We start from the raw sequence: 274,480 nt of genomic DNA on the forward strand, positions 1-274,480 counted from the left end.
AAAGACTGAGAAAATTAATAAACATTAAATAACAGAAAATGTATTAAAACCAAAAGCTGATCTTTGAGCAGATTATTATTAGTGACCAGCTGAAGCAAATCTCATGAAGAATAGAGATAAGGGGAAAATAAATAAAATGCAGAATGAAAATCTGGAAATTATACATATCTTAGTGATTTATAAATCATAAAACATTTTGATCAATTATATATAAATACCTTATAGTCTAGATGAGATTAAATTGCTTGAAACTAAAAATACCAAAATTGGTGCAAGAAAGAATAGAAAACTTGAATAAATCAACAAGCATTAAAGAAGCTGAGGTGAAGATAACCCGCTGCCACAGCGAAAAAAGAAAAAGCAAGCCCAGAGTTTTATATTTAGCTACATCAAACTTTTAAGTAATCATGAAATGCTGTATCAACATTAACCATTCCAAAAAACAATAAAAACAGTAAGATATCCAATCAGATCCTTTTTCTTCTAAAACTATATATGATAATGTACAAAAAAAAGATAGGCTCATGCCACTTATGAAAACAGCTGGAGTCAACAGAAGCAATTGGGGGGTAAAACTGTACCCTGGAAATTTTAAAGGCCCCACAAAAGCTGCTGTTTAATGATTGTGTTACTAATTTAAGGAGAACATCAAATTGATGAAAATAACAATAGCCATCCATATTTGTAAGCAAATCACACACCTATACTACTTTGATTTGATGGGCACTGAAATGATATTATATAAGCAATATCAGCCCATCACGTGTGAAATTTCCAGATCAGTGCAGTAACAAGGCACTTTGTAGGTAGAAGGATAATGTACAGCAAGCATACCTAGAAGAAAAGATGGGTTTTATACACTCATTCCACTTAACCCCCATATAATTCACTGCTCAGTGGTGCAGAATCCAGGGAAATGCAATAGGCAACTGCAACTAATAGCTGTGGGCTTTGTTGCCGCAAGCCAGGAGGCTCAGAGGGGTGTGAGGCTGTCCGGGATCCCTCAGGGACGGCCTTCCCGACTGCACTGCCTGGTCCCTCTCACACCCCAGGAGCAGGCCACCACCAAAGCCCTCCACCAAAATGGCTGCTGGCCTCCAGGAAGGGCTTACATGACAGGACTCCTCCTTGCTCATTTTCATTCTTCTTCCTACTTCCTTTCTTATTTTTTCTTTAATTTTGTGATAATATCTTTTATGGCCAGCACCGCGGCTCAACAGGCTAATCCTCCGCCTAGCAGCGCCGGCACACCAGGTTCTAGTCCCGGTTGGGGCGTCGGATTCTGTCCCGGTTATCCCTCTTCCAGGCCAGCTCTCTGCTGTGGCCCGGGAGTGCAGTGGAGGATGCCCCAAGTGCTTGGGCCCTGCACCCGCATGGGGACCAGGATAAGCACCTGGCTCCTGCCATCGGATCAGCGCGGTGCGCCAGCCGCAGCAGCCATTGGAGGGTGAACCAACGGCAAAGGAAGACCTTTTTCTCTGTCTCTCTCTCTCACTGTCCACTCTGCCTGTCAAAAATAAATAAATAAATAAATAAAAATAAAAATAAAAAATAAAAAGATAATATCTTTTTTTTTCTTTGAGAACAAGTTTTATGATTAACTAAAGATGCACCTAAGGAAAAAAACAATGGAGTTGGGCACTTAGGCTCATCTAAAACTCATAAGACATAAGAATATCCTCCACTTAATACACTAAAACAAAGTGTAACTTTGAGAACAAATTTTACTATTAATTCTCATAATGCAACTCTTTGAGGACAGAGGTCCTAATAGGGAGGTAGTGCACAGTGACTCCTGTTGTTTATTTCACAATGAACACCCTTATGTATGATGTCAGTGATCACTCGAGGCTCCTGACATGAACTGCATAGGCTATGGAAGCCTTTTGAACCCACAAATTCCTTCAATATTTACACTAGGCCATAAACAAAGTGGAAGTTCTCTCCTCCCTTCAGAGGAAAGCACATTCTTCTTTGATGACCACTTCCTTCCACTGGGGCCTCACCCACAAAGGTCCTTCATTTGGGTGATATGTTATCACAGTTCAGGGAGAACATGTGGTATTTGTCCCTTTGGGACTCGCTTATTTCACTAAGTATGATGATTTTCACTTTCTTTTTTTTTTTTTTTTTTTATCTTTTCCACCTTTTTATTGTATTGAAATACATTAAAGATAAAATTTACCATCTTAACCAGTTTATAGATTCAGAGGCATTAGTAAATGTTGTATAATCATAAACCACCTTAAATCTCATCCTGCATTCATTAAATAGTGGACCATTTCTCAGCCCTTAACAAACACAACTCTACTTTCTATCTCTGTGATGTTCAGTACACTAAATATCTCATATTAATGGAATCACATAGTATTTACCATTTTACATTTTGTACATCCAGCCATCTGTCCTAGAAAATAGGGTTGCTTCCCTGTTTTAGTATCTTGAACAACACTGCTGTGAATGTGAATGAAACTATCTATTCCAGATCCTATCATCTGGGACCGGCACCATGGCACACTAGCTTAATCCTCTGCCTGTGGCACCGGCATCTCATATAGGCACCAGGTTCTAGTCCCGGTTGCTCCTCTTCCAGGCCAGCTCTCTGCTGTGGCCCGGAAAGGCAGTGGAGGATGGCCCAAGTGCTTGGGCCCCTGCACCTACATGGGAGACCAGGAAGAGGCACCTGGCTCCTGGCTTCGGATTGGCGTAGCTCCAGCAGTTGCGGCCATTTCGGGGGTGAACCATCAGATGGAAGACCTTTCTCTCCGTTTCTCTCTCTCTCTCACTGTCTGTAACTCCACCAGTCAAATGAAAAAAAAAAAAAAAAGATCCTATCAATCCTATCTCAGTAGCCCAAATACTTGGACCCCTGCTACCACTGTGGCAGATATGGATGGAATTCTGGGCTCTTTACTTTGGCCTAGCCCAACCCTGGCCATTGCATACATTTGGGAAGTGAAATGGCAGCTGGGCAATCTCTCTCTCCTCTTGTCTCTGCCTCTTTCTTAGTCAGTCTGCCTTTCAAATAAAGTTTATTTTTTATAAGATCTTCAGTTCTTTTGTGTGAAAAGCCCTAGATATGCAGTAATTCTAATTTTTTGAGGTACCACCTCTCTGTTTTTCACAATGACTATATCAACGTTTACAGTTTTTCCCCATTTCACCAATTGTTTTAAATTATCCCCAAAGCTACCATTTTGTAGCTTTGATTTGTACTCCCCTAATGAGTGGTGTTGAGTATATTTTCATCAGTGTTGGACATTTATTTATCTTCTTTGGAGAAATGTTTCTCTAAATATTTTGCTCATTTGTAAATCAGGTTGTTTGGTTTCTTCATGAGTTTTATGTGTTCTCTGTATATTCTAGATATTACTTCATTATCACATATATAATTTACAAACATCTTACTTCATTTCCATATTGCCTTTTTGCTCTGTGGGTAATATGTTTTAATGCCAAATTTTTAAATTTTCATGAATTCCAGTTTGTCTACTTTTGTTTTTGTTGCCTGTGACTTTAGTGTCACACTCAATAAATTATTGTCAGACCCCATGTTGTGAAATTTTCCCATTGTTTTCTTCTGCAAAGTTTATGGTGTTAGGTTTTATATTTGGGCCTTTGATTCACTATAAGTTAATCTGTATATATGGTATTTGTTAAGTTTCCATTGACAGGAAATTTGGTTAAAATATGCCTCTGTGTAGGTCACTTTATCTTATTTTGTTTTCACTAAGTTTGTTGGATACTTTTATTCATGTCTTTCCTCATTTTTTTTTCAAATATTTTCTCATTTTGGAACTCCTACATTGGGTATGTTGGTCTTCCTGATGGTGTCCTACACATTCCGTAGGCTCTGTTCACTTTATTATAGTCATTTTCCCTCTATTCTTTTTTTTAACTATTATTTAATGAATATAAATTTCCAAAGTACAGCTTATGGATTACAATGGCTTCCCCCCCATAACGTCCCTCCCACCTGCAACCCTCCCCTTTCCCACTCCCTCTCCCCTTCCATTCACATCAAGATTCATTTTCGATTCTCTTTATATACAGAAGATCAGTTTAGCATACATTAAGTAAAGATTTCAACAGTTTGCTCCCACACAGAAACATAAAGTGAAAAATACTGTTTTGAGTACTAGTCATAGCATTAAATCCCAATATACAGCACACCAAGGACAAAGATCCCACATGAGGAGTAAGTGCACAGTGACTCCTGTTGTTGACTTAACAAATTGACACTCTTGTTTATGGCCTCAGTAATCACCCTAGGCTCTTGTCATGAGCTGCCAAGGCTATGGAAGCCCCCTGAGTTCACCGACTCTGATCATATTTAGACAAGGCCATGGTCAAAGTGGAAGTTCTCTCCTCCCTTCAGAGAAAGGTACCTCCTTCTTTGATGACCCATTCTTTCCACTGGGATCTCACGCACAGAGATCTTTCATTTAGGTTTTGTTTTTTTTTTTTTTTTCCCCAGAGTGTCTTGGCTTTCCATGCCTGAAATACTCTCATGGGCTTTTCAGCTGGATCCGCATGCCTTAAGGGCTGATTATGAGGCCAGAGTGCTGTTTAGGACATCTGCCATTCTATGGGTCTGCTGTGTATCTCACTTCCCATGTTGGATCGTTCTCTCCCTTTTTGATTCTATCAGCTAGTATTTGCAGACACCAGTCTTGTTTATGTGATCCCTTTGGTTCTTAGTCCTATCATTATGATCAATTGTGAACAGAAATTGATCACTGGGACTAGTGAGATGGCATTGGTACTTGCCACCTTGATGGGATTGAATTGGAATTCCCTGGTATGTTTCTAACTCTACCGTTTGAGGTAAGTCAGCTTGAGCATGTCCCGGATTGCACATCTCTTCCCTCTCTTATTCCCACTCTTATATTTAACAGTGATCACTTTTCAGTTAAGTTTCAGCACTTAAGAAGAATTGTGTATTGATTACAGTATTCAACCAAAAGTATTAAGTAGAACAAACAAAAAAATACTAAGAGGGATAACATATTAAGTTGCTCATCAACAGTCAGGGTGAGGGCTGATCAAGTCACCGTTTCTCCTAGTGTTCATTTCACTTTAACAGGTTTCCTTTTTGGTGCTCAGTTAGTTGTCACCTATCAGGGAGAACAAGTGGAATTTGTCCCTTTGGGATTGGCTCATTTCACTCAGCATAATGATTTTCAGTTTCATCCAGCTTGTTGTGAATGACTAGATTTTGTTTTTTTTATTTTTTTTAACTTTTATTTAATGAATATGAATTTCCAAAGTACGATTTATGGATTACAATGGCTTCCCCCTCATACCGTCCCTCCGACCCACAACCCTCCGCCCTCCCACTCCCTCTCCCCTTCCATTCACATCAAGATCCATTTTCAATTATCTTAACATACAGAAGATCAGCCTAGCACACATTAAGTAAGGATTTCAACAGTTTGCTCCCACACAGAAACATAAAGTGAAAAATAATAGGTGATTTTTTTAAATGATGATGAAATCAGATCAGACCTATTATCATGTTTAATCCCAGTGAGAGTCAAGTTGGGAATTGATAATTTCATTTTTTTTTACAGAAGATCAGTTTAGTATGCATTAAGTAAAGATTTCAACAGTCTGCACCCCCATAGAAACACAAAGTGAAATATATTGTTTGAGTACTCGTTATAGCATTAAATCCCAATGTACAGCACATTAAGGACAGAGATCCTACATGAGGAGTAAGTGCACAGTGACTCCTGTTGTTGACTTTACCAATTGACACTCCTGTCTATGGCATCAGTAATCTCCCTATGCTCCAGTCATGAGTTTCCAAGGCTATGGAAGCCTTCTGAGTTCTCCGACTCTTATCTTGTTTAGACAAGGTCATAGTCAAAGTGGAGGTTCTCTCCTCCCTTCAGAGGAAGGTACCTCCTTCTTTGAAGACCTGTTCTTTCCACTGGGATCTCACTCACAGAGATCTTTTTGCCAGAGTGTCTTGGCTTTCCATGCCTGAAATACTCTCATGGGCTTTTCAGCCAGATCCGAATGCCTTTAGGGCTGATTCTGAGGCCAGAGTGCTATTTAGGACATCTGCAATTCTATGAGTTTTTTTTTTTTTTTTTTACCATTGTGTAATATTCCATAGTGTACATATCCCATAATTTCTTTATCCAGTATCCAGTTAACAGGCATTTGAGTTGATTCTATATCATAACTATTGTTAATTGAGCTGCAATAAACATGGGGTAAAGATAATTCTTTGAAATGCTGATTTTATTTCCCTTTGGTAAATTCCCAGGAGTGGGATGGCTGGGTCACATAGTATGGGTCATATGGTCATATGGTCTGAATTCAGGTTTCTGAGGTATCTCCATACTCTCTGCCATAGTGGCTTTACCAGTATACATTTCCACCAACAGCAGATTAGGGTACCTTTTTCCCCATATCCCCACCAGTGTTTGTTGTTGATTTCTGTATGAAAGCCATTCTAGTGGAGGTAAGGTGAAACCTCATTGTGGTTTTGATTTGCATTTCCCTGACGGTTAATGATCCTAAGCATTTTTTCATGTGTCTGTTGGCCATCTGGATTTCTTCTTTTGAAAAATGTCTGTTTAAGTCCTTTGCACATTTCTTAACTGGATTATTTGTTTTGTTATTGTGGAGTTTCTTGATCCCTTTGTATAGTCTGGTTGTTAATCCTTTGTCAGTTGTATAGTTTGCAAATATTTTCTCCCATTCTGTCAGTTGCCTCTTCACTTTGCTGAGTTTCTTTTGCAGTTCAGAAGCTTCTCAATTTGATATAATCCCATTTGTCAATCTGGGCTTTGATTGCCTGTGCCTCTGGGGTCTTTTCCAAAAACTCTATTGCTATGTCAATGTCTTGCAGGGTTTCCCCAATATTCTCTAATAATTTGATGATATTCATCATAGATTTAAGTCTTTAATCCATTTTGAGGAGATTTTTGTGTAATGTATAATGTAGGGGTTGTCCTTCATAATTATGCATATAGCGATCCAGTTTTCCCAGCACTATTTGTTGAAGAGACTGTCCTTGCTCCAGGGGTGGATTTTAGCTCATTTTTCAAAGAAGAGTTGGCTATAGATGCTTGGGTTGATTTCTGGTGTTTCTATTCGGTTCTATTGGTCTGTCCATCTCTTTTTGTATGAATACCAGGATGTTTTGATTATAATTGCCCTGTAGTATGTCTTGAAATCTGGCATTGTGATGCCTCCAGCTTTATTTTTGTTGTATAATATTGCTTTAAAAATTTGGGGTTTCCTGTGTTTCTGTATGAATTTCAGCATCATTTTTCGATATCTGGGAAGAATGTACTTGGTATTTTGATAGGTATCACATTGAATCTATAGGTTGCTTTTGGTAGTTTAGACATTTTAATAACATTGATTCTTCTAATCCTTGAACATGGAAGATTTTTTCCATTTTTTGGTATCCTCTTTGATTTCTTTAGATAGAGATCTTTGACATCCTTGGTTAAATTTATTCCAAAATATTTGATTTTTTGGTAGCTATTGTGAAAGTGATTCATCTTAGATGTTCTTTCTCGAATGAGCCATCAAAGAAGGACATACCTTTCTCTGAAGGTAGGAGAGAACTTCCACTTTGACTATGGCCTTGCCTAAATAAGATAAGAGTTGGCTAACTCAAGAGGCTTCCATAGCCTTGGCAGCTCATGACAAGAGCCTCAGATGATTATTGATGTCATAAATAAGAGTGTCAATTGTTAAATCAACAATAGGAGTCACTGTGCACTTACTCCCATGTCCTTAATGTGTTGTACTATGCAAATTAACAGTAAAACTACTACTCAAACAGTACTTTACACTTTGTGTTTCTATGTGGATGCAAACTATTGAAATCTTTACTTAGTATATACTAAGTTTATCATCTGTATATAAAGAGAATTTAAAATGAATCTTGATGTGAATGGGATGGGAGAGGGAGTGGGAGATGGGATGGTTGCGGGTGGGAGGAAGGTTATGGGGGAAAAGCCGCTATAATCCAAAATTGGTACTTTGGAAATTTACATTTATTAAATAAAAGTTTAAAAAAAAGTTCTTTCTCAGCCATGGCACTGTCTGGGTATACAAAGGCTGTTGATTTTTGTGTATTGATTTTATATATTGTTACTTTTCCAAACTCTTCTATGAGTTCCAAAAGTCTCTTAGTGGAATTTTTTGGATCCCCTATATATAGGATCATATCACCTGCAAATAGGAATAGTTTAACTTCCTCCTTCCTAATTTGTATCCGTTTGATTTATTTTTCTTGCCTAATGTCTATGGCTAAAACTTCCAGGATTATATGGAATAGCAATGGTGAGAGTGGGCATCTTTGTCTGGTTCCACATCTCAGTGGGAATGCTTCCAACTTTTCCCCACTCAATGGGATGCTGACTGTGAGTTTCTCATAAATTTCCTTGATTGTGTTGAGCAATGTTCTTCCTATACCCAATTTGCTTAGTTTTCATCATCAAAGGTGTTATATTTTGTCAAATGCTTTTTCTGCCTCTATTGATATAATCATATGGTTTTTGTTCTTCAGTTTGTTGATGTGATGTATCACAGTGATTGATTTGTGAATGTTGAACCATCCCTGCATACCAGGGATAAATCCCACTTGGTCCAGGTGCATGATCTTTCTGATATGTTGTTGGATTTGATTAAGCAGAATTTTGTTGAGGATTTTTGTGTCTATGTTCATCAGAGAAATTGGTCTATAGTTCTCTTTCTCTGTTGTATCTTTCTTAGTTTTCCAAATTAAGGTGACACTATCTTCATAAAATGAATTTTGGAGGATTCCCTGCTTTTCAATTTTTTTGAATAACTTGAGAATTGGAGTTAGTTCTTCTTTAAATCTCTGGTAGAATTCAGCAGTGAAGCCATCTGGTCCTGGGCTTTACTTTTTGGGAAACATCTTCTTTACTGATTCAATTTCCATCTTGGTGATGGATCTGTTTAGGTTTTCTATGTCTTCATGGTTCAATTTAGGTATGTTGTATGTGTCCAAAAATCTATCCATTTCTTTAGTTTTTCCAGTTTGCTGGCATACATCTCTTTGTAGTAATTTCTGATGATTCTTTTTATTTCTGTGATGTCTGTTGTTACATTTCTTTTTAATCTCTGATTTTATTGATTTAGGTCTTCTACCTCTTTTTTTGGTTAGTTACACCAATGGTGTATCAATTTTGTTTATTTTCTCAAAAAAATCTATTTCACTGATTTTCGTACTTTTTTTGTTTTGAGTTTGATTTGTTGTTGATATTCTAGGTCCTTGAGATTTATTCATTTATTTGTTACCTTTCCAGTTTCTTCAAGTAGGCAATGATTGCTATGAACTTCCCTCTTAACACTGCTTTGGCTGTATCCCATAGGTTTTAGTATGATATATCATCATCTTCATTTGTTTCCAGAAATTTTTTTTATTTCTCTTTTGATTTCTTCTATGACCCATTGTTCATTCAGGAGAATGTTGTTCAGACTCCATATGTCTATGTATGTTCTAGGGATTTTTGAGTTGTTGATTTCTAGCTTTACACCATCGTGGTCAGAGAAGGTGCACGGAATGATTTTGATACTTTTGAATTTGCCAAGACTTGCTTTGTGGCCTAGCTTATGATCTATCCTAGAAAATGTTCCATGCATTACTGAGAAGAATGTGTATTCTGCCATCATGGGTGAAAGGTTCTATAGATATCTGTTAGCTCCATTTGGTCTATTAGCATCTATTAACTCTGTTGTTTCTTGTTGATTTTCTGTCTGGTTGATCTGTGCATTGCTGAGAGCGGGGTATTGAAGTCCCCCATTACTATTGTATTAGAGTCTACATCTCCCCCCAGGTCTACTAACATTTTTTAAGTAGCCAGATGCCGTCTAATTGGGTGCTTTTGTATATATCGTTGTCACATTTTCCTGTTGGATTGATCCCTTAATCATTACATAGTGTCCTTCTTGTGGGGAGCAGCTCGGACTAGACTGAGTTACTGGAATTAAGACTTATTCTATGCATCTGCTCTCCCACAATATGGCGCTGGGAGAGAAGTAAACAGCTTCCGCACAGCTGCCTCCAGTTCAACTAATAAACTGTAGGACTTGCTACTGATTGGAGGAGAGCAGCGTACTCAGCGTGTGGGCAGCCGAGTTAGGATTGGCGGAGGAGGACTATAAAGGAGGAGAGAGACGGCATGCACCAGGAACATCTAAGGGGAACATCTATCTGAAGGAACGCCTGTGCAGCCCCCAAGAGAGCCGGCCGGCGGTGTGCCGCTCCCCTGCGGAAGTGGGGAATGTGGCCAGGGGGAACTGCCCTTCCACGGAGGTGGAAGGGACAGTAGCCAACCCGGGAAGAACCAGCAGCAAACCCGGGGAGGGCCGAGCAGACGAAAGAACAGCGCAGGGTCCTGTGTCGTTCCTCCACGAAGAGGGGGAGCGACACTTCTTCGTCTCTTTTCACTGTTGTTATGTTAAAGTCTATTTTCTCTGATATTAGGATTGCAATTCCAGCTCTTTTATGGTTTCTGTTAGCATGGACTAACTTTTTACAGCCTTTCACTTTCAGACACTTGTACCTTTGTTGGTGAGATGTGTTTCTGGTAAGCAGCATACAGATGGGTCTTGTTTTTCAATCCATTCAGCCAATCTGTACCTTTTAACTGGAGAGAATTGAGGGCATTTATATTCAAGGTGACTATTGATAAGTAACAACTTGGCCCTGCCATTTTTCTATAATTATTCTTATTGTTTACATTGGATTTCTCTTGTATTTCTACTGGTGGTTTTTCTGCCTTCTCGTTCTTTCATAATGGTGGCTATCTTTCTGTGTTTTTGTGTGTAGCACATCCTTAAGCATCTCCTGTAGGCCTGGATGAGTGCAAACAAATTCTTTCAATTTCTGCTTGTTATGGAAAGTCTATTGCACCTTCATTCATAAATGCAAACTTTCAGGATACAGTATTCTGGGTTGGCAGGTTTTTTTTTTTTTCTTTTAATACTTGGACTATATCTCACGATTCCTTCTAGCCCATAGGGTTTCTGATGAGAAGTCATCTGTGATCTAACTGGTAATCCTCTAAAAGTGGTGTGGCATTTTTCTTGTGCCCATTTTATAATCTTCACTTTATGTTTATTGTGGGGAGTTTGACTACAATGTGTCGTGGGGAAGATCTTTTCTGGTCATGTCTGTTAGGAGTTCTATGTGCTTCCTCTATTTGAACATCTCTTTCTTTCTCCAAATTGGGGAAGTTTTCTGTAATTATTTCACTAAATAGGCTTTCTATTCCCTTCTCTCTTTCCACTCCTTCAGGCACTCCTAAGACCCATATGTTTGGTCATTTGTTAGTATCTCATAGGTCTCCAAAACTGTTTTTATGTTTCCTATGTCCTCTTGCGTTTTTTGTTTAGTTTTGTTTCGTTTTGTCTGACTGTAAGATTTCCAACAATTTGTCTTCTAGTTCGGATATTCTTTCTTCTGCCTCATCAGGTCTGCTGTTAAGATTTTCCACCACATTTTTTATTTGATCCATTGAATTCTTCTTTTCTAAGGTTTCATTTTGATTTCTCTTTATATTCTCTATTTCCTGGGAAAATTTTTTTGTTCATGTCTTGTATAGATTTCTTTAGTTTGTGGATCTATTTCTTATTTTTTTTAATAATCCTATGATTAATTTTATGAATTCCCTTTCTGGAATTTCTTTGGTATCTTCATCTTCACCTTCTAATAGTGAAATGCTGTTGTGTTCCTTTGGGGATTCATGGTGACTTCCTTACTTTTACTATTTGAATTTCGATTGTTATTTTTCCAGCATTTTTGGAATTGATTTTTAATTTTTTCTTCTGTTGCCTTTTTTTGGGGTGTGAAGGGGGAGTTATGATTCTGTGGCTTCCTGAAATGTCTGCACTTTCAGTGAATACAAGGAGGTGCATGGTGGGTGTGGTCTGGTGGGTTCTGGTCAATGGTCGAGAGCAGAGCGAGTTTCCAGGGTAATGATACCAGCTATGCGCTGCATTCATTCTAGTCTGAGTGATTCTAGTTTTTTTTTTTTCCTAGTTCTTAAGAAGAAAAGAAGGCACTTTTTCTAAGAAGTCATTCCAGAACAAAAGAAGCATTCTAACTGCCTTCCTTGTAACCAGGGGAAAAAAAATGGGGCATGTACTTAGACTAAATCCCAGACCACAGCCTGTGTCACATGGCATGGTTTACATTACTCCATAAGTAATGACTGATCGCTGGCACAAAACAATAACTCTTGGAAAAGAGCCTTGTTCCTTTGTCCTTTTCCAGGAGTCATTACTTTAAAAATTTAATGAGGCTAATTCCTCAGTAAAATAGGCCAAACAAATCTATCCTGCCAGGCACACAAACATGAATGTCTCAAACCACTTATTTACCATACACACACATACACAAAAAACACCAGACCAGACGGGCTGTGCTCCTGGGCAGAGGTTCCAAGCCACAGAACACAGTGACCAGAAGGCACAAAGTTTTGAGGCTGCCAAACCACATCTCAGGATTTTCTGTGTATTCTCCTGTCATTTTCTGTCTCTCAGGTGGAAGCCAAAAGAAAAATGACCTGAATAATGTTTCCACCAGGAACATTGTCAGGAAGAATCAACTCTACCTCCATCCAGGTAGAAAAATAACATGTATAGGGAGATTGCCTTACCTTGCAGAATGAGGATGGGACAAGAATTTAAAATCCTAATAGGGGTCAGTGCTGCAGCAGGTCAAGCTCCTGAATGCAGGGCTGGCATCCTATGTAGCCAATGGTTCATGTCCTGCTTGCTCCACTTCTGATCCAGCTCCCTGTTAATGTGCATGGGAAACAAGTGGAAGATGGCCCAGAGTACTTGGGCCCCTGTACCCACGTGGAAGACCTGGAAGAAGCTCCTGACTCCTGGCTTTGGCTGACCCATCCCTGGTCGTTTTGGCCATTTGGGGAGTGAACCAGCAGATGGAAGACCTCGCTCACTGTCTCTCCCTCTCACTCCTCTCTCTCTCTCTCTCTGTAACTCTGCCTCTCAAATAAATAAATCTTTAGAAAGAGAGAGAGGAAGGAAGGAAGGGAGGGAGGGAGGGAGGGAGGAAGAGAGAGAAAGAGAGAAAGAAGGAAGGAAGGAAGGAAGGAAGGAAGGAAGGAAGGAAGGAAGGAAGGAAGGAAAATAAAGGGGCTGGCCCTGTGGTGCAGTAGGTAATCCTCCGCCTGTGGCGCCAGCATCCCATATGGGTGCCAGTTCTAGTTCCAGCTGCTCCTCTTCCGATCCAGCTCTCTGATGTGGCCTAGGCAAGCAGTAGAAGATGGCCCAAGTGCTTGGGCCCCTGCCCCCGCATGGGAAACTGGGAAGAAGCACCTGGCTCCCGGCTTCGGATTGGCACAGCTCCGCCGTTGTGGCCATTTGGGGAGTGAACCAACAGAAGGAAGACCTTACTCTCTGTCTTTCTATCTGTAACTCTACCTCTCAAATAATAAAATAAAGCTTAAAAAAAAAGAAAATCCTAATAAACAGTCAGTATCAATATTAAAGCCATTTAATAATGATTTCTTTCTTCTTTCTTCAAATCATGTTTCTTTCAAAAATCAATACAATCTTTAAATAAATCTTCAAATCCATAGGATTGCATGGCAGGAAGAAGTCCAAATCAAGACATTTTACAAGTAAAGAAGCTTCATACAGTTTCATTTAAAGTTCCCTATTTGGGAGCAAACATTTGGCACAGTGGTTCAGATGCCTTGCACCCCCTATTAGAGTGCCTGGGGACATGTCCCAACTCTGGCTCCTAACTCTAGCTTCCTGCAAATGTGTATCCTTGGAGGAAATGTGTAACCTTGGAAAGATAGCTCAAGTTACCAGGCTCTTGGCTTCTGCCTGACCCAGCCCTGGGTGTTATTGGCATTTGGGATATGAATCAGTAGATTTTCTATTTGTCTCAATCTCTAATTTTTTGGTGGGGGGAGGGGGTTTCCTGCTTTGGGCAGAGCCAAGACTTGAACCAGGTGCTCTGACCACTAGTCCAAGAATTTTTTCCATTCTACTATGCTGCTTTTCTGATAATGATACCTGTATATATATTTGAAGAGCAGTTTTTAAAGGAAACCTCACTGAAGTCATTCTGTTTATAACACAACCAAGAAATTTGGCTGAACAACTAGAAAACATTCACGTCTCTATAAAGTCACCAATGGTATTTATGACTTCACTTCACTAAGCACAGCAGAAAAACTGGTAGTTAGTTCACTAAGATTTCTTCCTGGGACATGTACTGTGCAAGCTGATTTTATTTCAATTATATGGAGAAAAAAATCACCCCAATACAAAAAAAAAGACAAAAATCCATTTTCTTAAATTGTGAGTAGAAAATACCACAAAGTAGGAAAGCTTTAGTTAATATCTAATGAAAGTGGCACAACTGCTCAGAGACCCTCCATCTACGTTAAAACATCATCATTTCACATTCTGCTGCCATAACCAACAACAATGCCACTGTAAATGTTTTCTCAGCTACTCCATTCATTAAGCATTTTTCTTACTTTATTTGTTTGTAGTGGACTTTTAAAGGCACAGGGAGAGTAGTCCAAATTGCCTGCATCTGTAACTGAAGCATTGGCCTTCTGCAGTCTTCTATTTCAATGGCCTCTGTTAGCACACACACCAACCCAGTTCTGAGATAACAATCAGATGAAACCAAAAGCAACAGCCTGCAGCTAGAAAAGAGAACAGCCACAACTTATTCTTTGAGCTGGGGCATGAGTTCTGATGAAAACTAATGATTAAAAAATATCTTCAAGCTTGGCTACAAATTTCCCAGTGTGCTTGGACTAGCCAATTTAAGTCATCAAATGGGATCTAAATTAAAGGAAAATTCCTGTATGGAGTGCACAGTTGTCTGTTCAACAATGAAAGGCGTTGGAAATTGTTTCCTACCTTTCTTTCCCTTAAACTCTTCCTACAAGACTGAACCATAATCAGTTCATCAATTAACATGCTTCACACTGGCCTAAAATCATGTCCTATTTTTCAAAAGAAATGTTTTAACATGTCAGTTTCTACGCACATAATAGAGACTCTCTGCTCTTACTTGCTTTTACAAAAGGTGCAGAGAATTACAGAGGTCCCTGAAGATCGGCAATACTACGACCCTGTCGTCTGAAATTTAAGAAAACTTAGAGAGCCTCATACCTGGTGCATTGTTCATTCCCCATGTTATATTGGCTTTTTTTTTTTCTGTCCTCATTACCAACCACAATACTTCATAGTCATCCAGAGGTAACATAATATGTACAATAATTATTATAGTTCAAGTTTCATTACCCTGTGAAAGATATATGCATATTTAGTTCCAAGCCTTATCCAAATGGTATAGTTTTAAAGAAACATTTGATAAAGAAATTTCAAGTCAACAAAATAATTGGATGTCTCCTTATAGCTTACTGTAACTGCATGTAATCTGCTTTTTTATTGAGTCAACAATGCTTTTTAGGTACTAGGCACTGTTCTAAGACCAAATAAGAGAGGAGATTCAGAGAGTTCCTGATCTGCTGGCGGAAAGGCTGTAAAGGCCAATCTCTAAGAGTACCAAGAGTCAATCTGCACTGCACAGGGAGTGATGGCTTCAGGAAGGCAGAAGATGGGATAATTTTAAATTGAGTGAACAAGGAAAGACCTTCAGAGAAATGGCACTTGAACCCAGATCTGTACGAGATAGAGGCAGGAAGATCTGAATGAGATAGAGGCTCAGACAAGGCATCAGGGCAGGGCTTGATCTACGAGATGGCACACGTGTCCTTTCGAAGAAGCTCTTCTCCAAACAAACAAACATGAGGCAAACTCTTTCTGCCTCCAGGCCTGCCTCAGGGCAAAATTAGACATAGGTAGAATTCATCCTGGAAGTCTGAGTTCCTTATCCCCATCAGTTTGTCCCCTGTCACCCCTTTATTGATGCCTAAGCTTGTATCCCCCAAACCACTCAGCATCTTTTTCCTCCTTCCACAATCCACCTAGCACGTAAAGCAATGCTGCAATGAATGCTTTTTACTGTTCCATTGAAAATCCCACTGCACAGAGGCATGAACCCATTCACACTGGGGCCCTGCATAAGCCTGATCTTTGTGCCACAGGAAGATGGAAAACTATGTTATAGGTCAGGCTCTCCAGGAAATTTATAGTTCGATTAGGAGGACTTAATACAAAAACATCAAGGAATCTTAAGAAGACATGCATTAGTCATATAGTAGAGACCAGCCCTGTGGTTAATTTGCATTAAAAGAAATTCCTAAAAAGAAAACATCACCATAATTATATAATAGTTGGACCATGTGTTTTTCAATTTTGCCTTCCTTCATCAAAAATGAGAATTGTGTCTAATATTTTGGTATAACTTCAAGGATTAGAGCATAACATATTCGTATTATCATTCGCTTGCAAAGATCTGTGTACTTACTCTTCATGTAGGATCTCTGTCCTTAATGTGTTGTCCAATGTGAAGTAATGCTATAACTAGTACTCAAACAGTATTTTACAATTTATGTTCTGTGTGGGTGCTAATTGATGAAATCTTTACTTAATATATACTAAATCGATCTTCTGTATATAAAGATAATTGAAAATGAATCTTGATATGAATGGAATGGGAGAGGGAGCAGGAGATGGGAGGGTTGCGGGTGGGAGGGAAGTTATGGGGAGGGAAGCCATTGTAATCCATAAACTGTACTTTGGAAATTTATATTTACTAAATAAAAGTTTTAAAAAAGACATTAAAAAAAAGAAAAGATAATGTCAAGAGATAACCTGAAGAATCAGAGGATAAATTCTGTCTCTCATTCCGTCAAAAGACTTCCATTCACTCATTCAACAATTATTGCTAAACACTCTGTCCACACTGGGCACTGTGAGAGATGCTAAGAATGGAACATAATCCAGAGCTTGCAGTCTCCTGGGATGGAAACAAAGACAGGTGATTAGGCAACTTCCCTATGGTACCATATTTTACTGGGAAACCATAGAAATGTACCATCTTGAGGGTGCAGCCAGCTTGGAGTATAAGGCCAGAGACACAAGAGTTCTCAGAGCCATTTTAGTCCAGCCTTGGGCTTTTGACAACTTTCTTAATCACTCCTTCCCAATTTGGCAATTATTTATGCTTCCCTCCACCCCTTTTTTTTCAAAAGATGTTATTTTGGGGGCTGGCTCTGTGGTATAATAGGCTAAGCCTCTCCCTGTGGTGCTGACATCCCATATGGGTGCCAGTTCATGTCCCAGCTACTCTTCTTCCAATCCAGTTCTCTCATTATGGCCTGGGAAAGCAGTGGAAGATGGCCCAAGTGCTTGGGCCCCTGTACATGGGAGACCAGAAAGAAGCTCCTGGCTCCAGGTGTCAGGCTGGCCCAGCCCTGGCTGGGCGGCCATTTGGGTAGTAAACCAGCGGATGAAAGACCTTCCTCTTTGTTTCTCCCTCTCTTTGTCTGTACCTCCCAAATAAATAAATAAATCTTTAAAAATTAAAAATTAAAAAATAATTCTGATAGCAACTCTGAGATAAATGTTAGTATCCCCATTTTACAAAGAGAACTGAGAGTCAAGGAAATACTGTGACTGCCCAAAGTACATGCAGACTCAAGCCTTCCTGTCTAAGTTAGCTCTTTCCAACATACTAAAGCACAGTTTACTGCAACATCTCTTTCTAGGTGAAATACATGCAGAACTGGCAAAGCATCATATAGTCTCACAAAGCAAATGCCAAGGGTAGATAGGAGAAAATGTATTTTGAGACCTGAGAAGAATTAGAGGAGACATCAGAGGCATAGAGGCAGGACCCCCAAGGACTAGTAGATGGCATACACACCTCATAATGCAGTCTAAAGAGGGCTTTCTGGGTGAATTTTGTAATTTTCCAAACTCATATAAAATATCATTGTGCTGATTAGCTTTATAAATTGAAGAGTTACCAAGGATATCTAAGGACAATGATGATGTGACCTCCACCAAAATACCTATTTTCTTCCAAAGAGTTTCATTATATAATGATTGACCAAAGTATGAACTCACTTTTAACTACATATTTGTATGATCAGTTAACTCAGCAGCACAGAAGGCAATAATGTTCTAACTGAAAAGGAGGGTAGAAAATATATGGAGATGGGAAGTGTGCATTTATGCATCAAATGTTCCAGAAGTCAGTAACCAACAGGTGAACCCTTGTTATCTGTGGATGGAGGAATGACACAAGATCTTGTCCTTTTTCTTCCTATTATTTCTCTTCTTGCTTGTTTATCTTTGATATATATACTCATAATATGTTTTTTGCTTTTTAAAATTTTATTAATTTTTATTTATTTTAGAGGCAAAGACAAATAAACAGATAGAGCTCCCATCCACTGGTTCATGCCCCATTAAATGCTTACAACAGCTGGAGCTGGGCCAGGCTGAAACCAGGAGCCAGAAACTTAACATGGATCTCTCATGCGGGTGTCAGGGACCTAAGTACTTAAGCCACTCTTGCTACATCATAGGTTGTGCTTTAGCAGAAACTGGAGTCAAGAGCCAGAGCCAAGAATCAAACCCAAGCACTCCAATGTGGGACACAGGCATATTAACCACTAGGCTAGATACCTGTTACTTTTATAATACAAAACATCTTTTTTTTAAACTTTTATTTAATGAATATAAATTTCCAAAGTACAACTTATGGATTACAATGGCTTCCCCCCCATAACGTCCCTCCCACCTGCAACCCTCCCCTTTGCCACTCCCTCTCCCGTTCCAAAACATCTTTTAAAAAATAGATAAATAAAGGCTTAGTTGACGTATACGTGCTGTGCTTTGTTGATGAGATTACCTCTTCTTTGTGTCTCCTAAAAGCCTACAGTCATAGAGGAGCCCATTTCTACTAGGAATGAAGTTCATTTCACATCCAGCTTCCACCTTGGCATTTAGCACAAGCTTGCTACTTGCAACATCTCTAAGATATTTGTGGTATTTCTACTAAAATAAATATATAGGAAAATGCAGTAAGTAATAAACATGGTGATAAACTGTTTATATGGAACGCATCAAGTGGAACGATCAAAAGTGTTTGGTTGGGGAGGAAGCTGAGGTAGAGGCGCTGACTCTATTCCCCACATGGAAGAGTCAAGGGCTCTGGATTACAATAGCCTAAATGCAGATCGCACACTCCAAGCAGAGCACTTAAACTTGTTTACAAGTGCCTGCTAAGGAATTGAACTTTGAAAGCGCCTTTGGTGAAACTTGGCTAGGCTCTCTCAGGTCTATGAGAGTGGCATCTGGGGCTTGTTTATACAGACTGGAATAAGAAGCTATTTACATTTCAAACACATATTTGCTTTTGAAAAAATCAGCTTCAGATGGTTTGGAGGTTTAGTTTGGAGACACAGCCAAGGGCTAAGTCCTCAATCTGAGCAGTACCATCCTCCAGTTTTGATTGTCACAATAATTTCCACAGGTATCTAATGTCTAAGGATAACTTGAGGAGCTAAACGTAATGCTAGGGACAGTCAGAAAGCCACACACAACCAAGAATTGTCCACCTGAAGTAATAATGATCTAAGTAAAATAAGCCAGCCATAAAAAGGCAAATACTGAGTATTCCACTTTATGAGGTACCTAGTGTAGTATAATTCATAGAGACAGAAAATAGAATGTTGGTTGCCAGGAATTGGGAATGGGGGTGGGGGAGTCCGGGAGTTATTGTTGAAGAGGCCCAGAGTTTCAGTTTTGCAAGAAGGAAAGAGTTCTGGAGCCGGACAGTGATGATGGTTGCACAACACTCTGAATGTACCTAACGTTGCAGACCTATATGTATCAAAAAGATTAAATGGTAAATTATTTATTATGTGAACTTTACAATTAAAAGTAACCTTTTAAAATGTCATGGTACCTCCAATTGAGATGCATTGGATCCCAAGCCAATCCTGAATTAATCAAGTTGAATATCAAAGTCAAGGAACAGGCTCCCTTCTCTTCCATCATAGTAATAAGCAGGGTAGATATACCAATTAAAATTAATACCAGGCCTAGTGCCAAGCAGTCTAAAATCCCATGAAATACAAACAATAATGAACCAGTGCAGTTCAAATCATTGTGAGATGTATAACGAAATGTCATTCTATTTGGTCAAAGAACTCAACAACATTGGGTTCCAAAGGTAACTGCATTTGCAGAAGATTTTTAAAGTTATAAAATAATATGGTGTATTTATAAAGTATCATGTTTTTATTCAGTGAAGATCCTCCATTCTGTTCCTCAAATTAAGATATACATTCTACTGCAAACAGAACTGGAGAGATTTCATATGGCCTAAGCGTTTCAAAATGCAATAATTACTATACAGGAAGATGGAAAAAAAAACATTAATTTTGAATGACGATATGCACTATCAAATTTTGTGCTGTGCTCTTAGAAATCAGTAACAGGAGCCAGCGCCGTGGCTCACTTGGTTAATCCTCCAACTGCAGTGCCAGCATCCCAAATGGGCACTGGGTTCTAGTCCCAGTTGCTCCTCTTCTAGTCCATCTCTCTGCTGTGGCCCTGGAGTGCAGTGGAGGATGGCCCAAGTGCTTGGGTCCTGCACCTGGCTCCTGGCTTCGGATTGGCACAGTGCCAGCCGTGGTGGCCATTTGGGGAGTGAACCAACAGAAGGAAGACCTTTCTCTCTGTCTCTCTCTCACTATCTATAACTCTACCTGTCAAATAAAAAAAAAAAAGAAATCAGTAATACAAATGAACTGGATATTTTCCAAATATATATATTTTCCAAAAATATATAAATAGACAGATAAATGTATGTGAAACTGTTCAGTTGAATCAGTAACCAAGAGGTGCTAATTAAATAATTAAGATATTTAGTCATATCAATAAGATTAAAAATGATGACTGGACTAGTGGCCGTCCCTTTGCCTTTTCCAAAAGGAGAGTAAGAAAAATCTTTGCTAGATTGATCATCTCACAGTTCTAGTACATACAAAGAAAAAGTAACAAGGATGTAGACTCTTTCCTTTTCCTGCAGAACCTAAGGTGCATGATCTGAAAATACGAATAAAAAGAATATTGCCCTGCCATGGAAAGAGATAAACAACTTGCAAACCACAAGACAGGAAAACAATTCCATTTCCTTTAGTACTTGAGACTATCCAGTGACCAAGAATTAAAACTTGACCTTAGCGACATGTGAGCACTTACTGAGTTTAACAGGAATAATGATGAAAAGCCAGATAGGCCAGCAGCAGAGTGTACCACAAAGAATCCACATGCGAAAGATCTCTCATCCCCAGTACCCACCAGGAGACTTAAGCTCCAAGCCCTCTCAGAGAAAAGAACTTGCTGCTTCTTAATTGCTTGCCCTTTGGACTTTAGAGGAAGTCTCACCAAGTACAATATTTTACTACTTCCTTATTTAAATTCCTTTTATTTTTAATTGCATGGACCCTTCAGTTAAAAACGTCACAAACACTTAAACAGCTAGCTTCGTGGTTTCGGACAGACTAAGGCATAGATTGCCCATATAGGGTCTCCACTGAAGCCTGTGGGGTGGGGATGGGAGCCAGCAACCCATCAGGGAGACCATGCCCAGCCAGTGGTGAACAGTAGGGAGACCCCACCTACATTGCAAATATCCTATTGGCAGGAACTTGATCTTTAAATCTTGCTCGGCATAAGGCCCAATATCTTACCCATAGCAATGTTCACTGCTTCCTTAGGCCAATGCTGGCATTAATATCAAGTGAGTTTTTTTTTTCTTTAGATAACACAAAAAAAAAGACATGTTTTCCTCCAGATGTTTCCCCTCTAGTTCAGTAAAACACTGATTAACTGAAGTATCTTAGTGATAGGTTACAAAGGACCCTGGGGATGGAAGTGGGAAAGCTTTCTGAGACAAAAAGTTCTCATCCCCATTTCTTCTGGGATCAATTGCAAGGGACCCAATTTCTGCCAAGACACCTTACATCATCTATGGATGCTAAGACTGTGTTTCATTAGGAAACTGCTAGGAATTTATGTCAATATGGGTTCTGGTCAGGATCTAGAAGCCAAGTGCTGATGGTGGGTGAGACATTTTATGCCCAGCTCTTCTGAAATGAAAGAAAACAATGTGTTAGTAGAAAACAGGTGGACATCATTACCACGAGAGCCAAATATTCACTGGATAAAAATTAATTTCTCTCATTTTGCAGGGGGCAAGATGTGTTTGTCATGAGAAAGCTCTTTAAATTAGGGCCTAGACATTTGGAGAAATTACAAAATTGTCTTCATTACTCCCTGTTGCCTAGAGTTCAAGAGACTTTTTAACAATGACACATCTAGGGCTGCAGTGCCATTTGGTTTTCAGAAATAAATGAAATCTCCTGGTGCAATACTTTCCTTTATTTAGAATGGGAGCCATTCCCCAAGAGCATTGCCTTTGCACCAGATGTGTAGAACTACCATCAGGATTGGTCAGGTCTCAAGCCTGGAGGACATTTTTCAACTACCTGCAAGGGAACACCAGACACACATTCCAACACTGTACCTCAGGATACAAGACACGATGAGACTCTTCCATGACATCAGTGACAGCCACTCCGTTGTCACCTAATAAATATTCCCCCTTACACCCCTTCCCATGCAGTGTGCCCTTCCCTTCAAAACTGACAGAAAGAAGGGAATGGGGAGCTCCCTTAGGTCTTCAATCAAGACTGCTGCAAGATGTTGCATCCCACTGAGCCTGTCACTGCCTCCTTCTAATTCTTCAAAATGTCTCAAAAATATTCCTTTTGTCCTTACCACCTCCCTTACCTGGATCACTGGATTAGACTCCAAAAGTTCCCACATCCATTCCCAAATCAACCCTCTTGTCCACATCAAATCAACTCACATGCCAGGTTTGCCTTTATGGGGGAAAAAAGTTTATGCAGTTAATTTGACACTTTTCAACTCAAAAATAAATAAACAAATAAAAACATTTCCTATAGAGTCCAAATAGCTCACCACAACATCCAGTCTAGTCCTACCCTTCCGGTCACAAATCACTGCCCAAAAGATATTAGGATGAGTCACTAAGCAGAACTCACCTCGACACAGCTATACACAGACATAGCTGGGCCTGGACAACCTGAAGAGGAGCTGGATCCAGGCATTGGTGGGCTACGGGGGCCTTCAACAAACTTGTGCCGAGTGAAAACAGAGAGAGCACAGGGAGCAGAATGAGGAGGGCTGAAGAGGGCATGGGACCTCAGACTTGTACCTCTCACAGTGAATGAGAAATGAGGTGGGTTGAGCCAAATGGTAGATGAGCCCCTTTCAGGCAGCCTCAGGAAGCAGCTGCAGAGCTTAACCTTGAAGGAATTTGTAGTGGAAGAAAGGGATTGTGCCTTAGGCATACCAATAGTAGCTAGTGGGCCACAAAGAAAGGCTGGGGTAAGGAATCAGATATAGACAGAATAGATCCTTCTCCAGTCCTTTGTGTTTCTCAGTTCTGCCAGGCAAATGTTTACCAAGTACTACTGAGCATTCTGAAGGGTCTAGATTTAATCCATCAGTGCCAGGACTAGGCTGGCTGAACAGAATTTCACTTTGCATTTCCAAGGAAAGAGCTGAAGTAAATCAACCTCATGGTTTGCCAATATGTCTATAGTCATACACTAGCAAAAACTATCAAGTAGACCTTCTCCAGGAGGGACTTTATACAGGCCTAAGCAATTCTACAGGAAGAGGTAGTGGAAATAGCCAGTAGGGCACAGTACCAAAATGGCTGCCTCTGAGAGGGCGCAAATTCTAAACTTTGCAAGAATGTAGCAATGTCTCAAATATGGCTTTCTGAGATTGGAAATAGGATGGAACCTTTTTCCCCCCCCAAAAAAAAGTTGGTGAGAAATTTCTCCTAGTTGATTTTAAGTAAATACATTGTGGTTTCTGGACAACTAGCATTGATTGGCATTGTGTTGAAACTAAAACCAAGTGTTTGTCACTGTTGTTGGTTATTTGGTTCAATGGTTGATTGATTGTTACTGTTTAGTTTTATCTACACTCCTTACGTCAGATACCATTGAGTTTCTTCCACGATCTTTGGCAACACTGCACACTGGGTTCTGGAAATGCAGTTTTTCCTGGATTATTCACTAAAGCTGCTGGGTATGGGACTACTGCTGTGAGGCAACATTGACTCTTTGGACTCTTTTAAGACAGAGATTTGACAAAGAATTGACATCAGAGTTTCTGAGGCCCTGGGCCAATTGTAACCATTCACATGACTGTTACATGGGGTCTACACAGGGACAAAGAGGCTCCAACCAAGACTGAGCAGAACAGGGCATTGAAGAGGCCTGTAAATTTTTATGCTTTCAACTTCCAAAGGCAATAGAATGTGTTTTTTTGACATTAATTTGTTTTTATGAGAATCTTTAAGTTCTCTTTAAAAATAAGAGCAGAAGTTTAAACTCAGATTTGGGACATCTCTGTGCTGTTAAGGAAAACTAAACGCCTCCTTTAGAGGCAAAGAATTTTTGCTGAGTTTTATTAATAGGTTTACATAATTGTCCCATACAATCTCATTGAAAGCAGAAGAGCTGATGTCAGATTACATGGCTGCATAGAAATCAGTATAGAAATTAGACGAGGGAATGATTTTCACCCTTAAACACAAAGTGATCTTTGGGTTTACTTTACTAAAATATGCTATAGCCACTTCTTTCCTTGCTAAGTCAAAATCTGTATTGCCCATCAGTAGTTCCAGAATGAGACCTAAAATAACGACGCCTGGTATTGAAAGGTGCCAATGTGAAGATGGGATCAGGGCTGTTCTGATGACAGCAGACCATCTTACCCAAAGGGGATAGCGGCGCACCCAGCTGATGCTGTGCTTATCTGTTAAGCCTGACCGGTTAGAGAACAAAACACAGGGAGTGCTAGGGGTGGCATCTCCTCCATTTTCATGCTGTTTCCTTCCAGACGGAGGGAGCCCTTCTGATCTTTCACTGCCACTTCCCTCCCTCCAAACACATGAGATGCAGTGACTTATATGATCATCAAATCTGGAGAACATGCCACCTTATGTCTTTCTTCTTCGTAGAAACTCTTTCAAAAATTAGACCATAAATGGCAATAACTGTGCAACCCCAGGGAAGAGTAATTAGGTCCTTGACTCACACAAAACTAGAATCTCAGGCATGAGCCTTTCTCAGAAATGAAAGTAATGACTAAGCTTTTCATCTGCCACTCTTTAGTTTGATCGGTTCAGCCCTGGAAAAGGGAGAAGGAAGAACTATTTATTGAGACCACTACTATTCCCCTAATTCCAGCTGTCTGCTAGAGACATGCCTATTGCTGCTGTTGTTGCTTCTACTGTTGCTGTTGTTATTGTTTTGGATGGAATAAGACTGTATTCACATACAGTCAGAGCAAGATCAGCTTCAGAAGTGCACATCAGTCCCTCTTGACAACTAGGTCTTGCCTCACAGCTGAGACACATAGATGCACACATCCGGCCTGAGATACAGGCAAAGAGTTGCCTTTTTTCTCCAACTGGCAACAGAGGCAGCCGTGGGGTTGACACACACAGTTAAGCAGAACAAAGTACACATCAAGGAAACAACAGGAAAAAATACTCCCAAACAAGGTGAAGAATCCAGCACAGGCTGTGAGGATTCCATATCTCCATGGAAGAAAATGCTTCAGGCCAAAAGCACAATCTTTTGAGACCATGGACTTGTCAAGCAAGCTGTCAAGCTGCCTTTCCTAACAAACAGATCTTCATACTGTTATTATGCTCTTTCTCTTTGATGCTACCCACATCTCCTTCTCCATGGCTCTATTTGTAAAAATAAATGTGATTGTGCATACTTAACTCGTACAACATGATGTTGTAAGGCATACATAAACAGTGAAATGGTTACTGTAGTGAAGCAAATTATCATAACCATCATCTCACACAGACACCCTTTTTTTGTATCAACATAAGCTGTGCTATTTTTTATTCTAAACCTTTTGTTAGCTGGGTTGAACTTCCTCAACTTGCATTTCATTCTCCAATTTCTCAGGCCTCAACTCCACAAACCCCATCATAAACAACTGTGCTTGCTATATTCCATCTAATTTCATTTCTATTAATTTATAACTATTTTATCAGTTTTTATATTTTCCCAGGTCCTGAGCAAGTAAACTCTGACATTTATTCATATTTCCATATCTGTAGCACACAACACATCGTATGCATGTTGAAAGTAACTGACAAATTATTTTTTAATAAGTGACCACTTTCTCTACATTTATCCAACATCTGCTGAAAGATTTCCTTTCTATCTTCACAAAATGATAATAATTCTAGAAATATGAATGTTTGGACCACAAAAGGAAAAACTTCTAAGGTGTGTATTGTTTTTTGCAGTATGTATAAACCACATGTGGGAAGTCAATGGAGTTATATATGCCTATGACCTGAACCTCAGAAAAAATTTGGCATTCATTATTTATTTATCTTGCGAGTCCCATCCTAGATTCAAAGAAGAAAGTAAGAGCTTCTCAGTTCTCAGGACCCACAACATCTCTGGGAATGGGCCCAGTAATTTCTAGTTGGTGAGTTTCCCAGAGGTGAGGCACACAGAGAACCATTGCTGAAGAGGCAGGCAAAGACAAGCACTGTCAGCTTATGAACAGGCAGTCAAGAAACACAAAGAAGAGCTGATCTCGCTGGCTCTTGAAGGGAAGCAGAGAAGCATCTCTAAGGAAGAGATGTCAGAGGTCAGAGCAGAGGCTGCTGATGGACAAAGAGTGAACCTAATGATAAATGAATAAAGTAGTGCCACAAGCAATGAAGATTTTTTAGCAATGGTTCTTGCTCAAAATAATTCCACAGAGCCAGTATTGTTGTGTAGCTGGTGAAGCCACCGCCTGCAATGCTGGCATCCTGTAAGGGTAGTTCATGTCCTGGTTGCTCCAATGCTGATCCAGCTCCCTGCTAATGCTCCAGGGAAGACAGCAGCAGATGGCCTTGGGCCCCTGCCACTGACGTGGTTGACCCAGAAGCTTCTGGCTTTGGCCTGGTTGCAACCATTCAGGGAGTGAACCAGCAGATGGAAGATCTCTCTCTCTCTCTCTGTCTCTGTCTCTCTCTCTGTGTGTAATTCTGTCTTTCAAATAAATAAATAAATCTTCTTAAAAATAAATAAGTAAATTCACCCAACAGGATGCTGCTGTGGAAATAGTAGGTGATTTAACAGCTGCCATACAGATAAAACATCATCTCATATAACTCTCACAGCAACCTTTCAAGAGAAACAGAGCTAATATTTTTAAATCTACTTTTTAAATAAAGAAACTGAAGTAAATCATTTGCTAATGTCATGAAAGTGGGAAATGCCAAAGCTTGGATCAGCACTAAAGTATCCTCATCCAAATACCTGTGCTTTGTATTGCATCATGACATATTATTCTCTGAAGAATTTAACCTGCTTTAAAATACATCCTACCACCTCAGCCAAAGCACTGAAATTTCACAAATCTGTGAAAGTTTGTAAGTAAGCCTTGTTTAAATTAGATCTAAGATCACGATAGTAGACTCATTTATGACACATTGCCCTTAGTTTGCAAGCATCTGTTTATTTGCAGGCAGAAGTCATAGACAAATTGGGAAACATCAACTGGAAAAAACATTAAAAATTAGTGTTATGATTTAAGAATGCAAAGATAAAAAGAAAAGGCCACCATGACTGAATATTGTGACACAACATGATGTCATAGGAATAGTATTCAAAGACCAGTAAATTTTTAAGAGGAAATTGTTTAGCTACTCATAGAATTAGCTCTGGTTTTGGAGTCATTTGTTGGAATGAAAACACAGCCTTTCTTTCTTATGACTTATTTCAATCTGACAAATGAATATTATAGAAGACATACCCTGGGCTCTCTGTCATAGACATGGGTATTTACTTCAGGTGTGATTTTAAAACTAGTTGTGTCAATAAAGTGATCTTTAAGTTATGGAGAATAGGAGAAAAAACAGGATAAGGCATATCATTTAATATGCTTTTAACTTAAGCACCAAAAGCTTTGGCTCAGTTGATTCGGTCAATAAGGAATTTTATTATCTCACATAGTAAGAAGTCAAAATACAAAATAGTTCCAGGACTGATTGATTTAGCAGTTCACTGACACCATTGAGGAGCAGGTTCGTTCCTGGTTTTGCTCAGCTGTCTTCTGTAAACTCACTTCAATGAATTCGCTTCAAGTGGAAGCCACAGTTGCTACATTTCATCATGACAATGGCCAGACATGGATAAGACAAGGGTATCTTCGCAGATGTCTATATTTTAATGGGCTAACACTTTCCCAGAAGCACTCCAGCACACTATTTTTGTCTTCTCATTGGCTATAATTGTGTCAGAAGCCCATGGCCAGGCCAATCACTGGCAAGAGGAAAGCAGCCTCTCTGACTGCCCTATGTGGGTAGTGCTTACATGAAACTGAGACGACCCACCCGCTAACATGCCCTCCTACACTCTCCGCCATACTCTGCTCAAATGGAGCAGCTAGGAACATCTGGAAGTATTTTCAGTTGTCACAGTGACTGACAGCATGTAGACAGTGGAGATAAGGGATGGTAAACGAGTCCTGCAGTGCACGATCTAGTGAAAGAAGAATTAACCTAATGTCTAAAACAGCCTCACCTCTGAGAATCTCGGGCCTCCGCCCCTGGGGCTACCTACAGGACTTGCCTTCCTGAAGTGCACAGTCCAGCGGAAGGTAGGATCTCGAATGAATCTCAGTTGTGCTGGGTCAGCAGCATGAGCACCTGCTGTTGAGAGCTCATCAGTGACAGCATTAAAAGAGTGACAATAATGGAGATGAACTCCAGGTACTCTTTCTTGCTAGGCCCTTAGAGTGGCCCATCGTAAGTCTTACACAGTTTTTACATGATTTTTACCACAATCAGTACTTCAAGCTCGTGTATGTAGGAAAGCCAGTGCTCTAGTCACATGAAAGGGTAGACATAATGACCTTCACACTTAGTACCTGCTATTAGGACAAGAATAATGGCCAGGGCTCTGTTTTACTCTTAGTTATGAAGCAGCATGCTATGCTCATCCCTAAGTGGCTATAAGAAGTATGTGTTTTCTTCATCTACCAGTGCCCACTTTTTCCCATTAAAAACGGCAAAACACTGTGATGATTGGTTGTGGAATTTGGCATACACCTGCAGTAGGGTCTGTACAGAGGAGGTAGGGTGGATGAGCCACACCTGGCTGCTAGAACTAGCAAATCTAAATCTAATTTATGGGGCAGCAAGGAAAGAAGAGTTGACAGGTCTTAAACTCTGACAGTTCTTTATTTTTGTCTCTGTATCTGTTCTGCCCCTTGAATTGAGCCCTAGGCTATGGTGATGAAAGATTCCATTCTATGAAAATAAAATCATATTGTCTTTAAATATCTGAAGGTTAGTCATGTATAATAGAGGTTAGAAATTTTTCTACATAACCAATGGATTGGACCAGAATAAGTAGTTGAAAGCTATAAGGAAACAATTTTCTAGCAATCAGATCTATCTAATGAGGAGATGATATATCCTAGGGAAAAAAATGAGGATGTAGGTTTGGCTATTTCTGTAAGAGAGAATTATCTTAAAAAGTGGTTAGGTGACTTTGTAGTGCTCCAGCTTGAAAAAATATAAAATCCAAGCCCATCCATGATGGTTTTACCATCTACTTATAAATTCACTTACCCATTCCCTATTTAAAAGGATAGATCTTAAATAACATTCCCTTTTCTCATGTAATTTCAGAAACAAAAAAAAAAATGTGTTCAAGAAAGGTAAGTGATGTTCACAAGGCACTATTGTCAGATTATTTAGACACCAAGTACTTAACATCTTCAACTACAATGAATACATCTGTAAGTTTAATTTATTTCAAACAAAAATCCTGAACAATCAGACAAATCTAAACTACGGTACAGAATATCACTCATAAGCAAACAAACAACACAGGTGAAATATTCCATAGTAAAGAGAAGAGGATGGGGGCAGGCGCTGTGGCGTAGTGGGCTATGCCTTCACCTGCAGTGCTGGCATCCCATATAGGCGCTGGTTCATATCCTGGCTGCTCCTTTTTCAATCCAGCTCTCTGCTCTGGCCTGGGAAAGTAGTAGAAGATAGACCCACTACTGGCTTCAGATCAGCTCAGCTCCAGCTGTTACGGCCATTTGGGAAGTGAACCAGCGGATGGAAGACCTTTCTCTCTGTCTCTCCCTCTCTCTGTCTGTAACTCTACCTCTGAAATAAATAAATATTTTTTAAAAAAAACTTGTCTGTAGCTCTGCCTCTCAAATAAAAAAATAAATCTTTTAGTATATGTGCTGCCAAAGCAAGCACAAATAAATAAATAAATCTTTAAAAACAAAGATGATGGCCGGCGCCATGGCTCACTGGGCTAATCCTCCGCCTTGCAGCTCCGGCACACCAGGTTCTAGTCCTGGTCGGGGAGCCGGATTCTGTCCCGGTTGCCCCTCTTCCAGGCCAGCTCTCTGCTGTGGCCAGGGAATACAGTGGAGGATGGCCCAAGTGCTTGGGCCCTGCACCCGCATGGGAGACCAGGATAAGTACCTGGCTCCTGCCATCGGATCAGCACAGTGCGCTGGCCGCGGTGCGCTGGCTGCAATGCGCCGGCCGCAGCAGCCATTGGAGGTTGAACCAACGGCAATGGAAGACCTTTCTCTCTGTCTCTCTCTTTCACTGTCCACTCTGCCTGACAAAATAAAATAAAATAAAAATAAAAATAAAATAAATTTTAAAAAAGTTTACTTTTAAAAAATAACTATAAAAATATCAGCTGGAGCAAATAATACAGGCTCTTTAGGCTATTTTTCCATACAAAATTCAGTCTTTTATAACAGTAGTCTTGTGGGACCTAATTAATACCTCAGGTGTGAGCTGTTTAGTAATTTTTCACTATGTTGGTAAGTTGTGTTTCAAGAAATGTGACTTTAAAAATTGTCTAAATGAAGACAAAGAGAAATCAATACCATAATGTTCTGGAAACAATTTCAAAGCAGATTTTTAAAGGTTTACTTAAATGTTTATTTGAAACTCAGAGTTATAGAGAGAAAGGGAGAAGGAGAGGGAGAGAGAAAGAGAATCAATCTTCCGTACACTGGTTCACTCCACAAGTGGCCACAACAGCCAGAGCTGAGCCAAGCCAAAGCCAGGAGCCAGAAGCCAGAAGCTTCATCTGGGTCTCCTATGTGGGTGGCAGAGGCTGCTTTCCCAGGAGCGTTAGCAGGGACCTGGATTGGAAGTACAGCAGCTGGGACTCAAACTGATACTCACCTGGGCCCTGAACATATCCTATATAATACTAGTCCAGACATTATAGGTAACAAAGAAAAATTTTTTAATTTTATAAATTTGATTTTAAATATTTATAACAGATTTTATTTGTTAAATATATTTTTTAAGAATTTTTTATTATTTATTTGAAAGACAGTTACAGAGAGAGGTAGAGACAGAGAGGTCTTCCATCTGATGGTTCACTCCCCAGATGGCCACAATGGCCAGAGATGCGGCGATCCGAAGCTAGGAGCCAGGAGCTTCTTCGGGGTCTCCCACGTGGGTGCAGGGGCCCAAGGACTTGGGCCATCTTCCACTGCTATCCCAGGCCATAGCAGAGAGCTGGTAGCAGCCAGGACTAGAACCGGTGCCCATATGGGATGCCGGCACTTCAGGCCAGGGCATTAACCCGCTGCGCCACAGCGCCAGCCCCTTGTTTGTTAAATATATTAAACTACCTCATAAGTATTTTACATATTTGAAATTATTTCAGTCACAAATGTAAATCGAAATGACTAAGAGAATTTAAACAAGAATGCAAATGATTAAATGTTTAGAAGCCCTGTGTATATCATCTTTGAAAGATTAATAAAATGTTACTCAAAGAACAAATGTAAAAATGATTGTAATAAAAAATCAATCAATACCTCAGAAATCTAAATACAGACCAGCCATCCCACTCCTGTGAATTTACCCAAGGGAAATGAAATCAGCACATCAAAGAGTTATCTGTACCCTCTTGTTTTGCAGCCCAATTCACAATAGCTAAAATACAGAATAAACCCAAATGCCCATAAACTTAAGACTGGATAAAGAAATTATGGGATATGTACACTATGGAATACTATACAGCAGTGGGAAAAAAAGAAATCCCGTAATTTGCAACAAAATGAATGAAACTGGAAAACATCACAATAAGTGAAAAAAGTGAGTCCCAAAAAGACAAATACCATATGTTCTCCTTCTCCCTGTTCTGTGGTAACTACTAAAGCACCTAAAAAGTAACCTATAGAAGTGAAATTAACACTTCAAGATGCAATGACTTTGAACAGTCCTTTTCTTGACTGCTAAGGGACAGATTTTTTTTCCATAAAATTTGTGAACTCTTAGTATAGAATTAATCATATGTGTATAAAGTTAATTGAAAAAAAGATCTTAGTAAAAAAAATAAGAATAGGAATAGATGAGAGAGGAGGAAGGGTCTGAGGGTGGATACAGTGGGAAGAATCACTATATTCATAAAGTTGTACTTATGAAACACATGAAGTTTGTATTCCTTAAATAAAAGGTTTCTTTGGGGAAAAAATTTTTAAGAAAAAGAAAATTTAAAGCTTGAATAAAATTGAATATTAATTGGCATGCAAATAAATCATTATTTTTTCTATTCACAAATGTTGCTTTAAAACATTAGAAATTCAGCTAACAACATTACCATTAGCACTTATCTTATTCTTCCTTATGTTACACTTACTAGTGTATGTATACCTCCTCTGCCAATTGATTTCATTAAAGAAAGAAATTATGCCTTTCTCATATTTAATCTCCCACACACCTAACAAACTATCTTGCATGTATACATAGTATGTTACATAAAAGCACACATGTATGATAATATCCAAATAAAGGGTTTTTTTCATGTTAAGCATTCAATAAATTATTCTGATTACATAATATTTAACAACACAAAGAGATTCATCTTGCTATACTTTCTTCTTTATATCATAGCCCAGATCCTCAGTATTATTGCCTACACTACAAACACATAATGAAAATGTCAGCGGATAAACTAGGAATGCATCTAATCAATTTATAAAGCTGGCAATCATCATTTCCAAGAGTTATATTAAGCCCATTTAATTGAAGGCAGGAGACTGTACAATGATATCTGCCAAGTTTAGCACCCAATCAGAATGTGGTTTTTATATTTGAAATAAGCTTAATTATTTGATGTTATGGGTCAGCAGCCCTAGACTAAGTTAAGGCTTCCTAACTCAGTGAATGAGCAACCAATGCACAAGCCCATCACACTTGGATCAAACTGCTTGGAAAAAGTAACTTTAAGAATTTAAAATGTAAATTAGATCTTGTGAACTAGATTCTATATGAGTGTGGGGAGCAATTCGGACTAGACTAAGTTACTGGAATTAAGACTTATTCTATGCATCTGCTCTCCCACAATATGGCGCTGGGAGAGGAGAAAACAGCTTCTACACAGCTGCCTCCAGTTCAGCCAATAAACTGTAGGACTTGCTCCTGATTGGAGAGCAGCGTACTCGGCGTGTGGGCAGCCGAGTTAGGATTGGCGGAGGAGGACTATAAAGGAGGAGAGAGACGGCATGCACCGGGAACATCTAAGGGGAACATCTAAGGGGAACACCTGTGCAGCCCCGGAGAGAGCCGGCCGGCGGTGTGCCGCTCCCCTGCGGAAGTGGGGAATGTGGCCAGGAGGAACTGCCCTTCCACGGAGGTGGAAGGGATAGTAGCCAACCCGGGAAGAACCAGCAGCAAACCCGGGGAGGGCCGAGCAGACAGAAAGAACAGCGCAGGGTCCTGTGTCGTTCCTCCACGAAGAGGGGGAGCAACATAATGGTGCCGTGACTCGGATATGAAGCCTAGGCAGGATTCAGTGTCGTTCCTCCACGAAGAGGGGGAGCGACATATGAGTATTACGTGAATGAAAACCAGAGAGTGCATTTCTCCTTTAGGGGGAAGAGAGCTTGGTTAAAACTCTAGGTGTTATCCGAAAAGTTGAACTAATCCTTTAGAATCCAGGCTCATCATTCAGATAAATGTGGTATGTGCTGTTTAAAAAGGGATGTCGTAATTCGGAAATATGAATAATTCACTTTCCTATATAATAGAGATGGAACTATTTGCTCTAAAACTGAAAGAATTTTTTTAATTTTGGCTTATTCTCCTATAGAGTTTCTCATAATTGAAATGTGGATAGCCATTTTATTCCTTACTTTTTCCATATAAAAAGCAGGAATACTTTACAAATTAGATGAATAATAAAATTAAAATTAATGCAGTCCAGGAAAAAATTTGGTTTTAGTTGTATGGAGTGCTAATTTAATTTCCAAAGTTCTAATTATTTACAAGAATTCATAATATTATCTATTCTGGTATCATTCACAAGCTCTGGGAACTAAAGAACTCAACCATAAGTTTAACAAAGAATCTTCCCTAGAACTTAAGAAACACATTCTGGGGCCGGCGTTGTGGCATAGCATGCCACCTGCAATGCCAGCATCCCACATGGGCACCAGCTCATGTCCTGGTTGTTCCACTTGTGATCCAACTCTGCTAATGGCCTGGGGAAAGAACTAGAAGATGGCACAAGTGCTTGGTCCCCTGTCACTCATGTGAGAGACCCATATAAAGTTCCTGACTCCTGGCTTCAGCCTGGCTCTGCCCTGATCATTGTGGCCCTCTGGGAAGTGAACCAGTGGATGGAAGATCCTCTCTCTCTCTCTCTCTTTCTCGACTTTGAAATAAATAAATCTTTTTTTAAAAAAGAAAGATACATTCTGTACAATAAAAAGAGACATAGCTGGAAAAGAATGAGATGAATTCAAGAAATATATGTAAAATTTTAGACAACTTTAAAAGAATGTGACAACATACTATTTCATTTAATGATTTAGCATTTACATTTTCTGATATAATTTTCCTCATTGCAGGGCACATATTGTTTAGGACCCTAAACTACACAGGAACTGACATGTATATTGTGGAACTTGTCATTTCAAAAATATTTAGATAACAAAACATAGAAGTTGGAACATACGCACTTCATATACATTAATAACAGCTTACACCTCTATTCTTCCCTTAGTATATGGGATCAAGAGGCATACCATTTTTCTCTAGAAGTAACATCTATAAGCAGTATGTTTTAACATAGGATAAAATGTAACCATATCTGAAGGAGAATTTTAAAGGTAAATATTCAAGGCCAGTGTTATGGCATAGTGAGTAAAGCCACCATCTATGGGATGCCAATTCAAGTTCCAGCTACCCTACTTCTAATCCAGTGCCTTGCTAAAAGCCTGAGAAGAGCAGCATAAGATGGGCCCCTGTACCCATGTGGGAGACCTGAATTAAGGTCCTGGCTTCAGTCTGGCCCAGCCCTCGCCATTGTGGCCATTGTGTGACCCAGTGGATGGAAGATTAGTCCCTCTCACTCTGTAACTCTTTCATTTAAGTAAAATAAATATTTTTTAAAAAGGTAAGTATTCTACTTCATTTATTTATTTGAGGGCCAGAGAGAAAGACAGACACAGGCATATATATATATAGCTATACTCATATAGACAGATACATAAACATATAGATACACAGAGCTGCTATCCACTGGTTCACTCTTCCAAATGCCCACAATGGCACCTTACTGGAATCAAAGCCAGGAGCCAGGAACTTAATTCTCATCATAGTCGCATTACTTTGAAAATCTAGAAATCCACCCAGTCTTCTAAGCAGATAACTAGTTGACTGGTGTTGAACAAAAGAAGCAGTTAACAGGAGAGTCCAAATAAAGGTCACAGGGAAGAACATGACAGGGGTTTGATCTCAAGATAGTTAAAGATGGAGACAACAAATGCCATCACAGTCCTAGACTCAAAAGCAAAATCTGAGAAACACACATCCAACTAAAGCAAAGCTCTCCAGAGCACCCTAAGGCTGGCTGTTGAGGGCAATGACAGCTAATTCGCATCAGTTCTGCATTCCACGTGTTGCCGTTCATGCAGACCATCCCCGAGTTCTCCCAGACATGCAGGTGTCTTTACTTAGCTCGAATTCACCATAAAGAAACCGCTTGGTATTGTGATGTTATCCATTCTCCTCACATTTCTTGCTCATGAAAATCAACTTTCTATGACTGTTATTTCAACTAGCGAAAATTCTTGCTTCTCAGATTCATTGTTGGAAATTATAAGGCTAGGCTCTTCTCTTTCAGGAAATCACCCAAAAACAACCAGGAGAATGAGAAACAGAAAGTCAAGCTCTATTTTTAATAAAATTCTGAGACTTTTATAATCTCAAAACATAATACATGGGAATAGGCTGCCAAATTCATTGAAGGTCAAACAGAGGTATGAAAAGACACCCAAAGGGGCAATCATTAGCTTAACATCTCAAGCAAAGCTGTCAAAGAACAGGTCTCCAGGGTTGATGGCAAGACCTGACAGAGTATGTAGGCTGAATCAAGGAGGATCAGAAAAGGTAGGGGTGAACCAGAAATCATTCATACATACCATACTTCTAAAATCTGTTAGGAGTGGATGTAGGCAGGGTATGGGACGTATGGACACTACTGTGGCTGCCAATCTCAGAAGGCTAGGAAGAAGTAAAAGCTAAAATAATCTACATACCCCTGCATCATAAGGAATTCTACTTGTAAAGAAGTTTCTCTACAAACCTAAGAATTCCCTAACCCCTCTTTCAGAAAAACCCCCTGGGATAAATGAATGGTACAGGAAAAATTCTGCTCATTCAAGGATAAGAGAAAAACAAGCAAAAAGGAGCCATTGTATAAGTTTCACAAATACCACCAAAAAGTGAGTGTGTGTGTGTGTGTGTGCATGTAGTATTTCTGTCTATCTACTTGTATCTGTACATAAAAGAGGGAGACCGAGAGAGAAAGGGAGGGTGAAAAAGGCAGGGACAGGGACAGGGACAGGGAAAGAAGAACCTAGGTAAACAACGGGCAAAGAATACTCACAGGAAAATTATTTATATGCAGCAGACAAAAGGAAGTTTTAAAACTGAATAAACTTGGCTCGGTGGCTCACTTGGTTAATCCTCTGTCTGCGGCACTGGCATCCCATTTGGGCACCGGGTTCTGTCCCGGTCGGGACACCAGATTCTGTCCCGGTTGCTCCTCTTCCAGGCCAGTTTTCTGCTATGGCCAGGGAGGGCAGTGGAGGATGGCCCAAGTGCTTGGGCCCTGCACCCGCATGGGAGACTAGATCAGCGCAGCACCGGCCATGGCAGCCATTTGGGGAGTGAACCAATGGAAGGAAGACCTTTCTCTCTGTCTCTCTCTCTCTCTCACTGTCTGTAACTCTACTTGTCAAATAAAAAATAAATACATAAAAAATTGAATAAACTTGGGGCATCCCATATGGGCGCTGGTTCGAGTCCCAGCTGCTCCACTTCCAATCCAGCTCTCTGCTATGGCCTGGGAAAGCAGTAGAAGATGACCTGAATCTTTGGGCCCCTGCACCCACGTGAGAGACCTGGAAGAAGCTCCTGGCTCCTGGCTTCAGATAGGTGCAGCTCGGGCCATTGCAGCCAATGGGGGAGTAAACTAGTGGATGGAAGAACTCTCTCTGTCTTTCTTTCTTTCTCTCTCTCTCTCTGCCTCTCCTTCTCTCTGTAACTCTTTCAAATAAATAAATTTTAAAAAATTAATAAACTTATTACTTATATAAAACAGGAGTCCACAACAAAAAAATGCAAGATTTTAAACAAAATCCTTATCAAAATCCCAATTATTTTTTTGCAGAAATAGAAAAATCCTCCCTCAAATACATATGGAATCTCAAGGGACTCTGAATAGCCAAAACAATCTTTAAAAAGAAGAGTACATTTGGATTCAAAACTTAGTACAAATATATGGTAATCAAAACAGTGTGGTCCTGGCATACAGACAGACATATAAAGCAATGTAATAAAGTATAAAGCCCAGAAATAAATCTTTATACAAATATTCAAATTATTTTTGACAAGTGTTCCAAGATCATTCAAAGGGAAAGGCCAATCTTTTCATAAAATGGTACTGAGAAAACTGGGTATACACACGCAAGAGTAAATTTGGATCCTTCCCTTACACCATATAAAACATTCAAAATGGATCAAAGATCTAAATGTAAGAGCTAAAACTCTTAAAATAAAAAAAGGAAGCATTTCTTGACATTCAATTTGGCAATGATTCCTTGAGTAGACACCAAAGCATAGACAACAAAAGGAGAAGTAATTAACTGTGACTGCATCAACCTTTTAAGCTTTTATGCATCGGAGGACACAATCAACAATGTGTAAAAGCAATCAGTGTCATGAGAGAAAATATTTACAAATCATATATCCAATAAGGGATTAATATTCAGAAAGTTTCAGAACTCCTAAAATTCAGCATCCAAAAACAAACAAGCTAATTGAAACAGAATTCTTCAGTTAGATCTTTCTCCAAAAAGTTGTATAAAATGCCAGTAAGCACAAGCAAAATTACTTAATATCTTTAGTTATTATGGAAATGAAATCCCAAAAAATCAAAATGTGATAGCATTCCATACTTATTCAGATGGTTATTAACAAAATAACAAAAAATTATAAGTGTCAGTGAGATGTGAAGAACTTGGAACCCTTGCATACTGGTGTGTACTGGTGGTAGGAATTTAAAATGGAAATCTGTTGTGGGGAATATGATGGTGAATCCTTTTAAAAAATAAACACAGAATTATCATGTAGTCCAGTAAGTCCACTCCTGGACTTTTAGTTCAAAAGAACTAAAAGCAAGGATTTAAACCCATGTCCATAGCAGCTTATTCAGAGGAGTCAAAAGGTAGAAGCCGAAAGATTCCAAGATGGTGGAATAGTGATAGGGCAGTCTGCTCTAAGCCAGGCAAAAATAGCTTAAAAAAAATAAATATATAAAAAAGCAGGGCAGGTGGGGCTAGTGCATTCTCAGAGAAGAGCTGGAATGAAAACCACAGTGGAGATGTGTGGAAGGAGGAGAAATGCCATGGATCTGTGTGGAAGGTGCAGGGGTGCAGCCAGGTGCACAGACACAACACAGGACCCCTGAGCCACAGAAAGCAGCAGCTTCGGAAAGCAAGGTGAGATGAGACTACAGCGGCCCATGTTGCTGGTGATATAGCTGCAGGGAGAGCCTAGAGGACTACACTGTCTTTGAGTCCAGCCCAGAGCCCTGAGGGAAACAGGGTGCCCACTCACCCAGAGAAAAAGAATAAGGGTATGTCTCTCTCTCCCCATCCCCCCAACAACGGTGCCCAGAAACCTGCTGAGACAGGCAGGTGCCATTTTGGACATAAATAGGTAGCAGCTGCTTCAGGTCTTGTGTGCGCACCCAGCAACTGGTGGAGCAATCATCTTTTTTTTTTTTTTTTTTTTTTTTTTTTGACAGATAGAGTTAGACAGTGAGGGAGACAGAGAGAAAGGTCTTCCTTCCGTTGGTTCACCCCGCAAATGGCTGCCATGGCCGGCACTGCGCCAATCCGAAGCCAGGAGCCAGGTGCTTCTCCTGGTCTCCCATGCGGGTGCAGGGCCCAAGCACTTGGGCCATCCTCCACTGCCTTCCCAAGGCCACAGCAGAGAGCTGGACTGGAAAAGGAGCAGCCAGGACATGAACCCGGTGCCCATATGGGATGCTGGCGCCACAGGCGGAGGATTAACCAAGTGAACCACAGTGCCAGCCCCAACAATCATCACCTTATCAGTGGAGGCAAACTGATGGAAGAATCAATAAACTAAACGTGGTTCACAGATTCGATGGCATACTATTCAACCTTAACAAGAAAGAAAATCCTGACACATGCTACGTCATGAATAAACCTTGAAGACATTATGTAATAAGGCAGTCACAAAGGGTCAAACACTGTAGAGAAACGTGGGGTGGGGGTTACCATGAACTACGGGGAGAGAGCTGTGGGGAGTCGTTGAATGGCTGTGCAGTTTCAGTCTAAGGAGATTAAAGAAGGCTCTGGAGATGAGTGAGTGGTGACAGTTGCACAACAATGTGAATTCACTTAATACCACTGAGCTATATACTTACAAACACTTAAAAGGGTAAAATTTTTATTATATATATGTACATATATATGTATGTATGTGTGTGTATTATCACAATAAATAATGACAGAAAATACAGCAAAGTACCCAATCCCCCAGAAAATGAGATGTGTTATAAAGTACAGGAGCCTGCTGATGCCAAGGGCAGAGTTATATGGTCCTAGGGTTACAGATGGTCTACAGAGAGCACTGGAGAGAATCAAGAAACCCTGCTTCCCATCTCGGCCACTATCTAGCATCTGCCTCATTCTTTTCTCATTGAGGTCTTAGATTTTATCTCCTCTATTCGTGAGAACAGCCAACTGCCTCCATCTCTTGGTGACATAGCTCAATTTTTTTTAAACTTTTATTTTATTTTATTTTATTTTATTTTATTTTATTTTATTTTATTTTTCACAGGCAGAGTGGACAATGAGAGAGAGAGACAGAGAGAAAGGTCTTCCTTTGCCATTGGTTCACCCTCCAGTGGCCACTGCAGCCGGCGCGCTGCGGCTGGCGCACCGTGCTGATCCAATGGCAGGAACCAGGTACTTATCCTGGTCTCCCATGGGGTGCTGGGCCCAAGCACTTGGGCCATCCTCCACTGCACTCCCTGGCCACAGCAGAGAGCTGGCCTGGAAAAGGGGCAACCGGGACAGAATCCAGCGCCCCCGACCGGGACTAGAACCCGGTGTGCCAGCGCCGTAAGGCAGAGGATTAGCCTAGTGAGCCGCGGCGCCGGCTGACATAGCTCAATTTGAGAAGGTACATATTGGCCCCCATTCATGAAGTCAACTTGGAGGGCATAAACATGTGTGTGAACCTGGATGCTCCAACTGCAATGACATGACTGGGGGGAAGGAGGCAGGGGTGAGGGATGAGAAGTAGGCAGACAAGGGAAGAGCACTGGAAACTGGCTGGGCAGCCTACACACATTCAGCTTTCACACTTGTTTAAATTCCTTTTTCTCTCCCTACCACTGCTCCTACTGCTGCCTACTTCCTCTCAGGTTCTCAGACCCTCGAAGCTCTCCTGCAGGCCTTGAGTGGAACATTCTGTACTAGGGGAGAATTCAGCCGTCCTATACCTACTTCACCAGTGGGTCCACCCCACTCTCTGCAACTCAGAACAAATCTCTTGACCCATTAGTTAATTCATAGTCCTTCTTCAGTGACCCTATTAGCATTTTCATGGGACTTTTCTGCATATAATACTTTATTTCTCTGTACCACTAACAAATATTTCACAGCAGGAACTTTTCTTCATCCCACAAATTTTACCATGGGGGAAAAGTGACACTGGCAAGAGTTTGGGTCAGTGTGATGCTGGCAAAACAATTCTTAAGAATAATTGAATAACTAAGAAAATAAGGACTGTAATATACAAAGTTTTATATATATACACAAATATACTGATATATAATTTTTACCAAAAATACCATTGTGCTATGCAAATTTCTTTACTGTAGTAAAAAAATAAGACTTCAAAGTGGTAAAATACGTACTATTAAATTAACTACAAAAATGGTTTCCATAGAAAAAGAAACTAAAACAATACAAATTGCATAGAGAAAAAGAGTTTGAGCAAATCAAAGCCAGATGATAAAAGCTGAAAACTAAAAAAAAAAAAAAAGAAGGAAGAAAGAAAGAATGGCACACAGATGGTTCAAGAGCAGAGCAGAACCAGTAAAACAAAGTTCAGAAACACAGAGGCCAGGTCCCCACTGCTCCCACTTTTTCAGGAAATCTAACTTATTGGGAAAAATGTTTTTTCTGAATTACAGCACAGCCCTTTAAGGTACTGATACAACTCTGTGGTGCAGAATGTGAGCACTGCAGTCATAATGCTGGAGTCAAATCTAAAGTCTGTCTCTGAAGAAACTACACAATGTTGGCAAATAACTCAATAACCGTGAACTCAGCTCTGAACCACGGACAATGACAGTATTTGCCCCATATGCTCGCTAGGCAGATTCAGAGACGATAAATGTGCAGCATTATTTAAAGCATATACTTGAGTACTAAATACGATTTCAATAAATATTAGCTATGTCATTTGAAAATAATGAAGTCTAATGGAAGGAATTACATCTCAGGTCACATTGTTCCTGAGGTGACAGTGCAGTAATTTTATCATCAAACTCCAGTTTGTATGCTAGGTTGCTTTTCCCAAGCAAAACATCCCTCTTCTACATATGTGATCACATGGGATTGTGGATAAATTCTGCAAGATTTCATCTTGTCAGCAGGATTTCATGGCAGTCAAGTGAATGCTGACGGTGGCAGCTGTGGTTAGGAGTACACACTCTGGAAGAGACTGGAGGGTTTGAATCTCGGGTCTCTACCTACTATCCTGTGATATACCCAACCTCATTGTCAGCATCTTCATTTGTAGCATTGTACTTACCCTATAAGGCTTCTGGAAGGATTTGTCTAGAATAAAACATGGAAGGAGCTTAGAACAATGCTGGATATATTGTAGTACAGCAATTGACATCGGCTGCTGCCACAAAGTGACATATGGTGGCCACCGAGAGCTGTCACCTTGGAGAGAACTGGACAAGTGCTAGGAAGGAATGTCTGACAATGCCATCCAGTGATTTCTCTTTCTCACAGCAACATCTAAGGCAATAACCTGTGATTATTAAGCAATTGTCACCAACATGTTACTTCCCCAAAATAAACTGCACTGAGGAGAAAATGGAATGTTCTCTTACTCAGTTTTGTTTGCAATTGGGATGGCTAATTTTTTTCATGTCTAATTAGCAAGACACAGGACTTCGCCCATCCATATGCAACACAGGACACACATACACACACATATACACACACGTGTTTCTGGAAAGCATTGCCATGCCCTCAAGCCCTGGCTGTCGGCTGCAATGTCTGTTCCTTCAACCAATGACTCACACAGCTCAGGGTCCCAGAGTTCTTGAAAAAACCCTCTTTCAACACAGGGATGAAGATCATGCAATTAATATCTGACATTATTTAACCTTGTCTTGGGTAGAAAGCAAAGAACCTGTGGCAACCTTTTTTGACTGGTCTTTGTCTCTTGGTATCCTAAAACTTCTCTCTCATCACAGAGTAAGACCTGGCCAAGAAAGAGGAAACAGCCCACATCAAAATAACTTGAACTCAGGAAACCAGAGATTCAGCTCCTGCCTTGACTTGAACTGTGACTTTGGGAACATCACTTAACCTCTCTGACCTGGGTTTTGGGTTTCCTCACCTGAAAACTGTTGGGCCAGTGAGTCAATTCTAAGTTGGTATGAACTATAATGAATCATGTTCTTGACTGCCCCCTCCTAGTGACTGTCAGATGTGAGACAACTTTGTTAAGGGGGCAGGGGTGGACTTGACGGCAGCTCTCTGTAGCATTCTGTATTACAAGAAATTCCTGCTCTGGGTACCCGAGAGGAATCCATCATCACCTTGAGAGTGGTGATGAACAAAGGCTGTCAAGGGAAAGCCATGGGCCTTGTCAACCTGACTACAAATTCCTGCTGCCCTGTCTCATCAATCAAAGCTGCCTCTTCTACCTTGGCCTCACATGGAGGCAGGGATCTCAGAACCTTACAGCCTTAACTCTGGCTTGAATTCCTTTCACTGCAGCTTAAATAGGAGAAAATGATTGACAAAGAGGTCATCTTGTTGAGTGGTGCGATTCTCTCACCTTCAGCCTCCTCCCTGTGTCCCACCCTTCATCTCTGCCTGGAGTGTCCTCAGGCAAGACAGTGAGGTCCAGGGGAAGGCAAGAGCTTCCTCTCCCACCCCTTGATTTCCAGTTTCCCCTGTAAGGACCACTTTCCCAAATTTTGGCCTCTTAGGAGAGATGCAACCCCCATCCCAGAATCTTCCCTTCACACCGGGACAACTGTATCACAAACAAGCATTCCTTTCAAGAAAGGGAGGAAGAAAGCACTCAGTCTTGTGGGGAATTTCTAGACAGGTCTCCCATGAGAGAGGATTTTCCTGGATTCCCGTAAGATATTTTTATACTGAGAGGCTAGTTCACCGTGGAAAGAAGCATGTGGGAGTCTCCGGTTGTACAATGAAGATGAGAAGCTTTCCAGGCAAGCGAATCTCCACGGATGAGTCCAGGTTGCTCTGTGTCAGTTCTGTTTATTCTTCTGGGGCTGTGAGGATAAAGGAAGCAGCACAGGGCGGAGACAGGAGAAAACCTCCGATTGCAAGGCAAAAGTAGGTGGAAAAAGATAGTAATAAATAATTGTTAGATGATTAGTCAAGTCGCTTTGATTCCATTTGGAGATTAAAATTCCACAAATTCTAGGTCAAACCTTACTTGTTGTAACTTATTCCATAACCAAAACAGGCTAGAAGAATGACAGAATTTGGCAGTAGTACCTCTTTCTAAACTGTCCAACCATTAATGATCTCTTGGGTTTTGAAATCAAGATTTACTATTATAAAAGTCAGAAAGCTACTCCCATTCTGGACATGTCTTTTTCCAAGAATAACAAATGATTATGCATAAATTACAAGCCAAAATAAGGCATCCTAAACAGTATACAGTAATATGAGTGAGCAGACTATTTAATAATATTATTATCTGTTTGCACAAAAAGAAGAAAAAGCCCACAGATCTCATTTCATTTTTAGAGCACAACAGGAATTTTAAAATTAGACAAGTTGGTGAGTTTTCTTTCCTTTGATCCTACTCTGCTCTCTAGTGGCAATTTATTGTTATTACATACAAGATGATCATCAGAATAGTCGTTCAGTTTTCACTGTTAGGGTTAACTCTACTATTTTTAATAAATCTTAAAAATCTTAAACTTGGCAGTCCTTAAAATCAACTTAATAGATACATTTTCCTATATGATAAAAGTTCATGATTGTTTTATATGATAAAAGTTCATGATCTTAAAGCTGCTTTACCCAAAATATTTTCCTTGGAAAACTCCCAGAGAGAGATATTCTGCAGTAAATAACAATCATCATGTGGTGGTCTGTAAGTTTGAAAAGTGGGGAATATAATATCCTTCTCCAGCAGTCACTGTGCACTTACTCCTCATGTAGGAGCTCTGTCCTTAATGTGCTGTGCATTGAGATTTAATGCTATAACAAGTACTCAAACAATATATTTCACTTTGTGTTTCTATGGGGGTGCAAACGATTGAAATCTTTACTTAATGCATACTAAACTGATCCTCTGTAAAAAAAAAAAAAAAGAAAAGAAAGAAATTATCAACTCCCAACTGGACTCTCACTGGGATTAAACATGACAATAGGTCTGATCTGATTTCATCATCATTTAAAAAAAATCATCTATTATTTTTCACTTTATGTTTCTGTGTGGGAACAAACTGTTGAAATCCTTACTTAATGTATACTAAGCTGATCTTCTGTATATTAAGATAATCGAAAATGAATCTTGATGTGAATGGAAGGGGAGAGGGAGTGGGAAAGGGGAGGGTTGTGGGTGGGAGGGACGGTATGGGGGGGGAGCCATTGTAATCCATAAATCGTACTTTGGAAATTTATATTCATTAAATAAAAGTTAAAAAAATAATATCCTTCTCCTAGAATTCAAAATATGCATTACCATATTAAAGATTAATCCTACAGCAATGACAATGTTGTGATTTCCTAAACTTTGCCATGAAACAGTTTTTTCCACAGTAGATCTGTTGGCATCCTTTAAAGCATATCTTGGGAAGTGACAACATGTAGGCATTGTTCCAAACTCTACTGTTTTCTTTTCATAATGACTAAGAATTTCCTTCTTTTACATCTTCTTCCTTTGGCACACCTGTTTCTCTCCATTGTATCAAATTCAGTTCTTTCACTTGAGCAGTCAGGTTGGCAAGGTGACGGGTGCTCCATTCCTAAGACCCCAGCGAGGCATCAGAATCAAATCCTTGAACAGCTACTCAGCAGTAAGAGCAAATGAATGTTGATACACACAACAACTTGGATGATCTTAAGGGCATTTTGCTCCATGGAAAAAAATCTCCAAAGGTCACATCCTGCATGATTCATGTATATAACATTCTCAAGTGACAACAGCTGAGATGAAGAGTGGATCATTACTGCCAGGGATTATGAAGCAGTTCCTTCATAGCAGTGAAGCCAAGCTATACTTTGATTATAAATAGTTCTGTACATGTGACTTTAAAAAGTCCTAGAATTATGTAAATGGAAACGTACATGAAAGGATCTCAGAAGCCAAGTAAGTCTGGTAGTCTGTGTTGTGCTGCCCAGCGTTCTGGCTTGGAGAATGCACAGTTATTGACGACGTCACCACTGGAGGCACTGGGTGATGGGCCTACAGGACTCTGTACCATTTTGTAACTTATGTGAGTGCATAATTATTTCAAAATTTAAATTTTTTTAAATAAAATCTTATGGTTCATAGCAATGAGTTTATACATGGATTCCTCTGACTTTTTCCAAATTTCTCAACAATGTTTAAGTTCCTTTAAAACAGCAGTAAAGCATTATATAAGAAAAATATATAAAATGTTATTATTCATTACGTTGGCAGATCATCCAAGGGTCATAATTATCTGTTGTTCTTTCTCACTTGGGATGAAAGGAGATAACCTGAGCTTGACCCATGGCTGTCATTGTGGTAAGGTGGGTAAAGCCACCGCCTGCAATGCCAGCATCTCATATGGCCTAGGAAAGCAGTAGAAGATGGCCTAAGTGCTTGAGCCCCTATTACTCTCATGGGAGACCTAGAAGAAGCTGGTTTAGGCATGGCCCAGCCCCAGCTGTTGCAGCCATCTGGGGAGTGAACCAGCAGATTGAAGATCTCTCTCCATGTGAAATCTATGTTTCAAATAAATAAATCTAAAAAAAAAAAAAAAAAAAAAAAAAAAAAAAAAAAAACCTGAGCTTGACCTGAAATGAACCCTTCACATACACATACACACTTTCTTCTCTTCTCCATCTGACTAAATGCCTCTCCCCCATCACCTAGTTGCTAAAGCCAGACTTTTGGACACCTCTTTTCCTCACTCCCTACATCCAACCTGTCGCTCCCCCTCTTCGTGGAGGAGCAACACAGGACCCTGCGCTGTTCTTTCGTCTGCTCGGCCCTCCCCGGGTTTGCTGCTGGTTTTTCCCGGGTTGGCTACTATCCCTTCCACCTCCGTGGAAGGGCAGTTCCCCCTAGCCGCATTCCCCACTTTCGCAGGGGAGCGGCACACCGCCGGCCGGCTCTTCTCGGGGGCTGCACAGGTGTTCCTTCAGCTAGATGTTCCCCATAGATGTTCCCGGTGCATGCCGTCTCTCTCCTCCTTTATAGTCCTCCTCCGCCATTCCTAACTCGGCTGCCCACACGCCGAGTACGCTGCTCTCCAATCAGGAGCAAGTCCTACAGTTTATTAGCTGAACTGGAGGCAGCTGTGCGGAAGCTGTTTACTTCTCTCCCAGCGCCATATTGTGGGAGAGCAGATGCATAGAATAAGTCTTAATTTCAGTAACTTAGTCCAGTCCGGATTGCTCCCCACACAACCTATCCCCAAGTCTTACTAATAACACTTCCAAAATACCCCAAGTCTGCATTTAAAGAATATGCAAAGGGAAATGAGAATTCAAAGGAGAATGAGACAGTGCATCTGACAGACTGGAGAGTGTGCAGACAGAAAGAGCAGAGGAAAAGGGGATTCGGGAAGGAAAGTGCTCAACAGTGTCAAATGCTTCTACAGTGTCAGGAAAGGGAAGGACAGTACCCATTAACTGCAGATTGGAAGGAGACCGCCGTCACTCTGCTTACAGCATCTTCTATAGATAAGCCCAGTTTTCAGTGGTGTGAAGGAAGGATGCAAGGTGAGAAACTGCACGTGATAAAGGCAGGAAATAGAGAAAAATAGAATTTTACAATGGAAAAGCTTTAGGTTTTCTTTCATTCTGATGGCAAGGAGTCATAATCATTCTTCTTTCATAATATCTCCTATTTCAAACTTATTATAATACACCAAAAATATATTTGATATTTTACAACTACTATATTAATTACTGAAATTAGTTAAAACCAAGAAGAGAAACCTTATTCTTGCAGACTTGGGCAAGCACAGCAAGAAATGTGATAGTCCTCTAAGTACACGGAGTGGCACCTGCACATACCTTTATAAATTAAGGTTAACTCTTTCTTTAGCACTTAAAATACAGAACTGAAATATCATGTGATTGGGAAATACCTGAGACTCTTCACTAATCCCCCAAACTGAAATTTAACATACCACCTCCTGGTCATGAATAGAACTATTCCAAATTTCTTTTTCATCTGCTTTTTTCTTTTCCTACTCTATTATTTCTTTACTTCCTCTATCACTATTCCTGAATCTTTCATTCATTCATGTGGGGAAGTTATTAACTGCTGATCCCTCAAATTCTAACATTCAGTTAAACATTCCTGAGCCGCTACAATGTTAATAACAATATTAAGTGAGTGGGGCTGGTGTTGTGGCATAGCAGGTAAAGCCACTACCTGTGACCTTGGTATCCCACATGGGTGTCGATTCAAGTGCCGGCTGCTCCACTTCCAATCCAACTTCCTGCTAATGTTCCTGGGAAAGCAGGTGAAGATGGCCCAAGTGCTTGGGCTCCTACACCCACCTTGAAGACCCAGAAGAAGCTCCTGGCTCCTGGCTTTGTACCAGCCCTACTCTGGCCATTGTAGCCATTTGGGGAGTGAACCAGCAGATGGAAGATCTCTTTCTCTGTCTCTCCCTCTCTCTCTTTGTAACTCTGCATTTCAAATAAATAAAATAAATCTTTTTTTAAAGATAATATTAAGTGGTATGAGAGATAAGTATGGGTGTGATATTGTATTCTTCCTTGGAATTTGTATCCAGACAAATCAACTAAAGTTCTGGGGGAATTTAGGCAATGGACCTAAAAAACAAATCATATCCCATAATTCCTTCCAAAAAATAATTTTGGGGTATCTATCACATTTAGGAGCCAAACTCTGCATATGTGGAAGATTAGAATCAGAGTAGGGTGTAATCGTGCGCTCTGGGAATGTGCTTGCTGTTACATCTGATACATGGAGGAGAGAAAAGATAAAGGAAGAAAAGATTGCAAAGCTAGGGGCGAACATAGCACCTTTAGAAGCTGCCAAGAGGAATGATATAAACTTAGCTTGAATTTCTTAAGAGCAGAAGAAAATCTGTTCCACTCTGCTACTTTAAAATCAGAGAAAAATAAAATTCTTCATATCACAAATTTTTATCAGCCATCTTATGAAATCAAACTATTGTTCTTCAATATCTGCCCACCAGTTCCTTTGTGGTAATTTTCAGGAGGCGGAGGGGGAAACATAAAAACAAGAAAATCAAAGCCTTTTGGACAGAAAGGTAGTCTGGTTTCAATCGATCAGGATGTTAGGCTCTTCAGTGCCTAAATTTATTATAACAACAATACTATTATTTATCAGCTCTATAATCCAGAGCCCAAAAGCATACTTGGCATTTATCACAGGTATAACATATTTAGCTATATAAAGAAAGTTTGTAGGATAGCAGAGAGAATTCCACAAGTATAAACAAGAGTGTCAATTTGTTAAGTCAACAACAGGAGTCACTGTGCACTTACTCCTCATGTAGGATCTTTGTCCTTCGTGTGCTGTACATTGAGATTTAATGCTATAACTAGTACTCAAACAGTATTTTTCACTTTATGTTTCTGTGTGGGAGCAAACTGTTGAAATCTTTACTTAATGTATGCTAAACTGATCTTCTGTATATAAAGAGAATCGAAAATGAATCTTAATGTGAATGGAAGGGGAGAGGGAGTGGGAAAGGGGAGGGTAGCGGGTGGGAGGGACGTTATGGGGGGAAGTCATTGTAATCCATAAGCTGTACTTTGGAAATTTATATTCATTAAATAAAAGTTAAAAAAAAAAAAAAAACGGTAAGTAAACCAAGACCGACACCAACAAAGAAAAAGAGAAACAATTAACTCACAGTGCAAAGTAGTATAGTTAAATGCTAAGTTGTGTTATGCAACCCTAAACCAGGAAAGGCCAAGTCCCAGCTCAAATGCCACCACCTGGCCATGCCCCACCCATGTGGAAATCCACAGCTGATTGCAACTCATTACCGTCAGATCCGGAGGTGGCCTGCACATCTCTGGCAGAATCCACCAGGCAGTCATATCCGAATGGCTGCAGCTGGTACTCCAGGGGAACTCCAGTTGACATCACGGCTGTAAGAGGCTATATTAACACACAATAAGAAACTTACCCTAACATGGATGGCAATTCCAGTCCTCCCACTTGTAAGTGGAGGCAGGAATGCCACGCACAGAGGTTAAGTAGTCAGCATGGGGCCCACACCACAGGAAGCAGGAAATGCAAAAGCCAACAACATCCTAGAATTCAAACTCAAAATAAAACAAGGAGTGAATTCATTCTACCAGTAGTTGCTGAGTGCCTGCTACCTGCAACGCAGAAGTACTGATTTCGCTCTTCTGATGTTGGGTGGAGTGGGAAGGTTGGGTAGGGAAGCTGTAGAGTCTGGTCAAGGCTTTAATGTCGCTGGGAGCTCAGTGTAACTGGGGAGCTCTATTAGTTTCTTGGGTCTGCTCTAATGAAATACCACACTGGAGGCTTCAAACAACAGAAATGTACTGGCGCAGTTCTGGAGGCTAGATCTGAAATCCAGGTGTCAGCAGGGCCATGTTCCCTCTGAGACCTGGAGGGGAGCCATTCATTGCCTCTTCCCAGCTCCTTGGGCATTGCTGGCAACCTTAGGTGTTCCTTGGTTTGCAGCAGCGTAGTTCCAACGTCTGCCTTCCTCACCACACTGCAATCTCCCTATGTCTCTGTCTTCAAATGACTGCCTTCTTCTAATCTTATGAAGACACCATTCACGGTGGAGTAGGGACTCCTATTTCCAAATGAGATCACATTCTGAAGTACTAGGGATTTGAACTTCCACGTTAGTGTTTTGCTTTTTTTTTTTTTTTTTTGAAAGAACAAAATTTGACCCATAACAAGAGACTAGAAAACCTAAACTTTACCAGTTTTAACAACTCAGTACAAAAAAAAATGTCATGGATAAGATATCATTTTTAAAGATCTCAGCCATGATAAGTCTCTGCTAATCAATTTCAGTGACCATATAGTCACACTCTATTCAGTTCCTCCTAAAATACAGGTAAAATCTACCCACTTGCAATGATTCTGCAACCTGAGCTTGCTCATGGCAGTCCTTCAGATATTGCAAAACAAACAGTGAAGTACACGTTGTCTCTCTCACCAGATGAACACTGTACGTCCTTTGATCTTTCAACCCGACACCACCACCACTCTGTGCCATATGGACTTCACAGGGACTCTGGTAACTGGGCATAACGCCCTGAAACATGCAGGCTACACTAGAACTTGTTTAGAAACCACAGGTCAGGGCCAGCATTGTGGTGTAGCAGATAAGGCCGCTGCCTGCAACAACGGCATCCCATATGGGCGCCATTTGTGTCCCGGCTGCTCCACTTCTCTGACCCAGCTCCCTGCTAATGGCCTGGGAAAAGCAGCAAGAGACAGCGCAAGTGCTTGAGTCCCTGCTGCCCCATGTGGAAGACCTGGATGAAGCTCCTGGTTCCTGGCTTCGGCCTGGCTCAGCCCTGGCTTTTTTGGCCACTTGGAGAATGAACAAGTGAATGGAAGAGCATGCGCACTCGCTCGCTCTCTCTTTCTCTGAAACACTTTCAAATAAACAAGTATTTAAAAGAGAAGCAGCAGCAGCAATAGCAGCAGCAGCTGGAGGTCTTTGCTTTCTTGTCACTGACTAGTGCCTTCGCTTAACCATCAATTCTACCTCGCGTGTGCTGCCACCTAATGTCTCCCTCATCAGCTGTCCAGTCTTTTAAACAACTGAAGTAACCGCAAAAGGACCAAGGACTAATCAGAGTGGAGAATCATCCAAAGTTCTTACATCACTCCTCCACCCCGGGGCTACGACTAGCAGAACTAGGGGAAGAGAGAAAACTTTGACCTACAATTCAGGTGAGATAAAGAGAAAATTTCAGGCGAAAGGCGAGACTGGGGGCTTGGCTGATTTCTGAAAGGAAGTAACTGACAGAAAAAGTGGAAGAACTAAGAATTTCAGAATGGAGAGTAGAAATAAAGTATGAAGCTGCTGGTGGCACGAGGGAAATGGTCTACAGCAAGCAAGGAGAAGCCACTCACATGTTTCTCTGCAAGCACGGGCAACGTCCTGGCAGGGATACTGCAAGTCTGGGCGGTGAGACCTCGCATCCCTGTACAGTTTGAGAGGACAAGGCACATCAGCTGGCACAATATCTTGCATCTGAATCCCTATATTCACCACCAATGACCTTGAATACATTGCTACTTGAATTGCCTTCAAGGTCCGATTTGTGAATTCATCTTAGCAGAAACAATGGCATGACAGTGGTAGGGAAGAAAAGAAAACAAGCAAGTGCCACCTTCTAGTGTGAGCACTAGAAGTCAGGGTATGAAACTCAAGGGACTCATGACAAGTAATAACTCAGCACCTAATGTAGAATAGACCAGAGATTACAAAACCTTCCCAAGACCACACTCTGGATAGATGTGTTAAGTCTCTGAGGGAGTACAATAAATCCTTCATCTCACTTGGTGTACTGAAGTCAACAGAAGGAGCAGCCAAAATATTCATTCTATCCCTGATTGTATTGTACTTTTACCAAAACACCTGACAGGAGATACTCAGAACGGAAGGTTTATTTCAGCGTACAGTTTTGAAGGGTCACAGTACAAGACATATGATGACGGAGACATGTGTGTGGAGGGTGGATCACATGGTGAACCAGGAAGCAGAGTAAAAAACTAGGCCAAATTCAGCTCAAATAACTAACCCTCAAGTAAATAAGAAATGGGGTGGATGTGTATCCTAGCAGCTAAGAGGCTGATTAAGATGACTGTGTCACAGCAGAGCACCTGGGTTTCATACCCAGCTCTGGCTCCTCATTCAGTTTCCTGCCAGAACCTGGGTAGCAGCAGCGATGGCTCAAGTTCTGGCTCCCAGCTTCAGCCTGGCCTTGTCCCAGTCATTGCGGACATTTGGAGAGTAACCTTGTGGATGGGAGTGTGTCTACCTCTCTTTCTCTCTAACAAATGAAAACTATAAAAAGTAAACAAATTGATAGATGATAGAAATAGATAGATGAAAATAATAATAACCAACCTGCTTAAGAGAACTGTCTTCCAAGAGCATGCTACAATGTCCTAAAGACCTCCTACGAGGCCCACCTCCAAGATGCTATAAGCAGAGCAAGTCTCCACCTTTTCATCACCATCAGTTCATGACTTTGGGTCTTAGATGTCTACGTAAGTTGAGAAACCAAATGCTGTTCAAACCGTAGTATTCCACTACTGGTTCCCTAAAACTCATGCTGTTCTCATATGCAATATACAATTGTTCCATCCCCAATGTCCCAATGTCTTAACTCAGTCCAACACTACTTCACAACTCCAAAGTCTCACCTGAGACTCAAGGCAAACTCCCTTGGCAGTGAACCCCTGTAAAGTCACATACTACTTCCCCACTTCCAAGTTACAATGGCTGAACAGGCACAGAGTATACATCTCCATTCCAAGATGAGGAAATGGGGATATAGAATCAGAACAAAGCAAGATGGAAAACCATCAGGGCAAGACATGAAATCCTCAAGTCTCACGGCCAGTGTGCTATGCACAATATGGTGGGGGAAGTTTTGCCCCTACATCATTGCTGTTCACAGCCTACTCTTCAGCTCCCACAGTTTGCAGTTCCTCTAGGCATGTCCCTGGTGCAGCTCTGATGCCACATTCCCATTTGGAAGTGCCCTAGTGGAGGCTCCCTGCAGTGAATTCACCTCTGTGATGGATCTCTTTCGGGGTCCTGTTCTAAACATTCTTTGAGATCTAGATGGAGGCCTTTGTGTCTCCATAGCCCTGTTGATCTCTGCCCAATGGCTACTCTCAGAAGCTGCACACTAGTACCTGTGCCTTTCCCAGGCTTGCCTGTAACAATGCTTGGAGCTTTCCTTGGCAGGCCTCTCACTCAGTTGGCACTTATACTTTTCTGAAGTATCCTCTTCAGCTCTACCATCATAGCTCTATCAGCCATTATTCCATGCAGAGGTTCCAAGCCCGGAGTATAACTCTGCTTCGCCCCTCTGATTTTCTTTTGAAATCTCAGTGGATGATGCCACCATCCCATTTACTCTTGCATGCTGCATGCCTCCACAACCAGCATCATGCCAATGATGCCAAGGTCTGCTGCCACCAGGAGTCACACCTGGGCCTGCTTGAACCCTGGATGCAGCAGCTTTGGAGAACTCTGTCAGCAAGCCAGAATCTGGAGCTTGTTCTTGGTAGGCAGGTCACTCTGGGGACCTTTCCTGGAAGAATTCTGCCCTGGAAGATCTTTGAAACAAATTTTCACTTCTAAGCCTCTGATGGAACTATAATTGGAGGAGCTGCCTCAGAGAGCTCTAAAATGCTTGCAAAGTCTTTCTCCCATGGCTTTGCTCATTAGCACAAGACTGCCTTTCACCTGAGCTAAACTTCTTAGCAACTAGTTTCTCTATCTTACTTTCCTGTCCTAAACAGACTTTTCCTCAATCTTTGCTTGGCCAGGCTGCAAATCTCCTAAAATTTTCTACTCTGTTCCCTTTTGCCCCTGATTCTTAATGTAAAACTAACAGCAGCCAGTAACACCCATGTTGCAGCCTGAACGCTTTGCTGCCTTGAAATCTCCTCCACCAAACTTGTCCACCATCTTTAAATTCAGCCTCCAACAAAGTCTCAGAACACAGACATGAAAAAGTCAGGTTCTTGGCCACCATGTCACAAGGATGGCCTGTAGTCCAATTTGCAATAGAATTCTCATTTCCTCCCAAGAGGGCATCAGCGTGGCCGTTACTGTCCACATTTCTACCAGCATTCTAGTCTTCCAACCTCTAGTCGGAATCACCCATTCTTCTGCTTGAAGCACTCTAGGCTTTCGCCAGGCTTCTCTTCACTCTTCCAACCTTTTCCAGTAAATCTATTCCAAGGGCTTCTCCACATCCTCATGTACAGTCAACAGTATTGACCCTGCCCCTCAGTACCAACGTTCTGCCTTTTGTTAGTCAACCTTTTGTTATTTTTAAGTCCCTGAGAGAAGCTACTTAGGAAAGAGGAAAGTTTACTTTGCCTTACAGTTTTGCAGGTTCACAGTCCAAGATCAGGCAGTCGCATCAGTCTGACATCCACAGAGGGTAGAATGCATGCCGAGGGAGAATCACATGGAAGCAAAGAAAAAAGTTAAGCCGAACTCATTAAATAATCAACACCCTTGTGAGAACTGTCATCCAAGGGCACACACACGAATGACCTAAAGACCTTGCACTAGGTCCACCTCCAAGAAATATAATTGGATCAAGTCTCTATCCTGTCAGCATCATCAATTCGTGACCTTGCAACTTAAATGTCTATATGACTGGGAAGCTAAATCCTGTTCAAACCATAATAGCACTAACAAAGATTAAATTGGTAGACATAGCCTAGCGAGAGAACCCAAAAGATCTGCCCACTGAAGCCCAGTCCTGGCCAGTCTTCCTCAACCATCTCAAGCAGCTCAGGGCCCAGCCATGACCTCCATCAGCACAGGGGAAGCAGGATAGCAGGATGGAATCTGATGTTGGAGAAGAGGGAGATGAGCCCAACATTGCCAGCTGACTCTAACTTGACAATGCAGATAAGCACTCTATCTCCTTCAGGGTGGAGTAAATTAAGGGAAAGAGAAAATCTACAACATTTAGGAGGCCAGCACTGTGGCGTATCAGATAAAGTCAGCACTGAAGACACCGGCCTCCCACATGGCGCCAGTTCAAGTCCCAGCTGTCGCATTTCCAATCCTGCTCCCTGCTAATGCACCTGGGAAAGCAACAGAAGATGGACCAAGTCTTAGAGCCCCTGCATCCACGTGGGAGACCCAGAGGAGGCTCCTGGCTCCTGGCTTTGGCCTAACTGTTTTGGCTATTTAGGGAGTCAATCAGCAGATGGATAATCTCTCGCTCGCTCACTCTCTCCCTCCCTCCCTCCCTCCAACTGCCTTTCTAAATATTAAAAAAGAGAGACATTTTCCACTTTGCCTACACCAGAGTGAGAAACAATCACCCCTCTAACAAGGGGCAGAGCCAAGATATGATCTGACACCAAAGTCCATACTTTTAAACTACTGTGGTATCTGTGAGGGCATTTCAGAAATTTCACCTGTCAACACCAGCATCCCATATCAGCGCATTGGTCCTGACTGCTCCACTCCAGCTTTCTGCTAATGTGCCTAGAAAAGCAGCAGAAGATGGCTCAAGAACTCCCACCCACGTGGGAGACCCAGGCAGGGTTCCAGGCTCCTGGCTTCCGCATGGCTGTTATGGTGATCTGGAGAGTGAACCAGCAGACAGAAACTCTCTCTCCCTCTCTCTCCCTCTCTCGCCTCCTTTCTCTCTTTTTCTCTCTGTAACTTTGCCTTTCAAATAAATAAATCTTTAAAAAAAGAAAGAAAAAAGAAAGTTTGTGGAAAATGAGATCGGAGTACATTTATTTTGATGCAAAGAAATATTTTAAACCATGCTTACTGTTTCATAGTACTCATTCTCCATGAACTTTTTGAACTACCCTCAGATATGTCAACGCATTTGGTTAACTATCGGCAGGGAAGGATATCAGGAGTCAATTTCACCTAGTGATTTTGTAAAGGAGAGAAGAAACACAGGGAAAGAGAGATATAGAGAAACTTCAAGCAGTACAGCTCCCCTCTGTCACAGAGACACAAGTGACAATGAGAGCTAGGGGCTCATGCTAAAAGGTTTACAGGCCCATTCATGTTAGAAAAGATGGCAAGAACAGGTGTACCAGTTAGGAACAAGTTAGCCACATATAACAGAAATGACTTTGTTTGACTTGCATTTTGTTTGCTTTTGTTGAGCAGCAAATTACCATAAACTTAGTGGCTTCAAAAACACATAGTTATTATCTTACCATCCGTGAATCAAGAGACTGGGCATTTAGCTGAGTTTTCTGTTTAGAATCTCACACAGCTATAGTCAGGGCATTGGCTGGGGCAGTAGTGTCTTCTGAGGCTGAATGGCAAAAAGATCCACGTTTCTGGGCAGATCTCAGTTCTCACAGTTGGAGGGGTTTCCATTTCTTGCAGCTGTCAGCCGGTGGCTGCCCTTAGTTCCTAAAAGCTGCTCTCAGTTCTTTGCAACATGAGCAAAGAGCTCACAACACGGCAGCTTACTTCTTCAAAGGCAGAAAGGGAGGGAGAGCCGGCACCACAGCTCACTAGGCTAATCCTCCACCTGCGGCACCGGCACACCGGGTTCTAGTCCTGGTCGGGGTGCCGGATTCTGTCCCGGTTGCCCCTCTTCCAGGCCAGCTCTCTGCTGTGGCCAGGGAGTGCAGTGGAGGATGGCCCAAGTGCTTGGGCCCTGCACCCCATGGGAGACCAGGAGAAGCACCTGGCTCCTGACTTTGGATCAGCGTGATGTGCCGGCCGCAGCGGCCATTGGAGGGTGAACCAACAGCAAAAGGAAGACCTTTCTCTCTGTCTCTCTCTCTCTCACTGTCCACTCTGCCTGTAAAAAAAAAAAGAAGGGAGGGAGAGACTCCACAAAGTGGGGCACCCCAATCCAAGGTACATGCTGTCACCTTTGTCATATTCTGTTGGCTAGAAACAAGTCACAGATCACAGCCACCTTTGAGTTTTGATCCACAGTGGCACAAAGATCATGCAGGCAGGGCTCTGGTAGAGTCTACCTACCATTACTGTTTTAACTAGGACAGGTTTATCTCTTAGTAAAATAAATCCAAAGACAGGCAGGTGAGGGGAGCTTCCCCCTGATCAGTAACCCAGCTCCTTCCAGGTTACCAGCTCACAAACCTTATTATTTGTACTTGCTCCTGATCCGCCAAAAGGTTGATAGAGTTCCAGTCAGCCATCTTCAATCTAAGCAGCAGGATGATGGAAAAACAAACCAAAAAGTCTTACCCCTTCCTTTTCAGGATACTTCTCAAAAGCATCACCAACATCTCAGCTTATACCCTACTGGCCAGACCTCCAGGACTCCACCTAGCTACAGAGGACGCTGGGAAATGTAGTTGGTGCCCTGCATAAACTCAGGGCTCTGAGATTACAGAAGAAGGAGTGGAGTCGAGAAGGTGGAGGAATGCAGCAGCCTCTTCTACCCCAATCATTGACAAAGTGGGTAGGAGAGGACAGAAAGAACAAAGCAGATCCCATGTGACAGACAGTTCTCAGGATTTTTTGGGAGAGCATATCCCTGGAGGCTCACAGGGATAACTGGAAGGCTGTTCCCAGGGCTGGAGAACCTGAATTATATTTAGAGTGCATGAAAAAAAAAAAATAGAGTGCATGGATGATGCTACTTTCAAGATCCCACTTTATATACAGGTTAGTGAGGTCTAGAAAACCCATTATATAGGCCCATGGTTCCCAGACTGAAAACATCATCCAAATCACCTGTTTGCTTAGCAAGTCAGATCAGGTACCTAATTCTAGATCTACTGAATAAAGATTTCCAAAAGTAAGGACAGGAATTTCTGTTAAACTAAAGCCCTCTAGGGGAGCCTAATGACCAATCAAATTTAGAAATAACTCACATGAGTTACATGTTTTCAAAAAAATGATTTGTTAATCTAAATATCTGTCCAGTGACTTTAATGACTACTATTGTGTAATGATGCATTATGCTAATCATATTAAATAACTGACATGATGAGGTAATTTAGAGGTACACAGCATCATGTCACCAAAAGGATTCTCAACCTTGGCAATTTTTCTAATTGGGGCCACATAATCCTGTTGAAGGGAGCTGTCCTGTGCTTGGTCAGATGCTTAGCTTCATCCTTGGCCTCTACTCCCTGGATGCCAATAGCCCCACCCATAGCTGTAACACCAAAACTATCTCCAGACATTGGCAAATGTCACCAGGGGTAAATCACCCCCAATTGAGAATCACTATGCTATCTTTATCATTTCACAGAAGCTCAGAAATTTCATGAGAAGTGCTAAATACTACTAGGTGGGAACCAAGGTAATGCACCTGAAGAGCTACACCCTGGATGTGACCATCTGTGCTTCCTTTTATTTTTTTAATGTTTACACAGTCTATACATTCTATATTTCCATTTCATTTCCAGAAGCTGAATGGCTGCTCACCTCACATTAATTAATTTCTTACTTGTATATCACTTACCTCTCTACCAACCCCACCCCAGCACCAAAAGCAAAGAATGAGGAGGAAAGTAAAAGGGGTCGGTGATCAAAAGTCTTAAACCTCATTCATGTCAAGCCCTTATAACACAGTAGTGCCTGCTTACACATGCTTTTAGGTATCCTATTTCTCATAATTAAATAGATTTAGGTAAGGCAGATATGTTATAGACATACTTTAAGCAAAAATAAAAAGAACACAGATATGAAATAGGTGAGAATTTTTATTTTTATCGGTAAATCATTATTTCCTGTTGAATACATTATAGTACACAATTAACAATAACATAACAATCCAATATGAATGAAAACTTTCAAAATCACCCTGATCAATATGTAAAGCTTTAGTTCCTAGAAAATAATGTTTATTTCAACAATACACTTCTCATATGCAAAATAGCTTTTCAAAATAGAGAATTTATGAATGAAATTTTATAAAGTTTCCCATGTACAAAGAGATTGACTTCACCATATCAACTATATCTTACTAAAACTCTGTAACTTAAAAGGTTGAAGGGCCAGAATCAAGCCACAGTCTATTGAAGCTATCAAAGATAAATCTTAAAAATCTGCAAAGGGACTCCTTCTACTGCCAAGTCAATATGCCGGGCAGAAGACTGAATGTTGACTTCATGACAATATGAGATAGGATGATTCTTTAAAATGAAGCAACACACATTTCAATGTCATTCATCCCTATCACAGAGACACATGCATGTCAATGTATTAAACATCCTTTGAAATAAGAAACTCAGAAATCACCCAGGAAATACCTATTTCCTTTCTTACAACAGACATGAAAAGGACAACATGTTTTATGAAATGATATAACATGGCACATGAAAACACAACCTATTGGCTAGAAATAGTCTCAAAACAAGTCTCCTTTCAAGAATACATACTTAATTCAAAAGTTACATGTATTGCTTAGTTTCCTGAAGAAACTAGAATAACAGTTCTCTATTCAAAGTAGTGATCAAAAAAAAAATTGCACCTCAAGTTAATCTCAAAGTAATTTAAGATATTTAATATTAGCATGGATATCATTAGAATAGATGACAGGAAAATTTTAAGTTCTTAAAAGTGCTGGAATTTGAAAACAAATAAAATTGAGAAATACACTCTTGCACCTATCAGAAGTCTCTACTGAGAATATAAAATGTTCTGAAGCTTATTCAAGAGTGAGTCCACTTAATATAGATGTCTCAAATTTACAACATGCAAGAAATGAGCTATCTACCATGACACCTTGATCCATGGTAGCCACTTGGTAGACCCAAAATAATCACTGTCCTTACATTGAGAGTATTTATAACTTTTTAAAATACAAATGAGTTTTAAAGTTCAATAAAACAAATCAGAAAAAGTGAGGTTTATTACAAAGAACTCCAGACTACATGATAACAGTTAATAAAATGTCAAAGACAATCATAGTTCCAATTCTTTTTATGTCAGGGAACAGCCATAAATGTCATGAAATAATTGAATTTATCAGAATAAAGAGAGTTGGCATTGTCAGGCAATTTATAACTATACTCAGCATAAGCAGAAATTAAGGCTAAATATAATTTCTTTTTAAAATATTTTCATACTCAAAAGAATAGGTGAAGTGAGAACCATTTCTACAATTCTGAAAATGTGTCTGTGTAAGATACAATATTATATACATAAGTGACAAACAGGCAGTAGATGCTCATTTGAATTCTTTATGAGTACAATGCACCTCAGATTATAACATACCCAAAATACTAACCCAAATAGACTATTTTTTTAGTATTATGAGAGAACACAATAGAAATACACAATAAAAGGAAGTATATCATTTGACTGGGCCTATTTTAATGAGGTTTAACTGGTTTTTTTAGAATTGTAAGTGAAGTATTAAGATGATAAAACCAAATATAAGGTTGTTCTGACCTAGAATTGCTTTGGCTATTAGTTTTTCCCAAAATTCTGTCTCTAAAACCATGGGCCAGTCAAAATTAGCACTGGCGTATGCTGGAGTCTTAAGAAGCCTCCCAAACAGTGGGGGAGAAGGCAGAATTCAGATCAGTCTGCATCAGTAGATGAAACTGACAGCATTCTAACAGAGCAGATTCAGCATGAGCAAACTTCAAAGTAAGATGAATTTTCTAATATTATTGCTCTTAGCCTATAAAGAAAATAGTTTATCCTACTTACCATGGCTACTGCATGTACTCCTTTTCTCCTCATGCTTATGATTTTTAAATCACTTCTACTCTGAACCTACGGCTTGCAGCAGAGCAAATTCTCTGTGAGAAAGAGGAAGAGGAAGAGGCCAAGACATCCCAAAGGCCCCAGGCAGTGCCAATCAATCCTTCCTCCTCCTCTTTCTCACTTCTAATAAATTTATAATAAAAACAGATGGCTCAAAAGTTGACTTTTAACTTCAAAATCTCAAGCACATCACAAAAAAGGTACTTAAATTCGCTTTTCAAGTGAAGAAATGTGGTCCTAAAAAGATACAACCCTCTTTCCATTTGAGTATTTTCTAATGTGCAACACTAGACATTCAGTGAAGCTTATTTACTGAAGAATATAAGGTCTTGATAGCCAGCATACGGTGTCCTGGGCAGGACAGAGGCAGGGACACATTCTTTGCCAGCACCAACCCCCAATTTCATTGTAAGATGATTTTAACTCTAGGGAGAGCCCAGAGTATAAAGGCCAAAATCACCCATCACAAGGAGGGTCAGCCAGGACAAGTGCGTCTTTCAGAACAGACTGCTTCAAAGGTGTAACAGACATAAACGCTCTTCCTCATTTGTAAACATATAAGAAACTTATGTTTTGATATTTAAGCACTCTCTTCATAGACCTTTCTGAGGATCTATTTTCTACATAGAGGATACAAGCCTTAAACTACCGAATGGTGGTCGTTGCTATCATGGTATCCAAAATATCCATAAGCAATACACTCTAGTAAGATTTCTAAAAATTTACTAAAATAAGAGCATCTTCTTAATTAACTTTAAGAGATATATTTGCATTCTTCACTTTTGATAGACTTACTCTGAGATAACTGAAAAGTGTATAACGCAAGCTCAGTAGAGTCCAATGCAATTCTCTTTCCATGTCTATGTGACAAACACCATGGAGTTCAGGAGTAAAATGAAATCATTTCTTATATTTAGTAAGATTGGTGTTAAGTGAAAGTTTTAAAATATACTTAAACTATGTCAGTACATTTAGAAGGGAAAGGGGAAGAAATGACAGAACGCAGGAAGAGAGGAAAAGGAGAGAGGAAAGAAAGGGATTTTTTTATTTCCAACCAGAAAAACTAAACACTACCACCCTTCGGGACACAGGTTGACCTGGGTGCTCAGAATTTAAGCATCTCCCTAAAGATTCACAGCCAGCCCCAGCTGTCACTGTACAGCTGGCAGAAGGGGGCGGAGCACCAGAGCCTCGTGAGGTTCTGCAGGATTCCCAGCCAACACCCTGAAGCAGCCATGTCAACCCAACTTCCTCCTCAGACCAGGAGGAGGTGGTGTAGGGTATCTCACTGTAACCTTGGCTTCTCCAGTGTCTCCCAGTCCAAGACCCTCTATTCCAAGTCACATAAGGCAAATTTTGCAGTGTTCTTTGGCCCTCTCCTGGGGAACAGAGCCGGGGCTGAGGAGAGCGCATACCCATGCCCCAGGGAGCAGTATCAAGTGCACGTCTCACCTTGACACATGGCCTTGCTCTTTCTTCTTTCCAGAAGGAAAAGGCAGGAGGGCAAAGGCTGGGGTGGGTTTGGGGTAGATAAAGGCCATTTCAGTTGTAAAACAATCTATAATCTACATTCTAAAAAGATAGAAGTAATGTGCAGTTAAGAGAGACCACTGGGAGTGGGTTGGGATGAGGAAGGGACAGGGAGGAGGAGGGAAGGAGAAGGGTCAGAACAAGCTCCCTCTGCTGGTTGCTGTCCCCATCCAGCTCCCAGGGAAACCCATCTTTAACATGGACACAACTGCTGATGTATCTCAATGCTTAGGAACCTGGACTCCTTTCTTTCACAAAACAAGAAGAAGGGCTAACCTAAAAATGACACTTTTATTCTGGAGAAAACAAACACTCTCCCCAAAATCCTGAGAGCTTTCGAGAGTTGTGGGGGAAATAAAGATATAGAGCTGTAGACATTCTGGTCTTCCACACACAGAAATCTACACAGCTATACATACTGGAACCTGTTAGACACCATGCCCCCAAACCCCACGGAAAGAAAGAAAAAAAAATGTTTCTCAAAATAGAGGCAATATGCAATTACGAAAACAAAACAATCACATGTGTCTTCTGGAAATGTCTGTGTTTCGTGGAGTCCTTCAAACACTCATCACAGCCAATACTGCAAAGAGCAGAGAAGCAGGACACAGAAAACGAAGAGGAGCGGAGAGTGATGAAGGCAGGCCGCTGCACCATCCTCACAAGGCCGGCAGCCCTGGACGCCTCTGCAGAGGTCACAGGAGGACAGCTTCGCTTTGGAGTTGTAGCTTCTCACCACCTGTCTCCCTGTGCAAAGACGCAGACATTCAGTTTCCGCGTCTCCCCTGTTCAGAGACGCCGACTTTGCCAAAAGGTAAGAGCTTCTCAATGCACTTTGTGGAGTTTTCCATTCAGATAATTTCTTTTTCTTTACAAGAAAACAACTGAAATGCTCAAGAGAGGCCCAGACTGCAAACCAGATCCAAGAGAGAAACAGTGCGCTCAGCCCAGTCCGTCTCCCACCAGCAAGCAGTTGGCCGGCATTGAAAGAGAACAGACTGCAGCTGCGCCCCTGCAATCACAGGCGCTTGAATCTCTTACTAGAACAGGAAAAAAACGGAAGTGGAGGATTGTTTAACCTACTGGAGAGCTTATTCTAGGACGACATTTCCCATGCATTTTAAAATATCTAAGCATCACGGGTAGTCTGTCTATGCAATGCCTTCCTTCAAACACTGAGCACACAGTATCTAAAATCTATTCAATCTGGGAAAAAATTATAGCATGAGCTAGTATTTCTAAAACTGTATAAAGTACCTACAATACTAGCGTATAGTCGCTACAAAATGTAAAGGGTTTTATCCTTACAATATTTTAAGAATGCATTCTATTTTCAAATTCCTTCATGGTTTTTCCTGGATTGTGCTTTATATCATAAATGTATTTTCAGATTTTAAAAAACAGATTGGTAGGTTTTGATTACCCTGATATTTCTCATGGCTTCATTTTAAAAGAGTTGTTTTCCACAAAAACATGCACATAGATTGAATCTTTTTATTGTTTCTTAAAGGTTTAAAATGTTCTCCAGGTACCTAAGAAATACTAGTTGGAAAATTCTACAACTAGATTTAATAACAAAACTGGACAACTGGGTATACATACTGCCATGGGGTATCCCAGCCCCTCGCCTGTAAAAATGTTACCTCAGTGTTTCTCAAAATCATTCCACAAGAATGGGCTTGTTGACTTGGAAGAGGACAGGAGCTAAACCTTAGTCCTGAACACTCTACCAAGCACTACCAACAATGTCAACAAGTTCACTTCACTGTCACTGTCCATAAGTACTCCACACAGTAAATTGTTCACACACCTCATGCACACCAGCAGTTCTGGGACACTCTGAGTACTTATAAAACTAAAAAATTTAGCCCAGAGGTCACACCCTCTCAAAAAGTCACTCCGTGATAAACACAGATTAGTCCTAATTAACCTGAAAGATCTCCAGATCCAGTCTCTACTTTCACATCTTAAATTCCTATATAATTTCAAAAAGTAAGAAGTTAGCATTAAAATCAAAGAAGTTCAAGTTATTTTCCAGACTATAATTTTCTTGCTACACTAAAAAAAAAAAAAAAAAAAAAAAAAAAAAAAAAAAACTGTCAAACTGTGTATGTTTTAACAAAACACCAGACTCTTGGTGAAGAAAACGCTACACCCAGCTGACACTATCACATTGCAGATGCTGCTTGCATCCTGTGCTGAAAGACTCCCACTGTAAAACCAGGTGGAATGGGTGCTTGGGGCAAAAGCAAAACCCTGGAAATGGAACATAACTGAACTTTTCATGTCAATTTTTCTTTGTGCAGTTTTGTAATTGTGGGTTAGAAAACCAAAAATATTATGAGTAAAAATATCTTTTTGTTACCTGTTAAAATTATGCCACCTTTGTATATTATCAACTGTCTTCATTTAAATGGAAAGTTCATCTCCTCCATCCCCACCTCCTCCATTTTCTCCTTCCAATTCCCCCCTCCCAGACGAAACCAATGCCATAGGTGGCTGCTTCAAGTGAATGAGTGAGTCAATGAGTGAATGCCTGGCTGACTTGAAAAGTACTAGGAAAAGAGCTCCAGCACCCACTTACTTGGCTCATAGTAATCCACGATGGACACCAAAGCATCTTGAGTATTTGACACTTTAAAGTTTCTCACAGCAGGAATATCCACACAAAACTGGGTTTCATTTACCTTGAAAAACACAAAAGATCCTCAAGGAGCTGGCACAGCACATGTTCACAACAAAGTAAAGACGTTTCTTATCAAAGCAGACATTTAGAGAGAACTTCCGCGTGCCAGGTTCTACAGTAAGTACTTTCCATGAATTATCTCACTGAACGTGTAAAACAATCTTTACAAGACTGATGTTGTTCGTGGGTCCATTTTCCTGGAAACTGAGCAGAGTTTTCACCCACGCAGCAAGCCCAGGGGTGTGTGCTTCAGGACCACAGTGCCCCACCCAGATCCCTCGGTGCAGGCGGTGCAGCCCAACGCCATTTGTGCTAACGGCTCACCGGAGCCCCCTACCCCTTCACACAGAACCACCTCAGCTCCAGGCCCTGAGGCAGGGTGGTATGCAGGCCACAACCAGTGAATGGCATAAGAGACCAGCCTCCACGTCTGCAAGACAGACAGCTTATGCCAATCTGGCAGATGATACTGGCAAAGAAATCAGAAATTAGTAAATTCCTTCAAACATTCTATTAGCTGCCAATAGCAGTAAATGAAAAGTCGAATTAATTCATCAGAAAGCATTGGACACTCAACAATAGGAGAGGCATAAGACAAGCTCCAAAGCCAAACATTACTAAATAAAAACTTCAAATTTGCTTTTCAAGTTCCAAATCAAGCCTTGGTTTCAAGCAGTATTTAATATATGAAAATTCCTGAACAGCAAAAGAATCTAGAGATTGCATTAGTTTGAACAGGGCTTGAATTACAATGGTTTTTGAAGTATTAAAACAAATGAGAACATTTAGAAACTATTTTTAAAGTAGATATTTAGCAATATATTTCCAATTCATACTTAACAAAACTGGAATAAGAAATAGACATATTCACCCCATGTGACATGAAATCCTAGGAACACTTAGAACTTGATTTCAGTTTAACCTCTTGGTTTCATATAGATGTTAGAAAAAAAGAACTTACTTACACGCCACCAGTTTTCAGGTATAACAGGTAGAGTCTGGAATTCTTCATTTACCTTTCCCTGCCATTTTACATACCTTGGTCTTGGATCAACAGTATTCATACAGCCGTGGGAAGAATATATGAAGGCTATACAATAGTTCTGTGTCAAGAACAAATCCCTGAAAATACTCTCTGACTAAATGTATAAGATGGGAAAATCAATCCTTGTGAGATCTGTTAAAAGCTTCATGAAGCATTTTAAAACATGTAATTAAAGCTTTCATGTTCAGCATTTAAGCAAATGCATCTGGCAATTCCCTGAGTCACTGAGTTCCGAAGTTGAGATCTGGATTGAATTTTTGAAAGTATAATATGGCAATTTTTACAAATTTCATATCTGCCATGAAGTAACAATTTAGTTATCAAGACCTTCATCAGGCTCATCATTAACAGTAATGCTCTCGAACTTCACAGTGAAGTATTTTTAGTAAAGAGCCATATTCAAGGTCATAAAAACTGACATAACAATGACTTAAGACTAACAATACCAGAGTACTTCAAAAAGTACAGAGAAAATAAGAATTAAAAGTTAATTTTACTTTTATACAAAAACTTTGGAAATCTATGCTTATGACCAGTGTTCAAAGAGTTCATGGAAATGTAGACTATGCAAAAACTATGTATAGAGTTCAAATTTTTTTTCATTTTCATGTGTTCTTTGAGCACTCATATTCATGGATTTCAAAATTGTTTGCTACATAAAATCTCATCTTTTTTTTTTTTTTTTTTTTTGATAGGCAGAGTGGACAGTGAGGGAGAGAGAGACAGAGAGAAAGGTCTTCCTTTTCTGTTGGTTCACCCCCCAAATGGCCGCTGCACTGTGCTGATGCAAAGCCAGGAGCTAGGTACTTCCTCCTGGTCTCCCATGGGGTGCAGGGCCCAAGCACTTGGGCCATCCTCCACTGTCCTCCTGGGCCACAGCAGAGAGCTGGACTGGAAGAGGAGCAACCAGGACAGAATCCGGTGCCCCGACCAAGACTAGAACTCGGGGTGCCAGTGCCGCAGGCGGAGGATTAGCCTATTGAGCTGCAGCACCGGCCAAAATCTCATCTTTTAACTTCATTTTTCCATGAGCTTTTGTTAGAGGAATTTATTAATACATTAGATTCTCAAAGTCACAGCAAATGCATGATCATTACTGTAACACAATTCCCATCCATTCTCATGTCAATGTGATATTCATACAAAGAGAACAGATTCCACATAGTTCATAGATATAAATCTACAAATACAATGGTACTTCCCTCCCTCCCTTCCTCTTTCTTTCTTTCTGAGATAACATTTTTAATTTACATTATAGTAAAAGGCTTAATGCTCCACTAAATGAAGAGTTCCATGAGTAAAACTCATGAGGACCGAGAACTTTCTGAAGTATCCTTGTGCTTAAAGTAAGGCAGACCTTTGAACACAATGAATGGTAGCTCCCTCAAAGATATTTTTGTGAGATTTACACTTCACTACTTACAGAGTCTAAATAGAGGCTGAGTTTTCCATGATCATGTTCCACTTTCTTCACTGTCTCACTCAGAGGAACTGCATCTGAAGGCACAGTAAAGCCACTGAGTAGGTTCACTTCCATAAGGGCCATGCCACTCCTATCTGGACCCAAAAACCTAAATCAAATAGGGGAAGATGGAAAAAAAAACTCATTAGGAAAAACCTAATTCTGCTAGCACATGGTCTTCAAAAATAACAAATGTTATTCCGAACACCACTTGCATTCAAATAAAATTCACTACAGAAAATTTTAAAGGTTACCCTTTTTCTACATGTATGATATTCTTCCATATTTCAACCACAGGGGAACATGAGTAACATAACAATGCGTTTATCTGACAGATGGTATGAAATGCCTGCAATGTCACAGGCTCCTAGGTTGTAAAAGGTACAAGCTACATCCTTTCCTAGATAACTCTGTGTTCTAGTGGTGACTCTAACCTGAGTTGCATTTTTCATTTTTTCAAAAGTTGACAGCATCAAGCTCCCCAGCTGGGAGCCAGGACCTGAAAAGGAGGCATCCCTTGGCCACTTAGTGGTAGACCCCAGCCAAGTCCACAGCAACTTTTCTTCATCTGGTTTTAGGAAAAGACCAGAAAGGCAAGGCCTCCCCCTTGTTCTCCCACATACTTGAAGCACTTTGTATGTTTTCTTTGGCCACCATGAAAGATTTACAAGCCCTGGAAAGTTTTTATTACACTGCATCCTTCTCTTAGCATGTTATACACAACGTGAGCTTCAAAGGATCTGGGCACCAACAACATTTTGCCTCTTTGAAAATAAATATTTCTCTAAAATAAATAGGTGACAAGCGTTTTTCATTTGGAGCAGAAAGCTCCCAGCATGGTTATGGAAAGAAGTTTGCCTCCATCATAAAAGTACCATGGCATTGTTAAATTACTTCCTGTTGTCCTTTTAGATGGCAAAAGCAGGAAGGGCCGTTAGAATGCCCGCCAAACATGACTGATTGAAAAGCCATACAGTACTACTAACTGCTGACTTAAGCTGGCTCGCAATCCAAAGCAATTAAAAACACCTGCTGGGTGATGCGTTTAGCCAAAACAGATGCTATTGAAAACTAATAACCAGAGGTGTTTGTATGTGAGCACAAATTGTAAGTGAGAAAAGCAGTCAATGTGCTTAAACACTTAAAAGTACAACACACATTGTACTTTCAGTACATCATCAACAGTGCCTGGTTGACTTGGTTCGACCAGCCAGGGGCAACAGTTTGTTAAATCACAATGACACCCAGAAAACCTTGCTTGAGGGAAGGTCTCAGATCCTGTTGATGGGAATAAAGTGCCTGCAACATCAGGTAATCTTGTTTGCAAAGTGGCACTAAAAACATCGACTTAAATGTTACTTACATTTGATATCAGATACTTCTTAGAAAACTGGCAGCAGCATTAAATTGCTTTCATAAAACCCCTACCTTCACATGAAGACATTTCCTTTCTTTGGGTTCTACCTACCAAGCAAAATCTGTTGCCCAGCTGATTGCTGGTGCTGGAGTAAGATCTGGAATCCGAGGCATTTTTACAAGAGCCCCTATGAGTGAGTGCTCCCCTTGTATCCTGGTTGCACCTTATGTCCCTGACCAGTTCCTTCATTTGACTTCTTCAAGAGATACAAATCTCCCTCTTCAAGCTCCACCAGTCTCTTCTCTATCTTTTCTAAACTAGACTTGTAAACGTGCTTAAGGGATTCTTTTACTAATTTCTAGCCTACCCTACAAACAATAAGTCGCACGAAGGCAAGGTCTACGTCTTTTTGGTTCAGCACTACAGTCCCACACCTGACACAGAGGAGATTCAACCAAGATTTACTAAGTGAATGAACAAATGCAAAAATCAGGAAGAACAGCACCTAAGTTGCAGTTATGTGAGGCTTCACTGAAATGCACATAAAACTGTTTGGTACAGCACCTGGCGAGTAAGCTTGTGACAAATTGTTTACAACAACAATAGTAATTTTATGTTGTTATTCCGAAACAGTGGCCAACTGCAAGCTTAGTAAGAACAGAGGGAGTCCCGCCTTCTCAGCTGAAGAGAAAGGGCCTGCTAGAAATGCTGACATCCCCCTAAGGCTGCTCCAAAATGCACAAGAGGAGGAGGAGTGGGATAGACACATGGGACGTTTTACCCCAAAATCGTGACAAGAAGATCCAAAGATACTACAGATGTTAGGAGGAGACTGAGTTCAGGTAATGGCAAGAAGACCAACTACTTAGAGGAACTCCCAGAGCATCTGTAGAAGAGCATCTGTAGGTCAGGACCACATCTGTGACTTCCAGCCCCCAGATGAGCTAAATTCAACCAGAATGCTGTGGGAGATTTACAACAGCAGAGAGCAGCTCCTCAATGTCAGGGTATCTTCACAGGTCTCCCGACTCAAGACCGACTCGTGCAGATGTAAGGAGCCAGACTAACAAAGCCTCTTGATTCAGTAACTTTCTCAAGGAGTTGTTCTCAGACCTGTGTGTGCTTTAGAATAAACTGAAGTGTAAAGCAGGTAGGTTTGAGGTCAATCCCCTTATCCTTCCACTTTGATGATGGCCTTGTCTAAATAAGGTCAGAGTTTGTGAACTCAAGAGGCTTCCATAGCCTTGGCAGCTCAGGACAAGAGCCTTGGGTGATTACTGACGTCATAAATAAGAGTGTCAATTGTTAAATCAACAACAGGAGTCACTGTGCACTTGTTCCCCATGTAGGATCTCTGTCCTTAATGTGCTGAACTATAAGAATTAATGGTAAAACTAGTATTCAAACAGTACTTTATATTTTGTGTGTCTGTGTGGGTGCAAACTGCTGAAATCTTAGTATATACTAAGTTGATCTTCTGTATATAAAGATAATTAAAAATGAATCTTAATGAAGAATGGGATGGAAAGGGAGTAGGAGATGGGATGGTTTGCAGGTGGGAGGGTGGTTATGGGGAGAAAAACCACTATAATCCAAAAGTTGTACTTTTGAAATTTATATTTATTAAATAAAAGTTTTCTTTAAAAAAAATCCCCTTATTCTTAAGACTTAACCATGCCCTCAGATGTGTCAGAGACAGACCAATTTAAGAAACACCCTTAATAACTATTTCCAGAAGCTTCAGTATCAGGGCCCAATTATCCAAGATGAGAACCTTCTAAACTGGAATATTTTCTGTGCCTATAAATAAAACTATTCTCTTCATCATCGAATTTGCACACTCATAAAGTTTGGGGTTCAAAGCATAACAACTAAGGTTAAATATGAACCTAGAATAAAACTATTTTAAAAGAAAAATTCCCCCACAGCAAGAAATAACCATTTTTGGAAATATTGAACACAATTGGTTAAAGTTTTCCTAATTTTTAATTAATTTGCTTATTTTGAAAGCAGAGACAGAGAATTATTCCAGCCTCTGGTTCACTACACATATGTCCTCAACTGCCAGGGCTGGGACAGGCCAAAGCCAAGAGCCAGGAACTCAATCTGGGTCTCTCATGGAGGTGTAAAAGACCCAAACATCTGAGTCATCGCCTACTGCCTCCTACCATGTGTATTAGCAAGAATCTGGAACTGGAAGCAGAGCTCAGACTCAAACCCTGACACTGATATGGGATGCAGGCATCTGAAGCAGCGGCATCTTAACCACTATGCCAAAGGCCTGCCCCCAAGTTCTCCTAATTTATATCTGAATTTTATTAATGTACGTATTTTTCATTAAAATTTATTATAAATACAAAGAAAATATAAATAATGCTGGACATATCTATGAAATTCTTAAAAATAGTGTTTCTAGTCTGTAATCTGAAATGTAATAATAACTGAATTCTTCATTAAATACAATTCTCTATGTTGATATAGTTGGACTACTATGTATAATTCAATCTTCAAATTATATTTTTTAAGGAGAAAAAGAAGAAGGAGGAGGAAACAAAGTAGATACCTACCTTGTGCACACATTTAAATTCACACGATTGATATCATCTTTATTGTCTTCTACATCAACATCTAAATCAAAGGCTTCTTCATTTTGAATAGATCTTCGTCTTCTAGCAGATCCTGACTCTTTCACATTATAAATAACATTGAACTGCAATAAATAACCAATTAGAATATTAATTAGCAATAAATTATTAGAAATTAATTGTCACTATGCATTCTAAATATTAGGACTCCTTCTCTTTGGGATAAAACCAATTTTACTTATAATCCTCAAACCAGAAAACAATTTTATTGGCTAACAAAGTATGGTGAGAAATATTATCATAAAAGTTGATATTAAAACTATTATAAATTTGAGAAAATGATTTGGTATTCCAAAACAAGTACCATATAACACTGACAATGATATTCTTGGGGTACTGTTTTTTCAAAGAATGTAAACTATTCTCCTCGAGGGTAAAAAGTGGAGCTACTGCCAGCATTGTAAAGTGCATTCACTAATTTCTAAGCCCTCCTGCCCAAATGGAGTCATTGTTCATAAGCTGGAACCTGATAAATTCCCCGTGAGATAAATGAAAATTAGAATATGTAAAACATTAGTACTGCTGAGGATTAACTCTGATAAGACAGCATTTTCCAAAAATGATAAAATAACCAATGACATTCATCTCAGATCTAGAAAAAAATGATGCTAAAATTCATACGGAAACACAAGAGACCCTGAATAGCTAAAGCAATCTTAAACAACAAAAACAAAGCCAGAGGCATCACAATACCAGATTTTAAGACATATAACCAAAACAGCCTGGTACTAGAACAAAAACAGAAGTGTAGGCCAACAGAACACTATGGAAACTCCAGAAATGTATCCACGTGTCAACAACTACCTTATCTTTGACAAAGGAGCTAAAATCAATCTCTGCAGCAAAGATAGTCTCTTCAACAAATGGTGCTGAGAAAACTGGATCTCCAGTTTTCTGCAGAAGTATGAAACAAGACCCCTATCTTACACCTTACACAAAAATCCACTCAAAATGGATCAAAGACCTAAATCTATGACCCGATACCATCAAATTACCAGAGAATGTTGGGGAAACTCTGCAAGACACTGGCATAGGCAAAGACTTCTCAGAAGCACAGACAATCAAAGCCAAAATTGACAAATGGGATTACAACTAGCTGAGAAGCTTCTACACTAGAAAAGAAACACTCAGCAAAATGAAGAGGCAACTGACAGAATGGGAAAAAATATTTGCAAACTAGGCAACTGATAATGGGTTAATATCTGTAATCTAAAAAGAACTCAAACAACAACAAAACAAACAATCCAGTTAAGAAATGAGCAAAGGACTTAAACAGGCATTTTTCAAGAGAGGAAATTCCAATGGCCAATAGACACGTGAAAAAATGCTCAGGATCACTACCCATCAGGGAAATGCAAATCAAAACCACAGAGAGGTTTCACCTCACCCCAGTTAGAATGGCTTACATACAGAAATCAAGAAACAACTAATGCTGGCAAGGATGTGCAGAAAAAGATATCCTAATCCATTGTTGGTTGGAATGTAAACTGGTGCATTCACCATGGAAATCTGTATGGAGATACCTTAGAAACCTAAATATAGACCTACCATAAGATCCAGCCATTCCACTCCTGGAATTCACCCGAACAAACATAAATCAGCATATGAAAAAGTTATCTATACCCTCATGTTCATTGCAGTTCAATTCACAATAGTTAAGTTATATAATCAACTCAGATGTCCATCAACTGAAGACTGGATAAAGAAATTATGGTATACATACACTATGAAGTACTAGGCAGCTGTAAAAAAAAAATGAAATGCTGTCTTTTGTAACAAAATGATGCAACTGGAAACCATTATACTTAGTGAAATCAGCCAGTCCCATGTGGCTGGCACTGTGGCATAGTGGGTAAAGCTGCCGCCCGCAGTGCCAGTATCCCATATGGGCACTGGTTGGAGTCCTGGCTGTTCTATTTCTGATACAGCTCTCTGCTGTGGCCTGAAAAAAGCAGGAGAAGATGGCCCAAGTCCTTGGGCCCCTGTATCCACATGGGAGACCTGGAGGAAGCTCCTGGCTCCTGGCTTCAGATTGGCGCACCTCCAGCCATTGCGGTCATTTAGGGAGTGAACCAGCGGATGGACGACTTCTCTCTCTCTCTCTCTGCTTCTCCTCTCTCTGTGTAACTCTCATTTTCAAATAAATCTTAAAAAAAAGGAAGCCAGTCCCAAAAAGACAGATATCATGTTTATATGTGTATATATATATATATGAAATACACGAAATTTATAAACTTTAAATAAAATTTTAAAAAATAAAAAACCAAAGATGATAAAATAAATGATGAGTTTTCTATTAATTTAGTCACTTTCAATATACTCCTCGCCCACTCCTGATGTGAAAGGTACAATTGGGACACAGGGGCAGTATAAGGACCAATGTCTTTCTCAAAGAGATTTCAAATCAGAGGCTTAGGAATAGACCCAAAATTTCCTGTGCCAACCCCAACCAGGACAGAATGAGATCTCCTTAAGTGTTTTATTTCATCCATCAAGACAGTAACTTAAAATAACATGTTGGCCTTCACATTCTTAGATTAGCATTAAAAGTTGTAAGTTAGGGGCTAGCAGGTAAAAACCACCACCTGCAGTGCCAGCATCCCATATGGGCACCAGTTAAAGTCCCCGCTGCTCCACTTCCAATCCAGCTCTCTGCTATGACCTGGGAAAGCAGTAGAAGATGGCCCATGTCCTTGGGCCCCGGCATCCACACGGGAGACCCCAAAGAAGCTCCTGGATCCTGGCTTCGGATCAGCGCAGCTCCACCACTGCAGCAATTTGGGGAGTGAATGAGCAGATAGAAGATTCTCTCTCTGTCTCTCTCTCTGCCTCTGCCTATCTGTAATTCTGCCTTTCAAATAAATAACTGAATCTTTAAAAAAAAAATGTTTTAAGTTAAACATATATTTTGTTATCAGGTCATAATAAAAACTCTATTAACATTACAATTTCTGATTTGTGTTTTCACAATAGAAGGCGGGGTTCCCAACAATTCACATGAATCATGTTGCAGGAATTCTTTTAAAGATTTATTTAATTTTTTTTGAAAGTCAGAGTTACACACAGAGAGGAGAGGCAGAGAGAGAGAGGTCTTCCATCCGTTGGTTCACTCCCCAAATAGCCACAACAGCCAGAGCTGCGCCAATCCAAAGCTGAGAGCCAGAAACTTCTTCCCGGTCTCCCACATGGGTACAGGGGCCCAAGAACTTGGGCCATTTTCTACTGCTGTCCCAGACCATAGCAGAGAGATGGATTGGAAATGGAGCAGCCAGGTCTCAAACCAGCGTCCATATGGGATACTGGTGCTTCAGGCCAGGGCGTTAACCCGCTGTGCCACAGCGCCAACCCCATGCTGTAAAATTTTTAATGCTCACTTCAAAAGGTTAAAAAAAAAAAAAGAGAGAGACACTTTTAAATAGATTTCAAATAGATTATCTGCTATTCCTTCATTAGTTGGCAGCATTTCTAACATTTTTTAAGAGAGTAATGTACCTAGCCAAAGTCATAGAAGTAAATAGTAAAGAATTTTAAAATGCAAGTTATTTAAGCAAAAGTTGTGCAACACCTCAAACCAAAGAATTATTATGAAAATCATGTTTAACTAAAAACATAAACATTATTACATACCTGACAAATAGCAAATCCAAAACCATTTGCAGAAATATTAACTGTAGTTGGCTGTTCCACAGGAAGCTAAATAAAGGTTAAAAAAAACTGAACAAAGTTAATTTTTTTGCAAGCAGACCCTTCTAAGCAGCATGAAAGAGCAGTGTCATTCCTCACTAGAAGTGAAAGCAATCCCTGGAGAATGCTAAGAGCTTTCCATGGTCACACATACGAAAGCTGTGGTTCAACCAAGGAAGCCAGGTGCAGGCAGAGGAGGTGCACAATCTTCGAGCCTCCTGGTCCCTGCCCTTTGGGAGGACATGCTAGTGCTAGTGACAAGTCTGGCCTGCTCAGGATGATGCATGAAAGACAAAACAAAAGTCATTTCCCCTCTGCAGTCTCCCTAATTCAGAGCTTACCCTGGCCTTCCTAGGAGTATGAGAACACACCACCACTGACTGTGCCTAGCGTTAGCCTTCTTTTTCCCTCAGCATCACCCCTCTTCCTCAGTTTTCAGTCTTGAAGTTTTCACTTTTATCCACTGTCCTCAACATTCCAAAGGGTTCACCAAGGGAATAAAGTTAGGGATAGCATATTCATTTATTTCATTTTAAAGTAGGAATTATATTAATAGTTCCATCCATTCTCCTAAGAGGATATGTGATGTAACTGTGAAGAACATGGTATTTGGAGTCATGGGTTCAAATCCTAACTCTACTGTTACTAGTAACGCAATCTTGAGCTAGTTACTAACCTCTCCCAGTCTCCGATTTATCATGTTTACAATGGGGACAAAACTACTTACTCATTAGAGTTGTTTTTTGTTGTTTGTTTGTTTGTTTGTTTGACAGGCAGTTAGTGAGAGAGAGAGAGAGAGACAGAGAGAAAGGTCTTCCTTCTGTTGGTTTACTCCCCAAATGGCTGCTATGGCCAGCGCGCTGTGGCCAGCGCACTGCACAGATCCAAAGCCAGGAGCCAGGTGCTTCCTCCTGGTCTCCCATGTGGGTGCAGGGCCAAGCAATTGGGCCATCCTCCACTGCCTTCCTGGGCCACAGCAGACAGTTGGACTGGAAGAGAAGCAACCGGGATAGAATCTGGCGCCCCAACTGGGACTAGAACCCAGGTGCCAGCAACATAGGCGGAGGATTAGCCAAGTGAGCTGCGGCGCCAGCTTAGAGTTGGTTTAAGAAGCAAATGGGGCCGGCTCCGCAGCTCACTAGGCTAATCCTTTGCCTTGCGGCGCCGGCACACCGGGTTCTAGTCCCGGTTGGGGCGCCGGATTCTGTCCCGGTTGCCCCTCTTCCAGGCCAGCTCTCTGCTGTGGCCCGGGAGTGCAGTGGAGGATGGCCCAAGTGCTTGGGCCCTGCACCCCATGGGAGACCAGGAGAAGTACCTGGCTCCTGCCATCGGATCAGCGCAGTGCGCAGGCCGCAGCGCGCCAGCCGCGGCGGCCATTGGAGGGTGAACCAGCGGCAAAGGAAGACCTTTCTCTCTGTCTCTCTCTCTCACTGTCCACTCTGCCTGTCAAAAAAAAGAAAAAAAGAAGCAAATGGAATAGGAAATATAAAGTAACCTAGCACAATATCTGTGAAGAACAGCAACTCAATGGGTGTTCGTTCCTTTTCCTATATAACAGTGGCCAATCTTTCCAAAATTCTTAGCCATCCCACCTTTGCTGAACTCAGAAATTTCAAATAAGGAGGGGTACCATTTGCCCCCCTCATCTTAACCTACCAGGATCTGGGAACAACAAGTCTGTTGAAGTCAGAATTTAAAAATGAAGCACTATTCCAGCATATTAAATAACTGCCCTCGTCCATACCTCTGCTGACTGAAGGAGTAGGCGGCTGTGCGTCTTAATGAGAAACTTGGTAGGACTCGGTGAGCTAGGCCCCATCACAGTCACTTGGATATCGGTCCTTTCTGTATTCATCAGGGCTGCAAATTCAGACAGGGCCTTCAGGGCCACAATGGTATCCTGTTGAGGGGAGAAAAGCAATCACACATGTAAGTATACATCAAGGTCTCCAAAGGGTAAACTAAGCAAGGTTAAGAAACCTGCTGCACATTTCTGCCCCCTCCTTGCCTGGCAACATGCCCTGACTCATTTCTTAATCTCTTGTCCTAGAGCAGGAGAGGCTCAGAAATCATTTGTGGAATGGAATGAGCATCTAGTCTTGTATCAGTTACCACAAGTGAAAAATGGCTACTATGCACAGGGAACTGGCTTATTCCATGCAAGTATTGGCTATGAAGCTCATTAACAGGAAAAATTAAATTAGTGTCATAAATTTTTGAGATATGTTGCTAAGCTTTTATTTTCTTAAGATTTATTTATTTATTTGAAAGTCAGAGTTACAGTAAGAGAGGGAGAGATGGAGAAAAAAAAATCTTCCATCTGCTGGTTCACACCTCAGATGGCTACAAAGACCAGTGCTGGGCCAGGCAGAAGCCAGGAGCCAGGAGCTCCTTCCAGGACTCCCAAATGGGTTGCAGGGGCCCATGCACTTGGACCATGTTCAACTGCTTTTCCCAGGCACATAAGCAGGAAGCTGGATCAGAATTGGAGCAGCTAGTACACAAACCACCACTAAAATGGTATGGTGGCATCTAAGGGAGTGGTTTTACCCACTAAGTCACAACGCCAGCCCCATTACTAAACTTTTAAACTGCCAAGTAATTTTACAAAGTCGTGAAAAAATAGCAACTACATATTCATTTGTATATATACATATGTGTATGTATATAGTTTAAAAAAAAAATATTTCTCACCTGGGTAGATGCAAAACCTCCCAGGCTATTTCTCTGCCTGCTTAGCCACCTCATAACTGGGATGCCCTCAGCCACTTGATGTTGCAGGAAGTGTGAGAGGAGTGCATAGGCTGCGACTTCGATGTCCAGGGAGCGGGGCTGCCAGGACTCAGAGAGTTTAGACACTGAGGACACCCAGAACCGCATGCCTTCTACAAGGGAAAAGTAACACGTTCTGATCAACCGCCAAAAAAATTGCATGTTATACCACTAACCAGTCCTACACTGTCAGAGTTCTACCTGACTAGCTTAAATATATTTTTACATATGTACTTGTGTATGCTGAGCAAATATATGTGCACGTGCACAGACACGCATATTAAAGCATGTTCTTGTGTGAGCCTCTTTTTAAATTATTACAACTTATAAATTTTTATCCTTTTCCTATTGCCTATATTTAAGGATGTTTTGATTCAAATATTTTTCGCAGAAGAAACTCCACATGTTTGGCTCAGGCATAACAGCTATAAATAAAAGGGAAAGCACACTCTATTCCAGAAGATAAGGTACATAACTTATATGTGCCATCCCCAAAATATGTTAAGCACACGTTGGGAAGAATCCTGTTCTGGGAATCTGTAATTCACCAGCTCTGATGTTCTGGGAAACCTCTCCTCTTTCTATTATTTGAAAATTCAAAATCCAAACCCCCAACGAAAAACCCAGGAACTCAAGCCAACTCAACAGCTTCCCTAGCAATAACCCTGCTCTGGGAGGACCATCCTCCTTGGGGTTACTCCCCCTCTCTCAAGCATTACTAGTTTGATGGTGATCACACTTAGATGGAATGTGAAATAACCACTTTCAAGCAAACAAGGATGTCAGGGACTACTTCAGCCTCTGTGCAATAATTTTCCAATCTTCAGCACTGGCCTGGGTAATAAGGATTCAATCTAAGTTAATGCTAAAATAATACAGTATTTTACATCTCAGAAGCCTCTAAATGTTTTCTACAGGTATCCCTTGCTGAATAAACAGAACTTTGAATCAGTTCACATTAACTAAAATGATTTCTGTCCATCCATCCAACTGCCACAACCCCTGCCTCTCTCTCTATTTCTGTCTCTCTCTCTCTTTCACACACACACACACACACACACACACACACAAACTGGATCCTAACTATATTACAGAGACCATTTGAGTAATAACTATACCCATACTTTTTTGTCATGTTGTAGTCCAAACAGTCCCCATTCAAAATAAAAATACATATAACCCACTTACCAACAGCATTTTTTTGAAGTGGCCTTCATTTTCATTAGCATTTTAGCTCATATATTTGAGCAGTTGCTAAGTGGCAGGCACTGTACATTATCTAATTTAACCCTCACAGCAAAGATGTTTTTCCCACTTTATAGATAGCTGGGGAAACTGAAGCTCGGTAAACTGGAGAACCTGCATTTGAACCCATGTCTCCCCAAAACAAAAAGCCTTAAGGAACACAGGACGGCCCCACCCAGAAGTGGTATCAGGGAGTCAAAGGGTAATTGACATAGCAGAACGTATCTAAAAGAAGAACCCACTTGAGCCCTGGAATTCTACACAAAGCTCCTTGAGAGGCTTGTACTGTGGTGTGTCAGGCCCACCCTGATCTCATTCTGTGTTTCAGTGTTCATCTGGTTCAGAAGGTGCAAATGTAATCAAATTCATACCTGGTTTGCAAGACTTCCTCACGTAATTTATATACTTCATAACACATAATGGTCTGCCAACCTCACCTGGGTCCCATGAATTACCTTCTTGTTCTGCTCTCTGGGTCAGCACATTCAAAGCTTCCTTCGCTCTAGGACTACCCACTGATGACAAGGCGTAGGTTATGAGAGACAGGGTATAATTGTCTGAAACTTCCCTGTCGAGCTGTGACTCCAAAAAGCTGACAGAGTCTTGCACATCAATATTAGGCTAGGAAGAGAAATACGAAATTTTTTACCATTCAAAATAACTCATTGCCTCATATGTAAGCAAAATGTACCATGAAACATTCACTCAAAATATAATTTTAATATCTATTAATCACCTAAACTTGTCATAGGCAATGGAAACAATGATCACTGATATTTAAAGGTTTGCCATGCATTTTGAAAATAAGATTGCTTTTCAGTTTTTATGAATAAATAAGGGCCATTCTTTAGAAGGAATTAGAAATAAAAAGTAGAGCTTTGGAAATGTTTCTGCCACTGAAAATCATAAGCCCAGATGAAAGCAGAAAATACAGTTTAAGAGACATTTCTCAAATTTTATTTCAGATGTCGAAGCTCTAAATTCAGGGAAAAGCGTATCACCACACCTACTACCTGGCTAGGAAAACAGTAGGAGCTTAAGCAACAGAATTTTATGCTGATTTTGTGAAATGCAATCAGCAATTACCAGTAAAGGCATCAATCACCAGGACAGTCCTGGAGTCAAATTAAGCTCATTAGCATAACTTTCCACATACACTCATTCCCATCCAGGCATCCAAGTCTGCTTAGTATACTTTTCAGGGAGTGGGTGCACTTTGCACTGCACTAGCAGACACTGTACTTGTTCCATAACTTTTTTTTTTTTTTTTTTTTTTGACAGGCAGAGTGGACAGTGAGAGAGAGAGACAGAGAGAAAGGTCTTCCTTTTGCCGTTGGTTCACCCTCCAATGGCCGCCGCTGCAGCCGGCGCACCGCGCTGATCCTGGCAGGAGCCAGGAGCCAGGTGCTTTTCCTGGTCTCCCATGGGGTGCAGGGCCCAAGCACCTGGGCCATCCTCCACTGCACTCCCTGGCCATAGCAGAGAGCTGGCCTGGAAGAGGGGCAACCGGGACAGAATCCGGCGCCCCAACCGGGACTAGAACCCGGTGTGCCGGCGCCGCAAGGTGGAGGATTAGCCTATTGAGCCACGGCGCCGGCTTGTTCCATAACATTTTAGAAATAAAAAATCCTTCACAACCTACACTTGTTACACATTCCCAAACACTAAAGAATTATCTTTCCCCTGAGAAATGAACTTTTCCCACAAAAAATATGGATTGGCTTACTTTACCAATAGCAAGCACAATACACGTATTAGAAAGCATTTTTTTTAATTTCCTTAGTTATTCTCCGGGTTAATATTTTTATGCCCAAATTCAGATTTCAAATGCAATGCATTACTGCAAAACTCTAAGTTCTCAGACATGTATTTCACCCATTGAGAACTACCTTCCTTGGGTTTCACTTGTCATTTGTTAAATTAAAGATTAAGTACCTGATATTTTTTATATCCCAGGAGAGAAGTCACAATGTAGGCTGTGAGTGTCACAGGACTGTTATTGCCACCTTGAAGCTCACTATGGATCACTCTTCCTGGCTCCCAAAATTCACCGTTGCGTGTCTGATGTCCTTTGAGCCAAGTATATGTTCTGTGTAACACATTCTGATCGATATCTATATATGGATCAGCTTCGAGAAAACATCTTAAAACAAAAGCTGACAACCTTGGTGAAAAGGAGGAAAAATTTACAGAAAATATGCTTTATAAAATCTTCCAAATAACACTGAACAAGCAAAACATTAACAATTTTCTCCCTCAGCAGAAGATTCACCAAAGGGAGGATCACTGAAGAAGGAAAACAAGCAACAAAAACAGCAGAGAGACAGCGAGAACAACCTGCCCGACAGGTGCTCCTGGTTCCCAGGTCAACTCAGAAATCATCAGTGTGAGAAAACACCCAGAAATCAGCTGGTCCAGCTCATTATTTCATCGATTGAGAATCTGACACTCTCAGAGACTTAAGTAAACTTTCAAGGTTCCTCATCTTTGGATTGTTCTGAGCATTACCAAAAGTTTCATACAACTTCGCTTGGTCCTAAAGCCACGGAAGCAGAATATGGTTCCCAAACTGTTGGACTTTAAATGGGGATATGGATACGTTTCCTCCCCTACAAGACAAGAGTTGGCGAACTACAGCCTGCAGGACAAATCTGGCTTGCCCAAATCTGGCTCTCAGGCCAAATACACCACTGCACCCCCACATGCCACCACACCACCACCTAAGAATGGTTTTCAAAAAAAGAAAAGAGAAGAAAAGGGAGGTGGCAAAAGGCTATGCAACAGAGACTCCACCTGGCCCCAAATGCCTAAAGTATCTGCTATCTGTTCCTTTACAGAAAAAGCTGGCCAAGCCCTGCTACAGAACACTATATTGAAGTGGAAAGAGCATCAAGCAATAAGACACTCCAATCTATTTAGATCTATATCCAGACTCATGTCACGAGAAATCTAAAGCACATCTGTTTTGTCTTACACCAAAGCTTTAGTGCAGTGAACATTACTAATATTCAATAATATCCAGTTCTCTTTTACTTTGGATACACAGAGGAATTCATTTCTCTGCTCCCTTCAAGCTCGGCATAGCCAAGGGACCAACTCTGTTCACGATGAAGTGAACAGAAATGTTAACACCACTCTGGCTGAAGCCTCTAATTGCCAGCGCTCCATACTGCCACCTTCTCCTCCTGCTCTGCAAAGCCGGGAGCCTCCAGTTGGAACAGTGGGCTGGTGGCAGCCCAAGCAAAGACCACAGAGCCCCCTGCTGACCTATAGTGGAAATGCATCATGAGCAAGAAGCCTCTGAAGTTCATTCCTAAGTTTCTGAGCAATGGGTGGTTGGTAGGAAAGCACACCTAGTCTAACCTAAGAATTAGGCAGTTTGCTTCTGAGTGAAACAGGAAACAAGGTTAAATGGAAGAGGAGAGACCAGACTTCCAAAATCTGCACATGAAGATTCCATTCTAGAGGAAATACTGGATTTTCTTGACTTAATTCCTTTCTTAAAGATTTATGTATTTGAAAAGTAAAGTTACAGAGAGAGTAGAAGAGAGAGAGAAAAAAAATGAATGAATCTTCCAACTGCTTGTTCACTCCCCAAATGGTCACAGCTGCCGGAACTGAGCCAGACCAAAGCCAGGAGCCTGGAGCTTCATTCAGGTCTCACACACGGGTGCAGGGGCCCAAGCACTTGGGCCACCTTTCACTGCTTTCCCAGGCATATTAGGAGGGACCTGGATTGGAAATGGAGAAGCTGGGACTCAAACCACCACCCACATAGGATACTAGCAACATAGATGGCAGTATAACCCACTACATCACAATGCCGGCCACCCATCACTGTTTTTTACATATATATATATATATATATATATATATCTTAAAGAAATCATGTTTGCCTCATTAACACAACATATACTATAATCATGTCAATTAAGGAAGGAATTATGTCAATCACCCACTGCTTCTTACTGTTCCATCATCACAAATTATTTTATTGCTGCTTTTCCCACATACACAAAAAAGAGGATTTCTGTCCATCTTTTCTAAACAAAAATACTTGATTTTTTTGTTTCAAAAACATGCAAAAATGATATTCTCTTCTTAAGCCATGATATTGGAAAAGCAGCCTCCACATCTATAATACACAGAGATACACCTATTGATTTTGCGGCAGGGTAACGCAGTGAGAGCCAGCTCCATGACATGGTTCATAGCAATAAAACTTACCAAGTGCTCCCAGAAGGATCAACATTCCCAAAAGCACTAAAAGAGCCATCTTCTCTTTGGTAGAGAAGTTCTCTCTGGTAACCTGAAGACACAAAAACAGACAGATATTTAATGTAATTAATCAATTAATTTCCCATAAATGAAAATTTCTAAACATGACTTATATTGAGAAATAATGGGTAGAGAAGGAGAAAGAAGATACCAAATAAATATCTAATGCTATTTTGTATATTAGGTACTGTAAGAAATTTAAAATATCAGGACATTTTTTAAAAAGATTTAATTTTTAAAATTTTTTTAAAGATTTGTTTATTTGAAAGTCAGAGTTACACACAGAGAGAAGGAGAGGCAGAGAGAGAGAGAGAGAGAGAGAGAGAGAGGTCTTCCATCCACTGGTTCACTCCCCAATTGGCTGCAAAGGCAGGAGCTTCGCCGATCCAAAGCCAGGACCCAGGAGCTTCTTCTGGGTCTCCCATGTGGGGACAGGGGCCCAAGGACTTGGGCCATCTGCTACTGCTTTCCCAGGCCATAACAGAGACCTGAATGGGAAGTGGAGCAGCGGGATGCAAAACAGTGCCCATATGGGATGCCGGCACTACAGGCAGTGGCTTTACCCACTACGTCACAGCGCCAGCCCAAATTCATTTATTTTTGAAAGGCAGAGTGACATAGAGAAAATCTTCCCTCCATTGGCTCACTCCCCAGATAGCCACAATGGCCAGAGCTGGGCAAGGCCAAAGCCAGGAGCCTAGAACTCCATCTGGTTCTCCCACAAAAGTGGCAGGGGCCTAACTACTTTGACCATCCTCCACTGCTTTCCCAGGCACATTAGCAGGAAGCTAGATCAGAAGTGGAGCATCTGAACATGAACTGGTGCTCCAAAACAGGATGCCAGCATCGCAAACAGAGGCTTAATTGCTAGTCCCAATACCAAGACTTTTCAAGCAAAATGCATAAAATAGAAACAATGATACAAAATGTTTACTTCAATTAAACTTAAAAAGAGTATGATAGGACCAGCGCTGTGGTATAGTAGGTCAACCCTCCACCTGAGGCGCCGGCATCCTTTATGGGCGCCAGTTCAAGTCCCGACTACTCCACTTCCAATCCAGCTCACAGTTTATGGCCTGGGAAAGCAGTGGAAGATGGCCCAAAAGTTTGGCCCCTGCACCCATATGGGAGACCCAGAGGAAACTCCTGGCTCCTGGCTTTGGATCTGCCCAGCTCCAGCCATTACAGCCATTTGGGGAGTGAATCAGCATATGGAAAACCCTCTCTCTCCCTCTCTGTCTGTAATCAGTCTCTCGAATAAATAAATAAATCTTAAAAAAAAAAAAAGCAGCATACTATAGCATGGAAGACACATCCATTTAAGAGCAAGAAAATTGAGGGGCTGGTGCCATGGTGCAGTAGGTTGATCCTCCGCTTGCAGCACCAGCATCCCATATGGGCACCAGTTCTAGTCCTGTCTTCTCTTCCAATCCAGCTTTCTGCTGTGGCCTGGAAAAGCAGTGGAAGACAGCCCAAGTCCTTGGGCCCCTGCACCCACGTGGGAGACCAGGAAGAAGCTCCTGGCTTCGGATTGGTTCAGCTCCAGCCACTGAGGCCAACTGGGGAGTGAATCAACAGAAGGAAGACCACTCTCTCTCTCTCTCTGTCTCTCCCTCTCACTGTCTGTAACTCTACCTCTCAAATAAATAAATAGAAATCTTTAAAAAAAAAAAAGAGCATGAAAATTGAAACTACAGTTTTATTTAACTCTAATTTTCACCACAATGGTTTCTGTGTTAAAATTCTTTGCTCCCTAAGAAAAATACTATCTAGCATCATAATTAAAGCTTAAGGAAAAAACAGAAGGTAAAAATACTTTCTATTCTTATACCAGCAAGAGAGAGAAATGCTAAATAACCTAAGACAATGGCTCTTATTTATGTGGCCATGGTCAACTGAAGTAAATCAACAATGGGTTTGCCTACCAATTCCAAGTTTGCACTTAAAAAAAAAAAAGGCTTGATGGTGGTGATAAAGCATCACCACAGAGGTTATGTTAGGAGGGGGTTAAGACTGATGGATCTGCTTTGATCAAAGCAGATGTTTCATATTTTCAAATAAGTGTTTACAAACAAATGATTGCAATTAAAAGGCAGTTGTTTCATATTTGCAAAGCAGTACATACAAGTTTCATACAAGTGAATAAGAAATCATAGACCAAACACTATAGGATTCACCAAACACCCCACAATCAGCTGACTTGCTAAAAATGAAGTTAAAATAGCAATAATGCATCATTTTTTAAAGGTATAAGCAGGAACATTTCCAGCTCAAGGCATTACCAATGATCCTCCTATAATCAAGAATCCTTCCTGAAAATTAAAGAATTCCACCTTAGGAGGTGAGGGTGCACAGTAAGAGCTTTGCAGCATGGCCAGGGTAGTCTGGAAACCATACTCATTAAAATGTTGAATTCAATCCCTAGTAAACTTGAGTAATAAATTTTAATTTATGAATGCTATAGTTTAGAAGCATCAATGACCATAAGTAGTTATTTATACTTGACAAATAACACATGAGCATGCATGGTTTAAAATTAGTCTACTCTTGCCATTAAGTCCCAAACTTTATCCTTGAGCCTTTCAATGAGAATCCCTAGATCTGAGTATCTGATTATAAGAAGACAAAATGTTGGGGCCAGCTCTATGGAGCAGCAGGTTAAAACCCTGGCCTGAAGCACCTGCATCCCATATGGATGCCGGTTCTAGTCCCAGCTGATCCTCTTCCAATCCAGCTCTCTGCTATGGCCTCAGATAGCAGTAGAAGATGGCCCAAGTCCTTGGGCCCGTGTGCCCACCTAGGGGACCCAGAGAAGGCTCCTGGCTCCTGGCTTTGGATCAGCACAACTCTGGCCATTGCAGCCATCTGGGGAGTGAACCAGCAAGTGGAAGACCTCTCTCTCTGTCTCTACCTCTCTCTATAACTCTTTCAAATAAATAAAAATAAAATCTTATTTAAAAAAAGACAAAATGTTTAAATAACAAAATATTTTTCTTGGTGATATTTAAGACTATGATAAAAGGAATATAAATATTTAAAGTGATGACAGAATTTGGCTTAATTTGAAGAAGGGAACATTCAATTGTGTCTTTATATTTAGAAATGAAAATATCATGGTACAGTAATTAAACAGCCAGCCCTTGCTCAACACTGGCCAGGTGTTAGGACTCTAAAGCTCTTTGATGGTATGAACTCAGGTGATTTTCACAGCCACCGTATGGCCTTGATGCCATCAGTGTCCCCTTCTACAGGATCGTGAGACCACAGCTCAGAGGATATGAACACCATGAGCAAAGTCACATAACTGGTAGGTAGTGGACCTGGGAATTACCTGGCTCCAAAGTCACTGTCTTATGGTAATTCACAGAGCCCTTTCAACGATTAAACATGATAAAATATGAAAAACCCTTTTAAAACAACTTTTGGATGGAAAGCTCTCTGTAAATACTAGGCATTACTCTCTAGCATGGGTGTAGAGCAAGGCTCTCGAAGGATCAGATTATAAATTTAGCAGAATTTAAAATTGATAAGTGTCACAATTCAAAAAGTTTCAAACTTTGCTTCAGCAAAATACAGTAAGCTGTTAAATAACAAAGTATGTCTAAGATGTACACATACATAGCAATAATAACAATATATAAATGTTGTTTGCATGTTTACATATTAATATATACACATATAAAGAACTTCTTTAAATTTAGGATGATATGGGGCCAGTGTTGTGGTACAATGGGTTAAGCTACCATCTGGGACACCAGCTCCACTTCCCAGCCAGCTCTCTGCTAATGTGCCTAGGAAAGCAGTAGAAAATGGCTCAAGTACTTGGACCTCTGCACTCATGCAGGAGACTTGGCTCCAGCCTGGCCCAGCCCTTGCCATTGCAGCCATTTGAAGAATAAACCAGCAAATGGAAGATCTGTTTGTGTCTATCTCTCTCTCTCTTTCTCTCTGTCCCTCCTTCTCTCTTCTGTAATTCTCTGCCTTTCAAATAAATAAATAAATAAATCTTTTTAGCCATTGTAATCCACAAGCTGTACTTTGGAAATTTATATTCATTAAATAAAAGTTAAAAAAAAATCTTTTTAAAAATTTAGGGGGTACCAGCATTGTGAAGAGCCGGTAAAGCCACTGCCTACAATGCCAGCATTCCCATATGGGCTCCTGGCTCCGGCCTGGCCCAGCCCCAGCCATTGTAGCCATTTGGAGAGTGAACCAGCAGATGAAAGATATTTCTATATTTCCCACTCTGTCTCTCTCTGTAACTCTGCCTTCCAAGTAAGTAAGAATAAACTTTTTTTAATTAAAGGGATAGTTTTTTTTAATTATGTAGAAAAAAACTGAAATAACACAAAAATCACAAAAACAAAGATACACATATAAAGTTGGATTACAATGTATGAAAAAATGTTAAACTTTATAATAGGAGAAATTAAAATTAAAGATGCAGTTTCCTACACATCGGATTAGCAAAGATTCAAAGATTGACCCCTCCCTCTGTAGGGCGAGCTGTAAGGAAACCAGGAAATTCAGAATGGTACAATTACAGCGGCAGAAACTGTCTTCACCCTTTGACTCAATAATGCCCCTCCAGGAATCTACCCTGAAGAAACACCTCCAACAACACAAAAATATAGAGAGAAAATGATTCGTTGTCATATTACTTGTGATTGTAAAATGTCAGAAATGGCTTAAATATCCAAAATTTGGAGATTAAACTCAGTACAACGGAGTAGTACACAGCTTGAAAGAAGAACGAAGAATGGCTCTGTGAACTGATGCAGGACAACTTCCTGGAAAGACTGTTGAGTGCAAAGGGCAAAGCCCAAGGTAGCCCACAGATACTACACTATGCTATATAAGAACTGGGGGAAATAAGAAAACATACATGGACATGCTTATTTCTGCAGAGAAAGAAAAGGTAAACTAAAAAATAATGAAGCAGGTCATTTACAAGAGATTTTCCTTTGTTATAAGGAAAAAAAAGAGGTAGACTCATTCCTTTGAATATGCTTTCCACAATCAATAAGTTTGACCATTGGAAGCATGTTAGTGTTCTACATATTCAAAAATAAACTGCATTGGAAAAAATAAGACAGAATAATTATTAAACTGCCCCAGTCCATGTTATCATATTTTAGTTTTTATATAACCTTGAAAAAATACAGCATATAATATCTTCATTTTTCAGAGGTTGTCAGAGATCACGGAGAAGAATAATTTTTTAATATTCACAGAGGAAATTAGCAGAAGAGTTCAAGACATTCTCTCTCCATTTTCAATTCAGAACAAAATTCACCAATAATCAAAGTTTAAGTGTGCACTTAATCTTACAGAGGAGAGGAGAAGAGAGAAGGGAGGGGAGGGGAGAGGAGAGGAGAAATGAGGAGAAGCCAGGCAAGGCAAGGAGAGGGGAAGAGAGGAGAGGAGCAGGGAGAATAAAAAAGCAATGTCTGGGGTCTTCCTTCACCACAGGAGGACCAATATCAAGGAGAAGACCATGTGCCTCTGACCCCACATCACACCAACATCTGCAGCTCCCAGTCTGAGAGTTCGTGAAATGGGTCAGAGATGAGATCATGGAGATGAGATCAGTGCTTATGGAAATTACCCCTCAGGTGGCTGACCTCCAACATTCCCCATTAACATCAACAACTAGCACCATTCTTCCACTAGAGGCAGCCAGCCCAGCGGAAAAGAAAAGTCATATATAATCTCCAGTTGTGGAGTGAACCTCTTGAGCCAGTTTTGATAAAACTGAGAATCCAAACCTCCATTTGTGCTCCATGGAAAAATTAAGGAGGGAATGAGAGCTCTCCCTGTGGGAGTCTCCTTTGAGGTGTGCTTCTCCATGGTATACCTGCCAGGCATCACTGTGGAACCCTCAGCTGTTCGTCCTTCAGACATCCCAGCATATCAAGCCTAGTTTCCACTCCATAAACAGAAAAGGACCCTGTTGACCCAAGTATAATGTCTGTTGTTAATACAAGAATTCAGTGTTCCAGTGCAGTCATCTAAGTTGGAAACTTTCACCATGATTGTTGAGAAAGGCAAAAAGTTACTTTCTCCAAAAGTTAATGAAGAAATGAAAGAATCATCTTTAAAAGTTTTATGAATAGCTCTTGAGTTTGGAAAATAATAGCATAATCAGAATTCTGAAAACTGAAGTACAGAAGTCCAGAGGCTGTGGGGCAACAACCCAGAACCACTTCCATTGACAAAGGGCTGCAAAAGGAAACACTGTCTCCCGGGTCGTGAGCTTTCTTTGAAATAACAATGAGTGTAGAATTGTCAGGATTTATCATAATAAAGGTGAAAGCATTGTTCACAGAAACACACTGAAAAGTAATATTCTGAGTATAATCTGACTTAATATGCCTCAAGTGTCAAAATTATATGTAAGTAATAGAAGTCAAATTAGCTCCATGTGACTATATAAAGCACTTGCTCTGGTGAAAATTATAAATAGTTTAAAAAGAAAAAGAAAACCTGATAAAAAACATTCTGTGTTCTAAGAGAAAGGCAACCACCGCCAGCTTCCTTACTTTCTAAAACATGGGATGGAAAGTGGAAACCTTACAGATTTTTAGATTTTTCATGATTGCCATAGGCGGGATGACCAGGATGCAGAATCCTGAAGCTCACTTTGTCCTTGTTTCCACTGCATAAAGAAAATGTATGTTTTCAACCAGAGAGTAGGTCCAAGTCTCACTTGAAAAATTGAACTGCAGGCACTATGATTTAAATATTTGAGGAAAACAAGTGGTTTAAACCTTATTTCCAGTCTTGATCAAAAACAGTTTTCATTTTATGGTTCAACTTTTCTTTTTGACAGCAAAACACTTCGTTCAATTTGTAGCTGTTGTTTTGACCAAAAGAACAATGGGTTAGGTTACAGGGTTCCTGGGCCAAGCATGATTTAAGTAAAACAATGCGCTGTTCGTAAACGACATTTAAATAATACAACTATGACTCACACCAAAGCCACTTAATTTCTTCAAAAATAAAAACAATTACGGTATATTTAAAGGATTTTGGCAAAAGTGGTGGCAAAAGAAAAAACAGTCTCTGAAATGACACACTGATTTCATAACCAAAGCCTTATACCAACAAACCTCAGTCCACTCCTTTGAAACGTCATTTAATTCAACGTGTGAGATGATGCACCGGGAGCTCCGTTGTACGGACTTTCATGAACCACTTCCTCAGCTCAAAGGGCAACACCTTGGAACCATGAGGTCTCATTTCCTTGCCAATCAGAAGGTGCCAAAGACAGGTAGAATCTGTATTGTGTACAACCTCTACACTATGAAAGCACTTCAGATCTTTCAGGTCCATTCTCCACATTAGGAGACACAGTCAAAAAGGAAGCCCAGAGAGTGACTTCAGATGGAGCGAAAGATGAGGGGTCAAAATCGGGTCACTCAGAACCTTGTAGGCAGAGGCTGGGAGCCCACTGGGGGATTCTAAGGAAAGGAAGTGACATGATCTTGACATTTTCAAAAGATTCCTTTTATGGCCAGCGCCTCGGCTCAATAGGCTAATCCTACGCCTGCAGCGCCAGCACACTAGTCCCGGTCGGGGCGCCAGATTCTGTCCCAGTTGCTCCTCTTCCAGTCTAGCTCTCTACTGTGGCCCAGGAAGGCAGTGGAGGATGGCCCAAGTGCTTGAGCCCTGCACCCCATGGGAGACCAGGAGAAGCACCTGGCTCCTGGCTTCGGATCAGCGCAGTGCGCCGGCCGCAGCGCCAGACGTTGGGGGGTGAACCAACAGAAAAGGAAGACCTTTCTCTCTCTCTCTCTCACTGTCCACTCTGCCTGTCAAAAAAAAAAAAAAAAAGATTCCTTTTATAATACATGTCAAATGTATGGAAGGGTAGGGACAAAGAAGCAGACAGCTACTCAGGAAGCTGACGGCATAGGCTGGGTGGAAAATGAGGCTGTTTGAATGGAAGGGGGATTGAATAGAAGTAGAAGAATTTCACATTCGCTTGTAGAAGTAGAAAAAGCAGAATTTGCTTGCTGAACTCAAACCTTAACTCCTAGGTAGAGGCAACCGACTCTATTATAGTTATATATTTACTGGATACCTACTGTCGCTCCCCCTCTTCGTGGAGGAACGACACAGGACCCTGCATTGTTCTTTCGTCTGCTCAGCCCTTCCCGGGTTAGCTGCTGGTTCTTCCCGGGTTGGCTACCGACCCTTCCACCTCCGTGGAAGGGCAGTTCCCCCTGCCACTTTCCCCACTTCCGCGGGGGAGCGGCACACCGCCGGCCGGCTCTCTCGGGGGCTGCACAGGTGTTCCTCTTAGATGTTCCTGGTGCATGTTGTCTCTCTCCTCCTTTATAGTCCTCTTCCACCAATCCCAACTCTGCTACCCACACGCCGAGTACGCTGCTCTCCTCCAATCAGGAGCAGGTCCTACAGTTTATTGGTTGAACTGGAGGCAGCTGTGTAGAAGCTGTTTCTCCCTTCTCAGCGCCATATTGTGGGAAAGCAGATGCATAGAATAAGTCTTAATTCGAGTAACTTAGTCTAGTCCGAGTTGCTCCCAGTTGCTCCCCACAACCTACTATGTGTTAAAGTGCTTAAATATCCCATTTAATCCACAAATCCAAGTAGGAACTTGATTTGCCCACCTTTAAAACAAAACAGAAAGATTGATTTATTTATTTGAAAGGTAGAGTTGGGGATCTTCCATCCACTGGCTCACTCCCCAAGTGGCTGCAATGATTGGAGCTGGGCCAGGCCAACCAGGAGCCTGGACCTCCATCTGGATCTCTCATGTAGGTGGCAGGGTTCCAAGTACTTGGGCTATCTTCCACTGCCCTCACAGGCACATTTGCAGGAAGCTGGATCAGAAGAGGAGCAATCATCCCAGATAGGTGGCAGGAATCTAAGTGCTTGGGCCATCATTTGCTGCCTTCCAGGATGCACCAGTGAGAAGTGGCCAGGAGACCGAGCCACCAGGACTCAAGGTGACACTTCGATATGGGATATAAGCATCCAAGCAGTGGCTTAACCCCCTGAGCCACAATACCTGCCCCCCATCTGTCTCTTATGAACACTAATCCAGAATAATTTTCCCTATTCAGGGTCAAGATTAGTAACTTCATGATAGCCACTCATTGTTTGTTGAATTATTTTCCAACAGTCAAATAAGAGGAAAGCTGGTAAAATGCTTAAATTGGGTATCTGACCTGAAGAGACACTGTACTGTAAATCTCCTGAGAATAATACATTCACAAAAGTATACTTAGGAGTGTTTCCACAACTGAACAATGGATCCATAAATCACTAGAAATAGTTTATTGTTACATTCATACAATATAAAAATAAAAATAATCTGTTCAAATAAAAAATAAAGGCAAAAAAGAAGAGGAGGAGGAGAAGTAGGAGAAACAGGAGAAGCAGCAGAAGAGGAGGAAGAGGAGGGGCAACTGGGGCTCAAACCTGGGCTCACATGGGATGCCAGTGTCTCAGTTGACAGCTTAACCCACTGCACCACAACACCAGCCCCTATCATTGTCTTGCAGAAGAGATAGAGGAAAGTAGCCAAGGTAAGAGTCCAAGTTCCTAAGCACTGTCTGCAAAGTGGGGCTGTACCTCTGGCCAGACTCAATGACTTTACAGCACTTAGTGCTCACTCTCAACAGTTTGCAAGACTATATAGCGTTTAGAGATCAGTGCCTTTTTTTTTTTTTTTTTTGCCCTCAGGCCTCTCAACACTTTTAATTACCAACCAAAGTAAGGAAGGCTCCCAAGCAATTAGTAAACACCCTGCAGGCAGCTTTGAAAAGCTACTTTTTTTTTTTTTTTTTGGACAGGCAGAGTTAGTAAGAGAGAGAGAGAAACAGAGAGAAAAGTCTTCCTTCCGTTAGTTCATCCTCCAATTGGCCGCTACGGCCAGCGCATTGCGCTGATCCGAAGCCAGAAGCCAGGTGCTTCCTCCTGGTCTCCCATGCGGGTGCAGGGCCCAAGGACCTGAGCCATCCTCCACTGTACTCCCGGGCCACAGCAGAGAGCTGGACTGGAAGAGAAGCAACTGGGACAGAATCCGGCGCCCCAACCGGGGTGCCAGCGCCACAGGCAGAGGATTAGCTTAGTGAGCCGCGGCGCAGGCCCGAAAAGCTACAATTTGACAGCCACCTGCCCAGGCCTGGCTTGAGGAACCAGCACTGCTTTCCGAAAAGAACAGAAGCGAGGATTTGGAGCATTCATGTTGTAGGACCTCTGCTGACCCAGAGCAGAAAATCTAGGATCCAAGCTTAAATGATGTTTAAAAGATAAGTTATCATTCCTCAAATGGCTTGACTTATTTATTCTGTGCTTTTAAAGCATTAATTTTGATTAGCCAAAGCTGCAGTTCCTAAAGCATATATAAATGTGGAATTACGTGGTATTTTCTAAAATATTTCAAATTATCTTACTAACTATAGCAAAGAATATATACTAAATTATAAAATGCTGATATAATTTCTATGTATCTTCTACTTGAAACCAAACTAAATCTGAAATATAAATCAGAATCTTGTTTTCAAAAGGTGAGAAGTTAAATTATGGTAAGATCAAACTTTTTTTTTACTCATCTTAAAAAGAAGCATTATACTCACATGTAAAGACCTCATTTTTTTTTTTTTAAGATTTATTTATTTATTTGAAAGGCAAAGGCAGAGAGAGAGAGAGAGTTCTTCCATCCACGGGTTTACTCCCCAAATAGCCTCAACAGCTAGAGCTGGGCAGCTCTGAAACCAGAAGCCAGGAGCCTCTTCCAGGTCTCCCACGTGGGTGCACGGGTCCAAGGACTTGGGGTATCTTCTACTGCTTTCCCAGACCATAGCAGAGAGCTAGATCAGAAGTGGAGCCGCCAGGACTCAAACCAGCACCCATATGGGTGGCTAGCATTACACGAAATGACTTTACCTGCTATGCCACAGTGCAAGCCCCCCCCCTCATTTTTTTTTAAGATTTTGTTTATTTATTTAAAAGGCAGAGTTACAGGGGTGGGGAAGGAGGAAGGGAGAGAGAGAGAGGTATTTTCCATCGCCTGGTTCACTCCTCAAATTGCCACAACATCTAGGACTGAGCCAGATCAAAGCTTCTAGGACCCCCCAACATGAGTACAGAGCCCAAGCACTTGGGCCATCTTCTACTACTTTCCCAGGCACCTTAGCAGGTACCTGGATCTAAAATGGAGCAGCCACAACTTGAACCAGCATCCATATGGGATGCCAGTATTGCAAAAGTGCCACAATGCTGCCCCTTCATTTGTTTGTAGCCTAGCACAGGCTACAACACTGAGAGCACCTAGTATCATGTCCTAAACTTAATTATAACAGAAATTGAGAAAAGTAGTTCTTGTGTATATACACATTAAAAATATGGCCAATCCACAAACATATATATAAACAGTGATCATTTTAATCGGGCAACTCTATATGGAAAATACCAACTGCTGGATTGTTGAGAATCTCCAGGAGGCCCTAACCACCTGCTGGATTTGAGGAACAACCAAAGTGGCTGCCTAGTCCTAATTCAAGGAAAACTATACCATAGTCTCCTTCCCACATCAGAGCAGGTCCCCTTAGCCCTGATTCCAGATCCTGGTCTCCTTTGGAATGTCCTTCCATGCCCTACAATGGCCCTGATATTAGGCCTGACTCCCATACGGCCTTTGACTATGCCACCCCACCCCACCCCAGTCTCTGGACACTGTCTCCAGCTTACCACTCACAATGTCTAACTCTGCAGATTCTAATCTACAGTGTTTCCTTCCCAACAAGACTCCAGGTTTCTCCCTGTGATTTTCCCAGAAGCCCCATTAAGACTTTTTGCATGTTGGTAAGCATCCTGGTCCAAACCCTGGTCCTCTACACCTGTTATTGCATCTAACAGCCCAAGAACATTGCCAGCTAGAACCACCCCCATAGTGTTCTGAGGAAGAACATGGATTTCAGAGCCTGACCACCTGTGATAACCACCGGTAAATTACTTAGCCTTCCTGTGCCTCCATGTCCTCATCTATAAAATGGAAACAATAACAGCAATCTTACCTTCTAGGGTTTTTGTGAGGGTTAAATGAAACATATGGAAAGCTTCTAAACAATGCTAACTGCTCTTACTAATAGTACATGGAACTTGGTTCAGAATTAAACAGGTCTCTATACAATGAGAAAATCTGGAAGACAGACTCACATTAAAAAGGGGTGTTACCAAGCTTTTAGTTCTTCTATGGAAAAATTAACAAAACAGCTAAGAGCCTGCCTCTACTTTTCACTTAACTCACTAATAATTAAAAAAAAATAATAACTTAGGAGTTGAGTCATGTTTAACTATATTTTTCTTATGTTATACTGAATAAGAATTTTCTAATCATTTTATATCCAGTCTAAATCCCCATAAATTTGATGAACAGCACATATCATACAAATCATACAGAGAGAAAAACTCAGCCACAGAGAGTGCTTGCTAGGGGTCTACTAATAAGGAAATGCAAAACTCAGACTGTAACTCTGAACTGGCTTTTGGAGTATTTTGGGAAATCAAACGTACATTATTTAAAAAAGAAAAAAAGTCTAATAATTCTTTCATTTTCTCCCAGGTGTGGATGTGGAGAGCTTGGACTTGGGGTCAGACATCAAAACCAGATCCCAGCTCTGCCACTTACATGCTATATGATCCTGAGCAAGTTAGTTAATTTTTCTGTGCCTCAGCTCCCTCATCATTAAAAACAGGATCAGGCTGATAATCACGGTCAGCATTAAGTGAGATATGACATGTAAAGTGCTCAGAACATTGCCAGCCACGTAGCAAGCACACAACTCATGTGAGCCATTGTTATGAGCCAGCAGTCAATGCTACACATCTGGTGCCTAGGAACAATTTCCACCTCCCACGGAGTCAGAAGACACTCATCACTTCATACAATCATCTCTCTCCTAATCCCCATCTGCTTGGCATTTTAACTGTACCCAGCAGTTCTCTGCCACACAATTCTGTCTCCTCCGCCAGACAGTGAATTACTTAAAAGAGGAAAGGCTCTGACGTCCCCTGGTTCCTCACCACTAGAACTGATCCTGGCACTAAAGAGATCCTCCAGCAATGTGTAATGAATAAATGAATGCTAACTGATTCAGATTTTTAAAGAGTTTTACATTTCAGATGCTTCTAGAAACTGACTCCGTAAGCCATTGTTAAAAAGCATCATAGGAGCATAAGCAAATAGTTGGCTGAAGGAAGAATGGTACCAGCTTCCCATTGTTCGCACCTCCCTGAACATTTCAACACCAGCATGTCCCTCCACCACATACCAAAGACAAAGAGACAAAATCCATCCACTTTGAAATACAATAGTCTAAAGTAAATGCTGGCTAAAACACACACACACACACACACACAAAAAAAAAAAACCTTTTCTTAAATAAAAGTATGCTTCTGAAATCTTACCTTGTCTCATGAAGGCAAGGGCTTTTTCTCTTAAATTATCTGTCAGTTGTCTCTTTTTCATTAGATAATCCAAAACATAAATATTTGGAGCAAAATTTATCATGTTCTGTTCACCACAGCCAGAAGGCATCTGAATCAGTGAGGCTAAGCCACTGATGGATGGACCAAGAATGTCTCCTGCAAGCACAAGACATTCAGTTCATTAGGTAAAGAGGAACTGTTACCTGCTGATGGCAGAGCCGTCCACGGTGTACAGAAGGCGCCTGACACTGGAGCAATATGATCAGTCCACATCTTGGAACAGAGCCTACACTTAACATCAAGCTTTTAGTAAGACTGATTTAAAAAAATAATGTAGTGATACTAAATTTGTAGATTTCATGACAAAGTAAGAGACTTTCTGCTCAGTTAAAAAAGATGTGGCATAAATTAGGCAAAAATAAATAAATTTTTTTAAAAATCTTTTAAAAAATTGACCTTTAAAAGATCATCATTCTTATATAGGAAAAAATATTTCATTTCAATATTCTTACATCCACGGACTGTATTCTTTAATGCACTACAAATACTTGAGAAATGCTATTCGTAAAATAGCAGGGATTGCAGTGTTTCTCAATCTGTTCTATTTAACAAAGTAGAATAAACAAATATAACTATTTCAACAAATCTCAAGATTAAAAAGAATTAGCATTATTCTTCAAAATTAGTAATCTAAAAGTGAACAAAATATGTGCCTCAAAGACTCTTCTGCTCACCTTCTATCAGCATGACTCAAGGAAACTAGTAAAATTTCAGAAATATGGACGCTAAATTCTAATTTTGACCCCACTGTTGTTAAGCTGTAACCTTAAGAGTTAAGACTAACCTTCTATGTAATTTCTTTTGAAAATTGGCAATACAGCGAAGTCCAAATACCTAGTGAAAATCTGATCCTAAAAAACTGAGTACAAAAAAAATAGAGGTAGACCTCTTTCATATGAATTTGCCACAGCCAAGCCAGCATTTTTTAAACTTTAGGTGTTAACACAGAGGAGGAATAAGCAGAAATTATATTATTGTCACTGTAAGTTATACTTTTAACATTCAAAGTGAACATAAACATATACTCATAAAGTTAAAAGAAACAAGCTAATATGCATATATTCATGGTGACCAAATAGGTTTTTTTAAATGACATAGAAAAATAAACTTGAAAATCCATTATTTACATCATGCACAAAAGATCTCAGAGTATTTATATGACCATATATAAGACTCATTCCTGTATAAGGAGTGGCAGTATACACTGAAAATTAAAGGATTCCTCCTTTTGGGTGTATAGCATGTATGTATGTATGAATTACTGCATCCTCCAGCATCCCAACACTGCAAAATTTATTTTCTTGCATCCCAAATTGGAGTGCCAGTTCGAGTCCTGACTGCTCTGCCCTTCTGTTCCAGCTTCCTGCTAATTTACCTGGGAACCACTGGATGATAGTCCAAGTGCTTGCATTTCTGCCACCCAAATAGGAGGCCAAGATACAGTGCAGGCTAGCATCTGAATCAGTAATCTGAGTTAAGCAGATTGCCAAAAAAAAAAATAAAAAAAAGTGTGTGGACATCATCCAATCCATTGACATTTGACATCGGAATAGGAAAAAAGGTGGAGGAAAGAGAAAGTCACCCTTCTTTTCCTGCCTCACATTTCATCTCATCCCCTTCTCTTGGAGTGGGATTAGCATCACTTGGTTCTCAGGCCTCTGAATTCAGCCTGAATTACACCACTGGCTTTCCAGGATGTCCAGCTTGTAAATGCAGATCATGAGACTTCTCAGCCTTCATAATGGATGAGTGAATTCTTCATAAACATATACCTAATCTGCAGTCGTTTCTCTGGAGACCCTCACTCATACTTCATCTGTATAAAAGATAGGTTTAATTCACAATGTAACCAGGAGAGGTGACTAAAGTCAGTGGGTAGGTTTGTGTTGTAAAGGTTACTAACATCTTTCACAGAGAACTGCTCTAAGCAGTAGATCTCCCAATCCATGGTTATCAAAATCACTCATAGAACCTTCTCAAGATACAGAAAGTGTCTTCAAAAAGTTCATGGAAATGAGTATTATGGAAAAAAACAATGCATGGATTTCAAAAAGCCTTTTGTACCAAAACAAATCTTTTAATTCTATTTTTCTAGTCCCCGCATACATCCTTAGCCATAGCCTAAGAGAATCTGACTTAGTAGGTTTAGAGCAGAGTCCAGATACTTGTCAAACAAAGCTCCATAGAAGATTCTGATATCCACCAGTGGTCATAAAGCCACAGAAGCCTGAAGCTCTGTGCTTAGAAATACAGAACACAGAGGAGCCTTGCTATTCATGGTGCGGCCTGCAAACCAGAAGTATCACTACCACTTGACAGCTTGTTAGATGTGCAGAATCCCATGCCCCACCCACACTTATTAAAATGAATCTTGTTTTTAAACAAGACCGCAAATGATTCATAGGCACATTGAATTTTGAGAAGAACTGGCCTAGCACATATAATTTACTAGCCTTTCTATTGTAATCAGCAGTTGGGACCAAATAAACTCTTTTGCAATCTCTTCCTAATAGGACTAAATAAGAAAATGTGACTCTAAATAAAAGAACAATATGGGGAAGAGAGGGCTTCAAAAAGTTGGTGGAAATGGAATGGAAAGATATGGCCATGAATATCGTGGAGATCCTCTCATATACACTACAAACAAATAAACCAGTAGGATGAGGCTATATTCTATTCTTACCTACTACATTGATCTGAACTCTTTCACTGCCACTGACTGTGTCAGGAGGAAATGAGAAACTCCAAGTTTTTGTGGTACTTCGCAGTTTTGGGTCAGTCAAGTCCATTAAGATGGATTGTGAATACGATTTTTCTATTCCTTCAGCCTGTTGAAAAAATGGAACACAATTAACATGGTCCTTATTCATCTACTTATAGAGAACTATGTGCAGATATGAAGACAAAACCTCTGGCCTGTTGTGTCTATAGTTTTTGTACAGTTAGGTAAATGCCATTTCTTGATTCTTATTCAAATCTGTTAAGTGATTACTTCCTAGTTAAATCAGACAAAACATTTCATGGAATGGCTGTGGAAACAGAAAAGTTAAAGATGAAAATGAGGGCTGGCCCTGTGGCATAGAGAGTTAGAGCCGCAGCCTGTAACCCTGGCATCCATGTGGGTGCTGGTTTAAGTACTGGCTGCTCCACTTTGGATCACACTGGGATCCCTGCTGATGCACCTGGGAAATCAGTAGAAAATGGCCCAAGTCCTTGGGCCCCTGTACCCACATGAGAGACTGGGAAGAAGTTCCTGGCTCCTGGCTTCAGATCAGCGCAGCTCCAACTGTTGCAGCCAATTGGGGAGTGAACCAGCAGATGGAAGACCCCTCCCTCCCTCCCTCCCTCCCTCTCTCTCTCTCTCTGCCTCTCCTTCTCTGTATAACTCTGACTTCAAATAAATAAATAAATCTATCAAAAAAAACTTACGGAATACAGCAAAGGCAGTGTTAACAGGAAGGTTTTAGCAACTGGTGCCTACATGAAGAAATTGGAAAGTACCAAATAAATGAGTTATCAGGCTGGCGCCATGGCTCACTAGGCTAATCCTCCACCTGTTGCACCGGCACACCGGGTTCTAGTCCTGGTCAGGGCGCCGATTCTGTCCCAGTTGCTCCTCTTCCAGTCTAGCTCTCTACTGTGGCCCGGGAAGGCAGTGGAGGATGGCCCAAGTGCTTGGGCCCTGCACCCGCATGTAGATCGACGCAGCGCCAGCCATGGTGGCCATTTGGGGAGTGAATCAATGGAGGAAAACCTTTCTCTCTGTCTCTCTCTCTCACTGTCTAACTCTGCCTGTTAAAAAAAAATAATAATAAATGAGCTATCAATGCATCTTAAGGACCTAGAAAAACAAAAAAACCAAATCCCATATTACTATGAGGAAAGAAATAATTAAAACTAAAGAAAAATAAAATTGAAATCAAAAAAATGACAAAGCATCAGTGAAATAAAGAGCTGGTTTTTTGAAAAAATTAAAAAAATTTGATGCAACTCTGGTACAAATAACCAAAACCAAAAAATGAGGAAGAAGACTGAAATCAATAAAATCATAGATGAAGAATGAAATGTAACAAAAGACACTACAGAAATAAAAAGAATCATCAGGAATTACTAAAAAGAGCAGTGTACAATAGGAATGCCAAAAAAAAATGGAAAACCTAGAAGAAATGGATAGATTCCTGGAAACATACAATCTACCAAAATGGAGTCATGAAGACACAGAAAACCTAAACAGACCAATAACCAAGACAGAGATTGAACCTTCCCTCTAAAAAAAAAAAAAAAAAAAAAAAAAAAAAAAAAAAAAAAACCCGGGACCGATGGCTTCACTGTTGTATCCTACCAGATACTTAAAAAAGAACTCATTCCAACTGTTCTCAAGCTATTCAAAACAATTGAAAGAGAGGGAATCCTCTCAAAATCCTTTTGTGAAGCCTGCATCACCTTAATACCTAAACCAGAAAAAGATAGAACCTCTATGCTCAATATCCCTGATGAACGTAGATACAAAAATCCTCAATAAAATATTAGCTAATCAAATCTAACAACACATCAGAAAGATCACCCAGACCAAGAAGGACTTATCCCTGGGATGCAGGGATGGTTCAACATTCACACACCAATAAATGTGATACATCACATTAACACACTGAAGAGCAAAAACTATCTGCCCATATGGGATCATATCCCTGGTAGTGCGAATGTAAACTGGTATAGCCTTTGTGGAAGACAATATGAAGATACCTCAGAAGTCTGAATATAGACCTACCACAAGATCCAGCCCTCCCACAACTGGGAATTTACCCAAACTAAAAGAAATCAGTTTATGAAAGAGTTATCTGTAACCCCCACATTCATTGCAGCTCAATTCACAAAAGCTAAGATACAGAATCAACCCAGATGTCCATCAACTGTTTATTGGATAGAGAAATTATGGTATACATTCACTACAGAGTACTACTCAGCTGTAAAAACAAATGCAATCCTGTGTTTTCTAACAACATGAACACAACTGGAAACCATTATGTTTAGTGAAATAAGCCAGGCCCAAAAAGACAGATACAATATATTTTCCATGATCTGAGGTAACTAATAGAGTACCTAAAATGTAACATATTGGAGTAAAACAGACATTTTGAGACTCAATGATTGTTCACAGCCCTTGTCTCTTCTGTTGAGAACAATGGTTTGTTTTTTTTCTTCACACTATTTGTTGAACTCTTTTAGTGTAGGGTTAACTTTACTGTCATTTAGTAAACTGATAGATCTTTGTAAAAATTAAGAGTGGGAATGGGAAAGGGAAGGAGGAGGAAGAAAGGCTGAAAAATAGGTGGAGGGAGGTTAGGGTGGGAAGGATCACTATGTTCCTAAGTCTGTATATACAAAATAAATGAAACTTGTATAACTTAAATAAATTTTTAAAAAAATAAATAAAGCTCTCCTAAGAGTTAAAAATAAAGATGAAAATAAGATGAAAAAAACCTTCTGAGGAAGATCCTATAATTATCCAAACAGACGGATTAAATATATTATCCAAACTTATATTTGACAGGGCTTGAATCTGCCCCAGAAAACAAGTGCTAATCCACTATGCTGAGTAGCTGTTTTGTATGGAATGCCTTCTCTGAAAAAATCATAGAAACTCTTCACCTGAACTGTATTTTTCACTTTATGTTTCTGTGTGGGAGCAAACTGTTGAAATCTTTACTTAATGTATGCTAAACTGATCTTCGGTATATAAAGAGAAACGAAAATGAATCTTGATGTGAATGGAAGGGGAGAGGGAGTGGGAAAGGGGAGGGTTGCAGGTGGGAGGGACGTTATGGGGGGGAAGCCATTGTAATCCGTAAGCTGTACTTTGGAAATTTATATTCATTAAATAAAAGTTTAAAAAAAAAGGAATTCTAAATTTCTAGAACCTTATGTCAACTTCAGCATGTCTTACCATGGTCCCATTGTGGCACAGTTTGTAGATGTAAATGACTATGACAAAGACTTTATAAGGGAACCTTTGCACACTAAGTGGAAATGTAAAGTTGTACAGCCATTGTGATGAAAACATACAGAATTTCTTCAAAAAAGTCAAAATAGAACTACCATATAATCCAGTAGTCCTACTACTGGGTATATATCCAAAGGAAATGAAATCGGTCTGTCAACAAGACATCCGCACTCTCATGTTTACTGCAGCACTATCCACAAGAGGCCAAGAAATGTAAACTATCTAAGTGTCCATCCACTGGTGCATGGATAAAGAAAATGAGGTACATATACACAATTATATGCTTTTGAGCCATAAAAAAGATGAAATCTTGACAATCTTGATAGCACAGATAGAACTGAATAAATAGTCTGAATAAATAGTAATGTTAAGTAAAATAAGTCAAGCACAGAAAGACAGTATGTGATCTCAGTCATATATAGAGTGTAAAAAACAGGTGATCTCATAGCATTTAGAGTATAATGGTGGTTATCAGAGGTTGGGGAGTGAGAGAGTGGGGAAAGGTTATTGATGGGCACTAGGTTATAGCTAGACAGGAGTGAGAAGTTCTGGGACTCTACTGTCCACTGGATAACTATATATAATGGTAGTATACTGTATATTTTTCTACTTAAAAAAAAACAGAAGGTAGGATTTTAAATGTTTTTACCATAAAGAAATGTTAAGTGTTTGAGGAGATATGTTTACTCTGATTGGGCATTACAATGTATGCATATATTTAAACATCATATGGTACCTCATTAATATGTAGTTTTTATATGTCCTTTAGAAGAAAAAAAAAACTTTCAAGTAGTGGAAGTAGTGACAATGGCAGTGGAAGTGGCAGCTACAGCCAGGATGTGAGCAGAGTGACGCCCATGTGGGAGGCAGCCACACTCCTGGGGAAACTGTTGAGCACAACTGCTATGCTGAAAGGTGGTTCTGTACCTGCTCTGCTTGTGCTTAGCAATAGCCTGGAAATCCAGCAGGACCAGTCACTTGGAGTTAATCCACAATCCCCACAAAAATGGGATAAAGGCAAAGTATTTGAAGTGATGTTGTCTACAGAGCACTTCCACCACAGAAACTGTAACCTTTATATGAAGTCTCTACCATCAACAGATTTCCAAGCAACAATCAGTGTTCCACACAATCACATATAGTCACGAGAACTTCTATTTGATCAATGATATGAAGGATCTAGAAGCGGAAGTACTACATCCAACCATATGGGCAAAGCTTTCAGTAAGCCATAGGAATTGATCATATTAAAGAGTTAGTAGATGATTCCCTAAATAATGTCAGAAAGTACAATCCAATGCTTTGGTTTTCAGAGTGCATTTGGTTATGGGGGATGGAATAATGGAGTATGCTACAGAAGCCCCATATGACACTATTCACTTAGGAGCTACAGTCACCATTGTGTCCCAAACACTAACAGACCAGATAAAGCCTGGTGGAAGCCTGTGACATTGCTGATCAGTCTTTAAGGTGGGAGCCAAATTTGGAGCAGTATGACAGGACACAAGACAGCAGCATCAAAATGACACCTCTGAAGGGAGTAATATATGTACCTCTAACAGATTTTTAAAAAGCAGTAGTCCATGTGGATGTTACCCTATCTTCTGCTCTTTCTTCTTCCACACGTGCAAAGGATAAACTGTAAGCATCAGCTTGACCAGCCTGTAATAATCCAGTGGATTTCTCATCTCAGTCCTCAAAGCTTTATGAAAACCAGCAGCATCACAGCTTGCTTTAGACTGTTACACGATTATTTTCAACATGAAAGTACATGATTTTGCAGGGTTTTCTAATTATTCAAGTAGACACCCAGCCCAGTTGCTAGAGGAAGGTTGTAAAGTAGAAATGCAGGTGTATTTCTTTCACAGTCTCACATTTTACTTTAAAGTCTTAAAAGAAGGGTTCTGCAAAATGGAAAATTTAATTTGCAAACTTATTTTGAGAAATGGTTTTCCTTTTCTTAGATACTTCATTCTATTCTGGTATTAATTTATCAGATCACTTTTGTAATTGGGTGACACTACCACTCACAACTTAAGATGCGTGGTATTTAGATATACATGAGATATTACTTAGAAAACAGAGAGGAGAGATCTGGCACCGTGGTGCGGTGGTTAAGCCACTGTTTTTGATGCAAGCATCCCATATGGGCACCAGTTTGAGTCCTGGTTGCTCCACTTCCAATCCAAGTCCCTGTTAATGTGCCTGAGAAAGCAGCAGAACATGGCCCAAGTACTTGGGCCCCACCACCCATGTGGGAAACCTAGATGGAGGTCCAGGCCTCTGGCTTTGGCCTGGCCCAGCCCTGGCTAAACCAGCAGATGGAAGATCTCCATCCCTACCTCCTTTCAATAAAACTCTGGCTTTCAAATAAAATAAGTAAATCTTAAAAAAAAAAAAAAAGGAAGGAAGAAAAAGAAATGAACTCTCTTTTTAAAGCTTTGAAGTACTGTCATAGAATAGCTTGTTACAGATACAGTAAGCTGCTTTGTTACCCTTTTAAAACCAGGCATTTGTAAATACTGAAACTTAAGATGCCAAATTATGTCCTATAAACAATCAGCTGCTCAGACTGGACACCACTGTCATAGTTCTTTCTTCTTCTCTCTACATGTGATAGGAGATTTGTAGCTTAGTGTTGGCATTACTATTTCTGGGCTGGGCAGATGCTGGGAGCCAGTAATGCAATCAAGGCCTCCCATGTGGATGGCAGGAAGCTGGAGTTGGGAACCCGAGACAGAACTTGAACCCAGGCCCTCCCATGCGGGACACTGACATCTTACCAATAGACTAAGTTCTCTTTATTGGCTTTTCTATTTCTAATTGGCTCCTGACAAGGTATACGAATCTAACATGTTGTGTAAGCTGCTTCCTAGGTACTGCACAGCTTAGGAAGTGCTGTTTTGTCAAAGTTCAGAGTTAAGAAGGTATAAATATTTTAATTTTAAAAGAGTCTTTGGGGCCCGCATTGTGGCATAGCAGGTAAAGCTGCTGCCTGCGATGCCAGCATCTCATATGGGCACCAGTTCGAGTCCCAGCTGCTCCACTTCCAAAGCAGTCCTTGTTGATGTACCTGGGAAAACAGCGAAGGATGAGCCAAGCCCTTGGGTCCTTGCACCCACATGAGAAACCCTGCAGAAGCTCCTGGCTGCTGGCTTCTGGCTGGCCCAACCCTGGCCATTGTGGCCATCTGGTAGGTGAAGCAGCTGATGGAAGATATCTCTCTCTTGCTTCTGTGTGTGTGTATGTATGTACGTGTGTGTGTGTTCCTCTCTCTGTGATGCTCTGCCTTTCAAACAAATAAAAGCAAAATCTTTATTTAAAAAAGTCTTTATAGTCATACTCATGATTAGATTTTAAAAAGAAAATTGGCAATTATTTCTAAGACATTATGTGATACATTTTTATGTATAGATGAGAAAACCATCAGGCATTACCAGTGTCTGAAGAAGACCAGGATGGCCAACAACTTTTACCAAGAGAAAAAGCCATCTTCTACTTCTTTTTCATTTATGTATTTACATAAATACATAAATCAAATACGTTATTTATTTAAGACTCCCAATATTTACCTTTACCAAAATCCTCTGGGTGATGGCATCGGAAGCACTGGGTGAAACAGCTATTACTGTGATAGGAATTTCTCCCAGCTGTGTTGGCCTGACAGGGAAAACAACAGTCGCCCCATCCTCACTGGGGACCAAAATGGTTTGCTGGTGTCCCGTGGCATTTATTTCACTTGAAGTCATTAGAATATCAAATTTGTCACTTTTCTCAATTATTACCTTAACCTGGAAGAAAAAAAAACACCAAGATTTTGTATGATAACTGCTCTTCAGGGAAGATATTTTTATCATCACTTTAAGTAGTATTAAGTCTGTGAGGTTTAAGACTAGAGAAAAATTAGATTCAGCCTGAGAGAGGATGAAGGCTATCAGAAAAGACTTCAGATCTTGTCTATACTTCTCTTCTCCACTGCACCATATCTGGAGAAAGGACACCTTCAGCCCCATTTCTAGTCTGCCCACTAACAAACGCAGTATGGGAAGCCACTGGGTGCTAAGACTGTGCACAGAAAAGCTGTTCCACATATTGGTATCACTATCAGAGCCTGATTCAATTTTGTCACCCTAGGAGACGCCGGTGCCATTAGAAATAATGAGAGCAATACGTGTGAGAATCCCTGCAAAAACTATTTCAAGGAAAGCACAAGTCAGTCCTGAAGCGTATCTTGCTTGTAAACCCTGGTGAAGCTGTCAGTCTCACCAAGAACAGCATTAGATTTACATTTTATTAACCATATTCCCGCTTCTTGTGTGCTTCTAAAATAGTTTTGTAAAAGTAATAATGATAATTCTCATTGCATAGATGAGGAAACTACCATTAAATTCTATTTACTGCTAAGCAGTGGGCCAGACATGGAAAGTGGGCCTTCTGACTTCAGATCTTTCGCTCACAATACTGTATCACATTGAGTGGATTAAAAAGTAAAATTTTAAAATAAAAATAGATATAGTGCTTAGAGAGATTATTGCATTTTCATGCAATAAGGTTAATTCCATATCCCCACTCATTTTGGGGCGGGGGCAATATCAATCCCATAGTCTGCACTACTAACAGCACAACATAAACAGTGGGCCTAATCCCTATCCTCCAGGGCACTGACTAGCTAGGCAAACACAAGACACAAGAGCCAAGAAATAAACCCTTGAAAATACAAGGCACTGCATCAACACGGAGACTACAAGCACAACAGAATGGGTGAGAGTCCTCAGGAAAGGCATTTTAGACTCAAGGCAGGTCCTGAAGGGGTTATTCATGCCAATTGCCACAGGCATGGAACGGCAATGAGCAGTGGCACACATTTCAGGGAGACCAGGGGAAAATGCACAGAGGCAAGAGAAAGGAATGCCTCAGGCACAATAGGAAATGAAAGGGCTACTGTGTTGAGGGTTAAGAAGAGAAAGTGTATAGACATTAATTAAGCAGAAGAAATCACTGACAAAGATAATTTATGTTCAATTGCCCAGCAATATACACGAATAAAAGGCTGAGAAGCCCAAATGCCCAAACATTACCCAAGCCAATCCCTGTATGACTTTTCCAATCTCTCATGACGTATAAATGATCAACAAAACCTTGAATATATTACCTCAATAGCATCTTTCAAATAACTGAATATGGTTACTTCCAAAGCAAATTCTTCACCTCTGATAAGAGAGTAGGGAAGATTCAAAAAAATGAAAAATGGCTGGAAGGCTTGTAGCTGGAAAAAACATAATGAGTACATATTTTTACTCACATCAGAAGTATTCACATCTTATCCAACTAAATGCAACCTTTACAAAACCTGTGACACTTATAGCTTCACCTAGAAATGCCCAGTTGCTATTAGCCAAGAGGAAATAGCATCTTATCCCAAGTGAATGTTGGCAAAATTATTTATGTTATTAAAACAATAATCACTACATCTTATTAAGAGCCTACTAGGAATCAAGCACATCATAAATTATTTCACATAAGCATTATAATTCTATAAGAATATTACACTCTGATTTTATACAGAAGAAAACAAAGTTCAGAAACCTCCATAACTAGTACAAGATCATTTTGCTGGCAAGTGGAAGAGTCGAGACTGGATCCCAGCCTGTCTGATGCCAAAGCAAGATGTCCTTCTATTATGCTGATATTGACTCAATCAATCTGTTTTAAAAGCCACTGGACAAGCCAAACAGCCTGTTTTATTCCAGTGTGAGAAATCTCGGTGTGGCAGGCCCAGTGATGTTCTGCTTACTCCGTTTGACAAGTACACATGTGCTTTCTCTTTGCTGATGCAACACTAAGAGTGTTAGCCAACTCCTACAGGGACAGTGAGCCCTTCCCTTCTTTCTGAAGCCAAACCTTGGTTAGTTAAAACTGATGCTTCCACTGGACGCCGTAGTTCCCTCTAAACACCTCTACAGGGTTTCTTAGATTGTCACCGATTGGAGAGTACTATTAGCACTTCACAGGCAAAGGTCTAGAATGCTCAGGGCAGTCTCAGACAATGAAGAATTGCCTCATGTTCCTAATCATTCTTGAGTATTTCTTCAGACATTCATGTAGATAAAGTAATGCTTATAATGTGCTGAGGTTCCAATCTAATTCTAATTCTTATATCACCAAAGCATTTTTCAATACACACTGTATTTTCCATGAACACATGTACATTATAAACTGAGAGAAGACTGTGCCTTGATTTGTTTTTAACTGTACCAAAAGTTGTTCACCATTTCATAGAGTTACATCACCACAAGCAGTACCACTCAGGATTTTTAGGTTGCTGAAATAACACATTTATCATACTGAATCTATGGTTGTTACACGCAGGGAGATTCTAAGTGTGGTACAAACATTTCAGTATGTCACCCTGCCTTCAAGTTCAAGTCACTTACATAATGAAGTACATATTTTATTACATACTACTTTCCATTTATTTCTCCTTAGTATTTCACTTAGGGCATCAGACTGATGTTTTGCAAAGTTGTATGTGTAGGTTATACTTTCTCTGAATTTCTTTCTTTTTTTTTTTTTTTTTTTTTTTTTTTTTGGACAGGCAGAGTGGATAGCGAGAGAGAGAGACAGAGAGAAAGGTCTTCCTTTTGCCGTTGGTTCACCCTCCAATGGCCGCCGCGGCTGGCGCGCTGCGGCCAGCGCACCACACTGATCCGATGGCAGGAGCCAGGTACTTCTCCTGGTCTCTCATGGGGTGCAGGGCCCAAGCACTTGGGCCATCCTCCACTGCACTCCCTGGCCACAGCAGAGAGCTGGCCTGGAAGAGGGGCAACCGGGACAGAATCCGGTGCCCCGACCGGGACTAGAACCCCGTGTGCCGGCGCCACAAGGCGGAGGATTAGCCTAGTGAGCCGCGGTGCCGGCCTCTGAATTTCATTTTGAGATGGTAAAGAGGAAACACAAAATATCTGTTATGAAAAGGGGACTTTAGATGGAATGGGTGAGAGCCACTACTCTAAGGCCACTCATGGTCATTGTATTCCTCTTGCCAGAGACAAGTTTAGAAAACAATGTGTGATGCAATTTGACCAAAGAGATGTGAAGGAATTTCTGCTATGGGACATCTTGAGAAGTTCTGCTCATCTTTGAAGAGGGACACATGGAATTGCCTTTGTAAGTGGTTAGATCCAGTCAATAATAAACTTTTCTATCCAAATCTTAATATGGACATAGTATATTTAATATAGCTTTTATTCTAAAATATAAAACACAAGAAAAGGAAACAAAGCCAAGGAATCCCCAAACTGTGATAAATAGCATAAGCAACAATTTTTAAAAGTCTATTAAGTAGCTGATACTTTCTTAACTTTGTGCACTATACCATTGATAAACAGCCCTTTAATATATTACCTCCACTGGAGCAGTTGTTAGTCCAAGACCTAAGTCTTCAGAGATGACAAAGGCATTTGCAACCCAAGAAGTGATGGAATCAGGTACAGTCACTTCAAATTCTTGGTCAGTCTTGGATCTGGAGCCAATATAAACATGTAAAAAAATCACAAAACCAAGAACAGACATTTTAAAATAAGTCAACATAGCCAAACTACTTTTAGAAGAATTTTATTTTTCTGTATCAATTATAGACCTAAATTTAAAATCATTTAAAAGATTTAAGCAAAAACAATAGATCCCAAGTTCTCAAAGAATAGCTCCCAACAAAATAATACTGTACATCACTGTATATTTTAATAAAATTTTTGGTCATTTATGTGTCTTATATCTTCAGAGTATCTTCAGAATAAACATTATTTTTCATTAATTTTGTACAGAGAATAAATGCAGAAGTTCAACTGTAACTACAGTGTTTTCCTCTCAATTTACAGAAACACTTGCTCTCTGTATCCCTGCCAGTTGTGTGACTGATTTGTTGGGACTTTTTTCTAATTATATTTGACTCATGTCTTCTTTCAGGTATCTTAAATGGCTGACTATAAAATACTGTGTAGATTTTATGCTTTATCTGCTTGCTTATCAGGTAGTACGCAGTTTGCCAGCTAAGCTGAATTCCTTCCACCACACACATGCCCTCTCCCTGTGACTCACAGGGGATGTTTTATGAGGAGAAGGGTTCAGCTGGCAGCACTGCCAGAGGTCCAGGAGGGATTCTCACCCCTGCCAACAAATGTAGAACCAGAAATCCTCCTCCAGTGAGAACGATGAGATTCATGTAAGTTAAAATCACCCTTAATTTAAAATGGATCTCTCTTCTTGATATTCTCCCAATAAACCATGTGGCTTTATTAAATATCATATATAAATCCCATAAACATCATCCTAATCCAAAAACCTCTTTGTCTACCCAGTCTTAATTACACTACATTTGTACTTAAATATTAGAGGGCAAAACTTATTTAAAACAAGCACAAAATATATATGGACAAAGAACTTCATAAATTTTTACCCCATATGGGTGTCTATCCAAATCCAAGTCTCTGGAAAATGCTTTCTGACATGTGGGTAATCAACGGAAGAAAAGTCGTGAATGTCTACCATGTTCCCATCATTTTCCTCCACAAACCTCTCAGCATACTCCAAAGTATCATCTAAAAATAAACATTGACAATAGGTAGGCAAGCAGTCACTGGAGAGAATGAATTATAAGCTTGGTGCACACAATCGTAGCTCCTCAGCTGAGTTTGTCTTGTTCAAGCCTCTCATTATATAGATGAGAAACCTAAGAGAAGTCAGGGAGTTGACTCAAAACCACATGGACAGTGACATCCGGGCCAGAACTAAAAACAAACAAAAAAATTCCCTGAAAAACTACTTACAAATTGTTTAAAAATTTTTAAATTTGTATTTCTTAAGTTAAATCACATTCTTAGAGCCACCTGTAATTTTTCTCCCCTCCTCTTGCTGTCTCCCTAGTACTGATTATCATTGACTATACCACTCATAACATGCTTCAATCATTTGTTTACTGGATATCAAAATTAAAAATTTACATTGTCATACAGATGTTGGATCATCTTTTTTCACAATTTCTGTAAATCTAAAATTATTTCAAAATAAAATGTGAAGAAAATTACACTGTAGTAAGTACCAAGGTACAAAAAGGAAGGCAATGAACTCCATTCATAGACAATGGAGAAAAGAAACAAATAAAAACCTGTAATAAACATAAGTAGGGGAATAACAGACACATGGAAAAGGTCTACCATACAGAAAACGGTAGATTTTACATGGAACCCGTATATTGAAAGAGTAAGACTAGAGACCCAGTGAGCAAGGTAACAGGAGATGCAGAAAAGCTGTTTATGTAGAGAATGCTGGGAGTGGCTGGTAAACCAGAGTGGCTCCAGAGATGCAGGTGGAAGCAGACAGAGGTATGGATTAGGAACCAGCAGTGCATCATGTGTCAGACTCAGATGTAAGAAATCTTAAAGGTGTGTCCAAAGGAAGACATGAACACAAGCCTTTTGGGGCATGATCTCAGGGAGGCAATGCCCAGGATCTGGTTTGAGGCACTAAGAAGGGTAAGACATCAGTTTGAATGAAAAGAGCAACAAGAACTCCTGCTTGAAGCAAGAATAAAATATCAAGTTTATGGAAGTCTGTATGGAAGAATGGTGGAATCATTGATGCTTTTCAAAAAGTTTGTGGGAACAATGTCCCAACGAAATCAGCAGCTTACAAATGAAAACTCAGTTTAAGAAGCAATGGAGAGAGCCGGCGCCGTGGCTCAATAGGCTAATCCTCCACCTTGCGGCGCCGGCACACCGGGTTCGAGTCCCGGTTGGGGCGCCGGATTCTGTCCCGGTTGCCCCTCTTCCAGGCCAGCTCTCTGCTATGGCCAGGGAGTGCAGTGGAGGATGGCCCAGGTGCTTGGGCCCTGCACCCCATGGGAGACCAGGAAAAGCACCTGGCTCCTGGCTCCTGCCAGGATCAGCGCGGTGCGCCGGCTGCAGCGGCGGCCATTGGAGGGTGAACCAACGGCAAAAAAGGAAGACCTTTCTCTCTCTGTCTCTCTCACTGTCCACTCTGCCTGTCAAAAAAAAAAAAAAAAAAAAAGCAATGGAGAATGCAGAAGATGAATCCCACAGTGGCAGACCTTCCACAGCAACTTGTAAGGAAAGAAATTAATCTTGTTCATACCCTAATAGAAAAGAATCAACAATTAACAGCAGAAACAACAGCTAAAAGCATAAACACCTCAAAGGATTCAGCTTATATAATTCTGAAAAACTGAAGTTGAGCAAGTTTACCTTACTCATAGTGGGTATCACAACAGCTGTACACAAGAGTAGAGTTTTCTTTTTTTTTTTTTTTTTTTTTTTTTTTTAGTGAATGTAGGCTATTTTTTCATTTGACAGAGTTAGACAGTGAGAGAGAGAGAGAGAGAGAGAAAGGTCTTCCTTCCGTTGGTTCACCCCCCAAATGGCCACCACGGCCGGAGCTATGCCGATCCGAAGCCAGGAGCCAGGTGCTTCTTCCTGGTCTCCCACGAGGGTACAGGCGCCCAATCACCTGGGCCATCCTCCACTGCCTTCCCGGGACACAGCAGAGAGCTGGAATGGAAGAGGAGCAGCCAGGACTAGAACCGGCGCTCATACGGGATGCCAGCGCCACAGGCAGAGGATTAACCAAGTGAGCCATGGTGCCGGCCCATGAGTAGAGTTTTCAATAGGAATTTGAAACAAGTGGGACCAAGATCTTGAAGCATTTCTTTGAATTGTAATAGGAGATGAAACATGGCTTTTCTAGTATGATCCTGAAGGTAAAGTGCAATCAAAGCAATGGCCTCCAAGGATGGAAGCGGTCCAGTTCCAGCAAAAGTGGACTGGGTGAGGGAAAGAGTCATGACAACCACTTTTTGGGAGGCACAAGGTATTTTGTATGTGGACTTTCTGGAGGGCCAAAGAACTGTAACAACTCGTTAGGAGCGTTTTTGAGAAAGTTAGCCAGAACTTTAACAGAAAAACACCAGGAAAGCTTCAGAAGAGTCACTGTGCACCATGACAATGCCCCTGCTCATTCCTGTCATCAACATAATCTGCAAGAGTTTCAACGGAAACCCGGAGGCAGCTGCCTTACAATCATGATTTGGCTCTTTCCTTTTTCTTTCTTAATCTTAAAGAGATCTCTAAAGGGCATCCATTTATTCCTTCAATTGAAATGAACAAGACAGCACTGACACAGTGAAATTTCCAGGACCCTCAGGTATTTAGGGGTGAAGTTAAATGGCTGATACCACTGCTTACAAGAGCGTCCTGAGGGGCCGGCACTGTGGCGCAGTGGGTTAACGCCCTGGCCTGAAGCGCCAGCATCCCATAAGGGCCCCGGTTCGAGTCCCAGCTGCTCCTCTTCTGATCCAGCTCTCTGCTATGGCCTGGGAAAGCAGTAGGAGATGGCCCAAGTCCTTGGGCCCCTGCACCTGTGTGGGAGACCTGGAAGAAGCTCCTGGCTCCTGGCTCCTGGCTCCTGGCTTCAGATCAGCACAGCTCCGGCTTTTGCGGCCGACTGGGGAGTGAACCATCAGATGGAAGACCTCTCTCTCTCTCTGCCTCTCCTCTCTGTGTGTAATTCTGACTTTAAAATAAAATAAATAAATCTTTAAAAAAAATAGTGTCCTGAACTTGATGGCTTTTATGTAGATAACAGTTTACACTTTTTGGTTTTTATTTTTTTAAGGGTATGCCTAGGAAAAAATCCATTCTGTGTTATATTCTTTGCATTCCATTTTCCTTTAGTTTCCAAATAAAGAACATCTCATACAGAAAAAGGAAGTGAGCCAAATGCAAAGGTATGTCCAAAATATGACAGTGAGTGTTAGGTAAAACTGGCATAAAATGAGAAGAGAAAAAATAGTTGGGTCCAGATTTTAAAATATCAAGTAAAATGCTGAAGGATTTGGACTTAATCCTTTAAACAATGATGATTCACTGAAAATGTTAAAATAAACTAAAAACATGATTTAGCTCATGTTGCATACATATAACTCTGACAACTTCATGAACAATGGCTTGGAGCTGGGGCAAAATGGAGGCTGACAAAACAATGAGTTAGGAGGTTACTGCATTGGTCAAGGAGATACTGCTGAGGGTCTGAAGCCAATCAGAGGCTAGGAGAGAAGGGTCTCAAGCAATTTGCTCCTCCTCTTGGCTGAATGTCGTCAGTGTGCACCTACGGCATGCTTACCTTTCCCTACCACAGCCCTTAGCACACTCCTCTATGTATATCTTGGTCTGGCCACTAGACCAAGCTGGAGTCCCCATTGCCCCAGACATGCAACTAACATCATACTGCCTATTCAATAATGAATGAACAAATTGTATCTGAAAGATAACAAGAAAATGGCACTCATAATGATCCAATATATATCAAGCACTTTGAGCTGCTGAAATATGTGTATGTAAGACTGCATTTGTGTCAAATCAATGGTTAAGCATGTTATTCTACTACAGTTTTAATGAACTGTGATTATTTTAAAATTTACTGTACATGGGTGAAATGGTCATATTTTCATTTGTTTATAGCTCTTGCTTATATTCCTGCTGAACTAAGGTATTTTTACTTTTTACTAGTTGATCTCTTTATTTACTGGAGCATTAAGCCCTTGGCTATAATGTTAATTAAAAATGTATTTTCTCAAAAACTAAAAAGGAAGGAAGGAAGGGAGGGAAGGAGGAAGGAGAGAGGGAAAAGAGGATGAGAAGCAAGAAGAAAATACCAGTATATTCTTAGGGTTCTCTGAACTATATTTTATTAGTTTTTTTTTTTGGTATTAATATTACATTAACATAAAAATAAAAGAAAATTTTTAAAAAACCACATTCATACCTACTACATGCAGTATGATTTTTTACATTTGCATTTTACCTCCTAACAACCCTAAGAGACAAGTAATATTACCAACTCTATATGTTAAGAGAAAATCAGAGGCTTAGAGAGTTTACTTAAGTTATAAGGTCAGAATTGAAAGCAAGGGGTATTTGATAGCCTCTGTGCTGTTCCACCTCAGAGAGAAAGAAAGGAAGTAATCAAGGATGAATCCTGGGTTTCTGATTTGGATATCTAGGAATGTAACAATTTTATTAAAAGAGATAGGAAAATGTCAATTCAAGGAATCAGCTCAATTAAATCATATCAAGAAAGGGAAGATCAAGGCTGTGAGGCAAGAGAAGCCCACAAAGCTGGTTTGTGATATACTGAATTTAAGATATCTGCATGGTCTCAGAGTACAGAAACAGAAGAGTAAGATTAATGGTTGAATTGTTCCTGAGTTGAGTTTAGTGAAGGAGATTTGACAGAGTAAGCAACTGGGAAGAAAATCCACCAAATCCATTAACCTGTAGTCCAGGCCAAGTGTTGTAGAGGAGTAAAGGCAGACTAAATGAATAGCACAGAATAACCAGAAGTCAGGGAACTGAAAAATCTTAGTTAGAACAAAGAACATGCCTAATAGATTTGGGAAGTGGGGACTATAGAAGGTAGCAGGACAGGCATGTGAGATGTTAGGAGCACAGTGCAGTTGGTAACATGGCCTTGGATCCCATTATTGCAACTGTGGCGATCACAGGATAGTGCAGGTTCAACTGAGGTTCAAACCCACCCCACCCCACCCACAGGATAACAACAGGAGTAAGAACTGAAATCCTGTGTGAGCGGGAAAGAGGAAGTACATTGATTGAATGTTAATGGAAGGAGCTTTGACTGGAATTTTTGAGCTTCAACTGATAAGGAGCTCTTCTTCCCTCAGAGTTTTTGAACAGTGGTCTGATAGTAGGCACGAAAACACTGGAATCTTCCGTACCTACTGATCCCGAGCCAGAAGAGCAGCAGAGAAATGAACATGGGTCACTTGAGAAGGTGCATACAGCGCTAGTTAGAGTCTCAGGTTTCCTCTGTTACAGTGAAAAGGTAGAAAAGAGTTCTCAGGAAAGGTAAGAGATACAGTATCACTGATGAGTGTAACAGGAGTCGGCAGGTCAGATTTGGTAAGTAAATGCAATCCAAGAGGGGTCAAAGCTGGACTGACAAATGGACAAATCTTCAGTATCCAGAGATCATGATGACTACATAAAATCTCCAAGACTATAAAATTATCTTTCATGCTTCAGGAAAGAACGGGCCCAAGGCCAGTCAGCTGGGGCTCAGTGTAGAGTAACTGAGTACACCTGACAAAAACAGGAGAATCCAGGGGTACAAACTGACAGTTCTGAATGCCTTTCAAGATGTTATTAGTGTAATTTTACCTGAAAGCAATCGTCCATTCCCATTTACATATTTCCTACAGTCAAAACATTTTATGACTTCTCCTTCAAAGTGCATTTAGTATTGTTGATGACCAACTCCATTTAGCAATTCTGGGGATCAGTATACACACAAACGAGACGGGTGCATGCACGTGCACATGGGTACACCGTTATACTTTATGACATTTTGGCTACTTTCCAGGTGAACATTAAAAAGTTAGAGGACACAAATGTTTCAAAAACATGTTCTTTTTAACTAATTCCAAAATAATACCACAGTTTGCAATATAAATTGGAAGCTCTTCAAATATGTACGAAAATAAAACTACCTTAACGAACTACAAAAAGTCAGGGGAAAGCATTCATTTAAAAAGATCTAGACAGGAGCCCATATGAACATTCCATGCCATGACCTGAGTATATATCCAAGTACATTAAACTCCAAATATTTTAAGACAAGAGAACAGAAAATGAAAATCATAACATCTACGTTCAACCACAAAGTATCCATACTAAACAAGTAATATAAACACCTGAGGTAAAAGACAAATAATTTACAAGCCAGGTTTTACTTACAAACACCATCAATATAATCCTTCGTAAGGGTTGCATCCGTCAACACCCAAAGGCCACATTCCTAGAAAGAATAATTGTAATTTTTCCTTTAAAAAGTTTAAATGCTCCTCCCTGAATTATCACAGAAATTTCCTCGACTCAGTATTGCTTATTTCTGAGAGCTTATGTATATACAAGTATATTAGACTTCTGTCTCTCTCCCTAATACAGCGCGCACACACACAATTTCAAACTAAGCAAAGTTATGTAAAGGTAGGAAATTATTTGTTTAATGACAATTCCATGATGCAGTTAATAAAACAGTAACATTTCATAATGAGTTCTTGTTCTGACAGTGTTTGCAATAGTAAATAATATAAATTTCTTTTCAAATTATGTAGCAAATTAAGCATACCTGAAAGACTGCAAAAGAATTCATGAACATGCCTAAATAATATCCTGTATTATAAAGTTCCAGTTCTTGGACCACCTAAGGAAAAGATAAAATAGAATGAATGGATACATATCCATCTTTTCTGTCTTCCATAATATTTCTTATAAGTAACATCATGAAAACATAGCCTTCATGTTTATCAAATTTGAAAATGATACAAATTGAGTAGTAATAAATATGTAAATGATTGTTCATGATTCAGCCAAAATTACATATTTAACTTAAACATATTTTTACTGTGTTCCGCAATCCAGAATTCAGAAGTGTGGACATGAGTTCTACAGAGGAGGAATTTAAATATCACTGATTAACTAGACCATCACAAAGACACATTAAAAATGATCCACTCTTTTGGTGGAGATAAATAAGTTAAATTTGATGGTGCTTAATATAAGTTCTGCAAAATGTCAGTTACTTGAGTTAATGAAAAATAACCTAAAGAAACAATTCACAAGAGGAAAAACAAAGTATTAATAAACATAAAAAGTACCCAAAATGTAAGTATGGAATTAGAATATGATCCAGTTTAAAAATAAAGTATCAGAAATTTAAAAAAAAAAAGTGACCCAGCAATTCCACTCCTAGGTATCTACACAAAGAACTGAAGACAGGACTCAAATAGACACTTAAAAGCCAACATTCATTGTAGCATTAGTCACACTAGCCAAAAGGTAGAAACAATCCACATGTCCATCCACACAATAGAACACTACTCAGCCATAAAGAGAAACGAAGCCCAGATACATGCTGCAACATGGAGGAAACTTGAAAACACTGTGCCAAGTGAATCCAGACAAAAAATGACAAATGTATCATTCTACTTGTATGAAATATCTAAAATAGGCAAACTCACAAAGACAGAAGTAGATTCGAGGTTACCAGGGGTTGGGGAAGGAGACTGAGAAAGCATTATTTTATGGTTACAGAGTATCTGTTTAGGGCAATAGAAAGGTTTTGGAAATAGATAGCAGCCAGGGTGGCACACTGTAGTGACATAATTAATGTCACTCAACAGTACACTGAAAAATGGCAAGAAGCAAAAATGTTGTGTTATATATGAGTTTTTTAATACAACAAAAAATTAAAGTTTTATACCTTTTTAGGTGACTTTGTATTCTTCTCCCTTATTTATGTTAGCATTAAGCAGAGAAATTAAAACAAAGGTAGAATGAAAAACCAGAAAAGTATCGATGTGCAAGTTGAAAAAAAAAAACACACTCTAGTGTAAAATTAAAACACCAATAACCACTGTTTCTACTATGCTAACAACTGCCAAGGCTGCATCCACAGTAAGCAAATACGAGGACAGAACAGGCACCAATAACAAAAATAATGTAATGAGAACACCGACAATTTCATAACGTCTCAACAAGCAGGCAAATCCAGTTAGCCCGACAACAGACAATGGAGCCAGGGCCAGACATAATGGAGAGAAGATTTCAGTTCCATGACTCTCACCCCACCGCAAAATGCAAATACATGAGGATCTGCTTCTGTTCTTGCCCAGGCACGAACAGATGGAAGTATTCTAGCAGCAGTGTTCTATCTCATAAAGAAATCCTCCTTTTCTCGCTGGCTCAATAAAAAACAGCACTGCCAAAGCTGCAGCAGAGGCTAATGATGGAAAGGCTGGTGTCTAAAAATTATTCCTGGAAGATCTAGTACAATTAAATTACTCTGTGGCCTTCCAGACGCTCTCAGCAGCATGCATAAATTCAACAAGAAAGAAAGAAGCCAAGATGGTCTGTTAGCATAGGCTTCTGACTCCTCTCTCCTGCGCCAGCTCTGGAGGAACACAAAAGAAGGAGGGAAGTTGGATGAGTAGCATGAGAAAAGCCCAGGAAGAGCTGGTGTGGAAGAGGCCAGGTGGCTCCGGTCCAAGGCAGAAGACAGTTACGGGCAACAGTCACAAGACTGGATGAGAGGTCCTGAATTCTGCTCCTCCTTCTCTCCAGGGGCGTAGCCTCAGGACAACCACTCCTTGCAACCTCCTTGCCAAAATCAGCAGCAGCTCAGACGGCCTCAGCCGATTCCAGGTCAGCACTTCCATCCTTCTGCTGTGAGAGAGCGAGAAGATACGTAGGCAGACCCAGGGCCCTCAAGCCTTCACTCTGGCCCCAACCTTCAGGGCTGACAGATCACAACCTCCAGTACTGCTTTTCCCAGGAGAGGTTAAGAGAAGTTGAACACAGGCAGGCAGCAGAGAGGATGAAGAGTAATTTCCCAGTCTGTGAGACTTGACCCTCCCTTCTCTGTAAACTCAGAGGACAGACAGATATTCAACCTTCCCCAGCAGACTTCCTCAGAGGAGCTGCCAACCCAACCAGCCTTCCCGACAGGTGAAAGCAGCCCCTGCAACTGGATGGCATACAGCACGTGAAGCAGAATTACTGAGAAGATCAACTCTGGGATTTGGGGAAATACTAGCAATATGAACCAAGAACCACATGAAAACCACATATATTGAAAATACAGCAGCTGGGATAAAGGTCACAATGCAAGGGGACAAAGCAGAAGAGAGATGAATGGTAAAAAAGAATGACCAGGCCGGCACCGCGGCTCACTAGGCTAATCCTCCGCCTTGCGGTGCCGGCACACCGGGTTCTAGTCCCGGTCGGGGTGCCGGATTCTGTCCCGGTTGCCCCTCTTCCTCTTCCAGGCCAGCTCTCTGCTGTGGCCAGGGAGTGCAGTGGAGGATGGCCCAAGTGCTTGGGCCCTGCACCCCATGGGAGACCAGGAGAAGCACCTGGCTCCTGCCATCGGATCAGTGCAGTGCACCGGCCGCAGCGCGCCGGTCGCGGCGGCCACTGGAGGATGAACCAACGGCAAAGGAAGACCTTTCTCTCTGTCTCTCTCTCTCACTGTCCACTCTGCCTGTCAAAAATGAAAAAAAAAAAAAAAGAATGACCAGGAAGCTGAAGAGCCCATTGACCAACTCTCCCAGAGACAAGTAGAAGAGACAAAGAGAAAACATAAAACAACCCTGGAGAGCAAAAGCTCCTGGTCTGCAGACCGGGCAGGCAGGGAGCCTCTGCTGTGACTTCTCCTGCGTGTTTCTTTGTTTCTGTTAATGAGCAGCAGAGAAGCTCTCATCTTCTAGAAACCAGTGACCCTTGAGGATGTGGCTGTCGATGTCACCCCAGGAAGACCAGGCCCCCTGCACACCTCCCAGATGAAGCTGTCAGAGGTGTGATATGGTCCTCAGCAGTCACCTGGTGGCTATGAGCATGCACAGCGTTCCCATGGTGCAGGCCTGGGAGAGCCACCTGTCAAGGACTTTGGACGCTCAGCTGTCAAGAGAGGAGAACAAAGGACAAGAACACAGGTAGCTTCTAGAATATTCCCCTCAGACTTTCCTGACCCACCCACCCCCAAATCCTGCAGACCTGACCCCACCTAAGAAATAACAACCAGTAGCAGTCATCAGAATCAATGTGTGAACATGAAACACGCCAATTACAATATGAAAAAACGCATTTTCAGAAATCATGGAAAGAAAAACGTAGGTAAGCATAGGAAGAGAATCAGAATAAAAATATAAACAGACAAATATCTAGATACAAGCAGGAATATGAGATAGGAAAAGACACCTTCTATAGACCCAATTCCTAACCCTGTCATCCCTGCTCCTAAATGTGCTCATAACCACAAGAACACCTGTGGTTCTAGCATCTGATAAGGAATGGAAGCAGTCATTTCTTTCAGTGACAGCCCCACTTCTCATAGGAGGAGTCCCTGGAAACTGTGCCTCATCCATTTGTTAACTAGACTTTCTGCTACAGACGTGACACTGACAGTAACAAAAAATGGAGGATGTGCATATGTCCATGCGATGCAAGATTAAATTGGAAGAGTTACAAATCTCACAGACCACTGTTCTCTTGTTCCTACCTGGAGCTTGCAGCTCCAGGATGCATGGAACACCTGTGACATGAAATAATGATCTAGAGATGACTTGGTGGAGTAATCTGAGATCTACAGTAAGAAGCCTGTCCATGCACATGGGGCATAGACAGCAGCTGCTACTTCATCATTGCAATTATAGAGACATTAGAATACCTTTGACCTTGTAAAGGGGACAATTTGCTACAGCATCATAATACTGAACACCCACAAATAGACTGATTTGTTTTTCCAAGGGTCACCACTTGTTCCCATGCAGTGCCACACTAGGCCAGAAGAGGGGCAGAAAATGATAGAAAGAAAGAAAGTACTGTCTCATGCAGCTTCCAACCCTGAATAAAGAGCAGCTAAAAGGAAGAAAAAATGAAATAATCTTTTCCCCACTTTGAAAAGAGGTTAAAGTCAGCAGGAAGAAACAAAATACATATGGACAGGAGAAAGAGTGAGCACTGTTTTACCCACCCACAGATCCTGCAGGCATTACCCACCCTGATGGATAAGCAGACAAAGAACAAATAAACAAGGCATTTACTGCAAAAAAAAAAAAAGAAAATATTAAATAAAAAGTTTACAGATATGGAGGATGGAAGTAGAAATGCCAATATCTGAATAACAGGAAACCCAGAAAGAAAGAAAAAATAAAAGAGAAAAAGATATATATAAAAAGATAATGGACACAAATTTCCAGAAAAAAATGAAAGACGGACATAGACTGAAAAGATAACCCATAACACAGAGATGAAATCTGAACAATAATAACTTGTTCTGGCCAGGAGGGAGGAAGGAGAAGAGAACAAGGGTAGAGTCAAAAAGAATATGAGAGCATACAAAGATGTGTATATTAATATTGAAGATACTAATATTAAGAAATCAATAACAATAAATATGAGTACAGTTCATGAATGAAGTACATCTAACATAATTTTTAAAAAAAAAAGAATGAAGCAAAACCCAGCAAAGCAAAATTTGATCAAATCCATGAAAGAAGAAGAAATGAAGAGAGTAGCTTAAATTTTAAAACATAAAAAAGTAGAGAGCAGCAAGATGGCGGAATAGGATGGGAGCACACTGATAGTCCAGGAAGAGACAGTTTAATAAAAGTGGAGATACAGAAGGTTCAAGGAAGACTTGGGGAAGAAACAGCAGAGGAAACTCTTCCGGAACTAGTGATTCACAGTGGACCTGCGTGGAGAGCATGGGAGCCCACAGTTCAGGACACCAGCAGCAGACTCAACACACCAGCGCTGGAGCGCAAGGTGAGCCGAACCTCAATAGCCCAGAATACCGGCAGGCAAGCGAAAAGAGGAGACTAGAGGGAATGAGGCTTGAAACCCCGTGGGGAAAAGTTCACCAGGCTAACTAGAAGAGAGAGGAAAAAAAAAAAAATGTGACCGATACGGACATGAGTTTCTCTCTCTCCACTCACCTCTCAAAGGCGAGCAAGACAAAGAGCAGGCGCCATTTTGGACATATGTCATAAGCAGGGTGACCTCAGGTCTGCACCAGCCCTCAGCCTAGCAGAAAAACCTGACTCTGGGGCGGGGGGGGGGGGGGGGGTGTGTGAAATAACAGGAGATTAGGACCTAGTGAATGTGTGGTGCTAATGAACTGAGACTGTGAAAACAGAGACGGTGGGGGAGAGAACGCACAGAATTCACGTGAGTACTCTCCAGAGACGCTACAATTTGGTAACCTTGGCAACCCAGTGGGAGACTGCAGGAGAATTTGAGCCCACACTGAGGGCTGAACAGATTCCCTGTGTGGTCCTTGGGAAAGAGCTTCTGATCTCTGGCTCCTGTGGGTATATCATTCGCCTGCTAACTACCTCCAATTCTGCTCAGCTGTGTGGAATTACGTCCCTTTTGAATCAAAAAAAGAAAGAAAGAGAGAGATTTAACACGCCTAATCTGGGAGTGTCACCTTTGGCACACCCTTAACCCTGAGGAACCAAACAGAGCTCTCAGGCCACACCCATCTCAAGCCTCTAAGGCTCCATCAAAAGCAGACAGTCCACTTAATCTAGAGTCACAGTATAACGAGAAAAAACACCACAGCAAAGAAACCAAAGAATATCTCCACAATGCCAAACGTAGAAACTGAGGTAACAAGAACAAGGAAGAAACTATGATGCCCCAAAATGATAAGACACCCCAATTAAAGATTATGAAGATGATGAGATAGAAGAAATGCAAGAAGTGGATCTCAAAAAAATGATAAGAACATTAAGTTCTCAAAAACAAATTCTTGAACTACGGAAATCCTTACTGGACAGGATAGAAAATCTCTCTCATTAAAATGAAATATTAAGGAGGAATCAAAATGAAATGAAGCAACTAGTAGAACATAAAACTGTGATAGTGACGAGAAATCATAATGAAATGAAGAATTCAATAGATCCAATGACAAACACATTAGAGAGCCTTAAAAACTGAATGAGTGAAGCAGAAGAGAGAATATCAGACTTAGAAGACAGAGAACAGGAAAGTATACAGTCAAACCAAAGAAAAGAAGAGGAAATTAGAAATCTAAAAAATATTGTTGGGAATCTACAGGATACTATTAAAAAACCCAACATTCGGGTTCTAGGAGTTCCTGAAGGCATGGAGAGGGAGAAAGGATTAGAAGGCCTTTTTAGTGAAATACTAGCAGAAAATTTCCCAGGTTTGGAGAAGGACAGAGACATCCTAGTACAGGAAGCTCATAGAACCACTAATAAACATGACCAAAAGAGATCGTCGCCACAACACGTTGTAATTAAACTCACCACAGTGAAACAGAAAGAAAAGATCCTAAAATGTGCAAGAGAGAAACGTCAGATTACTCTCAGAGGATCTCCAATTAGACTCACAGCAGACTTCTCATCAGAAACCCTACAAGCTAGGCGGGAATGGCAAGACATAGCCCAGGTACTAAGAGAGAAAAAACTGCCAGCCCAGAATATTATATCCTGCAAAGCTCTCATTTGTGAATGAAGGTGAAATAAAGACCTTTCATAGCAAACAGAAATTGAAAGAATTTGTCGCCACTCGTCTGGCCCTGCAAAAGATGCTTAAAGATGTGTTACACACAGAAACGCAGAAACACAATCATCAATATGAAAGAAGGTAAAGGAAGGAAACCTCGCAGCAAAAGCAATTCACAATAGCTAAGACCTGGAACCAACCCAAATGCCCATCAACAGTAGACTGGATAAAGAAATTATGGGACATGTACTCTATAGAATACTATACAGCAGTCAAAAAAATGAAATCTGGTCATTTGCAACAAGATGAAGGAATCTGGAAAACATTATGCTGAGTGAATTAAGCCAGTCCCAAAGGGACAAATATCATATGTTCTCCCTGATCGGCGGCAACTAACTGAGCACCAAAGGGGAAACTTGTTGAAGTGAAATGGACACTATGAGAAATAGTGACTTGATCAGCCCTTGTCTTGACTGTTGATGTACAATGTAATATTTTGTTCCTTTTAGTATTTTTTCTTTGTTTAGTTCTAGTACTATTGGTTGAACTCTGTAATTAACATACAATTATTCTTAGGTGTTTAAATTTTAACTGAAAAGTGATCCCTGTTAAATATAACAGTGGGAATAAGAGAGGGAGGAGATACACAATTTGGGACATGCTCAATCGGACTTGCCCCAAATGGTGGAGTTAGAAACGTGCCAGGGGATTCCAATACAATCACATGAAGGTGGCATGTACCAATGCCATCTCACTAGTCCAAGTGATCAATTTCAGTTCACAATTGAACACACTGAGAAGTCTAAGAGTCAAAGGGATCACACAAACAAGACTAGTGTCTGCTAATACTGACTGATAGAATCAAAAAGGGAGAGAACGATCCATCATGGGAAGCGGCATACACAGCAGACTCATAGAATGACAGATGTCCTAAACAGCACTCTGGTCTCAGAATCAGCCCTTAAGGCATTCGGATCTGGCTGAAGAGCCCATGAGAGTATTTTAGGCATGGAAAGCCAAGACACCCTGGGAAAAAAAAAAAAGATGACGACCTAAATGTAAGATCTCTGTGAGTGAGATCCCAGTGGAAAGAACGGGGCAATCAAAGAAGGGGGTACCTTTCTCTGAAGGGAGGAGAGAACTTCCACTTTGACTATGACCCTGTCGGAATAAGATCGAAGTCGGCGAACTCAAAAGGCTTCCATAGCCTTGGCAACTCATGACTGGAGCCTAGGGAGATTACTGACGCCATAAACAAGAGTGTTAAATTGTTAAGTCAACAATAGGAGTCACTGTGTACTTACTTCTCATGTGGGATCTGTCCTTAATGTGTTGTCCAATGTGAAGTAATGCTATAACTAGTACTGAAACAGTATTTTATACTCCGTGTTTCTGTGTGGGTGCAAACTGATGAAATCTTTACTTAATATATACTAAATCAATCTTCTGTATATAAAGATAATTGAAAATGAAACTTGATGTGAATGGAATGGGAGAGGGAGCAGAAGATGAGAGGGGTGCAAGTGGGAGGGAAATTATGGGGGGGGGGGAGCCATTGTAGTCCATAAACTGTACTTTGGAAATTTGTATTTACCAAATAAAAAAAAAAGAAAAAGAAAAAAACATTAAAACGTAGCAGGAAAAAGTTCTAATTACAGCAAAAACTACTATACTTCTACATGGGTTAAAAAGACTTGTTAAGGGGCCAGTGCTGTGGCATAGCAGGTGAAACCACCGCTTGTATTGTCAGCATCCCAAATGGAAAGCAGGTTCAAGATCTGGCTGCTCCAATTCAGATCCAGCTGTCTGCTTATGACCTGGGAAAGCAGTTAAAGGTGGCCCAAGTCCTTGTCCCCTGCACCCACATGGGAGACCCAGAGCAAGCTCCTGGCTCCTGGCTTTGGATTGGCCCAGCAGATAGAAGATCTCTCTCTTATTGCCTCTGCCTCTCTGTAACACTGCCTTTCAAATAAGTAAATAAATCTTTATATTAAAAAAGGCTTGTTAAAAGATATAAACTATCAGATTAGATTTAAAAGCAAGAGCAAAATATAACAATATGCTAGCAATAAAATACTTAAAAACAAAAGGTTAAAATAAAAAGAAAATACACCAGGAAAATATGAACCTAAAAAAGAGCTGGGTTAAGTGTCTGCTAATAATAATTGATAGAGGGCCAGCACCATGGCTCACTTGGTTAATCCCTGCGGCACCGGCATCCCATATGGGCTCTGGGTTCTAGTCCTGGTTGCTCCTCTTCCAGTCCAGCTCTCTGCTGTGGCCCAGGAGGGCAGTGGAGGATGGCCCAAGTGCTTGGGCCCCTGCAGCCGCATGGGAGACCAGGAGGAAGCACCTGGCTCCTGGCTTCAGATCAGCGTAGTTCCAGCCATAGCGGCTACTTGGGGGGTGAACCAACAGAAGGAAGACCTTTCTCTCTGTCTCTCTCTCTCTCTAACTCTGTCAAATAAATAATAATAATAATAATTAATAGAATTAAAAAGGAGAGAATGACCCAACATGGGAAGCAGGATATACAGCAGACTCGTAGAATGGCCGATGTCCTAAACAGCACTCTGGCCTCAGAATCAGCCTTTAAGGCATTCAGATCTGGCTAAAATGCCCACGAGAGTTTCTCAGACATGGAAAGCCAAGACAGTGTGGAAAAAAAAATGGCCTAAATGAAAGATCTCTACAAGTGAGAACCCAGCAGAAAGAATGGGCCATCAAAGAAGGAGGTACCTTTCTCTGAATGGAGGAGAGAACTTCTACTTTTACTATGGCCTTGTCTAAATAAGGTTGGAGTTTGTGAACTTAAGAGGCTTCCATAGCCTTGGCAGCTCAGGACAAGAGCCTCAGGTGATCGCTGACGTCATAAATAAGAGTGTCAATTGTTAAATCAACACCAGGAGTAACTGTGCACTTACTCCCCATATAGGATCTCTGTCCTTAACGTGTTTACTATGTGAATTAACGGTATAACTAGTACTCAAACAGTACTTTATACTTTATGTGTCTGTGTGGGTCAATCTGTTGAAATCTTTACTTAGTATATACTAAGTAGATCTGTATATAAAGATAATTAAAAATGAATCTTAATGAAGAATGGGATGGGAGAGAGAGTAAGAAATGGGATGGTTTGTGGGTGGGAGGGTGGTTATGGGGGGAAAACCACTATAATCTTTTGAAATTTATGTTTATTAAATAAAAGTTTTCTAAAAAAATAAAGCTGGGTTAGCAACCTTAGTATATCTGAAAAATTTACTGTTTACACATATACACACATACACATATATACATGTGTGTGCATAAATATATGTATAAATAGATTATATTGTATAATATGTAAATAGCATGCATGCCAAATAGGGGTGTGTGTATATATGTGTATGTACACATGTTTATGTACACACACAAACATACACAGAGGGATGAAAAAATAGAATATATTTATCAAGATATTTAGAAAGCCATAAGGTAAAAAATATTATTATTTTTCATAAATTCAAACGTAATATCTATAGACTTTTAGGAATAATGTGAACTTAAGAAAAGAAATGATCAATTTATTTTAAAAAAGTTTTCTTTTAAAAAAAGACTGAGAAATTAACACCTCAGAAAGAAAAGTATGTATGGTTGAGCTGATTTTGTTTTTACATGGTAAAATTAATTTGCTTGAATGAATTGTACACTTCCTTCAGTTAAATAACTAATTTCTCAGTCTTTTAATGGACATAGAGTATACAATCTAAATCATAACCGATAATGGCACACAATAATATATCAAGAATATATAAGTAAGGGGTGGAAATTTGGCCTAGCAGTTAAGACATCAGTTAAACTGCCTATATCCCGTATCAGAGTACCTGGGTTTGAGTTCTGGCTCCGCTCCTGATTCTAGCTTCCTGCTAATGCACACTCTGGGAGATAGCATCGATAGCTCAGTGGCTGGGACCTTGCCACCCCTGTAGGAGACCTGTATCGAGTCCCCAGCTCCCAGCTTCATTGTAGGCATTCAGGGAGTCAACCAGCAGACAGGAGCTCCTTGTGTGTCTGTCTGTCTCTAACTCTCTTCCCCATCACTCCATGTATGCCTACCCCTCAGACAAATAATTTTAAAAGAATGTATAAAGATAAAATGACTAATTAATATGGAATTAGTTTATGTAATGGTGGATTTCTGCATACTTGTTTGTACATTTTTTGCATATTTACATGCTTTCACTCCCTTAACATACTGCAAATTCCTAATTCAATGGGAACTATAATTATTTACAACCATATTTAACGAAAATAGAAAGCCCTTCAAAATTACCTAAAGCTCTCTTATCTGATGTTATCCAGAACTGTGTAAGTCAATTTCCCAGTACTTTCTTTAGTGTCTTAAAATAAAATATAGCATGAAAATGAAGGGACATGAAGTGGCATTTCTTTATATTGTTGCATAAATTCAGGCATACAATGTGATGTTTTGATATATGTATGTATTGTGGAAAAATTAAATCTACCTGATTACATCATTATCACCTTATATTTATTTTTTCTGGTAGGAACATTTAAAATCTACACTATCAGAAATTTTTCTATGTAGAATACATTGTTAGTAATCACATGCTACACAACAGATCTCCAGAATTTCCTCCTCCTCCTGACTTTGGATGGAATTTCTCATGGAAGACAGCAAAGACAGTCACCCACTGAAGCTCTCCAGCATAAGCCCTGGAAGAGGAAGCTCACTGATTATGACGTACACATGCAGAGACACCGGTAAAATCTTCTTTAAATATTTCAGGTGATACAATAAAGTTTCTTTCTTTCTCTCTCTTAACATGCATTTCTGGAATTTTTTAAAAAAAATAAGTTTAACTCACATTTTCCACTGACATATCATTTGAGGCATTCATCAGATTCACACTTTTATCAACAGCTGTGATGCCAATTATGGAGTCAGGCTGTGTCACAGAGACCTTAAGAGACACTTTCTCAGATGGTTTAGCACTAGCTTTACTCCAAAACAGCTTTATCTAAGAAACAGATAAAGAAGGGTTTTTGGTTTTACTTTTTAAAAGTATTATATATGCATCTTACCAGCAGCAAATCAATGACTTAAAATCTAACTAAGATTCCTCATCTGCCTTGGCTCTGGGATATTTCTCAACCCTTCTCTAGGAAAAAGAAATTACAAACTTTACTCCTGACACGTTTGTGAATGAAAGACTTCACACAGTGGTATAAACCCAAAGGAGCCCTCACTTCTCCACCTTTGCTCTTCCCTTTCTCCATCTCCCACCCCCAGCCTCTGGCCAGGGCTGAACAGCAGTATCTAGAACACTGGGAGGAAGCCAGTATCCATGAGGAGGAACGTGAAAGAGGAAAGAAACTGCAGGTGCCTACGTGTTGATCAAGACTGCATGCAAGGAGAGCTCCCAGAGCATTCTCAGAACTACCTGGGCTGGGAAGTGAGAGGGGCTCTTTCCAAGGTAGGGGGTGGGCAGTCCAAACCCCAGGCCAGCCCCAGGGACCTGTGTCTCCACGGCTGTCTGAACTTCCTCTGTCACCACACTCTTCACAGCACGGTCCCACTTCCGGAGTAACATCAATCATCTCATCACAGCCTTGTCAGGAGGCCCCTTCCTGCTGAGAATTTCCATTTCTGTAGCTCCATCTCAGCATTCCCCTGCGCCAGTGACAGCACTGCATGGCCAGGATGGCCTTACTGTTCCCCTCGGACAGGCGTCTTCCTGACCACAGCCTCTGACCTCCCTTTCCTCAGCAAACTTGTCACTGTAAATTCTTTCTCTGCCCCGTTTGGGGTGAAAATCTTCTCAGTCTCTAGAGTTTTAGAACCCAGGGATGGCTTTCTCAGGGACATGGAAGCCTGGTTCTGTAGGTAATGAACAAGACTGACAAGGGTCCCAAGTGGATTTCCCAGCCTCCGTGGAAGAGTGGGAGTCTAATGTCACCAGCTCAGTACCAACTGGCAAACACAGAGAGCCTGATCCGCCTGCTGCGAGCCTGGCCAACCCTCCCACCAGGGCCTGTGGTACTTTGACATTTACTCACCCCACAGCTGCAAAACTCGCTGCCTTTTGAGTCAGCAGGGTTGAATTCAATCTATCTCCTCTCACATACGCTTAAATGAATCTTCCTTGCCTGTTTAACTCATCCAGTGCACTTTTCCTCTCCAGCAACTGAATCTAGTTTACTTTCTCTGTCTACATCCTAAAGGGGGAACGGGAGTGGATGGGGATGCAGCACGTTCAAGACTCAGTCTTGGACCTTGTATTTCTCACTCTAGACTGTGTGCCTCAGAGACCACATGGCCTTAACACGCACTTCTAGGTGGATGATTCCTAAACCTACTCCTCTTATCCCTTCTACTTCTCATTCATGCATTCCATAGCATTACTGAACATCAACAAAGGTTTACTCGTTTTCTCTTGTTTAAACATATCCTATGCATACATTTCCATGTATGCAGCTTCTTTCCATATGTGATAATTATTAGCATGTAAATATTAGAGAAAGGTATACCCTTGCAAATGGAACTGAAGCTTCCTATCTCTTACAAGAGGGTATTTTAAAAAGGAAAATTAAAAGATATGTTTAGGCAAAAGTATTTGGCTTAGCAGTTAGGCTGTGTTCAAAACTCTGCTCTGGCTCCTAACTCCAGCTTGCCCCTAATATATACCCTGGGAGCATTGATTGCGTAAGTATTTGGGTTCCTGCTGTCCATATGGGAGTCCTGGATTGAGTTCTGGGCTTCTAGCTTCAGGGCCTCCCCACTAAAATCACTAAAAGTAAAAACTGTACTCTAAAACTAACAAAATACAGTATTATATTTTCAAAAACTCTTTTTAAAAAGGCAAAAAAATAGAAGTTCATATTAAAAGTTAGGGTTAACGATTCTCAACCAAAGAAAGCAACGGATGACTACTGCTACTTCTCAAAATTCTAACAAGTTAAGTAAAAAAAATATATATTAGGAAAAATAGACTCTACAAATCAATACTTCAAAACAATGACTATTTTAGTTAATAGGACCCAAGAAGGCAGCAGTTTTTAGTGAGAATAAAGGCTCATTCTGATACATGTGAGATGGTTCCATCAGATTTCTTTTCAGGGTAGCCATTCAAGGGGATTTCCTATAAAGGCTGGCTGTGTGAGGCTACACCAAGCACTTCAGAATTAGTGACCAGACTCTACACAGAGCCTCACACACAAGACAACCAAGCTAATGGAAAATTTGTCCTGGGTGGGGCCAGCGCAGTGGTATAGTGGGTAAAGCCCCCAACTGCAGTGCCATATGGGCACCAGTTCGAGTCCCGACTGCTATACTTCTGATCCAGCTCTCTGCTATGGCTTGGGAAAGCAGTAGTAGATGGTCCACATCCTTGGGCCCCTGCTCCCGCATGGGAGACCAGGAAGAAGCTTCCGGCTCCTTGCTTCAGATAGGCCCAGCTCCAGCCATTGTGGCCATTTGGGGAGTGGACCAGTGGATGGAAGAGTCTCTCTCTCTCTCTCTCTCTCTCTCTCTGCCTCTCTGTAGTTCTGCCTTTCAAATAAATAAATAAATATTTTTTTAAAATTGTCCTGGGTTATTTTTCAGCTGATGGAACACAGTAAAGCCCAGCTCTGCTTCTACTTGTCATTTCAGACAGCCTCAATCCCCCCATACCCTTAATTCCACCCTTACACCAGTGTTAATACCACACAGATTCTGTACTGCCCAGGAAAACCCCGAGTCAACCATTTGAAAAATCCTCAGAGGGCTTCATGGCTTACATTGAAGTCTTACAGTCCAAAGCCATATCTTACAAATAAAACCCACAGTGCCCAATAATTCCATACGCAAAAAATACACATGTGGTAACTAAATATGAAGAGGTTTAATCATAGTTCTAGAAGTGGGTAATATAAATTTCTAAACTCTTTGACTTAATGATACTATTCTAAAGGAATATTGCATTTCTCAGATTTCACAAATAGGAATACTTCTTTTAAACATCATTACCTTAGATCTTACCTCATTTTTAAAAACAAGTTGAACAGGAATTTTGAGAACATCATTTATAATTTCCCCATCATCTTTAATATAATACACAATTATACAAGCTTTTGGAGCCCAAGAACTTTCTGGTGTTAAAGAGAAGATTGTTGAATTTTGTTTGCCTACAGCCACTAACTGTCCCCTGGATACTACCTGAAAACAAAAGAAGATTAGTTTAATTTTTTTTTTTTTTTTGTTAAATCTAGTAAGATCTCAACTGAAGCTACATTTAGCAATTTAAGCACACAAAAAATTCTTGACTTAAATTAGCTTCAAGGCCTTTTTAAATTCAAGAAAACCTCCCTGACAAACATGGAATATAAACTAGGAATAGGAAATGATAAGATTAAAACATTACTGATGAGAACAACAGTAGTCTCACAGTCAAGAATCCATTTTTGATTGGAAGAAATATAGGGCAACATTGGGAGAGTTGGATTATAAAGCCGTGGGTAACAACTTTTATTTTCTTATATTGTATAATCTTCTACAATAAATGCAAGTTGTTTATCCAATAAAAATTTATCCACTTTAAATTGAAATGCAAATATAGGAAAAGAAAGAAAAAAGATTGATTGCAACATACAAAGGACAGGCTAGGATAGGCAGGGGCAGCCATCTGACCTGTATCAGACAGCCTGGGTTTGATACATACCTCTAGTTCCTGACAACAGCTTCCTACTAATACAGACCTCAGGAGGTAGTGATGATAGCCCAAGTAATTGGGTTCCCACCACCCACACAGGAGATCTGGATTGCTGAATTGAGTTCCTGGTTCCCATCTTTGGTCTTAGTACAGTTTTGGCCATCTGGGGCATTTAGGGAGTGAATCAGTAGATCAAACACTCTCTTTCTCCTTCTCTCTCTCTCTCTCAAATACATTTTCTTTAAAGACAGGGTTAAAAAGGTATGAGGCTGAATTTTAGAAATTAGTAAGTTTGGGGGGGGGGCACTGTAGCTTAGCGGATAAAACCGCCACCTGCAGTGCCGGCATCCCATATGGGCACCAGTTTGAGACCCGGCTGCTCCACTTCCTATCCAGCTCTCTGTTATGGCCTGGGAAAGCATTAGAAGATGGCCCAAGCCCTTGGCCTCTGCACCCGCAAGGGAGACCCAGAAGAAACTCCTGACTCCTGGCTTCAGATCAGTGCAGCTCCGGCCATTGCGGCCATCTGGGGAGTGAGCCAGCAGATGAAGACTGACTCTCTCTCTCTCCTTCCCTCTCTGTGTAACTCTGACTTTCAAACAAATAAATAATCTTTTTTTTTTTTTTAAAGAAATTAGTAAGTTTGGGGTGGCACTGTGGCATAGTGAGTTTAGCTGCTGCCTGCAGTGCCGGCATCCCATATGGGTACAGATTTGAGTCCTGGCTGCTCCACTTCCAATCCAGCTCTCTACTGTGGCCTGGGAAGCCAGGGGAAGATGGCCCATGTGCTTGGGCCCCTGCACTCACATGGGAGACCCAAAAGAAGATCCAAGCTCCTGGCTTCAGATCTGTGCAGCTCTGGCCATTGCAGCCATTTACAGAGTAAACCAGTGGATGGAAAACCTCTCTCTCTACCTCTACCTCCACCTCTGCCTCTCTGTAACTCTACCTTTCCAATAAATAATAAATGTCTTTAAAAAAAGAAAGAAATTAGTACGTTCAGTGTAAACATAGGGTAGACACCATTTAATAAAGCTCAATCTATAACAGATCATAAATTTTGATTATGTAAGAGATTACCATATAGCTTAACTCCTTCAAGGGCTTGTTGCTAGTAACCACCAACTCAAACGGTGACCCCACCTAGAAAAAACAAGTCTTTGTTAGTTGGAACATACCAGTGGGAAGTGTATCCAACTGTACTGTAATAACAAGTGAGCTGTAAGCATTACCTTGACATTTTCATCTCTTGTTTTGAGCTGGATGTATGTCTTACTAGGAGATGTAAACATACCATGGACTGCCATGCTACTTACACTGTCAAGAAAATAGGCCTATAACAAAAGAAAAGAAAGCTGTAAGTCTTCTTCTTTAGTGACACTTTGAGAATGCTACCTGCTCAACAATTATCAAAATTCAAATTCACTTTTTCTTTTTCCACGCAGAAAAAAAAATAGATTCACCAGAAATGGGGTCTTTGACATTTTACATCATATATCATAAAGAAACTGATAGCTTTAAAACGTAGGAAAGGATCTTCACCACCATAACCTAAGAGGAAAAAGCATAGTCTTAGCTTATTTCCGAACAAAAGTATTTTAATAGGAAACACTGGGATAAAAGAGAATGAAATGAAAGAGGGACCGTTCCTTTTTCCACAACACATAGTTCAAATACAAGCAAGAAATCATAGCACTCAGCTCCATCCACCGATGTTCAGAGTAAAACTCTGAAAGGCCACAGGTGTGGAGCACCCTGCTCTGGGCAGGGCTAAATAACCAGAAGAAAGGTAACAGGGCTGGCTGGGGAGTCTCACGTGAGCCACTCTGAGAAAGGCTGCTCAGCAAACATATGTATGTAAAAATGTATGTACAATCCACTTTCATTTCAGTTCCTGCCACAATAAGCTTCCACATGATTGAAAATCAACCCAGGCCGGCGCCGCGGCTCACTAGGCTAATCCTCCGCCTGCGGCGCTGGCACTCCAGGTTCTAGTCCCGGTCGGGGCACCAGATTCTGTCCCGGTTGCCCCTCTTCCAGGCCAGCTCTCTGCTGTGGCCTGGGAGTGCAGTGAAGAATGGCCCAAGTGCTTGGGCCCTGCACACCATGGGAGACCAGGATAAGTACCTGGCTCCTGGCTGAGAATCAGCGCAGCGCGCAGGCCACGGCAGCCATTGGAGGGTGAACCAACGGCAAAGGAAGACCTTTCTCTCTGTCTCTCTCTCTCGCTGTCCACTCTGCCTGTAAAAAAATAAAAAATAAAAAAATTTAAAAAAAAATAAATCAACCCAGACCGGGGGCTAGCAGGGCTCCATTCTACCTTCACACTGTTGTATTTTACTACTCTCTTCAAAATGAACTTAGAAGAGAGCATTCGGTCAAACCCTCAGCGGCTGTTATAAAATCACTTTTTGCACTGTCTCACTTTCTTTTTGAATGGAAACATGTCCACTTCCTATGCACACTGGGTCCAGACAGCCTGAGTGCTCATCACAGGATTACAAGTTACAGTAGCACAATGAGTAGAAGCAGCTGGCACCTTCAATTGTAGCTCAGCGGAATTGTCCAGGATTGGGAATTCAATCGTAAAGATTCCACTTGGGGGGAGAACATAACTGATGTTCTGGACGGCTGCTGTTTCCTCATTTCTGCTGCTCCACCTGGTCCAGAGGTTGGTGCTGTTTCTCTGCAGCACTGCTATGACGACATTATTGCTTCTCTCTTCAGGAGTTAGCTGATGGCCATCAGAACGGGCAACCTTCACCTGGTTGTCAAAACAACACATCTTAAAGCCAGGGAACAAGGGAAGCGATGGGTTGCAATTCAACGGAACCCCGTGTCCATATGGACTATTCCCATGAAACTGAGCGCTCAGAAATTACAGGTAGCACTCTGGTTTCCAGAACTGGTAGCCTCTCTCTGGGTGGCCTCCAACACCACTGACCGCTGCCTTCTCCGTGGTATGACTTCCTTGTCTTCCGTGGCTCCGCAACAACCTCCTCCTCCCATACTTCTCTTTCTCCATGTCCTTTTTGGTTCCTCTTCCCTCTCCCTATTTGTAGAAATGTATCCAGGCCAATTATCAGCCATCATTTCTTCCCTCTGCCTCAAAGTTCTCAGTACTTCCATGGCTTAGAGTATTTTGTTGTGATTGTATCCACACCCAGAATTTCCACCCTCATCTTTCTCTGGAGCTCAGACTCAATTTCTGTAATTCCCTGCAGGCAGTTTCTTAGTCCTCCTAGTTACCTCAATTTCAGCACTTCTAATCTTGAGCAACCAACTCTCCTTTCCTATTGTCACTAACACCATGACTCAATACCTCTGAATTTTACCCCCTCTCCTCACCTCCCAAATCCAGTAAATGCCAAGTCCTGTATTTCTTTCTTCCATCCTCTCCAGCTGCACAGTCAACCCCACAAGGCACCTTGTCACCTCATGCCTCTGATGTCCCCTCTCTCCTGCACACAGCCCTGATCGGTCCTCCTCAACCACTGCTTTTGTCATATTCCTCCCACATTCCTAAGGCTCCTAGGCTCCTTGCTGCCTCGAGCATCAAGTTCAATGCACAGGTGAGACATTTAGGATCCTCTACAGCTCCCCAAGCTCCTCCTCCTGTTTTATCACACCAATCACTGTCACCAAGATACACCTAAAACTTGTCAACCAGAGTTTTCTTTTTGTCTCAGCCCATCTTGCTCCACATCACCCATTCCATACCCAAACATTAACCCTACTGATCTTTAAGGAATGGCTCAGGGCCTCTTCCTCTATTAAGCATCCTTTTGTAATCCTCTCACCTACCCCAAGGCAACGCCTCTCACGCCAACTCCCACTGTATCACTCTACTCATTTGGCAACAACCATTCACAGCCTTGTGCTATTTTGCTTCCTTTTTCAAACTATCTAAATGGTTAATATCAATCAAGTCAGGAACTACCTAAAATTTCTCAATCAAAAAGAAGTAATCCCTTTTCCTTTAAGTCAGAGGTCAGTAAACTACAGAAAGTAGGCAGGCCAATCCAGTATTTTATCAAAACGTACACATTCTAAGTTGCTTAGAAATCGGCTGCTTTCATGCTGCAATGGCAAGTATTATATGTTAATCGACATTATGAAAAAATAATTTAAGAAAAAAATAAACAAATTTTCAGGAAAATATTTTTTTGAGACCAGTGTTATAGTACACCAGGTAATGTGAGTGACCACCTGCGACACCAGCATCCCATACTGAAGCACTGTTTCTAGCCCCAGCTAGTCCACTTCAGGTAGAGGTGCCCGCTAACAGGCCTGAAAAAGCCATAGAAGATGCGTCAAGTCTTTGGGTCCCTGAACCCCCATGAGAGACCAGGATGAAGTTCCTGGCCCTGGCCTCAGCGTAGCCCAGCCTCGCTGTTGCAGCCATTTGGGGAGTAAATCAACAGATGGAAGATTTCTCTCTCCATCTCTCTCTGCCACTCTGCCTTTCAGATAAATAAAAAAGTAATGTTTGTTACTTGTAGAAATTACTTTTTTTAGGAAAAATTAGACAAAAATCATTTGAAGTTTCTATAATTCTCATATATCTAAAGGGGAAAAGTATTCTACCCAGTTTTGCTTTAATTTCTAGAAAATCATTGAAGTAACATTTCCCATTCTGTTTCATTAAATTGAACTAACTGCAATGGATAAGTAACAAACACACCAACTTACAGTAGCTGTGAAGTTGAGAGACGGCTTCAAGACAGCAGCATAATCAAAAAATTCGATGATATAATCATGCTGTTTGAAAAACACATTGGAGCTTGCATTTCTTGAGATCCCTATTTTGGAAATTGCACCATTTAGAATGCAAGAGTAGTATTTTCACCAACAGCTTCTAGCACCAACTCTCCCCAACTAAGCTACTTGTCAAAGGGGCTTTAGATATTGGGACACATGAGCCTCATTTCCATATTGGCTTTGACACTGAGAGAAGCATGTGGTTCTACTAGACTCTCTACCCCTTCATTGCCGTCCTTCAGTGACCTGTATGCCAAATTATTAAGACCACTGAAGAATAGTCTTTTGTTCTCTAGGGAACTAATTATAGCATTTGAAATGATAACAGAAATGTCCGAAGAGTAAACTTCTATTTTCTTATTAAAAGAAAAAGCTGTCTAGGAGCAGAAGAGATAGCAGATGATGTGAAATTTTTTTAAAAAAAGAAAAGAAGAAGTAGAGAAGAGAACTAACAAGCTGACAATGCAGACTTTTCTGTGTAGTTTTCAGGCTGAAAAGAAAGAATAGAAATGGAAAAATTTCAAATAGCTATCACATGTGCTTAAAGTATAAACTTTCATAGAAAATAAGTTTCTCCTTTATTATAAAAACCTCCTACAAGTTAGACTAATTAATAGGACAATTTCCACGTGAAACAGCATCCTTAGAAAGGCAGGGATGCTCCCAAGCACAGGTGTTGTTATACCAGAATGAGGGAGCACCATCACATCAATAGCTTTACCTTTGCTTCAAAGGCTACAAACCTGTAAGTGATTCTGTCACTGTGGCTAAAATTTCTACTGGCCCAGGGGAGGATACATCCATGTGTTCAGAATGCCCATTTGAAAATTCCATTACCTTTTTCATCTCTTCATCATTAAAAGAGAAGTTTGCAGATCCATTTATCTGTTTTGTTAAAAAGTTCACATTTATTTTCCAAATTTTAATTCATATTGTATTTTAATTCATATTTTACAAATTAAAACTCAAACTAATTCAGATTTTACAAATTAAAACTTAAACTATCATATCACAATGATATGATAGCTCTGTTCAATTGTAATCACTATAAATGAGTGGGTTTTTATTTACTCAATGTTGGAAAGCTCTTGCTTTTCTTATACTCAGTTTTTTTGTTTATTCAATATAAAAGCTTATTTCTAGAAAAAATACACTTATATTTCATCCTGATAAGTTATAAAATACCTGCAAAAGTTACCTTAAAGTTTTTTGTAATATTCTTCTTCTGCCCCCAAAACGATAAAGGTAAAAATGTAAGCACTACATCTCCTTTCACTGGTTTCCCATATGTATACCTGAAAAGCAATAAACAGCTTTTTGTCTTTTTTTCATATTTTTAATCTAATATTGTCAAAAGAACACAACAAAAATATGACTTTCAGTAACATACCCTGGCAAGCCAACATAAGCGAATTCTACAAATATTAAAAACAAACTTTGGGACCAGCTTTGTGGTGCAGTGGTTTAAGTCATTGCCTGTGACACCAGCATCCCCCGTATAAGCACTGGTTCAAGTCTCAGCTGCTCCACTTCTAATCCAGCTTCCTGCTAATGTACCTGGGAAAGCAGCAGATGTTTCTAGCACTGGGGCCCCTGACACTCATGCAGAAGACCCATATAGCTCCTGGCTTCAAACTGGCAATTTGGGGAGTGAACCAGTGGATAGAAGATACCTCGCTCCCTTTCTCTCTCTCTCTCTCTCTCTCTCTCCCCCCCCCCCCAAGTCTGCCATTCAAATAAATCTTTAAAAAAAAAAATAATAATCCTACTATAAAATTTTAAAAACTAAACACAGCAAAAAATGTCCTTAATAATGGGAAGACTTTGAACTAGAGTACCTAAAACAGTTCATAATACACACTTTACCCAGCCTCTGACAGCCTGTAGAGACTCCAGAGAAAATCTGGTCATAACTGGAAGTGAAACTTTCTATCCAAAGATTTTTTTTTTAAACTATGAAAAATTTTCACTCCTAAAAATGTGCACTGGCCTATTAATTGTGTCCATCTGAAGATTTTTAAATGTTAGCTGAAAACTTTCCATGGCCCATTGCTGCATGTTCTGATATCAGCCAGGAGGGCTTTTCAGACTAGATTCTGGAACACCAAATGTACTTATAACTGTCAAAAGCTGGTTTTTTTTTTTTTTTACAGGAAAATAAAAAATAAGCATCATTGTTAAAATCCCAAAGGGGCCAGCATTGTAGCGTTAGAAGGTAAAGCCACCACCTGCAATATCAGCATCCCACACAGGTACCGGTTCCTGTCCTGGCTGCTCCACTTCCGATCTCCCAGGCCTGGGAAAAGCCGCAGAAGATGGCCCAAGCGTTTAGGCCCCTGCACCCATGTGGGAGACCTGGAAGAAGCTCCTGGCTCCTGGCTTCAAGTTGGCCCAGCACTGGCTGTTGTGGCCAACTGGAGATTGAACCATCAGATGGAAGACCTCTCGCCTCTCTCTCTGTCTCTCCCTCTCTCACTGTGACTCTGAATTTCATATAAATGAATAAATTTTTGTTAAAAAGAAATTCCTAGTAAGAACCTTATCTTGTTCAATCCAATCTCATTCTCTTTCTTGTCTTCTATGTATTCATTTTATCCTCTCTCATGATAGAACACGTTCTTCACACAAACAAGAGGCAATCTGGCAAATCATTTTGCTGCCTGGAAATCTTTTTTAAATGTATTTCATGGGCTCTTTCCATTTCTGTTTTGAAGCGCTCAATTTTTCTTTACACCCTATAAACTGGAACGGTAAACTGCTGCTTCCTGAATCCGCTAATTGAACACAGATAGAGTCTTGTCAAGAACAACTTAACACAAAAGCAAATGGTAAAGTATAGCATATTACAAGTCAAGAAGCAAAAAAGAACCCACCTTCAAACGCTCCACCCTTCCAAACGAAAATAATCAAGTTAGGGGAAATCCTGGTTAGCCACTTTGACTCCAAATTCACTCATTCAATGCACAGTCTTTGAAACCTGACACTGTTGATAGCTTGTTAGATGGAATAAAGAGGCCAGCACTGTGGCATACTGTGTAAATCCACTGCCTGAAATGTTGGCATCCCATATGGGTGCTGGTTTGAGTCCCGGCTCCTCCACTTCCAATCTAGCTCCCTGTTAATGCCTGGGAAAGCAGAGGAAGATGGCCCAATTGTTTGGGCCCCTGCACCCAAGTGGGAGACCCAGATGCAGCATTTGGCTCCTGGCTTTGGACTGGCCCACCCTGACTATTGCAGCCCTTTGAAGAGTGAGCGAGCAAATGGAAGACCTCTCTCTCTCCCCCCCACCACTGTTTCAAATAAACAAATATTTTTATATCAAATAGAAGCAAAATTAGAATTCCAGAATGTTATATGTGAAGAGTTACATCCTATGATACAGCATGTTTAGGGAATTTTGAAACTCAGACATAATTTCAAGTATCCTCAGACACAAATTTTTTTTAGGTTATTCATTTGAAAGGCAGAGCAAGAGCAAGAGAAATCTCTCTGCCGTTTCACTACCCCAAATGCCTGCATCAGCTGGACCTAGGCCAGGCTGGAACGACAGCCCAGAACTGCAGCCAGGTCCCCCAGACTGGAGTGGGGGAAGGACCCAAGAACTTGAACTACCTTCAAGACACTGAACTGGAAGCAGAGGTAGGGTGTGAGCCCAGGCATTCCAATATGGGATGCAGGATCCCAAAGGGTGGCTTAGCCTCTGCCAAATGTCTGCCCTGATACAAATGTTTTTAATTTTGAATTAAGTATAAAGCAGATTTAGCTTTCCAAGCACAAAGCTGGTTACTGCAACTGTGAAACAATGATACTGACAATTATTATCCTAAACACTATCTAGAAAAACATGGGATAAACTAATTATTCACAGAATAATAGAGGGACAACATTTTTTACAAACTAAGGTACTCTGGCATAGTCTCATTAACAATGAGTTTTTTTCTTTGAAAACAGCTGCGGCACAAAATATTTATCAAATAATACCTAAGAGTGAACCAGGGGCTGGCACTGTGGCGCAACAGGTAAAGTTACTGCCTGTGATGCCAGCTTTTATTTGGACACTGATTCAAGACCCAGCTGCTCCACTTCTGATCCAGCTCCCTGCTAATGTGCCTGGGAAAGCAATGGAAGATGGCACAAGTGCTTGGGTCCCTGCCACCCACATGGGAGACCTGGAAAAAGCTCTGGGTTCCTGGAGTCAGCCTGACACAGCCCTAGTTGTTGCAGCCTTTTGAGGGAGTGAACTAGTAGATGAAGATCTCGCTCCCTGTGTCTCTCCTCTCTCTGTAACTCTGATTTTAAAATAAATAAATAAATCTTTTAAAAAATTGAACCTAACAGTATAATTCTACCCAACACATCCTTTTGTTCCCATACCATCTCCAGAATGCAAATGTTCCATTTTAATATTTTTTTTATTTGACAGATAGAGTTAGACAGTGAGAGAGAAAGAGAGACAGAAAGGTCTTCCTTCTGTTGGTTCACTCCCCAAATGGCCACTACGGCCAGCTGGAGTTAACGCCAATCTGAAGCCAGGAGCCAGGTGTTTTTTCCTGGTCTCCCATGTGAGTGCAGGAGCCCAAGCACTTGGGCCATCCTCCACTGCCTTCCCAGATCGCAGCAAAGATCTGGACTGGAAGAGGAGCAACCAGAACTAGAACCCGGTACCCATATGGGATGCCAGCGCTGCAGGTGGAAGATTAACCAAGTGAGCCATGGCACCAGCCCCCATTTCAATATATTTTAATAAACCTTAGATTAAATAACATTTTAAAAATCTACTGTCCCTAGGAAGTACAAAGCAAACTAGATATATCCTATGTTGCAATCTTATTTTTAATTAAAGGTAGGAATATGGGGCCAGCGCTGTGGAGCAGCGGGTTAACGCCCTGGCCTGAAGCGCCGGCATCCCATGTGGGCGCCAGTTCTAGTCCCAGCTGCTCCACTTCCGATCCAGCTCTCTGCTATTGCCTGGGATAGAAGTAGAAGATGGCCCAAGTCCTTGGACCTCTGCACCCACGTGGGAGACCCGGAAGAAGTTCCTGGCTCCTGGCTTCGGATCGGTGCAGTTCCAGCTGTTGGGGCCATCTGGGAAGTAAACCAGCAGATGGAAGACCTCTCTCTCTCCGTCTCTACCTCTCTCTGTAACTCTATCTTTCATAAATAAAATAAATCTTTAAAAAAAAATAAAATAAAGGTGGGAATAATGAACAGATGTTCACATCAAAGCTAATAAACAAATGAATGTTTATTTTTAAGTCATCGAAAGTCTTCAAAATTAAAAGGAGCTTATCACCATTCTCTGAAAAATTTCTAACAATATTTGGCATATTAATTGTAACCTTAATGGAACAGATGGCTACTAACAAAAGAGTAACCTAAATAGTTTATGATCCACACAGAGGACTATGATAGCTATTATAAAATAAATATTTACAAAATTATCTCTATAACTTAATAACTATCATCCAAATATTAAAACAACAGAATTTATGTTTCAAACTACATCAAGGAATGACCTGATTTCAGTTCATATTCTCTATCCCTTAATTTGGTAATGAGACTGAATCTACTGTTATACAACTTAAGTTGGTTCATTCCAAAAAGCAAATTTTTGATTTGGTATGTAGACCTTTGTCATGCTACATAGAGCTTGGAACAGAAATCCTAGGGGTCATGTCATTAATGCATTTGGTTTCTTTTTTTCAATAAATACTTATTGGATGGCTTTTCCATAACTGGTACTATACCAGGTACCAGTGTGCAGTAATAAACAAAACGTACCCAACTTCAAAGAGGTAGACTAGCAAACAGGAGAATTGTGTGATTACTGCTACAAAAGGTATAAACACAGAGGGTTAGGGGCAAGTAGCCAAAACCGTGAAACTGCTTATGTATAGGCCTATTGATCAGAGAAAGCACTTTGCATTCTTAGAAGCTGGAAAGAATGTTTCAAAAGACATGAAACAAGAAACCTACAAGATACAGTAAAGAATATGAACTTCACCCTCGAGGCAATGGTATGAAAATTATTGTGCAAAAATGTGACAAACTTAGATTTGCACTATAGTTTTTTTAAAAGTCAACACAGTGATAGAGAAAAGACTGGAAAGGGTAAACCTGGAGTCAGGAAAAATATTTAAACTGTATCCATAGTTAAAGGAGAGGGACTATGACAAGACTTATATCAAGAAAGTGGCAGTGGGGAAAAGTGTGCTGAACTGAGACAGGATCAACAGCATTAAGTGCTGCCTGAACACAGAGCTTGAGGGAGGGAGAAGGAAGAGTACAGTGGACTTGGGTAGCTAAGAGACGGTGGTGCAGTCCACAAAGATGGGGAAGCAAGGAGGCATCACATTTTGGGGAAGATGATACCGTTGGGTCAACCAACGGTAAAGGAAGACCTTCCTCTCTGTCTCTCTCTCACTGTCCACTCTGCCTGTCAAAATAAATAAATAAAAAAGGTTACAGATACCAAATGTTGGAAGCCGAGACACTGGTGAAAGATGAGGCAGCGTGAGAAGTCTTCTCATGGGACACGGTATCCAGTGCCCATGTGGAAGGATTGGCCTCTGAAGGTAAAAGAGATGTTGCTTTCATCATGCCAGACACAGTCAGGATGACTCAATCCCAGGCACTCTGATATGGGACGTGGGTGTCCCAAGCACAGGTTTAACTTGCCACAACACAATACCTGTGCCTCACTAGGGCATTCTAATAAGAAAACTGCTGTGTCAGTATTCTGAAGTATATAATGAGCCTTTTGTCATATAGTGTCATAATGGATTATAAAGTAATATTATAAATGATATGAAATGATACTTATATTATTATAGTTCTAAAGTAATATTTTTTTTTTATTTTTTGACAGGCAGAGTGGACAGTGAGAGAGAGAGACAGAGAGAAAGGTCTTCCTTTTGCCGTTGGTTCACCCTCCAATGGCCGCCGCGGCCGGCGCGCTGCGACCGGCGCACCGCACTGATCCGATGGCAGGAGCCAGGAGCCAGGTGCTTTTCCTGGTCTCCCATGGGGTGCAGGGCCCAAGCACCTGGGCCATCCTCCACTGCACTCCCTGGCCACAGCAGAGGGCTGGCCTGGAAGAGGGGCAACCGGGACAGAATCCGGCGCCCCGACCGGGACTAGAACCCGGTGTGCCGGCGCCGCTAGGCGGAGGATTAGCCTAGTGAGCCGCAGCGCCGGCTCTAAAGTAATATTAAAGATGATACTTACTTAGCTGTAATAGAACCGTTTAAATTCTTGGAATTCAAAGAACAATATAATGGTGTCTGCAAAACAACTTCAAATTTTGGCAACACTGGAAAAGAAAAGCAAGGGTAAATCTTTAATTGATTCTATTTTACTACCATCTTCACCTAAAGAAAATAAACAGCAGAATTGTTGTGAGGGAGTCAAAGATTGTTACTATGTGAATTTAGATCCATTAGGATTCAAATACGTATTAACACAGGCAAAAAGCCCTTTGTTTCCCCAAAATTATAAATCTCCACTTTGGTCATCTTTATATGATTAAGTATGAAAGAGTATACAAATATTAATACTATGCGATAAGTCACTCCAACACAACAAAAAGCTTTTGTGGTTTTCTGGTTTACAGAGTTGTTGGGTCTAAGGTCACTGCAAGAGAAACAGATCAAAGTCTCACAACAAGGCACATCACCTTTCCTTTCAATTAACACAAGAGATGTATCATGCAGGTCGATGGGTCAACAATATAGAGCAGACCTCCAGCTCCATACAAAGTTAAAGGCCAAAGTTAGTGTGCCAAGTCCCTCCCAGACTCTAGACCAATCTGAGAGGAGAACCAAAGAAGTCACATGGGGTAACTGTAACTGCCCTTCAAGGACCTGCATCAGCACAGAAGCTAGAGGAAACCCAGAGGTGGACAAGACATGCAAATACACCTTCCTCAAACCTCCACTCTTCCCCTGCTCAACTACATATAACACCCTACTCATGGTAACAACAACTCAGCAACAGTTCCAACACAACGTGATATGAAAACAGCTTCTAAAAATGTTCATCCTGGAGTGGTGTTGTGGCACAGCAGGTTAAGCCACAACCTGCAACGAGGACATCCCATATAGGAGCACTGATTTGAGTCTTGGATGCCCTACCTCTGATCCAGCAGCAGCAGATGACCCAAGTATCTGGGCCCCTGCCACCTATGTAGGAGACATGGATGGAGTTCCAGGCTCCTAGCTTCTGTCCAGCCCTGTCCTGGCCATTGTGGCCACTTGAGGAGTGAACCAACAGATTTAAGATCTCTTTCTCTCTGCCTCTCCCTCACTCTCTGTTGTTCTGTCTTTCAAATAAAGAAAATGAATCTTTTAAAAAAAAATGTTGGTCCTGTGTGATTTATTTTTCTGGATCAGGGCTATCCAAAAGAAATAAAATGTGAACCATATGTGCAGTTTTTCATTTCTAGTAGTCACATTTGAAAAGTAAAAAGCAGGGAGGGGCTGACATTGTGGCTCAATAGGTCAAAGCTATGGCCTGCTGCGCCAGCCTCCCTTATGAGTGCTAACTCAGGACCTGGCTGTTCCACTTCCAATCCAGCTCCCTGCTAATGTGCCTGGGAATGCATGGTAGAATGGCCCAAGTGCTTGGGCCCTTGCACCCACATGGGAGATCTGAAAGAAGCTCCTGGCTCCTGGCTTTGGCCTTGCCCAGCCCTGGCTGTTGCAGCCATTTAGGGAGTGAACCAGCAAATGGAAGATCTCTGCCTCTCCCTCTCACTGTAAATCTGCCTTTCAAATAAATAAATAAAATCTTTTTTTATTTATTTATTTTTTTGACAGCCAGAGTGGACAGTGAGAGAGAGAGACAGAGAGAAAGGTCTTCCTTTTCCGCTGGTTCACCCCTCAATGGCTGCTGCGGCCGGTGCACTGCAGCCGGCACACCGCACTGATCTGAAGCCAGGAGCCAGGTGCTTCCTCCTGGTCTCCCATGCGGGTGCAGGGCCCAAGCCTTTGGGCCATCCTCCATTGCACTCCCTGGCCACAGCAGAGAGCTGGACAGGAAGAGGAGCGACCGGGACAGAATCCGGCACCCCGACCGGGACTAGAACCCCGGGGTGCCGGCGCCACATGCAGAGGATTAGCCTAGTGAGTGGCGGCACCAGCCAATAAATAAAATCTTTTAAAAATAAATAAAGAAAAGAAAAAAGGCAAATGAAATTTATTTTTGAAATTTTTATTTACTCCTGTATATCCAAAATAATACAATTTTAATATGTAATCAAAATAAACAACATTACTAATGAACCAGGCTTTTTTGCACTAAGTCTTCAAACCTTGGTGTGTATTTTACGCTTACAGCATATCTCCATATGGTAATCACACTTCAAGTGCGTGGCCCTGTACTAGATGGCACAGTTCCAGACCATGGGTCAGCAAACTATGACCAGTATGGGCTAACAATGGTCTTTACAATTTGTAATTGATTGAAACACATTAAAAAATAATATCACACATGAAAATTGTGTGGCATTCAAATATCCACACTAATTAAATGAAGTTTATTTCCTCACAGCTACATTCACTTACATACAGACTATGGCTGCTCCGTGCTACTAAGGCCAACTGGAGTAGTTATGACGGAGACACATGGGCAGCCCACAGAGCCTACAACATGCACACTCCTATCTGGCTCATTGTAGGAAAACACTTTGCTGATTCCCATTCTACATGCTCCTGAGACTTGATCTGAAAACACCATATGAGATACACAAGCTTGAGCCCCAGAGTTAAAAGCGAACTACTTTCTAAAATTTCTATCACTTGAATCAGACACAATCTCCAAAAGTGTCACAAATCAAATGACAAAGCTCATGTGTGTAACCCCAAAAGAGCTATTCAGATGATAAACTGAGACCCTATGCTCTCACTCTCATCTCTACTTCCTCTCCATCTGCCAGCAAATTAGTTGAGTCCATATGTATCTGCAATATTATAAGGGTCACATGGGCAAAAAAAGAATTTACCTGAGTTAAACCAATGTCAAACAAAAAATACAGAAAAATCACTGATGCAAAGATTTAAAAAAAAATACAAAATTTTAAGGAAAGTAGAAAAACATAGAAACTGTGCATAGGGCAAAGACCAGCACAGTGGGGCTACAAAAGATAATTTGTCCATTTTTTCTTTATAATAATATTTTAGAAGTTTTTCATATGAAAAATATGTTTAGACCTACAAGGAACACCAGAATTTTACTTTCATTGGGATTTTTACTTTAAACAATATCACATCCCTTGAAAATTTCTCTTATCTCTATAGGAAGTAATAAAAATCTCTTTCCTTTGAAATAAAATAAGAGACTCTTACCATATTCTGAAACATGAAATGATTGATAATATGTCTGGTCCTATTGGAGGAAAGAAAAAAAAAGAGAAGAGAATATATGAGTTCTTAATTATTTTGTTGCTTATTTACCTGAACAAAAGGGTCTAGAAAATTATTTTTTCCTTACATTTGTAATTATTTAATGAACAAGAGTTTATTTTAATTTGTGTAAGTGTATTTTTAGTCAACTGCAACACTAAGCCTGTGAAATTTCACTCAGTATTCCTTCCCAACTCACTAACATAAAAAGGTGAGCCAGAGCACATGGTCTGGTGGTTGAATTGCATTTAGGACACCCACATCCCATAGCAGAGTACTGGGTTTAAGTCCTGAGTCCAGCTTCCAATTCCAGCTTCATGCTAATGTGCATCCTGGAAAGCAGTGGGTGATGGCTCAAGTATTTGGGTCCCTCTCACTCATGTGGGAGGCCTGGATTAAGTGCCTAAGTACTAGTCCTGGGCACTGCAGGCATTTGAGGAATGATGGAAAATCTCTCTCTCTCTCTCTCTCATTTCTGTCTCTATCTGGTTACCTACATCTCTGCCTCTCAAATAAAATAAAATAGTAAAAACAGACTTTAAAAAAATAATAAAGGTGAACACTGTAACTCATTGAAGATCATTTTTTAAAACTACTTAATTTTATTTTTATCATTTGTAAAATGAGAATTATATTAAATTACACAATGCAGAAATTTATGAAGCAAGTACAAGACATATCAAACTAGCAGGAAATGACGTCATTTTCTAGCAGTAACCAAGATAGCAAAGTTTAATGGAAACAGCACACCCGACAGACCAGGCGGGTGTCTCCGGAAAGACTGAGAACCCAGTCTGTACTGAGACCAGGGTTTTTAAGGATATGGATTTGCCCGCACTGTGTTTCTCCTCTTTTCTGGGATACTACTGCCAGGTGGAGGGCTTCCTGAGTGTGGAATGCCAGAAATTCCTCCCTAAACATCATCAGCACAGTATTATAGGACCTAATATCTTCATTGATATAGGGCAAATTTGTTTTAGAAATCATATCAGAAAACCAGTGGAGAAAATGAAGTTAACAAAATTCAAATGTTTATAAATGATCAACTATGCAAAAACATCAGGGTTCAACATCTTCCACCTAATTCTTTCAGTCATTCTCCAGGGAAACCCTTAAATCACTACACCCCATGGTATTTTACCAGATACCATTATTTCCTTTTGCAAGATGAACAAGAAAACATGTGGCCTATTATTATATCGTTTTTCTACCTCCTCCTGTTTCTGTCCATTCTAAAGCATAAATAACACACTTAATAGAAATTTTTTCAAAATAGTAAAGTAATTCCATTAATGAAATTTATATTCTGATTCCTTAAATTTATCAAAGCGAACATACAGACAAGGTTAGAAAATATTATTCTGTCTTAAAAAATTATCCTCATTTTAATGTAAAGCTTCTGTGCACAAAGCTATTTTTTTATTTTAAAAGAAAAATATGGCTCACTTCAAAATACAAATGTAACCATTTATATCCTAAGAAAATCATTATCTAAAATGTAACTTCAATATGGTCACTTAGTGGATATCCCAAAGAAATTATGTTGTTCAGATCAAAGCCATAATCTCCACATTTGTGATGTCTATCTTAAATTGTTTTCATGTCATATACAGAAATGTTATAAATTACATGCATGATTCACATGGAAGTTCTAATTTGTAACACTTAAAAATCAAGTCAAGAACATCATCTGAGGCCAGTGTTGCGGCATAGCAGGTTAAGCCACCACCAGCCACACCAGCATCCCATATGGGTGCCAGTTTGAGGCCTGGCTGCTCCCATTCCAATCCAGTTCCCTGATAATGCACCTGGGAAAGCAGCAGAAGATGGCCCAAGTGCTTGGGTCCATGCCACTCACATGGGAGATCCAGAAGAAGTTCCAGGCTACTGGCTTTGGCCTGGCACAGCCCTAGCCATTGTGGCCATTTGGGGAGTTAACTAGCACATGGAAGATTTCTCTCTCTCTCTCTCTCTCTCTCCCTTTCAAAATAAATACATCCTTACAAAAAAAAAAAAAAAAGAACATTATCTTTAGTACCTGTTTTACTGATACACATAAGCGTTCTGGGAGCTTTTTAAGATTTATTTTATTTATTTGAAAGGTAGAGTTATAGAAAGACAGAGGCAGTGACAGGGGTGGGGAGGGTGGGCAGGAGGGTATCTTCCATCTGCTGGTTCACTCTCCAAATGGCTGCAATGACTGGGGCTGGGCCAGACTGAAGCCAGGAGCCAGGAGTTTCATCTGGGTCTCTCATGTGGGTACAGGGGCCCAAGCTCTTCCACTGCTTTCCCAGGTACATTAGCAAGGAGCTGGATTGAAAGAGGAGGAGCCAGGACTCGAATGAGCACCCATTAATCTCTCTATGCCACAACTCCAGCCCCAGAATTCCAGTTTTTAAACTAGTTTTGCTTTACTACTGAAGCCAGCACAGGTAAAGATAATTACTTATTGAACATGTCTCTCTCTAGCGAAATTCATATAGCAAACTTTGATTAGGTTCTACATACAAAACACCATATGAGGCTCTATAAAGATAAATTATGGTCCTCAGTGTCAGAGGGTCAAGCAATGGAGACAGACATGGTCAAAAGCAAAAGTACAGTCACGTGGCATAAAACAATATTTGACCAACAAAAGACCATATATAGCATGGTTGCTGTAACATATAGCCTTGGCGTGTACCAGGTTAAACAATGTAAGTTTGTATAAGTACATTCTATGAAATGTTCACATTATGACAATACTGCCTAGTGATGCATTTCTCAAAATGTCTATCATTAAAGCAGCCCATAACTGTATAAGACTGTCAGTGTCCTGAGGCTGCATGCAATATGATTTCTATGTTAATTTTTCTTACACTTACTCCTACCTCTACCCATCTTCCCAGGCCTACCTCAAATACTGCTGCTTCCTAGAATCCCAACGCAATCATTTTATTTAACACAATATATAATCATTATCTATTTTGTGTCTATCTTTTTTTTTTTTTTTTTTTTTGACAGGCAGAGTTAGACAGTGAGAGAGAAGACAGAGAAAGGTCTTCCTTTTTCCATCAGTTCATCCCCTCAAGTGGCCACTACAGCCGGCGCACTGCGGCCGGCGCAGTATGCCGATCTGAAGCCAGAAGCCAGGTGCTTCCTCCTGGTCTCCCATGCGGATGCAGGGCCCATGGACCTGGGCCATCCTCCACTGCACTCCTGGGCCACAGCAGAGAGCTGGACTGGAAGAGGAGCGATGGGGACAGAATCCGGCGCCCCAACCGGGACTAGAACCTGGGGTGCCGGCGCCACAGGCAGAGGATTAGCCAAGGGAGCTGCGGCACCGGCCTTGTGTCTATCTGTTTTAAGAAACTATAAAATCCTCGGCCGGCGCCGCGGCTCACTAGGCTAATCCTCCGCCTAGCGGCGCCGGCACACCGGGTTCTAGTCCCGGTCGGGGCGCCAGATTCTGTCCCGGTTGCCCCTCTTCCAGGCCAGCTCTCTGCTGTGGCCAGGGAGTGCAGTGGAGGATGGCCCAGGTGCTTGGGCCCTGCACCCCATGGGAGACCAGGAAAAGCACCTGGCTCCTGGCTCCTGCCATCGGATCAGCGCGGTACGCCGGCCGCAGCGCGCCAGCCGCGGCAGCCATTGGAGGGTGAACCAACGGCAAAGGAAGACCTTTCTCTCTGTCTCTCTCTCTCACTGTCCACTCTGCCTGTCAAAAAAAAATAAAAAAAAAAAAAGAAAAGAAACTATAAAATCCTTAGGCTCAGTTTCTAGTTCAGCATGTCTTCAGTGTTCATGTACAAATGAATGAATCAATTCTTGTCCCCAGGCTTGTTCTTAAGGTGCTCATGAGACTGGCCTCCATGATCAGATACTGTCTCTTGCAAGCCATGGAAATAACCTTCACTTGAGAATATCAAACTACTCCAAAGAGGCAAATGATCATTAAGTAACCTTAACTCTGCCCTTTATTGGAAAGAACATGAATCCAAGAAGCAGAAGGGGCCAGTCACCATGGAAAACTAAAGAAAAACAGGAAGGAAAGTGTTTCTTTCTCATTATCATTTAAAATTGTTTCAAGAAATCAAAGAATCATTTCGTAACTGAGAACTGACAGTGTGCTTTGTACCACATGATGCCTTCCCAGGGTGTTTATAACTGGTGAAATGCAAATCAAGAAATAAATCATTTCACCTTCCAAGAGATTTGAAAAGCAAGACTCAGTTTTGCAATGTTCAACATACTGCCCCTTAGGCAATCAGGTTAAATCAGTTTTCACAATGAATTTAGTTATTTTTGCAAAACACATAATCAAGAATGGTAGAAAATACTGAAATATTTAAAGTTAACCATTCAGAGAATTAGCAGCCATCTATGCAAGCCACAAAAATACTGATAACAGAGCATTTTCTTTAGTCTGGAATGGGAATCTGCACAGACTGTTCCCATAAAGAGACAGAGAGTAAATACCATAGGTTACAGTGCAAAAGCAGCCAGAGACAGCATGTAAGCAAAGGAGTGTGACTATGTTCCAATAAAACTTTTAAAAAATAGCTGTCGGGCTGGATTTGGTCTACAGGCCAAGATTTCTTGACAACTGATTGCTGTAAAAGAGGAATACATTTTATTTCCAAATTGTACCATGTTAGTTCTAGCTGAACTAAACTGGAGGGTTAAAATATATATATATATATAGGGCTTTTGTAGAAAGTACAAGTTTCTTTTACTAAGCAATTTCCCTTCCATTTCAAAGGAATTTAATCTGCTTCAAAATGAGTTGTTACATTAACTGCAGCTCATCAAGCATAGTTTATGTTCATTCCCTCTGCCAGCAAATGGAAAGAAAGGCTGATCTGAACGCTAAATACTTGGGCAGCTTCTCTTCTAAGCAAACACCTTTCTAGGGGAGAGAATCCATAACTCATTGACATCTCCTGAGCTCTTCTTTCCCCAATATGGTCACTGTTCCATGGGAAGAGCTCTCCTGCGAAGGCACAAATATCTCTGTTTGTATTGGATGTAAGCCTGCCTCAGTGAGATTTTCTAAACAACTACTAAAGTAGAAACAGAAAGGTAGAACCAGGAGATATTCTCAGCAATACCCCTTTTTCCTGAATCAATAATTCATTATAACGATGCATGCTATGGAAACCAGTCAAATGAACTGAGAAAATATTATTTTACCACCCTCAAGAAGTTCTTGAAAATGCATATTAAGAAGAAACTACATGTAGATTTCAAAATTTTTGCATCAAAACAAAGTTACCTTTTAATTCTATTTTCCATGAACTTTTTGAATTACCTCAAACAAACTGAAAGTATATGAATTATTAGTTACAGAATTTTCCTTCTCTAATCATGAGGACATCCAACTCTTGAGCTTCTATTTTTAACAAATTTGAAGAAGTATGGCACAATACATGACCATTAAAAGCAATTTTTAAAAGCAGGGCAGTTTCTTTCAACTTCTGCTTCTGAAATAAAAAAGAAGTGCCAAAAACAGAACTGAGGTACTAGATGAATTCTTTCTGTTTATGTTCACTTATGATCATTCCAATTTGTCATAACTTTGCTTTAGCACTGACCTCCAGTAACTGGATTTACCTTTTACCTTTTATTTAAAAGATTTTTAAAAATCCACACATAACAGGAAGTGAAATCACTGCAGACGCATTTTGCCCTTGGCACCCAAGACAATAGATGCCCACTCCGCCCAAAAGTGTAAGGCTACTATGCAAGACTTGCAAAGGAGGTTTCCAAAAGCTGATTTTTTTTTTCAACTCTCAAGCCCTCATCCATGTGGAGGGCATAAAAGGGAATTTTAGGAGAAAGCTTTTGATGTGTTAGCAGTGGCATACATCTCACCTCTGGGGCTCAGGTGGGCAATGTATGCCCCTTCATTTCAAATCTAGGGAAGGAAGCATCAACAGCATGATCCAGAGAGCTGGAAATGTGTCCCTGAGAGCTTCCGCAAGCTGCCACTGAGTAAGCTGTTGAGACACATGAAAAACCTAAAGGACGAAACATTGACACTGACCAGATGTGCTGATGGCAGAACAAAGAGTGTGCTCTGTGAATGGTGGCATGTGCCCGCTGAACACTGTGCAGCTAAGAAAGCACAGGGATTGCCCCTCACCAGATGCGCTACAAGAACCCATCAGCATGATCTGAGGGCCTGGGGAGGGGTAAGGCAACGTCAGGAGACAGAGGTTGGATATGCGCGATCTAGATGCCCAGGAAGTAGAGACGACTGAGGAGCTGCCAATCAGAAGAGACAAATTCAAAAGCCCTCCCAGCAACAGTAAAAGGTGCATTGATAAATGAGAACAAAGAAGAAACAGCATTAGTCTAAAATGCTTGCTAAGCCCAGAGAGCTCAGCTATCAGAATTACATTGAACCATAATAAATTGCCATTTTTGGAGGACAACCTTAGCAAATTCATATGACTCATCCTTCCACATCGGTCTGATTCTTCTTTACCTCTCACCTTCCTTCCCTCTACTCAATCCAACCCGGAGGACTGGACGGCAGCCTAGTGAGTAGGGACAGGTAGACAGACCAAAGAAGTCCCCAGCTAGAGGAAGGAAGCGCTTATTTTAAGGAATTGGACATATTAATTGTGGAATATAGACTGGTGTGTGTGTGTGTGTGTGTGCAAGTAAACAAAAATTCAAGACCTTTGAATACCCAAGGATAATCAGGAAAATGGTGATATTTGTCCTCTACTTCATCCAAGGAGCACGGAAGAATTGGTCCTAAAGAACAGGACCTAATGGCAAAATAATAATGTGCTTTTTTATTACACTTGTCGGACAGTAGGTTTTCAACTTCACAGTTACAAACAAACAGCTGGACAGCTGTTCTTGTTCAGAAAGCCTGAGGGCATCCAATTTTCTGACTCAGAGTCTACCTTCTCACAGCAATTATGTTTAGAGTTCTAAACAGAGCACAAAGGTCTACTTGACATGAATTAAGTTATATTGCTGCTGTCCCCACAAGATACTATGTGGGGCCAGAGTTGTGGTGCAACAGGTAAAGCTACCTTCTGCAGCACCAGCATCCCATATGAGCACTGGTGAGAGTCCTGCTCCTCCACTTCAATCCAGCTCCCTGCTAATGTGCCTGGGAAAGCAGCAGAAGATGGCCAAACTGTTTGGGCCCCTGCACCCATGTGGGAGACTTGGGCAGAGTTCCAGGCTCCTGGCTTTGGCCTAGCCCTACCACAGCTGTTGCAGCCATTTGTGGAGTGAACTGGCAGATGGAATATCTCTCTTTTCCTTTCTCTCTCACTCTGCCTTTCAAATAAATAAATGAGGAAAATCTTAAAAAAAAAAAAAGATACCATGTGAATTCTTTCCTTCTTAGGAACAAAAGTTTTAAGAACTCTATCTATCTACCTACATTCTTTTTGCCCTTGTAATCTGTATGCTGCCGTATCTTCTATACTTTGAGAGGCTCTGCTTTCTTGGACCTCAGAAGTCTTATGCAAAATTTATGATGCTGATTGTCACACAAAGTAAAATAAAGTATTTAGTATTTAGAGCTTCCCACTGCCCACAAAATGAAATCTACAACTTCAGATTGATATCACAGTTTGGTCTACAACCCCTTCCAGCTTTCCCTTTGACCTCTGCTGTCTACAAGCCTTCCACTCCAGTGCCAGCTCCCAACTTCACAGCCTCACTCCACCTCCACGCCCCCGGACCCCCACCCTACAGTGCCATCCAGCCCCACCTGGTTACAGCCTGGGCCTTTACAGCAGTGAGGAACATTAAAAGTTCTCTGATTCAAGGCCCTTCTTTTATAGCTGAGGAAACAGATCCAGAGCTGAAATGACTGGCCACAGTCCCTCGGTGACAGCTCTAGGACCAACCCAGTGTTCTTTGCATGTATTATATGAAACCATCCTTGTTGTAAGCTCCTTTAAAGTAGGGTCAGTGTCATAGCATCCTTGAATGTTTACTGACTGGCATTACTTTCCCTAGCATACAACAGAAGAGCTCCATATTTTTAGCTTTATTCATATCCTTAGTAATCTTGCAAAACTTAAACTTCTTACCTACTGAAGTTGAAGCGTGTAAGATCCTATTTTTCCCACTTTTAACTTTACCATAAAATTGGAAAAGGGCTTAAAAATAGACAAGAAATCATAATGGAAATACCCTATAAAATGTCAACAGATGAATATCGACCTACTTAGAGGGATGACAGTGAATGGGCTTTGCAAAATGACTGAAAGTATTTATTAACATTTATACTGTCCTGTCCTATGCCGTTTGGAGTCTAAACATCTGTGGGGTAGACTGTAGCTGCAACCTATTTTTCTGGGGTTTCAACCCTTGCCAAGCAGCAGGATCAGTTTTAGGGGGTTTAATAAATAGATGTCCTATTTCCATCCCAAGCTACTGAATCAGAATTACTAGGGCTGAGGCTCAAACATGACAAATGCATTCATTCATCAATTCCCTCATGTAACCTCCTCTCTTCCTACTGAGGGTGGAAAGAATTAATGTTTTTAAGAACTTGCAATATAACTACCTTTCCTGGACACCTATTTCAGGCAAGGAGACAAAGCAGCAGCAAAGAGACAGCTTCAGACTGAATGGGAGAGTAATCCTTGGGGCAAAGTAGTTTCATTTCTTGCTATTTCCTTCTCTTCCCACTCTACCCAGGAACTTGGTACTTATTTCCATGCCCTATCTTGGTTCCCACTGTTGCCACAACTGGTTGGAGTTTTATTTCCAAAACTCTCTTTATGCCATTGAAAATTAAGCATCATATTGAACTATACACACACATCACCATCACACCAGTGTGAAGTTCTTGCTTTTGAAGTTATTCTATAACAAGGGGTAAAATAAAATCATTGGATACAGCATGGAAAAGGAATACCCTCTCTGTACTGTCTTGGCAATTTCCCATAAATCTTCTTTAAAATAAAAAGTTTTTCTCAAAATTATTATTTTTATGCCTCCTATGACCAAAGTTATCCAGTATGCTAGGTGTCAGCAAGCTAATCTCTAATAGCATATTAACAGGTACCAATGGATAATGGTTACTAGATAATCCGTATTCTGTAACATGAGACTCCTGGACTCATATCCTCTATCTAGGGGCAGGGCTGTTGTAGGCAGAATCTGAGATACCTTGAGAACAATTTATTGTGTGGAGGTGGGCCATGTAGCCTCCTCAAATCATGTACTAGAGGTGGGCATCTTCCCCATCAATGCAGAGCAGGCCCTGATGATACATAAATACAAACCAAAATAGTGACCATTTTAAAGCAATAATAGCTACACATTTTAAGCCGGCGCCGCGGCTCACTAGGCTAATCCTCCGCCTAGCGGCGCCGGCACACCGGGTTCTAGTCCCGGTCGGGGCGCCGGATTCTGTCCCGGTTGCCCCTCTGCCCCTCTTCCAGGCCAGCCCTCTGCTGTGGCCAGGGAGTGCAGTGGAGGATGGCCCAGGTGCTTGGGCCCTGCACCCCATGGGAGACCAGGAAAAGCACCTGGCTCCTGGCTCCTGCCATCGGATCAGCGCGGTGCGCCGGCCGCAGCGCGCCGGCCGCGGCGGCCACTGGAGGGTGAACCAACGGCAAAGGAAGACCTTTCTCTCTGTCTCTCTCTCTCACTGTCCACTCTGCCTGTCAAAAAAAAAAAAAAAAAAAAAATAGCTACACATTTTAAATGGTTAAGTTTCACAGAGCTGGCAGTATCAGGAACCCCAGCTTATACAATCTATTGACCCTGCTCTACTATGTGAGCCTGAAGAGGTCCCTTCACTCAGATTCTTCCAACACAAAATGAGGAAATGTATCTGGGTGCCCTTTAAGATCCTCTCCAGCGCTGACACCCTATAAAACGATGATTGCCTCAGATCCCCCACTACACTGAGGTCACCACATGCTAAAGTTTGACCCAAAGTTTTTTCACTGATGCTCTGCCGATGTGCCTACAGGGACAGGTAAGAAACAGACATTGGAAAGGAAGGGCATCCTAGCACAGATTCCAGTAAGGAAAGAACTCAAAATTTTCTTACAAAAATTTGCATAGAGTCCAGAAATTAAAACACACACCACCACCAATGGACTGGTAATAGCCAAAAAATGGCTCAATAAAGTCACAGGAAAAATATGGCATACAAGTTGTGAGTGCATTTTAAATTTTATAAGGGACTAGGGGTTTTAGCTGTTTGTTTGTTTTTGTTTTGTTTTGTTTTTGTTGTTGTTTTTGTTTTTTGACAGGCAGAGTTAGACAGTGAGAGAGAGAGAGAGAAAGGTCTTCCTTCCGTTGGTTCACCTCCAAGTGGCCGCTGTGGCCAGCATGCTGCGCCGATCTGAAACCAGGAGCCAGGTGCTTCCTCCTGGTCTCCCATGCGGGTGCAGGGCCCAAACACCTGGGCCATCCTCCACTGCCTTCCCAGGCCACAGCAGAGAGCTGGACTGGAAGAGCAGCAACTGAGACAGAACCAGCGCCCCAAATGGGACTAGAACCCAGAGTACCAGCGCCACAGGCGGAGGATTAGCCAAGTGAGCCACGGCACTGGCCGATTTTAGTTCTTGACCCAAATTTATTTTTAATTTTAAAATCAAAGTCCAGGACATTAATCCAAAAATCCTGTTTTCTACTGGCTCAAGTTCATCAAATACAGTAGCTATATATATTCTCAAAGTGAAAATACATGAACATATTTGGTACTAGTTTATTTTATCACATAGAGAGTGGGACTTTTGTAACAATCAATAGCAACAGTCTAGGAGAAATTGCCCATTCACTCTTCTTTTCATTACACAAGCATGAGGGAGTTCTGTGGCAGGTCACACACTATATTTTACAGAATAAACATGACAACTAGAAAACAAGAACTCCTGTCCATCAAGGAGCTCATAGTCAAATAAGGCAGATTTAATTATTTTTAAAGATTTACTTATTTATTTATTTGAAAGGCAGAGTTACAGAGAGGCAGTTACAAGGGCCAGAAGCTTCTTCTGGGTCTCCCATGTGGGTGCAGGGGCCCAAAGACTTGGGCCATCTTCTCCTGCTTTCCCAGGCCATAGCAGAGAGCTGGATCAGAAGAGAAGAAGCCAGGACTAGAATTGGAACCAAATGGGTTGTTGGCACTGCAGGCAGTGGCTTTACCTGCTACACCGTAGAACCAGCCCCAAAATTCAATTTTTTTACTTTTTTTTATAAAATCTTTTATTTAATGAATACATTTTTCATAGGTATAACTTTAGGAATATATACCCGTCCTCCCACCCCAACTCCTGTCCCACCTCCTACTCCATCTCCCATGCCATTCTTCATTATGGTTCATTTTTAGTTTAATTTTATATACAGAGGACCAACTCTATGCTAAGTATAGATTTCAACAATTTGCACCCACACACACACACACAACATATAAAGTATAATTTGAGAACAAGTTTTGTAGTTAATTCTCATTGAGGGCAGGAGTCCTACATGGGGAGTAGGTGCACATTGACTTCTGTTTTCATATAACAATTAACACTCTTAGTTATGATGTCAGTGATCCCCCAATACTCTTGCCATGAGATGCCAAGGCTATGGAAGCCTTTTGTGACCACAGACTCCATCAGTATTTGGACATGGCCATAAGCAAAGTGGAAGTCCTCTCCTCCCTTTAGAGAAAAGTACATCCTTCTTTGATGGCCCCTTCTTTCCACTGGGGAGACTTATTTAAAAAAAAAAAAAAACTACACTGATCACGGTTTAGGAAGGTAAGACAAGTCCTGGAGATGGATGGTGAGAATGGTGACACCACAATCCCAACGTACACTTGATGCACCCAAATTTTAAAATGCTTTAACTGGTAAATTTTATGTTATGTACATCTTACTACAATTAAAAAAAAAAGGCAAGGAAAAAGCACTCCCCTGGATTGGGAAGTGCTGTGGCAAGAGACATTGAGAAGGGGCCCTAGAAGAACAGAGACCAAAGTGCTGTGCTCTGCCAGCCGATGTTCAAGAAGCCTCCATCCCAGAAGCAGCACCTCTCTGCCTTTCTCACCGCACATGGAAGTAAGAACTTGAGACCTTTTCCGGATAAAAGCCTTCTGATAAACAGAGGCTAGCGAAAGTATTTTGGAAATCCCATCCCCACTCCAGGGAGGAGGCCACTGCCTTCTGACCCGTCCCAGTTTGCTCCACACTTGGTGCTGTCATCAGAGCCAGGGGAGTTTCACCAGATGCTATCTGCAGAGTGCAGCAGGGAGGAGAGCTGTCCAAACAAAGATGGGCTCTTCTGCAAACAAAAAACATCTCCTGAGAAACCTGACAGCAGAATCAAACTGGCCCAGAAAACAGCGTGGTAGCAAGGCAGGAAAAGATAAGGAGTAATCTGAGAGGCTATAAAAAGCCCTGAGCTATTGGCAACCTTTCCCTAATCTAGTACCAACCAAAAGAGAGTAGATGTAACTGTTATGCATAAAGGAATTATTCAACGCATGTTGCTTCTGAGTTACACAATAATTTCATACCCACAAGTTAATCGATAAGCCTTCTAAAAGGGATTTCAAGCCTTGATCCTGTTGGGTTTTCCACCTTTTATTTTCCATTCTCCATTCGCAACACTGGTTTCAGATGGAGACAAAGCTGAGAAGCTGCAGTCAGTGACAGCTATAACAGAATACGAGAATATCAGGGCCAGCACTATGGCACCACGGATTAAGCTGCCACCAGCGGGCGCTGGCATCCCACAAATCCCAGCTGCTCTTCTTCTGATCCAGCTCCCTGCTAATGCGGCTGGGAAAGCAGCAGATGATGGCTCAAATACTTGAGTTGTTGCCACCCATGTGAGAGACCCAGATGGAGTTCTTGACTCCTGGCTTCAGCCTGGCCCAACCCTGGCTGTTGCAGCCATCTGGGGAGTATGCCAGCAGATGGAAGATTGATGTCTGTCTCTCCCTCTGTGTCTGTCTATCTCTCTCTTTCACCAGCTACTTCCAAATAAATAAATTTTTAAGACTGAGTTACTGGGCTGGCGCTGTGGCACACTAGGTTAATCCTCTGCCTGCAGCACCAGCATCCCATATGGGCACCAATTCTAGTCCCAGTTGCTCCTCTTCCGGTCCAGCTCTCTGCTGTGGCCTGGGAAAGCAGTGGAGGATGGCCCACATGCTTGGGCCCCTGCACCCTCATGGGAGACCAGGAGGAGGCACCTGGCTCCTGGCTTCGGATCGGCACAGTTCCGGCCATAGCAGCCATTTGGGGAGTGAACCAATGGAGGGAAGACCTTTCTATCTGTCTCTCTCTCCTCACTGTCTCATCTAAATAAATAAAAATCTTTTAAAAATTTTTTTAAAAAGACTGAGTTACTTTATAAGTTCACTGCCTCCCAAGCTGACCATGCATTCCAAGCACCAAAGAAGCTGTTGTAAAAATGAACTGTCCCAGAGCAGCACTGTGGTGTAGCTGGTAAAACCACTACATGCAGTGCCAGCATCCCATACAGGCACCAGTACAAGTCCCAACTGCCTCTCTTCCAATCCAGCTCCCTGCTAATGCACCTGAGAAAGCAGAAGAACATAGTCCAAGTCCTGGGGCCACTGTACCCATGTGGGAGACCCAGAAGAAGCTCCTGGCTCCTGGCTTGGCCTGGCTCAGCCCTGGCTATTACAACAATTTGGGGAGTGAATTAACAGTGGAAGAGTCTCTCTTTCTCTCTCTCTCTCTCCTCTCTCCTCTCTCCCCTCTCTCCCCTCTCTCCCCTCTCTCCCCTCTCTCCCCTCTCTCTCCTCTCTCTCCTCTCTCTCCTCTCTCTCCTCTCTCTCCTCTCTCTCTTCTCTCTCCTCTCTCTGTAACTCTGACTTTCAAATAAATACATAAATTATTTTTTAAAAAAACAATGTGGTTCAAAAAGCAAAGAGAATTTTTAAAATTCAAATTCCTAGGTGCAATGGCAGAGTGAGTAAATAGTGATCTGGGGCAAGGCCTAAGCTGTGCGTGTTTCAAAGCTCCCCAGGCAGCTGGTTCCAAAGTGCACTGATGTTCCAGAACCACTGGTAGCACCCAGCAGGCTGGGGCTGCAGGTGGCCCTGGTGCTGCACTCTGCCGCCCGAGACGGTCCTGGAGGGAGGACAGTGAGAGCAGGGGCACCAAGTGAGCAGCACAGTGAGAGCAGGGGCACCAAGTGAGCAGGGACCTCTGAGTGCCTCAGGCTCTTCCTTCAGGACCACAGAGGAACACGAGCACCGGCGCAGGGACCTGGACTCTGGCCATGGCTGCCCACAGCAAAACACACAGAAGGCTGCTGTGGGCAGACCCTTCCTGGCTCCAGGAGCTGGTTCCCAGACCCCAGGGTTAGCTTTCCTTTAAAAAAATCCTCTGAAATTTCCTTCTAGTAACCTGAAATAAAAATTTAAATCATTAAATGAATTTAATTATTTCCTTGTAACCACACAGGAAATATAGATGATACATTGTCATTGGTTCTATTTCATTGAAAGAAATTATGAATGGCTAGTTGACAAAAAAAACACTGTATATAGGTGAAATGGCCATTTATACATTCAATTATTATTTATAGCAGTTGTCTATATTCCCACTGAGTCCTTTTGCTTTTTACTTGTTAAACTTCTTATTTGGTGAATTATGAAGCCTTTTTACTATGAAGTAAATTTAAAATATGTTATCTCAAAAGTTTTAAAAAAAGAAAGGTAGAAGGAAGGAGAGTTAGTATTTTTTTTGTTCTACTTAATACTATTGGTTGAATTCTGTAATTAATACACACTTATTCTTAGGTGTTCAAATTTAACTGAGAAGTGATCCCTGTTAAATATAAGAGTGGGAATAAGAGAGGGAGGAGATGCACAATTTGGGACATGCTCAATCGGACTTGCCCCAAATGGTGGAGTTAGAAATGTGCCAGGGGATTCCAATACAATCCCTTCAAGATTGCATGTACCAATACCATCTCACTAGTCCAAGCGATCAATTTCTGTTCACAATTGATCGTAATGATAGGTATAAGAGTCAAAGGGATCACATAAACAAGACTAGTGTCTGCAAATACTAACTGATAGAATAAAAAAGGGAGAGAACGATCCAACATGGGAAGCAAGATACACAGCAGACTCATAGAATGGCAGATGTCCTAAACAGCATTCTGGCCTCGGAATCAGCCCTTAAGGCAGGCGGATCTGGCTGAAGAGCCCATGAGAGTATTTTAGGCATGGAAAGCCAAGACACTCTGGCAAAAAAAAACAAACAAACAAACCTATATGAAAAATGTCTGTGAGTGAGATCCCAGTGGAAAGAACAGGTCATCAAAGAAGGAGGTACCTTTCTCTGAAGGGAGGAGAGAACTTCCACTTTGACTACGACCTTGTCTTAAATAAGATCAGAGTTGGCGAACTTAAAAGGCCTCCATAGCCTTGGCAACTCATGACTAGAGCCTAGGGTGATTACTGACACCATAAACAAGAGTGTCAAATTGTTAAGTCAACAACAGGATTCACTGTGCACTTACTCCTCATGTAGGATCTCTGTCCTTAATGTGCTACACATTGTGATTTAATGCTAAAACTAGTACTCAAACAGTATTTTACACTTTGTGTTTCTGTGTGGGAGCAAACTGTTGAAAGCTTTACTTAATATACGCTAAATTGATCTTCTGTATATAAAGATAATTGAAAATGAATCTTGATGTGAATGGAAGGGGAGAGGGAGCGGGAGAGGGGAGGGTTGCGAGTGGGAGGGAAGTTATGGGGGGAAAAATCCATTGTAATCCATAAGCTGTACTTTGGAAATTTATATTCATTAAATAAAAGTTAAATAAAAAAAGTAGAAGGAAGGAGAGTTGGAGGGAGGAAGAAGGGAGGGAGAAAGGGAATATCATTACGTTCTTAGACTTGTATCTACAAATCATGTTGAATCTGTTAAAAATTAATTAAAAGTAAAATAAAAATAAAAACAGAAGAAAGTTGAAAGGACTGATTTTCAGTATTCTAACACATTCACTTAAGGATGTAAAGTTTCTCTAAGTACTAATATATATGACTCTTTTATTCCCTAGAGTATCCTAGAGTAGTTCCAAACCCTGTACAAACAGGCCCTATCTGTTCCAGTGCATCCATCCCTGAATGGCTGCAGCCATGCCAGGCCTAGTGTATCTCCATTCCTGGGCTGAAACCTCTATGTTCTCTACAGTGTCACCATCGCAAGTGACTGTGACCCATTTTTGCCCTTGCATGTTGTCATTTGTTAAATTTCTGTCATCCAGGACAGCCCTCAAAAGTTTCTATTTCCAGTGCCTGTAGCTCCATGTCTTTGTCTTCAGCACATCTTTCCCTGGGTGTCTCCCCCATGCCAGCATCTCATGTCAGTCTTCACGTTCTCTAGCCCCTCTGCATGTGGCTGCGACCTTCCCTTGTGTGCCCGCATCAGCAGTCCACAGTGACTCCATCCCCTGTGCTTGCAGCTCCTCGCTGCCTCTGGATAACTCTGTGACCTTCGCCTGAGGTGTGCCTTCCCCTCAGGTGCCCACATGTCACTTACCTGTAGTCATCGTCTGTCCTGTGTCTCTAAAACCCCTATCACTGAAACCCATGATTTTCTCTTGTAACTCTGTGACCACGGCCTGCACTCTAAGTGTCTCACTGTCTTCATCTCCTCTTCTGCTACTGTGATGATCTGATTACCTGGTGAACTACTGAAAGACAACTTGGTGCCATACAAGCTTTAGCTGTGAATGAAGCTATACAATCATGTTATATTTTATGTGAGTATAAGATTCACAATAGCCAGGGAAATACATAGAAAATACATAGAAACACATGTGCTGCATGATACGGTGACACACAGCTGGCTTCCTAGTAACGTGTCAGGATGTCTGATAAAGTGCTTCTCCTACTAGGCATTATAGCCAGGAATGAATGAGATGTCATGCTACTCTGTATCCTTGCATTGCGTTGCCATATTTGTTGATTGTTTAAGGATAATCGCCAAATATAATCACCAAATATTTGTTTATTGCTTAAGGATAATCACCAAAATATACTATGCTATCTTAAAAAAAACACCTCTACGTAAAATATTCTCACTTTTATACTGAAAGTGGTCATGACCTCAAATCAGTAGTCTATCGTGGTCAGTAACTGAAATAATAAATACATTTCCTCCACCAGCATTATTCACTGATAAAAGAAAAGGGTTATGAACAGTAAGCAACCTGCAGTCCTTTAGTGCTGTGAAGAAACCGAGGAAAGACAAAAACCAGTCTGAGTCCAGGGCTGCATCTCATAATATTTCTTTGATTAGACTGCCCCCTGGTGGCCCTTATATGACTTTTTTTTCTCTTTTTTTTTTTTAATTTTTTTTTTATCTTTTATTTAATGAATATAAATTTCCAAAGTACGACTCATGGGTTACAATGGCTTCCCCCCCCATACTGTCCCTCCCACCCACAACCCTCCCCTTTCCCACTCCCTCTCCCCTTCCATTCACATCAAGATTCATTTTCGATTATCTTAATATACAGAAGATCAGCTTAGTATACCTTAAGTAAGGATTTCAACAGTTTGCTCCCACACAGAAACATAAAGTGAAAAATAATAGATGATTTTTTTTAAATGATGATGAAATCAGATCAGACCTATTGTCATGTTTAATCCCAGTGAGAGTCAAGTTGGGAATTGATAATTTCTTTTTTTTTTTTTTTTTACAGAAGATCAGTTTAGTGTACATTAAGTAAAGATTTCAATCATTTGCACCCCCATAGAAACACAAAGTGAAATATATTGTTTGAGTACTCGTTATAGCATTAAGCCTCAGTGTACAGCACATTAAGGACAGAGATCCTACATGAGGAGTAAGTGCACAGTGACTCCTGTTGTTGACTTTACAAATTGACACTCCTGTTTATGGCATCAGTAATCTCCCTATGCACCAGTCATGAGTTTCCAAGGCTATGGAAGCCCCTTGGGTTCTCCGACTCTTATCTTGTTTAGACACGGTCATAGTCAAAGTGGAGGTTCTCTCCTCCCTTCAGAGAAAGGCACCTCCCTCTTTGAAGACCTGTTCTTTCCACTGGGATCTCACTCACAGAGATCTTTTTGCCAGAGTGTCTTGGCTTTCCATGCCTGAAATATTCTCATGGGCTTTTCAGCCAGATCCGAGTGCCTTTAGGGCTGATTCTGAGGCCAGAGTGCTATTTAGGACATCCGCCATTCTATGAGTCTGCTGAATATCTCACTTCCCATGTTGGATCACTCTCCCCTTTATTTATTCTATCGGTTAGTGTTAGCAGATACTAGACTTGTTTATGTGCTCCTTTTGACTCTTAGTCCTTTCATTATGATCAATTGTGAACTGAAATTGATCACTTGGAATAGTGAGATGGCATTGGCACATGCCACCTTGATGGGATTGAATTGGAATCCCCTGGTATGTTTCCAACTCTACCAATTGGGGCAAGTCAGCCCAAGCATGCCCCAAATTATACATCTCTTCCTTCTCTTATTCCCACTCTTATGTTTAACAGGGATCACATTTCAGTTAATTTTCAACACTTAAGAATAACTGTGTGATAATTACAGAATTAAACCAGTCATATTAAGTAGAACAGACAAAAAAAAATACTATGAGGGATAATGTATTAAGTTGTCCATTAGCAGTCAGGGCTATGCTGATCAAGTCACCATTTCTCATAGTGTCCATTTCACTTCAGGAGGTTTCCTTTTTGGTGTTCAGTCAGTTGCTTATATGACTTATTTTTAAAGGACCTTGCTTTTTCTTTGCTATGTGTCTCAACTTAACATTCTATCAATAATAAGTATTTGATCAGTATTCTCATGTTCAAATGTTAAAGATGGTTTATAAAATTGAAAACATGAAAAATGCTGCTTAAACACAAATGATAACTTTTGTACATTCATTTAATAAAGACTTTCCTCTATGTGCAAGGTACTGAGCTAGGTCCCACAAATAGAGGTGAGCAAACCAAAGGTCACCATCTTTACAACCAGAACATTCAATCAGCTACACCAATGAAAAGTGACATGGAAACCAAGAGGAGCACCGAGTGCCATGAGAATGTAAAGAGTAAAAATAAGTAGCTAGAGTAACAGCAGAAAAAATAGCATTCCAGGCAGGGACCCAACTTAAGGAAAGACTCTGAAATGAGACAATCTCGGAGCTTAAGAAACTTAAAGTAGGGGCTGGTGTCATGGCAGAGCAGGTTAAGCCACCACCTACGACACTGGCATCCCGTATGAATGCCAGTCTGAGTCCCAGCTGCTCCACTTCTGATCCAACTCCCTGCTAATGAGCCTGGGAAAGCAGTAGAAGACGACCCAAGTGCTTGAGTCCCTGACACCCACATGGGAGACTCAGAGGGAGTTCCATGCCATTTAGGGATTGAACCAGCAGATGGACGATATCTCTCTCTTCTCCCTTTCAAATAAATTTTTTAAAAAACTTAAAAAAAAAAAGTTTAAAGGTAGGTGAAGGTGTTTCCAAAAGTTCATGAAAACTGAAATGAAGATTCATCATATATTATATATTTGTGTGTCATAAAAATATATTACAAAGAAATATAAATGCTTATATGTCATACACTTAATGACCAATTTATATCGCATAGAGTTAAGTCCTATTACTTTCTTCGAAGACTGATTGATTGATTGATTTGAAAGGCAGAATTATAGAAGGAGGATGGATAGGGAGAGATCTTCCATTTGCTGGTTCACCCCCCAGCTGGCCACAACAGTCAGGGCTAGGCCAGGATGAAGCCAGATGCCAGGAACTCCATCCAGGTCTCTCATGTGGCTGCAGGGGCCCAAACATTCAGGCCATCTCTGCTGCTTTTCCCAGGTGCATTAGCAGGGAACTGGATGAGAAGTGGAACAGCCAGGACTCCAACCACCGTGCATATGGGATGCCAATGTTGCAGGCAGTAGCTTTACCCCCTACACCACAATAACGGCCCTAATTCCTATTACTTTTCTAATTGTAGTTAAATATATAGCACATAAAATGTACACCATTCTTAAGCATACTGTTCAGCAGTGCTAAACATTTTCACATTGTTGAACAAGTTCTCAAGAGTTGTTGCACATTTTGCAAAACTGAAATTTGACAACTGAAATTTAAAACTCAAATTTAGGGTCCGGCACTGTGGCACAGCAGGAAAAGCCACTGCCTGCAGTGCTGGCATCCCATATGGGTGCCGGTTCACGTCCTGGCTGCTCCTCTTCCAATCCAGCTCCCTGCTAATGTGCCTGGGAAAACAGTAGCATATGTTCCAAGTGCTTGGGCCCCTGCAATCACACGGGAAACCCGGATGAAGCTCCTGGGTCCTGGCTTTCGCCTGGCCCAGTCCTGACCATTGCAGCCATTTGGGAAGTGAACCAGCAGATGGAAGATATCTCTCATTCTCTTTCTCTCTCTCTTTTTCTCTCTCTCCCTGCCTCTGCCCCTCCTTCCCTATAACTCTGACTTTCAAATAAATAATCTTTTTTTAAAAATCCTGAAATTTAACCACTCTGTTTCCCCCTGCCACAGTCCCAGCAAGCATCACTCTACTTTCTGCTTCCACAATTCTGACTACTCCGCGTACTCTCATATCTCAAATGTGTAGAATCTCCCAGGATTTGTCCTTTCATTCACAAAAATATTCCAAGATTCATCCATGGCATAGCATGGGTCAAAATCAATATCCTTCCTTTTTTATTTTGCATTTATTGATGTGAAAGCCAGAGACAGCTAGACTAAGGAAAAGCTCCTTTCCACTGCCTCATTCCCCACATGTCCACAACAGCCCTCAGCTGGGGTGGAAGCTGGGTGTCAGAACTCAGTCCAGGTCTCCAACACAGGCCTGCATCAGGAACAAAACCACTTCAGACGTCATCGCTGGGGTCAGAAGTACCAGGAAGCTCAAATCAGGAGCTGGAACTGGTTATTGAAGCCAGGATGTGAGCATCATAACCACCAGGCCAGAGGTTTACCCCAATATCCTCCTTTTTAATGATGAAGACTCAAATTTATAGAGCAAAAGTAAGACTACATAAAGAATCAAGAATATTAAATGTTTCAATATTTCAAAAAATAAGCTAAGTTCTTCACCTGGCTTGTTCCTTTATATATTTCCATTTGTTTGCCAAGGCTTCTATTATCAATGACACATATTCATCTGTAGGAAAGTTGTCTATTAGGTTAAAACATTTTTTAAATGTTGATATTTGGCACTTCTGGCCTACAAAAATCACAATTTCATATGTATAACCTAGTAATTTATCGTATTTTAAACTGACCTAAGAGAGGCTGCTGTGAAATTAAATTAGGGTTTACTACGTCTTACAGCGTTTATATCTTCTAACCCAGACTCCAGGCATCCCTGTTATGAACTTGGGGTCATGGGGTCAGTTGGGAGCCTGGGCTTTGGCATCGGTGACCAAAGTGCAAATGCTGCTTCTTCACTTTCCAGTGCCTAGCTGCTAAACTTCTCCAAGCTTCATCGCCCTCATCCAGAAACGGAGTTTAACAGAATCTATTTTTTATAGAACTGCAGCGGCAATGCTGGTAACAAAGCAGGGCACATCTGAAGTCCTGGTACTTGTACCTTCTCTCAGGTCTTATACTCGTGTATGACTACTCCTTCTCATACAGTGGTTCTCAGAAGAACAGGAGGAGGGTGTGTGCCCCAGGGCACAGCTGGCAATGTCTGGGGAGAGTCTGGATTGTCACAACATAGGAAGAGGGGAAACTACTACTGGCATCTTGTGGGTAGAGGTCAGAGATGCTGCTAAGTACCTCCAAAGATCAGGACAGCAGCCACAACAAGGAGTTTTTATCCAAAATATCAATACTGAGAAGCCCTGTTCTAAACAGAATTATATTTAAATCTCTTATGAACGAATATATATATAATTAATTTCAGAGAAAAGCAGGAAAACATTCAATGACTTTTTGATTATCACTCAGGAGTAAGTACAGAGATGAAAAGCCTGGGCACAGAGAGAAGGAGCACCTGACAATGGCCCTGCCCTCCTAGACTTCAAAGCTATGCAAGTTGGCAGCAAATAAAGTCAGTGTAGGAGGGGCCGGAGCTGTGGTGCAGCGAGTAAAGCCGTCACCTGTGGTGTTGGCATCCCAAATCGGCACCGGTTCAAGTCCTGGCTGCTCCACTTCCAATCTGCTCTCTGCTATGGCCTGGGAAAGCAGTGGGAGATGGCCTAAGTCCTTGCACCCGCATGGGAGATGGCCTAAGTCTCCTGCACCCGCATGGGAGACCTGGAGGAGGCTCCTGGCTCCTGGCTTTGGATCAGCGAAGCTCCAGCCATTGTGGCTATCTGGGGAGTGAACTAGCAGATGGAAGACCTCTCTCTCTCTCTCGCTCTTCTCTCTCTCTTTCTGTCTCTCTCTGCCTCTGCCTCTCTGTAACTCTGCCTTCAAATAAAAAATAAATAAATCTTTAAAAAATTATTAAAGTCAGTACAGGAGTTAGGGAGAAGGAAGGATGAGGAACAGATGGTGATGTGCCTTTTTAAAGTCACTGTTTCTTAAAACAAAGACCAAGTAAGTTAATCCAACCTGGAGCCATCGTTCTGAGATATGGAGCTTGCCAATTAATACCTATGCACTCATCACTTAGTTTTAAAACACTCAATGTAAACAATAAATAAGTAAATACCTAGTTTTATACCAATATGCCAAAATGTTTTAAACTTCAAACATTATATTACAGAAAAAGATAAAAATTATTAAAACTTTAATAGGCTACAATGAAGGTTAAGCCATCGATAAACAGCAACTTAAAAATAAGCCTCTTAAATTGTCTAGACGTTCATATTCATTTTTCTCTGTTCATTGAATAAGTGGTTTTGGAGCTATTTCCCCACCTGGCGTATTAAAATCATTTTAATATTCCAAAAAAAATATGCAATCATACTCACATTCACTTGAACTTGAATGGACCAATCACCAACTATTGGATGGGAAGATAACTGGAAAGTTTTAGAAACCACTCCAAGATCATTTTGCTGCGACAACCACTGTTGGATCAAATTGGACTTGGGGTCCTGAAATGGAAACCAGACATGTCAACTCTATGTGTTACAAAAGGCTGCCCACATATATGTGACTCCTGTCTGGTTAAGAAAGATGCTGGCCGGCGCCGCGGCTCACTAGGCTAATCCTCCGCCTTGCGGCGCCGGCACACCGGGTTCTAGTCCCGGTTGGGGCACCGGATTCTGTCCCGGTTGCCCCTCTTCCAGGCCAGCTCTCTTCTATGGCCCGGAAGTGCAGTGGAGGATGGCCCAAGTGCTTGGGCCCTGCACCCCATGGGAGACCAGGATAAATACCTGGCTCCTGCCATCGGATCGGCGCGGTGCGCTGGTTGCAGCGCGCCGGCCGCGGCGGCCATTGGAGGGTGAACCACCAGCAAAGGAAGACCTTTCTCTCTGTCTCTCTCACTCTCCACTCCTGCCTGTCAAAAAAAAAAAAAAAATGCTTTGCAGCAAACTCAGGCACTTCTTCCAGAACTTGCTACAAAATATGGCACTAAGATAGTTTTGGGGAAATGTCTGGCCTGGACTACTTCAGAAGAAAAATACAAATTTGTTCCTCACATTTATTCCAAAAATATCTTGATTCTGCCCAACCTTTTAATACATGTCACCATATTTTTTTCTACATAAAATACAACAAGTGCACCTTCAGACCTATGGCAGCAATGGTGATGGTAAAAAATCCCACTACAAAGACCAGTTATTAAAGGCCCACTATGCGTCAAGCCCTCTGCCTTACCTCTACCCCTAATTCTCCTTCAGGATAGGAGTATTCTCACTTGATAGTTGAAAAAATTAAATCCTGGTGAGCACTCAATTGTATGTAACTGGCATGACCCAATTTTATGGCACTAGTATGTGATGGAACTCAGGATTCAAATCCATGACTATCTGACTATCTTTTAACTCAACAAAGTACACTGAGGCATGTTAATCAATACCACAGTCTTCCCATCACCTCCAGGCCACTATTCCTTCCTGCAGCATTCATCCAAGCCATCACAGCAGCCATCTCAGATTCCTAGCTCACATTCCCAGCCCTGTCACCTCTGTCTCATTTCCTCTCTCCATCTTGTCTGCTTCTTGTCTTCTTCACATCTAGCACATACCCCGTTCTCTAATGAATATAACTGACCTGCACCCCCAGTCTCACAGCCTCTGACACATCTCTCCACCTGCCCCTGCCCACGCTGTGACCCATCTGGAACACACACTTGAGAATGAGGCACAGTGGCTGAAACACTGGGCACAGTTCCTGGCTTAGAACAAGCAATGAATAAACAGGTTACAATCATTACACTACTCTACTATGACACGATGACTTTTGTTTGCCTATGGAAAGTCTACCCTCCTTTGCACAGTTTACAAGGTCATTAGCAATCTGACCCCATCAACATTTCTAGATTCATCCTTGCCCAAAAATACAGACTTGTTTGCAGTTCACCCAAAAATCCCATGCAGTAGCCTCTTGCAATTGCTGCCTGGAATGTCCTCCCTTCCTTGCCCACTCGGGAAATGAGCTCCAGTTTCTGCTTTCTACACCTGCCTAAAAACAGGCAGAAGTGACCACTTCCTGGAGAACTCCTCCTGCACTTGGAGTTCACCCATATTAAGCACCATGTGTTTCTTTTACATATTTTATTTCACACACACTAAAAAGGTTTTGATTCCCAACTAGATTCTAAACTTTTGAGAGCAGGGATCTAATACTTTCCCTTACTCTTATTCTCTATCCTATGTCCTTTGACAGGAAGGAGCGAGTTGGCCCAGTTATTAGAAGCCAAAAGAAGCCTCTCTCCTAGAAGAGGGTGTGAAAGCTGGGAGCAAGCATAATGCTGAGAACTGAATTGGGAGTAGTCAAGTAAGTCAGAGACAATGATTACTATTAAAAAATCTAGCAACCAGATGCTGGTTAGAATACACAGGTCACAGTATCCTTAGCAAACTCCTGGGTCAGGCATTGTAACCAGCAGCTGGCTCTACACCGCCTGCCACAGCATGATGCATGGGAAGCCATAGAGTTTCAAGGATCCAGAACAAAGGAAGAACTACAAATGGCTAATAAATATATGCTGTCAAGTCACTAGGGGACTGCAAATGAAAACAATGAAATACTGCCTTTCTTGTGTCAGCCTGACAAAAACAAAAAAATAGTAATAATATCCGTAACTCTTGGGGTGACCCAAAGTGCAGGGATAGGGCATGCCCACGTTCTGCTGATGGATTACTGTGCTCAAAGCGCCCACTTCTCGCACACAGCTGCACGGCCCTTCAAATCGAAGGAGTCTGACCTGACATCCTGGGTGACTTTGCACCTGGGGGATCTGGAGGAATGGGAGAGAATGAGACGATCCCTGTGTTTCCTAAGGCTGGCCTGGGCCTGGGCCTTACTGTCACCAACAAGGAAGACAGAGAGAATGCAGAAACATCAGGCGCCCTTCCAGAGCGCAGCAGCACGTGGAGAGATCGTGCGCAGGCTCCTCACAGTGGAACCCAGCATTCGGACGGGGTCATCTCCTGCTGGGACACGCACAAGACAGCAGCTAGCTGTGTGCTCTCAACACTGCGGTACTGGATGCCTGTGCCCTCTGGGTCACTTCTGGATGGCTCTGGCTCTCTGTCACTTACCTGCCATAGCACAGTACCTGCTACCTTTGCCAGACTATCGTGAGCACTAAATCTGCTGCCTGCAGAACGGGTCCACAAGGACTATTTCCCGAGTCCTGGATTAGGTAGGAAGTAAGTGTCTATGGCATGCAGAACTAGAACGAGGAGGCACCTTAGCTGGCCAGGGCTGAAGTTCTGAGTTTGTCACTGCTGCTCCAGGCCAGAGAGTCAGGTCACAGTCACAAGATATAGCACCCCTGGTCAATAACATCTGTTCCATACAAAGTCATTCCCCTGCACCAGGAACAACAATTTTTTAAAGGAAGAGAGAAGGGAGAAGCCAGCCATACCATCTGTCATCACAGCATCAGAAGCACATGTTTCCAGAGGGTTAGGCCACATTGGCTGGAGGAGGCCAGAATGAGGGCTGCAGAGAGCACATAGGGTTTTTTCCACTGCCATAAAGCCTCTGAAATCCCTTTCTTCCTGAGATGGTCAATTACTAGGGCAGGAAAAATGGATAGGACCAATGATACTCTCTCATCCCACCCCACCCCCCAAAAAAGAGCATCCCTGAGTCTGCTGTGACATTCAACATTAGCTACATTCCACAGCCATCAATGGGGCCCAAAAAGCTGGCCTGTCAGTGCGCAGATGCACTTCTCCTTATTAGCCCAAAGGCAGTGCTGTGTAGAAGCACAATTTTATCTTAGTCAGGGGCTCTAGTTCCACAAGTCTCATTTTTGGGGGGGAAATTTTGCCAAGAAACCAATTATTCCACACTGAAAGATGTTAGAAAACGCTACAGCCTAGCGAACCCTAGCCCAAAAGACTGTTTTCAGCTACAAGAGTACAACAGTGTGACATTCACATCAATGGTCTGGCCTGGCCTCAGGAAGTTGCAAGATGGAGTTGGCTAGGCCAGGGTCCAATTCCGAGCTTCACCGCCCAGGTACAGAGAGGGTGTATGGCCGCCCTTCATTCCCTGTTCCCTTCTTCTGGCCAGGAGGGCCTCATGTTGGCCAGGCCAGTAGGATCCCTCAGTCCAGAGCTAGCAAAAGAAGGTCTTACTGAGTCTTTCCATAACAGCCAAATGTGGCAGGCTAAGTCCAAAATTGGACAAAAGAACCCAAAACAACTACAAATTGCAGGTTTCAAAGGCAGATACCAGAGTTGAGCAGAGGCAAGATTTATAAAAATGCACAAATAAGCTGTCCAAATCATCAAGGTTAGTTCTAGGTTTACGGTTTAAAATAGGCAATCAACCCAGCAATAACTTCTATTTGTCTGAGATAGAAAGGAGGATTAAATGTGAACATCTAGAGACAGACAGACATCTATTTGTAAATCATCTACCTTACACAGTGCGTGACACAGAGTAAGTTCTCAGTATAAGTGAGTAAGATGAAGGATGGTGTGAATGAAGTCAGTTCACCCCCACTCAGAATCACAGGAATTCAGAAACGCTATCCACTATGTCAACCTTCCCCATAGACATCCTATTACATAAGGCAGAAATTCACAGAGCTGCAAGAATACCAGTTAGACTGAAGAAACAAACCCTAAGCACCATGCCAGCCTATGTGGTATTTACTACAAATATGCCTTAGCTTGAAGCTATGTGTGTACCTGTTTGATTGATTGGATTTTGTTCTTACTGTTGTTTTCATTCATTCATAACACCAAAGAAACTAAGAATAATAGGAAAACACCAAGCTAAAAGCGTAGGTTTACCTTCTACATAGTGCATTCCTTGGAACAATTAGGGTACCCCATGTCCCAGGGTGGAGGAAGTCACCAGGACCAGGGACTTTCAGTTTTACAATCAGGGGTATCCCAGGTAAACTGGGATGAGTTAATCACCCTATTTTGATGTAATGCTCAATTTCTCTTGGTCTTGATTCTCCTGAGGAAACACCCGGTCTGCTAAATGGCTGCCTCCAAATCATCAGGATGGTCAAGCAGCAGAAGCCAAGTGACGCCCTGTCAAAGGGAGTCACTGCAATCATGATAGCCAGTGTCCAGTGAGCAGGTATCATGCACCAGGCATGGTTCTAAATGTTTTAACTGAATTATCTCAAGCTTCACAAAACTTCCGTGAGCTATTACTGTTACACACTTACACATTTTACAGATAAAGTTAATTTCCTCAAGGTCACACAGATTGTAATTATTCCTCTTAGACTCGACAGTGATTCTTTTAGGATGTTAAGTCAGATCACATCATGCTGCCCGTCAAAATTCTCCAGTGAATTCCCATTACACTCCATGTCAAACTTGAAGTCTATACCTTGGTCACCCGGACTCATTATGAGCCCAACTCCCAGCCTACCTACCTGTATCTGACCTCATTTCCTGATATTTGTCCCCTCACTCCCTGGGCTCCAATGCACTGCCAGCCTGCTGTTCCTTGACTGCACCAGATGAGCACACACCTCAGGACCTTTGTGCACTCTGCTCCCTGTTTGTGTGGGTTCATTCTTATATTTCTTTGAGGTCTCTGCTCAGGTCTTTCCTGACATCCCTACAGAAAATATCAAACCAAAACTCACTGTCTCACTCTTTCTCTTTCTTTCTCTCTCTCTCTCTCTCTCTCTCTCACTTACACACACACACACACACCCCTGGATATATGAATATGAATGTAAGTAAACATATATTTGTGTATTCATTTATTGTCCGTCTCCTCAATACCCTCTGAAAAATAAACTTAATGTGAGCAAGGGCTGGAATCTGTTCTGTTCCCCGTCTTATCCCAATGCCTGGACACAGAAGGTCACTAAATGTCTGAGCAACGAATACATCAGTGAAGAATCCAGGACTGGAACTCAAACTGGGAAACTTCGGAGCCCGGGCTCTTACCGCGGCGCTCTGCCACCTCCTTTCCTAGAAAGAAGGGAGCTCACCTTTGGTGCATTCTAAGATGTTCCAGCGTCTGTAACAGGAGCAGAACTGTCCGAGAGAGCTTTCTAGGAAGACGGCTTGGATGCCCTGCTTCCCGTCTGTTTGGCACTTACCTTAAGTAGAATGTTTAGAGAAGTTTTGTAAGGCTTGAAATCTGAGAAGAGTGTAACAACCCGAAACTTCACTTCTTGTGCTGGCTTGTACAGGGCCTTGTCTGTTTGAATGAAGACAGATATTCTCTTGGTCTCAAATGATAAGCGGGTACTATTAGAGAATAAAATCTCATCCTGGGCACGCCCGGTCACACGTAGCTCATACATCTCATCTGCACTGTTCAGGGGTATCTGGGGAGAAAGAAGAGATGACAGAATCCAGAATGTTTTATTTACAAGTTAGGAAAAAAAAATTAAGTATAGAATATTGTCTAAAGTAATTGCAATGTTGAAAAATTTGCCCCTCCTAGGCATCCAAGTCAAATCATTTGTTTTCCCTCTTTTAATGTCCCATAGTTTGTTCTTGAAGGACAGGGCAGGGCCCCGGGAATGGGGGGCCACACACCATGAGCCTCTGTCATCAGCAGTCATCTTGCCATTTCCTAGTCCAGTTACAAATCTCTCTGGTTCAGAACATCTAACATCCTTCAACATTCTTAACCATGCTCTCCCTATCTGAGGCAGTCAGCCAGGAAAAGGTACATTTGCACAAGGCCTGTTCTTTTACCATACTCTCTCTGGCTCTTCTGGGATGCATTCTCTTCCTGGCCCTTGCTCATCGTGTGGCACAGATAGGTAAGGGTGATGCTGCTGCTACTTTTCCTAACACCACCAACAGAAATCTCACCTCCCAGCATTAGCAGGCCAGAAGCCATGCTAAGCAGTGTACACATCACAATAATCCTACAGGTGGGTCATTTTGTTAAAACCATTTCACATACAAGGAAACAGGGGCCAGAGGGGTTAAGGAAGTTACTGCGGGTCACCAGCAGAGATTCAAACCCAACATGAGCTATACTACTTGATTTTAAAATATATCCAAAAATTCTCTGACCTTCCTCCCTTCAAAAAATAAGAGCCTAACTCTCCAGACTTAGTGACTTGCATCTAAAGCTTAGAATGAGGCCATGTCACAAAGAGAATAGCTTCTACATGTTTCTCTGTATCTCTCTCACTACTCACTCTGCAGGAGGCCAGCTGTTACATGATGACAGCACCTGTGGAGAGGCCATGGGGAGAAACTGGGGCCTCCCACAAACTATCACCAACCATGTTACAGATGAGAGCTTAAGCCACCCCCACAGAGGGTCCCCCAGCCCAAGTGAAGCCTTCAGCCCTGGCTGACATCTTGATAGCAACCTCATGAGACCCAAAATCCAAAGTCAGAAATGCCCAGCTATGTTGCTCCCAAACACTTCACCCACAGAAACCGTAGGAATAAAAGTTTGCTGATGTTTGAAGCCAATGTTTGTGGTGACTCAGCAATACACATCTACTACGTCTGATTGTTAATTATTTTCATATGAAAGCTGAAATCCTAAAAATACATTCTAATTTTTGCAAATAAGTTTTGTCCACATATAGCTTATGGGGAGATTTTCCAGTAACAGAAGCAGCTATAAAGCTATCAATATGGTTAAGAATACGAGGAAAATGTAAGAAATGTTATCACCAATAAAATGGTAAACAACAACAATTTAGAGAGAGCAGTACTGATGTCTGCAAATACATTGGAATACATCAAAAAGTAAGATGAATTAGTGAATGGACAGAAAGACAGGAAGATGGGCAGAAGTATTATAGAGCAAGTACAGTAGAATGAGAATGGTAGCTACTAAGTGATAGGGATAGGCTTGATTGCTATGACATTTTTTCATGTTTTTTGCGTATTTAAAAATTTCATTTAAAAATGTTAGGAAAGCTGCAGGAAGAGCCTGGTGTGAATCTGGTTTGGAGCCCTGTGGGGGACAGTGTACCTGTCAAACTAAAGGAGAAAAAAAGGGAGGACACATTTTGCTCTCCCCAACCACCCAGCACCAACATCCTGTAACCAACTGAGAGAGGGAGGGTGCCATTTTGAACATACATAACAACTGTGCACCTTGTGTCTGCCTCCAGCAACCAGACGAGAGGAGGTGTCTAAGTCTGGCTGGGAGAACTGACAGGGGCTGGGCACTCATGACTGTGAGAGCCCTGTGTGCTGGAATAGACTGTGAAAACACTGTGGCTGCATGTGAGGGCACAGAGTATGGCTGGGTCTTTGGGCAGTCACTGTAGGCAGCTCCACACGCTCGGGGCTCCCTGATTCCCTGGTGAGGGTCACTGCTACAGGATCACACTGACGACTGCACAGATCATTTGTGTGGCTCTTATGGCAGCATGGATGAATGTTGTACCCACTGCAGCTAGCACACAGGCATTGATTTCCTTGGAGGAGAGGGAGTAAGCACGAAACTAAGCCAACAGAGCTCATCAAACCTGCCCTCTGATTTAAAAAAAAAAAAAAAGGGAGATTTAACACACCCAACTTCAATGTCACCTTGGACACGCCCCTCACCCTGGAGCACTGAACAGGGCTCGCTGGTGACAATCAGCACATACCTCTGGATATTCACTGAATGAGCAGATACTCCATTAAGCCACAGAGGCATAGTTCAAAGATAAAGGCCATCACAAGGAAAAAAAAAATAAACTAAGAAGTATCTCCAACAAATGCCTAAAAATAAATGCAGCAATTCAAGAAATAAGAATAAGGAAGACAACATGACATCCCTATCAGTACTAGAACAAGAAGATAAAGAGATTAAAGGAACACCGGAAACAGAATTCAAAAAATTGATCATAGAATTACTCATAAGTAATCAGAGGCAAATCCATGAATTAAAGAAATCCACACTTGACATGAATAAAAATATTTCCCATGAAATTGAGATTTTAAAGAGAAATCAAAATGAAATATTAGAAATGAAGAATTTAATAGATCAAATAAAAATGTGGTGGAAAGCCTTCAAAACAGACTCTGTGAGGCAGAAGAAAGAATATCCAAGTTAGAAGACAAATCTCTAGAAATTTTACAGTCAGATCAAAAAAAAAAGAAGAAATCAGAAAACTAAAAAAGAGTGTAGGAGATTTATGGACTATTAAATGACCCAACATACAGGTCTTAGGAATTCCAAAGACATGAAAAGAGAATGGATTAAAAGGCCTTTTTAGTGAAATCATTACAGAAAATGTCCCTAATTTAGAGAAAGAAAGGACATCCAAGTACAGGAAGCACATAGAACTCCTAATAGACATGACCAGAAAAGATCTTCACCATGACACACTGTAGTCAAACTCTCCATAGTAAAACATAAAGAAAAGATTCTAAAATGTGTACGACCTTGACTAAATAAGGTTGGAGTTTGTGAATTCAAGAGTTTTCTATAGCCTTGGCGCTCATGACAAGAGCCTTGGGTGATTACTGACATCATAAATAAGAGTGTTGGCCAGCGCCGCGGCTCACTTGGCTAACCCTCCACATGTGGCACAGGCACCCCGGGTTCTAGTCCCAGTTGGGGCACCAGATTCTGTCCTGGTTGCTCCTCTTCCAGTCCAGCTCTCTGCTGTGGCCCGGGAAGGTAGTGGAGGATGGCCCAGGTCCTTGGGCCCTGAACCCGCATGGGAGACCAGGAGGAAGCACCTGGCTCCTGGCTTCAGATCAGCGCAGCATGCCGGCTGCAGTGCACAGGACACAGCAGCCATTTAGGGGATGAACCAACAGAAAAGGAAGACCTTTCTCTCTGTCTCTCTCTCTCTCTCTAACTCTGCCTGTCAAAAAAAAAAAAAAGTGTTGATTGTTAAATCAACAACGGGAGTCACTGTTCACTTACTCCCCATGTAGGATCTCTGTCCTTAATGTGTTGTACTATGCGAATTAACGGTAAAGCTAGTACTCAAACAGCACTTTATACTTTGTGTATCTGTGTGGATGCAAACTGTTGAAATCTTTACTTAGTAAAATCTTTACTTAGTAAAGATTTCTACCTCTGCCTCTGCCTCACTGTAATTCTGCCTGTCAAATAAATAAATAAAATTTTTTAAAAATAAACAAAATTAAAAAGACACTATGTAATCATTAAGGGATCAATACAACAGGGAGATGTGACTATAATAATCATATACACACCCAAATACAGGGTACCTGGCCATTAAGAAGAAATGTTAATGGATCTAAAGGGAGACACAGCCTCCAATACAATAGTTACAGGGACTTCAATACCCCACATTCAGCAACGGACAGATCAACCAGACAGAAAATCAGCAAAGAAACAACAGAGTTAATCAACACTATAGACCAAATGGACCTAATAGATATCTACAGAACTTTTCACCCCACAATGGCAGAATATACATTCTTCTCATCAGTGTGTGGAATTTGCTCTAGGATAGACCACATGCTAGGCCATAAAGCAAGTCTCAGCGAATTCAAAAAAAATCTAAATTATACCATGCATCATCTCGGAAGAATGGAATTAAGCTGGAAATTAGCAACTCAAGAATCTCTAGAACATACGCACACACATGGAGACTGAACATGCTCCTGAATGAATAGTGGGTCATATAAGAAATCAAAAAAGAAATCAAAAAATTTCTGGAAACAAATGAAGATGACAATACAACATATCAAAACTTATGGGATACAGCAAAAGCAGTGTTAAGAGGAAAGTTTGCAGCAATTGGTACCTACATCAAGAAATTGGAAAGGCACCAAAAAAACAAGTTATCAATGCATCTCAAGAACCTACAAAAACAATAGCAAACCAAACCCAAAATTAGTAGAAGAAAGGAAATAATTAAAATTAGAGAATAAACAAAATTGAAACAAAAAATACAAATGATCAACAAAACAAAGAGCTAGTTTTTTTAAAAAAAATAAACAAAATTGACACACCACTGGCTCAACTAACTGAAAAGAGAGAGAGAGAAGTCCCAAATCAATAAAATTAGAAATGAAAAAGAGAAGGTAACAAGAGATACCACAGAAATAAAAAGAATCAAAAGAAATTACAAAGAGCTGTATGCCAGCAAATCAGGAAACCTAGAAGAAATGGATAGATTCCTGGACACATAAACCTACCTAAATTGTTTAGAAAATCTAAACAAACCAGGAATGAGTAATTAAAAGACACTCCCAAAAAAGAAAAGCCCAGGACTGCATGGCTTCACTGCTGAATTCTACCAGACATTTAAAGAACTAACTCCAATTCTTCTCAAGCTATTCAAAACAACTGAAATGGAGGGAATCCTCCCAAACTCCTTATATAAAGCCTGCATCACCTTAATTCCTAAACCTGAAAAAGATACAACAGAGAAATAGAACTACAGACCAATTTCCCTGATGAACATATATGCAAAAATTCTCAACAAAATACTAGCCAATCAAATCCAACAAAACATCAGAAAGACCATTCATCAAGATCAAGCGGGATTTATTCCAGGTATGCAGGGATGGTTGACCATTCGCAAATCAATCAATGTAATACATCACATAAACAAATTGAAGAACAAAAACCATATGATTATCTCAATAGATGCAGAGAAAGCATTTGATAAAATACAATATCTGTCAAATAAAAAAAAGAAGAAAGAAGTAGAAGAAGGTACAAAAAAAAAGGAAAAATCTTCCATGTTCATGGATTGGAAGAATCAACATCTTCAAAGTATTCATACTAGCGAAAGCAGTTTATCAATTCAATGTGGTATCAATCAAAATACCAAAAATATTTTACTCAGATCTAGAAAAAAACTGATGCTAAAATTCATACAGAAACACAAGAGGCCCCGAATAGCTAAATCAATTTAAATAACAAAAACAAAGCCATAGGCATCAGATTACCAGATCTCAAGACAAACTACAGGGCAGTCATAATTAAAACAGCCTGGTACTGGCACAAAAGCAGATGTATATACCAATGGAACAGAATAGAAACTCCAGAAATAAACCCATGCATCCACAACCAACTTACCTTTGACAAAAGTACAAAAAGCCACTCCTGGAGCCAAGACATTCTCTTCAACAAATGGTGCTGGGAAAACTGGATCACCACAAATGGAAGTATGAAACAAGACCCCTACCTTACATCTCACACAAAAATCCACTCAAAATGGATCAGAGACCTAAATCCATGACATGATAACATCAAATTAGTAGAAAACATTGGAGAAACCCTACAAGACATTGGCACAGGGTAAGACTTCTTGGAAATGACCCCAGAAGCACAGGAAATCAAAGCCAAATTTAACAACTGGGATTACATCAAATTGAGAAGTTTCTGCACTGCAAATGAAACACAGCAAAGTGAAGAGGCAACTGACAGAATGGGAGAAAATATTTGCAAACTATGCAAAAAATGCTCAGGATTGCTAACCATCAGGGAAACACAAGTCAAAATCACAATGAGATTTCACCTCACTCCTGTTAGAATGGCTCTCATAGAGAAATCAACAAACAATAAATGCTGGTGAGGATGTCGGGAAAAGAGAACTTTAATCCACTGTTGGTGGGAATGTAAACTGGTAAAGCCACTGTGGAAGACAGTATGGAGATATCTCAGACAGCTGAATATAGACCTACCTTATGACCCAGACATCCCATTCCTGGGAATTTATCCAAAGGAAATGAAATCAGCATATGAAAAAGTTATCTGTACCCCCTGGTTCATTTCAGCTCAATTTATAATAGCTAAGATATGGAATCAACCCAGATGTCTATCAACTGAAGATTAGATAAAGAAATTATGGTATATATACACTATGCAAAATCTCACAGTGGTAAAAAAATGAAATTCTGTCATTTCCAACAAAATGGATGCAACTGGAAACCATTATACTTAGTGAAATAAGCCAGTCACAAAAAGACAAATATGATATAGTCTCTCTGATCTGTGGTGACTAATAGAGTAGTTAAAATGTAATCTATAGGAGTGAAACTGACACTTTGAGATGTGATGATTCTGAACACCAACTGCCTTAACTGTTGGGGAATAATGTTTTTCTGATTTGGTTTTGTTCTTTTTTTCCTTCATACTAATTTGTGAAGTCTCTACTTAGTGTAGGGTTAACCTTATGAGTATAAAAATTAACTGAAATTGATCTCTGTAAAAATAAGAATAGAAAATGAAGAAGGAGGAGGAAGAAATATGGGAGTATGAGTGGGAGGGAAGGAGGGATGAAGAAGCATCATGTTCGCAAATCTATATATATATTAAATGCATGAAGTTGTATTCCTTAAACAAAATATTTTTTTTTAAAAAAAGAGTTTGGTAAAGTGGCAGGATACAAAATCAACACACAAAAATCAATAGCCTTGGCCGGCGCTGCAGCTCAACAAGGCTAATCCTCCGCCTAGCAGTGCCGGCACACCTGGTTCTAGTCTCAGTCGGGGCGCTGGATTCTGTCCCAGTTGCCCCTCTTCCAGGCCAGCTCTCTGCTGTGGCCAGGGAGTGCAGTGGAGGATGGCCCAAGTGTTTGGGCCCTGCACCCCATGGGAGACCAGGAGAAGCACCTGGCTCCTGCCTTCGGATAAGCACGGTGCGCTGGCCGCAGCATGCCGGCCACGGCGACCATTGGAGGGTGAACCAACAGCAAAAGGAAGACCTTTCTCTCTGTCTCTCTCTCTCACTGTCCACTCTGCCTGTCAAAAAAAAAAATCAATAGCCTTTGTATCCACAAACAATGCCACAGCTAAGAATTTCTAAGATCAATCCCATTCACAAAGTTACAAAAATATCAAATAACTTGGAATAAATTTAACCAAGGACATCAAAGATCTCTACAATGAAAATTACAAAATATTAAACAAAGAAATAGAAGAAGACACAAAAAAAATGGAAAAATCTTCCATGTTCATGGATTGGAAGAATCAACATCATCAAAATCTCCATACTATCAAAATCAATTTATAGATTCAATGTCATACTATTCAAAATACCAAGGACATTTTTCTTATATCTAGAAAAAACAATGCCAAAATTCATATGGAAGCACAGGAGACCCCAAATAGCTAAAGCAATCTTATACAATAAAAACAAAGCCAGAGCATCACAAAACCAGATATCAAGACATACTACAGTGCAGCTACAATCAAAACAGCCTGGTTCGGGCACAAAAACAGATGGATAGACCAATGGAACAGAATAGAAATGGCATAAATCAACCCACACATCTATAACCAACTTATCTTTGACAAAGGAACTAAAATGAATCCCTAGTGAAAGGATGGTCTCTTTAATAAATGGTGCTGAGAAAACTGGATTTCCACATGCAGAAGTATGAAGAGAGCATTGGATTCTGTCCTGGTTGCTCCTCTTCTAGTCCAGCTCTCTGCTGTGGCCTGGGAAGGCAGTGGAGGATGGCCCAGGTCCTTGGGCCCTGCACCCACATGGGAGACCAGGAGAAAGCACCTGGCTCTTGGCTTCAGATCAGCACAGCGCGCCGGCCATGGCAACCATTTGGGGGATGAACCAACGGAAGACCTTTCTCTCTGTCTCTCTCTCTCTCACTGTCTAACTTTGCCTGTCAAAAAAAAAAAAAAAAACCATACACAAATCTTCTCAAAATGGATCAAAGACCTAAATCTATGGCCCAATACCATCAAATTATTAGAAAACATTGGGGAAACCCTATAAGACATTGGCATAGGAAAAGACTTCTTCAAAAAGACCCCAGAGGTAGAGGCAATCAAAGCCAAAATTGACAATTGGGACTACATCAAGTTAAGAAGCTTCTGTACTGCAAAAGAAACACTCAGCAAAGTGAGGAGGCAACTGACAAAATGGGAGAAATTATTTGCAAACTATGCAACTTATAGAAGATTAATATCTAAAATATATAAAGAAATCAAGAAACTCAACAACAACAAAACAAACAACAAAGTGAAGAAACTGGTATTTTTCTAAAGAGGAAATCCAAATGGCCAAAGATACTTTAAAAATGCTCAGGATCACTAGCCATCAGGAAAATGCAAATCAAAACCACAATGAGGTTTCACCTCATCCCCATGAGAACGGCTTTCATCCAGAAATCAATAAACAAATGCTGGCGAGGATGTGAGGGAAAATGTACCCTAATCCACTGATGGTGGGAATGTAAACTGGTACAACCACTGTGGAAAACATTATGGAAATGCCTCAGAAATCTGAATATAGACCAGCCATCCCACTCCTGGGAATTTCCCCAAGGGAAATGAAATCAGAATATGAAAGAGTTATCTGTACCCCTACATTTATTGCAGCTCAGCTCAATTTGCAATAACTAAGATATGGAATCAACTCAAATCTCCATCAAGTGAAGACTGGATAAATAAATTACGAGACATGTACACCATGGATACTACACAGCAGTAAAAAAAAAATGAAATCCTGTTGTTTACAACAAAATGGATGAAACCTGGTAAACATCATACTTAGTGAAATTAGCCAGTCCCAAAAGGATAAATACAATATGTTCTCCCTGATCTGTGATAACTAATAGAGCACCTAAAAGGTAATCTATAGAAGTAAAATTGATACTTTGAGATGTGATGACTTTGAATAGCCCTTGTCTTGACTGTCGAAGAGCAGGGTTTTTTCATACAATTTTGAACTCTTACTTAGTATACAGTTAATCTTATGTGTAGAAATTTAATTGAAAATAGATTTTAGTGAAAATAAGTATGGGAATAGGAGAAGGAGGAGGAATACAGCTTGGGAATAGGGTAGGAAGGCAGGTACAGCGGGAAGAATCACAATGTTCCTAAAGTTGTATTTATAAAATGTATGAAGTCTATACACCTTAAATAAAAAATGTCTGAGGAAAAAGTGTTAGGGAAAACATTCAGTATTGTCACCTTCAAATAACCTCTGGTGTCATTGTTTGCCTTTCTTCAATAAATAAATATTTACTGAAAATGTTCTACAGAATATACCAGGCTGTCTTAGGTACATAAGATACAATATTAACAAAAGACCTGTGCCCTGGTGGGGCTGGGTGTCTGTCTAGTCAGGAACTTGCACACTTACATTGTTTTCTCAGGTGATACCTTAGTCTTTTTTTTTTAATTTTTTTTAATTTTTATTATTTTTGACAGGCAGAGTGGACAGTGAGAGAGAGAGACAGAGAGAAAGGTCTTCCTTTTTGCCGTTGGTTCACCCTCCAATGGCCGCCACGCCCGGCGCGCTGCGGCCGGCGCACCGCGCTGATTCGATGGCAGGAGCCAGGTGCTTCTCCTGGTCTCCCATGGGGTGCAGGGCCCAAACACTTGGGCCATCCTCCACTGCACTCCCTGGCCACAGCAGAGAGCTGGCCTGGAAGAGGGGCAACCAGGACAGAATCCGGCACCCCGTCCGGGACTAGAACCCGGTGTGCCGGCGCCGCAAGGTAGAGGATTAGCCTATTGAGCCACGGCGCCGGCCCGATACCTTAGTCTTCAGATTCTTTAATCAGCTTCCTGATACTACAAGCAGGAAATTATATATGCCAGGAACCAGTATATCATAGGCTTATAAACATTTCATGCTTTAATATAAGCCAGTTTCCAAAGGAGAAATATCATGTTTTCCCTGATTTGTGGTAATTAAAATACAGAGTACAAAAAGTAATTTATATGTATGAAACTGACATTTTGAAAATTGATTATTGTTTATAGCCTTTGTCTATACTCTTGAGGAACAGTGGTTTTTCTACTTACTATTTGTTGAATTCTGTATTTAGTGTAGGGTTAAGCTTGTGATTATAAAGCAAAATGAAAGCATGTCATTGTAAAAATTAAAAGAAAAAATAAGAAAAGGAGGAAGATGGAAGGTGAGATTAGGGAGGAAGAGTGGGCAGGGTGGGAAGTATTATTATGCTCTTAAAACCATATACATTAAATTCTTCCCTTTATATGAATAAAAATAAAATAATAATAAATAAAAATATGTGATGGGATTTTTATTTATGATTTGAATCCAATTTGGTCATTTTTAATAGCACTGAGACACTGGAATGAAGACTAATGTCAAATCAATGATAAAGGTGTCTCAAAGCTAAAGAGGCCTACTAATCCCAAGGCTGTAAAAGATTCAGAAAATTACAGTTAGCACAAACAAACCCAAAAACACTTTATTCAACTCTCAACTCCATCCTCCTTCAGAGAGCTGATGCCAACCACTGGATGTTGTTGACCAAACTTTCGCTTTTTTTAGGGGTTACCTTAACTAATTTGCATTTTCTCCCATTAAAAAATCTTGCCACCCCATATGTAAGTTTAGAAAATTTGGAATCCTCAAAAATTCAGGGCTAATCCTGGTACTGGAAAAACCACAGGTGACAGTATGGGCTCTGGTCAATCAATAGACCTGGGGTCTCTGAGAAGCATGGGGCAGCACTGTGTGCCTTGCGATTCCTCCATGGACTGTGGATAGTACTTGGTCTTCCCTTGTTAATGGGAACATCTACTAAGAATGAGACTGGAGAAGATGGCAGAATAGGAAGGGAGCACACTGATAGTCTGGGAAGAGACAGTTTAATAAAAGTGGAAAGACTGCAGGTTCAAGGAAGACTTGGGGAAGAAACAGCAGAGGAAACTCTTCCAGAACTAGTGATTCATGGTGGACCTGCGGGGAGGGCATGGGAGCCCACGGCTCGGGACACCAGCAGTGGAATCTACACACCAGCACTGGAACGTGAGGTGAGCCGAACCTCAATAGCTCCAGACACTGGCGGGAAAGCAGAAGGAGGAGCCTAGAGGGAACGAGGCTTGAAGCCCCGTGGGGGGAAGTTCACCAGGCTAACTAGAGGAGAGAGGGAAAAAAAGTGGTGGGGGGACCGGTACGAACACGAGTTTCTCTCTTTCCGCCCACCTATCAAAGGAGAGCAAAACAAAGAGCAGGCACCATTTTGGTCATATGTAAAAGCTGTGGGACCTCAGGGCTGTGCCGGCCCACAACCAAGCAGAAAAACCTGACTCTGGGGCGGTGAAATAACAGGAGATTAGGACCTAGTGAATGTGTGGAGCTAATGAACTGAGAATGTGGATGAGAGAACTCACGTAGTTCATGTGAGTACTCTCCAGAGACGCTACAATTTGATAACCTTGGCAACCCAGTGGGAGACTGCAGGAGAATTTGAGCCCACACTGAGGGCTGAACAGATTCCCTGTGTGGTCCTTGGGAAAGAGCTTCTGATCTCTGGCTCCTGTGGGTATAGCATTCGCCTGCTAACTACCTCCAATTCCGCTCAGCTGTGTGGAATTACTTCCCTTTTGAATCAAAAAAAGAAAGAAAGAGAGAGATTTACCATGCCTAATCTGGGAGTGTCACCTTTGGCACACCCTTAACCCTGAGGAACCAAACAGAGCTCTCAGGCCACACCCATCTCAAGCCTCTAAGACTCCATCAAAAGCAGACAGTCCAGTTAATCTAGAGTCACAGTATAACGAGAAAAAAACACCACAGCAAAGAAACCAAAGAATATCTCCACAATGCCAAACAAACATAGAAACTGAGGTAACAAGAACAAGGAAGACACTATGATGCCCCAAAATGATAAGACACCCCAATTAAAGATTATGAAGATGATGAGATAGAAGAAATGCAAGAAGTGGATCTCAAAAAATTGATAAGAACATTAAGAAGTTCTCAAAAACAAATTCTTGAACTACGGAAATCCTTACTGGACAGGATAAAAAATCTCTCTCATGAAAATGAAATATTAAGGAGGAATCAAAATGAAATGAAGCAACTAGTAGAACATGAAACTGTGATAGTGACGAGAAATCATAATGAAATGAAGAATTCAATAGATCCAATGACAAACACATTAGAGACCTTAAAAACAGAATGAGTGAAGCAGAAGAGAGAATATCAGACTTGGAAGACAGAGAACAGGAAAGTATACAGTCAAACCAAAGAAAAGAAGAGGAAATTAGAAATCTAAAAAATATTGTTGGGAATCTACAGGATACTATTAAAAAACCAACATTCGGGTTCTAGGAGTTCCTGAAGGCATGGAGAGAGAGAAAGGATTAGAAGGCCTTTTTAGTGAGATACTTGCAGAGAACTTCCTGGGTTTGGAGAAGGACAGAGACATCCTAGTACAGGAAGCTCATAGAACCCCTAGTAAACATGACCAAAAGGGATCCTCACCATGACATGTTATAATCAAATTCACCACAGTGAAACGTAAAGAAAAAATTCTAAAATGTGCAAGAAACGTCAGATTACTCTCAGAGGATCTCCAATTAGAATCACAGCAGACTTCTCATCAGAAACCCTACAGGCTAGGAGGGAATGGCGAGATATAGCCCAGGTACTAAGAGAGAAAAAACTGCCAGCCCAGAATATTATATCCTGCAAAGCTCTCATTTGTGAATGAAGGTGAAATAAAGACCTTTCATAGCAAACAGAAATTGAAAGAATTTGGGGCCACTCATCCAGCCCTGAAAAAGATGCTTAAAGATGTGTTACACACAGAAACACAGCCATCAGTATGAAAGAAGGTAAAGAAAGGAAACCTCACAGCAAAAGATCACAGGGAATTCAAAGCATATATTAGAAAATATCTTTGGCAAATGGCAGGGCAAAGTTACTACTTATCAATAGTCACACTGAACATTAATGGCCTGAACTGTCCAGTTAAAAGACACAGATTAGCTAATTGGGTTAAGGAACAAAACCCATCTATTTGCTGCTTACAAGAAACACATCTTTCCAACAAAGATGCATGCAGACTGAAAGTGAAAGGCTGGAAAAAGATATACCATGCCAACAGAAATGAAAAAAGAGCAGGCATAGCCATCTTAATATCAGACAAAATAAACTTTACCACAAAAACTGTTAAGAGAGACAAAGAGGGGCACTATATAATGATTAAGGGATCAATTCAACAAGAAGATGTAACTATTATCAATGCATATGCACCTAATTACAGGGCACTGGTTTATTTAAAAGATTTGTTAAGGAACTTAAAGGGAGACTTAGACTCCAATACAATAGTACTGGGGGACTTCAATACTCCACTCTCAGAAATAGACAGATCAACCGGACAGAAGATCAACAAGGATACAATAGAATTAAATGACACTATAGCCCAAATGGATCTAACAGATATCTACAGAACGTTTCATCCTACACATAAAGCATTTACGTTCTTCTCAGCAGTACATGGAACCTTCTCTAGGATTGACCACATACTAGGCCATAAGGCAAGTCTCAGCAAATTCAAAAAATTAGAATCATACGATGCAGCTTCTCAGATCATAGGGGAATGAAGTTGGAAATTAGCAACTCAGGAATCCCTAGAGCATATGCAAACACATGGAGATTGAACAACATGCTCCTGAATGAACAAGGGGTCATAGAAGAAATTAAAAGAGAAATCAAAAACTTTCTGGAAGTAAATAAGGATAACAGCACAACATACCAAAACTTTTGACATACAGCAAAAACAGTGTTAAGAGGAAAGCTTATATCAATAGGTGCCTACATCAAGAAATTGGAAAGACACCAAATAGATGAGCTTTCAATGCATCTCAAGGATCTAGACAATCAGCAGCAAACCAGACCCAAATCTAGTAGGAGAAGAGAAATTATTAAAATCAGAGAAGAAATCAACATAATTGAATCCAAATAAACATTACAAAAAAATCAGCCAAACGAGGAGCTGGCTTTTTGAAAAAATAAACAAAATTGACACCCCATTGACCCAACTAACTAAAAAAAGAAAAGACCCAAATCAATAAAATCAGAGATGAAAAAGGAAACGTAGCAACAGACACCACAGAAATAAAAAGAATCATCAGAAATTACTACAAGGACGTGTATGCCAGCAAACAGGGAAACCTATCAGAAATGGATAGATTCCTGGACACATGAAACCTACCTAAATTGAACCAGGAAGACATAGAAAACCTAAACAGACCCATAACTGAGACAGAAATTGAAACAGTAATAAAGGCCCTCCCAACAAAGAAAAGCCCAGGACCAGATGGATTCACTGCTGAATTCTACCAGACATTTAAAGAAGAACTAACTTCAATTCTTCTCAAACTATTCAGAACTGAAAAAGAGTGAATCCTCCCAAATTCTTTCTATGAAGCCAGCATCACCTTAATTCCTAAGCCCTAAAAAGATGCAGCATTGAAAGAGAATTACAGACTAATATCCCTGATGAACATAGATGCAAAAATCCTCAATAAAATTCTCGCCAATAGAATGCAACAACACATCAGAAAGATCATCCATCCAGACCAAGTGGGATTTATCCCTGGTATTCAGGGATGGTTCAACATTCGCAAATCAATCAATGTGATACACCACATTAACAGACTGCAGAAGAAAAACCATATGATTATCTCAATAGATGCCAAGAAAGCATTTGATAAAATACAACACGCTTTCATGATGAAAACTCTAAGCAAACTGGGTTTGGAAGGAACATTCCTCAATACAATCAAAGCAATTTATGAAAAACCCACGGCCAACATCCTATTGAATGGGGAAAAGTTGGAAGCATTTCCACTGAGATCTGGTACCAGACAGGGATGCCCACTCTCACCATTGCTATTCAACATAGTTTTGGAAGTTTTAGCCAGAGCTATTAGGCAAGAAAAAGAAATTAAAGGGATACAAATTGGGAAGGAAGAACTCAAACTATCCCTCTTTGCAGATGATATGTGTCGCTCCCCCTCTTCGTGGAGGAACGACACAGGACCCTGCGCTGTTCTTTCGTCTGCTCGGCCCTCCCCGGGTTTGCTGCTGGTTCTTCCCGGGTTGGCTACTATCCCTTCCACCTCCGTGGAAGGGCAGTTCCCCCTGGCCACATTCCCCACTTCCGCAGGGGAGCGGCACACCGCCGGCCGGCTTTCTCGGGGGCTGCACGGGTTCCCTTAGATGTTCCTGGTGCATGCCGTTTCTCTCCTCCTTTATAGTCCTCCTCCGCCAATCCTAACTCGGCTGCCCACACGCCGAGTACGCTGCTCTCCTCCAATCAGGAGCAAGTCCTACAGTTTATTAGTTGAACTGGAGGCAGCTGTGCGGAAGCTGTTTACTTCTCTCCCAACGCCATATTGTGGGAGAGCAGATGCATAGAATAAGTCTTAATTCCAGTAACTCAGTCTAGTCCGGTTTGCTCCCCACAGATCCCCCTTTCTTTTTATTTTTTGGCGTTGATACGCGCCTGTCTTCGGTGTCCCGCGGCACACACTCTGCTCTACTTGCTAGAGTTGCCACAGGCTCTTACAAGTCCTATCAATCAGGCAAACTGAATCCGGGTCCTCTCTTCGCCATGTTGTAAGGAGGTTTTTAGGCGCTGATGCGTGCCTGTGTTCGGTGCCCTGCGGCTCATACTTTGGTCGAGCCGCCTGCTGGCGCTTACCGCCTTAATCAGGCAGACCGAATCCAAGCTTTCTCATTGCCGTATTGTGGGGGAGACTTATTAGTGTTGGTTCGTGCCTATCTTCGGTGACCTGCAGCTCATACTCTGGTCGAGCTGCTTGCTGGTGCTTACCGCCTTAATCAGGCAGACCGAATCCAAGCTCTCACATAGCAGTGTTGTGGGGAGGCCTTATTGATGTTAATTCGTGCCTGTCTTCGGTGACCTGCGGTGCATAAGCTGCTAGCGGCCGCAGGTTCTCATCGCCTCACTAGTTGGGCAGACCGAATCCAAGCCTTCTAATTGTTGTATTGTAGGGAGGCCTTTCTATTTCTCTATTTCTCTATCTCCGGGCATTCCTATTTCTCCCATTTTACTTCTGTCTGCCAACATTCCCATTTCTCTCACTCCACTTCCAAACTTCTGTTTCTCCCCGCAGCTTCCCGCTGCCCGCCCCGAGGCTACTTCTCGGCGGCTTCCCAGCTGAGCCACTTCAGCCCGCGCCTCTTTCATCTGCGCAGCTTCCCGGCTTTGCGCGGCTTGGCTTCGCGCGCTCCGCGGTCTCCACGCCCTTCGCGTCTGCACCACGGCCTCGCGCCAGCCCCGTTCCCTATCTATTCATGCCCCGTGCTCTCTCTGCACGCGGCGGCTTCCGCGAGTAACACAGCGTAGCTTACGTGTCCGCCACTAGCATTCAATCTAAGTTCCCCGGGCTAGCCTGGCGAATTCAACCCAGCATACGTCTCCGCCCCACGGTTTGGCTTCCCGTCCTTTGCTCCCCGGGCTAATCAGACGGATCCCAACCTGGCCTACGTTTCAGCTTCTGGTTTCAACTTTTCGCCCCCCATTCCCGGGCTAACTTGAGAACCCCAAAGTGGCTTTCGTTTCAGCCTCGGCCTGCCCCCCGCAGCTTCAATTTCCCTAACACTTTTCTCTACCCGGTATGTTTCCCTAAATTTTCTTCCAACAATATTCCTCCCTCATTTCTCCTGGCCTCTCCCCACAGTCCGCATCCGAGTCTGTTTGTTCTAGCTTTCACTTTCGCTTTCGACCTTAGAGATTTCTCCCAGCTTCCCCCCGTAGTCCAGTAGTCCGTATCCGAGTCTATGCCTAGGCTTTCAACAGCTTCTTCCGGCACCCTTTTCGTCCGGCTTTTCCCTAGGCTGTTTGCTAATCTCTCTCTCCGGTATTTTCCCAGTTCTTCCCGTTTCTTCCCTCCTAAGTTTGCTATCCGTCCTAAGTTTCCTATCCGTCCTAGGTTTCCTATCCGAGTTAGGTTTCCTATCCGAGTCACGGCACCATTATGTCGCTCCCCCTCTTCGTGGAGGAACGACACTGAACCCTGCCTAGGCTTCATATCCGAGTCACGGCACCATTATGTCACTCCCCCTCTTCGTGGAGGAACGACACAGGACCCTGCGCTGTTCTTTCGTCTGCTCTGCCCTCCCCGGGTTTGCTGCTGGTTCTTCCCGGGTTGGCTACTATCCCTTCCACCTCCGTGGAAGGGCAGTTCCCCCTGGCCACATTCCCCACTTCCGCAGGGGAGCGGCACACCGCCGGCCGGCTTTCTCGGGGGCTGCACGGGTTCCCTTAGATGTTCCTGGTGCATGCCGTTTCTCTCCTCCTTTATAGTCCTCCTCCGCCAATCCTAACTCGGCTGCCCACACGCCGAGTACGCTGCTCTCCTCCAATCAGGAGCAAGTCCTACAGTTTATTAGTTGAACTGGAGGCAGCTGTGCGGAAGCTGTTTACTTCTCTCCCAACGCCATATTGTGGGAGAGCAGATGCATAGAATAAGTCTTAATTCCAGTAACTCAGTCTAGTCCGGTTTGCTCCCCACAATATGATTCTTTATTTAGGAGACCCAAAGAACTCTACTAAGAGACTATTGTAACTCATAGAAGAGTTTGGCAAAGTTGCAGGATATAAAATCAATGCACAAAAATCAACAGCCTTTGTATACACAGGCAATGCCACGGCTGAGGAAGAACTCCTAAGATCAATCCCATTCACAATAACTACAAAAACAATCAAATACCTTGGAATCAACTTAACCTAGGACGTCAAAGATCTCTACGATGAGAATTACAAAACCTTAAAGAAACAAATAGAAGAGGATACCAAAAAATGGAAAAATCTTCCATGCTCATGGATTGGAAGAATCAATATCATCAAAATGTCCATTCTCCCAAAAGTGATTTATAGATTTCAATGTGATACCAATCAAGATACCGAAGACCTTCTTCTCAGATCTGTAAAAAATGATGCTGAAATTCACATAGAGACACAGGAGACCTCGAATAGCTAAAGCAATCTTGTATAACAAAAACAAAGCTGGAGGCATCACAATACCAGATTTCAGGACATACTACAGGGCAGTTGTAATCAAAACAGCATGGTACTGGTACAGAAACAGATGGATAGGCCAATGGAACAGAATTGAAACACCAGAAATCAATCCAAACATCTACAGCCAACTTATATTTGATCAAGGATCCAAAACCAATGCCTGGATTAAGGACAGTCTATTCAAATAATGGTGCTGGGAAAATTGGATTTCCATGTGTAGAATCATGAAGCAAGACCCCTATCTTTCACCTTACACAAAAATCCACTCAACATGGATTTAAAACCTAAATCTATGACCCGACACCATCAAATTATTAGAAAACATTGGAGAAACTCTGCAAGATATAGGTACCGGCAAAGACTTCCTGGAAAAGACCCGGGAAGCACAGGCAGTCAAAGCCAGAATTAACATTTGGGATTGCATCAAATGGAGAAGTTTCTGTACTGCAAAAGAAACAGTTAGGAAAGTTAAGAGGCAACCAACAGAATGGGAAAAAATATTTTCAAACTATGCAACAGATAAAGGGTTAATAACCAGAATCTACAAAGAGATCAAGAAACTCCACAACAACAAAACAAACAACCCACCTAAGAGATGGGCCAAGTACCTAAATCAACATTTTCCAAAAGAGAAAATCCAGACAGCCAACAGACACATGAAAAATGTTCAGGATCACTAGTAATCAGGGAAATGCAAATCAAAACCACAATGAGGTTTCACTTCACCCCAGTTAGAATGGCTCACATGCATAAATCTACCAACAACAGATGCTGGCAAGGATGTGGTGAAAAAGGCACACTAATCCATGTTGGTGGGAATGCAAACTGGTAAAGCCACTATGGAAGTCAGTTTGGAGAGTCCTCAAAAACCTAAATATAGCCCTACCATACAACCCAGCCATCCCACTCCTTGGAATTTACCCAAAGGAAATTAAATTGGCAAACAAAAAAGCTGTCTTCACCTTAATGTTTATTGTAGCTCAATTCACAATAACTAAGACATGGAATCATCCCAAATGCCCATCAACAGTAGACTGAATAAAGAAATTATGGGACATGTACTCTATAGAATACTATACAGCGGTCAAAAAAATAATGAAATCCGGTCATTTGCAACAAAATGGAGGAATCTGGAAAACATCATGCTGAGTGAATTAAGCCAGTCCCAAAGGGACAAATATCATATGTTCTCCCTGATCGGTGACAACTAACCAAGCACAAAAAAGGAAACCTGTTGAAGTGAAAGGGACACTATGAGAAACAGTGACTTGATCAGCCCCTGCCCTGACTATTGATGAACAACTTAATACTTTATCCCTTTTAGTTTTGTTGTTGTTGTTGTTGTTGTTCTACTTAATACTATTGGTTGAACTCTTTAATTAACACACAAATATTCCTAGGTGTTTAAATTTAACTGAAAATTGATCCCTGTTAAAAATAAGAGTGGGAATAAGAGAGGGAGGAGATATACAGTTCGGCACATGCTCCTCAGACTTACCCCTAATTGTAGAGCTAGAAACATGCCATGGGACTCCAAATCCCATTAAGTTGGCACATACCAATGCCATCTTACTAGTTAAAGTGGTCAGTTTAAGTTCGTAACTGATCATAAAGATAGGATAAAGTGTCAAAGGGATCACATAAACAAGACCAGTGTCTGCTAATACTAACTGATAGAATTAAAAAAGAGAGAACCATCCAACATGGAAAGTGGGATACACAGCAGACTCTAGAATGGCAAATGCCCTAAACAGCACTCTGGCCTCAGAATCAGCCATTAAGGCATTCAGATCTGGCTAAAAGGCCCATGAGAGTTTCGCAGGCATGGAAAGCCAAGACACTGTGGAAAAAAATGACCTAAATGAAAGATCTCTGTGAGTGAGATCCCAGCGGAAAGAATGAGCCATCAAAGAAGGAGGTACCTTTCTCTGAAGGGAGGAGAGAACTTCCACTTTGATTATGGCCTTGTCTAAATAAGGTCAGAGTTTGTGAACTCAAGAGGCTTCCATAGCCTTGGCAGATCATGACAAGAGCCTCAGGTGATTATCAACATCATAAGTAAGAGTGCCAATTGTTAAATCAACACCAGGAGTAACTGTGCACTTATTTCCCATGTAGGATCTCTGTCCTTAATATGTTGTACTATGCAAATTAACGGTAAAACTAGTATTCAAACAGTACCTTATATTTTGTGTGTCTGTGTGTGTGCAAACTGTTGAAATCTTAGTATATACTAAGTTGATATTCTGCATATAAAGATAATTAAAAATGAATCTTAATGAAGAATGGGATGGGAGAGGGAGTAGGAGATGGGATGGTTTGTGGGTGGGAGGTTGGTTATGGGGGAAAACTGCTATAACCCAGAAGTTGTACTTTTGAAATTTATATTTATTAAATAAAAGTTTTTTAAAAAGAAAGAAAAATATAATATTAAAACAACTTGGGTGGGGGCTGGCGCCATGGCTCACTTGGTTAATCCTCTGCCTGCAGCGCCAGCATCCCATATGGGCGCCGATTCTAGTCCCAGTTGCTCCTCTTCCTGTCCAGCTCTCTGCTGTGGCCCGGGAAGGCAGTGGAGGATGGCCCAAGTGCTTGGGCCCTGCACCCGCATGGGAGACCAGGAGAAGCACCTGGCTCCTGGCTTCGGATCAGCGCAGTGTGCCGGCCACAGTGCACCAGCCCCAGGGGCCATTGGGGTGTGAACCAACGGAAAAAAGGAAGACCCTTCTCTCTGTCTCTCTCTCTCTCACTGTCCACTCTGCCTCTCAAAAAAATAAATAAAAAAAAAAACAACTTGGGTGACCGACAGTTTTAGGTATCTAATAAAGCAGCATGCAAACAGGCAAAAAAAAAAAGTTGGTTCTGGGGCTGGCATTGTGGCATGGTGGGTAAAGCCACCACCTCCAAGGCAGGCATCCCATATGGGTACCAGTACAAGTCCTGGCTGCTCCATTTCCTATTCAGCTCCCTGCTGATGGCCTGGGAAAGTCGCAGATGGCCCAAGTGCTTGGTCCACTGCACCCACATGGGAGAACCAGAGGAAGATCCAGGCTACTGGCTTCAGTCTGGCCCAGCCCTGGCCATTGCGGCCACCTGGGGAGTGAACCAGCAGATGGAAGATCTCTCTCTCTCTGTCTTTTCCTCTCTCTCTGTAGCACTGCCTTTCAAATAAATAAATGAATCTTAGAGAAAAGGTTGGGCCTACTTTAATAAAAATATAGCCCCTTCTATTTCTGCCAAGCAGTATCAAATTTACCCAGACACTTTATGACTAAGTCTTCAAAAATGTGCTTTACGAAAAAGGAATATGGTTCTAAATATAATATCTAGCAAGGCTTTCAATCAATAATTGCTAAATCTACATACAATGGAAATGGCATAATAGTAAAGACAAATATAGAACGTCAGAGTTAGTGTTTCATATATTTAAGACTTAAAAGAATTATAGTAACTGAAGTTTAGCTATTGGGAATTTCTACAAATATGGCTTGGACCATGTAGTATTCCTGTGAAAATCTCTCACATCCTTACCCTATTCTTTTCCTTTCAGCTTTTCTCAAATTCCAGCCTATGAAATTGCAGCTGCTTAAGAAAACCAGTTTCTGGACTTTAAGTTGTGATTCCTGAACTTAAATCCCATCCTACTTCTGCTATAGGGAAATTTTATTACATAGGATTTATTTTAATCTTGCCACTGGAAATAACCCATTCAACAGTTATACACACAGGCATTGAGGTTTAGGTTATATTTTTAGATTATATTAATGCAATCTAATGTTTTATTTTCACAGGGATTACAGGTCTTGGGAGCAGGCATTTATCCTAGTGATTAAGATGCTAATTAAGTCAACAAGCCCCATATCACAATGCCTGGTTTGACTCCTAGGTGCAGCTCCAGTTCCTGATTCCAGCTTCCTGTAAATGCAGACCTTGGGAGGCACCAGTGATGATCCATATGGGAGATGTATCTCCGTCTTTCTCTTATTCTTACTCTCTGCCTCTCAGATTAATTTTTTTAAAAGGAGACAGAAATTTTCTCTCCACTTCTGCCTACTCATGCCTTTTTTTCTCTCCACTTTCTGTTGGTAGTCCAGTATATTTCTTAATAAGGTTAAGTTCAAAAATAAAATCTAAGAAACATACTAGATATGGGACTTTAAGTACGTTTTAGGAGTATTGTTTGGGAGCATGAGACTCTCAAGGAGCCCACCCAACCCCAAACTTGTGCTTGACAAGTAACCTCCAGGAAGTAATGACTGACTCTAGTTCACAAAGCATCACTGATCCTTTGTGTCATGGCCAAAGCCATAGGTTAGCTACTCTCAGAAAAGTATATCAAATCATGCCTTTTGTTGGACTCTGGGGCCAACTCTTGTATGTTAAGCATATGAAACTGCAAAACAAAGCTGGTAATAAAACCATACACAGGATTTATTTTAAGCACAACTTCCAAGTCAAAGTCATGGGAAGTGGGAATAGTTCCCAAACAACACTTAATAATCAGGTCTGATGACTCTCTCAATAAAATAATAACCACTTTCCATTCCCACAGCAAATTTTACAACACTTTCATATCTCCTCTCAGGCTAGCATATCCCTATGAAACAGAAATGGTATCACTTATCCCCTATTCCAGGGCTAGAGTTAGGGTGAGGTGAGTGAGGCAACTGTCTCAGAAGCAAACTTTAAAGAGATACCAAAAAACTCGGTAATTAGGAAAATAATGTTTTCATAAGACAGTTCAAAATATCAAAATTGTGCCCAAAAAATCACACGATTATCAACAAGAAAGTCAAAGTTATAAACAAAGAATCAGTATTATGGACTTACTCTTTCTCCTCCAGTTCCAACATGGCTGAGCACGGCCCTACCCTTTTCAGAGAAAGGAAGGTTGCAGCAGAGTCCTAATGACAGTCTCAAGACTGTACAGCCCATGAAGGCAGAGCAGGACCCAACCAGCCCAGCTAAAACTCTATGCTAATAGTCCAGGCCAGTTTCCCTTGTGAGGCTCTCTATTTTACAAGAGGAAACCCCCTACTAGGGGTTTTAAGCTATCACTTGGCCTAAGAATCAATCTCCCTACAATAATACTATTCTTAAATAACCTGAAGGTTGAATAAACTCAAACCAAACTCAGAAGAAATTGAAAGTGATATAAAAGCCAATAAAATATTTACATAGTTCAGTGATATAATGTATTTCTGACACTAAAATTTTAAATGTGTTTTAGTTACTAAGATTTTAAATATTTTTTAAAGATTTATTTATTTATTTGAAAGGCAGAGTTACAGCTAGAGAGGGAGAGACAGAGAGAGAAAGAGAAGACAGCTCTTCCATCTGCTGGTTCATTCCAAATGGCCACAAGAACAGGGTCTGGGCCAGGCCAAAGCCAGGAGCCAGGAGCTTCATCCAGGTCTCCCACGTGGGTGCAGGGGCCCAAGCACTTTGGGCGATCCTCCACTGCTTTCTCATGCACATTAGCAGGGCAGCTGGGACTCAAACCGCTGCCCTTATGGGATGCCGGCACTGCAGACGGCAGCTTACCACCCTGTGCCACAGCATGGGCCCCTATTTATTTATTTATTTGAGAGAAAGAGAGAGAAAAAACTCACATGTATTAATTCACTCCTCAAATGCCTACAACAGCCAGGGCTTAGCCCCGCCAAAGCTGGGAGCCAAGAACTCAATCCTGGTTTCCCACAGAGGTGGCAGGGACCCAACTGCCCTAGCCATTACCCACTGCCTTACAAGGTACAGATCAGGAGCAAGCTAGAATCAGGAGTAGAGCCAGGACTCAACCCCAGGCACTCTGGAACTGACCCAGGATATAACGCAGGAGACCCAAGCAGCATCTCAACTGCTACAACAAATGCCTACCCACTGCAAACAAAATTTTTAAATGGATACTTACTGATGGAAGAGTAAGTGTCCTGAAAGAGCCTAAAAGGAAAACAAAGGAAAAAAGTCATTATAATTTGAATATGACATTATAATTTGAATACAATGACATGATACAACACTTACTCCTTCTGTTCTTTTAGATGTAGATGAAAGATGGAATCATAAACTCACTTGATCAAACCAAAATAATTTTATCAATGCCTAGAATACCCAAACAACTTTACATATCTTTGTGACAAATAATTAAGGTTCAGGATTGAAAGGATAACAGTGGATGAACCCAGAAAACAGCAAATTCTGCTTCCCCTTGCCATTATCATTTTTGTTGTCATTGTTGTTGCTGCTCTTGTTATTTTAAGACTATGTATGTCTGAGGGACTCTTCATACAGTACACATGGAGAATCTGAGGTTTATTTCCTAGGTTCTCATACCTTCATGATAAAGGGAAGAAAACTATTAGTTACACCAAAGATAGGCTGGGACTCCTAGCTGACTCATCAGTGTGAGGCTTGCAGAATTTTTTAATGTAAAGTTTCTAAACACAGGACTGTCAATTTCTCATCAAAACCATTTATTTCAAGGGGAAAAATGGTTTCAAGTTAAAAATAAAACCATATTTATCCGAAGTTCCCATCAGAGGCAATGCTAGGCCTTAAGTTCCTTCATTCATTTAAGAACTGTTTATTAAGAAGAACACAATGAACAAAACAGGATGCCTTTCCTCCTGGAAACCACATGGGTCTATCATGTGGAAGCATACAGGTATCACAGCATGGTATTGTATAGAGCAGGGTGCAAGCAACTGGCCTCGGGAATCAGATCTTACAGTCCTATATGCATTTGCCACACACCAGCCCTGTCCCTTGAACAAGTTGCCTGATTCTTGAGCTCAATTTTTTCACCAAAAAAAAAATGCTAATAATCATACCAATCTCATGAATTAGTTGTGAAGAATGAGTATGTTGATGCCTGTCTAGTATAGGGAATAGTGTGTGTCACATAGGATTATGTTAGCCTGATATATATTAACCACTATAGCGCAGAAATTTTTTTTTTTTTGACAGTTAGGCAGTGAGAAAGAGAGAGACAGAGAGAAAGGTCTTCCTTCCATTGGTTCACTCCCCAAATGGCCACTACAGCCAGCACGCTGCACCGATCCGAAGCCAGGAGCCAGGTGCTTTCTCCTGGTCTCCCATGTGGGTGCAGGGCCCAAGCACTTGAGCCATCCTCCACTGCCTTCCCGGGCCACACCACAGAGCTGGAATGGAAGAGGAGCAACCAGGACAGAATCTGGCGCCCCAACCAGGACAGAATCTGGCGCCCCAACCAGGACTAGAACCTGGGGTGCAGAGGATTAGCCAATTGAGCCGCGGCGCCGGCCTACTGCAGGAAATTTTCAGAGGTATCCTCTAGGGACATCACTGTGCCTCTACAAGAAGAGACTTCAAATCCTTATGATGGAGCATTGCATTAATAAAAAGTTAGTATACAGTACCAGCTTCCAATCGGATTTATAGTTACCTCCATGTACTTTCTCAACCAAAATCTTAAATATTAGAAACCTTTCATTTCTTATTTTTGTTCAGTAAAAAGTACGACTTCCACCTTCACTACATAAATAAACTTGTGCACTCTCAAGTGTGTGCACATCCACTTCAAACACCACTGCCCCAGTGGGCCTCAGTGAAGTATAAATGTGTTTTAAGGAACAGATAAGCAATTTGTCATGATATGTATTGTGGGAAGCAACTCGGACTAGACTAAGTTACTGGAATTAAGACTTATTCTATGCATCTGCTCTCCCACAATATGGCGCTGAGAAGGGAGAAACAGCTTCTACACAGCTGCCTCCAGTTCAACCAGTAAACTGTAGGACCTGCTCCTGATTGGAGGAGAGCAGCGTACTCGGCGTGTGGGTAGCAGAGTTGGGATTGGTGGAAGAGGACTATAAAGGAGGAGAGAGACAACATGCACCGGGAACATCTAAGGGGAACATCTATCTGAAGGAACACCTGTGCAGCCCCCGAGAGAGCCGGCCGGTGGTGTGCCGCTCCCCCGCGGAAGTGGGGAAAGTGGCAGGGGGAACCGCCCTTCCACGGAGGTGGAAGGGACGGTAGCCAACCCGGGAAGAACCAGCAGCAAACCCGGGAAGGGCCGAGCAGAAAAACAACGCAGGGTCCTGTGTCGTTCCTCCACGAAGAGGGGGAGCGACAATGTATCACCTAGTACAGATCAGTTTATCCAAAAACTCAGTGTGGAAGCAAAGAGCAGGATTCTTAAATACTAGGAAATTAGATGAAAATGATTTTGAAGAGGTGAAAAAAGAACAATCCAACAGGTATGGCTTGACATGGAAGGGCTACGACCATGAGCACACTGGAGAGAGAAGATGCCAAGAGAAATTGATGCTAGTGTCTAGAGTTGTAGGGTAAGAAGAAATGAGCCAATAGAGAAGGAAAGGAAAAGTGTTCCAGGCAGAGAAGCAGCAAAGGCCCTTAGTGAATAACATGAGTCTACTGAAGAAGAAAGCTAGGTGGGCCAAGGCCACAGGTGGGCAGAGTAGCAGAGATGAGGCTGGGCCGTCTCAGGAGGGGCTTTTTAGACAGGAGAGCCCTTGCTGGGAATGTCCAAGGTGATGCTGTTATCTCGACATCCTGACTAAGCATTTGTCTTGGTTCTTTTTTAGGTGAGCAATATGTTATTATGGAATGGGTTTAATGTGCACATGATTTTTTTTTTTTTTTTTTGACAGGCAGAGTGGACAGTGAAAGAGAGAGACAGAGAGAAAGGTCTTCCTTTGCCTTTGGTTCACCCTCCAATGCCCGCCGCGGCCGGCGTGCTGCAGCCGGCGCACCGCGCTGATCCGATGGCAGGAGCCAGGAGCCAGGTGCTTTTCCTGGTCTCCCATGGGGTACAGGGCCCAAGCACCTGGGCCATCCTCCACTGCACTCCCTGGCCACAGCAGAGAGCTGGCCTGGAAGAGGGGCAACCGGGACAGAATCCGGCGCCCCAACCGGGGCTAGAACCCGGTGTGCCGGCGCCGCAAGGCGGAGGATTAGCCCAGTGAGCCGCGGCGCCGGCCCTAATGTGCACATGATTTAACACTGAAAATGTTTGTATGTTTTTAACTGGCAAGTAAAAACTATATCTTTATGATGTATGACATATTTTGAGAGATAGATATGCATTATGGAATGGCTAGATCAAGTGGTTTAATACGTGTTCACCTCACATATTTATTTGTAGTGAGAACACTTAAAATCAAACTGTCTTAACACATTTCAAGTATGTAATATATTGTTGTTAACTGCAGTCACCATTATATATAATAGATCTCTTGAACTTATGCCTCATAACTTGAAATTTTGTGTCCTTTGACCTACATCTCCCCAATCCTCCCAGCCCCCAGCCTCTAGTAACCGCCGTTTATTCTGTGAGACCACGTGACATTTGTCTCTCTGTGCACGGCTTATTTCACTTAGGTTCCTCCATGTTCTTGCAAATGACAGAATCTCCTCCTTTTTAAGCCTGCCTAGTATTCCATTGTTTATATACACCACATTTTCTTTCTCCATTCATCCATGAATAGACATTTGGACTGATACCATATCTTAGCTACTGTGATTAAAGCTGCAATAAATTTAGGAGCACAGGTACCCCTTCAACATACTGATTCGTTTTCTTTGAATACATGAGAAGCCTTCAAAAAGTTCATGAAAAATGGAATTAAAAGATGTGAGCAGCTGCCATTTAGCGTAGCAGTTAAGATGCCCATGTCCAACATCAGAGGGCCTGGATTTGATTCCTGGCTACAGCTCCTGACTTCAGCTAATGAAGACCCTGGGAGACAGTGGTGACAGCTCAAGGAATTGGTCCATGCCATATCCATGGGAGAACTTGATGGCATTCTCAGCTCCCAGATTCAGACTTGGCCAGACCCACTTGTTGTGGGCAGATGAGAGCTAGTATGTTCTTGCTTGTACCCTCACACTCAAGTAAATAAAACCATGGAATATCTCAACTGTAGAAAAAAAACTTCTATTCATTAAGCTCTTACTTTTAATGGAATAAATTTACATTCTAAACTGAGTTGAAATGAAATTGAAAAGTCCTATGATACTGCACAACTAAATCTGGTGAAACCTTTTTTTCAAAATGTTTATTTACTTCCATCTACTTGAAAGGCACAGAAAGAGAGAGAGAGGAGGAAGGGAAGGTGGTAGGGAGGCAGAGACAGACAGACAGACAGAAATCTCCCACCTGCTGGTTTATTCCCCAAATGACCACCAATAGTAAGGACTAGGCCAGGCCAAAACCAGGAGCCCAGAATTGCATCCAGGTCTCCCACATAGATGGAAAGGGCCCATTCACCTCCCAGGATGCATTAACAGGAAGTTGGGTTGGAAGTAGAGCAGCTAAGATTTGAACAGGTGCTCTAATAGAGGATGCTGGTGTCCCAAGAGACAGCTTTATCCACAGCGCCACAATTCACAGCCCCTGAAACCTTCAAAGAAGAATGTCTATATAATTTACTGGAAAATAAATTCCAAAAACGTTGCTTGAAGAGAGGTATGTTGTTCTGCAAGCAAAAAGACAGACTCAGTGAAATATTTGGGCTGGGACTGGCACTGTGGCACAGCAAGTTAAAACCCCAGCCTGCAGCGTTAGCATCCCCTATGAGTGCTGGTTCGAGTCCCGGATGCCCCACTTCTGATCCAGCTCCCTGCTTATGTGCCTGTGAAAGCACAGGAGGATGGCCCAAGTGCTTGGGTCCCTGCACCCATGTGGGAGACCCAGAAGAAGCTCCTGTCTCCTGGCTTCAGAATGGCTCATCTCCAGCCACTGGCATTCAGGGAGTGAACTAGCAGATGAAAGACCTCAACCTCCCTCTCTGTCTCTACCTCTCTCTGCAACTCTGTCTTTCAAATAAATACAATAAATCTTTTTAAAAAAGAAAAGAAACACTTGAGCTGAAACATTTAAATATTTGAATGTGAGGGAACAATGAAATTGAGAATATTGCTATATATTCAATATACCCCACCAGGCCCCCCAGCATATGTGAAGAGTGTTTTCTCAATTAAAAAAGATTATCATCAGACAGCTTGAACATTAAAAATGGGGGAGCTGGCAGTTAGCCTGTCACTTAACATGCCCACATCTCACATCCAAGTGAATGGGTTCAGTTCTCACCTCCAGCTCCTGGCTCCAACTTCCGATCAGTGCAGACCCTGGGAAGCAGTGATGATGGCTCAAGTAAGTTGAGTTACTGCCATCCACATGGGAGACCTGAACAGTGTTCCCAGCTTCTAGCTCAAGCCCCAGTCCCTGTGGGCATTTGGGGAGTAAACTAGCAGACGAGAACACTCTCTGTCTCTCAAATATAAATAGATAGATAGACAGATACATAGATGTAGATAGATAGACAGACAGATATAACCTACTGAATAAAATAAGAGTCTGTAAGTTCATGCTGTTAAAACAATTAAATAAATGACTAAATGAGGAAGAAAAAAGGTTCATCACTATAAAATCTCAGTCAACAGATGTAGAAAGAATCATGGAATTAGAAAATATCACAACTGAATAATAATTTATTCAGACAGGAATCATCAATCTAAGTATACCAGCTGGGTGAAAATCATGAGAGGGATAAACCATTGTTGCTTTGAGCCATCAAGTCTTGGGTCAGCTTGTTTCCCAGCAATAGATAACTGATAGATAACACTTTTGAAACAAGCAGGATTAAGTTGAAAACCTCTAAAACGACACTGTCCCATAAGGCAGCCTGTCGCACAGTGGCTATTGAGTCTCTGAAACACAAAGCCAGTGTTAAAACGCACCTCGTATTTTTTTAAGACTTACCAAAAAAAAGCACAAGCTATCTCAATAATTTTTTAGTGATCCCATGTTGAACTGATAAAGTATTTAATTATTTTAATTATTTATTGAAATGCATTACTTAAATTAATTCTACCTATATCTTTTTACCAATTTAATGTGTTTACTAGAAGATTTTCAATTAGTTCTGTAGTTGAATTATACTTTCATTAGCAGTGCTGATCTGGAGGATGGAAGGCTTAAATTTCACTTAGACACAATAAAGCAATCAATAATGATAGAATAAAATTTTAAATTTTGTTAATAAAATCACAATAGAGGAGCCAGAGCTGTGGCGTAATGGGTAAAGCCACCGCTTGCAGTGTCAGCATCCCTTATAGGTGCCAGTTCAAGTCCCAGCTGCTCCACTTCCAATCCAGCTCTCTGCATGGCCTGGGAAAGCAGTAGAAGATGGCCCAAGTCCTTGGGCCCCTGCACCCACATGGGAGACCCAGAAGAAGCTCCTGGCTCTAAGCTTCGGATAGGCACAGCTCCGGTCACTGCGGCCAACTGGGGAGTGAACAGCGGATAGAAGACCTCTCTTTCTTTCTGCCTCTCCTCTCTCTGTGTAAATGACTTTCAAGTAAATAAATAAATCTTTTTAAAAAATCATAATAGATACTATTTAGAGAGTGTTCTAAAGCATTATATATTTTAACTAGTTTAGTCCTCATAACAATCCTATTAAGTGTTACTATCTATATTTTATAATTGAGGCCCCTGAGCATAGAGACCCAGTCAAGTGGCTTGCCCAGGGTCAGACACAGAAAAGCAGCAGTGTGGCAAGGGCTCTGAGCCAGGCAGCTCAGTTCTTGGGTTCAGGTTCTAAACCACTGTTCTGCCTGGACTGACAGTACAAGGAGCACATGTACTCTTGATCTTCTACTGGACACAACCTTGATTATTATAAAAGGTCCCCAGCCTGGAGAGCCTTTAGGTGTACGTGGCAAACACCACTCCCTCAGTCACATTCAAGGTCTCAGTCATCTCGGGCTCCTTTCTCTCTTCACCTGGACACTAACCAGTCATCAGAACCTCTGGATTCTGGAACCTGTGTGAGCCACACCAGCAGGGAACAACCCTGGGCGAGAGGCAGACACTCTCCAACTGATGCCGTTCCAAGGGGGTTGGCTCTGGGGGCAGCTAGCACAAAGAAGTCATCCTTCCACCTGTGCTGGAGGGACCTGGGCAGGGCAGTGCAGCCCCACGTTGGAACAAAAATGAAAAACTTAAACTGCAGTGAGCTGTGCCCCAACCCAGCAGCAGCCTCTGTCACTGCAAGTTACTTATTTTCCATGACTTCAGGATAAATCATCAGGAGCTGACTACTTTGTCATCTCCATGACTGGAGGAAACAATGTGCTTCCTTTCCACCCTGCGCTGACAGCCTGCCTCCCACCATGGCCATGTTACAAACACCAAGGAGAGTGGGGAGGGGCGCTCATTTATTTTTATCCAAGTGACACTAAGCAAGGAGAAAGTTAAAAGCAGTGGGGAGCCTACAATCCAAATAAATCCTGAAGATTGATTCACTGGAAGGCCAGCGTTTTGGCAATTCAAAACAAGCTCCACAGATTTGAAGTGCAGGAAATCTCATTTCGAAGCAAAACTTTTCTTTTTAAAATATAGCTTTGCTTTTTAAAATATAGCTTTTTAAAATATAGTTGGATTGAACCTGTGTGGGATTTTCTCCTTAGAGAAAAGCTGGAACAAGGAAGTGACTGTATGCCTGGTTCCTCCACTCGGATCTGACCATGTCTGTTCTTAGACCCAGGAAAGACCCAGAGCCAGAAATAGAAGCTCCGCCCACTTAGAGTCATGGGCAGAGATATCCCACCCCACCCCCTAATTCTTGTTGAATTCAGGGAGCAATACGGAGGCTGTGTAGAGAGATCCAATTTAAGGCTACTCACTGGTCTCATGTGTCCTTATTAAAAGGTCGGCTTTGAGTACTGAACATTTTTTTCAACTTGATGTCTTTCTTTTAAACTTACACATACAGTTTGGAATTTCCTAGGCACTTATTAAGTTCTAGCATAGGATTTATTTGAAAGTAGTAACATTTGAGCAATAATTTACACCACTGAAACATAAAATTGAGGGCAAGGGACGGGTAGTGTCGATGGAGAATAATCATGTCTTTCTCTGCTGTTGCTAGGATGAGAATTAAATAGATAGGATTTGCAAACTATTGTGAACATTTTTTTTCCTTTGGCAAAAGTCCACTCAGATGGAAAACAGTCACCATCTCTTGAAATTCAGCATGGCATTATTTCAAATCACGGCCTAAAGATAAACTCTGGGAAGTAAATTTCTTAGCATTACTGTAGAGGACTTTGTCGAACTCCCATCATTTCGTATAGAACCAGAGAAAGTCAATCTCAAACCCCTTTCAGATGCCTGTGCAACTCAAAAGAAACCTTGTTTTAAAGATTCACACTTGGCACAGCCTGAGCACTGGCCGTTTGATTTCCAAATAGAGTGAAAGCTAATTTTAAACTGTGTAATAAGCATACACAAAAACTAACCTTTCCTTAACTTTTTAAACACACTCTGTAATACCATATGCTGCCTCTTCTGACATCTGCCATCACCCAATGGCTCTGGAGAATCACCGAAGGGACGGAGCAGTGTGTAATTAGAAATCCAACCAGATCTAGAAATACCCTCTACGAGGAAAAAAAATGGATTGTCCACCATATATACACTTAGTACTTGCTGCTTAATTACTTTTGTCAGTCCTTTGCTGTTCAGTAATATGTGTAATAAACTTAAATTCATTATCTTTTAGCTGAAAACTTTGACCTCTTAAACAATTTATAAAGTATTCTCTAGCATTCCGCATTGATCTGCAGATGGACAAAGTGAAAAGCAGGGATCTCTGCAACAAACCCGTGGTCAAAGAAACTTAAAATACAGAGCTTCTGCTTCACAGTTTACTGTCACTTTAAGTATAAGCATCTAGTCAGTGAATTCAATCTGTACAGAAGACACAACTATTTCAAGCGAAACAGAACAACAAACAACTCCTTTGGGTCCTTAACACTCATTTTATTTTTTTCCTCCCTTGCCTCTTCTTACTTACAAATATCTGATAAAAATGAGTTTCATATACAATGTTTTGTTCCATTTAGACTGCTGAGTGAAAAAACGGGTCAAACAAAAACCCACTGAGAGTAAACAAAATAGTGGAGCATAAACTAAATGTTAGGGTAAATACAATTGAAAAATCCAGATTCCAGCAAGGTTCTTGGCTGCTAAATGAGCAGGGGATTTATTATGGCAGAGTCAGCAATCTACAGCCTACAGATCCACACTTGCTTGTCAGACAGTTCATGAACTAAGAATGGTTTGTGCATTTTTAAATAGCAGGGAGGAAATGAAAAGAATACTATTGCATGACAAGTGAAAATTATATAAATTCCAAATTTCAGCCTCCATAAATAAAGTTCTGTTGGTATACAACCCACTCCTGTGTTTATGCCCTGTGTATGGCCACCTTCCAGGGACAAAAGCAGAGCTGAGTGGCTGCAATAAAGACCATGAGGTCAGCAAATCCTACAACATTTACCATCTGGCCCTTCATAGAAAAAGTCTGGTGACTGCTGTGGCATGATGCTCTTTTTAGGAGACTTCCTGCTTCCTCAAAACATAAGGAATAAGGTTGAAGAGTCACTCAAGCCAAAATCATTCAACAAAAACATCTGGACTCATGCCACTGGCTTATGCTCAGAAAGGAAGCATCAGTATTTAGATCTAATACTGAGAAATGCCAGCTCCAACATACCAATATCCCCTGAGTGCTTACTATGTACTAGGTACTGTGATAAACTTTCTAAAGCAATACACTAATGAAAGAAACAAGTGAAATTAATTTTAATAACATTTTATTTAACATAAAATATATCCAAAATAGTATCACTGAACATGTAATCAATATACAAATTATTCTCACATTTTTGTTTTACTTTTCAACACTAAATAATTGAAATTCAGTGTGTTTTTTATAGTCATAGCCCTTCTCAATTTGTATGAATCTCATTTCAAGTTCTCAGAAACCACACAGGGCTAGGGCTAGAGACACACTGGACTTGGCAGATCTGAAGCATTATCTGTTTAACCCTGGGAATAATGCTACAAGATATTACCATTATTAGGTCTCATAAGGGTTAAATTTCAGTATGACTTCAGAGTTCCCATTCTGACCACTATGTTTTCCAAATAGTACAAGACAAACCCAATGAGTCCTTCCAAATAAGTAGTCCAAACACAACCTCAGATTCCTTCGCTCTCCCTACTCTGTAACTCACTGTGTGCTCATATTTGATGCTTTTAAAATTATTTATTTACTTACTTATTGGGAGAGAGAGAATGAGTCAGACAGAGCTCCCATCCACTGGTTCACTTCCCAAATGTCTGAAATGGCCAGGACTGTGTCAGCCCAAAGCCAGGAGACAAGAACTCAATCCAGGTTTGCCCCATGGGTTACGGAAACCCAACCACTTAAGCCATCACAGCTGCCTCTCAAGCCTACATTAGCAGGAAGCCCAACTGAGAATCAAACCCAAGCACTCCAATGCAGGATGCAAGTATATTAACAATGAGGCTAACTGCCCAGTTCCTTATTGTTTGTGTTTGGATATGCTCACCCTCTTACTCATGTTGTTACTATCTCAATTCCGTATCTAACTAGGCAACCAACCCTCTTCAATACAACAGAACAATTTGCAGCATTCACACCACACTCCAGCCTCCCTTGCCCATGACAGGCACGGCTAATTCAGTCAGGTATATAATCAAGTAAACCCAGATGACTCTGAAACTGTCAACACAGCACTCCAAGCAGCCTCTGCCATTAACTGAAACTAACACATGAAATGACACCCCGTTTGCTTTCCTGGAAAGAGTATAGGGACAAGAATTTCGTGTGGGCACCAATTACCCAGCATTGTGTCATACACAATTTGGTACCTAATTAATGTTTAAATTGCTCAAAACTATAAATGCTCTGTCTTAACTCTACTCTTGAGGAGATATAACACGTATTTCAGTGAATTTTAAGTTTTAAATACTAAATCATTTCCACCAGCAACATTTTCCTAAATGTAAATTCTTAACCTTGCCCTGTCAAAAGGAAGCTACCAAGTGCTGTTTTTCACCTTCCTCTCTATTTATGTCTAAGCTCTTTAACACTCTGCCTTTCAGACTGTGATTCATAAATCATTCCTTGAGATCTAAAGACCCACCAATTTGCCATCTACCTAGCTACTGCTTCTCTACCAAATCTTCCTTGACCAATTTCTCCCTGAGATTGGCAAGGGAAGAAAGTCAACTCGAAAAACTTTCCTGAGGGAAGTAAATAGTAGATGACACAGAAAAACAGCAAGATCCACCATAATGCTCATCATGTTTTAATCACTGCACATTTGGTGTGATGGTCAGAAGCTCAGACCAAGAGATGGTGAGCCACAGCTCACTTCCTCCATGGACCACCATGGCAGCTCTAAAGGAGCTCTACCCATCCTCTCAAGCTTCGAGTGAGGCGTGCCAGCAACACACTGCTCTTTCCTCTTCTCTGTTCTCCCTGTGCTGCCTCCCCCAGACACAAGAGCAGCCCTTGTATTCCAGTTTCCCACAATTCAGACATGACCCAGTCTGGAGAGCAAGCCAGGAAGATCCCCACTCCCATGTTTCTCTCTCCAGTGTGCCACTACTTCCTGGACAGAAGGGGCCAGGTCTACACAATCCAGAGGTAGGGAGATATCTATGACAAAATATTCCTAAAACTGTAATCTTCATGCCCATTTCATCTCTCAAAATATTTCTTTCCTTATTCATCTTTCTTTCACCAATAGTAGGCAGGTTTTGTTTTTTTTTTTTTTTTTTTTTGAGGACAATCAATTCACCTGTACCTCCAATCCTGCTCCCACCATGTTTGACTCACCAATTATCCATCCCTCCCCTTTGCATGAAATATTTTACCTCTCAACTGTGCCTTTTAAGAGACCATGCACCTCTCTCCTTTCCAAAATCGAACTTCTGGAAAGGGTGTGGTCACCTTCTGATTATACTTTCTCAACGTCCATTTATTCCTTAAGACTTGCTTTTGCTCCCAACACTGAACTTGAAACCATCTGCTCTGTCCTCCCCTTCTCGGACTTTCTGGGAGCCTTGTTAATATGAAAACCTTCTCCTGAAGACTTTCTTCCCTTGGTTTCTGAGACATCTCACCATCTTCAATCTACTCGTCCCTGTCTTCTCCCTGTCTGTCCCTTTCATTGACTTCTCCTCCCCCTCCCAAGCTTCCATGGTCAGTCTTATTCTTTTTATTAAGCTCTGTTTCTCAGGTGCATCTCATGTATTTTCAGGACTTCAAATATTGTCTGCCTCTGTGAAAACAAGCCCTTAAATTCTCTCCTCAGCTACAATTTCAAAACTATCTGGGCCGGCGCCACGGCTCGCTAGGCTAATCCTCCGCCTGTGGCGCCAGCACACCAGGTTCTAGTCCCAGTCAGGGAGCCAGATTCTGTCCCGGATGCTCCTCTTCCAGTCCAATTCTCTGCTGTGGCCTGGGAAGGAAGTGGAGCATGGCCCAAGTGCTTGGGCCCTGCACCCACATGGGAGACCAGGAGGAAGCACCTGGCTCCTGGCTTTGGATCGGCGCAGTGCCAGCCATAGTGGCCATTTGGGGGATGAACCAACGGAAAGGAAGACCTTTCTCTCTGTCTCTCTCTCTCTCACTGTCCACTCCACGTGTCAAAAAAAAAAGTAAAAAAAAAAAAAAAAACTATCTGGACATCTGTACCTGAGTATCCCTGCAACCATCTCCAAGGCGGAGTGAAACATCTCTTCAGAAAACCCAAACAGCTCTCTCCTCTGGGACTGCCACTCCCAGCCATCAGCGACGTCCTCCACACACTTTTCCCTTGTCCACAGCGAGAAATAAGTGTTCTCACCAAATGCCAAATGTGTCAGCAGAGGTGGGACATTTATGAATGGACATCTGTACAGCTCTCCAAGTAAAAGGTAACAGTGTAGGCACAGAGTCACAAGAAGCTCTATTTACGAACCACACTGAAGTTTTCATGTAAACAAGAAATGACTCCTCCCGCCTTGTGCACTTTTATTATGTTATCCTGTAGGAACCTCTGAATCTCCTCCGGTGCCATCCTGCCTCTTATCCTCTGCTCCCTATTCATTCGTGTTTCACATGCAGCAAATGAGCAATACAATGAAGTGAAAGAGGGAAATGACTTTGAGGAAACCACTAGCTTCAGCACCATAAAGTCCTCTTAACAGAACATAAGGCATCAACAGTAACCCAGGACAAATTCTTACAGGATCGGATTTCTGTTTCCACCACAACCCTTCTATGAGTCACTAGGACAGTGACTCATTCAGCATTAGAAGAGGAGCAGCACATGTTTAACTTGGAGTTTAAAGTATCAGTGTGTTCATTTCAACTTCATCCAAACGTTGATTCACAATCAAATCTCAACAACACGTCTCTCCACTGCTGAAAAATGAACACCAGCACTTAGGGTTGGGGACCACTTGAGAGGCAAACAGAGAAGTCCAGGAGGGGCCTTGTCTGCGCTCTCTTGATTCATCACAGGCATGCAGGGGCATGCCACTCCCTCGCAGGCTACAGTGTGTGAAATCCTAAGGGGAGAGTGGCTGTTCTCATTTTAAAGCGGCCAAGAATCATCTGTGGTAGTGGCTGAACATAAAGTTTAGATTCCCAGACATAGCCCAAGTCGTGAGGAGAGCTGCGAATCTGCATTTTCAGAGTGTGATTCACACTCTGAGAAACACAGCCAAGGTATTTAGTGTTTTAAAGATCTGTGAAGCTCCTAGCCCCACCCCCAACCCTTATGCAGAACCATTAGCCCATAAAGAGCAGTTTGACCTTGAACTGAAATAAGAAATGTGCACACAGGCATTTTTAAACTCCTTGGTTAGCCCAATTTCTTCTCTAGCAGAAGAATCAACACTTGCAAATAAATCCTGGGTCTTAAATAGAGTCTTTCATATGTTAGGAAAATCTCCTGAAGTATAATGGAAACAGCACTGGACTGTGAATTTGGGGACTGAAATCTGTTTCCAGCACTGCCACTTGGCCTCGGGCAGATCCCCAAACACCACACCTAAGAAGAGTTTCTTTGGCCATAAGTTAGGTGACTGCACTAACTTATTTTTAAATCCCTTCCACCTCCAAAATTCTACGAAGCTCAAAAGAAATTAAGAAGAGAGCTGGAAAGGGGAAGGATTTATATGATCTGGAGAAAAAACAGAACGGAAAATTATTACATAAGGTTGCTTTGGTTACTCTTTGAACAATTCAGATAATACCAACTATTCAGGTAAGGAAAACACAGTTGACACACTGTTAGAAACACAAAAATAAAATTATTATTTTTCTAAATGCAAAATGATACTATACTATTAAAGTCAAACTATATTGTTTTAGTTAAATACTGACTGTAAAACTTTTCCAAAATTGTACCACTAAAAATCCTAGATGAAAACACTTCTGATGATTTACTTTGGTTTGAAATTCATTAAATCTAATACCCACCAAAAAAAATAGGAGAGATGGCAATTCATCTTGAAGTTTTTTAGTTCCAAATTAGATCCAGATATAAACTACCACAGCAAATGTGAAAATTATTTTAGAAGATGATATATAACATCACATCAATATCCCAAAATCTAGCAAATGAAAACCATTTCACTCTTCCAGGCAGTAGAAAACCTTACAGACCCCCCGGACCTCAGACAAAATTAACTTCAAATTCTGGCTTCACCATTTACTAGCTGCATGTACAATTGGATTGTTCTCTCTTAGCCTCAGATTCCTCATCTCCAAAATGAAGAGAATAGTGACTACTTCATAGACTTGTTTAAATGAAATGGTGTGCATAAAGTTCCTGGCACTATGTAGAAATTCAATATTTAATATTTTTAAGATTATTTATTTGAAAAGCAGAGTTACAGAGAGGCAGAGAAGAGAGAGAGAGAGAGAGAGAGAGAGATCAATCTTCCATCTTCTGGTTCACTCCCCAAATGGCCACAATGGCCAGAGCTGGGTCAATTCAAAGCAGGAACTAGGAGCCTCTTCTGAGTCTCCCATGTGGGTACAGGGGCCAACCACCTGGGCCATCTTCCACTGCTTTCCCAGGCCATAGCAGAAAGCTGGATCAGAAGTGGAGCAGCTGGGTCTCCAACCGGTACCCATATGGGAAGCAGGCACTGCAGGCAGTTTTACCCACCACACCACTGTGCCATCCCTAATATTTAATATTTTAAATCCTTTCCCATTCCCACATAGCGATGTGCCTCTGGTAGAACTCCCAGTCCAAAATCATCCCAATCGGTGATTAGCGCCTTTGACAAGAACTGTTGCTCTTCTCTCCTAACAAGAAAGCTACCGTTTTTGTGAACAATCCCTATGTGTTAAGTGTTTTAAATACTGCAACTCATTTAATCCTCACAATACTCTATAATTGTATAAGGCAGAAAACACTACTTTTCCCATGATGAAACTGAGACCTGGTGAGACCATGACTGCCCACAGCCACCCAACCACTGACTGGAAATGGCCAGCATCTGTATCCAGGTCACCTGGCTCCAGCTGAAGCAGATCATGATTACACTCTGGTCCTTTATCTCCAGTCACCACCTACCTGTTCCTATATATCACCCAATACAGCGAAGGCATGTAAATGAAAAACATACACTCTTTGGGGGCCGGCGCTGTGGCGCAGTGGGTTAATGCCCTGGCCTGAAGTGCCGGCATCCTATATGGGTGCTGGTTCTAGTCCCAGCTGCTCCTCTTCCACTCCAGCTCTCTGCTACGGCCTGGGATAGCAGTGGAAGATGGGCCAAGTCTTTGGGCCCCTGCACCCATGTGGGAGACCCAGAGGAGGCTCCTGGCTCCTAGCTTTGGATCAGCACAGCTCTGGCCATTGCAGCCATTTGAGGAGTGAAACAGTGGATGGAAGACCTCTCTCTGTGTCTCTACCTCTCTCTGTAACTCTGTCTTTCAAATAAATACAATAAATCTTAAAAAAAAAAAAAAAGCATATACTCTTTGAAAATAATTCTCATGTAACTACAGGTTCACACTGAGTTCCACTGGCAAAACTGCCTGTGAAAACCTGCCCTGAGAGTCCTGCCCACACACTACACTAATTAATCTACTTTCATAAAAACCATGGGACTGATTTTGATCTACAAAGCACAAAATATAAGTTCAGGAGCTTTGTTTCCACCAGAAAGCCATCCTAACTGAACTGGAGGATTTTTGTTAAAGTTTTTCAGCTAATATCTCAAAATTTTCCCACCCTTACTAGACCAAGATGGAAAATAAAATACCTTTCAGTCAAAGCAAGAAAGATAATAGAGAACAAAGCTGAATTTTTTTTTAATTCTTAAAAAATAGAAGGTAGGGGCCGGCGCTGTGGCATAACAGTTAAGGCCCCAGACTGCAGCACTGGCATCCTATATGGACTCCGGTTCAAGTCCCAGCTGCTCCACTTCCAATCCAGCTCTCTGCTAATGCACCTGGGAAAGGAGTGGAGGAGAGCCCAATCCTTGGGCCCCTGCACCCACATGGGAGACCCGGAGGAGGTTCCCAGCTCCTGGCCTCCAATCGGCTCAGTTCTGGCTGTTGTAGCCATTTGGGGATGAACCAGTGGATGGAAGACCTCTCTCTCTCTCTCTCTCTCTCTCTGTAACTCTTTCATATGAATAAAATAAATCTTTAAAAGAAATAGAAGGTAGGGGCCAGCGCTGTGGTGCAGCAGGTTAATGCCCTGGCCTGAAGTACCAACATTCCATATGGGCACCGGTTCTAGTCCTGGCTACTCCTCTTCTAATCCAGCTCTCTGCTATGGCCTGGGAAAGCAGTGGAAGACGGCCCAAGTCCTTGGGCCCCTGCACCCGCATGGGAGACCCAGAAGTCCTGGGTCTCCTGGCTTCAGATCGGCGCAGCTCCGGCCATTGCAGCCATCTGGGGAGTGAACCAGCAGATGGACAACTCTCTCTCTCTGTCTCTACCTCTCTCTGTAACTCTTTCAAATAAATAAAAATAAACCTTTAAAAAAAAAGAAAAGAAGGAAAATATTCCATTAACTCACCAAGATTTTAGGGCAAAGAGAAAAAGGAAATTCTTAAAGGGTGTGGATATACAGAGCATGTCTCACCCCAGTACCTCAAAGGGGAGATGGAAGTGGGTTTGACATCATAAAAAACAAGCAGTGCCTTCAGACCAGCAGACCATCCCCAGGAGACACCACTCAGTGTCCAGATTTTTCAGTTGGCATTTTCAGTTTGGGGTTTTTGTCCTTAAATCATGTTTTCATGAAACCAATAACAATGAACTTGTTAATTAAGGCAAGGGATAATCTATATCCTTTATTACTAAAGTAATAGGGAAAAAAAACTAGAAGGTAACAAAAAAAGAGAAGATAAAACAGAAATTAGGGTCTAAGGACATCAATTACTTCATAAGACTTAACAAATGAAGTTAGTTCTCACTTATGGGCTGTAAATTCAAATGTTCTTAACTCTTTTGCTTAATTTGATACAAAGCTCCATGGCAATATCTTAGGGAGGAAAGAGACAAAAATCACTAATGGAAGAAATAAGATGACTCGCTTTTCACCCATCATTATAGCCTGACCTGATTTCAAATGCCAAACACTGGGGCCAGTATTATGGCACTGCGGTTAAGCCGCTGCTTCCAACACTAGCATCCATGTCGGCATCAGATGGAGCTCAGCTGCTCCACTTCTGACCCAGCTGCTACCAGTACACCTAGGAAAGCAGCAACAGATGACCCAAGGGTTTGGGCCCCTGCCCCCAAAGTGGGAAAACGAGATGGAGTTCCAGGCTCCTGGGCCCTGCCCTGGACATTACAGCCATTTGGGGAGTAAACCAGCAGCTCCCTCTCTCCCTTTGTAACTCTGCCTTCCAAATAAATAAAATAAAAATCTTTAACAAATAGCCGGCACCGTGGCTCAATAGGCTAATCCTCCGCCTTGCGGCGCCGGCACATCGGGTTCTAGTCCCGGTCAGGGCACCGGATTCTGTCCCAGTTGCCCCTCTTCCAGGACAGCTCTCTGCTGTGGCCCGGGAGTGCAGTGGAGGATGGCCCAAGTGCTTGGGCCCTGCACCCCATGGGAGACCAGGAGAAGCACCTGGCTCCTGCCATCGGATCAGCGCGGTGCGCCAGCTGCAGCATGCCAGCTGCAGCGGCCATTGGAGGGTGAACCAACAGCAAAGGAAGACCCCTCTCTGTCTCTCTCTCACTGTCCACTCTGCCTGTCAAAAATTTTTTTAAAAAAATCTTTAACAAATGCCAATAGCTGCTCCATTGTCTCCTCTCTGGTAATTTGTACTCACTTAACTCTTACTATGTTGTGTCAATTATACTTATCTAATCAATTCTTTTTTTTTTTTTTTTTTTTTTTTTGACAGGCAGAGTGGACAGTGAGAGAGAGAGACAGAGAGAAAGGTCTTCCTTTGCCGTTGGTTCACCCTCCAATGGCCGCCGCGGCTGGCAAACTGAGGCCAGCACACCGCGCTGATCTGAAGCCAGTAGCCTTAATCAACTCTTAGACAAAGGAAGACAAGCTCATGAACCCAGTTCTCTTCACTGCAGAGATGGTGACGCTGCAGCAGATGTTGAGGGGCGAGGGGCGAGGGGCGAGGGGAGTCAGGGGAGTGGTGACAATGACAAGTACACTTCAGCATCCGGATCTCACCACCACAGTGGCATGAAGACATCTGCACAGAACTTCCTCCAAGTTTAGTAGAAACACTTTTTAAAGGGCTACTGTTCACCAAAACGAAATTAACTTAATACAACCAATGTTACTGGCCTCAAGGGTAGAAATGAAAATAAAATTCCCCCCACATCTGTCAAACACATAAATGAACTATTCCCTGAAAAAAAAAACTATACTTGTCTGCCTTTATTCAAGTATATTCTGCAGTTTGAATACTTTAGTTATTACTATTTCTGACACAAAGTAAGCCAGAAATACATTCTGGCTATGGTAAAATGCACCCTTATCGAGGGATTTCTCTGAAGTCTAGGACTGTTGGAAATGAGCCATTCTAAAACTGCCTTCCTCCTTATCCAGTCTGCCAGGAGATGAATCTTGATTAAAACCAACCTTGTCTCCAGGGCCCTCGTAAGAAAGCGATGAAATAATCAGATCAAATATATACATTTGTTTATGTGATGGGAGAAACAGAACATGACTCCTGTGAAGAGCCAGACCCCTCTGATTTAGAAGCCCTCATTTACCTACATATTGTTAGACTGGAGAAGTCAGACAAAGCAAAGGATGTGAGGACCAGGAGGGAGAAACGTCTTATTCCTTAAGCCCCAAGATTACAGGAAGCATCTGCTCCGAGAACAATAACTCAGCCTCTGATAACAGACTAACATTCTCCTCTGGAAAGGGGAAAGTGCTCCTAGCCATGGTAGTTTCAATGAAACTGGATGCCAACAGAGTCAAAAACAGCCCATTTTCCCTCTTTCCTTTTCATCAGCCTTTCTGCTCCTGTTTTCCAATCTAGCCTCGAGCACTTAAGTCTTCCAAAGGGCTAACACGGACCCTCCTCCCAAAAGAAAAAACCTAAGAATAAAGTTACAAACCAAACTACAACAACATGCACTCCCAGTGATTTTTGGACTGATAAAGGAGAGCCAGCATCGCAGTGCAGTGGGTTAAGCCCCTCGCTTGCAATACTACCATCCTATCCGCTGCTCCGCTTCCAATCCAGCTCTGCTACAGTGCCTGGGAAAGCAGCGGAAGATGGCCCAAGTGCTTGGGCCCTGCACCCACATGGGAGACCAGGATAGAGTTCCAGGTTCCTGGCTCTGGACTGGCTGAACCCAAGCTGTGGCGGCTGTTTGGGGAGTGAACTGGTAAACAGAAAATATCTCTCTATCTTTTTCCATCTCTCTCTCTCCCCCCACAATCTGTTGCTCTGCCTTTCAAATAAATATTTAAAAAAAAAAAAAGAGTAATAAAGGAGACTGCAGAAAACATGGGAGAAATTCTAAAATAACAGCATAGAAACGCCCAGCAGAGCCCAAATACTCATCAGAATCATCTATGTTATTCTAGGACCTCTGCATTGCTGTAAAACTGCCATATCAGTAGAGTCAAACTCATAAATTCTTAATAAATAATGAATATGAAACTGCCTTAATTATTATCTCCTGTGATTTTGTAGTTCAATATTTTCTTTAGCTACTCTCATAAGACCAAGATTCATTCATTTTCAGAAATGACAGTTCACTAGTGAAATTTGACATCTTCCCCCATGTACAGAAAGTGGTACTGTCTGCAACCTTGTCTTCAGTATTATTACTACCAGTAGTATTAGCAGTTGTCATGTATTGAGTACTACATACTGTTGTTAACTTTATAACTACACTTCAAAGTTAGTTTCATTATCTCTGTTTTACAAATGAGGAAACTGATGATCAGAGCAAGTAAGTAACCTGTCCAAGATCACAGGAGTATGACAGTTGTGCCAGGACCCAAACCAGATCACACCTATGCTTTCTCTCCACTTCCGACACTGCTGCTATGGGAGATAAAGTGGTACAGGCTGGCCATTACACACAGCCTCTCTTCCTGAATCCCACCCCAAATTTACCCAGGTGGTCAGTCAGCTTCCAGTGGGGAAAGAGCCACAAATGTAGACATAATCTTTCATTTCATCTCCTTTCATGATGGGCAACTTCTCTGTGCTGGTAGACGACAAGTATTTATTTAATGAGCTCATGAGGAATGCCATTCACCCTTCATTATGTGCCCTTCAATGATTTCTTTGAAAGAAAACTCTAAACTGTTTAGAAATTCATGCCCTGATCTCTGGCCTTTGACAACCTGCTACATTCTTCTAGTGTTTATATCTGGGTGGTAGGATTACCAGTGATTTTGGTTTATTTCCTTTACTTCCAGTGTTTATCAAGCTGTAAGTGCAGAGCATTTATTGCTCTCGTGATTAGAAAAAAATACAATAAATATTCATTTTAAGGAGGAAAGCTTAAGTAGTGACTCCCTTCTCCCCAGAAAGAAAATTATTTTTTCCTTAGTATTGAAAAATAAAACATTCTTAATACAGGGCCAGACTGGAGGTAAGAATGATTTGTCCTTCCACAAATTGCTCACATTTCACTCTACTTTTCTTTTTCCTTTTTTTATTACTTTAAGCATTAAGATATACCCCCACAAAACTAGATTTTAATTATTGTGTGGTTGGCAGCTCATGACAAGAGCCTCAGGTGATCACTGATGTCATAAATAAGAGTGTCAATTGTTAAACCAATAACAGGAGTCACTGTGCACTTACTTCCCATGTAGGACCTCTGTCTTTAATGACTTGTACTATGAGAATTTATGGTGGCCGGCACCGCGGCTCACTAGGCTAATCCTCCGCCTTGCGGCGCCGGCACACCGGGTTCTAGTCCCGGTCGGGGCGCCGGATTCTGTCCCGGTTGCCCCTCTTCCAGGCCAGCTCTCTGCTGTGGCCCGGGAAGGCAGTGGAGGATGGCCCAAGTGCTTGTGCCCTGCACCCCATGGGAGACCAGGAGAAGCACCTGGCTCCTGCCATCGAATCAGTGTGGTGCGCTGGCCGCAGCGCGCCAGTCGTGGCAGCCATTGGAGGGTGAACCAACGGCAAAAGGAAGACCTTTCTGTCTCTCTCTCTCACTATCCACTCTGCCTGTCAAAAAAAAGAGAGAGAGAGAATTAATGGTAAAACATGTCTTCAGCCGGCGCCGCGGCTCACTAGGCTAATCCTCCGCCTACGGCGCTGGCACACTGGGTTATAGTCCCGGTCGGGGCGCCAGATTCTGTCCTGGTTGCCCCTCTTCCAGGCCAGCTCTCTGCTGTGGCCCGGGAGTGCAGTGGAGGATGGCCCAAGTGCTTGGGCCCTGCACCCCCATGGGAGACCAGGAGAGGCACCTGGCTCCTGGCTTCGGATCAGTGCGGTGCGCTGGCCGCAGCAGCCGTTGGAGGGTGAACCAACGGCAAAGGAAGACCTTTCTCTCTGTCTCTCTCTCTCACTGTCCACTCTGCCTGTCAAAAAAATAAAAATTAAAAAATAAAATAAAATAAAAAAAACATGTCTTCAACAGTACTTTATACTTTGTGTGTCTGTGTGGGTACAAACTGTTGAAATCTTTATTTAGTATAGAGTTGGTCTTCTGTATATAAAGATAATTAAAAATGAATCTTAATGAAGAATGGAATGGGAGAGGGAGTAGGAATTGGGACAGGATTGGGGTGGGAGGGCGGGAATGGGGGTAAGAACCACTATATTCCTAAAGCTGTACCCATGAAATTAGTATTTATTTCTAAAAAATAAATAAATAAATAATTTTTAAAAATTACTGTGTGGCTTTTCTGTTCCTTCCCAGAGGCCTATGTAGTAAAATCCTCCATGGCAAATCCACATGGTTTTGTCAAAGATGAGCTTTTTCCTTGTGGGAAACATGCAGCCTACATTTCCCAGCCTCTTTTGCCATTTGAATACAAGCAGTGGTGATAGGAGCTTGTCCAGGCCTGGTCCAGAAAAACCTCACATACGAGAAACTCCATGTTCTTCCTCCATAGTCTTGGGAGTCACATGTTGGTGATGATGATGGAACCACAAATGAAAGAAAGCCTGAGTTATCCGAGCTTCCACTTGGAAGAGTGCCCAGGAACACCATTTTGGACTTACATAAATGAGAATTACGGAATTACACAATGGAAGTTAAAGGTGTGTTTTGGGAGCCACTGCAAATTGGGGGTACTCTGTTACACTAATTACCTAACCTGTGGTTCTGTTAACACAGTCCAAGTATTACTGCAGGAGGGTAAGGAGCTGTGCTGTTCATCCTACCTTTGTCGAAGACCCCTTCTGCTTCCAGGACAGACACGTTTAGGTTTGATGCCATCTTGAACAGCTCTGCCTTCACAGTGACCTGTGAGGGACTGTGTTCCAGAAGCTCCACTCCAATAGTCACATTTCCTCCGGGCCTGATGATCCCTGGGGCTGTCACCAGAAACCGGGGCCTAAAGAATTCCCAACCAGGGAGAAACAAAGTTTCTTAGCCTCACTTCTCCAATCATTCTTTTGTGATCCTCAAATTTCATAGATAGTGACATAGACTCTGCATACTGGGCCAACAGTTAATATTGTTCCATTGCTCTATTTAGCAGCAGCATTTGAATGCTACTGAAACAACAATAATCCCCACAAATCAATTTTAATGCAATAATTCATGCACCACTCTTAAAGGAAGACCTATGTCACGTTTCATTTCATTTTTATTTATTTGAGAGACAGAAAAAGCTCTCATTTGCTACTCACTCCCCAAAATGCCCACAAGCTGGGGCTTCAGGAGGCCAGGAACACAACCCGGGTCTTTCATGTGAGTGTCAGCAGCTCAACTGCTACCTCTCAGGGTCTGCAGGAGCCAGAGCCAAGCGTCAAGCCCAGGTACTCCAATCCAGGTGACCCGCATCTTAATCCATATCTTAACTTCTAGGCTACACCATGGCCCCAGGCTTGCATTATTAATTCCATCTTGTGAACTCCAGCCAGCACAGGAACAGCCACGGTGTACCTGGCTTAAACAGAAGCTTGCAGAAATTACTGTTCTAGCACAAGACTCTAAGCTTCTGTGCAAAGGCCTTTATCCTAGCTAAAAAAATAAATAAATAAATAAATAGGATGTCTGCCTGTTTTCTTTTTCAAAGCCTTTTGCTCTAGCTCGCACCCAAGGTGGGTAAAGCAATCATTACACCAACACCGTCTGAAAATAAACTGCCCGTGGAGAAGCTCCCAGGTGTAGCAGACCAGATCAGGCCTCCAAGCAGCAGATTCTCTGCCGAAGCTAAGGGTTAGGACTCAACTGCAAAACTCATTAGGGATGGAGCACTTTCCATGATCTGGGCGCTCATGTCAGTTATCTTCCTCCAGTAGCTGCATTTGAACCCACACTTGGTCACCTCAGCCACACACTGACAATGTCAAAGCCGAGACGCCCTCTTTAGAAAAATATATGTATCATGCATTGGAGAGAAGCAGCGGGTTATCTGGGAACAAAATGTTAAGAAGCAAAAGGCAGAGGCAATATGGACTAAAAGTAAAAGGGCTCAGAAAGCCTGAGGGACGTTTGACCAACTCCAAGGGAGAAGAAAGTTATCAGTCCCAGGGAGAGCCACACCGCAGCCACCGAGCCTCCAACCTCCAGCCGGTGCTCAGCTGGGGACGGCCGGCGCGCGGGCTGCAGTGTGGCCTCCACAGCCTCCCGCAGCCTCCCTCTGCCGGGGCTCAGGGCGCGCCCGCTCCGCGCGCGCCCGCCCCGCGCTCCTACCGGGGGGCCGCGGCCACTGCCGCGCAGCACAGGCAGAGGAGGTGGGCGGCGGTCAGCAGCGGCGGGCTCCGCATCTCGCCGGCGTCTGCCTGGGCGGCCTTCCTCTGCGGGGGAAACTCTCGGGCACCGCGGGGTGTGGCCAGCCACCTCCTCCCAGATTTTTTTTTTTTTTTTTTTTTCCCTCCTGACTGTGGAGTTTAGCAATCTGAAATGGGCGCGCCTAGAAGCGGAGAGCTCTAAATTGAGACGAGACTTGGCGGCTCCACCCCCACCACGCGCATCACGTTCCGGGGGGCGGGGGTGGGTAGATCCCGGTCTCTGAGCGCCCGACCTGTCCCCAGCACCCTGCTTCCCGCAGAGAGGAGCGGGCGCCCGCTTCCCGGGCCGCTGGGCTCCTCGCGCTGTTTACGCTTAGCACGCTACCGACCGGGCCCGGAGTGCACGAACAGGCCCACCCTTGGGAGCCGAGATTCACAGCAGCTATGTGAAGTGGGAAAAAATCAGTCATTGTCCTCCAGACTATGAGTCAGAATTGTAGAGAAATGGCAAACACACACACACACACACACACACACACACCAAACGGGCGTGTTTTCTGGGTAGTCGTTCAATGTATATGAGTAGGGACAGAGGAAAATTTTTTTCTTCTGCTTAAAGCAAAAATTGAGGTACACTGCTTTCCTGCCCACAAGAAAGTGCTACGGGGTCTCTCACCTTTAAAAAAGGATAAAAGAACTCTGGCACGTGCAAAAGTAAGGTGTTGCTGCTTAGAAGCCTGGGAAGATGCGTGTGTCCTTGCAGCTGTCTCTATAAACACATTTGCCACAGGAAGTATTCATTAGGACCATAAAGCTTGCGGCAATTTGTCTTAGCACGAGTAGGGGTGAGGCGGCTCTCCCGTCGGAATGGGTGCCCGTGGCCCAGCAGTTGCGCCGGCCTGCTCTTCACATCCCGAGTTTTCTGTACCCTTCCGCCCACCTTGGCAACGTCCCAGTCTTCAGATGACTCAGGTTTCACCATGACTACACCATAAAAGCAGGGAACTGCCAGAAACGACTGAAAAGCGGCACATTCGGTCCTTGACAACGTCAGCTTTCTAATTCTTGGAGAAATTTTAGACGGTAACATTTTACCATGGGGGCAAAATGCTACCGGAAAAGAGGTCACCGGAGGTTTGTCTCAGGGAAAGCTCAGATAAAGCTAAATAAGGGGCAAGCAGCACCTAGACAAACTGCGGCTTCCGGAGGCCAGGAACTGGCGTTCCTCCCTTTCCTGTGCCACCCTTTTTCACCCTGCCGAGCAGCCTGCAGAAATCCTAACGTCTCCTCCTATGGGCAGCCTGTCTTTAGTGGTGGCTTCCTGTGCAGGCAGGACTCGGGCGTGGTTAAGCCTGAGCAGAGCCAGGTGCTGAGGGCTCCTGACAGCTGCCCCTGCACATCTGGCCTCCTCATCTCTGTAACTCAGAGAGGAGGATCAGGGCCACGTGTGGTCGAAACGGCAACGTCCAAATCGGTGCTTCTCACGCTCCAGTGTGTTCAAGAACTACTGATATGGCTTATCTAGGATTCTGCTTTATGTCAGCAGGTGAGCCACAGTGGGGCTACAAGTAGGGACAACTCTGGGGGATCTCTAAGGTGCAAAGGAAGTTGATAATTCTTCTCAAGCTTTCACTTTATTAAAGGAGATCAATAAATTCAGGTTCGGGTGGGCATCATGGTGCAGCGAGTTAAGCCACTCCTGGGTTTAAGTCCCACCTACTTTGCTTCCGATCCAACTCCCTGCTAATGGTGCCTGAGGAGCAGCAGATAATGATTCATACACTTCAGTTCTTGCCACTCATGTGGGAAACCAGGATGGAGTTCCGGGCTCCTGGTTTCAGTCTAGCCCAGCCCTGGCTAATTGTGGGCATTTGGGAAGTGAAACAGAAGACAGAAAATTCTCACCCTCCCTCCCTCGTGTGTGTGTGTGTGTGTGTGTGTGTCTGTCTCATTTTGAAATAAGTACAATCCAGCTCCCTGCTAATATGCCTGGGAAAGCATCGGAGGATGACCCAAGTCCCTAGGCCTCTGCACCCAAGTGGGAGACCCAGAGAAGCTCCTGGCTCCTGGCTTCAGATTGGCCCAGCTACTGCAGCTATTTGGGGGAGTGAACCAGGAGTTGGAAGACCTCTCTGTCTCTACCTCTTTCTGTAACTCTTTCAAATAAATAAAATAAATCTTAAAAAAAAAAAAAAAAACTGAGGAAACTCATTAAAAAATTCATTTCAGAGTTGTTGTTTTTTTTCAATTAATTAGGAAAAACTGAAAATAGCCTGAACATCTAACAATAAGAGATCCGGGTTAAATAAATTATGGCATAGCTGTGCAATGGAATACTGTGATATAATTAAAATTATGTTGTTGAATTGGACACTGTTTAATCATTTAGACACAAATATTCATGAAATATTCTGGGGGATGCTGTTTTATAAAACAAATGTGATTCCATTTTTATAAAAATACAGTATATGTGTACATAGATATAGATGCATGAATAATTCAAAAGTTCATGGAAAGTGATCACACACTTTTATTACACACATTTTCCAAAAATGTTTTGAAGCTCCCTCATGTGGACTGAAGAAAGACTTGAAGGGTACTCAGCAAAATATTATTAGTGTTCTGATGATTACCTGTATCTGTCAAGTTTACCTCAATAACTACAGATTATTTTTCCTTTAAGAAGAAAACAACCAGGTAGGTATTGTGGCACAGCGAGTTAAGCCGCTACCTGCTTCAAGTCCTAGCCCCTCCACTTGCAGTGAGCTTCCTGCTAATACATCATGTGAGGCAGCAAGCGATGAGTCAGCACCTGGGCCCTGACCCCTACGTGGGAGACCCAGAAGCAGCTTTCTGGGCTCTTGACTTAGACCTGGGCTAGCCCTGGCTATTGTGGGTATTCGGGGAGTGAACCAGCAGATGGAAAACCTTTCTACATAGCCTCTGAAGGAGAATCCTAGACACTCTTTTCAACAAAGTTCGTTGATTTTTATACCAAAAATAAATGTAGTTTCCCCATGAAAGCTGCATGATCTTTGGGACAAGAACCCCACACTGCTATCATGTCTCTCCTGAGCTGTCTTTAGGACATGGTTCAATGAGAGAGGCAGAACCACTGTGAGTGAGACAGACTCTAAGGAATCATGGAAGCTAGTGGGGCCAGCCACACAGGCCATTGCCTCTGGGTCTAGTGCTGAGCCTAAAGTCGCCATAAATCAACCAAGGGAAGAAAGCTAAATGTCAATGAGGAAAAGGAAAATTTGATAGAGAACAGGAAGCCCTGTCTCTCTTACTACTTCCAACTTCAGTGCTATGGGTAATCTGCAGAAGCTGATACCCTTCACCTAGAGTTGTGTAGTATCTTGGTCCACAATTCACAGGAAGTTGAAGGAGACCCTCTGGGAACTGGGGAAACTATGGGCTTGATGGCAGCCCCCCAACTACAAAGTGAGCTGCCACATCAATAATAATAGGGACGGCTGGCGCCACGGCTCACTAGGCTAATCCTCCGCCTTGCGGCGCTGGCACACTGGGTTCTAGTCCCGGTCGGGGCGCCGGATTCTGTCCCGGTTGCCCCTCTTCCAGGCCAGCTCTCTGTTGTGGCCAGGGAGTGCAGTGGAGGATGGCCCAAGTGCTTGGGCCCTGCACCCCATGGGAGACCAGGAGAAGCACCTGGCTCCTGCCATCGGATCAGCGCGGTGCGCTGGCCGCAGCGCACCAGCCGCGGCGGCCATTGGAGGGTGAACCAATGGCAAAGGAAGACCTTTCTCTCTGTCTCTCTCTCTCTCACTGTCCACTCTGCCTGTCAAAAATAATAATAATAATAATAGGGACAAATGTCCCCCACTTGCCTGGTACCATGTCTTCACCATCAGGGGGTGAAAAATACGGCTTCTGCTTCACTGCTGGCTTCCAAATTCACACTAAATGAATCTTGTGGTCAACACCAGCTTGAAGCAGGGAAGGGAAATCTAAAAAAATTCAATTCCATCTTAGGGGAGTTGGCACAGAACAAAACCACCTCATCAACTTGGCATCCCTCTTTTAGTTACATTTAACTCAACCAAAAAAATGACACAAAAATCAAGGTTTCACATAACATGATATCACTATCCCTGGTATAACCAAAACCACCCTAATCCTCCCCCCAAAAGAGGCTACAAATTTCCTCTAACCATCTTTCCATGTGTTCCTGCTGCTTCTAGCTTCATCACGTTCTCCCTTTGATGTCCTGTCACTCAAACACCAAGATACAAGGCAAACTGCTATAAACTTATGTCAAATAGAAGAGAAATGAGAGGAAGAAGGAAGACTATTGGTTAATATACAAATGTATTTATATCAAAATAAGAAGGCAATGCATGGTGGAGGGTGGGGACCGTCTGCTTTAGTGGTTAAGATACCACTTCAGAAACCCACATCTCCTTCAAGTATGCAGGTTTGAGTCTCAGCTCCATTCACAATTCCAGCTTTGTACTAATGCAGACCCTTGGAGGTAGCAGTTGACAGCTCAAGTAGTTGGGTCTCTGCCAGCCATGTGAGAGACCTGCATTGAGTTCCAGACTCCTGGATTTGGCCTGGCCCAGTCCCAGCTGCTGCTGAAATTTGGGTATGAACCAGACCTCTTTGTCTCTCTTTTTCTCTTTCTCTTTCCAAAAATGAAGAGGCCTGTGTTCTGGCGTAGTGGGTTAAGTTGCCACCTGCAACAGCACCATCTCATAGGGGCATTGGTTGGAGTCCTGGCCACTCCACTTTTGATCTAGCTCTTTGCTCATGTGCCTGGGAAAAGCAGCAGAGGATGGCCCAAGAGTTTGAGCCCCTGTAGCCACGTGAGAGATGCAGATGGAATCCTTGGCTCCTGGATTTGTTTGGCCTGGCCCAACCTTGACAGTTGTACCCATTTGGGGAGTAAACCAGCAGATGGAAGATATCTCTCTGTCTCTCCCTCTCTCCCTCTCTCTCTGTAACTCTGCTCTTCAAATAAATAAATAAATATTTAAAGATAAATAAATAAAATGTTTAAAAAGTGATTTATCTTACCTTTAAAATTTTTAAAAGAAGGAAATGCAAATAAATCTCAGCCTTATTTTTGCTATTAGTCATGTGGTGGTAGATGGCATCTATAAATACCTTCTTTTTTTTATTTTTTTGACAGGCAGAGTGGACAGTGAGAGAGAGAGACAGAGAGAAAGGTCTTCCTTTTCCGTTGGTTCATCCCCCAATGGCCACTGCAGCCGGCACACCATGCTGATCCATTGCCAGGAGCCAGGTGTTTCTCCTGGTCCCCCATGCGGGTACAGGGCCCAAGGACTTGGGCCATCCTCCACTGCCTTCCCGGGCCACAGCAGAGAGCTGGACTAGAAGAGGAGCAACCAGGACAGAATCCGGTGCCCCGACCAACCGGGACTAGAACCCGGTGTGCCGGTGCCACAGGCGGAGGATTAGCCTAGTGAGCCACAACGCCAGCCTATAAATACCTTCTTGCACTACTTATTCCTTTGCTCTCAGTAAGCGCCTTCCCTGCTCATGGTCCTTTATGTGGTACAGCGACCTAAATCTTCATTCCTAAAGGATCTGAGTCTTCAGTGTTCCCCTCATATTGTGTTGCTTCCTACTGACTCTCATTATGTGACCTAGGAGCACGGAGAGACGCCCCAGGTATCTTTGCATTCCAGAAATATTTCTTACCCCATAGCGCAGTGGCAGACCCTTGATAATCAGCATCGTTTAGCCACTCCAGCCAATGGAGTAACCGCTTCCCTCACTGGTGACTCACCTGCATGAGGAGCCCCACGTCACCAAGTGGCAATATCAACTTCTGGTCAACTAGTGTCTGGTTACCTTCTGGTTCCACTAGTGTGCCCTAGTGGAAGCATCCCTGTCATGGAACTGAGACCTCTAAGCCAAAAGTCTGATGTTACAGGAATGGAAAGAAAAATATACTCCCAGGGGACCACTAGGGGTAATAGAGGAACCTCTCCTGTTTCCTCCCCTTGATTCTCAGACCAGTAAGATTGGCTTTGGGACAAACTTTGAGACATTAGGTGCTGATTTATCACATCCTACGCCTAATTGTTTCGTCTTTACATGTTCAAATTTTGTAACATTTCAGAAATATTATATATGAAATCGATATCTACTTACACTCATCATTTATTTGAGAACTATTTATATAAAATTCTTCACAGAATAGCAGGATAGTCTCCCCAAAATCTCTTAAGCACAGATGTATAGAAGAAATTACTGTCCATGAGAAGACAGGGAATGATAAAGAAAGCAATAAGGAATAATAATAGCAAAGTTTATCCTTTACCTTCTACATGAAGGTCTAGATTTAAAATTGAAATTCTGGGGCCAGCACTGTGGTGTAACTGGTAAAGCTACCACCTGCAGTACCAGTATCCCATATGGGTGCCAATTCAAGTCCCGGCTGCTCCACTTATGATCCAGCTCTCTGCCATGGCCTGGGAAAGCAGTAGAAGATGGCCCAAGTCCTTGGCTCCTGCATCCATGTGGAAGACCCTGAAGAGGCTCCTGGCTCTTGGCTCCTGGCTTCAGATCAGCGGAAGCTCCAACTGTTCCGGTCAATTGGGGAGTGAACCATCAGATGGAAGATTCTCTCTCTCTCTGCCTCTCCTTCTCTCTCTGTAACTCTGACTTTCACATAAAAATAAATCTTTTAAAAAATGCTTAATGCTATGGCATCAAACTTATTAAAAAGTTAAAAAATAAAATTGGAATTATGTGTCTAAACAAAATATCAAACACAAGTAAAGATAGACTAAAAACATTTTCAGAAAAGGAATGGCTCAGAAACTTTGACCTCCGCAAACTCTTTTTAGGAAGTTTCTTCAGGAAGACATATTTAGCAAGTCAATGAAATAAGCCAGGAAAAAGGAAACAGTAGCTATAACCCCAGAGAGCAATGGAAAGAGAAGTTCCAACCAGAAGAATGTTAGGAGCAATTCTCAGGGTGGGTAAAAGAAATCTAATAGAATATATATACAGAAATAGAGAAAAATGGATTATGATAAAGTAAAATAACACAATGAAAGCATAGTGAGGGGCAGGCATTCTGGTACAGCAATTAAGCCTCCACTTGGGACACTCACATCCCATATCCAAGAATCTCAGCCACTCTGTTTCTGATTTGTTTCCTTTTAATGCTCCTAGGAAAGCAGCAAATCATGGCCCAAGTACCTGAGTCCCTGCCATCCATGTGGGAGACCTGGATGGAGTTTTGAGCTACTGGCTTCAATCTGCCCCAGCCCTGGCTGTTGTGGGCATTGAGGAAGTGAACCAGCATTTGAAAGATATATCTCTCCTCCCCAAATATCTCTCTCTCTCACCCCTTCAAATACATACATTTTAAAAAGAGAGAAAGAAATTTAGAAACTCAAGGGAAATTAAAACACTCAATAAAAAAGAAATGTCATTATAATTCTCATTAGTGGTCTTTGAAGTGGAAAATAATTACATAGTTGTTGATAGGTAAGCATGATTTGTTGATTTATAACATAGAATAAAAGTATTGACAATGCAAAGATTTAATTACAATGCTTCATCATTTCTAAATCATGTTTTTCACATTTTTAAAGCTTTTCATTTATTCAAAAAAACAGAGATACAGAGACAGAGATCTTCCACCTGTGAATTCAGTCACCAAATGTATACAATAGGCAGGGCTGGGCCAGGCCAAAATCGGGAGCCACGAAGTCAATCCAGGTTTCCCACATGCATGGCAAGAACCACAGACAGTTACCAGAGTTTGGCCAAGGCCATAATCTGTTGACCAGGACAATTAGTTAATCAATAAAAAAAGAAAAGAGGAAGGGAAGACAGGTAGGATGGAAGAAAGATGAAATATCTCTAAATTCATGAATGGGAAATCATTTTTTTAATTATTCACTATTGGTGGTTGCTATTCTATGACCTATTAAAGGGAAAGGATTAATCTTTATCCCATCTTTCCTTTAAGAACTGTATCACTGGGCAACCAAATAGTAGATATGGGGAAATCACTCTTTATAGAAGTTTTCAAGCTAATAATTGTAAAATGAATATTAGAATAACAACATGTCTAACAGATCTAGACCAGTATTGTCCAAAAGAACTTTCTGTGATAATGAAACTATTCTGCATGCCCTTGTACAGTAGCTACCAACAACATGAGGTAATCAAGCATTTGAAATGTGACTAGGATGCTGAGAAATTGAAGATTTTTTATTTTAACTTAAATCAATGTCCATTTAAGTACCACATGTAACTAATAGCTACCAAATTGGATTGCACAGATCTAAAAATGGTCGGTACAGTCATTTAGCCTAGTGGTTAAGATGCCTGTATCCCATATCAGAGTACTTGGGTTCAAAACCTAGTTCTGGCTCCTGAATCTAGCTTCCTGCTAATGTAGGCCCTGGCAAATAGCAGTGTTGGCTGGCTCAAGTGGCTGGGCTCCCGCCACCCACGTGGGAGAATATGAGTTCCTGGTTCCCAGTTTCAGCCTGCCTAGCCCAGCTTTGGTGACTCTCTCTCTCTCAAAATAAATGACAAAAATGTTAAAATAAATAAATCTTAAAAAGAAACATCAATTTAAACAAATATCCATTTCTAAGTATCTTCACAAGAGCTAAAGAATCCAGGTGAAAGATTATACCACCAGAATGAAGCACAGAAATAAGAAAAAATGCATTAAAAAGGGTAGGAAGGGAGTTTCATATTATCTAAATTTCCTCTCCCCCAAGCCACTCAGCACTGTACAGCAAGAAAAGAGATACCCTCCATGTGTGGAACAAATAGTGAAATGAGAAGCTGACTTTGTCATGGACATTGGCATCTATCCCACTCCAGTGATCACCCATGCCAGACTACTCCAAGTCCCCAGGCTGCAGACCTAACCCCTGTGCCTGGTTGTCAGTCACACTCCAATAGATTCATACTCCAGGCACACCCTGATAAACTCATCACCAGGCTGGCACCAGCAGGTTCAGGATTAAGCCCATCCTTACCTACCTAAGGACCAAGCCTGCCCTAGCCCTAGGTCAGCTTCCATGGGCCAAGATTTCATGTTGGCCCTACATCAAGGAAGTAATATATAATTATGCAAAAAATAAATTAAATAGATAATTTTAAATTATAGAAAAGATCAATGAAACTAAGATTTGGTCTTCTGAAAGTATAACCAAAATTGATAAACTTTCACCTATATGTGGAAAGAAAGAGAAGCAAATAAACAAAATAATAAAGAGAAGGCATATAACTGACACCACAGAAATACAAAAGATATAAGAGACTACTTTGACCAATCATATCTAACAAACTGGATAATCTAGAAGCAATCTATGAATTCCTAGAAAACATACAAACTACCAAGACTGAAGAAATGAAATCTGAACAGATCAATACAAGTAAGGAAACTGGATTGGTAGTCAAAAACTTCCCAGGATTCTATGATGGGGGGCTTCACTGGTGAATTTTGACAAACATTTGAAGAATTCATACTAATCCTTCTCAAATGCTCCCAAAAGAAAAAAAAAATGAGAGAAAACACTCCCAAACTTGTTTCACAAGACCAATATAGTCCTAATACACAGCCAAAGACAATACAAGAAAAGAACATTAAAGGCCAATATCCCTCATAAACATAGGATTAAAATTTCAATAAGATACTAAAAATTGAATTCAACAGCATAATATAAGGATTTTACACCATGATCAAGTAGGATTCAACCCTGGGATGCAACGATGGTTTAATGTAAGCAAATCAATAAATGTGATACATGACATTAACAGAATGAAAGATAAAAATCATGATCATTGCAATAGATACAGAAAAAAAAAACATTTAACAAAACACAACATCCTTTCATAACAAAAACTCTCAACAAATTAGGTATAGAAGGAATGTACCTTTATTGCTGTGGATTCGTTCTGAGAGGAGGAACGTGGTGGGGGCAAGAGGCGTAGAGTCACCACACAGACCCCGAAAGTCTGGTGAAAGCAGGCCAGAGGCGAGCAGCCTGCAGACTCTTTTATTTCAGTTGGTACAGCAGCTTATATAGCTAGGCAGCCAATCCGGTCAAGGGGCAGTTTATGCCCTAACCAATCACTGCCTGTTGCCAGGAAGGCTCCTTTGCCAGGTGGGTTCTGAAACCATTCCTGAGTAACTGACGCTCACTTGCCAGTGGCCAACTTGGCATGGCCTTATTCCACCACATATCTTCTGTACCTAAAAGTCATAGATGATAAAACTACAGTTAACAACATATAAAAGCTGAAAACTTTTTCTCTAAGATCAAGACCAAGACAAGGATAGGATGTCCACTGTCACCATTTTTATTCCATATAGTACTGACCATCTCTGCACAGCAATTAGCCAAGAAAAAGAAATAAAAGATACCCAAATCAGAAAGAAAAAAGTAAAACTGTCTCTATAAATTACACAGTCTTAGTTATAGAAAATCTTAAAGGCTCCATCAAGAATCTGTTAAGGGGCCAGTGCTGTGACATAGTAGGTAAAGCCACCGCCTACGGTGTCCATCCTGTATGGGCACTGGTTCAAGTCCCAGCTGCTCCACTTCTAATCCAGCTCTCTGCTATGACCTGGGAAACCAGTAGAAGATGGCCCAAGTCCTTGGGCCCCTGCACCTGTGTGGGAGATTCGGAGAAGTCTCCTGGCTCCTTGCTTCGGATTGACACAGCTCCGGCCATTGTGGCCAGTTGGAGAATGAACCAGCAGATGGAAGACCTTTCTCTCCTCTCTCTGTAACTCTGACTTTCAAGTAAATAAATAAATCTTAAAAAAAAAAAATCCTGTCATCCTAAAGACAAAAAAACCAACAAAGTTACAGGATTCAAAGTCAATGTACAAAAATTAATAATGTTAGTGTAAGAATTTGGCCTAGCCATTAAACCACCGCTTGGGATACCCATATCCCCTTTCGGAGTGCCTGAATTTGAACTGTGGCTCCACTCCCAATTCCAGCTTCTTGCTAATGCACATCCAGGGAGAAGCATGTGATGGCATGTGTTGAGTCCCTGCTACCCACATGAAAACCCAGATTAAGTTCCCAACTTCCTGCTGAGAAAGTTTTAGTTACAAAAGATTAAGAAGTTCTGGAGATCTAATGTTACAGCATGGCGACCACAATTAGTAGTACTGCATTGTATTCTTGAAATTTGCTGAGAGTAGATCTTAAACATTTTCACCACGTCAAAAATAGTACTATGGGCCGGCACTGTGGCTCACTTGGTTAATCCTCCACCTGCCGTGCTGGCATCCCATATGGGCGCCGGTTCTAGTCCCGGCTGCTCCTCTTCCAGTCCAGCTCTCTGCTGTGGCCCAGGAGGGTAATGGAGGATGGCCCAGGTGCTTGGGCCTCTGCACCTGCATGGGAGACCAAGAGGAAGCACCTGGCTCCTGGCTTCAGATCGGCTCAGCGCCGGCCGTAGCAGCCATTTGGGGAGTAAACCAACGGAAGGAAGACCTTTCTCTCTGTCTCTCTCTCTTACTGTCTATAACTCTACCTGTCAAATTAAAAAAAAAAATAGTACTATATGATGTGATGGATATAATAATCAGCTTATTTTTGATCATCATTTCACAATCTATACGGAGGCTGGTATTACAACACAGCCAGTTAGGCTACTGCTTCTATTGCTGGCATCCCATATGAGAGGACCACTTTGAGTCCTGGATGCTTTGCTGCTGATCCAGCTTTGTGCTGTGTCTGGGAAAACAGAGAAAGATTGGACTCCTGACACCCATGTGGGAGACCAGGATGGAGTTCCTGGCTTTGGCCTGACTCAGATCTGACTATTACAGTCATTTGGGGAATGAACCAGCGATGGAAGTTATCTCTTATTCTTGCTCTCACTCTTACTCTTTCTCTCTCTCTCTCTCTCTCTCTCTTTTTGTCACTCTGCCTTTCAAATAAATAAACCATTTTTAAAAAATGTTGGAGCCAAGGCCAGCATTTGTGGCAAAGCGAGTAAAGCCACCTCCTGTGACATCAGCATCCCATATGGGCACCAGTTTTGTCCCGGCTGCTCCACTTCTGATCCAGCTCCCTGCTAATGCACATGGGAAAGCAGCAGAAGATGGCCCAAGTCCTTGGACCTCTGCACCCACATGAGAGACCCAGAATTTCTGGAGCTCCTGGCTCCTGACTTCATTCTAGACCAGCCCTGGATGTTGCGACCATTTGGAGATTGAACCAGCAGATGGAACACTTCTTTCTCTCACTTTCTCTCTCTCCCTCTCACTGTAATTTTGCCCTTCTAATAAATAAAATTAATCTTAAAAAAATGTTGCAGCTTCTGTGGAAAACAATTTGGCATTTCATCAAAAAATAGCACAGAGTTAATATATGATCCAGATTTCCACTTCTGGGTATTAGCCCAAGAGAATTGAAAACAGTGACTCAAATAGATATTTACACACTCACATTCAGAGCAGTAATATTCACAATAGCCAAAAGGCGGATGCAATCCAGATGTCTATAAATAGATAAATAAAATGCATTATGATGGAATGTTATTCAACTGAAAAGGAAAGGAAATTATGACACATTACAACATGGATGAAGCTTAAAGAAATTACGCTAAGTGAAACAAGCCAATCAGTGAAAGGACAAATATTGTTCTTCTCCACTTATATGAAATTCCTAGAGTAGTCAAATTTATAGGAATGACAAGCAGAATGGTAATTACCAAGACCTAGGGAGAATGGAGAGGTGTTTGATGCCTAGGGAGTTTCAGTTTGCAAAGATGAAAATTTCTGGTGGTGGAAGCTGGTTGTATTAGTCAGTTTTTTGTCACTTTACCTAAAATATGAGAGGAGCTTCTTTGGGAAAGAAAAAGTTTATTTCAGCTCACAGCTTGAAGATTGCAGGACCAGGCAGCCCCACAGTCTGGCTTCTGGTAGAGGCTGGGTAGTGGCAGCTACAGAGGCAGGTTCCTACAGTGAGATAGGAAGCAGAGAGAATCTAGGCCGAACTTGAACTCAAAGCATAAAAACCACCTTCCAGAGGACATGCTCCCAGTGACCCAAAGATCTACCACCAGTCCCAACTCCTAGATTCCACAATTAGATCAATCACTACCCTTAATGAATCAATTATTAACATTAAGACATTGGGGCTGGCACTTTGGCGTAGCAGGTAAAGCTGCCGCCTGCAGTACCGACATCCCATATAAGAACCCGTTCAAGTCCTGACTGTTCTACTTCTGATCCAACTCCCTACTGATGCATCTGGGAAGGCAGTGTAAAATGGCCCAAGTCCTTGGGCCCCTGCACCCATGTGAGAGATGGGGAAGAAACTTCTGGCTTCGGATCGGTCCAGCTCCAGCCTCTGCGGCCATTTGGAGAGTGAACCAGCAAATGGAAGATTCTCTCTCTCTCCCTCTCCCTCTCTCTCTGCCTTTCAAATAAACAAACAAATCTTAAAAAAAAAAAGTTAAGACATCAGAGTATGATGTCATACTCTGCATGAGTTTGGGGGAGAAAAATCCTACTCAATCCATAACAGTGTGTACAATATTAGCAGACTTAATATTACTGAACTGCAAACTTAAAATGGTTAAAATAATACATTTTATGTTAAATATAGTTTAACAGAATAATAATGCAGAAGTGGGAGAGTGGGTGAGGATTGAGATGGGACTGAAGTTGATGGTGTTGGAGATAGGTATTGCCTATATGGGGGTACACTGTACTCTTCTCTCTAATTCTATATGTTTGAAATTTTCCTCAATTATTTTTGTGCCAAACAGGATTTACACAAAGACACAAGAAAATTAAATTTTAAAAAAAAGACTGAAACAGAAAAGTGGCTAATAATACTCAACAGGAAAATGTTATCACAAAGAAGATGGAAATTATGACCAAAAATTTTGCCCCAAATTACTACAACCTAAGTAATAGATCTTGTTAGGACCTCAATGAAGAGAAGGAGAGCCAATGGAAAAGATGAAAATTGATATAGAAATGTATCAGGGTTTAAAATGACTTACCTCCTCTGAAAACAGAAAATTGGAATTGAATGAGATTGCTGCACTTAAGTGTTTATAGGCATAAGTAATTTTAAAGAAACAAGAAACACTGAATTTAAACTTAAAACATGTTTTGTTATTACTAATTATTGTTATTATTTGAGAAACAGATGGAGACAGACTGCTCCCATTGGATGGTTCACTCCCTAACTGGCCCCAGTGGCTGGAGCTAGACCTAGGTCAGAGAGAGCAGCAAGGAACTCAACTCCAGTCTCCTACATGGGAGGCAGGAGCCCAATTTCCTGGACCATCACTTCTGCCTCTCAGGGTCTGCATTAGTAGAACCTGGAATCAGGAGGCAGAGCTGGGAATCAAACCCAGGCATTCTGACGCCAGATGTAGACATTTCAACTGCTAGACTAAATGCCCACTCCAAATTGTGCATATTCTTTAAAGGAGGTAGAGCCTAGACTTCAAGTCAAGATTTTTATACATGGGGCTGGTGCTGTGGCATAGCAGAAAAAGCCACCACCTGCAGTGCCAGTGTCCCATATGAACGCCGGTTAGAGTCCTGGTGCTCCACTTCTACTCCAGCCCTCTGCTGTGGCCTGGGAAAGCAGTGGAAAATGGCCCAAATCATTGGGCCCCTGCACTCAGGTGAGAGACCCAGAAGAAGCTCCAGTTTCCTGACTTCGGATCTGCCCATCTCCAGCTATTGTGGCCATTTGGGGAGTGAACCAGTGGTTGAAAGATAGATAGATCTCTCTCTCTCTCTTTCTCTCTCTCTCTCTGCCTCTGTATAACTCTGCCTTTTAAATAAATAAGTCTTTAAAAAAAAAATCCTTCCCTCAGTGGAGGATGGGCCAAGTGCTTGGGCCCTGTACCCACATGGGAGACCAGGAGGAAGCACCTGGCTCTTGGCTTCAGATCGGCGCAGCGCGTGCTGGCCGTAGCGGCCATTTGGGGGGTGAACCAACGGAAAAAAGAAAGACCTTTCTCTCTGTCTCTCTCTCTCTCACTGTCTAGCTCTGCCTGTTCAAAAAATAGAAAATAAAACGTAAATCCTTCCCTACTCTCAAGTTAGAGAACATAAACTAAATTAAATAAAAAATTTTTTTACACAAAGCCAGCATTTTGCATGCACCGAAAAGTTAATTGTCACCTTGACCTAATACTTTTGCTGTGCTCTGTTGGCCACATTTTAGCTTCTTGGCATCTCCTTACTTTTTATTGTTCACGTTTGATTTTTGACACCTTCTATGTAACCATCAGCTTGCCTTTAAAAGGCACATTGCAGACTGGCTACTGAGAAGCTAACCACTCCCTGCCTCTTGGGAGTGTTCCTTTGCCAGTGAGGCAGGGAAGCTAAAACAAGCAACTTCCTAGACTCGATTCATATAGGTGTGGCCACATGGCATGATTCTGGACAAAGAAACAAAAAAGCTTGCACAAAAAAAACCTTCCTCTCCTGAACAGAGACAACACCTCAGGGAAGCCTTAGGCTTTGGTTCTTCCACTCATCCTGCCCAGGGCACAGACATTATGCTCTGTACCTCAGAAGGACGAAAATCACTCAACGAGGGAAGAATGGAAACAGAGAGAAAGCACTGGGCTCGGGGTGAACAAATAAGCAGTTTATGGGGCTGGCACTGTGGCGTAGTGAGTAAAGCCACCCCCTGCAGTGCCGGCATCTCATATGGGCACAAGTTCAAGTCCCAGCTGCTCCACTTCCGATCCAGCTCTCTGCTATGGCCTGGGAAAGCAATAGAAGATGGCCTAAGTTCTTGGGCCCCTGAACCCACATGGGAGACTCAGGAGAAGCTCCTGGCTCCTGGCTTCAGATCGGCACAACTTCGGCCATTGCGGCCAATTGGGGAGTGAAGCAGCAGATGGAAGACCTTTCACTCTCTCTCTTCCTCTCCTCTCTCTGTGTAACTCTTTCAAATAAATAACTAAAATCTTAAAAAAAAAAAAAAAAAAAAAGCAGTTTATGCAGTCCTGGATTGCTCCAAATGCCCCCTTCTCCATCAACCCATCTCGTGGGACAGAACTCCTGAGATAGTGCCAGACTTTCCCATTTGGGACTCTGCTTGGCAAGCTGAGCCAGCTGCCTGGTGAAACTACATTGCCTCCAAGCTCTCAGCAGCCACTTGCCTTTCACTTCTTGACCAGATACGAAAGCTAATCCTTCATACTTTGTCTATTCCCATAAAATACAACATACCCAGGCCTGGCACTGTGGCATAGCAGGTTAAGCCTCTGCCTGCAAAGGTGGCATCCCATGTGGGTGCCTGTTCATGTCCTCACTGCTACACTTCCAACCCAGCTCCCCGCTAATGGCCTGGGAAAGCAGTAGAAGATAGCCCAACTGCTTGGACCCCTGCTACCCATATGGGAGACCTGGATGAAGCTCCTGGCTCCTGGCTTCTGCCTGGCCTAGCCCCAGTCATTGTGGACATTTGGGGAGTGGGCCAGTGGATGGAAGATCTCTCTCTGTGCGTGTCTGTCCTCCACTTTCTGTAACTCTACCTTTCAAACAAATAAAAACATAAATCTTTAAAAAAAAAAAAAAAAACGCTTATCATACCTTTGAGGTCAAGGATTTCTACCAAAGGTAAGCCTTCATAGCATCAGGGCAATTACTCTACCCATCCTTAAATATTTTATCTTTTGAGTCTGGCACACCCACCTACTGTCATATTTTAGTCACAGCATCATTGTTATTAGATCATATCTACTTCTTTGTGCTAAAATGTGTTTGTTCACTGAACTTTTAGCAAACTGCAGAGTTTTGAGGAAAGGAATTATGTCGCTCCCCCTCTTCGTGGAGGAACGACACAGGACCCTGCGCTGTTCTTTCATCTGCTCGGCCCTCCCCGGGTTTGCTGCTGGTTCTTCCCGGGTTGGCTACTATCCCTTCCACCTCCGTGGAAGGGCAGTTCCCCCTGGCCGCATTCCCCACTTCCGCAGGGGAGCGGCACACCGCCGGCCGGCTCTCTGGGGGCTGCACGGGTTCCCTTAGATGTTCCCCATAGATGTTCCTGGTGCATGCCGTCTCTCTCCTCCTTTATAGTCCTCCTCCGCCAATCCCAACTCGGCTGAGTACGCTGCTCTCCAATCAGGAGCAAGTCCTACAGTTAATTGGTTGAACTGGAGGCAGCTGTGCGGAAGCTGTTTACTTCTCTCCCAGCGCCATATTGTGGGAGAGCAGATGCATAGAATAAGTCCTAATTCGAGTAACTTAGTCTAGTCCGGATTGCTCCCCACAGATCCCCCTTTCTTTTTATTTTTTAGCGTTGATACGCGCCTGTCTTCGGTGTCCCACGGCACACACTCTGCTCTACTTGCTAGAGTTGCCACAGGCTCTTACAAGTCCTATCAGGCAAACCGAATCCGGGTCCTCTCTTCGCCATGTTGTGAGGAGGTTTTTAGGCGCTGATGCGTGCCTGTGTTCGGTGCCCTGCAGCGCATGCTCTGCTCTGCCTGCAGGGGACTTACAAGACCTATCAGGCAAACCGAATCCAAGCCTTCTCATTGTTGCATTGTGGGGAAGCTTTACTGATGTTAATTCGTGCCTGTCTTCGGTGACCTGCAGCTCATAAGCTGCTAGCTGCCCGCAGGTGCTCATCGCCTCACTTGATTAGGCAGACCGAATCCAAGCCTTCTAATTGGCATGTTGAGGGGAGGCCTTATTTTTCTCTATTTCTCTATCTCCGGGCATTCCTATCTCTCCCATTTTACTTCTATCTGCCAACATTCCCATTTCTCTCACTCCACTTCCAAACTTCTGTTTCTCTTATCCCCGCAGCTTCCCGCTCTCATTCCATTTCTAAACTTCTGTTTTCTCTTATCCCCGCGGCTTCCCGGCACCTCGCCCCGCCGGCGGGTTCCCGGCTCTGCGCCGCTTCAGCCCGCGCGCCTCTCTCATCTGCGCAGCTTCCCGGCTTTGCGCGGCTCGGCTTTGCGCGCTCCGCGGTCTCCACGCTTAACCCTTTCGCGTCTGAACCACGGCCTACGCCAGCGTTCCCTATCTATTCACGCCCCGTGCTCTCTCTGCACGCGGCGGCTTCCGCGAGTAACACAGCGTAGCTTGCGTCTCCGCCACTAGGATTCAATCTAAGTTCCCCGGGCTAGCCTGGCGAATTCAACCCAGCGTACGTCTCCGCCCCACGATCTGGCTTCCCGTCCTTTGCTCCCCGGGCTAATCAGACGGATCCCAATCTGGCTTACGTCTCAGCTTCTGGTTTCAGCTTTTCGCCCCCTATTCCCGGGCTAACTTGAGAACCCCAAAGTGGCTTTCGTTTCCGCCTCGGCCTGCCCCCCGCGGCTTCAATTTCCCTAACATTTTTCTCTACCCGGTATGTTTCCCCAAACTTTCCTCCAACGATATTCCTCCCTCATTTCTCCTGGCCTCTCCCCACAGTCCGCGTCCGAGTCTGTTTGTTCTAGCTTTCACTTTCGCTTTCGACCTTAGAGATTTCTCCCAGCTTCCCCCCGTAGTCCGTATCCGAGTCTATGCCTAGGCTTTCAATAGCTTCTTCCGGCTCCTTTTTCGTCCGGCTTTTCCCTAGGCTGTTTGCTAATCTCTCTCTCCGGTAATTTCCCAGTTCTTCCCGTTTCTTCCCTCCTAAGTTTCCTATCCGAGTCAGGTTTCCTATCCGAGTCACTTCTTCCCTCCTAAGTTTCCTATCCGAGTCAGGTTTCCTATCCGAGTCACGGCACCATTATGTCGCTCCCCCTCTTCGTGGAGGAACGACACAGGACCCTGCGCTGTTCTTTCATCTGCTCGGCCCTCCCCGGGTTTGCTGCTGGTTCTTCCCGGGTTGGCTACTATCCCTTCCACCTCCGTGGAAGGGCAGTTCCCCCTGGCCGCATTCCCCACTTCCGCAGGGGAGCGGCACACCGCCGGCCGGCTCTCTGGGGGCTGCACGGGTTCCCTTAGATGTTCCCCATAGATGTTCCTGGTGCATGCCGTCTCTCTCCTCCTTTATAGTCCTCCTCCGCCAATCCCAACTCGGCTGAGTACGCTGCTCTCCAATCAGGAGCAAGTCCTACAGTTAATTGGTTGAACTGGAGGCAGCTGTGCGGAAGCTGTTTACTTCTCTCCCAGCGCCATATTGTGGGAGAGCAGATGCATAGAATAAGTCCTAATTCGAGTAACTTAGTCTAGTCCGGATTGCTCCCCACAGAATTATATAAAGAATGAAAGATGTGGCTGGCACTAAGGTGTAGCGGGTAAAGTCACCGCCTGAAGCATCAGCATCCTATATGGGCACCCATTTGAGTCCCAGCTGCTCCACTTCTGATCCAACTCCCTGCTAGGGTGCCCGGGAAAGCAGCAGAAGATAGCCCAAGTGTTTGGGACCCTGCCACATGGGAAACCCAGATGAAGCTCCTGGCCCCTGGTTTCAACTTGGCCCAGCCATGGCTGTTGTGGTCATTTAGGAAGTTAACCAGCAGATGGTAGACTTCGCTCTCTTTTTTTTTTTTTTTTTTTTTTTTGGACAGGCAGAGTGGACAGTGAGAGACAGAGACAGAGAGAAAGGTCTTCCTTTGCCATTGGTTCACCCTCCAATGGCCAGCGCACCGTGCTGATCCGATGGCAGGAGCCAGGTACTTATCCTGGTCTCCCATGGGGTGCAGGGCCCAAGCACCTGGGCCATCCTCCACTGCACTCCCTGGCCACAGCAGAGAGCTGGCCTGGAAGAAGGGCAACCGGGACGGAATCCGGTGCCCCAACCGGGACTAGAACCCGGTGTGCCAGCGCCGCAAGGCGGAGGATTAGCCTAGTGAGCCGCGGAGCCGGCCAGTAGACTTCTCTTTCTCTCTCTGCTTCTGCCTCTTCCTCTCTGTAACTCTTTCAAATAAAATAAATAAATATTTTTATTTTTTTTATAGTCCATGATATATTTGATTACTGGTATAACCATAGTTGAAGACTTTAAAAAACAAAAAAGTGACATTTTCCATAATGATTCTAAAGGATTTATAAAAGGTTTCTGTTTCCAAAGATGTTATTGGGGTCCACGTACTCCTTGACAGACTTCAGCATCCCAAAGCCGACGTCAGAGATACTTTCCTTTAGCCACTGCTTCCGTAACTTGCCCACTCCATGATGATGTGAGAGGCTCCCTCCGTTAGCAAGGATTTCGTCTCTAGCAGCTGCCTCAGTTTGTTCAAACACGGACAGTGGGTCACTAATTCCCCTGTAGTTAGAGGCAAAATAGAAGTAGATACATGCACCTGCATCGTATATTTGAGTCACCCTGCATGTGGAAAGAGGAGCAAATTGAACACCCCTCTCTTTGCATTCCCTTACTATTCTTTCTTTGACATTTCTGCAGAGATCTATAACCCTGTCCCAAGGAGCAGAAGTCTCAAAAGATTCTCCTAATACATAGTATTCCAAACCCAAGTCTCGAATGTACGCAATGACATAGGTGAGTAAATAACCTCTCTGTCCATTATCTTCTCCGGCAGCCAGCCCACCAAATTTTGCAGCAATATCATATACTTGTTTTTCATGTTGAAGAACTTTCTCACGGTCCCCCTCAAACAATAATGTGGCTACACTTAGCTGATTTGGATCGAATCCTTTAAACTTTGTGATATAAAACTTTTTTAATCCATCCAAAAAAGATGTAAAAATAGAGGAAACCTGAGGTTTAAGAGCATGACCAAACTGAAACTGCTGGTTGTCCATGAGGCGAATAGATGCAGGAGCACATCTCTGTTTTGCAATTTCTCTTAAACAGGCTACTCCTTGTTCAAAATTAGGGAAAGCTACTGAGCCATACTTTTGGTATTCTGGGACTGGTCTGATTTTTATTGTAGCTTCTGTTATTACACCAAGAGTTCCTTCAGATCCCATGATGAAGTGATGGATATCAGGGCCTGTTGACATACGAGGTCCTTGACAGCTTTTTTCTATTGTACCTCTAGGTGTTACCATTTTTATATGAACCACCAGGTCCTCAATGTTGCCACAGATATTCTTCTTCATGCCTGATGCCCGAGTTGAAATCCATCCTCCCACAGTGCTAAATTCCAGAGAATCTGGTTCGTGACCTGTACAATAACCACTTTCCTTAAGCTGTCTTTCCAACTCTTGTCCTGTTATTCCAGCCTCTACATGAGCTGTCAGGTTGTTCTCATCAACCCAAAGGATTCGATTCATTTGTGAAGTGTCCAAAGAAATAATTGTTCGTGTCTCATCTGCAGGACACATCAGGCCATATGAAACACTTGTTCCTCCACCAATTGGTATGATACAAAGGTTATATTTGCATGCTAGATTCACAATCTTAACTACATCATCATGACATGTTGGCCATAAAACTATATCAGGAATTCGCTGAAACATTCCTTCCCTGAGCAAAAATATCTCATGAAGACAATGACCATGAGCTCTAAATACTCGATCTTCTGCTTCCTGTGAATATGAAATATTGGTTTCTTTAAGTTCATGAAGAAAATCTTCATTTACAATAGAAGGAGGTGTATCACTAGGATTTAAAGATGCTTTAGAGGTAGTTTTATGCTCCAGAGTTACTCCAAGGGTATTTTGGATCCATTCTCTAAGAGTTGGTAAAACCATGCCACTAAGAGGATACCTTTTCCCAGTCAATTCAGCTTGCCCCTTTTTATTGAAGAAGAACTTGGAATCATTATATCCCCATCCATTCCATTTCATAATTTCTTGCCGCTTCTTGGGGATGATGCCCAACTCTTGCACGGCGGGAGTGGCCAAAATAAATAAATATTTTTAAAAAGAATGAAAACTATATGACTATACAGATCTGTGCCTAATATATGTAGAAAACAGTGTGCAAAATAAAAAAAAATGGCTTGAAATAAAAAATAAAATCTACTCAGGTTCCCAGGTTTGTGTTCCTCACTTCACTCCTGGATTACCTGCCTCCAAGTCTCAGACTCAGTTTTTCCACTGTATATAGCTTTTTTTTTTTTTTTTAAGAATTATTTATTTATTTGAAAGACAGAGTTACAGAGAAAGAGGGAGAGAAGGAGAGAAAGAGAGAGAAGATCTTCCATCTGCTGGTTCACTCCCCCAAATGGCCACAACGACCAGAACTGGGCCGATCTGAAACCTGGAGCCAGGAAATCTTCTGGGTCTCCCATGTGGGTGCAGAGGCCCGAGCCCTTGGGCCATCTTCCACTGTTTTCCCAGGCCATCAGCAGGGAGCTGGATTGGAAGAGGAGCAACTGGGACTCGAACAGGTGCCCATATGGGATACTAGTGTTACAAGCAGCAGCTTTACCCACTATGCCACAGCACCCCTGTATATAGTCTTATGCTGTTATAAAAGAACAGTATCTAAACACGTCCACATACAACTTGGTTCACCAAAAACTCTATTGAAAACCCTTTATCATGTCATTTTCTTATTTGGTTTCTCTAATGTCGCTGCTGTTGAAATATAAAATGCTGCCTTTCCTGCTTGATCAAATATTAAAGTATTTTTAATTACTCTAAGGTAGGTAGAGTCAAGTAATATTTTAACAATAAGCTGTTGAAGCTTTTAGAAGTGAGCTTTTCTCTAAAAGTTATCCTAAAAAATGGTGATTCGCTTAAATTTTACATGACATTCAACAGCTAAATATACTCTTTTAGATCATTTCTGATGTTATCTCTCCCATCCTGGCTTGATTGACTTTGCCTGCAGACCCCACCTGGAGACTCACCCTGAGGCTGTTCTCCTTTGTGCATTACTTTATTCCAGCTTCTGCTCCATTGGCTGCACTCAGCTCAGCCCTGAAGCCACACAGTTGCTGTTATCAGCTCCTTGCCGCTTTCACAGGTGCTAATGCACGCTCAAACCTGTCACCCCCTCCCCCACCACCACCATCACCACCACCACCCAACTAGTCTGAAGTATTTTCATTTTAGATACATTAGTAAATCCAGTGTTAATGAAGACACCATTTCCTATTTTAAATATTGAAACAATTTATGATTATACATTACCTTTTTGTTCTTTAAATTTTTTAATAATTAGCTAGGCCCAACTCATAGTTTGGGAACTATCAGGTATTTCGTCAAGAATGCCTGAGCATTAGCCTGGGAAAACATTCAGAGCACATTGATTCAGGTGGCATGTAGGATTTAAGGGCATGCAAACAAATTTGACAAATGTCCTATTGAGAGGGTTTTGTGGTTTAGGTTTGTTCCTTCATTTTTTTAACGTGAAGCTGGATTCCCCTTTATGCCCACTTCCCGTCATCTTCCTCCCCCACTGGACACTTGGTATTGTCCTTCTGGGAGCAACCATTGTCATAATTTGGTATACATTCTCCTAGTCAGTACTTTGGCAAGTAAGATGGAGTACATTGACCTTGGTGGGTGAGACCTCATGAAAAGAATTCGTCAAGTGTTCATCAAAGAAGGATGTGCTTTTCTCAGGAGAGAACATCCAAGGCTTATGGCCTTGTCTAAATACTGACAGAGTTTGTGGATTCAAAAAGCTTCCACAGCCTAGGCAACTCATGTCAAGAGCCTTCGGTGATCACTGATGTCATATGTAAGAATGTTAATTGTTAAATTAACAACAAGAGTCACTAACTTACCATGCAGGACCTCTGTCCTCAAAGAGTTGTATTACGAAAGTTAACAGAAAAACTTGTTCTCAAAGAAAAAAAAGAAATTTCATGGCAAACATAAAAATAAAAATAATAACAATAAGGAGTGACAGCTAGAGTTCTAACAATCTAATTAAACAATTTTGTGCTTATGTGATAATTATTGCCAGCCTAAATGGCTCTGTTAATTGCTTTTATTTGTTACTGAGTAGTTGTTTTTTTTTGTTTTGTTTTTGTTTTTGTTTTGTTTTGTTTTGTTTTGACAGGCAGAGTGGACAGCGAGAGAGAGAGAGAGAGAAAGGTCTTCCTTTGCCATTGGTTCACCCTCCAATGGCCGCTGCAGCTGGCACACCACACTGATCCATAGCCAGGAGCCAGGTGTTTCTCCTGGTCCCCCATGCGGGTGCAGGGCCCAAGCACCTGGGCCATCCTCCACTGCACTCCCTGGCCACCGCAGAGAGCTGTCCTGGAAGAGGGGCAACTGGGACAGAATCGGGTGCCCCGACCGGGACTAGAAGCCGGTGTGCCGGCGCCACAAGGCAGAGGATTAGCCTAGTGAGCCGCGGCGCCAGCCTACTGAGTAGTTTTGAAATTCACAAAGTGTTGTTTATAATATTAACCAAGACCTCTGGGAAATTTTCAATGAAGTTTGGAAAGATATTGCAATAAAAGACTTCATTATTGCTGCAAAAAAAAAAAAAAAGATGGAATTCATTTTCATGTAGCAATTGCTATTCTTTTCCATCTCCTGTGAGTTATTGTATGAGATCTTTGGCCCAGTTTGTGTTAGGTAGTCTGTTTCTTAGGGATTTGTAGGAACTTTTTATGTTCTAGATTCCAAAATGTTATCTTAATATAAAAGTTTATCCTGGCTCTCAGTTCTTTACTGAGATGCCTGCTTGGTCTGTCAGGTGTACTCTCTTCATTATTTCTCTTCATTAAACTTGGCTAGCACATTTACCACTAAAAAAGAAAAAAATATATCCTGAGTGCTGGTGTTGTGGCATAGTGAGTGAAGTCTCCACCTGAGACTCTGCTGTCCCATATGGGCACCAGTTTCTGGCCCAGCTGCTCCACTTCCAATATAATACCCTGCTAGTGGTCTGAGAAAAGCAGCAGAAGATGGCCCAGTATTTGGTACCTGCCACTCAAGTGGGAGACTCATGAAACTCTTGGCTTCACACTGGTCCAGCCCTGGCCTTTGCAGCCATCTGGGGCGTGAACCAGGGGATGGAAGATTGATTCTTCCTTTCTCTCTCTTTCTAGCTTTCTCTCCCCACTGTCTCTCTCCGTATAAATTAAAAAAAAAAAAAAATTTATCCTTGGGGCCGGCGCTGTGGCGTAGCAAGTAAAGCCGCTGCCTGCAGCGCCAGCATCCCATATGGGCACCGGTTTGAGTCCTGGCTGCTCCACTTCCAATCCAGCTCTCCGCTATGGCCTAGGAAAGCAATAGAAGATGGCCCAAGCCTTTGGGCCCCTGCACACACGTGGGAGACCCAAAGGAGGCTCCTGGCTCCTGGCTTCAGATTGACGCAGTTCCGGCCATTTCAGCCAACTGAGGAGTGATCATCTGCTGGGTCTCCCCACATGGGTGTAGGGCCCAAGTACTTGGGCCATCCTCTGCTGCTTTCCCAGGAACACTGGCAGGGAGCTGGATTGGAAGTGGAGCAGCCAGGACTCAAACTGGCACCCACATTGGATGCTGGTGCTGCAAGCTGTGGCTTTTTTCTCTGTCTCTCCCTCTCTCTGTCTGTAACTCTACCTCTCAAATAAATATATAAAATCTTTTAAAAAAGCAGAATGGTGGTGATCAGGGTTGAAGAGGGAAAGAGTGCCTCTGTCTCTGCCTCTGCTTCTCTCTCTGTGTAACTCCGAGTTTCAAGTAAATAAATAAATCTTTAAAAAAAAAAACTTTATCCTGTCCTTTTTTGGACAATTTTTAAATTATGACATAAGCAAATTTACCACTTTACCTAATGACTTCTGCTTTATGTGTCTTCTGTTAAAAGAAATTGTTCCTATTACAGTCATAAAGATATTCCTCTATATTTTCTTCAATAGTCTTAAAGTTTTACTTTTCACAGTTAGGTTTTTAATCCATCTAAGATTTTTTTTTTAATGTACCACATGAGGAAGCTATCTAATTCATGCTCTCAACACATGTGTTAAGTTAAAAAACTTTCTTCTACTGATTTGCATTGTCATCTGTAGCAGTGTTCTGGAGGTTCCTTAATATATTTTCCTCCTTTATTCTATATATTAGGGGAATGTTTAACTAAAAACATGAACATCCAGACTTAATTACATTTCCCAGTCATATTTGCAACTAACTGCAGCCATGTTCTGGCCAAGGAATTGTTAGTGAAAATAATGTATCAGTTCTTCATGAAATGTCCCCAAAGGGAGGAAGCATTGCTTTTTCCTTTACCTCTTTCTTATTGGTGGAATAAAGACATGATGGCTAGAGCTGGAGTAGCCATCCTAAACAGCAGTTGAGTTTAGAAAATAAAGTAGGGGCTGGCGCTATAACACAGCTGGTTAAGGCCACAGCTTGCAGCACCAGCATCCAATGTGGGTGCCAGTTCGAGTCCTGGCTGCTCCACTTCCAATCCAGCTCCCTGCTAGTGTTCCTGGGAAAGCAGCAGAGGATGGCCCAAGTACTTGGGCCCTACACCCATGTGTGGAGACCCAGCAGATGATCAGGGCTCCTGGCTTTGGCCTGAACCAGCCCTGGTCGTTGCAGCTGTTTAGAGTGTGAACCAACAGATGGAGGATAACTCTGTCTCCTTCTGTCTCTGTAATTCCACTTTTAAATTTCAAATAAATCTTTCTTAAAAAAAAAAAGGAAGTTAAAGAGATATCTATATTTCCATGCTTATTGCAGCACTACTCACAGTAGTCAAGAAATAGAAACAACCTAAGTGATCATCTACTGATAAATAAAGAAAATATGGTACATATACACAATGGAATATTACTCAGTCACAAAAAAGGATAAAATCTTGTCATTTGCAACAACATGGATGAAATGAAAGGTCATTATGCTAAGTTAAATAAACCATGCACAGAAAGATAAGTACCACCTGATCTCACTCATATGTGGAGTCTAAAAAGATGTTAAAAGTAAAATGGTGGGGGCTGGTGCTGTGGCATAGAAGGCTAAGCCTCTGCCTGCAGTTCTGTCATCCCATGTAGATGCCAGTTAGAGTCCCGGCTTGCTCCTCTTCTGACCCAGCTCTCTGCTTATGGTCTGGGAAAGCAGTGGAAGATAGCCCATGCCCTTGGGCCCCTGCACCCATGTGGGAGACCTGGAAGAAATTCCCAGCTCCTGGCTTCAGATTGGCTCAGCTCTGGCCATTGCGGCCATTTGGGGAGTGAATCAGTGGATGGAAGACATTTTTCTTTGTCTCTCCCTCTCTCTGTCTGTAACTCTACCTCTCAAATAAATATATAAAATCTTTTAAAAAAGCAGAATGGTGGTGATCAGGGTTGAAGAGGGAAAGAGACAGGGATGGGACAAGGTTGATTAACGGTTAACAAGTTATTATTAGTTAGGAGTAAGAAGTTCTAAGGTTCTATTGCACAAAGAAAGATAATGTTAGTATATACAACAAATCTCTTTTTTTAAGATTTATTTATTTATTTGAGAGGCAGAGTTGCAGAGAAAAAAGGAGAGACAGAGAGAAAGATCTTCCATCAACTAGTTCAAATGGTCTCAATGGCTGGGACTGGGCCAGGCTGAAGCCAGGAGCCAGGAGTTTCTTCCAGGTCTCCCACATGGGTGCAGGGGCCCAAGCACTTGAACCATCTTCTGCTGCTTTCCCTGGCACATTAGCAGGGAACTGGATAAGAAGTGGAGCAGCCAGGACTCAAAATGATGTAGCAGATAGATTGCAATTCAATGCTACAAATGTTTTGGAGAGAGACTCCTGATTTCTAAGCTTTAAAGTGCTGTAAACCTGTTGGGCCTGTAACCACATTTGGCCATCATTCCACTCCTCAGCGTTGTGCAGGGCAACAAACACTTGAGGTCTATTTTGTAAATCAGGACCCAGAGACACAGAGGGAGTAAGTGGACAGGAATAAATGCTGGAAGAACATATAATATTATTAAAACAACTATATGTTTCATTTGTCCTTCAGAAACATTAGTAAGTAGATAGTTGTTTCTGTGTATTAGAAAGCTATGAAAGGCAAATTATTTATTATAAAAGTATTCATAAATGGTGCACATTTTTAGCCCTTAATAACTTATGAAAGTCTATATACAAAGTTAATTGAAAATGAATCTTTTTTTTTTTTTTTTTTGACAGGCAGAGTGGGCAGTGAGAGAGAGAGAGAGACAGAGAGAAAGGTCTTCCTTTTGCCGTTGGTTCACCCTCCAATGGCTGCCGCGGCCAGCGCATCACGCTGATCTGAAGCCAGGAGCCAGGTGCTTCTCCTGGTCTCCCATGGGGTGCGGGGCCCAAGCACTTGGGCCATCCTCCACTGCCTTCCCGGGCCACAGCAGAGGGCTGGCCTGGAAGAGGGGCAACTGGGACAGAATCGGGTGCCCCGACCGGGACTAGAACCCGGTGTGCCGGCACCGCAAGGCGGAGGATTAGCCTAGTGAGGTGCGGCACCAGCCTGAAAATGAATCTTAATGGAGAATGGGACTGGCAAGAGAAGAGAGAGGGGGAGGAGGGGTGGGAGTGTGGATGGGAGGGCTGATATGGTAGGAAGAATAACTATATTCCTAAAGTTGTACTTATGAAATTTGTATTCCTTAAAAATAAATTTTAAAAAATAGCTTACAAAGGGTTTCACTTGCATTTTAGAAAGCAAACCCTCCAGGAGCTGGCACTGTGGTGCAGCGGATTAAAGCCCTTTTCTGCAGTGCCAGCATCTCATATGGATGCCAGTTCAACTCCTAGATGTTCCACTTCCAATCCAGCTCTCTGCGGTGGCCTGGGAAAGCAGTGGAAGATGTTCCAGGTCTTTGGGGCCCCACACCCTCATGGGTGACCTTGAAAAAGCTCCTGGTTCTTGGCTTTGGATCTGCGCAGCTCACTCCCCTATGCATTTCTCTCACTAAATAAAAAGCTTAAGAAAACTTACCATGCTGTCTGGTATATTTGAGCCAATATTCAGAATTCTTCTCTGAATTCATGGCAAGAACCCACACAGCTTATTAACATAAGAAGTTTGGTAAGCAAAACAGTTTTTTTTTAATATTTATTTATTTGAAAGTCAGTGTTACACAGAGAGAAAAGGAGAGACAGAGAGAGTGAGAGAGGTCTTCCATCTGCTGGTTCACTCCCCAATTGGCCGCAATGGCCAGAGCTGTGCTGATCCAAAGCCAGGAGCCAGGAGCCAGGAGCTTCCTCTGGGTTTCCCACATGGGTGCAGGGTCCCTAAGGACTTGTGCCATCTTCTACTGCTTTCCCAGGCCATAGTAGAGAGCTGGATTGGAAGTGGAGCAGCTGGGACTCGAACTGGCGTCCATATGGGATGCCGGCACAACAGGTAGCGGCTTAACCCGCTACGCCACAGCGCCCCCTCCCCCCCAGCAAAACAGCTTCAAAACCAGAGCCCATATGGGATGCCAGCTCTGCAGGCAGTGGCTTTATCTGCTATGCCACAGAAGATCTTAAAGCAGACATGAGGAAGAATAGTAATTGGCATTGTAGGTGCATAAGGTGACAAACAAATTCATCCAGACCTTACATTCTGAATCCAAGAAAAGCCTATGCGAATGCTCATCATTATGCCAATACCCAAAGAAGTCAGACCTAGAACAGTGCCCAGAGCTTCCCCACCAGCTGCCATTCTGCATCAGCCTGACATCTAGTGGTCACAGAAGTTGATGCAACATGTTACTGGGGGCACAGCTTGCATCTTACATAAGCCCAGCCTCATGCTTGTCTGTGCCTCCTGGTCAATGCTTACTGCATAAAATCAAGGGGAAGAGAAGAGTAGACATTCCTGTTACAATATGCCCATTTGGCTCCTAAAACAACAATAAAAAAAGCATAGATTGGGTTCTCTATAGATGGAGAAGTTTATTTCTCACAATTCTAGAAATTGGAAAGTCCAAGACCAAGTTTCTGGCAGACTTGGTGCCTGGTAGGGTTCAAAGACAGTTTCTTGTGCTCACTTCGGCAGCACATATACAAAGACAGTTTCTTTTCACTCTGTCCTCACACAATAGAAGGGGCAAGGTAGCTCTCTGGGGCCCTTTTATAATGACACTAATCCTATTAATGAGAGTTCTGCCCTTGTGGCCTAATCATCTCTCAGAGGTCCCTTCTCCTAATGCCATCACATTGACAATTAGGTCTCAACATTTTAATCGGGGGTAGAACACAAACATTCAGACAAGAGAACAATGTGACAATGAAAACACAGTTATTGAAAAAATGCTTAGGAAGGCATGTTCCCAATTACCAAAATATATAATTCTTACACTTGTTATATAATTAGGAGTCTACCTGAGTTAAGTGTTTAATGGCACTTGCTTAAACATCAGAGAAACAGATCATTAATAACTGCAGCCTATACTACAGTTAGATGGTTGACTCAGGTATACAGAAAGTTGAAGACATAAAAAAGAGATCACAGGGACTTCAGGATTACCACTCTAATTGTAAATGGCCCTATATTCATTATCATAGATGTCACTGTGAATTAAAGTATTTTAATTTTCCTCAGTAAAATACAAAGATTATCTCAATTCAGTGCCAACTTCAACCTTAAGACAAAGACCACCTAGCCTAATCACACCTTTTGGTATACATTTTGGAGACTATTTTTGCAGTACTTGAAACTAGGACTAGGTCACTTACTCCAAAACATAAGGGGTCTTCACAGATTCATGGAAAATGCATATTATGAAAAAACTATGCATGGATTTCAGTTTTTTGCACCAAAATAAACTGATATCTAGTTGTTATAACATTTCTGAACAGAATTTGCTTTGAGGCACTAAGAATAAGACATCAGTTAAAAAGAGTCTCAATAAGAACAACGCAAATGCTGCTAGCATTGAAGCAAGAACAAACATCAAATTCATCCTGAAGCTCCTGTAGAAGAATGATGAAATCATCGATGCTTTATGAAAAATTGGTGGGGGCAATGCCCCAAAAGAAGTCAGCAGCTCGCCAAAGGGTAAGTGTTAGTTTGAAGAAAGGAAGAGACAACACTGACGATGAAACCTGCAGCAACAGACCATCCAGATAATAAACTGTATTTGTGCCCCAGTTGAAGAGCACAGACAATTCACAGCAGGAACAATAACCAGCATCACAGATATCTCATTTGTTTCAGCTTACACAATTCTGACTGAAAAAAATTAAGTGGAGCAAACCTTCACTCTATAGGTGGCAAGATTGCTGTGCCCAAATCAGCTACAGACAAGAGCAAAGCTTCCAAATGGAAATTTTAAATAAGAAAGATCAAGGTTCTGTAGGATTCCTTTAAAGAATTATTAACAGCAGCTTAAATGTGGCTCTACCAGTAAGATTCTAAAGACAAGCCATTAATCAAAGCACAGGCTACCAAGGCGTGGAAATGTTTCAGTCAAAGTAAAAGCAGACCAGTCAAGAACAAAGGTCATGGCATCAGATCTGGGGGATGTTCAGACATTTTGTTTGCTGACTTTCTAGAGGACCAGAGAATGGCATTTCTTTATTATTGACAGTATTTGAGAAAGTTAACCAAACACCCAGGAAAACTTTCCCAGAGAGTCTTCCTCCACCACTACAATACTCTGGCTCGTTCCTCTCACTAAACAAGAGAAATTTTGGAGAATTCCCATGGGAAATCACTAGGCATCTATCTTACAAACTTGATTTGACTCCTTCTGACTTCTTCTAATCTCAAGAAATGTTTAAAGGGTGCCCATTTTCCTGCGGTTAATACCATAGCGATGTCATCATTGACAGTTCAATTCCCAGGACCCCCCACTCTTTGGGGATGGACTAAATGGCTGATCTCATAATATAAAAGTATCTTGAACTTGATGGAACTTATGATGAGAAATATAATTTACATTTTTAGCTTTTCATTACATTTTTCCATGAACTTTTTGAAGTTCCCTTGTGTACCCATGTTCTGGAGATATTTTGATACTATTTTTATATCCTTTTTGAATTTTCAGTGTCCAAATTGTTAACAAATTAAATAATATACATCAACCTTTGTCAGGAAACAGCAAAATGAACCACCTCCATTGTTTGAGACAGGGAAAACATTTAAGAGACCACTTATAAACCACAATGAATCTGGGCAGCACCAGTCAATTTGCCTATATAATGGACAATTTCCACAGAAATACTAACTTCTTGATAAAAAGCTGACAATCTCAAAAATATATATGACGTGGGAATCTATTAATAACAACAGCATTATATTTTATAGGTTCCACTATCTGCATTGTTTTAATAAACAAGATGTTTGTTAAAAATACAGAGAGTGTGCTTCTAAACTTTCAGTCTATTATATGTATCAGTTTATACATAATCAACGCAGACAATTGTTTTTATACTGGAATTTAAGACACAGGAATTGAAAGAGTAGTAGGCCACAAAGTAGTAGACCCTGTACTTTTTTTAAAAAAAGTTCTATCTATCAAGAGAAATTGGTGTTCACAGCCACCACCGAGCGCCCTTCACTCTAACACCAGCACCACCTCTCCCTCAGCGAGCTCCAGCTGAAGGAGAAGCAGGGTACCTAAGGCGGTCTTCATTGCACGGCTCAACAAAGCACACTTCTCATAAATTGACTGAAGATAACGCTACCAGGAAGCAACTACCTACAAAAGCCACTTGCAAGAGTGCACCCTCTACTGGAGGGGTGAAGAAACCACACTGTTCCAGGCCTGGTACTGTAGCACTCTGTGAAATTAAGAATTAGAAGTCCACTGAGCTTCTGAGTCACAAACTCCCCTGCCAGCAACTGGTGTAAGAAATCACTCAGGACTTCAAAACAAACCTGTGCTTCCAGAGCAAAGCTATTGGTGCTTTGCAGGAGGCAAATGACACCTATCTGCTTGGTCTTTTTGAAGACATCAGCCTGTGTGCTATTCATACCAAATGCGTAACAATCATGCCAAAAGACATTCAGCTAGCATGCTGCATATGTGGAGACATTTTTAGGAATCCACTTTCATGGGAAACAGCTCATTCTCAAAAAAAATTTTTTTTCTCTTCTTCTTGTAATGGTGTGACAAACTGTGGTATATCCATAGGACAAACATTAGTCAGCAATAAAAAGAAAGGATTTGTCAAGCAATAAAATGACACAAAAGAGAATCTTAAAGGCTTAATGCTAAAGTCAAAGAAAAATCTACATATTGTATAATCTCAATATTTTTTTTTTGACAGGCAGAGTGGACAGTGAGAGAGAGAGAGACAGAGAGAAAGGTCTTCCTTTGCCGTTGGTTCGCCCTCCAATGGCCGCCGCGGCCGGCGCGCTGCGGCCGGCGCACCGCGCTGATCCGAAGGCAGGAGCCAGGTGCTTCTCCTGGTCTCCCATGGGGTGCAGGGCCCAAGGACTTGGGCCATCCTCCATTGCATTCCCTGGCCACAGCAGAGAGCTGGCCTGGAAGAGGGGCAACCGGGACAGAATCCAGCACCCCGACCGGGACTAGAACCCGATGTGCCGGCGCCGCAAGGCAGAGGATTAGCCTAGTGAGCCGCGGCGCCGGCTTTAATCTCAATATTAAAACATTCTGGAAAAGGTAAAACTAAGGAGACAGTTAAAAATCAGTGGTTGGCAGGAGTTGGGGAAGACTGGATGGAAATAAATCATGGAACATGAGGGAATTCAAAGCAGAAAGACTGAATGATTTTGTAATGGTTGATACATAGCATTTTGCATTTATCAAAACCCACAGAACTATACAACACAAAGAATAAACTCTAATGTAAACTATGGACTTAGTTAATACTGTATTAATAGGGGCTGGCTCTATGATGTAGTGGGTAAAGCAACCACCTGCAGTGCCAGCATCCCATATGGGCAACGGTTTGAGTCTCAGCTGCTCCACTTCCAATCCATCTCTCTGCTATGGCCTGGGAAAACAGTAGAAGATGGCCCAAGTCCTTGGGCCCCTGCACCCACATGGGAGACCCAGAAGAAGCTCCCGGCTCCTGGCTTCAGATTGTCACAGCTCCGGCCATTGTAACCATTTGATTAGTGAACCAGCAGATAGAAAACCTCTCTCTCCCCTTGCCTCTGCCTCTCTGTAACTCTGCCTTTCAAATAAATAAATCTTTTTTTAAAAAAAATTCATCAATGTAATGAAATACCACAGAAATAATGAATTTTAAACTAACAAATCCAATAGTAATTTAAAAAATAACGTATTAATAATAACGTAATAATACCGATTATTACAAAGGAACCACACCAATGCACCAACATAAGGTGTTACTAATAAGGAAACTAGTGGTAGGCATTTAGCCCGACAGTTAAGCTACAGGTTGGGACATCCACATCCCACATTAGAGTGCCCGAGTTCAATCATGGCTCCACTCCTTCAGCTTCTTGTTAACACACACCCTTGGAGGCAGCAGGTAATGGCTCAAGAAGTCATGTCCCTGCCACCCATGTGGGAGACTGGGATTGGGTTCCTGACTCTTGCCTTTGGCTTGGCCCAGCCTCAGCTGTTGCGTGCTTCTGGGGAGTGAACCAGCAAATGGGATCTCCTCTCTCTTTCTCTTTCTCTGACTCTCAAATAAATAAACCAAATAAATAAATTATAAAATGATGCATTTTTAAAAAATAATAGATGAGTCCAGCATTGTGGTGTAACAGGTAAAGCCATTGCTTTCACCACCGGCATCCCATATAGATGCAGGTTCTAGTCCTGGATTATCTATCTTGGATCCAGCTCCCTACTAATGTGCCTCCGAAACAGCAGAAGATGGCTTAAGTACTGGAGTTCCTGCCACCCATGTGGGAGACCAGGATAGAGTTTCTGGTTTCTGGCCTTTGCCTGGCCCAGCCCTGCCTGTTGCAGACATTTAAAGAGTGAACCAACAGGTAGAAAATATCTCTCTCTCTCTCTCTTTTTCTTTCTCTCTCTCTTTCTCTCTCTCTCTCCCTCTCTCTCTGTAACTCTGCCTTTCAAATAAATACAACAGAAGAAACTGGATAGAGGGGTAAGAGGAAAAAGAGGAACACATGGGAACTCTTTTCAGTTCCATTTTTTCTAATATAGCCAAAAGTGTTCTAAGATATAAAGTATATTAATTTAAAAATAGAGACTTAGCAACATATCAACCAATTTCAATTGAACCTATTGGGGATCCTAATTCTAATAATCCAACTGTGAAAGGCCACCTTTAAGACAATTGGAGAAATTTAAGTATGGATGAGTAATAGATGATATTAATGAGCTGTATCATTTGTCTGATATAATTGAAACATTGTAGGGTTTTTTTAGGATTATTTATTTTGATTTATTTGAAAGCAGAGAGAGAGAGATCTTCCATAAGCTAGTTCATTTCCCAAATGCCCACAACAGCCAGGGCTGGGCCAGACAAAAGCCAGGAACCAGAAACTCCATTCTGGTCTCCCATATGGGTAGCAGGAATTCCAGTACTTGAACCATCATCCGCTGGGAGTCAGCAGGGAGTTAGATTGGAAGCAGAGTAGCCAGTACTTGAAAAGGCACTCTGGGGGGCTGATGCTGTGCTGCAGCGGGTTAAAGCCCTGGCCTGAAGCGCCAGCATCCCATATGGGCGCCAATTGGAGTCCCAGCTGCTCCTCTTCCGATCCAGCTCTCCGCTATGGCCTGGGAAAGCAGTAGAAGACAGCCCAAGTCCTTGGGCCCCTGCACCCTCATGGGAGGCCCAGAAGAAGCTGCTGGCTCCTGGCTTTAGATCAGTGCAGCTCCGGCCGTTGCGGCCATCTGGGGAGAGAACTAGTGGATGGAAGACCTCTCTCTCTGTCTCTACCTCTCTCTGTAACTCTTTCAAATAAATAAAATAAATCTAAAAAAAAAAAAAAAGAAAGAAAGAAAAGAAAAGGCACTCTGATATGGAATGCAGGCATCCCAAGTGGCTGTTTAACTGATGTACCACTACACCCACCCCAGCATCATTATCCCCACTTGAAATATATTTAATATTTGGAAATTGTTTTTACAGTAGTCCCTTGGTTGTATAGGAGGTGCAGAATAGGAAGGCTCAAGTTGATAGAATGGGAAACATATAGAATCAATTTGACAAAACGGATGAACTAGTAACCACCAACACTGAATACTCAATAGTTTATTATTCTATATCCTCTATGCATATTTTAAATGTTTCATAGTGAAACATTTAAACATTTTTCTCATGACTATAAGGCATAAGAAACAGAATCAAACCACCTGTTCACAGCAAGGAAAGCATAGGGAAGACTAGGTTTTAACTAAGTAATTATTGGAATTCCTTTTCAAATTTCAGGTTGTAATGTTAATATAACACAAAGACAGCATAATTTCATTAAGATTTCCTCATAGCATACAATTTATACATTCCCAGGCCTAAGTAATCAGAAAATGTCAACAATGGAAACAATGATTCTAAGATACAATTCAAGCTATCAATAAAAATTCCTTCCAAGCTTTATACAGGTATGATAGTGTTAACTTGCTTAAACATTAGATTTATTCATTCCTGTGCCTAAGTAATCATAAAATGATGACAATGAAAACAGTAACTTCTGGGACACAACTGAAGTTATCAAAAATAAAGGGGGGGGGGGGTGGCACTGTGGTGTAGCGGGTTAAAGCCCTGGCCTGAAGTGCCCGCATCCCATATGGGTGCCAGTTCAAGTCCCGGCTGCTCTACTTCCAATCTAGCTCTCTGCTATGGCCTGGGAAAGCAGATTTGACCTCCTCTGACAGAATTTTTAAAAACATCAATGATTGAACTTTAATATTGATTTATTAGCATTATAACTAGTGACTTATAATACTGATGTTTTATTCCTGAGGAATTCAATTAGAAACATCACTTGATTTCTCTTTTTACTTAAATTACTAGATGAGGAAAATGACTATAAATGGTCCCTACTAAAAGAATGCTTAAAAATTAAATTCAGCTATCCTTTTGAAAAGATTAACCATAGCTTCTCCACAAACAAATCTTCATATTTCATTTCAAATTGTATTGGATTTACATAAAAATGTAAAAGTTCATCTGTCAGAAAAACAGTTACAGCTGTTTTAATTGGCAGGTTATCCTAACACTTTCTAGTATCAAAATTCCATTGATGTAAGAAGCAGTTCCAGCAGGGACAGACTTTTACCAAATGACCCTGTTAGAAATTCTAACAGTCTTTCAAATCTTTTCAGTGGATGTGCACCTCCTGGGGGAGAATTTTCAAGGCTGTGCACCTTCTCCCCAGTTCATAGAGCCATCTGGCTCAGCTCTTCCACAGAGTAGGGCACTGAAAGCTCAGGACATTAGGTCTGTAAAACTTCTAGAAGAAACACAGGAGAAAAGCCTCCGGACACTGGTCTTGGCAATTATTTCTTTCACATAACACCAAGAGCACAGGCAAAATAAACAAAAGTAAACAAGTAGGACTGCATCAGACTAAAAAGCTTCTGCACTGCAAAGGAAGCAATCAACAAAGAGACCATCTAGAAAGTGGGAAAAAACAGTTACGAATCATGCATCTGGGGCTGATACACAAAATAATACAAGGAAAAGACAATTCAGTAGCAAGAAAACCAAAAAGCCAATGTTTAAATGAGCGAAGGATACAAATAGACTTTTCTCTAAAGAAGGCATATAAATGGCCAACAGGTATACAAAAAAGTACTCAACATCACTAATCATCAGAGAAATGCAAATCAAATCCAAAATGTAGGGCAAGCATTAGGCCTTATTGGTAAGATGTCCATGTCTCACATCAGTGGCCTGGTTTGATTGTCAACTCTGGCTCCTGACTCCAGCTTCCTGCTCATGCAGATCTTGGAGGGCAGCAGTGACAGCTCAAGTGACTGGGCTCCTGCCACCCACATCAGAGACCTAGATTGAATTCCTGGCTACCAGCTTCTATTGCAGCCCAGTTCCAACCACTGCATGCATTTGGTGAATGAACCAGCAAACAGGAAATAGCTCTCTCTCTCCCTCCCTCTGTGTGTGTGTGAATGTCAAATAAACAAATAATGAATAATTTAAAATGAGATATCATTCATATCTGATAAAATGACTATAATCAAAAAGACAAAAGTTAGCAGGTGTTGACAAGGATGTGAAGAAAAGGAAACCCTGTTGATGAGAAACACTGTTGATGAGAAGATAAAATGATGCAGTCCGTATGTGAAGCAACATGGAGTTTCCTCAAAATATCAAAACTAGAATTACCTGGGCCCAGCACTGTGGTGCAGTGGGTTAAGCTGTCGCCTGCAACACCAGTGTCCCCACTAATGCATCTGGGAAAGCAGCAGAGGACGGCCCAAATCCTTGGGCCCCTACACCTATGTGAAAGACCCAGAAGAAGCTCCTAGCTCCTGCCTTCAGATCAGCTCAACTCCAGCCATTGTGCCAATTTGGGGAGTGAACCAGACCTCTCTCTCTCTGTATTTCTATCTCTCTCTGTAACTCTGTCTTTCAAATAAATAAAATAAATCTTACAAAAATTAATAACCTGGCTGAGGTTGGAGGATAGTATGCTTAGTGAAATCATCCCGTCTCAGAACAAATACCACACAATTCCAGTTACATGCAGCACCTTCCAAAGCATCACAGAAGCAGAGACTAGAAAGGAAGTTGCCAGCGGTTGCAGGAAGAGTAAAGTGGAAAGTTATTCAATTAGTAAAAATGTCAGTTATGCAAGATGAATACATTCTAGAGATCTGCTTAGTGAATAATAGTGGACTGTAAATAATACTGTTCACTTGAAAAGTTTAAAGGGTGGGGATAGATGTTTAGCCTAGCAGTTCAGATATTGGTTAAGACACCATTGTCCCACATCAGAGTGCCTGGGTTCCATGCCTACCCTCCAGTCTGACTCCAGTTTTCTGCGGCAGGTCCTGGAAGGAGCAGTAATGGCTCTAGTGATTCGGTTTCTGTAATCCATGTGGGAGTTCTGGATTAAGTTCCCAGCTCCTGGGTTCAGTCCCAGCCTCGCTCCAGCTATTGTAGGCATTTGGGGAGTGAACCAGCAGATGTGAACTCTTTCTCTGTGTATCTCTCTCTCACTCTCCCTGTCTGTCTCCCTCTTTCCCTCTCTCCATCTGCCTCTTAAATAAATAAGTTAAGAGGGTAGATCTCGTGTTAAGGGTTATCACAACAAAAAGACAAGCAAAAAAGAAAAGAATCACAAGAAAATTTCTGGAAATAATAGCACATGTCTATGACCTTGAAATTGGTGATGAGGTCATGAATACAGGCATTGTCTAAATTCAAATTGTACACAATAAATATGTACAGTTTTGTATAGCAATTATACTTCAATATCATTTTTAATTCATTGATTTCATGTTTTCTTTCCTGTTATAAAATAGCAACAAACTGTTTCTGAGCTACTGGGTCTGTAATTAGTCAGAAAATATTAATGTCAATGTGCAAAGAATTCTGAACAAAAACAGTTACCAGAGAGGGCTAAGCACTGTGGTTCTGCATATTTCTTAGAAGACAGCAGAGCCATAATCTTCTAATCTGCCTGAGTCATTCAAGTTTAAGTTGCTTCACACGCACTTTCAGCTCATTTTAAGGTTGTTCTGTTTTTGTACTTCTGTTGTGATTTTCTACATTGATTTGCTATGTTTCACTGATGTTTTATGACTTTTGCAAAATTTAAACTCCCTGAAGCTGAGGAGAAAAACAGTTGAAGAGACATATCTTCTTATCTTTTTCAGTGTGTTTCAATTTTAGATAGTAGTCTCTTTCAGGTTTTTCACAGAAACAACCCTACTTGTGTCTTTTTTTATTTTGTTTAACATGGCTAGTTTTTCAGCTATTCAGGGAAAGGAAATTGACAAGGGAAACGCTATAAAATTTGTAATCAGTAGGTCTAAGTGCAATTATGCTCAAAAGTTTTAAGATGCAAAGGTGACATACAAGGTGTATAAAAATTAAGGGAAGTATGAAGAAGCACCATTATAGGATTTGAATACCAGGAAAGGCAAGAAATCAAAATTGTAAGAGTGACTCTCACTGACATTGAGTAAATTACTTCCCTCAATTGCCATCTATTAGTGGCCCGTCTTTTTAAAAAAATATACGTATTTATCTGAAAGGGAGAGATAAAGAGAGATCTTCCATCTCTGGTTCACTCCTCAAAGGGCCAGCTCTCCAACATGAGTAGCGAGGGTCCAAGCACATGCGCCATCTTCCATTGCTTTCCCAGGTACACTAGCAGAGAGCTGGATCAGAAGTGGAGTAGCAGGGCCAGTGCCATGGTGCAATAGGTTAATCCTTCGCCTATAGCACTGGCACCCATATGGGTGCCACTTCTAGTCCCAACTGCCCCTCTTCCCATCCAACTCTCTGCTATGGCCTGGGAAAGCAGTAGGGGATGGCTCAAGTTCTTGGGTCCCTGCGCCCGCATGGAAGACCTGGAAGAAGCTCCTGGCTCCTGGCTTAGGATCGGCACAGCTCTGGCCGTTGCAGCCATCTGGGGAGTGAACCAACAGAAGAAAGACCTTTCTCTCTGTCTCCCCCTGTCACTGTCTGTAACTCTACCTCTCAAATAAATAAATAAAATCTTAAAAAAAAAAAAAAAAGAACAAGAAGAAGTGGAGGAGCTGAGACTCAAACTGGTGTCTATAGGCAGCTAAACCCACAATGCCACACTGTCCCCTAGTTCCCCTCTTTAAAATGGTTGTAACAAGACATCTGTGTCAGAAGAATTGCCCAACTGCTAAGTCGTAAAGCACTGAGAAAACTCAATCTCTACTGTGAAAACAATGAACATCTTCTATCATACAAACATGACAGAAGACTATATACATTTACCTATCTTACTTTGCTTATATTTTGGTCACTTCCTAAGGACACCTAACACTAGAACTGCTTAGAAGAAATGGGATAAAGACGCCAGCTCTGTGGCATAGTAGGCTAAGCCAGTGCTGGCATCCCATATGGGCACCATTTCGAGTCCTACCTGCTCCAGTTCAGATCCAGCTCTCTGCCTATAGCCTAGGAAAGCTGTGGAAGATAGTCCAAATGCTTGGGCCCCCGCACCCATGTGGGAGACCCAGAAGAAGCTCCTGGCTCCTGGCTTCAGATCGGCCCAGTTCCAGCCATTGCAGCCATTTGGGGAGTGAACCAGCAAATGAAAGACATTTCTCTCTGTCTCTGCCTCTCAAATAAATACATAAAATCTTTAAATTAAAGAAAAAGAAGAAGAAGAAATGGGATATGGAAATGCATGTTCAGACTATCCTTTTTTCAAACTTCTTCCTAAAAATATCATTCTTCCTCTGGAGCACATTAATCATATAACACTTGCTCAGTAGAAAACAGAAATAAAACATATCCCCTGACCTTCATAATCGATTATTTCCTTTGAATGATATTAAGAAGTATTTTCTTCAAGTTAAATTTCACTTCTTAGTTCTTTGAAGGCAGAAATCATGTTTATACATCTTGTATATTCTTTTAGCAACCAGGACAGTGCTTTGAACACAGTATACTCCACAAAAACTTGTTGTGTATCCAGAGATGAGTCAAGGTTCTTGCTATCATGAATAAGCCACACACTATCCAACTGTCATAAGTAACCCTAATTCAATGTGCTTTAACAAAAATATGCATTTTATGTATAAGAGCACAAGTAGAGATTCAAGAGGAATCATAAAATAGAAGGAGACATTTTAGCCTCAACAAATAAAAACTCACCATACACAAAATAAACAAATATGTTGGGGGAACAATAAAAGCAAAAAAATCAGATGTATAATGTTCAATATGAACAATGAATAAAGTATACAGCAAGTGGCACGAATGGTGAGAGACTGGAAATGTAACCTGGGGCCAGTTTGTAAGGGCTTGTGATCCATATCAAAGAATTTCTTTTTAGGGTTTATTTATTTATTTATTTATTGAAAGGCAGAAATACGGAGAGAGAGAAAGAGATCTTCCATCCGCTCATTCACTCCCCAAAAGGCCACAATGGCTGGGCTATGCCAGGCCAAAGCCAAGACCCAGGAGTTTCTTCCAAGTCTCCATGTGGGAACAGGGGCTCAGGCACTTGGGCCATCTTCCTCTACCTTTCCCAGGCGTGTTAGCAGGGAGCTGGATTAGAAGTGGAAGGGTAGGGATTCAAACCCATGCCCAAACAAGATGCCGGCACTGCAAGCAGAGGCTTAACCTTCTATGCTACAGTGCTGGCTATATCAAAGAACTTAAATTTAACCTGCTAGACTCCAAAGTGGAGTGCATTCACCCAAAAGAATGTGCAAAATGACCCAGGGAGAAATCAGATCACCGATTAATGTGTCTACCTTTTCTCATCCTTTGTACTTTTGACTATTGACAGTGCAAGTGTGAGTGAGAGAGGGAGATTTATAACGAAATACTATGTATTGGGTACACAGTCAGAATTTCTATTAATGGGACACAAAATTACAAATTGTAAAGATCTAGTCAATCAGCTACCACTGAAGCTTTTTTTTTTAAGGGGATAGCGGAATCATTATCCCTCCACATTTTGGAGGAATAACAATAAAGTCCATGAAGATGACTTCATGTTGGAGTGGAGAGAAATCTTAGATTTAATGGAATATTTCCTATCAAAAACATTTTTTAGGTATTTTAGTATGCCACCTTAAATCAATTGCCTTGGATCATTGACATAGGTAAGCTGGCTTGTGTGGTACTGTTTTAATGTTTCTCCTTTGCATAAAGCATTTTCTGTATAAATATTTCTATTAATACTCGTAAAAGTTACAATATTACAAGGGAAAAATGATCAGTGGAATTTTTTTTTAATTTAATTTATTTGAACGGCAGAGTTACAGGGAGAGAGGTGGAGAAAGAGAGAGAGAAAGAGAGAGAGAGAGGGAGAGAGATCTTCCATCCACTAGTTTATTCCCCAAATGGCCACAATGGCTGGCACTGGGCCAGGCCAAAGCCAGGCGTCAGGAGCCCCCTCCTCGCCTCCTATGTGGGTGCAGGGGCCCACACACTGGGCCATCCTCCACTGCCCTCCCAGATACATCAGCAGTGAGTTGGATTGGAGGTGTGGCCCTATAAAACTATCCTTTCTTTATCCCAATCTTCCCAGTGTAATGATTATGGATACGTGCTATAAGTATAAAATGCACACCTAATTTCAAAGATTTAGCACCAAAAAAGAGCATATCTCACAAATAATTTCATATTGACTAGATGCTGACTTAGTAACTTTTGATTCATTGAGTTAAGTGATACATAATTATAAAATAACTGGTTTTTACTTTTTTTTTTTTTTTTTTGACAGGCAGAGTGGACAAGTGAGAGAGAGAGAGACAGAGAGAAAGGTCTTCCTTTTTGCCGTTGGTTCACCCTCCAATGGCCGCTGCGGCCGGCGCGCTGCGGCTGGCGCACCGCGCTGATCCAATGGCAGGAGCCAGGAGCCAGGTGCTTTTCCTGGTCTCCCATGGGGTGCAGGGCCCAAGCACCTGGGCCATCCTCCACTGCACTCCCGGGCCACAGCAGAGGGCTGGCCTGGAAGAGGGGCAACCGGGACAGAATCCGGCGCCCCGACCGGGACTAGAACCTGGTGTGCCGGCGCCGCTAGGTGGAGGATTAGCCTAGTGAGCCGCGGCGCCGGCCTGGTTTTTACTTTTTTAATAGGGCTACTACAAAATTTAAAACTACATATATAGATTCTATTGGAATATAATAGTCTAAAGTGTCAATAAAGGAAGGAATTACCAACCAAAAAATAAATAACATTCATAACAATCTTCTACAGTAGTGTGCAAACAGGCAGTAAATGCTACAGATAAAGAAGAAAAAAGTATCATCTTACTTTAAAAAAAATAGTCTTGGGAAGGAAATAAACAAAAACAATAGTACTTCCTCTGGGCCTAGAGTCAGCGACACTCCAGTAGGAAACAGTGTACACCATGCCCAACTCTTGGCTTCTATCATCTGCCTAGGAGAAATGGAAAAGAAGACACAAAAAAAGCCTCGAATATCTTATTGTACCAGAAAGTAAGGTATTGCCCAAAAAAACACAACAATGGAAGCATGTAAAAGAGACATAGGAGACAACTGAAAGACCTCCCAATCACCAATTTGAGCAACAAAAGTAATAATGCAGAGTTGGATCATAGCCAAAGTATAAAATAAATACTACATGATTGAATAAACAAATGGGGGAAATAGACAAATCCTCTACACAAAAGAATTCTGCCCCTCAAAGTAGAGGGGCACATCTCCTCATCTCTCAAGTGTAGGCTATATACACTGCCTTCCTGCTAAAAAGAAAAGTAGGGAAACAGTGGAAAAAAGAGTAACTTTACAGTAGAAAAACTTGACAAACACTGTATCAAGCATGTGATAACACTTAACATCTACCAATGATAATCATCAGTGATAAGTTATATTGACAGCACATTCCTGTGAAATTACACATTTTACTTCTATGATATTCCCTAAAAAAATCCTAACCCCAGCTTAATGATAAGAAAACTATGTCATTTGTGACAAGGAGTCACTATATTACATACAATAAGTCAGGCAAAGAAAGATAAGTATTGCATGATCTCTCTTATGTGGATTTTTTTTTTTTTTTTTTGACAGGCAGAGTGGACAGTGAGAGAGAGAGAGACAGAGAGAAAAGTCTTCCTTTTGCCGTTGGTTCACCCTCCAATGGCCGCCACGGCTGGCACCGCACTGATCCGAAGCCAGGAGCCATGTGCTTCTCCTGGTCTCCCATGGGGTGCAGGGCCCAAGCACTTGGGCCATCCTCCACTGCACTCCCTGGCCACAGCAGAGAGCTGGCCTGGAAGAGGGGCAACCGGGACAGAATCCGGTGTCCCGACCAGGACTAGAACCCAGTGTGCCGGCGCCGCTAGGTGGAGGATTAGCCTATTGAGCCGCGGCGCCGGCCTCTTACGTGGAATTTTAAAAATTGATCTCATAAAATTTAAGATGTAATGGTGGTGGGAGTAGGGTGAAGGGAAAGATGGAAAACGGCTGATTATCAGGTACTAAGTTGGGGCCGGTGTTGTGACATAGCAGGTAAAGCCGTTGCCTGTGACACCAGCATCCCATTTGGGCAGCCAGTAAGTCCCGTCTGCTCCACTTCCAATCCAGCTCCCTGCTAATGGCTTAGGAGAAGCAATAGCACATGGCCCAGATGCTTGGGACCTTGCCATCCACATGGGAAACCTGGAAGAAGCTCCTGGCTCCTGGCTTCAGCTTGGCCCAGCCCCAGCAGTGGTAACCATCTAGGGAATGAAGCAGCAGATGGGAGATTCTCTCTCTCTCTCTCTGTTAATCTGTCTCTCCCTCTGTAACTCTGCCTTTCAAATAAATAAATAAAATATGTATTAAGTTTAGTTAAGAAAGGGAAGTTCTGACATTCTATACAGTAGGGTTACTACAGATAACAATAATGTATTGTGTGTGTGTGTGTGTGTATTTAAAGCTGGAAGAGAGATTTTGAATGTTTTCAGCAAAATAGATGATAAACATTTGCAGTGATAGCTATGTTTACCCTATGTGGAACATTACACAGAATATACATATCAGAATATCACAGGATACTTCATAAATATGTATAATTCAAATGTGTGTTAAAAATTTAAAACTACAAACATCAGACAAATCCAAATTGAGAGACTTTCTATAAAACCTAAGAGTAATTTACAAAACTGTTAAGAGACACAAAAACATGGCCGGCGCCACGGCTCACTAGGCTAATCCTCCACCTGCAGCGCCGGCACCCCAGGTTCTAGTCCCGGTTGGGGCGCCAGATTCTGTCCCGGTTGCCCCTCTTTCAGGCCAGCTCTCTGCTGTGGCCCGGGAGTGCAGTGGAGGATGGCCCAGGTGCTTGGGCCCTGCACCCCATGGGAGACCAGGAGAAGCACCTGGCTCCTGGCTTCGAATAGGCACAGCGAGCCGGCCACAATGCACCAGCCGTAGCGGCCACTCGGGGGGTGAACCAACAGAAAAAGGAAGACCTTCTCTCTGTCTCTGTCTCTCTCTCTCTCTCACTGTCTAATTCTGCCTGTCAAAAAAAATTTTTCATGAAAAAAATAAAGAGACACAAAAACAAGGGAAGTCTGAGATCACAAAACATAATGTGGCATTTTGGGTAGACTCTCAGACAGAAAGGATATTATGTAAAAACAAGACTGAATATACTGTGAAATTTAATTAATAATCCATCAATATTTGTTCACCAATCGTGACAAACTATCATATTAAAGTGAGATCTTTTTTTAAAAAAAGATTTATTTATTTATTTGGAAGGCAGAGGCAGAGAGAAATAGAGATCTTCCATCCACTGATTCACTCCCCAAATGGCTTCAATGGATGGAGTTGGGCTGATCTGAAGCCAGGAACCTGGAGCTTCTTCCAGGTCTCCCACATAGGTGCAGGGGCCCAAGAACCTGAGCCATCTTCTGCTTTCCCAGGTCGTACTAGAGAGCTGGATCAGAAGTGGAACAGCTGGGACTTGAACCAGCACCCATATGGGATACGAGTACTGCAGGTGGTGGCTTTACCTGCTACACCACAGAAACGGCCCCAAAAGTGAGATCTTAACAACCAAACTAAACAAGGAGTATGGAGAATTCCCTGTACTGTCTTTGCAACTTCTCTGTAAATCTAAAACTTCTAAAATGATTTTATTTTTTAATTAAAAGAAACTCCACTGATTTGAAATCTTCCAAGTGTGTTGGACTTGACAAGTCTTTATTTCCTGGTCCAAGTCCTCTGTGACTGTGCAATTCAAAGTGTGGTCACCTGACAGCTTGTTAGCAATACAGAATCTCTGGCCCATCCCAGATGTACTAGAGTTTTCAGAGAAGTGGAACTAACTGGAGACAAAGAGAGAATAAGGTATTGGCTCATACAGTATTGTCCCACAGGCTTCAGGTGCAGTCGGAAGGCAAAAGCTGGAGAATTCTATCAGAGACGTGGGGGCTGCTCTCTGAGATCTGATCAGGTCTTCAACTATTGAGGCCCACCCACATCGCAGAGGGTAACCAGTCTCACCTAAACTTTACCTATCTGAATGTTAACCTCAACCAAAAGCATCCTCCAGGTTAACACAAAACAAACCATCGCCCCAGACCTGCTGGACCTGAGCATACCTTTGAAGAGATCCACCAGATGATTATAGGCATACTCGGGTTTGAGTGGCATTTCTCTGCAACCCTCAGAGAATTTAAAATCTACGTGGTAATTTCAGTAACTCAGAAACAAGACTTGATTTGCTGTTTTAGATGGAAAACTTGCCCAGCACCCACTGATCTGGAAATTATAGGCATGCCTTCAGGAATTCTCATCCCACTTTGTGGGTAAACGTCCTTTCCCTTGGTTCCTACGTGAACTTCCCTAACCTCTTACCTGTTCTCCCAAAACACTGACCTTGAGTTTCCCTGTCCACGTGTCATGTTTTCATCCATCTCCACAGAAAGCCCTTGTTTAACCCACCACGGCCTACCAGATCTGCCTGCCCAGACAGCCTGGTAACATTTTCCTAGTTCCTCTTTCTCAGGAG

The 274,480-nt window shown here is 41.7% G+C and overlaps 2 protein-coding genes and 1 pseudogene across 2 annotated transcripts; 1 reads left to right on the forward strand and 2 right to left on the reverse strand.

Annotated features, from left to right (window-relative positions):
• Window positions 1-59,545: 59,545 nt before the first annotated feature.
• Window positions 59,546-227,659, reverse strand: CD109 (CD109 molecule). The gene is made up of 33 exons (XM_070073883.2): window positions 227,202-227,659; window positions 225,722-225,894; window positions 202,931-202,959; window positions 178,420-178,650; window positions 172,682-172,807; window positions 149,728-149,767; window positions 146,612-146,696; window positions 140,583-140,679; window positions 140,128-140,269; window positions 139,316-139,425; window positions 137,163-137,387; window positions 135,856-135,957; window positions 135,704-135,766; window positions 133,954-134,130; window positions 130,799-130,951; window positions 119,026-119,100; window positions 118,632-118,692; window positions 112,262-112,403; window positions 111,211-111,328; window positions 108,959-109,072; window positions 107,379-107,597; window positions 100,489-100,633; window positions 97,725-97,901; window positions 84,231-84,312; window positions 81,939-82,167; window positions 80,459-80,624; window positions 78,681-78,871; window positions 77,731-77,886; window positions 75,930-75,995; window positions 72,225-72,367; window positions 68,262-68,409; window positions 65,692-65,794; window positions 59,546-63,854 (listed from the first exon to the last, which is right to left on the reverse strand). Exons 1-33 carry the CDS (start codon window positions 227,273-227,275, stop codon window positions 63,679-63,681), a joined length of 4,338 nt encoding a protein of 1,445 aa, XP_069929984.2. The 5' UTR covers window positions 227,276-227,659; the 3' UTR covers window positions 59,546-63,678.
• LOC127493147 (protein-L-isoaspartate(D-aspartate) O-methyltransferase pseudogene) lies at window positions 104,664-105,376 on the forward strand (annotated as a pseudogene).
• A 19,450-nt stretch (window positions 227,660-247,109) lies between the features above and the next one.
• LOC149126588 (alkyldihydroxyacetonephosphate synthase, peroxisomal) lies at window positions 247,110-248,974 on the reverse strand. The gene has a single exon (XM_089333010.1). The coding sequence runs from the start codon at window positions 248,922-248,924 to the stop codon at window positions 247,218-247,220; it is 1,707 nt and encodes a 568-aa protein (XP_089189136.1). The 5' UTR covers window positions 248,925-248,974; the 3' UTR covers window positions 247,110-247,217.
• Between the last annotated feature and the right edge of the window lie 25,506 nt (window positions 248,975-274,480).

Source organism: Oryctolagus cuniculus, chromosome 5 (assembly GCF_051225735.1).
Source record: "Oryctolagus cuniculus isolate XC-2025 breed Fujian yellow rabbit chromosome 5, ASM5122573v1, whole genome shotgun sequence".
In the NCBI taxonomy this organism is placed as follows: domain Eukaryota; kingdom Metazoa; phylum Chordata; class Mammalia; order Lagomorpha; family Leporidae; genus Oryctolagus; species Oryctolagus cuniculus.

Excerpts from the sequence above, each read along its gene's own strand:
- CD109 (XM_070073883.2), bottom strand. The coding sequence starts at position 227,275 with ATGCGGAGCCCGCCGCTGCTGACCGCCGCCCACCTCCTCTGCCTGTGC. Across the intron at positions 178,651-202,930 it reads GGACACTTACTCTTCCATCA|ATACCCCTGAACAGTGCAGA; the intron begins GTAAGTATCCAT and ends CTTTCTCCCCAG. Across the intron at positions 146,697-149,727 it reads ATTTCATGTTTCAGAATATG|TGTTGCCAAAATTTGAAGTT; the intron begins GTAAGAGTCTCT and ends TTTCTTTTCCAG.
- LOC149126588 (XM_089333010.1), bottom strand. The coding sequence starts at position 248,924 with ATGAAATGGAATGGATGGGGATATAATGATTCCAAGTTCTTCTTCAAT.